At 32.6% G+C, this 282,601-nt stretch overlaps 29 protein-coding genes, 10 long non-coding RNA genes and 2 pseudogenes across 67 annotated transcripts in view; 19 read left to right on the forward strand and 22 right to left on the reverse strand.

Annotated features, from left to right (window-relative positions):
• Positions 1-1,052: 1,052 nt before the first annotated feature.
• Positions 1,053-1,989, reverse strand: LOC124440189. Of its 2 annotated transcripts, none has more exons than XR_006946597.1 (3): positions 1,915-1,989; positions 1,539-1,829; positions 1,053-1,179 (listed from the first exon to the last, which is right to left on the reverse strand). It is a non-coding gene; the product is annotated as an uncharacterized LOC124440189 (long non-coding RNA). The 2 variants fall into 2 exon arrangements; XR_006946596.1 differs by lacking the exon at positions 1,915-1,989 and having other exon boundaries at positions 1,539-1,614; positions 1,728-1,906.
• Positions 1,990-6,572: 4,583 nt separating this feature from the next.
• On the forward strand, positions 6,573-10,307 carry LOC124440570 (eosinophil peroxidase-like). Its single transcript, XM_046990965.1, has 7 exons — positions 6,573-6,673; positions 7,123-7,635; positions 7,763-8,213; positions 8,298-8,509; positions 8,669-9,357; positions 9,446-9,827; positions 10,008-10,307. The coding sequence occupies exons 1-7, from the start codon at positions 6,616-6,618 to the stop codon at positions 10,028-10,030; spliced, it is 2,328 nt and encodes a 775-aa protein (XP_046846921.1). The 5' UTR covers positions 6,573-6,615; the 3' UTR covers positions 10,031-10,307.
• Positions 10,308-15,033: 4,726 nt separating this feature from the next.
• LOC124440182 (eosinophil peroxidase-like) lies at positions 15,034-19,791 on the forward strand. Its single transcript, XM_046990516.1, has 7 exons — positions 15,034-15,195; positions 15,276-15,773; positions 15,942-16,395; positions 16,703-16,920; positions 17,036-18,247; positions 18,471-18,614; positions 19,515-19,791. The coding sequence occupies exons 1-7, from the start codon at positions 15,138-15,140 to the stop codon at positions 19,523-19,525; spliced, it is 2,595 nt and encodes an 864-aa protein (XP_046846472.1). The 5' UTR covers positions 15,034-15,137; the 3' UTR covers positions 19,526-19,791.
• A 4,432-nt stretch (positions 19,792-24,223) lies between these two features.
• LOC124440188 lies at positions 24,224-25,230 on the reverse strand. 2 transcript variants are annotated; one of them, XR_006946595.1, is made up of 3 exons: positions 25,131-25,230; positions 24,755-25,045; positions 24,224-24,395 (listed from the first exon to the last, which is right to left on the reverse strand). It is a non-coding gene; the product is annotated as an uncharacterized LOC124440188 (long non-coding RNA). The 2 variants fall into 2 exon arrangements; XR_006946594.1 differs by lacking the exon at positions 25,131-25,230 and having other exon boundaries at positions 24,755-24,830; positions 24,944-25,122.
• A 4,588-nt stretch (positions 25,231-29,818) lies between these two features.
• Positions 29,819-33,556, forward strand: LOC124440183 (eosinophil peroxidase-like). The gene is made up of 6 exons (XM_046990517.1): positions 29,819-29,919; positions 30,369-30,881; positions 31,008-31,458; positions 31,543-31,754; positions 31,914-33,077; positions 33,257-33,556. The coding sequence occupies exons 1-6, from the start codon at positions 29,862-29,864 to the stop codon at positions 33,277-33,279; spliced, it is 2,421 nt and encodes an 806-aa protein (XP_046846473.1). The 5' UTR covers positions 29,819-29,861; the 3' UTR covers positions 33,280-33,556.
• Positions 33,557-40,049: 6,493 nt separating this feature from the next.
• LOC124440191 lies at positions 40,050-41,533 on the forward strand. Its single transcript, XR_006946598.1, has 3 exons — positions 40,050-40,204; positions 40,275-40,366; positions 41,266-41,533. It is a non-coding gene; the product is annotated as an uncharacterized LOC124440191 (long non-coding RNA).
• A 4,781-nt stretch (positions 41,534-46,314) lies between these two features.
• On the forward strand, positions 46,315-60,164 carry LOC124440179 (lactoperoxidase-like). Of its 3 annotated transcripts, XM_046990513.1 has the most exons (8): positions 46,315-46,494; positions 46,565-47,062; positions 47,305-47,758; positions 48,059-48,276; positions 48,394-48,935; positions 58,741-59,404; positions 59,564-59,720; positions 59,844-60,164. In XM_046990513.1, exons 1-8 carry the CDS (start codon positions 46,437-46,439, stop codon positions 59,872-59,874), a joined length of 2,622 nt encoding a protein of 873 aa, XP_046846469.1. In that variant the 5' UTR covers positions 46,315-46,436; the 3' UTR covers positions 59,875-60,164. The 3 variants fall into 3 exon arrangements, with proteins under 3 accessions (XP_046846469.1, XP_046846468.1, XP_046846470.1); XM_046990512.1 differs by lacking the exons at positions 46,315-46,494; positions 46,565-47,062; positions 47,305-47,758; positions 48,059-48,276; positions 48,394-48,935 and adding exons at positions 55,090-55,237; positions 56,281-56,778; positions 56,885-57,338; positions 57,638-57,858 and having other exon boundaries at positions 58,199-59,404; XM_046990514.1 differs by lacking the exons at positions 46,315-46,494; positions 46,565-47,062; positions 47,305-47,758; positions 48,059-48,276; positions 48,394-48,935 and adding exons at positions 55,090-55,237; positions 56,281-56,778; positions 56,885-57,338; positions 57,638-57,858 and having other exon boundaries at positions 58,199-59,404; positions 59,564-59,716.
• On the forward strand, positions 49,206-50,530 carry LOC124440187. The gene is made up of 3 exons (XR_006946593.1): positions 49,206-49,606; positions 49,829-49,972; positions 50,144-50,530. It is a non-coding gene; the product is annotated as an uncharacterized LOC124440187 (long non-coding RNA).
• Positions 51,970-55,935, reverse strand: LOC124440192. Of its 2 annotated transcripts, XR_006946600.1 has the most exons (4): positions 55,796-55,935; positions 52,634-52,735; positions 52,314-52,434; positions 51,970-52,112 (listed from the first exon to the last, which is right to left on the reverse strand). It is a non-coding gene; the product is annotated as an uncharacterized LOC124440192 (long non-coding RNA). The 2 variants fall into 2 exon arrangements; XR_006946599.1 differs by lacking the exons at positions 52,634-52,735; positions 55,796-55,935 and adding an exon at positions 52,527-52,618.
• Positions 60,165-60,699: 535 nt separating the features above from the next.
• Positions 60,700-67,171, reverse strand: LOC124440841 (myeloid differentiation primary response protein MyD88-like). The gene is given in 7 exon segments (XM_046991280.1): positions 60,700-61,298; positions 61,405-61,674; positions 63,199-63,243; positions 65,233-65,265; positions 65,635-65,716; positions 65,718-65,935; positions 67,041-67,171. Coding segments are annotated over 6 exon segments (996 nt in total). The 5' UTR covers positions 65,919-65,935; positions 67,041-67,171; the 3' UTR covers positions 60,700-60,933.
• A 6,071-nt stretch (positions 67,172-73,242) lies between these two features.
• On the forward strand, positions 73,243-77,387 carry LOC124440027 (post-GPI attachment to proteins factor 3-like). 2 transcript variants are annotated; one of them, XM_046990353.1, is made up of 10 exons: positions 73,243-73,858; positions 73,967-74,119; positions 74,196-74,258; positions 74,636-74,697; positions 75,332-75,358; positions 75,612-75,721; positions 75,849-75,889; positions 76,607-76,681; positions 76,767-76,855; positions 76,941-77,387. In XM_046990353.1, exons 1-10 carry the CDS (start codon positions 73,577-73,579, stop codon positions 76,990-76,992), a joined length of 954 nt encoding a protein of 317 aa, XP_046846309.1. In that variant the 5' UTR covers positions 73,243-73,576; the 3' UTR covers positions 76,993-77,387. The 2 variants fall into 2 exon arrangements, with proteins under 2 accessions (XP_046846309.1, XP_046846310.1); XM_046990354.1 differs by lacking the exon at positions 76,941-77,387 and having other exon boundaries at positions 76,612-76,681; positions 76,767-76,851.
• Positions 77,388-77,723: 336 nt separating this feature from the next.
• LOC124440689 (SH3 domain-binding protein 5-like) lies at positions 77,724-83,134 on the reverse strand. The gene is made up of 7 exons (XM_046991106.1): positions 82,971-83,134; positions 82,662-82,724; positions 80,793-80,921; positions 80,002-80,163; positions 79,018-79,148; positions 78,783-78,825; positions 77,724-78,621 (listed from the first exon to the last, which is right to left on the reverse strand). The coding sequence occupies exons 1-7, from the start codon at positions 83,034-83,036 to the stop codon at positions 78,193-78,195; spliced, it is 1,023 nt and encodes a 340-aa protein (XP_046847062.1). The 5' UTR covers positions 83,037-83,134; the 3' UTR covers positions 77,724-78,192.
• A 153-nt stretch (positions 83,135-83,287) lies between these two features.
• LOC124439889 (tubulin monoglutamylase TTLL4-like) lies at positions 83,288-91,127 on the forward strand. Of its 2 annotated transcripts, none has more exons than XM_046990169.1 (23): positions 83,288-83,501; positions 83,574-84,327; positions 84,748-84,990; positions 85,235-85,345; positions 85,642-85,715; positions 85,872-85,961; positions 86,304-86,408; positions 86,479-86,561; positions 86,806-86,934; positions 87,348-87,473; positions 87,560-87,658; positions 87,999-88,046; positions 88,227-88,313; positions 88,713-88,823; positions 88,896-88,968; positions 89,166-89,198; positions 89,269-89,340; positions 89,493-89,570; positions 89,649-89,718; positions 89,834-89,907; positions 90,103-90,209; positions 90,335-90,398; positions 90,528-91,127. In XM_046990169.1, the coding sequence occupies exons 2-23, from the start codon at positions 83,868-83,870 to the stop codon at positions 90,588-90,590; spliced, it is 2,400 nt and encodes a 799-aa protein (XP_046846125.1). In that variant the 5' UTR covers positions 83,288-83,501; positions 83,574-83,867; the 3' UTR covers positions 90,591-91,127. The 2 variants fall into 2 exon arrangements, with proteins under 2 accessions (XP_046846125.1, XP_046846126.1); XM_046990170.1 differs by having other exon boundaries at positions 83,810-84,327.
• Positions 91,128-91,213: 86 nt separating this feature from the next.
• On the reverse strand, positions 91,214-93,647 carry LOC124439890 (tubulin alpha-8 chain-like). The gene is made up of 4 exons (XM_046990171.1): positions 93,546-93,647; positions 93,116-93,338; positions 92,726-92,874; positions 91,214-92,394 (listed from the first exon to the last, which is right to left on the reverse strand). Exons 1-4 carry the CDS (start codon positions 93,546-93,548, stop codon positions 91,417-91,419), a joined length of 1,353 nt encoding a protein of 450 aa, XP_046846127.1. The 5' UTR covers positions 93,549-93,647; the 3' UTR covers positions 91,214-91,416.
• A 1,127-nt stretch (positions 93,648-94,774) lies between these two features.
• On the forward strand, positions 94,775-100,091 carry LOC124439891 (estradiol 17-beta-dehydrogenase 8-like). Its single transcript, XM_046990172.1, has 8 exons — positions 94,775-94,965; positions 95,745-96,061; positions 96,649-96,744; positions 97,149-97,234; positions 98,536-98,620; positions 99,641-99,683; positions 99,777-99,851; positions 99,923-100,091. The coding sequence occupies exons 1-8, from the start codon at positions 94,914-94,916 to the stop codon at positions 99,937-99,939; spliced, it is 771 nt and encodes a 256-aa protein (XP_046846128.1). The 5' UTR covers positions 94,775-94,913; the 3' UTR covers positions 99,940-100,091.
• Positions 100,092-104,454: 4,363 nt separating this feature from the next.
• Positions 104,455-115,750, forward strand: LOC124440350 (annotated as a pseudogene).
• On the reverse strand, positions 114,778-115,359 carry LOC124440353. The gene is made up of 2 exons (XR_006946662.1): positions 115,285-115,359; positions 114,778-115,108 (listed from the first exon to the last, which is right to left on the reverse strand). It is a non-coding gene; the product is annotated as an uncharacterized LOC124440353 (long non-coding RNA).
• A 294-nt stretch (positions 115,751-116,044) lies between the features above and the next one.
• Positions 116,045-123,228, reverse strand: LOC124440335. 2 transcript variants are annotated; one of them, XM_046990708.1, is made up of 14 exons: positions 123,210-123,228; positions 122,102-122,615; positions 121,105-121,252; positions 120,767-120,903; positions 120,553-120,688; positions 120,214-120,309; positions 119,917-120,047; positions 119,751-119,842; positions 119,403-119,487; positions 118,354-118,524; positions 117,790-117,909; positions 117,680-117,718; positions 116,755-116,850; positions 116,045-116,277 (listed from the first exon to the last, which is right to left on the reverse strand). In XM_046990708.1, the coding sequence occupies exons 2-14, from the start codon at positions 122,603-122,605 to the stop codon at positions 116,065-116,067; spliced, it is 1,968 nt and encodes a 655-aa protein (XP_046846664.1). In that variant the 5' UTR covers positions 122,606-122,615; positions 123,210-123,228; the 3' UTR covers positions 116,045-116,064. The 2 variants fall into 2 exon arrangements, with proteins under 2 accessions (XP_046846664.1, XP_046846665.1); XM_046990709.1 differs by lacking the exon at positions 123,210-123,228 and having other exon boundaries at positions 117,790-117,897; positions 122,102-122,605.
• A 40-nt stretch (positions 123,229-123,268) lies between these two features.
• On the reverse strand, positions 123,269-134,778 carry LOC124440338 (acid-sensing ion channel 1-like). Of its 5 annotated transcripts, none has more exons than XM_046990713.1 (10): positions 134,691-134,778; positions 130,388-130,999; positions 129,989-130,203; positions 129,194-129,341; positions 128,889-128,948; positions 128,348-128,504; positions 126,038-126,085; positions 125,187-125,278; positions 124,860-124,994; positions 123,269-123,531 (listed from the first exon to the last, which is right to left on the reverse strand). In XM_046990713.1, the coding sequence occupies exons 2-9, from the start codon at positions 130,992-130,994 to the stop codon at positions 124,882-124,884; spliced, it is 1,440 nt and encodes a 479-aa protein (XP_046846669.1). In that variant the 5' UTR covers positions 130,995-130,999; positions 134,691-134,778; the 3' UTR covers positions 123,269-123,531; positions 124,860-124,881. The 5 variants fall into 5 exon arrangements, with proteins under 5 accessions (XP_046846669.1, XP_046846671.1, XP_046846673.1 ...); XM_046990715.1 differs by lacking the exon at positions 134,691-134,778 and adding an exon at positions 133,183-133,431; XM_046990714.1 differs by lacking the exon at positions 123,269-123,531 and adding an exon at positions 123,923-124,331.
• A 3,346-nt stretch (positions 134,779-138,124) lies between these two features.
• Positions 138,125-143,052, forward strand: LOC124440337 (excitatory amino acid transporter 1-like). 2 transcript variants are annotated; one of them, XM_046990712.1, is made up of 7 exons: positions 138,125-138,686; positions 138,890-138,932; positions 139,545-139,873; positions 140,339-140,572; positions 141,295-141,489; positions 141,946-142,080; positions 142,629-142,817. In XM_046990712.1, the coding sequence occupies exons 1-7, from the start codon at positions 138,241-138,243 to the stop codon at positions 142,684-142,686; spliced, it is 1,440 nt and encodes a 479-aa protein (XP_046846668.1). In that variant the 5' UTR covers positions 138,125-138,240; the 3' UTR covers positions 142,687-142,817. The 2 variants fall into 2 exon arrangements, with proteins under 2 accessions (XP_046846668.1, XP_046846667.1); XM_046990711.1 differs by having other exon boundaries at positions 138,137-138,686; positions 142,727-143,052.
• A 3,855-nt stretch (positions 143,053-146,907) lies between these two features.
• LOC124440339 lies at positions 146,908-151,448 on the forward strand. Of its 2 annotated transcripts, XM_046990718.1 has the most exons (11): positions 146,908-147,032; positions 147,338-147,545; positions 147,836-148,022; positions 148,328-148,422; positions 148,713-148,791; positions 148,890-149,114; positions 149,208-149,249; positions 149,392-149,526; positions 149,763-150,057; positions 150,343-150,567; positions 151,046-151,448. In XM_046990718.1, exons 4-11 carry the CDS (start codon positions 148,331-148,333, stop codon positions 151,366-151,368), a joined length of 1,416 nt encoding a protein of 471 aa, XP_046846674.1. In that variant the 5' UTR covers positions 146,908-147,032; positions 147,338-147,545; positions 147,836-148,022; positions 148,328-148,330; the 3' UTR covers positions 151,369-151,448. The 2 variants fall into 2 exon arrangements, with proteins under 2 accessions (XP_046846674.1, XP_046846675.1); XM_046990719.1 differs by lacking the exon at positions 151,046-151,448 and having other exon boundaries at positions 150,343-150,581.
• A 461-nt stretch (positions 151,449-151,909) lies between these two features.
• On the reverse strand, positions 151,910-154,992 carry LOC124440348 (acid-sensing ion channel 5-like). Its single transcript, XM_046990731.1, has 5 exons — positions 154,965-154,992; positions 154,658-154,717; positions 154,062-154,218; positions 152,780-152,871; positions 151,910-152,548 (listed from the first exon to the last, which is right to left on the reverse strand). The coding sequence occupies exons 1-5, from the start codon at positions 154,969-154,971 to the stop codon at positions 152,436-152,438; spliced, it is 429 nt and encodes a 142-aa protein (XP_046846687.1). The 5' UTR covers positions 154,972-154,992; the 3' UTR covers positions 151,910-152,435.
• Positions 154,993-155,686: 694 nt separating this feature from the next.
• Positions 155,687-158,303, reverse strand: LOC124440351. Its single transcript, XR_006946660.1, has 3 exons — positions 158,240-158,303; positions 155,800-156,410; positions 155,687-155,716 (listed from the first exon to the last, which is right to left on the reverse strand). It is a non-coding gene; the product is annotated as an uncharacterized LOC124440351 (long non-coding RNA).
• A 3,958-nt stretch (positions 158,304-162,261) lies between these two features.
• Positions 162,262-177,877, reverse strand: LOC124440349 (acid-sensing ion channel 1B-like). Its single transcript, XM_046990732.1, has 6 exons — positions 177,850-177,877; positions 177,545-177,604; positions 176,949-177,105; positions 175,565-175,656; positions 163,804-163,942; positions 162,262-162,806 (listed from the first exon to the last, which is right to left on the reverse strand). The coding sequence occupies exons 1-5, from the start codon at positions 177,854-177,856 to the stop codon at positions 163,830-163,832; spliced, it is 429 nt and encodes a 142-aa protein (XP_046846688.1). The 5' UTR covers positions 177,857-177,877; the 3' UTR covers positions 162,262-162,806; positions 163,804-163,829.
• LOC124440345 (acid-sensing ion channel 5-like) lies at positions 165,462-170,630 on the reverse strand. Its single transcript, XM_046990727.1, has 5 exons — positions 170,346-170,630; positions 166,951-167,562; positions 166,652-166,866; positions 166,015-166,162; positions 165,462-165,835 (listed from the first exon to the last, which is right to left on the reverse strand). Exons 2-5 carry the CDS (start codon positions 167,555-167,557, stop codon positions 165,771-165,773), a joined length of 1,035 nt encoding a protein of 344 aa, XP_046846683.1. The 5' UTR covers positions 167,558-167,562; positions 170,346-170,630; the 3' UTR covers positions 165,462-165,770.
• Positions 173,093-173,686, reverse strand: LOC124440352. The gene is made up of 2 exons (XR_006946661.1): positions 173,379-173,686; positions 173,093-173,174 (listed from the first exon to the last, which is right to left on the reverse strand). It is a non-coding gene; the product is annotated as an uncharacterized LOC124440352 (long non-coding RNA).
• Positions 177,878-177,935: 58 nt separating the features above from the next.
• Positions 177,936-179,183, reverse strand: LOC124440347 (acid-sensing ion channel 4-B-like). The gene is made up of 3 exons (XM_046990729.1): positions 178,686-179,183; positions 178,388-178,602; positions 177,936-177,995 (listed from the first exon to the last, which is right to left on the reverse strand). The coding sequence occupies exons 1-3, from the start codon at positions 179,101-179,103 to the stop codon at positions 177,936-177,938; spliced, it is 693 nt and encodes a 230-aa protein (XP_046846685.1). The 5' UTR covers positions 179,104-179,183.
• A 7,459-nt stretch (positions 179,184-186,642) lies between these two features.
• LOC124440342 (acid-sensing ion channel 4-A-like) lies at positions 186,643-193,155 on the reverse strand. The gene is made up of 8 exons (XM_046990725.1): positions 193,018-193,155; positions 189,943-190,554; positions 189,644-189,858; positions 189,011-189,158; positions 188,768-188,827; positions 188,108-188,261; positions 187,082-187,173; positions 186,643-186,937 (listed from the first exon to the last, which is right to left on the reverse strand). Exons 2-8 carry the CDS (start codon positions 190,547-190,549, stop codon positions 186,825-186,827), a joined length of 1,389 nt encoding a protein of 462 aa, XP_046846681.1. The 5' UTR covers positions 190,550-190,554; positions 193,018-193,155; the 3' UTR covers positions 186,643-186,824.
• LOC124440842 lies at positions 191,276-191,901 on the forward strand (annotated as a pseudogene).
• Positions 193,156-198,400: 5,245 nt separating the features above from the next.
• LOC124440343 (protein CLP1 homolog) lies at positions 198,401-227,190 on the reverse strand. Its single transcript, XM_046990726.1, has 15 exons — positions 227,023-227,190; positions 226,428-226,520; positions 226,022-226,135; positions 225,751-225,879; positions 225,545-225,658; positions 225,428-225,455; positions 225,275-225,313; positions 225,006-225,137; positions 224,846-224,935; positions 224,365-224,465; positions 224,036-224,174; positions 223,716-223,796; positions 223,556-223,649; positions 222,887-223,033; positions 198,401-198,669 (listed from the first exon to the last, which is right to left on the reverse strand). The coding sequence occupies exons 1-14, from the start codon at positions 227,050-227,052 to the stop codon at positions 222,922-222,924; spliced, it is 1,296 nt and encodes a 431-aa protein (XP_046846682.1). The 5' UTR covers positions 227,053-227,190; the 3' UTR covers positions 198,401-198,669; positions 222,887-222,921.
• LOC124440340 (acid-sensing ion channel 4-A-like) lies at positions 200,333-208,726 on the reverse strand. Of its 7 annotated transcripts, none has more exons than XR_006946658.1 (11): positions 208,670-208,726; positions 206,219-206,830; positions 205,921-206,135; positions 205,378-205,525; positions 205,071-205,130; positions 204,471-204,627; positions 203,319-203,410; positions 202,953-203,087; positions 202,727-202,795; positions 202,489-202,604; positions 201,255-201,320 (listed from the first exon to the last, which is right to left on the reverse strand). XR_006946658.1 is itself a non-coding variant. In XM_046990722.1 (9 exons), coding segments are annotated over exons 2-9 (1,392 nt in total). In that variant the 5' UTR covers positions 206,826-206,830; positions 208,670-208,726; the 3' UTR covers positions 200,333-200,709. The 7 variants fall into 7 exon arrangements, 3 of the variants coding, with proteins under 3 accessions (XP_046846678.1, XP_046846679.1, XP_046846677.1); XR_006946656.1 differs by lacking the exon at positions 201,255-201,320 and adding an exon at positions 201,463-201,554; XR_006946659.1 differs by lacking the exons at positions 201,255-201,320; positions 203,319-203,410 and adding an exon at positions 201,463-201,554.
• Positions 212,679-221,055, reverse strand: LOC124440341 (acid-sensing ion channel 5-like). The gene is made up of 8 exons (XM_046990724.1): positions 220,915-221,055; positions 217,550-218,161; positions 217,251-217,465; positions 216,611-216,758; positions 216,371-216,430; positions 215,708-215,864; positions 214,557-214,648; positions 212,679-214,412 (listed from the first exon to the last, which is right to left on the reverse strand). Exons 2-8 carry the CDS (start codon positions 218,154-218,156, stop codon positions 214,300-214,302), a joined length of 1,392 nt encoding a protein of 463 aa, XP_046846680.1. The 5' UTR covers positions 218,157-218,161; positions 220,915-221,055; the 3' UTR covers positions 212,679-214,299.
• A 66-nt stretch (positions 227,191-227,256) lies between the features above and the next one.
• LOC124440346 (ankyrin repeat and EF-hand domain-containing protein 1-like) lies at positions 227,257-231,210 on the forward strand. Its single transcript, XM_046990728.1, has 8 exons — positions 227,257-227,638; positions 227,816-227,877; positions 227,951-228,073; positions 228,381-228,432; positions 228,559-228,675; positions 229,939-230,037; positions 230,333-230,395; positions 230,819-231,210. Exons 1-8 carry the CDS (start codon positions 227,419-227,421, stop codon positions 230,995-230,997), a joined length of 915 nt encoding a protein of 304 aa, XP_046846684.1. The 5' UTR covers positions 227,257-227,418; the 3' UTR covers positions 230,998-231,210.
• On the reverse strand, positions 228,074-229,136 carry LOC124440354. The gene is made up of 2 exons (XR_006946663.1): positions 229,089-229,136; positions 228,074-228,703 (listed from the first exon to the last, which is right to left on the reverse strand). It is a non-coding gene; the product is annotated as an uncharacterized LOC124440354 (long non-coding RNA).
• Positions 231,211-233,446: 2,236 nt separating the features above from the next.
• LOC124440304 (cubilin-like) lies at positions 233,447-240,903 on the forward strand. Of its 3 annotated transcripts, none has more exons than XM_046990665.1 (10): positions 233,447-233,605; positions 233,797-233,882; positions 235,220-235,618; positions 235,973-236,371; positions 236,672-237,061; positions 237,147-237,566; positions 237,902-238,291; positions 238,624-239,004; positions 239,550-239,733; positions 239,805-240,903. In XM_046990665.1, exons 2-10 carry the CDS (start codon positions 233,801-233,803, stop codon positions 240,370-240,372), a joined length of 3,213 nt encoding a protein of 1,070 aa, XP_046846621.1. In that variant the 5' UTR covers positions 233,447-233,605; positions 233,797-233,800; the 3' UTR covers positions 240,373-240,903. The 3 variants fall into 3 exon arrangements, with proteins under 3 accessions (XP_046846621.1, XP_046846622.1, XP_046846623.1); XM_046990666.1 differs by having other exon boundaries at positions 233,454-233,534; XM_046990667.1 differs by lacking the exons at positions 233,447-233,605; positions 233,797-233,882 and adding an exon at positions 234,338-234,387.
• Positions 240,904-241,315: 412 nt separating this feature from the next.
• On the forward strand, positions 241,316-243,065 carry LOC124440311 (26S proteasome complex subunit SEM1-like). The gene is made up of 3 exons (XM_046990682.1): positions 241,316-241,430; positions 242,714-242,810; positions 242,875-243,065. Exons 1-3 carry the CDS (start codon positions 241,343-241,345, stop codon positions 242,933-242,935), a joined length of 246 nt encoding a protein of 81 aa, XP_046846638.1. The 5' UTR covers positions 241,316-241,342; the 3' UTR covers positions 242,936-243,065.
• Positions 243,066-243,932: 867 nt separating this feature from the next.
• On the forward strand, positions 243,933-244,948 carry LOC124440309. Its single transcript, XM_046990679.1, has 2 exons — positions 243,933-244,146; positions 244,314-244,948. Exons 1-2 carry the CDS (start codon positions 244,115-244,117, stop codon positions 244,768-244,770), a joined length of 489 nt encoding a protein of 162 aa, XP_046846635.1. The 5' UTR covers positions 243,933-244,114; the 3' UTR covers positions 244,771-244,948.
• LOC124440310 (multifunctional methyltransferase subunit TRM112-like protein) lies at positions 244,877-247,247 on the reverse strand. Its single transcript, XM_046990680.1, has 4 exons — positions 247,119-247,247; positions 246,293-246,394; positions 245,590-245,682; positions 244,877-245,136 (listed from the first exon to the last, which is right to left on the reverse strand). The coding sequence occupies exons 1-4, from the start codon at positions 247,191-247,193 to the stop codon at positions 245,035-245,037; spliced, it is 372 nt and encodes a 123-aa protein (XP_046846636.1). The 5' UTR covers positions 247,194-247,247; the 3' UTR covers positions 244,877-245,034.
• LOC124440307 (2-amino-3-carboxymuconate-6-semialdehyde decarboxylase-like) lies at positions 247,181-253,041 on the forward strand. Of its 4 annotated transcripts, XM_046990675.1 has the most exons (14): positions 247,181-247,440; positions 248,509-248,553; positions 248,697-248,793; positions 248,931-248,980; positions 249,053-249,163; positions 249,268-249,309; positions 249,377-249,460; positions 250,312-250,405; positions 250,576-250,671; positions 250,807-250,897; positions 251,225-251,306; positions 252,281-252,324; positions 252,464-252,562; positions 252,667-253,041. In XM_046990675.1, exons 1-13 carry the CDS (start codon positions 247,378-247,380, stop codon positions 252,525-252,527), a joined length of 963 nt encoding a protein of 320 aa, XP_046846631.1. In that variant the 5' UTR covers positions 247,181-247,377; the 3' UTR covers positions 252,528-252,562; positions 252,667-253,041. The 4 variants fall into 4 exon arrangements, with proteins under 4 accessions (XP_046846631.1, XP_046846630.1, XP_046846633.1 ...); XM_046990674.1 differs by lacking the exon at positions 252,281-252,324 and having other exon boundaries at positions 247,199-247,440; XM_046990677.1 differs by lacking the exons at positions 252,281-252,324; positions 252,667-253,041 and adding an exon at positions 252,325-252,361 and having other exon boundaries at positions 247,235-247,440; positions 252,464-252,563.
• On the reverse strand, positions 247,594-250,054 carry LOC124440312. Its single transcript, XR_006946650.1, has 2 exons — positions 249,597-250,054; positions 247,594-247,894 (listed from the first exon to the last, which is right to left on the reverse strand). It is a non-coding gene; the product is annotated as an uncharacterized LOC124440312 (long non-coding RNA).
• A 4,754-nt stretch (positions 253,042-257,795) lies between the features above and the next one.
• LOC124440303 (deleted in malignant brain tumors 1 protein-like) overlaps positions 257,796-282,601 on the forward strand; it is a 29,807-nt gene continuing 5,001 nt past the window's right edge. The window contains exons 1-26 of one of the 4 annotated variants that reach the window (XM_046990660.1): positions 257,797-258,043; positions 260,904-261,227; positions 263,189-263,515; positions 263,740-263,862; positions 264,031-264,348; positions 264,587-264,709; positions 265,134-265,259; positions 265,429-265,746; positions 265,986-266,108; positions 266,544-266,669; positions 267,061-267,384; positions 269,029-269,352; positions 270,870-270,992; positions 271,220-271,342; positions 271,439-271,756; positions 272,461-272,583; positions 272,796-272,918; positions 273,022-273,345; positions 274,062-274,184; positions 276,311-276,433; positions 276,528-276,851; positions 276,976-277,098; positions 281,509-281,631; positions 281,752-282,069; positions 282,243-282,359; positions 282,429-282,551. In XM_046990660.1, coding sequence (XP_046846616.1) covers positions 257,944-258,043; positions 260,904-261,227; positions 263,189-263,515; positions 263,740-263,862; positions 264,031-264,348; positions 264,587-264,709; positions 265,134-265,259; positions 265,429-265,746; positions 265,986-266,108; positions 266,544-266,669; positions 267,061-267,384; positions 269,029-269,352; positions 270,870-270,992; positions 271,220-271,342; positions 271,439-271,756; positions 272,461-272,583; positions 272,796-272,918; positions 273,022-273,345; positions 274,062-274,184; positions 276,311-276,433; positions 276,528-276,851; positions 276,976-277,098; positions 281,509-281,631; positions 281,752-282,069; positions 282,243-282,359; positions 282,429-282,551 — 5,164 coding nt within the window. In that variant the 5' untranslated portion in view covers positions 257,797-257,943. Of the gene's footprint in view, positions 258,044-260,903; positions 261,228-263,188; positions 263,516-263,739; positions 263,863-264,030; positions 264,349-264,586; positions 264,710-265,133; positions 265,260-265,428; positions 265,747-265,985; positions 266,109-266,543; positions 266,670-267,060; positions 267,385-269,028; positions 269,353-270,869; positions 270,993-271,219; positions 271,343-271,432; positions 271,757-272,460; positions 272,584-272,795; positions 272,919-273,021; positions 273,346-274,061; positions 274,185-276,310; positions 276,434-276,527; positions 276,852-276,975; positions 277,099-281,508; positions 281,632-281,751; positions 282,070-282,242; positions 282,360-282,428; positions 282,552-282,601 lie in introns of all 4 variants that reach the window. The other 3 variants (XM_046990661.1, XM_046990662.1, XM_046990664.1) reach the window with 3 other exon arrangements.

Below are 282,601 nucleotides of genomic sequence, written 5' to 3' on the forward strand. Positions count from 1 at the left end.
ACCTTCTTATAATAGTTTCTACAAAGATAATATTTAATAAGCCAAGAAATTTGTATCGTCTAAATTGAACCTCGCTTTGAACCATTATGTTATAAAATTTTGATTCATTTTGGATGATAAATTTCCTCTTACCTTACAATATTTTCATGATTCAATCTAGAAATTAACTTCTCTTCTCGAGTAAGTTTGCGATTAAACAGCCCACTTTTTGGCCTCAAAGGACTTCTTTGGATCGCATATAGCATAGAGACAGCCGTCTAGGCTGGAAGAGATCGTCACGTTTTGTATTGCCTAGAAGAATATAGAAATACAAATATGCAAGGTTTCGGCATATATAACCATGGTTGTTAGAACGTAGAATTCGAGAGACACTGTAAGTTTAAGGTTAAAATAGTGAAGGAATGCTGAAGGTGTTGTATTGCTTAGAAGAATATAGAAATATAAATACGCCAGTTTTTGGCATATATAACCATGATTGTTATAATATTTGCACATAGGTAAACTGAACAAAAAAAGAACGTTCAATAGAGACAGGGTAAGAAATTGAATAATGGAAAAACGTAGCTACTAATGCTTCGGCATATTTTCATTAAAAAGTACCTGGATGTTATGAAAAGTCGAATGCAATCTTTTGGAACGGCAAGAGATATTGCTTATGATCCGAACCATACAATCCTGTCTTCAAGCCTTCATAGTGCTTTTTCGTAGCACATGAGGAGCAAGGTCTACAATACACTAAATAATTTATTTAAGTCAAATAATTATGAAGTGAATTGCAACCTGTAACAAATCAGAACTTACCTTTCACATCATAGATTGAATAAAAGCACAAAACTGAACACAAGTCTAGGTACAACCATTCATTTTGAATAGAACATCTATTTCACTCTGAACCACAAGAACAAATACTACCTCAAGATGGCACCAAATCCTACAAAATAAAGAACATTATTTAATTTAAAATATGCACATACTTTTAATATGGGTTAAAATAATACATGCCTTCTTTAAATTACTTCAAAATTTTTCATTTATTTCAATTGAAAGCACTCATACATATAACTATCTCCAATGACTTTTTATGAGAAACAATGTCAATATGTACATTACAAACTTGTGTTTGATGGTTAACTCTAGGTGCTTGTCATAACTGTTAGCAATATGTTCACTTTGTTCATTCTACATATAAATGAGAGAAAAACCATGAACATAATATATTTTTCCATCTACATATTTATACAATACGTGTAAACCAAATCACCCAATTCACTTTCTTGCTCAAAAAATCGACATTCATATGACACCCTGCTATTCTATTAACATATAATGATATATGACATTGTTATTGAAGGAAATAGAGAACACAGACTTCAAACTGGAAAATGTTTTCAGAACAATTGTTTTTCCCTACACAAATTTTGTGGGCATAAATAAAGTTGAACACATAATTAATATTTGAGCACAATTAACAATAAATGTAAATTAATATGAATTTGTGCAACTACAAATAATAAAAAGAACACTTTCAAAATTCATACCATATCATCGATTCGTGTGTTCCCTTTCCTCCCAACGTTATTGTAAAAGAACTCATATGAGCGTCTGAATTTATTTCTGAATTGATAGATTTAGCAGATGTAATCCAAAAATACCCCAATTAACAAAAACCAGTAGTCCAGTACTGTGTTCTTGAATTAACAATACTAGACTATAATTAGTCTAAGTACCAATCTCCGAGTCAGACTTCTCACATAGATATTTATGAGTACTGAGTGAACCCTGTTGGTCGGTTGTGGTGCCTTGATTCGAACGTTTGATGTTGCAAACTCCTAAAAAACATGGATGCACGAAGAAATATTGTTCTCATACATGAAATTTTAAAAATGAACTAAATTAAGGCCTGAAATGTCTTACTTAAGCTGCACCAGTCGGATGGTAGTATTTGTGGTTGTATATGCCTCTTTACTGCAGTGAAACATACCACTGATGATTTATCCGCCATGTTATTAAATGGTCTATGGCACTCGTGTGCGCGCGGGCGCGTTTAATATTGTACATCTCCAGCATGGTCTTATTTTTGTGGTTATCGACCATTTTCGTTGAGGAATAATAGTTCCCGCCCGGCATGTAATGTTTCCCGATTTGAATATAATTTCCAACTGTTTCCAGCGACTGTCTCTCGTCTGGACGAGAGGTATAGTTGTTGGTGCGGTGCTCAGGTGCCTTCCCAGGTTCAAATCCTTGTTTTTTACCTCTATACGTGACAACAACTTGACAAAGGACGAGCAACATGCACTCAAACGACTAAAACACGACAACAACATCGTCATTTTACCAGCAGACAAAGGACACATGACTGTGTTCATGGACAGGAATGATTACTTCGACAAAATGGACACCCTTGTTAGCGACACAGAAACGTACGAACAACTCGAACGAGACCCAACACCATCACTAGTACGCAAACTTAACAGCAAGATCTTCTCTATGAGAAAATCTAACATTATATCTGAACGTGTTTACTATCGACTTAGATGTTCAGTACCATGACCACCCAGACTATACGGACTACCAAAACTTCACAAACCAAAAATACCCATGCGACCAATTGTATCATTCTGTGGTTCGCCTACTTACGAACTCTCAAACTACTTGGCTGACATACTGCAACCACTTACAAGCAAATCAAAACACAAGCTACAATCCACTGAAAATTTCATTAAAAAATTAAGCACTATACAAATACCGGACAACTATATACCAGTGTCTTTTATGTGAAATCATTGTTCACGAGTATTCCACTTAATCTGGCACTTATTTGTACAAAAACTCTCATTACAAATACCACGACGTACTGCCATTACCGACAGAAGACATTATGGAGTTGCTAGAGCTCTGCCTCACCTCGACTTACTTCCAGTACAAAGGTACACACTACAAACAATTACATGGAACAGCAATGGGCTCACCCGTTTCTGTTGTAGTTGCTGAAATTGTAATGCAATATATAGAGGCGCTCATGACTTACAAAGATGCACTACCTTTTTGGTTCCGCTACGTTGATGACACAATCACAGCACTACATGTAGACGAGATTGATGACTTTCACACTCACATCAACAAACAGAACAGCCACATACAATTTACCAGAGATGTCGAAGAAAACGGAACACTTCCTTCTCTCGACTGTTTGATAAAACAGGACAATCACAAACTACGAATAACAGTTTATCGCAAACCAACACACACTGACCGACTACTAGACCAATCATCTTACAACCCTGCATCACGCAAAGCCACCACAATCAGAACATTAACAAGACGTGCACAAATCATTTGTGATTCACTGGACACTCTACACAACAAAAACAACTATCTCAAACGTTGGTATCGGGGAAACTGGCAGGAACTTAAACATAAGACTTATTGAACATAAGCGAGCTACAAAGAAACAAGACAAAGCTAATCACATTGCCGAACATCACCGACTCACAAAGCACAACATTGAGTGGGACTCGGCAAAATGCATTAAATACAGCACTGACTATATACAACGGCTTACATTAGAAAGTTGGTATACCAACTTGGAACAAACCCCCCTGAACAGATCACAGCAATTACCGGCACTTTACAAACGACTTATTCACAATAGATGCGAACAAAATGCGAACAGATGCGAACAAAATATGTTTCCGAATAACAATGCAAACATCCGTAACTGAGGGACAAAAATCTATCTAAAGAGGGAAAATTTCTGTATAACGTTATGACTTGAATTTGTCCATTTTTCTCACAAGTGTAATGTTCAGAACTACATCCTAATGGACTCTCATATTTGATTTAAAATAAAGCATTTATGGTAGAGTAATATGACGTTATTCATTGAGCATTCATCAATTCCTTTGACAAACAAATTCCTTAAAATTAAAATGAATTTTAAGTTACTTGTAATCTAGAACATGACAAACTCTACAAAAATGATAGGAAATTATGAATGTGTATCAGTAAGCGCTATAAACTAAATCATAGCAATCGGTGAGCATTATACTGTCAATATTTTAAATTGATATGAATATAATTTAAGTTGTGATTGAATAAATTCAAGGTTTGTAAATAGCTACAAATGTAATTCCCAATTGCAATATACTTTTCTGGGCAGCACTCTTGTTCCTCTGTGTGAGTTGCTTATGTCACATACATGTTTTTCTTATTTTGAAAATCATCGAAAAAGTTTACTGAGAAAAAAATTGGTAAACGTTGAGTGTAACAGGTTTATATCTTTTACCTGCGTAAAGGAAGACAAACTTTCAAAGTACTTTGTAAACATAATTGTTTTATTATGTTGTTGATCTAACAAACAGTATATACACACTTCATACTTAAGCGTGGTATGGGATCGTGTAGCATTGCGTGGTACAAAAATGACAAAACAAAAACGTCATATCTTGTTTCCGTTATATTGTTTTGGACATCCATAAAAAAATTAATGTTCATTAGAGCCCCGAAGAACCCACAAATGTTAAGCGATAAAGCGAAAATTATATAATTTAGAAGTTGCTATTTTTTCTAACTGAAACTTCAGTGTTGAGTTATGTAACTCAGAAGATTTTGAAGTTATATAACAACAAAGGTTTGCTACACAAGACAACTATATTTAACTATAATTATTTAGCAAAACAATTAAGTTTTAAATATTAATCCTCCATAGACGAGAAATTGAAACTTGTACATATTTAGCATTGGTATATTTTGCTAGACACATAAACGATCATCCTGTGACGGGCAATTTAAACAGCTTTAGCTAGCTATCAATTGAAACTTTTATTATGCTCTATATGATGAATTAATGATCTATATTGATTAACAAGTTCCTGTTCTGATGCTTATAATCACAAAAACCATAACATCCTTTTACCCAAATACTTCAGTTGGTATATATATTTCTCTGTGTGAGTTGCTTATGTCATATGCATGTTTTTTCTTATTTTGAAAAATCATCGAAAAAAGTTTACTGAGAAAACAATTGGTAAACGTTGAGTGTAACAGGTTAATATCTTTTACGTAGCGTAAAGAAAGACAAACTTTCAAAGTACTTTGTAAACATAATTGTTTTATCATGTTGTTAATCTAACAAACAGTATATACATACTTCATACTTAAGCGTGGTATGGGATCGTGTAGCATTGCGTGGTACAGATGACAAAACAAAAACGTCATATCTTGTTTCCGTTATTTTATTTTGGACATCAATAAAAAAATTAATAATCATTAGAGCGCCGAAGAACCCACAAATGTTAAGCATTAAAGTGAAAATTATATAATTTAGAATTTGCTATTTTTGCTAAGTGAAACTTCAGTGTTGAGTTATGTAACACAGAAGATTTTTCAGTTATATAACAACAAAAGTTTTGAAGTCATATTAGTAATATACAATGAAGGTTTTAGCACAGCTGAAAATGCATATTATAATACACATGTTTGACAAAACGATAAAGCTACCGGAATCAATGATGGCCATTTTAAAAACAACATTACCTGTTTTGGTAGATTCTGTTAATCTAAACTTGACTAATTGACGTCTTTCGGCACGCTTAGTCTTTCTCAAGTATAATATAAGTCTTCAAAACAACCAAGGAAAATTTTTCTAATGGTTTTGAGAAGGTGTCAGTATGCACTGAATTTTGGAGGCATTTATCATTAAAAAAGAGCATAAAATACTCCTTGGTGATGGACAAAGATAACATGCAAAGTTTAAATATAAATTTGACTCTAATCTTAACGTAATCGCAGTTAAAATGTGTCTTTTTTAAGAATTCAAGTTCATTGATAAACGCTATAAATTTCATAAAATGGTCGTACTTGCAACAATTGAGCAAGCTATTTCAATACATGGTTGAATAATCTTGAGTAAAAATCTTTAGCAATTTATATGTCTTGTAATAATACAACTCACTGAGACCAACAGTAAAACTGTTAAACAAATTATCACTCTATTTGAGTAGACATTTCCTGCCATTTGTGGGCAGCGAATGCCTATTTAAAGATTATTATAATAGTCGCAAAACACTTCGGAATTATGAAGTGTACACGTGAAGATTTTGTGTGCCACATGTGAAGAATTTGTGTTGGCAAACGTGTTGTGTTTTCAGATATATCATTTTTAAGGAAATACTAACTTTTATACTGGGCTCCATAAACCTCCTTTTTTGAGGATTACTATGGTGAAAGTAGTCTGAACAAAAAAGCCCAAAGTATCGATCCCTACCCATGAAGTGTCTATATTAGTGGGCAAAATGTTTACGTCGTAAGCACAATCCATTTTCCCATATTCTTAAAATCGCTAGATGTTTTTTTAAATCTCTCTGATCGTGCGTCTCTGTATACAAGCAAAAAATTTCGTGAACAATTAACTGTCGGTATCTTAATTTTTCTGGGGGAGTTTAATGGCACGTACAAAAGATTTTGATATTAAGACATTCCAACACAAAATTCTCCTTAGAGATTAAAGTAATTACCGATTACCAGCAAGGATATATAAGATCGAGTGAATCGGTGACTGAGATAGAGCAAGCTTACTGATCAAGCAACTCAACTGTTCAGCTGTAGCTTACGAAAATGACGACTAAATTGATATTATTGTTGGTTTTGTACATTACTACATGTCAAGCTACAGGTAAGAAACCAAGACTGCTTCAAACATCTTATCAATGGAGCAAACGACAAATATTCTTCCTTAAACAGTAAATGCTCGTTGAGAGACATCTAGCCGTTATGTTTCATGGCCAAATCTGTTTGAAGTTGATGCCCTTTTTCATAAATAGCTATATTTTGTTTTACCAACCGTATGAAACTGTTATTTTTTCCTGATCTCAACAACGTTTTTACATCAGTGGAAATTAAAATCTTTATTTAACAATGAAGGCAGATGATTTAGAAGACTGAAAAAGACGACTTTTTGTTTATATTTAGTACATGCGATTTCAACTAATTACTTGCTACAATTTTATCTACACTTTTTTATCTAGAAAATACCCATTTTAATATTGATTGCTAGATGAAAAAAATTATGAACAACGGAGATATTATCCTTCAAAGATTTAACAAGATTTTCTTTTCTTTCAGACTTTTTTTTGAAATCGATCATCAGTGAAAAGACACCGCTTCTAACTGGCGTGTTTAAGTCGAAATTCAGAGCAACAACTGGCGCTGCGTTCCAGCTTTTAGTTACCGATGGAAGATTCCAGGCAGTTCTTGTACTTGGCGATAATATAAATGGAATAATTGTATTAAATAAGACACTTTTTGGTCTCATTCCATTTGGTTCCGAAAGAACCTTCAGAATAACCTGTGAGCTAAGGCACATAAGAAATAATATACTTCTTGATAAGATCAATCTTGTGGTGTATGTTTTGAAAGCAGGCTACGCCGATAGTTTGCTTAAAAAAGCTTTGTCTGTAATGGATAAAGTAAAACTAAGTAATCCTTTCCGACCCACTGGACAAAACTTCAGATTACCAAAAAAATTGCATAGCATCCTTATGGCAACAAGGAGCAGAAGGACAAGAGCGAACTCACTGGCTTCATGCAAGTTTAATCAGGTGTGCAAAGAGGCTGAAAAACTGATCAAAACGGAGGGTAAGATATTATAATTTTAATACTTTTAATACTTATTATAAATATATTTATATTATGCAAAAAAATTTGGGAAATTTCGTCTGTATCATGTAAAAAGATGAAATTTCAATAAAAGAATTTATTTCAGTTGACGAGACCGCTGAAATTTATGTGGGTCCTGAAGGCATGTTTTCAGAAGAACGTCTTGAAGAACTAATAGAAGAGACTGGTTGCATTCCAGAGATTTCAAATATTCAATGCGAAGCAAATCAAGCTTATCGATCGATAGATGGAACATGTAACAATTTAGATAATCCAACACAAGGTGCAGCTGATACTATTTTTTCACGCATGTTTCGTGCTCGATACTTTGATGCTGAAGGACTGAATGAGCCGGCAGGTGGAGGTTTAAATCAACCTAATGCACCAAACCTACCTAATCCTTCCAAAGTAACAGATGAGTACATCGTCATTCAAGATAAAAATCAACCAAACCGCGATGGTATCACGCATTTGTTCATGCAATGGGGACAGTTTATTGATCATGATTTAACATTAGCACCGGAATCTGAGAATGGTGACATATGTGAAAATATACCGTATGTAAAATGATCTGTTTTTTTACTTAAAAACTTTTATTAAACGAAATAAATTGTTTATTTTGTCATACTCTTAAATTTCAGGTGCGATGGTAGCGCAGAAGATTTTGTTGATCCATGCTTCCCAATCTTGCCTTTTGGACAAAGACCATGTATTCGATTAATTAGATCTGCGGCAAGATGTGATTTTAAGAAAGCTACACCACGTGAGCAGATTAATGTAAATACTGCATATCTTGATGCATCTATGGTTTATGGGTCATCAGAAAGCGTTCAAGACGCAGTTCGTGATGCCGGTAAGGATATGTAAAACATTGCCAAACATACAAAGTATAAGTAAGAATAACAAAAACAACATTCTTTCAAATAACAAAAACAGACACTTTTATAAAACTGCCTCTAAAAGTTTGCTAAAATTCATAAAAGTCTAATAATTCTTTTGTATTTATTTTTAGGAAATCTTAGGTTTCTGGCAACTTCTGGTGATAATCTTCCTCCAATTGACAACAGTCAATTAGGTGAGCCACTTAGCCTTTGCGAGAATCTTGGATCTTGTTTCCTCGCAGGTGATAACCGAATAAACGAACAAGCAGCTTTAGCAGCTATGCATACACTCTGGGTTCGTGAACACAATCGTATTGCAAGACGTCTTTCAAGAATAAATCCACATTGGTACTCAGAAAAAATCTATCAGGAAGCAAGAAAAATTGTTGGTGCTTTGATTCAACATATAACATATGAAGAATGGTTACCAATTCTGATTGGAACTGATGTATTAGATTCAAACATCAGATATAACCCCAGAGTAAATGCTTCTATATCTAACGAGTTCGCTACAATAGCATTTAGGTTAGGACATAGTTTGATCAGACCGAAGTTTGAATTTCTCAAAAGAGACTATGAATCTTTTCCGTTCTCTCCAGTCCCCTTGCGCGAACTTTTCTTTAATAATACACTGGCTCAAGTCAACGGGATTGATGGCTGGATGATTGGAATGGTTGGCAATGTTTCTCAAGAAATGGACAATGAAATGGCGATTGGTCTCACAAATGAATTGTTCCAGCGTGATGAAATCAGCCGAGAAGGTCTAAATCTTGCTGCATTGAACATGCAACGTGCACGTGAACATGGCCTACGTTTTATAGCGCATTTCTAAGAAGATGTCAGCGGCGTTATCCCTTTTGTATCCCAGCGAACTTGATCTCTCGTGTGAGAAGTTTTGACGATATTAGTGTACTTTTGAACCAGAAGTACTGCAAAGTCTTAAATCAGTTTATAATAATCGACCTCAAAATACTGATGTGTTTGCAGCTGGCATTGGTGAAAAACCGCGTATTTCTTCAGCAAATGAAAGCCCAATTCTAGGACCTACCTTTACTTGTATCGTCAAAGATCAATTTGATCGGTTAAGACAAGGGGATAGATTCTTTTACACAAATCCATTGCCAGAAGGATTTACGGATGCTCAGCGAAAAGCAATAGAAGCTCGTAAGTTGTCGGATGTAATTTGCGACAACATTGATGTTATATCAGTTCAGCAAAAAGCTTTCTTTGCAAAAGGACGTAAAGAAGTTTGCGATAGAACAAGGCGACTGAATATTAGACCATGGCGAGGTACGTACTTACAATTTTTAAAATAGTGACTTTATTAAAGCTATATGTCTCTTGCTCGGTTTTGAATTTATTTTGTTATAACATGACATATAATCAAAACATCTTCATATGTTTTAATTCTGCAAATAAAAAGTCTTGTATGAGACTGATTGAACTCAAGTTTAATATTTTCTTTGTTAGAGTCATCGTGCTGTTGCCATTAAGTGAGAACTGAAGAGTGTGAAAACTAACTGGATTTTTTGCTTTAAGTCGTTTTTAATTGTCTTAAACTAACTACTAATGAATGTTTACTTTAGAACTACAGGCTGAATTTATATTCACAGACAATGAATTTTCATACCTAGTAAAATAATATCCCATGATTATTTATCACATCGGTATAAGGATGTTTGTGTTTCAAAAACGCATTCATTCTGAATAAACTTTTTATATTTCAATGTAAAAAGATTATATATTTTCAATAAATTTATTCATGTTGTATGTTATCTGTTTTTTGCACATATGTATAAAATACAACCATGCAGCTACGTTGCCTTATCAAGCAACAAAAGAATTAAAATCGTTAACAGCTCAATACTTGGCTAATATCAAAGAAATAACTGGTCAGTTTAGTGTTTGTTTTATTGATACAGTGAACGTTTCTTGCATATATCAAATGGCAATTGTAAGTTCATTAGCAGGGTTGAAGCACCCCACCCCCACCCCTTTTGCTAGACAAAAACCCAAGAAAATTGAATAATATATCTGAGTTTCAGTTTTCAAACTAATTCAAAGAGTTCAGCCCCTTCTTTCATAATCTCCAGGATCCGCTCCTGCATTAGGGCAATGGCGATAACCCGATCCTGCATGAAATTTTCATTGCAATTATTCACATTTCATGGTATTAACTAGATAGAGATCAGCTAAAAAAAATGCAATGAAACGTAGTTCTTTTCAGACTGAAGCACCAGCGTTTCTCAGGCAGCAATTCTTAAACCACGTTACTGTTCAGCAATAAAGAAAAGTTTTTTTGCAGAAAGCATCAAAATATCTCAGTGACCAATGTCTAAACCACATATTGTTCACCATCATCCTACAAGAGACGTTAAAGATCTCATCTTCCTGAAGTTTACACTGACAAAGCATCGCTCAAAGATCCTTTCATTATCGAGCAGTAAAATTATGGGTAGTCTGAAAAGATAAATATTTAATTGAAAAATATTAATTATTTTAATAAATTTAAGATAGAGCTTGAACATTAGTAGTTATTTCATAGAAAATACAGTAGTTTTGAACCTTTTACCTTTGTTTTGCAATTTGCTGTTCAATATAACCACAAGTACATGGTATTTAATGTACTATGGCCTATAAGTGCATGGCACTATATGTCGTTGTTTTTCTTGGTGCTCAAGACAAAAGAGTAATCGTATCTGCAATTGATCTGCAATATTTCATCAACCCCCGTCAACAATATTATATGAAGACTTTACTAAGTTGACTTCATTGAAGGACGTTTATCTTTAATGTATCTTCTACTTTATCTTTAGTGTCTTTCATTTGGCAGAATTTCGTCTCAAGGCAATCAAAAGTTCATGGCTCACCAGTATTTCACAGTAGTCTTCACAACATAAAAATCGTTCCTTGTAGCCATTGTCAAGCAAAAGTTATAGTTCCTTTGAACACGTTTCAATAATAATGAATTACGATTTGATAAATAAAGTTTGACTCACTCATTTTGTAACACTTCCACGTAAATACTAAAATAAATGAAACTATAATGCAGGCTCTACCTTTACGTTTAAACACGAAACGAACTTTACAAATATAAATATATACATAAATAATAAATATATAAGTAAAAGATTATTGTGGTGATGGCTGTAGTAGCTAGCGCAAACATAATCGTATAGATAGAGTGCTCAATGCTAAAGCAGAGATTATAGTATGATATATGATGTTGATATTATTAGAGTGTGTTGCTTTATATAATCTCAGCTTTTTTGTCCTTTGTTTTAGTTGTGAATATATTATGGTGTGTCAGGATGTCCAGAAAATTAGGTTTAAATTTAACAACTTTAACTAACCCAAAGATTGTCTGTTAATGCAGTATTACTGTATTAGTAAGTGATATACGCTGCCTACAATTGTTCATTTGTTCTCCATTTGTAAAACTCAGATATATAAAATACTATGTCATGTTAATCCGCGTTAATGCATTGTTGTTCAAAATAGCGTCAAAACAAATCATAGTAAAAATTAGTAATAGCAATCACCAAAATCCCAACTACTTTCGATAAATTATGTGATGAATTATAAAACTTCATTCAAAATATTCTCAAAGAAAAACTGTGTAAAATTTAATCAAGTTAAACAATCCTTACCATATATTGACGACATCTCCTTACATCTGCATGATTGAAAGTGTTTGTGTGACACAATTAAACGATTAAACTTTGTTATACATATGCAAAATTACTATGGCCATGCAAATTACATAACGCCGTGCCAAGTATTGATAAGTATATACTTTAGAGTATATATTGATGCGTTTATAGATACGTTGCCATATTAGTGAATATTCCACAAAAAGCATCATGTACTTACTATCTAGAATTAAAGAGTCGTGAGCTGATCTAACTATATTGTATTGCATTATTTTGCAGTATGTTGCATATGGTCGTTTTTTCTACATTAAACTGAATTTATTTGTTTTTGTAAACAGAAATATCTAGTAAGCACTAAAAACGCAGTTTATAATAATCTTTCTGAGACAATATGTAGTGTTTCTAAATGTTCATTGACTCTGTCCACCATACCAAAAACCATGACCGGCCGACAATTTAAAGAAATATAGTATAAAGCAAATTCCGAAAAAGCAAGACATTTTGAGATTGCAAAATATGCATCAATACAATACGAGAAGTGATCATTCTGTCTGAGGATAACTTTAAAATAAAGTCGAAAATTTACAGTACACTTCTCGTCTTGTTTTGCTGCATATTTTGCAACCACAAGATGTCTTGCTGTTTCGGAATTTGCTTTATACTATTCACTATACGTTGAAGAACACCCGATCAGAGCATTATATGAGAAGCTTTCTAGATAAAATATTCTCTAAATATGAATTACCATTCACGTTTCCGTAGTCACAGCAATAAGCCAACGTATATGGATAAATTTTGTGATGTTTAAATCCTACCTTGAAAATTCGTCAGAAAATCCATGTATTGATTTTGTAATTTACGCGTTTAGCTAATTGCAAGATTAAAAATAATTTCTAAGGGGAACTAAAACGCAGCACGCGGAAAATAGGATGTAAGAGTCTTTATATCATAATTAATAGTTATATAATTTGCGAAGACAAAAAGATTTCATTCAAAATACATCCTTCGAAACTGTAAAAACGAGTGATTTTTTTACAAGGAAGCACATTATCGCATTGAAATACACACTTTGAGTGGTTTACGTAATTTTTAAATGAACATCAACAGAAAGTGGACAAAATGCAGTGTAGTTGAATATGTCGAATTTAAACTAAGGACAAAATCAGCCACAACTTTAAAACTAAACAGACATTTCCGTTCCGAGTATTTGAAATAGGCTCGTCATATTGTCAAAATAATCTAAAACGAGAGAAAATATTTTTCCAATTTTCTAATATTTTAAAATATTATTTATTTCACCAAATGCCGACAGACTATCAGTTGAAACTCTTGTGAGGAGGTGTTTATTTAACCCCCGAAAATCCGGGATTCAGTAAGGCTTGAAATAATTTCGAGGCATTGAAAGGAGGCAAGTGTTTGTTAAGGGCCACAAGGTCATTTCTGTTGTAATTCTCAAACTAGGCCGAATTGGTGATTTAGATTTTAAACGTTTTGCCTAGATGTTAAATCAGAATAATGTGAAATTGTGCGGGAAGATTTATCTGATGATTGAGTATTGAATCGTTTCCATTTGCCAAAATCATTTAACGCTAGGCTGAATCCCCAGCTACTCGGGCTCAATGAATCAGTCCCTAATTATATATAATTTGTTCCAAAAGTAAATGAAAACATAGATTTTCTTGTGAAACCAATACTAATTTTAGTGATTTTCAATAATTTGTTTTATTCTAATTAGTTTCAAACTTTTAGTGATTTTACAACACCGATTGTTTAAGTGAATTAACCTTAGTCAACGAGTATATTAATTTTATTGCACTGTGTTTATTATATAGCTAAAAGCTGTAGCTATATATACAAATTATAAGACTTTGTTTTTAAAGCAAAATATTTCAAAAAAAGCAAAAGAACTTTACAAAAATGATTCAAAGAACACTACTACATTTGAAAACAGAAAATACTTAATTTTACAAAATTGCTTCCTTAATATGCCGCTCCCCCGTTTAAAATACGTAACTTTTCGTACATCAGTGGTTTCTCACATTTTGTCTGGAATGAGGCACGTGCTTGAACAAGTTTGATACACGTGAGTAGCATGCATGAAATCATTTTATTAACGTTTTATTATGAACTGAAATGTTCTAAAGTATCCATGTATCAAGACTTGATCTATCGCTAATTTTTCTCTTGCGTTTCAATATAAAAAAGGTCTTCAAGTTGAAGAAGATTTACTTGCGTGCACTCAACACGGAATAAACTGCAGTTACTTGTTATATTATTCTACAAAAATCTGAACTTTACTTAGAATTTCTATTAAATCCTGCATTCATACTTTCATAATTGCTCAATTAAAATGAACACTTTATCCATCGACATTATCATAACAAAATATACATGTCAAAAGATAATGAAACAGCTAAAATCACCAATGTAGCTATACGAAGACACGCTAAACTCAAAGGAAAAACAGAAATCTCTTTTGTTTTTCCAGAGAAAAACTCATCAGAATACAATAATTTAAAGAAAAGAAATACGAGTAGTTTGAATGAAATGCAAAATTTTACAAAGATATAGGAAACATATTTACTTTCACTACACTGTCCTGCCTCTCAACAAATATATGTGAAAGCAATGACGTTTTGCCACTCAACTAGCTAAACATACAATATGTCTATATTTAGTAGTACCGGTTTTTTTCAAACAGATGCTATTGTTTATACGGAACTTAGATGGGCGTATGATCATAGAGAAATTTTGTTCCATTGGCAAAACAATCACAATAAGGAACAAAACGGTAATCGACCAATACCTTGGCTATATAAGACGAGGAACATAGACGAATAAGTTATAGCGAGTTGGTTAGTTGAATAAGGAACATTTCTACAGAAGATACTTTTTTAGAGTGAAGATCATTTCATTAATCACAATATATTGTAACACTGAGTGAAATATGAAAGTTGTGTTGATAGTGGTGCTCATATCCTGCATCAACATAACCCAAGCAAAAGGTAACTATATTGTACAATTTGTAAAGTACATGAAGTCATTTATTCTCGTTTTGTAATGCATTTAAATTTTATTATTACAGACTTTTTCGAAAGTTGTATCATAAGTGAGTCCGCTGATGAAGGTGCTATGGTGTTTAAGGGAAAATTGAATGCGATGGGTATTTCGCAGTTCAACATTAAAATTACCGACGTGAAATTTGCAGCGTTTTTTATTCTGGATGATAAGATGAGAGGAACAATCAAGTTGGCGAAATCATTGCAAGGATCAATACCATTTAATAGGAAAAATAAATATGAAATAAACGTCGAACTAAACAATAACATTAACAAAATCAACATCAATTTGATTATGATTAAAGAAGGAATCGCCGATGGTATAATGCACAGTCTTATGTATAAAATGTCGGAGGTGAAACCAAGCAATCCCTATCGTCCTATTTCTCGAAACTACATTCTTCCTAAAAAAATTCACAGTATATTAATGTCGACCAAAAGTCAGAGGGTTAAACGATCATCATTAGCAACTTGTAAATTCAATCATATTTATCAAGAGACCGTAAAGCAAATGAAAAATACAAGTTAGTAAAACATATACTTTTTTATAAAATCATTCCAATAATTTGATTGTTATATAAAACATAAACTGGAGCCTTGAACTCTCCTTACTCACGTAAGCTTGTAGTTGTTTACCAAATTTGATTTTTGCTACATTATGCAAGTCAACATAAACAAATTCAATGTTTTAGTCAACCCAAATGCTCAATTTCACGCTGGACCTCAAGCATTGTTATCCACTAAGGCACTTGAAGATTTAATAGAAGAGACAGGATGTATTCCAGAGGTGAAAGATATAAAATGTGGACCAGAAACATTTCGATATCGCACGATAAACGGAACATGTAACAATTTAGTAAATGCAACAAGAGGTGCAGCTGACAGTGTGTTTGTACGATTGCTTCCTGCTCAATACTTTGATGCTGAAGGACTGAGTGAACCTGCAGGTGGAGGACTAGATCAACCTAATGCACCAGACCTACCTAATCCATCCAATGTGACCGATCAATACATTGTAATTCAAAACAAGAATCAACCAAACCGCGATGGTATCACACATTTGTTCATGCAATGGGGACAGTTTCTTGATCATGATTTAACATTGGCACCGGAATCTGAAAATGGTGATATATGTGCTGATGTGCCGTAAGTATACGTTACAATTCTCATGAAGTAAAAATCAGGAAAAGTTTATCTTCTAACGAATAAAAAAACTTATTAAATCCAGTGTTAATAATATGTATAAGGTGCCATCACAATATTGATCACAACTGAAATTAGATTATGTTGAAGTTTATTACTTTTATAAATTGTTCCATTTCGATGGAACACAAGTAGTTTTTAGCACAAAATACAAGCATAATTTTGTTAAACACTCTGAAGTATGAGTTCATGAGTAAATGAAATACAACAAAATTACTTCATGACTCATTCTAAAATTCTTTTTCTACAGTTGCAATGGCAGTGCAGCAGATTTTGTCGATCCATGCTTCCCAATATTGCCAGTAAATAACAGATCTTGCATCAGAATGATTAGATCTGCAGCAAGATGTCAAATTGATGGTTACCAACTGGAGCCACGAGAACAAATCAATGTAAATACAGCATATATTGATGGCTCTATGATTTATGGTTCAACTGATAATCTAGCACTCAGACTTCGTGATACCAGTGAGTACTTTAAATTTCAACGTAAAGAAGAAATAATTAGAAAGTGATGAACAAATCATACGTAATCATTTATTATTAGCTAATAAAAAAATTGAAAGTTTAAATTATATTTTAGATGATCGTGCGTTGTTGGCAACTTCTGGTGATGATCTACCTCCAATTGATAACACTCAATTGGGTGAGCCTCTTAACCTTTGTGAAAATCTTGGATCTTGTTTTTTAGCTGGTGACGTTCGTGTTAACGAACAAGCAGCTTTAGCAGCTATGCATACACTCTGGGTTCGTGAACACAATCGTATTGCAACTGGTCTAAGAAAAATCAATCCTTTCTGGGACGAGGAGAAAATTTATCAGGAAGCAAGAAAAATTGTTGGCGCCTTGGTTCAGCAGATTACCTTCAAGGAATGGCTGCCAATTCTCATAGGAAGAAATGCTTTGCCTCGGTACAAACGATACAGACCTAAAATCGATCCAGGGATCTCCAATGAATTCTCTACAATAGCATTTCGGTTGGGTCATAGTTTAGTCAGACCTAAATTCGATTTTCTTAAACGTGACTACAAACCTTTCCCATTCTCTCCAGTCCCTCTGCGACAAGTTTTTTTTAACAATACACTAGCTCAACTCAACGGAATTGATGGCTGGATTATTGGTTTGGTTGGCAATGTTTCTCAAGAAATGGACAATGAAATGGCAATAGGACTTACAAATGAAATGTTTCAACGTGATGAAATCAGTCGAGAAGGTCTAAATCTTGCTGCGTTGAACATGCAACGTGCACGTGAACATGGTCTAAGTTTTTATAGTGATATTTTAGCAACATGTCAACGTAAATATCCTGGATTGTATCCTGCAAATCTTGATCTTTCTGATGTGAAAAGTTTTGATGAACTCACTGATCTCTTTAAACCAGAAGTTTTAAAAAGTCTCAAAGAAGTTTACAACGATAAACCTCAAAATACTGATGTGTTTCCTGCTGGTATTGGTGAAAACCCACGAGATAAAAGCTTTGTTCCACATATTCCCAGAAGTAAACAACGCTTTTCACGATATGAAACACAAGATGACTTGCCAGATCCAATACTTGGACCGACTTTTACATGTTTAGTGATCGATCAATTCGAGCGTGTTCGTGATGGAGACAGATTTTACTATGAAAGGAGAGGCATTTTTACATCTCGTCAACGTAGAGCTATCAATCAACGTAAGCTGTCTGACGTTGTCTGTAACAACGTGGATGTTGTGTCAGTTCAAAGAGATGCTTTTCTTACTAATTACAAGAATGTCTGCGACTCAAGCAGGGTATTGAATCTCAAACCTTGGCAAGGTGAGTTGAATTATGAATAAACTAAACTATTTTATTAGCGAAAGCAAATTTGCTTTTCTTAAATATGCACAACGTAAGGCAAACGTAGGTAACTGGCAAAAAATTAATTTACTTTTATTCGTTATGATTATTTTGATAGAGAAATTTATTGATAATTGCAACCAAGTTTATAAATTCACGTAACTATACTCTTGTTTAAATATTTTCTCTTATCTATTTACAGAAATCCCAAAAACCTGTTTCCCAAATCCCTGCAAAAATGGTGGATCTTGTAGGATGAAATGCATAAGCAGAAGAAGACGCCGTAGAAGATTTGTTCCTACTTGTAGATGTTCGTTTGGATTTGCAGGTCGATGGTGTCAAAACAGTAAGTGAGCAGATTTAAAATAAGCTAATATAAATGTCATTACTGCACTTAGTATCTGTAGTTTTTGTTGGAATGAAAAAACAATATAACAACTTCTAATAAAGCTCATTGACAAGCGTTATCAATAGCGGATGCCGTGTACGTCGAAATAAGTTATAGCTTCTCAATTTTAAATTCAAATTTCATTTAGAAAAACACTATTGGTTTATATTTTCTAAAGAATATAATCTTTCCAATGGATTTGTCTTTAAGGTGTTTAGAAATGTAATGGCAAGCGTCACCTCCGGCAAAATGGTGCGCTTTGATTGGCTCAGAAACATTTTTGCCGGTCCATTATTTTTCCGTAATCGACCACGGTCCAAAACGCGTAATTTTACAGTCAAGTGTAAACAAACTTCCTAATGCAAACAGCAAAACGCAATATAAACGAAACAAAAAACCATTTACGAATGTGATTCGAAAGAAAAATACTTGGAAAACAGTTTAACTATCCAGACGATACAATTTGAAACGATTTATTTTTTATGGACGAAAACTAGCAAAGTGAAAATCAAACCGTAAAAACAGCAAGGACGAGAAAGAAAGCAAGCTTCGTTTCAGTTCAAATAATGCCATATAATAATCCTTTTAATAACCTCGTTTTCTCGGTCTTTACTGAGAAATATCGGAACTCTGTCTTTTTGTACAAACCTCGCTCTACGGGCTCGGTCTATACAAAAACACCTCGGTCCGTTATTTCTCCGTAAAGACCTCGAGCTCGATTATTAAGGGCTTAGTATTTTTGAAATTTATATCTAACAAACATTATTTTACCAAATTTCAAACAAGACAAAGCGATATTCTTTTTCATGGATATTTTCATTGTTTAATTTTAACATAAATTTAATTTTCTTCTTTTAGAAAAATTTTAATCGAATTGGCCATTTCAAAGATCGAGGACGTTGTAAAGGATGGGGGGGGGGGAGGTGCAAGTTTAACTTAATGATAAATGTTCCCTTCATTACGTATTTAACAAATTATCTTAATTCGTTCATTCTGGTAATGTATGTCATAGTATTTAAATATAGATTATGATGATAAGTTAATACTGCTGTGCAGCAAATTTGGACATTAGGACAATTCTTGTGTCATTTGTAACTATATAATTTTATGCTATAAGAAATGTTATTGTTTGAAATTTTTTGACTACTCTTTTTAAGCGACGTATTTATTCAACATTGATCTAAAAACATGTCATTGTTTTTGCTTCAGAGAGAGACTTTGCTAATTCGCCAAGTTGGCTATATTAATTGGGGAATGTTTACATGTATTTTCCCGTATAATTTCTATAGAAAGCAAAGTCACTTTCAACGAAAATTACCTAGCCTGGCACAAAGTGAATATATGAGTAAACACCTCTTCCCCCTGTCCCCAATTACTGTTCTAGCTTTGGCTCTGAATATTAATTGTTCTTTACAAAACACCATAGAAAAATTGTACACAGGACATTAAATTATAACAGTTTACATAAATTTTTATGCTACCATAACAATGCTATTGTTAGTGAATTTATGAAGAATGAAATTTAACCATTCGAGAGAGCTATTTTCAAATGTACAAATTTCAAAAATTGACTAAAATCCTGCAACTATATATTAAAATGCAAAAGAAGAATACAACTAGGCTTAAATATAATCAAAGCTAAAAAATACTGTATAGTTTTCTATAGTTTTAAACTTCCAATATTATAGAGTAATTTATATAATTGCATATAATCCTATTATAATGACAAGCAAATTTCCATCCTTTTATTACTTCTGGAAGTTTAAGGCTAAAATCATTATTACGCGTATTCTTCTCCGGTTGTAGGCGCTCGAAATAATTTTTGAAAATACTGCTAGTGTTGATATCAATACATTCTAGAGAATTGTATTACAAAAATTTCAAAATTGTCCATTCATCAGGTCAGGTATTCTTCAAGTTCGTTTATTTTAAATATCAATGTAACTCTATCTTGCAGTCTTTTAACTCTTTTTCGAAAAGTTATTATATTTGAATACACCAGTAAAGGTATAATCATATATTTATAATGTCTTCAACAGTATCCAATATTAAAATCAGTTGATTATCAATATCTCTAGAATATTTCACCCAATTAAAAAAATAGGATGGTATCATCTGTAGCACTTTATTATGTTTGCACTATGATTTTCACAATTAACAATGTCATTAACGCAAAGAATAAGTTAAAGCAGTTTAATCGTAATATGTTATTCCAAGTTCCAAAGTTACGTCCAAACATTAGACAATGTACTGAAATACTATACTTTTTGAGAGTCATATTTACTTATTAGTGAAGATGTTCTTTACAACATTTGTTCTTTACAACAAAGTGCGCGTTTGAGAAAAACTGGGAGTCTAGTATAGGCTATTTCCTTTGACGCTAATGTAGTACATAAATCTAGATAAATCCTATGCGCACATTATTTACATCATTACACGGTTAAAGCGGTCCCAAAATCGATCTTTGCTGGAGAATGTCTAGCTTACAAATTTAGGCAATAAATTTTTTTCTGATTCAAGCACATAATTTTATGTTTGTCAAAATTATTTTGCTTCAAAACTTTTTTAAAGTACGTAAAGAAACATATCATTTTAACATACTAGTCAACCATTGTATTATGAAGGCTAAAAATAATCAGCTCATTGAAGATAACTACTGTTAGGTTGTCAAAACATTAGTCAACACCAAAAGTCAACAGTTAGCCCTGCAGTAGCTTGGACGATTTACATCCTTAACCATAAAAATATTGTTAAAAATTTCCATACAAAAGACGATAAATCATACTTAAGACACGCTGTCTTCATGCAATTCTTTCTAAGGTTGTGAACTTAGACATTATTTATAGTCAATGGTCATAGACATGTTTGGCAAATTAGTTCCTGTTTTGACTTGTGGCCAACACATCAGAAGTCGCATTTATTGTTTAAAATAGCGTTATTACAAAAATAGAAAAAAGCGAAAAACTCCTAACAACAGCCGATATAAACAAACACAAACTCTCAACAACTGTCGAAAAATAAATCTCCTGTTGTGACGAAAAAGAAAATTTCATTCAAGATATTCTCAAAGAAAAACTGTGTAGTGAGACATTCTTTCGTCTCTGTCACTCTTGATTTTGTTTCATTGTTGGAAGTTTCATTTTCCAGTATTTCTTCTACCTCAATCCGAGAAATTTATAGTCTGTCATAAATATTACAGGATATGAGGTATAGGCATTAAATATGTAGATAAAAAGTTATGTAGAAAAAGAAAAACATCTTTAACAATGTCAAAGATATTAGGAGTGGCGTAACAAAGTGTTTATGAGTTTGACATGCATTTGTCAAACAAGCTTAAAAAGATAAACAGCGTGTCAAAAATATATGATTGAAAATTTGCTAAGCGCATTTATAAACAAAAATTTTTGAGAATTAATCTTAGCATGCATAGTCTACTGCACCAACTCTTCGTGTTCATGGTCATGGCAACGACCAAGTGTATGCCCTACTACCGATTATGGAGTAATTAGCTCGCTCCGTCACAAATTTTCAGATAAATCATTTGCGCATGCGTAGTCTCTTTGAGCATGCGCAGTCGATTTGACCAGCTGCCATAGTTCATGGTCATGGCAACGACTAACTACATCTACTAGCACCAATTTTTAAGTAAATAGCTTAGTCACAATTTAATAGAAATCATCTGCGCATGCGTAGTAACTACATCTACTAGCACTAATTTTGAGTAAATAGCAAGTAACAATTTAATAGAAATCATTTAATAGAAATCAATCGCTCGAGCGCATGCGCAGTAAACTCGACTAATTGCTCATATTCATGGCAACGACTAACTACATGTACTTGCACTACATTTGTCGCAATTAATTCACTTAGTGGCAAATTATCAAAGAAATCATCTGGGCATGCGCAGTAACAATGTCAATTATACCACAACTTTCGTAAGCCTTTGAATTTGTGTATATATATATATAAAGTAAATACTTTATATAGTAGATGTCAACTAGCAGTGGAAGCTGGGTGCGGTCGCTGCCGGACTTCGGTAGTGTACGCACGCTCTCAGCGTACCCCGAGCAAAGACTTGGCATCGCCAAGTAGGATAGCGTGGAGGGGCCGAAATCTCCTACCGAAACGTTAACATGCGGCGTTCTAGTGCCTTACGCTTAACACGAGCAAACCATTCATGGGCTTCATGACTGACAGGATTATCTGGTTCCATTAATTAACATGAGACGCTCTAGTGCTCAACTATCTCGGGGTATCGGGAGACATGGACCGAAAACGGGATTTTCATATTTTCAAAATTTGTCTTTTTTCTTTAACAGAATTCTTCTCAAAAAGAAAACTTGAACATCCAAGGATACTGCAAAGGTTCAAACAACTTCTGCCTATTCGACTCAAAACTTAAACCGACCCTAAGCATGTTTATACGTTTTTTATTTGTTACCTTTTACAATGTAACTTTCTCATAACTCTCTCGTGATGAGCGAGAGCCTCCTTATACAATATGACCCTCTCATTATGAACGAAAGCATCCATGGGCTTCATGGAAAAAAGGGATTATCTACCTTCTTATAATAGTTTCTACAAAGATAATATTTAATAAGCCAAGAAATTTGTATCGTCTAAATTGAACCTCGCTTTGAACCATTATGTTATAAAATTTTGATTCATTTTGGATGATAAATTTCCTCTTACCTTACAATATTTTCATGATTCAATCTAGAAAGTAACTTCTCTTCTCGAGTAAGTTTGCGATTAAACAGCCCACTTTTTGGCTTCAAAGGACTTCTTTTGATCGCATATAGCATAGAGACAGCCGTCTAGGCTGGAAGAGATCGTCACGTTTTGTATTGCCTAGAAGAATATAGAAATACAAATATGCAAGATTTCGGCATATATAACCATGGTTGTTAGAACGTAGAATTCGAGAGACACTGTAAGTTTAAGTTTAAAATAGTGAAGGAATGCTGAAGGTGTTGTATTGCTTAGAAGAATATAGAAATATAAATATGCCAGTTTTTGGCATATATAACCATGATTGTTATAATATTTGCACATAGGTAAACTGAACAAAAAAAGAACGTTCAATAGAGACAGGGTAAGAAATTGAATAATGGAAAAACGTAGCTACTAATGCTTCGGCATATTTTCATTAAAAAGTACCTGGATGTTATGAAAAGTCGAATGCAATCTTTTGGAACGGCAAGAGATATTGCTTATGATCCGAACCATACAATCCTGTCTTCAAGCCTTCATAGTGCTTTTTCGTAGCACATGAGGAGCAAGGTCTACAATACACTAAATAATTTATTTAAGTCAAATAATTATGAAGTGAATTGCAACCTGTAACAAATCAGAACTTACCTTTCACATCATAGATTGAATAAAAGCACGAAACTGAACACAAGTCTAGGTACAACCATTCATCTTGAATAGAACATCTATTTCACTCTGAACCACAAGAACAAATACTACCTCAAGATGGCACCAAATCCTACAAAATAAAGAACATTATTAAATTTAAAATATGTGCATACTTTTAATATGGGTTAAAATAATACATGCCTTCTTTGAATTACTTCAAAATTTTTCATTTATTTCAATTGAAAGCACTCATACATATAACCATCTCCAATGACTTTTTATGAGAAACAATGTCAATATGTACATTACAAACTTGTGTTTGATGGTTAACTCTAGGTGCTTGTCATAACTGTTAGCAATATGTTCACTTTGTTCATTCTACATATAAATGAGAGAAAAACCATGAACATAATATATTTTTCCATCTACATATTTATACAATACATGTAAACCAAATCACCCAATTCACTTTCTTGCTCAAAAAATCGACATTCATATGACACACTGCTATTCTATTAACATATAATGATATATGACATTGTTATTGAAGGAAATAGAGAACACAGACTTCAAACTGGAAAATGTTTTCAGAATAATTGTTTTTTCCTACACAAATTTTGTGGGCATAAATAAAGTTGAACACATAATTAATATTTGAGCACAATTAACAATAAATGTAAATTAATATGAATTTGTGCAACTACAAATAATAAAAAGAACACTTTCAAAATTCATACCATATCATCGATTCGTGTGTTCCCTTTCCTCCCAACGTTATTGTAAAAGAACTCATATGAGCGTCTGAATTTATTTCTGAATTGATAGATTTAGCAGATGTAATCCAAAAATACCCCAATTAACAAAAACCAGTAGTCCAGTACTGTGTTCTTGAATTAACAATACTAGACTATAATTAGTCTAAGTACCAATCTCCGAGTCAGACTTCTCACATAGATATTTATGAGTACTGAGTGAACCCTGTTGGTCGGTTGTGGTGCCTTGATTCGAACGTTTGATGTTGCAAACTCCTAAAAAACATGGATGCACGAAGAAATATTGTTCTCATACATGAAATTTTAAAAATGAACTAAATTAAAGCCTGAAATGTCTTACTTAAGCTGCACCAGTCGGATGGTTGTATTTGTGGTTGTATATGCCTCTTTACTGAAGTGAAACATACCACTGATGATTTATCCGCCATGTTATTAAATGGTCTATGGCACTCGTGTGCGCGCGGGCGCGTTTAATATTGTACATCTCCAGCATGGTCTTATTTTTGTGGTTATCAACCATTTTCGTTGAGGAATAATAGTTCCCGCCCGGCATGTAATGTTTCCCGATTTGAATATAATTTCCAATTTCCAACTGTTTCCAGCGACTGTCTCTCGTCTGGATGAGAGGTATAGTTGTTGGTGCGGTGCTCAGGTGCCTTCCCAGGCTCAAATCCTTGTTTTTACCTCTATACGTGACAACAACTTGACAAAGGACGAGCAACATGCACTCAAACGACTAAAACACGACAACAACATCGTCATTTTACCAGCAGACAAAGGACACGTGACTGTGTTCATGGACAGGAATGATTACTTCGACAAAATGGACACCCTTGTTAGCGACAGACAAACGTACGAACAACTCAAACGAGACCCAACACCATCACTAGTACGCAAACTTAACAGCAAGATCTTCTCTATGAGAAAATCTAACATTATATCTGAACGTGTCTACTATCGACTTAGATGTTCAGTACCATGACCATCCAGACTATACGGACTACCAAAACTTCACAAACCAAAAATACCCATGCGACCAATTGTATCATTCTGTGGTTCGCCTACTTACGAACTCTCAAACTACTTGGCTGACATACTGCAACCACTTATAAGCAAATCAAAACACAAGCTACAATCCACTGAAAATTTCATTAAAAAATTAAGCACTATACAAATACCGGACAACTATATACTAGTGTCTTTTATGTGAAATCATTGTTCACGAGTATTCCACTTAATCTGGCACTTCTTTGTACAAAAACTCTCATTACAAACACCACGACGTACTGCCATTACCGACAGAAGACATTATGGAGTTGCTAGAGCTCTGCCTCACCTCAACTTACTTCCAGTACAAAGGTACACACTACAAACAATTACATGGAACAGCAATGGGCTCACCCGTTTCTGTTGTAGTTGCTGAAATTGTAATGCAATATATAGAGGCGCTCATGACTTACAAAGATGCACCACCTTTTTGGTTCCGCTACGTAGATGACACAATCACAGCACTACATGCAGACGAAATTGATGACTTTCACACTCACATCAACAAACAGAACAGCCACATACAATTTACCAGAGATGTCGAAGAAAACGGAACACTTCCTTCTCTCGACTGTTTGATAAAACAGGACAATCACAAACTACGAATAACAGTTTATCGCAAACCAACACACACTGACCGACTACTAGACCAATCATCTTACAACCCTGCATCACGCAAAGCCACCACAATCAGAACATTAACAAGACGTGCACAAATCATTTGTGATTCACTGGACACTCTACACAACAAAAACAACTATCTCAAACGTTGGTATCGGGGAAACTGGCAGGAACTTAAACATAAGACTTATTGAACATAAGCGAGCTACAAAGAAACAAGACAAAGCTAATCAAATTGCCGAACATCACCGACTCACAAAGCACAACATTGAGTGGGACTCGGCAAAATGCATTAAATACAGCACTGACTATATACAACGGCTTACATTAGAAAGTTGGTATACCAACTTGGAACAAACCCCCCTGAACAGATCACAGCAATTACCGGCAATTTACAAACGACTTATTCACAATAGATGCGAACAAAATGCGAACAGATGCGAACAAAATGCGAACAGATGCGAACAAAATATGTTTCCGAATAACAATGCAAACATCCGTAACTGAGGGACAAAAATCTATCTAAAGAGGGAAAATTTCTGTATAACGTTATGACTTGAATTTGTCCATTTTTCTCACAAGTGTAATGTTCAGAACTACATCCTAATGGACTCTCATATTTGATTTTCAAATAAAGCATTTATGGTAGACTAATATGACGTTATTCATTGAGCATTCATCAATTCCTTTGACAAACAAATTCCTTAAAATTAAAATGAATTTTAAGTTACTTGTAATCTAGAACATGACAAACTCTACAAAAATGATAGGAAATTATGAATGTGTATCAGTAAGCGCTATAAACTAAATCATAGCAATCGGTGAGCATTATACTGTCAATATTTTAAATTGATATGAATATAATTTAAGTTGTGATTGAATAAATTCAAGGTTTGTAAATAGCTACAAATGTAATTTCCAATTGCAATATACTTTTCTGGGCAGCACTCTTGTTCCTCTGTGTGAGTTGCTTATGTCACATACATGTTTTTTCTTATTTTGAAAAATCATCGAAAAAAGTTTACTGAGAAAAAAATTGGTAAACGTTGAGTGTAACAGGTTTATATCTTTTACCTGCGTAAAGGAAGACAAACTTTCAAAGTACTTTGTAAACATAATTGTTTTATTATGTTGTTGATCTAACAAACAGTATATACACACTTCATACTTAAGCGTGGTATGGGATCGTGTAGCATTGCGTGGTACAAAAAAATGACAAAACAAAAACGTCATATCTTGTTTCCGTTATATTGTTTTGGACATCCATAAAAAAATTAATGTTCATTAGAGCCCCGAAGAACCCACAAATGTTAAGCGATAAAGCGAAAATTATATAATTTAGAAGTTGCTATTTTTTCTAACTGAAACTTCAGTGTTGAGTTATGTAACTCAGAAGATTTTGAAGTTATATAACAACAAAGGTTTGCTACACAAGACAACTATATTTAACTATAATTATTTAGCAAAACAATTAAGTTTTAAATATTAATCCTCCATAGACGAGAAATTGAAACTTGTACATATTTAGCATTGGTATATTTTGCTATACACATAAACGATCATTCTGTAACGGGCAATTTAAACAGCTTTAGCTAGCTATCAATTGCAACTTTTATTATGCTCTATATGATGAATTAATGGTCTATATTGATTAACAAGTTCCTGTTCTGATGCTTATAATCACAAAAACCATAACATCCTTTTACCCAAATACTTCAGTGGGTATATATATTTCTCTGTGTGAGTTGCTTATGTCATATGCATGTTTTTTCTTATTTTGAAAAATCATCGAAAAAAGTTTACTGAGAAAACAATTGGTAAACGTTGAGTGTAACAGGTTTATATCTTTTACGTAGCGTAAAGAAAGACAAACTTTCAAAGTACTTTGTAAACATAATTGTTTTATCATGTTGTTAATCTAACAAACAGTATATACACACTTCATACTTAAGCGTGGTATGGGATCGTGTAGCCTTGCGTGGTACAGATGACAAAACAAAAACGTCATATCTTGTTTCCGTTATTTTGTTTTGGACATCAACAAAAAATTAATGTTCATTAGAGCGCCGAAGAACCCACAAATGTTAAGCATTAAAGTGAAAATTATATAATTTAGAATTTGCTATTTTTGCTAAGTGAAACTTCAGTGTTGAGTTATGTAACACAAGATTTTGAAGTTATATAACAACAAAAGTTTTGAAGTCATATTAGTAATATACAATGAAGGTTTTAGCACAGCTGAAAATGCATATTATAATACACATGTTTGACAAAACGATAAAGCTACCGGAATCAATGATGGCCATTTTAAAAACAACATTACCTGTTTTGGTAGATTCTGTTAATCTAAACTTGACTAATTGACGTCTTTCGGCACGCTTAGTCTTTCTCAAGTATAATATAAGTCTTCAAAACAACCAAGGAAAATTTTTCTAAGGGTTTTGAGAGTGTGTCAGTATGCACTGAATTTTGGAGGCATTTATCATTAAAAAAGAGCATAAAATACTCCTTGGTGATGGACAAAGATAACATGCAAAGTTTAAATATAAATTTGACTCTAATCTTAACGTAATCGCAGTTAAAATGTGTCTTTTTTAAGAATTCAAGTTCATTGATAAACGCTATAAATTTAATAAAATGGTCGTACTTGCAACAATTGAGCAAGCTATTTCAATACATGGTTGAATAATCTTGAGTAAAAATCTTTAGCAATTTATATGTCTTGTAATAATACAACTCACTGAGACCAACAGTAAAACTGTTAAACAAATTATCACTCTATTTGAGTAGACATTTCCTGCCATTTGTGGGCAGCGAATGCCTATTTAAAGATTATTATAATAGTCGCAAAACACTTCGGAATTATGAAGTGTACACGTGAAGATTTTGTGTGCCACATGTGAAGAATTTGTGTTGGCAAACGTGTTGTGTTTTCAGATATATCATTTTTAAGGAAATACTAACTTTTATACTGGGCTCCATAAACCTCCTTTTTTGAGGATTACTATGGTGAAAGTAGTCTGAACAAAAAAGCCCAAAGTATCGATCCCTACCCATGAAGTGTCTATATTAGTGGGCAAAATGTTTACGTCGTAAGCACAATCCATTTTCCCATATTCTTAAAATCGCTAGATGTTTTTTTAAATCTCTCTGATCGTGCGTCTCTGTATACAAGCAAAAAATTTCGTGAACAATTAACTGTCGGTATCTTAATTTTTCTGGGGGAGTTTAATGGCACATACAAAAGGTTTTGATATTAAGACATTCCAACACAAAATTCTCCTTAGAGATTAAAGTAATTACCGATTACCAGCATGGATATATAAGATCGAGTGAATCGGTGACTGAGATAGAGCAAGCTTACTGATCAAGCAACTCAACTGTTCAGCTGTAGCTTACGAAAATGACGACTAAATTGATATTATTGTTGGTTTTGTACATTACTACATGTCAAGCTACAGGTAAGAAACCAAGACTGCTTCAAACATCTTATCAATGGAGCAAACGACAAATATTCTTCCTTAAACAGTAAATGCTTGTTTAGAGACATCTAGCCGTTATGTTTCATGGCCAAATCTGTTTGAAGTTGATGCCCTTTTTCATAAATAGCTAAATTTTGTTTTACCAACCGTATGAAACTGTTATTTTTTCCTGATCTCAACAACGTTTTTACATCAGTGGAAATTAAAATCTTTATTTAACAATGAAGGCAGATGATTTAGAAGACTGAAAAAGACGACTTTTTGTTTATATTTAGTACATGCGACTTCAACTAATTACTTGCCACAATTTTATCTACACTTTTTTATCTAGAAAATACCCATTTTAATATTGATTGCTAGACGAAAAAAATTATGAACAACGGAGATATTATCCTTCAAAGATTTAACAAGATTTTCTCTTCTTTCAGACTTTTTTTTAAAATCGATCATCAGTGAAAAGACACCGCTTCTAACTGGCGTGTTTAAGTCGAAATTCAGAGCAACAACTGGCGCTGCGTTCCAGCTTTTAGTTACCGATGGAAGATTTAAGGCAGTTCTTGTACTTGGCGATAATATAAATGGAATAATTGTATTAAATAAGACACTTTTTGGTCTCATTCCATTTGGTTCCGAAAGAACCTTCAGAATAACCTGTGAGCTAAGGCACATAAGAAATAATATACTTCTTGATAAGATCAATCTTGTGGTGTATGTTTTGAAAGCAGGCTACGCCGATAGTTTGCTTAAAAAAGCTTTGTCTGTAATGGATAAAGTAAAACTAAGTAATCCTTTCCGACCCACTGGACAAAACTTCAGATTACCAAAAAAATTGCATAGCATCCTTATGGCAACAAGGAGCAGAAGGACAAGAGCGAACTCACTGGCTTCATGCAAGTTTAATCAGGTGTGCAAAGAGGCTGAAAAACTGATCAAAACGGAGGGTAAGATATTATAATTTTAATACTTTTAATACTTATTATAAATATATTTATATTATGCAAAAAATTTGGGAAATTTCGTCTGTATCATGTAAAAAGATGAAATTTCAATAAAAGAATTTATTTCAGTTGACGAGACCGCTGAAATTTATGTGGGTCCTGAAGGCATGTTTTCAGAAGAACGTCTTGAAGAACTAATAGAAGAGACTGGTTGCATTCCGGAGATTTCAAATATTCAATGCGAAGCAAATCAAGCTTATCGATCGATAGATGGAACATGTAACAATTTAGATAATCCAACACAAGGTGCAGCTGATACTATTTTTTCCCGCATGTTTCGTGCTCGATACTTTGATGCTGAAGGACTGAATGAGCCGGCAGGTGGAGGTTTAAATCAACCTAATGCACCAAACCTACCTAATCCTTCCAAAGTAACAGATGAGTACATCGTCATTCAAGATAAAAATCAACCAAACCGCGATGGTATCACGCATTTGTTCATGCAATGGGGACAGTTTATTGATCATGATTTAACATTAGCACCGGAATCTGAGAATGGTGACATATGTGAAAATATACCGTATGTAAAATGATCTGTTTTTTTACTTAAAAACTTTTGTTAAACGAAATAAATTGTTTATTTTGTCATACTCTTAAATTTCAGGTGCGATGGTAGCGCAGAAGATTTTGTTGATCCATGCTTCCCAATCTTGCCTTTTGGACAAAGACCATGTATTCGATTAATTAGATCTGCGGCAAGATGTGATTTTAAGAAAGCTACACCACGTGAGCAGATTAATGTAAATACTGCATATCTTGATGCATCTATGGTTTATGGGTCATCAGAAAGCGTTCAAGACGCAGTTCGTGATGCCGGTAAGAATATGTAAAACATTGTCAAACATACAAAGTATAAGTAAGAATAACAAAAACAACATTCTTTCAAATAACAAAAACAGACACTTTTATAAAACTGCCTCTAAAAGTTTGCTAAAATTCATAAAAGTCTAATAATTCTTTTGTATTTATTTTTAGGAAATCTTAGGTTTCTGGCAACTTCTGGTGATAATCTTCCTCCAATTGACAACAGTCAATTAGGTGAGCCACTTAGCCTTTGCGAGAATCTTGGATCTTGTTTCCTCGCAGGTGATAACCGAATAAACGAACAAGCAGCTTTAGCAGCTATGCATACACTCTGGGTTCGTGAACACAATCGTATTGCAAGACGTCTTTCAAGAATAAATCCACATTGGTACTCAGAAAAAATCTATCAGGAAGCAAGAAAAATTGTTGGTGCTTTGATTCAACATATAACATATGAAGAATGGTTACCAATTCTGATTGGAACTGATGTATTAGATTCAAACATCAGATATAACCCCAGAGTAAATGCTTCTATATCTAACGAGTTCGCTACAATAGCATTTAGGTTAGGACATAGTTTGATCAGACCGAAGTTTGAATTTCTCAAAAGAGACTATGAATCTTTTCCGTTCTCTCCAGTCCCCTTGCGCGAACTTTTCTTTAATAATACACTGGCTCAAGTCAACGGGATTGATGGCTGGATGATTGGAATGGTTGGCAATGTTTCTCAAGAAATGGACAATGAAATGGCGATTGGTCTCACAAATGAATTGTTCCAGCGTGATGAAATCAGCCGAGAAGGTCTAAATCTTGCTGCATTGAACATGCAACGTGCACGTGAACATGGCCTACGTTTTTATAGCGCATTTCTAAGAAGATGTCAGCGGCGTTATCCCTTTTTGTATCCCAGCGAACTTGATCTCTCTCGTGTGAGAAGTTTTGACGATATTAGTGTACTTTTTGAACCAGAAGTACTGCAAAGTCTTAAATCAGTTTATAATAATCGACCTCAAAATACTGATGTGTTTGCAGCTGGCATTGGTGAAAAACCGCGTATTTCTTCAGCAAATGAAAGCCCAATTCTAGGACCTACCTTTACTTGTATCGTCAAAGATCAATTTGATCGGTTAAGACAAGGGGATAGATTCTTTTACACAAATCCATTGCCAGAAGGATTTACGGATGCTCAGCGAAAAGCAATAGAAGCTCGTAAGTTGTCGGATGTAATTTGCGACAACATTGATGTTATATCAGTTCAGCAAAAAGCTTTCTTTGCAAAAGGACGTAAAGAAGTTTGCGATAGAACAAGGCGACTGAATATTAGACCATGGCGAGGTACGTACTTACAATTTTTAAAATAGTGACTTTATTAAAGCTATATGTCTCTTGCTCGGTTTTGAATTTATTTTGTTATAACATGACATATAATCAAAACATCTTCATATGTTTTAATTCTGCAAATAAAAAGTCTTGTATGAGACTGATTGAACTCAAGTTTAATATTTTTTTGTTAGAGTCATCGTGCTGTTGCCATTAAGTGAAGACTGAAGAGTGTGAAAACCAACTGGATTTTTTGCTTTAAGTCGTTTTTAATTGTCTTAAACTAACTACTAATGAATGTTTACTTTAGAACTACAGGCTGAATTTATATTCACAGACAATGAATTTTCATACCTAGTAAAATAATATTCCATGATTATTTATTACATCGGTATAAGGATGTTTGTGTTTCAAAAACGCATTCATTCTGAATAAACTTTTTATATTTCAATGTAAAAGGATTATATATTTTCAATAAATTTATTCATGTTGTATGTTATCTGTTTTTTGCACATATGTATAAAATACAACCATGCAGCTACGTTGCCTTATCAAGCAACAGAAGAATTAAAATCGTTAACAGCTCAATACTTGGCTAATATCAAAGAAATAACTGGTCAGTTTAGTGTTTGTTTTATTGATACAGTGAACGTTTCTTGCATATATCAAATGGCAATTGTAAGCACATTAGCAGGGTTGAAGCACCCCACCCCCACCCCTTTTGCTAGACAAAAACCCAAGAAAATTGAATAATATATCTGAGTTTCAGTTTTCAAACTAATTCAAAGAGTTCAGCCCCCTCCTTCATAATCTCCTGGATCCGCTCCTGCATTAGTTAGGGCAATGGCGATAACCCGATCCTGCATGAAATTTTCATTGCAATTATTCACATTTCATGGTATTAACTAGATAGAGATCAGCTGAATAAAATGCAATGAAACGTAGTTCTTTTCAGACTGAAGCACCAGCGTTTCTCAGGCAGCAATTCTTAAACCACGTTACTGTTCAGCAATAAAGAAAAGTTTTCTTGCAGAAAGCATCAGAATATCTCAGTAACCAATGTCTAAACCACAATATTGTTTACCATCATCCTACAAGAGACGCTATAGATCTCATCTTCCTGAAGTTTACACTGACAAAGCATCGCTCAAAGATCCTTTCATTATCGAGCAGTAAAATTATGGGTAGTCTGAAAAGATAAATATTTAATTGAAAAATATTAATTATTTTAATAAATTTAAGATAGAGCTTGAACATTAGTAGTTATTTCATAGAAAATACAGTAGTTTTGAACCTTTTACCTTTGTTTTGCAATTTGCAGTTCAATATAACCACAAGTACATGGTATTTAATACACTATGGCCTATAAATGTATGGCACTATATGTCGTTGTTTTTCTTGGTGCTCAAGACAAAATTAATCGTATCTACAATTGATCTGCAATATTTCATCAACCCCCATCAACAATATTATATGAAGACTTTACTAAGTTGACTTCATTGAAGGACGTTTATCTTTAATGTATCTTCTAGTTTATCTTTAGTGTCTTTCATTTGGCAGAATTTCGTCTCAAGGCAATCAAATGTTCATGGCTCACCAGTATTTCACAGTAGTCTTCACAACATAAAAATCGTTCCTTGTAGCCATTGTCAAGCAACTGTTATAGTTCCTTTGAACACGTTTCAATAATAATGAATTACGATTTGATAAATAAAGTTTGACTCACTCATTTTGTAACACTTCCACGTAAATACTAAAATAAATGAAACTATAATGCAGGCTCTACCTTTACGTTTAAACACGAAACGAACTTTACAAATATAAATATATATAAATAATAAATATATAAGTAAAAGATTATTGTGGTGATAGCTGTAGTAGCTAGCACAAACATAATCGTATAGATAGAGTGCTCAATGCTAAAGCAGAGATTATAGTATAATATATGATGTTGATATTATTAGAGTGTGTTGCTTTATACAGCCTCAGCTTTTTTGTCTTTTGTTTTAATTGTGAATATATTATGGTGTGTCTGGATGTCCAGAAAATTAGGTATAAATTTAACAACTTTAACTAACCCAAAGATTGTCTGTTAATGCAGTATTACTGTATTAGTAAGTGATATACGCTGCCTACAATTGTTCATTTGTTCTCCATTTGTAAAACTCAGATATATAAAAATTTTATATAAGACGCATAGAAAAATGCTCTTAGTCCTTTCGACAAAACGGACTTCGATCCACACGCGGCAAATTATTTTTATTTTCAACTAGGGGCATTTCGACAAAACGGACTTCGTTCCACACGCGGCAAATTATTTTTATTTTCAACTAGGGCATTTCGACAAAACGGACTTCGTTCACACGCGGCAAATTGTTTTATTTTCAACTAGGGGCATTTCGACAAAACGGACTTCGATCCACACGCGGCAAATTGTTTTATTTTCAACTAGGGCATTTCGACAAAACGGACTTCGTTCCACGCGGCAAATTATTTTTTTTCAACTAGGGGCATTTCGACAAAACGGACTTCGTTCCACACGCGGCAAATTGTTTTATTTTCAACTAGGGCATTTCGACAAAACGGACTTCGTTCCACACGCGGCAAATTGTTTTATTTTCAACTAGGGCATTTTGACAAAACGGACTTCGTTCCACACGCGGCAAATTGTTTTATTTTCAACTAGGGGCATTTCGACAAAACGGACTTCGTTCACACGCGGCTTGTTTTTTATTTTCAACTAGGGGCATTTTGACAAAACGGACTTCGTTCCACACGCGGCAAATTATTTTTATTTTCAACTAGGGCATTTCGACAAAACGGACTTCGTTCCACACGCGGCAAATTATTTTTATTTTCAACTAGGGGCATTTCGACAAAACGGACTTCGTTCCACACGCGGCAAATTATTTTTATTTTCAACTAGGGGCATTTCGACAAAACGGACTTCGTTCCACACGCGGCAAATTGTTTTATTTTCAACTAGGGCATTTCGACAAACGGACTTCGTTCCACGCGGCAAATTATTTTATTTTCAACTAGGGGCATTTCGACAAAACGGACTTCGTTCCACACGCGGCAAATTATTTTTATTTTCAACTAGGGCATTTCGACAAAACGGACTTCGTTCCACACGCGGCAAATTGTTTTTATTTTCAACTAGGGGCATTTCGACAAAACGGACTTCGTTCCACACGCGGCAAATTGTTTTTATTTTCAACTAGGGGCATTTCGACAAAACGGACTTCGTTCCACACGCGGCAAATTATTTTTAATTTGAGCTAGGGGCATTTAAAATTTGATTAATTTTTTCCGCTGCTGTGAAGAATTTAACTACGTCACGTGCTGAATGTGACGTAGTTTCAATCCGCCCCTGTATAAAATACTATGTCTTGTTAATCTGCGTGAACGCATTCTTCAAAATAGCGTCAAAACAGAATCATAGTAAAAGTTAGTAATAGCAATCACCAAAATCCCAACTACTTTCGATAAACTATGTGATGAATTATAAAACTTCATTCAAAATATTCTCAAAGAAAAACTGTGTAAAATTTAATCAAGTTAAACAATCCTTACCATATATTGACGACATCTCCTTACATCTGCATGATTGAAAGTGTTTGTGTGACACAATTAAACGATTAAACTTTGTTATACGTATGCAAAATTACTATGGCCATGCAAATTACCTAACGCCGTGCCAAGTATTGATAAATACATACTTTAGACTATATATTGATGCGTTTATAAATATGTTGCCATATTAGTGAATATTCCACAAAAAGCATCATGTACTTACTATCTAGAATTAAAGAGTCGTGAGCTGATCTAACTATATTGTGTTGCATTATTTTGCAGTATGTTGCATATGGTCGTTTTTTCTACATTAAACTGAATTTATTTGTTTTTTTAAACAGAAATATCTAGTAAGCACTAAAAACGCAGTTTATAATAATCTTTCTGAGACAATATGTAGTGTTTCTAAATGTTCATTGACTCTATTCACTATACCAAAAACCATGACCGGCCGATAATTTAAAGAAATATAGTATAAAGCAAATTCCGAAAAAGCAAGACATTTTGAGATTGAAAAATAAACATCAAAACAAGACGAGAAGTGATCATTCTGTCTGAGGAAGACTTTAAAATAAAGTCGAAAATTTACAGTTCACTTCTCGTCTTGTTTTGCTGCATATTTTGCAACCACAAGATGTCTTGCTTTTTCGGAATTTGCTTTATACTATTCACTATACGTTGAAGAACACCCGATCAGAGCATTATATGAGAAGCTTTCTAGTTAAAATATTCCCCAAAATTATGAATTACCATTCACGTTTCCGTCGTCACAGCAATAAGCCAACGATAAATTTTGTGATGTTTAAATCCTACCTTGAAAATTCTTCAGAAAATCCATGTATTGATTTTCTAATTTACGCGTTTAGCTAATTATAAGATTAAAATAATTTCTAAGGGGAACTAAAACGCAGCACGCGGAAAATAGGATGTAAGAGTCTTTATATCATAATTAATAGTTATATCATTTGCGAAGACGAAAAGATTTCATTCAAAATACATCATTCGAAACTGTAAAAACGAGTGATTTGTTGACAAGGAAGTACATTATCGCATTGAAATACACACTTTGAGTGGTTTACGTAATTTTTAAATGAACATCAACAGAAAGTGGACAAAATGCAGTGTAGTTGAATATGTCGAATTTAAACTAAGGACAAAATCAGTCACAACATTAAAACAAAACAAACATTTCCGTTCCGAATATTTGAAATAGGCTCGTCATATTGTCAAAATAATCTAAAACGAGAGAAAATATTTTTCCAATTTTCTAATATTTTAAAATATTATTTATTTCACCAAATGCCGACAGACTTTCATTTGAAACTGATGTAAGGAGCTGTTTATTTAACCCCCAAATCCGGGATTCAGTAAGGCTTGTAATAATTTCGAGGCATTGAAAGGAGGCAACTGTTTGTTAGGCGCCACAAGGTCATTTCTGTTGTAATTCTCAAACTAGGCCGAATTGGTGGTTTTGATTTTAAATGTTTTGCCTAGATATTAAATCAGAATTATGTGAAACTGTGCGGGAAGATTTATCTGATGATGAGTATTGAATCGTTTCCATTTGCCAAAATCATTTAACGCTAGGCTGAATCCCCAGCTACTCGGGCTCAATGAATCAGTCCCTAAGTATATATAATTTGTTCCAAAAATAAATGAAAACATAGATTTTCTTGTGAAACTATTGTTAATAGGGGCAATAGAAAAAATAATTAATTTTAGTGATTTTAAAACATGATAACCAAAATTAAGTGAGGATAAAAAATTTGAAAGGGTCGGTTGAACGAAGCCAGGATAACGTTATTCGTTGTATATAGTAATTGCAAGTTTTCAAACTTTTAGAAAAGGTGGTTGTATTTGCCATACGATAATGGAACTTGTAAATTTAGTACCAAGATTGTATTTTATTAATTGCACAGTTTAACTGAATTGTACATTTTTTCCTTTGAGATCTTTGAAGAAGATACCGTTACTCAATCGCCTTCGTTAAACCGACCCTTAATCTTGAATTAACATAAATCAATTTTTCATCATTGATTTAACTACTTTCATTGTTTTCCCTCTTATACTGATAACTTTACCGTCCAAAATGACATGTTTTGCCCGATTTAGTCAACGAGTATATTAATTTTATTGTTTCCATTTGCCAAAATCATTTAATGCTAGGCTGAATCCCCAGCTACTCGGCTACTCATTGAATCAGCCCCTAAGTATACATAATTTGTTACAAAAATAAATAAAAACACAGATTTTCTTGTGAAACTATTGTCAATAAGTGCAATACAAAAAATAGTTTATTTTAGTGATTTTAAAACACGATAACCAAAATTAAGTAATGAGATGTTTTGCCCGATTTAGTCAACGAGTATATTAATTTTATTGCACTGTGTTTATTATATAGCTAAAAGCTGTAGCTATATATACAAATTATAAGACTTTGTCTTTAAAGCAAAATATTTCAAAAAAAAGCAAAAGAACTTTACAAAAATTATTCAAAGAACACTAATGTATTTGAAAACAGAAAATATTTAATTTTACAAATATGCTTCCTTAATATGCCGCTCCCAGTTCAAAATACGTAACTTTTCGTACATCCGTGATTTCTCACATTTTGTCTGGAATGAGGCACGTGCTTGAACAAGTTTGATACACGTGAGTAGCATGCATGAAATCATTTTATTAACGTTTTATTATGAACTGAAATGTTCTAAAGTATCCATGTATCAAGACTTGATCTATCGCTAATTTTTCTCTTGCGTTTCAATATAAAAAAGGTCTTCAAGTTGAAGAAGATTTACTTGCGTGCGCTCAACACGGAATAAACTGCAGTTAATTGTTATATTATTCTACAAAAATCTGAACTTTACTTAGAATTTCTATTAAATTCTGCATTCATACTTTCATAATTGCTCAATTAAACTGAACACTTTATCCATCGACATTATCATAACAAAATATACATGTCAAAAGATAATTGAAACAGCTAAAATCACCAATGTAGCTATACGAAGACACGCTAAACTCAAAGAAATCTCTTTTGTTTTTCCAGAGAAAAACTCATCAGAATACAATAATTTAGGGAAAAGAAATACGAGTAGTTTGAATGAAATGCAAAATTTTACAAAGATATAGGAAACATATTTACTTTCACTACACTGTCCTGCCTCTCAACAAATATATGTGAAAGCAATGACGTTTTGCCACTCAACTAGCTAAACATGCAATATGTCTATATTTAGTAGTACCGGTTTTTTTCAAACAGATGCTATTGTTTATACGGAACTTAGATGGGCGTATGATCATAGAGAAATTTTGTTCCATTGGCAAAACAATCACAATAAGGAACAAAACGGTAACCAACGAATACTTTGGCTATATAAGACGAGGAACATAGCCTAATAAGTCATAGCGAGTTGATAAGTTGAACAAGGAACATTTCTACAGCAGATACTTTTTTACAGTGAAGATCATTTCATTAATCACAAGATATTGTAACACTGAGTAAAATATGAAAGTTGTGTTGGTATTGGTGCTCATATCCTACATCAACATAACCCAGGCAAAAGGTAGCTTTATTGTAAAATATTGAAATAATTTATTCTCGTTTTTTAATGCATTTAAATTTTCTTATTACAGACTTTTTCGAAAGTTCTATCATAGACGCCGTAGAAGATTTGTTCCTACTTGTAGATGTTCGTTTGGATTTGCAGGTCGATGGTGTCAAAACAGTAAGTGAGCAGATTTAAAATAAGCTAATATAAATGTCATTACTGCACTTAGTATCTGTAGTTTGTGTTGGAATGAAAAAACAATATAACAACTTCTAATAAAGCTCATTGACAAGCGTTATCAATAGCGGATGCCGTGTATGTCAAAATAAGTTATAGCTTCTCAATTTTAAATTCAAATTTCATTTAGAAAAACACTATTGGTTTATATTTTCTAAAGAATATAATCTTTCCAATGGATTTGTCTTTAAGGTGTTTACAAATGTAATGGCAAGCGTCACCTCCGACAAAATGGTGCGCTTTCATTGGCTCAGAAACATTTTTGCCGGTCCATTATTTTTCCGTAATCGACCACGGTCCAAAACGCGTAATTTTACAGTCAAGTGTAAACAAACTTCCTAATGCAAACAGCAAAACGCAATATAAACGAAACAAAAAACCATTTACGAATGTGATTCGAAAGAAAAATACTTGGAAAACAGTTTAACTATCCAGACGATACAATTTGAAACGATTTATTTTTTATGGACGAAAACTAGCAAAGTGAAAATCAAACCGTAAAAACAGCAAGGACGAGAAATAAAGCAAGCTTCGTTTCAGTTCAAATAATGCCATATAACAATCCTTTTAATAACCTCGTTTTCTCGGTCTTTACTGAGAAATATCGGAACTCTGTCTTTTTGTACAAACCTCGCTCTACGGGCTCGGTCTGTACAAAAACACCTCGGTCCGTTATTTCTCCGTAAAGACCTCAAGCTCGGTTATTAAGGGCTTAGTATTTTTGAAATTTATATCTAACAAATATTATTTTACCAAATTTCAAACAAGACAAAGCGATATTCTTTTTCATGGATATTTTCTTGTTTAATTTTAACATAAATTTAATATTCTATTTTTAGAAAAATTTTAATCGAATTGGCCATTTCAAAGATCGAGGACGTTGTAAAGGATGGGGGTGCAAGTTTAACTTAATGATAAATGTTCCCTTCATTACGTATTCAACAAATTATCTTAATTCGTTCATTCTGGTAATGTATGTCATAGTATTTAAATATAGATTATGATGATAAGTTAATACTGCTGTGCAGCAAATTTGGACATTAGGACAATTCTTGTGTCATTTGTAACTATATAATTTTATGCTATAAGAAATGTAATTGTTTGAAATTTTTTGACTACTCTTTTTAAGCTCGTATTTATTCAACATTGATCTAAAAACATGTTTTGTTTTTGCTTCAGAGAGAGACTTTGCTAATTCGCCAAGTTGGCTATATTAATTGTGGAATGTTTACATGTATTTTCTTGCATAATTTCTATAGAAAGCAAAGTCACTTTCAACGAAAATTACCTAGCCTGGCACAAAGTGAATATATGAATAAACACCTCTTACCCCTGTCCCCAATTACTGTTCTAGCTTTGGCTCTGAATATTAATTGATCTTTACAAAACACCATTGAAAAATTGTACACAGGACATTAAGTTATAACAGTTTACATAAATTTTAATGCTACCATAACAATGCTATTGTTAGTGAATTTATGAAGAATGAAATTTAACCATTCGAGAAAGCTATTTTCAAATGTACATATTTCCAAAATTGACTAAAATCCTGCAACTATATATTAAACATGCAAAAGAAGAATACAACTAGGCTTAAATATAATCAAAGCTAAAAAATACTGTATAGTTTTCTATAGTTTTAAACTTCCAATATTATAGATTAATTTATATAATTGCATATAATCCTATTATAATGACAAGCAGATTTCCATTCTTTTATTACTTCTGGAATTTTAAGGCTAAAATCATTATTACGCGTATTCTTCTCCGGTTGTAGGCGCTCGAAATAATTTTTTGAAAATACTGCTAGTGTTCATATCAATACATTGCTAGAGAATTGTATTACAAAAATTTCAAAATTGTCCATTCATCAGGTCAGGTATTTTGCAGGTTCGTTTATTTTAAATATCAATGTAACTCTATCTTGCAGTCTTTAACTCTTTTTTCAAAAGTCATTGTATTTGAATACACCAGCAAAAAGATAATCATATATTTATAAATGTCTTCAACCGTATCCAATATTAAAATCAGTTGATTATCAATATCTCTAGAATATTTCACCCAATTAAAAAAATAGGATGGTATTATCTGTAGCACTTTATTATGTTTGCAAAATGATTTTCACAATTAACAATGTCATTAACGCAAAGAATAAGTTAAAGCAGTTTAATCGTTATATGCTATTCCAAGTTCCAAAGTTATGTCCAAACATTAGACAATGTACTAAAACACTATACTTTTTTGAGAGTTATATTTACTTATTAACGAAGATGTTCTTTACAACATTTCTGAGAAATGTTCTACCAATGCACAGTTTAGTTGTTATATGTTTTTTTGCAACAAAGGCACTCATGAACTGACAAAAGAATTTTGAAGCCATCTAATAACCGAAAGCGAATGTTTTCACAAAACAATTGGACGCAGACACAGACCCCTTAAGGCGTTTCATCAGAAAGATATGTCGACAACTGAAATGTGCACATATCTCAAGGGGATGGAGAAACGGCTTTTATTTCTGTTCCTTTTTCGATAGCAATTGAAAAGTCAAATACCATTTCAGTTCTACCAGATGTTCTGAAATCAATAAAATTGAGAGTTGAGATTTTGTTAATTTCGGAGGATGCTATACTTCCTGCATCAGGAAACACCAATGACACTGCATTTATTGTAGAGAGCTAAACCTCTCTTAAGCCTCATTTCGTCAAAATTTTAAAGATTTAAGGTCAACTGCGTAAGTTAAAGTGCGTGTTTGGGAAAAACTACTAGTCTAGTATAGGCTATTTCCTTTGACGCTAATGTTGTATTTAAATCTAGATAAAATCTATACGCACAATGTTTACATCACTACACGGTTAAAGCGGTCTCAAAATTGATCTTTGCTGGAAAATGTCTAGCTTACAAATTTAGGCAATAAATTTTTGCTGATTTAAGAACATAACTTTATGTTTGTCAAAATTATTTTGCTTCAAAACTTTTTTAAAATACGTAAAGAAACATATCATTTTTAACATACTAGACAACCATGGTATTATGAAGCCTAATAATAATCAACTCGTTGAAGATGACTACTGTTAGGTTGTCAAAACATTAGTCAACACCAACAGTCCTGCAGTTAGCCTGCAGTAGCTTGGACGATGTACATCCTTAATCATAAAAATATTGTTAAAAATTTCCATACAAAAGACGATAAATCATACTTAAGACACGCTGTCTTCATGCAATTCTTTCTAAGGTTGTGAACTTAGACATTATTTATAGTCAATGATCGTAGACATGTTTGGCAAATTAGTTCCTGTTTTGACTTGTGGCCAACACATCTAAAGTCGCATTTATTGTTTAAAATAGCGTTATTAGAAACATAGAAAGAAGCGAAAAACTCCTAACAACAGTCGATATAAACAAACACAAACTCTCAACAATTGCCAATAAATAAATCTCCTGTTGTGATGAAATATAAAATTTCATTCAAGATATTCTCAAAGGAAAACTGTGTAGTGAGACAATCTTTACCATAACTTTATTTTTTTCAAAACTTACCTGTCCTTACAAAACTCTGTTATACATACAAAGTTTTATCATACAAGAATGTGTAAACTTAGTCTGGCTATGTAAATTATATATACAACATGCTGTTAAAGGTCGTGGCAAAAATAAACATACCTTAGAATACATATTGATACAATTATAGATATGTTGCCATATGAGTGAATATTCCACAACTTTATTTCGTAGAGGCAGCTAGGTTTCGATTTTTCCAAATTTCAATAAGCATATTTTACAACTACAAAAGCCAAACACAAAATTTCCTGCGCTTGAAACATGAACTCAGCGTTTTGTTTTACGTAAATAAACTTTTATATTAATTTACATTTATACTAATACAATCTTTACTTCAAATTTCCTAAATTTATAACGCTCTTTAAAAGCACAATTTATAAATCGAATTCATTTCATTAAACTGTAATTATTTATTTTATTTCATTAAAAATATCTATCTATAATAAGCAATGAAAACGTGGTTTATAAAATGTTAGTTGCTGTGACAATATATAGCTGCTGAATACGTACTTCTAAATGTCTATACACTCTGATGGAAATAACACCCAAAAAGAACATAATATGGGAGGCTTTCAAGTTAAAACATTCTCTAAAATTATGAATGGTCACCATTTACGTTACTTTCAATATTCATGACATGCAGTAATAAAAAGGGGAACTAAACCACTGCACACGGAACATGGGTTTTGGAGTCTAGATCAACATCAACATCAATATCAACAGTCCTTCTCAGGACTCTACTAACCTGGAAAATCTACATCTATAAACATGTAATGAATGTGATACTCTTGGGTTCAATTATTTACTTTAAAAGTTATATAATTTGAGAAAACAAAATGATTTCATAAAAAATACTTCCCTTCGAAGCTGTGACGACATAAGTGTTTTGTTGACAAGGAAGCATTTTAAGTGGTTATGTAATTTTCAAATAGTCAGTGTCCACAACGACGAGACGAAAGGCAGTAATTTAGTATTTTTTTCATCAAGTTGTTATATTTATAATTTTTATTTGTTTTTGTCAATATTTAACTTGTATTTGTTCAAGCGAAAACGAAATTTTTGACTATGTTCCATTTTATTGGTAAGAAATTTGGGAATGGAAATAGTAATTTAATATTCAATAAGCTGTATTAGATTTTTTCCATTTAAAGTAAAAACAAAGTGTTATATAATATGCTACAACTTAACAAACATTTCCGTTTATACGTTAATCGAAAATAGGCTAATATCGTTATTGTCGAAATAATTTTACAAGAGAAATAATTTCGCCAAAGATTTTCTATGGACAGATAGAAACAAAGTATGGATAAAGAATTTACAATAGGAACGTTGAATTGATAAAAATAAATTTTATAGTTCATGGAACATTTAAAGTAAGCTTCTTTCATAGACTTTGTGTTTGAAGTATAATTCAAGAAAGGCAAATAAACTTGCCAATGGAACATACACAAAAATACTTGGAAAAGCAAAATAGTTTTTTTACATTTCTTCTATAATATGCCACTCCCACGTCAGAATACGTAACTTTTTGCACGTCAGGACTTTCCTGTGTCTGGAATGAGGAACGTGTCTAAAACATGTTTGATACACGTGAGTAGGATGCATGAAATCATTTTATTAAACTTTTATTATGAACTGAAATGTTCTTAAGTATCCATGTATCAAAGCTTGATGATCAACCGCTAATTTCTACTCTTGCGTTTCAACTTTTGGTAAAAGATTTTTAGCTGTTAAATAAATGATATGTAAAGGCATACTAAAACGATTATAAGAAGATCTTGAAGACAATTAAGTGTTATCTTGTGTGCACATGACTAATTGAAGTTAATTTTTATATTACACTCTATAGAGAAATGAACATTACTTAAAAATCGAATTAAGTCTAGGATTCATAGTTTCACAATTGCTCAATTAAAATGAACGGCTTCGTATAAACAGGCCCTTAGAAAACCATAATTATACAAAATAAAAACCACGCAAATTTCAAAGGAAAAAAAAGATAAAAGCTTGAAAGAAAAGCAAAATTTTACGAAGAAATAAGAAACATGTTTACATAAACTACACTGTTATGAATGCCTATCAACAGAAAACCACAAATAAACACAATGACGTTTTAACGCCTCGCAACAAATGCAGAAAATAGCAGTCAAAACTAAATACATAAAATATGTATAAATACAGTCGTACCGCTTTTTTTTTAAAACAGATGCTATTGTTTATCCGGAACTTAGATGGGCGTATGATCATAGAGAACTTTTGTTCCATTGGCAAAACAATCACAATAAGGAACAAAACGGTAACCAACGAATACTTTGGCTATATAAGACGAGGAACATAGCCTAATAAGTCATAGCGAGTTGGTTAGTTGAACAAGGAACATTTCTACAGAAGATACTTTTTTAGAGTGAAGATCATTTCATTAATCAGAAGATATTGTGACATTGAATGAAATATGAAAGTTGTGTTGATATTGGTGCTCATATCCTACATCAACATAACCCAGGCAAAAGGTAGCTTTATTGTAAAATATTGAAATAATTTATTCTCGTTTTTTAATGCATTTAAATTTTCTTATTACAGACTTTTTCGAAAGTTGTATCATAAGTGAGTCCGCTGATGAAGGTGCTATGGTGTTTAAGGGAAAATTGAATGCGATGGGTATTTCGCAGTTTAACATTAAAATTACCGACGTGAGATTTGCAGCGTTTTTTATTCTGGATGATAAGATGAGAGGAACAATCAAGTTGGCGAAATCATTGCAAGGATCAATACCATTTAATAGGAAAAATAAATATGAAATAAACGTCGAACTAAACAATAACATTAACAAAATCAACATCAATTTGATTATGATTAAAGAAGGAATCGCCGATGGTATAATGCACAGTCTTATGTATAAAATGTCGGAGGTGAAACCAAGCAATCCCTATCGTCCTATTTCTCGAAACTACATTCTTCCTAAAAAAATTCACAGTATATTAATGTCGACCAAAAGTCAGAGGGTTAAACGATCATCATTAGCGACTTCTAAATTCAACCATATTTATCAAGAGACCGTAAAGCAAATGAAAATTACAAGTTAGTAAAACATATATTTTTTTATAAAATCATTCCAATAATTTGATTGTTATATAAAACATAAACTGGAGCCTTGAACTCTCCTTACTCACGTAAGCTTGTAGTTGTTTTACCAAATTTGATTTTTGCTACATTAATCACTTTAATATTTGTAACGTTAATAATAATTTGCACAAGTTTGTTGCTCTTTTGACAAAATTGATTTTGGCCTCACTTTAACATAAACAAATTCAATGTTTTAGTCAACCCAAATGCTCAATTTCACGCTGGACCTCAAGCATTGTTATCCACTAAGGCACTTGAAGACTTAATAGAAGAGACAGGATGTATTCCAGAGGTGAAAGATATAAAATGTGGACCAGAAACATTTCGATATCGCACGATAAACGGAACATGTAACAATTTATTAAATCCAACAAGAGGTGCAGCTGACAGTGTGTTTGTACGATTGCTTCCTGCTCGATACTTTGATGCTGAAGGACTGAGTGAACCTGCAGGTGGAGGACTAGATCAACCTAATGCACCAGACCTACCTAATCCATCCAATGTGACCGATCAATACATTGTAATTCAAAACAAGAATCAACCAAACCGCGATGGCATAACACATTTGTTCATGCAATGGGGACAATTTCTTGATCATGATTTAACATTGGCACCGGAATCTGAAAATGGCGATATATGTGCTGATGTGCCGTAAGTATACGTTACATTTCTCATGAAGTAAAAATCAGGAAAAGTTTATCTTTTAACGAATAAAAAAACTTATTAAATCCAGTGTTAATAATATGTATAAGGTGCCATCACAATATTTATTGAAAATAGATTATTTGAAGTTTATTACTTTCATAAATTGTTCCATTTCGCTGGAACACAAGTAGTTTTTAGCCCAAAAAACAAGCATAATTTTGTTAAACACTCTGAAGTATGAGTTCATGAGTAAATGAAATATAACAAAATTACTTCATGACTCATTCTAAAATTCTTTTTCTACAGTTGCAATGGCAGTGCAGCAGATTTTGTCGATCCATGCTTTCCAATATTGCCAGTAAATAACAGGTCTTGCATCAGAATGATTAGATCTGCAGCAAGATGTCAAATTGATGGTTACCAACTGGAGCCACGAGAACAAATCAATGTAAATACAGCATATATTGATGGCTCTATGATTTATGGTTCAACTGATAATCTAGCACTCAGACTTCGTGATACCAGTGAGTACTTTAAATTTCAACGTAAAGAAGAAATAATTAGAAAGTGATGAACAAATCATACGTAATCATTAATCATTAGCTAATACAAAAACATTGAAAGTTTCAATTATATTTTAGATGATCGTGCGTTGTTGGCAACTTCTGGTGATGATCTACCTCCAATTGATAACACTCAATTGGGTGAGCCTCTTAACCTTTGTGAAAATCTTGGATCTTGTTTTTTAGCAGGTGACGTTCGTGTAAACGAACAAGCAGCTTTAGCATCTATGCACACACTCTGGGTTCGGGAACACAATCGTATTGCAACTGGTCTAAGAAACATCAATCCTTTCTGGGACGAGGAGAAAATTTATCAGGAAGCAAGAAAAATTGTTGGCGCCTTGGTTCAACAAATTACCTTCAAGGAATGGCTGCCAATTCTCATAGGAAGAAATGCTTTGCCTCGGTACAAACGATACAGACCTAAAATCGATCCAGGGATCTCTAATGAATTCTCTACAATAGCATTTCGGTTGGGTCATAGTCTAGTCAGACCTAAATTCGATTTTCTTAAACGTGACTACAGTCCTTTCCCATTCTCTCCAGTCCCCCTGCGTCAAGTTTTCTTTAACAACACACTTGCCCAACTCAACGGAATTGATGGCTGGATTATTGGTTTGGTTGGCAATGTTTCTCAAGAAATGGACAATGAAATGGCGATAGGACTTACAAATGAAATGTTTCAACGTGATGAAATCAGTCGAGAGGGTCTAAATCTTGCAGCTTTGAACATGCAACGTGCACGTGAACATGGTCTAAGTTTTTATAGTGATATTTTAGCAACATGTCAACGTAAATATCCTGGATTGTATCCTGCAAATCTTGATCTTTCTAATGTAAAAAGTTTTGATGAACTCACTGATCTCTTTAAACCAGAAGTTTTAAAAAAGTCTCAAAGAAGTTTACAACGATAAACCTCAAAATACTGATGTGTTTCCTGCTGGTATTGGTGAAAACCCACGAGATAAAAGCTTTGTTCCACATATTCCCAGAAGTAAACAACGCTTTTCACGATATGAAACACCAGATGACTTGCCAGATCCAATACTTGGACCGACTTTTACATGTTTAGTGATCGATCAATTCGAGCGTGTTCGTGACGGAGACAGATTTTACTATGAAAGGAGAGGCATTTTTACATCTCGTCAACGTAGAGCTATCAATCAACGTAAGCTGTCTGACGTTGTCTGTAACAACGTGGATGTTGTGTCAGTTCAAAGAGATGCTTTTCTTACTAATTACAAGAATGTCTGCGACTCAAGCAGGGTATTGAATCTCAAACCTTGGCAAGGTGAGTTGAATTATGAATAAACTAAACTATTTTATTAGCGAAAGCAAATTAGCTTTTCTTAAATATGCATAAAGTAAGGCATACTTAAAAACTCGCAAAAAATTAATTTACTTTTCTTCTTTATGATTGTTTTGGCAATGAAATTTAATAATAATTGCGATCAAATATATAAATTTCAAAAATTTTATTGTTATGAAAATATTTACTCTTATCTATTGACAGAATTCCCAAAAGCCTGTTTCCCAAATCCCTGCAAAAATGGTGGATCTTGTAGGATAAAGCGCAGAAGAAAACAATCAAGAGGCAGAAGAGGTCTTCCTACTTGTAGATGCTTGTTTGGATTTGCAGGTCGATGGTGTCAAAACAGTAAGTATGAATTTAGTTGCAATTGCTTGTGTTAGGATAATAATCGAATAAAATAGCCTATCAATGATAAATAGCCTATTAATTCTACATGTGGCGTTTGATAAAATACAGCAAAATATTTTTATATTTATACGTTCAACGATTGTTTCTAATATGTATTTCTTCTTTTAGAAAAAAGTCAATTCAAAAGGACATGATTTATTACAAAGATTGATGACATAAAATTAACTTGATTTATAATATATATTTCTTTTTTCATGTCTGAACCATTAATTATTAAGTTTGTGCATTTTACAGTTTACGTCATTGTATTATAATATAAATAATTTAACTTTGCTGTGCAGAAAATTTAGTCATTACGAAAGTTTTTGTGTCATTTGTAACTATATCTAAGTTTTAGCTACAATATAAATGGCAGCTTTCTTCAAGCCATTTATTTAAGCGCTGGCCAACCAGCAAGTTATGTTTTTTTTCACTTTGAGTCAAAGAGACATTTAGTTTTAATATAGTTGTTTATAAATATGGTTCTATCAAATTAAAGATATTTAATTATATCAATTTAATTTTAAATTCATTTACTATAATTTATAACAATAGAAGATTGTTGCAAACGATGTATATCATGGATGTTAGCATTTTGACGACATTTTTCAATTCTACGGCTGTGTTCTTCACAAAATGGATGGCATGCATCATGTTATTTTAAATTTTGATGAGTTGAAGAGAATGCCATGTATATAAAATGATGAAAAGAAAAATTACTTATTTTATAACTTTTTTTTCCCAGCAAAACACTTAATTTACAGAGAACATACTTTATGAATATATAAATACTTATATCTACTATTCATATGTGCTCCGTGCTCTGCTCGATAATATTACATATATAAGTCAATTTTCTTTCTTATTGTGACGTATGACTGGGCAAAGGCATTCATTGCTCTCCCAGACTCTATTCTTTAAAGTTACCCAGCTTCCTTCGCGCGCTTATTTAGCTCAATAACTAACATTTCGTAAAAATTTACATCACACTTTAACTTAAAGGAACTTTTTAACTTTCAATTCTTCAATTGTACAACATAGCGACAGGGATAACTGTCAAATGCATGACTGTGATGCAGCTCTTGACTGGACTGAACTATTGAAGGTGTCGTATAAAACAATACGGTATTTAGTTCAAAAAGTTAAATAGCGAAGATTAATAACAGACAACAATCAACTAAGACCAATGCGAAATACTATAAATAAATTAATAAACAAGGAGCTGACATAGAAATTGGCCATGGCTACCGACCAAACAGCTTATACTGCCTGCATGGAAGATGAACAACTGGCGTTATAATGCTGCATGACAGTAGCATCAGGGGCTGCTTAAACGAGTTCTACTGGAATTGCAACTTGTTCTCGATACAATAAGGTTTTTTGTGTTTGAATTGTTGCTCCATACTTTGAGTCTTTCTAAAAATAGACTTGATGCGATGGAAACTTTCAGTTCGATATGTCTCACTAAATGGAAATTTAAAAGGAAATTTAAAAGGAAATTTAAAAGAAAATGCTCATATTTAAAAGAAATTTTGAAGAAAATGAGGAAACAAACAAATGGGGGATAGTTTGTGTTTAGGAAGGAGACGGAGTAAAAAATTAAGGCAGTTAAAATCGATTGCTTTTTCATAGTATTACAAACGAACACTATGCCTTTAATTGCTGTTTACCAGCATTCAGAATTGTGAATTTTCGAATTTTGATAATTCAAGTGAATGAAACGTCGTGTACTTGATCAACAACATCCGTATGATGTCAGTCCCAAAAAATGCCTTGACAACAGAGCGCAGCAGCCGCAGCTTATCAAAGAATGGTTTTTGCAAACAAAGCGGATCGCATTTTATGAAAGCTTTTTCTATGGTTTGTGGTAAAGAATGAAAGAATACAAAGCATAAAATCATCAAATATCAAGGTATGCTCAAACAAAAACAAGAATAAAAACAATATAAGCTCTGTTTGCAAAGCTCGTGTGTATGTAAAGCGATTTTATTGTAATTTGGTGTTAACTCTGAATAAAACTAGTTTTTTAGCTGCTATAAATTGTAGAAGTTGTAGAAGTTCTTCTGCTGAATGAAACCCATTTCTCGTAGCAGGAAATCTGACAATAAAGAATTTTTTATTTCTCAGACTCGGACTTCATATTTAGGAAACCAAAGTTTTGCGAATAAAGACTCTAATAAAAAAAGACTATAGTCACTCGTTATCTAGTGACTACACCAAGTTTACACGAATGTCTATCATTACAGCTAAAATAAAAGTTAACAGCATCACTTGCTACAATTCATAAATGATTACTAACCTGTCTGCGCATTTTTTATACAAAGATGCACTGTTTGCTAAATTTTTTCTTTCAAGCTTGACTATATGAATCTGTGCCAATGACAATGCCAATGACTTAGTCTCAAATAGCTATCTTTAATCTATGAAGAACAACAAATTTTTGGTTTTGGCTGCAACTTTCCTGATTATGAATTCATGAAAGGAAAATTATTTTAAATCAAAGAATACTTACCCCCAAAGGACCCAAACAACAGGTATATGTATGTTAAGCATCAAAGATTGGTGTTAGCTTCTACATTGGGAATGAATACTAAATTTGTCATAAATAGCCTATCATACCTTTGTGAATACTTTAGCTAACTCAATCGTTTTTTGTGCCAAGTGCGTCACCATTCATCTATGTGAGATGCATAAAGAACTTTTCGGTATGAGTCAAATTATCTAAATTTTCAAAGAGTCTTTATTTGTATTAACAAAATTCAAATATTCAACAAAGCAATATTCAATGCTGTGACTTAAAAGACTACTGAAAGTTGCTAAAGATGTGTCAAGAGTGTGTTCACTGAAGCGTTAGTTGAACATTTCCAGAAGGTGTAGAGGTAATCAAACCTTTATTACACTATAATTAGCTCAGTTTTATAACTAAACTCGCTTTTTTATATTTAAACAAAAATTACAAATGAAAACAATACGCTTTGACATTTTCAGAGAGATAATGAAAGAATTTTTTTTCTTTTTACTCAGAACAAATGACAAGTAATATCATATTGTCTAAATCATTCTCATTTGAAGAAACTGTAAAAACATAACTGTGGATAGTTTTCTACTGTACATGATGATAAATAGTTAAACTTCATAAAAGATTTGTCTCCGATAAATCGAGCACACTTTAATCTAATTATATTTCGTAGGTATAGGTAAAGTGTTGTCAATGCTAAAACAGAGCAAATAAAATATGATAAAATTTAAAACATGAGTTACATAATAGGATTTTATGTTATTAAAAAATTTATTTCGTAAAATCACCTCACCTATGTGAAGTACGCATTCTTTGTTGTATAAGTTCAAATAACAATACTGTGAGTAAAAAATCTAATCAGGATTTAAATTATATAGGATTGACATGGAAATTTAATTATTTATCTGGGAACTATATAGACCCTTCATTCGAGTTAGTCAGTTTTCGTTTACATGAAAGGTTTGTGAATTTCCAAAGGATCCTTTGGTTTTTAATGAAGATCTATAATATGGGAAATGGATTTCTTTTTTTCTCGATATCATGAGGTAAATATGAGGTCATTGATCTCAAAGCCCTTTCATGCACAAGTATTTTCTAAATGTTAAGTGTTTTGATGATGAAATCTTGAATCAAATCGCGTGCCAAAAGTCTCAAAAATTAAAAATACGTAAACATACCCAAATGATACGTGTAAAATTTAAGAAAATACTGCACGTACAAAAAAGTAAAACGTTTATTTTAGAAATAAGGCATTGTTAGCAAAAAAGCATTTTCTTGGAAACCTATATAGCAACACCATAATATAGCAAATGCAAGTCTTCTCTCATTTAAATTTTCATTTGTATTTCTTAAATCTTTCTTTCCATAGATGCTGGACCAGTTTAAATTAAAAACAGCACAATTTACTTTTTTTAAAATTTAGATCATAAATTTTGAGCCCACATATTTAAAAAATACGCCTACAACGTTCAGCAAAGAACCGTACGCTCTCTTGTCAAGTTTTTTTCCTTGTCTTTATTCAGTATATTATGTTCGAGAATTCAATATTTATAGCTACATAGTCAGTGCAATATGTCAGTGCCATTCTCAAAAACACTTAAGCATTGAATTATATCTACATATTTATATATATTCATATTTATGTTTCAGTTCATAATAACGTTGACAAATTAACCAATCATTAAGACGTAGAAATAGTTCATAGATAAATAATATCAAAAAGTAATCATGAACAACGAATTGTAATGTTATTTTTTTTAATTACAAAAGAAAAATGAAAACGAAAAAATTCCCTTGAAAATCAAATTCATACAAATACTTTCTTTAACATGGATAGTAGATCCCAAGAACACATTCGTCATCTTTGTTTCTTACATAAACAATTATTTTGTAACATATAAAATGGGTCTCGTCTTTGATAAATGATAATTAATGGACTCTATCAAGCAAACTGAGCACACAGATGGGTTGTCTTAGAAAATTTGCTCTTGAATTTTCTAGACTTTTGTATAGGAGAGTCTGCAACATTTTATTGAAATAGGCAAATAGCTCTGTCAGCAGTAATTTTAAATCATTCAGAATAAATACACCCTCGCAAAAAATTCTTTAATCACTAACATGCAATATAAAGAAGAGTGGCAAACTTTGAGACCACGCATCCAATAAAATTGATTTCGTCTTTCACAGCAGCTAGGATACCTAAATCCTACATTAAAAATCTCATATTTGAGGAAAAACAAAATAATTGAACATTGGTGCATAATTGTTATGAAACGTCATTAAGCGAAATAAAAGAAAAAAAAAGAAAAGAAAACTCAAATGAAATGTATAACCATGAACGCACTAAAATGATCAATTAACTGCCTAGCATGGACACATTAGAACTGAACTGCAAAAGAATATAGAAAGCTTACATTACAACAGTCAAAATATTGCACAAACAATGCTATCTTTGATCTTTGTTTCTCACTGGCGAAATGCGTAAGAACGTGGGCGTATCATCTTATAGCTATATTGACACGTTTTTACTTGCTGGCGAAAAGCCTGCATAGCTAAGTACCTCAGCTCTAAGATAAAAGAACGAAGGGAATTGTAAAAAGGTAGAGCAAGTCTATCGGTCGGATACAAAACACTGGAAAAAAACAAGATGAAGATACTATTTATATTTTTGATGATGTTGTACACTCCAAAAACCCAGGCAAAAGGTGAGTTTCTGAACAAAATTATAAAAATGTATATTTTAATTTATTGATTCTCGCATTGATTTATGTTTGCTAAATATAAAGACACACTAGATATGTAGTAGCTTTATTTATTCTTAATTAAACATTCCACATTATATAAAATTCCTTGCATATACTATTTTTGGAAAGATTGTGATGTATATTTTAGCACTTATTAGTTGAAAAAAATCGATGTAGTTATTTTTACATGTTTGTAGATATTTTTACATGTTTTTACATGGTTTGTTCAAACCATTTACTTTATAGTTATTTTTGCTGTAAAGTAAAACCAATTAAATCATAAAATTATCGGCTGCAGTTCTGTAATCACTCAGTTTGTAGTTGTTTGCAGTATTGCTCATGAGTTACATATGCATTTCTAATGCGTGTGTCACGCATTTCTAATTTATATACATAAAACAAGAAATACTGATTAAACTGTCACAAAATACAAACTTACACTAAACGCAAATGAAATACTACTCAAACACGTTGTTGATTTATCGTCTACTGAAAATTGCTATTGGAAAGGGCACAAACCTTTTTAGTTGTTTGTTGAATCGATTTAGGCCTTGTCTACACGCAACCGGGTATTTTCATAAACGAAGGTTTTTTCTCCGTTTTGGCCTTCTGTCCTTGGTTTTTGAATACGCTCTTCAGACTGTATATTTTTGAAAACGCCGGCTAGTTGAATACGTGTGGGCAGCTAAAACGGAGATTTTCTAATACGATAACATCAAAACTGGGATCCAAGCCACAAACTCCAACGATTTGTACACTTTTATGCGTATTTTTGCGATTTAGCGTATTCGTGTGGACGGGTTAATACGATTTAAAAACAATACGGTGTGGCGCATGTTCTTCAAATATGGAGAAATAAAATGTCTGTATTGTTAAAAATCCAGATACGTGTGGTAAGGCCAAACAATCATCCTGACCACAGGATTTAGCTAGAACAGAAGGAAGTGCAACAGAATCATTTCAAGTAGCTATGAAAGACACTTAAAATTTCTTTGTTTTTATAGATTCTCTTGAAAACTGCATTTTTAGTGAATCAGTAAACAAAGGCATTGTATTATTCAAGGCAAAATTCAAAGCAGATGACAGTTCAAAATTTAAAATGAAAGTTAACGATAAAAGATTTTTGGACTTTTTCGCTCTTGACGACGGCCTAGAAGGAAAAATCAAGTTGGCAAAATCTCTCCAAGGTTTTATTCCTTTCAACGGAAATGATACGTTTAAAATTAACATCGAATTGAAAAACAACATTCACAAAAGCAACATCAATTTAATTATGATTAAAGAAGGAATCGCAGATGGTTTAATGCAGGGTCTTATGTATAAAATGTCGGAGGTGAAACCAAGCAATCCGTTTCGTCCTGTTTCTGGAAATTATAGTTTTGTCAAAAGACTTCACAGTATTTTAATGTATACAAAATGTAGAAAAACAAAAGCATCATCTTTGGCAGCCTGTAAGTTTAGTCATGTATTCAAACAAGCGAGAAAAGAAATTAAAACAAAAAGTAAGTTTTTAAATTGTTCGTTAATATTTCATACAGTATCAAAAGTTAATGTATATTATTTAATATACTCTTCGGTAGAAAAAATGTAATATTTATTATTTTCTAGTAAATACCAATGCAGATATTTTTGTTGGACCTCAAGCGTTGTTCTCGGCTAAGTCACTTCAAAAGCTGATTAAAGAGACAGAATGTTCTAGAGAGGTTACAAAAATAAAATGCAGAAAATCTACAAGATTTTATCGTACGATAAACGGAACATGTAACAATTTATTAAAGCCAACTAGAGGCGCAGCTGAAAGTGTGTTTTTACGATTGCTTCCTGCTCTCTACTTTGATGCTGAAGGACTGAGTGAACCTGCAGGCGGAGGACTGGATCAACCTAATGCACCAGACCTACCTAATCCATCCAAAGTGACAGATGAGTACATAGTAATTCAAAACAAGAATCAACCAAACCGCGATGGTATAACACATTTGTTCATGCAATGGGGACAGTTTCTTGATCATGATTTAACATTGGCACCGGAATCTGAAAATGGTGATATATGTGCTGATGTGCCGTAAGTATAGCTAAGACACGTTTCTTTCTATTGAATATTGTTAAATAAGAATTGTTTTTTAAATAATTTATTACTTTAAAATTAACAATGATATTGCGATGAAAGATATATACGACATACAATTAAAATCAAGCTGTTTTACTTTATTTCGCTTTACCCTCGATACCACATATTACACAAATCTCTTCAATAAAGTATGATCTATGCTTAATCGCACTGACTAAAGATAAATATTGACTATTCTCTACCAAAACTATGTATTTAAAAATCAACTTCTGTTAACAAAATTTCTTGAATAGATGCGATGGCAGTGCAGCAGATTTTGTCGATCCATGCTTCCCAATATTGCCAGTAAATAACAGATCTTGCATCAGAATGATCAGATCTGCAGCAAGATGTCAAATTGATGGTTACAAACTGGAGCCACGAGAACAAATCAATGTAAATACAGCATATATCGATGGCTCTATGATTTATGGTTCAATGGATGACTTGGCAAAACAACTACGCGATCGTAAGAGTAAGTAGTAAATGATCAACAGCAAATTGAGAAGTCCACAAAATGGTGCTTTCCCAATAATCTTTATTGAATAATATACTATCCACTTTTCGAGCGCTTTTGAGTTTGATATTTGTAAATGAATACAACTTCTGTATTCTTTTCTGAGGTTTCTCGAAGTTAATATGCTGATATCATATATCTTAAATCATTTTTTGTATGTGCACAACCAAATCTTATTTTGAAACTTTGTTATGTCTTTATTCCAAAGCCATCATCAGATACATAATTAGGAATAATATTGCAATATTTTGTTCAACTTAAAACAAAAATGATTTTTGTTTTATCATTTGACTTACAGATGATCGTGGATTGTTGGCTACTTCTGGTGATAATCTTCTTCCAATTGACAATTCCCTGTTAGGTGAACCCGACAATCTTTGCGAGAATCTTGGATCTTGTTTCCTCGCAGGTGATAGCCGAGTAAACGAACAAGCAGCTTTAGCAGCTATGCATACACTCTGGGTTCGTGAACACAATCGTATTGCAACTGGTCTAAGAGAAATCAATCCATTTTGGAAAGGCGAGAAGATTTATCAGGAAACAAGAAAAATTATTGGTGCCTTGGTTCAACAAATTACCTACAAGGAATGGCTACCGATTCTCATAGGAAAAAATGCTTTGCGTCGGTACAAACGATACAGACCTAAAGTTAACTCAGGGATCTCCAATGAATTCGCCACAATAGCATTTCGGTTGGGTCATAGTCTAGTCAGACCTAAATTTGATTTTCTTAAACGTGACTACAAACCTTTCCCATTCTCTCCAGTCCCCCTGCGTCAAGTTTTCTTTAACAATACACTTGTTCAGCGTTACGGAATTGATGGCTGGATTATCGGTTTGGTTGGCAATGTTTCTCAAGAAATGGACAATGAAATGGCGATAGGACTTACAAATGAATTGTTTCAACGTGATGTAATCAGTCGAGAAGGTCTAAATCTTGCTGCTTTGAACATGCAACGTGCACGTGAACATGGTCTAAGTTTTTATAGTGATATTTTAGCATCATGTCAACGTAAATATCCTGGATTGTATCCTGCCAATCTTGATCTTTCTAATGTAAAAAGTTTTGATGAACTCACTGATCTCTTTAAACCAGAAGTTTTAAAAAGTCTCAAAGAAGTTTACAACGATAAACCTCAAAATACTGATGTGTTTCCTGCTGGTATCGGTGAAAACCCACGAGATAAAAACTTCGTTCCACATATTTCGAGAAAAAAACAACGCTATGGAACAATTGACGATTGTCTACCAGATCCAATACTTGGACCCACTTTCACATGTTTAGTTATCGATCAGTTCGAGCGACTTCGTGACGGAGACAGATTTTACTTTGAAAAGAAACGTGTTTTCAAGTTTTCCCAACGTAGAGCTATGAAACAACGCAAACTATCTGACATAATTTGCAGCAACGTAGATATTATATCAATACAGAGAAATGCTTTCCTTGACAATCATAAGTATAGTTGTGACTCTAGCAGAAAATTGGATCTCACTCCTTGGACAGGTGAGTTGTTTTAGAGAATTTACAAACTGTTTATTAACATAGAGGCATGTATATCTATATATACAGCAACTTAAACTATTCAGAGAAATATCTATGCAGCTTTATTCGTTTAAAGATAGAATTTTACAATATTAGATATTTACTTTTATTTTTTAACAGCAATACCAAGAAAGTGTCGCCCAAATCCATGTCAAAATGGTGGATCTTGTAGATTAAAACGTCGGAAAGTGGTGATCAGAGGGAAACGACGCAGAAGATTTGTTCCTACATGTAGATGCACATTTGGATTTGAAGGACGATGGTGTCAGAAAAGTAAGTGAAAGGATTTTAATGTAAAATAAGTGACATGCATTTAGTAGCTACTGTGATGTGACAGTTAAAGTAGCTAACTAGTTTGTTTTTATGTATTTCTAAAAAAATTTTCTTTTTTATTTTATAGAAAAACAATGATAAGATATTATCAATACTGAAATGAAACTTGCACTATCGTAGGTATAAAACTTACAACAAATATGTAGCTATAACCAGAGATAAAATAATGTTCACACATAACTAGAAATACATGATGTCCACAAATTCTGGTAATGTGCGTTGAAGTTTTGATAAAAATGAAATTTTGCTGTGGAGTAACTTTGGAGATATTTTTAAGAAGTTTACTTAAATTGTAACTAGATTTTATTCAAGAGGAGCTGTACATTTTTTCACTTTTTTTCTCATTCAGGATATACATATTTATCATATTCACATTGCATGTATTTTTGGAAAGTTAAATAACTTTAAAATACACTGTATGTAAAAGCTCCTTTATAATAAAAATGATCATAAACAGTGTCAGAAAACAATAATTTTAAATCTGAATTTTTGCCGAAGTTTCATTTTACATTCTTCACGACTGAATGATTGTTATAGACACGACAAGGTTAAAAGCACATTGTTGTATGCAGAAATAAGCAATTCAAGCACAATTTCGCATCTTTGAAGTTATTTCAAGTCAATAAGCAAGTTCCGCGGAAATTTATGAAATTTAAGAAGGCATTCTTTTTGTTTATAAACAACGCATTTCTGTACAATGTCGATGGCCATAGTTAAAGTCAAAAACGTGATTGGCATATAGCTGAGGTGAAAAACTACATTTACAAAATGTCTACAGTAAAACCTAATGCTATTGAGTGAAGAATGAAAAGTGTTGAAAGTCGTTTTTTGTTGTTGTTTTATATACGTTACTTGAAGTTGCTCGAATGAAATTGTCCTTCGTTCGTATGAAACAAAACGCTAAAAAGACGAAACCAGCCTGATTTTTCAAACATGCATGATGCATGCTAAAAACCTATTTATTTTAATATATTTCCAATTTAGTACAGTTTTGGTCGTCTACCGTTCATGTTTTACTAAATTTATTAACAAAGATCCCATTGCGATTAACAGCAGTAGAGAGGAAGACAGAGAAGAGACATCTTGTGTCGACATCTTTGCCTTTGGATGAGACTGTGAGCAAGCGAAAATCATTTCGTTTCATGCACGCCGCTGTACTATTGACATTTTCTTGATTTCAGTAAATTGAAACCACGTAATTTGTGTTTGTCATTAAAGGAACGTTCTTTCTTTTCCTTGGAAGATTTATTTCTGTCATTTTTATCTGTTAATGATGTATCGTTAATTTTCCTCAAATTTTGTGGACTTCCACTTGGACTATTGTAAGGACTTCTATGGCCTTTAAGCTGAACTTGAGGACTTCCCTTTGGAACATACCCAAGTGAGGAAGCAAGTCTTTTCCAAAAATGTGGACGTTCACAGTCGTCCAAATCTTTATAATTTAAATAATAGATAGGCCTTAAAATTTCTGGTATCTCACATTCTTCATAAAGTATTGGAATAACACGACGTTGTTGAAAATCTAAAAAACATAGAGTCTTTTATGAATTCAGCCGTATTTAAAATGGGGAAGTTTTTAGCAGTTCTATGACTTGTTATATATACGACTCAAATAGATAAATTCTCACCTGGCGAAAGATTTAAAGCAATTCTCACTTGAAATCCAGCGCTTGATGAACTGGTGAAGTTTGGTGACAAAATAGCAATTAAACGTATGCACCTATGTTCAATGATTTTTGCAGTTTGATCAATCCTGCAGTTTCCTGGAACATAGTCACGATAATCAATACAGATTTTACGACAAAAAGGCGGCGATTCTAACGTTGTTAATATTTTATACGCAAAACTTCTATCTTCTTTTGCGTAGCAGATAAATGCATCAAATATTTCATCTGAAACTGAAAATATGAAAAGAATAACTCTTATTAATAAACTACACGTTTCTTTTTTTTTAAGAAACAAATATATAATATATTTTGATAAATGAAAATATAATATTTTGTCCTTATACGTAATGAAAAGAAAAAAACTGTGAAATTTAGTGAAGAGACTACAGTACATGCTAGGTACACATAGACTATAGGTACACAAAGCTTTCGTTCTTTGAAGTGCCATTCTTCCGAAAAAAGGCGAAAAGAAGAAAAGGGAATGTGAATTGAGATGCATTTGATGTAAGGATGTGGTAGGTTAAGTTATGATAGGAATTGTGAAATTCAGTTGTTAGAGCAAAATAATAAGAAAAAGCCGTCGACATGAATCATAGTGATTTCATCAAAATGAGAAGGACAGTTATTTAAACCAGTTTGTTTCATGAAAAATCATAGAAACTCATGTAAACAGAGGATCTATGTAGAGATGAAACCACAGTAATGGCATCAATCAGTTGGCATCGAACACCATTGAATAGAAAGCAACATTTTTTTATGGCGATTTAAAAAGGTTTCAAATCCATGGAGCTGCAATAAATCGTGAAAAAGATGAGCATTGGTAAAAATAATGTTGAACTGGATTCGTTAAGAAGAATTTTAGTAAATAAGGAGGCAATGTTGAAGCTTGCCATGGCTCAAAATTAAGATCGAGCAGTTCAAACAAAAACGAGTCTTTTGCCATATAGTTAGCAAAAAGAATTGATAAGCGGAATAGCAGCCTGGTAGAAGAACTGGTAAAACTAAAAGATGTCCTTGCAAATATAAGGCAATTGATATACGGTAAACCTATGGGTGATTCAAATTTTGGTGATAGTTTTTGATTTCTTGAGTGTTAAAGAAATTTCTAAGTTTGCTTCTTACGTCGCAATATAAGTTTAAGAAAGTCGATCATCGTTTAGTCGTCGACAATTGGCATCGTTTTGCTCGATGTAGCGTGTACGTATTTTCTATCAAGGATTATAACTCTATTTCTTTATTTTACAATTACAATGTTACGTACAATCCATCTAGAGGTTGTCCAGCCATTTTATTTTGTCATTCGAGAACATAAAATCGGGAGATACGTACGAGGGGAAGCAAACAGAGAATATTTTTCAGTTCTTCGGCTTTGACAGACTCGGGAAATTATTCAGACATTTTGTTGACCAATATATGTGAAGTTGAAAGTCTTGCCCTTTATTACGTAATGTCCGCAATCTCAGGCAAGCATGTACGACATTCCGATGAAAGATTTGTACGTAACGTGATTTTTTCGTATTAAAATTGTTAAATAAGCAAAACTACTGTAGAATGCAAAGATTGTTTTGAATGAAAAGAAAATTGGAACTTGAAAGCGAATATATAATCACAAAAACACGCATCAAACTAGAATAATTCAGGTGATATACGTAACATAAAAAAAACTCTCTGTAGGCAAACAACACAGACTTATGCGATGTGACAAAAATTTATGAATTGTCTTTCTTGTAAAATTGATCAACACGACAAACTTACCGGTTAATCGCTCTAGTTCTAGAGATAACCTTCTTTCTTTGATATCTAAATTATCCAAACAGAAAACATTTCATCAAAATTATACGTTGTTGATATTTCTAAGTTGTTCGAAGTTAAAGTCGATCTTTTCATTAGCTACGTATTTAAAACATATTTCAATTTTCCATACAACCATTTTTCTAATATAATCTCCTAATTCAAGGCAAAGTTTAAACAAGAATTTTCAGTTTGTTCATGAATTTTCATAAGCGCCTACAGACTGGACTCAAATTGATTTAACAAGACTACACGAACTGTATTTGCGCAGACGTTTCCAGCTTCGACGAATTTTAATTATTTTCTAGACGCGGCATAAATCTAGCTTCATCAATCTACCAAGTTTTACCACATACATAGAATGGTGTAACATCAGGAGTAACAGGCCTAAATTGTGAACTACACATGTTTCCAAGTAGTGCCAACAACGCAATAATTGGTGGGCAAATATTGATAAAAGTATGTTATAATCTGCTGAAAACATTTGATTTCAAAGGAACTTAATATGGCATATCCCACATACATCCCTTCCAATTACAGTTGTGATATCACCACTGGTGTTGTGATGTCACCACTGGTGTTGTGATGTCACCACTGGTGTTGTGATGTCACCACTGGTGTTGTGATGTCACCACTGGTGTTGTGATGTCATCACTGGCGTTGTGATGTCACCACTAGTGTTGTGATGTCATCACAGGTGTTGTGATGTCACCACTGGTGTTGTGATGTCACCACTGGTGTTGTGATGTCACCACTGGTGTTGTGATGTCACCACTGGGGTTGTGATGTCATCACAGGTGTTGTGATGTCACCACTGGTGTTGTGATGTCACCACTGGTGTTGTGATGTCATCACTGGTGTTGTGATGTCATCACTGGCGTTGTGATGTCACCACTAGTGTTGTGATGTCACCACTGGTGTTGTGATGTCATCACAGGTGTTGTGATGTCACCACTGGTGTTGTGATGTCACCACTGGTGTTGTGATGTCACCACTGGTGTTGTGATGTCACCACTGGTGTTGTGATGTCACCACTGGTGTTGTGATGTCATCACTGGCGTTGTGATGTCACCACTGGTGTTGTGATGTCATCACAGGTGTTGTGATGTCACCACTGGTGTTGTGATGTCACCACTGGTGTTGTGATGTCACCACTGGTGTTGTGATGTCACCACTGTTGTTGTCATGTCACCACTGGTGTTCCCATTTGTGATCTAATTGCAAATACAAATATCAGACATTTTAAATGAAAGACGAGTTTCTTTATCGTAAACATGTTTCAGCATGCTTATGCCATCTTCAGTACATAGAATGAAAGTGATTATGCTATTTACATGATATATATATATATATATATATATGTGTATGTGACTATCGTTAGTGTATCAAATTACACAATTAGTGTTAGATATTGTATTACAGGTTAAATATTGTATCAATGTGGTATATTTGTTTGTTGAGGTCTAATTCTGTAATTTGTAATTTTTAATTCTGTAATTTGTAATTTGTAATTTTTGACTTAACGATAGTCACATACACATATTTATATACATAAAAGATAAAAGTTTCTCCGGATTTTAAGTGATTTTTATTGAGCTTTCGACTCGTTGCCTCAAGCCTTCATCAGAATGAGGACATTTATTTACACGTGCTTTAATCGTGTTATAACTTGGAGACGTTTAGAGCGTCTAATGGGATTACTGGGTGGATTAATGTGATTGGATGGGGTGAAATGCGTTGCCATGGGTTTTGGTGTATTGTGAATATGATTGGTGTTAATAATATTAGAGTGTAGTGACATATTTATATATCATGTAAATAGCATAATCACTTTCATTCTATGTACTGAAGATGGCATAAGCATGCCGAAACATGTTTACGATAAAAAACTCGTCTTTCATTTAAAATGTCTGATATCCATGGTGCTTTTAAGAAATTATTGAAATACAAATATACTTAAGAAAGCTATGAACAAGTATTTTACAAGTAAAAAATTACCTGATTTTCTGTACTCTGATGGTAAAGTAGATTCTGAAAATTAATTAGAATCAAAACACAAAGTTCAAGTTAAAAAAAATTGTACTCTAAATACCCATAAAACATCACAAAAAACTTTATTACAAAAACTTAAATCTTATGATAGAAATTGTCATTTTGGGCAGTCTTAAGATTTGATTCATTATTTGGTAAGTATGTATAGCCAGCCTGTCTAAATTAATCACCGGCGAAAAATAATTTTCAACAAAATTAAGTTTAATTAATTATAGTCAATCACTGTCCATACATACAACAATGTATGATATATCTAAGTTTGTTTGTATTGACATGAATGTATAAAAAAATTTATGACTTATTAAAGTTTATACAAAACAAATCCATTTCCAAAAGCAAATAACATACCTATAAACGGTTCTAAGTCTTCAATAACATCAGGTCGCTCAATTTTCTCTAGAAAAAGTAACAATTTTTCCACTGTGGCACCATCTTGCTTTTCCCATTGGAATAATAGAAACAACAGGATCCATATCACATTCAAGGTCAAGAATATCTTCATATGTAAATCCCATACAATCAGCAAGGCTTCTCCAGTCATGACCAGATAACTTTGGTCGAAGTAACTTTGATAAAAGTTGATGAGCAGCAATACTCATATGTAAAACCATTTTCTTTTCTCCAGATGCCATTGCTAATGCCAGATTTCCTAAATAATATGCATAGTATTGTATATTCAAAATTATTTTATCCCAGCTTAAATATTATAATGGTCAAAACAATGCAATTGAATACATAAAGTAAAAACAATATTTCATCACTACAATTTATTAATCCAATGAACCAACATTTACTTTAATAAAAATATATTACAGCAGTTACGATAATCAATAAAGGTAAAAGACCAGGGCAAGGATAATAATAATCAATTGTATACATAATGTTTGTTGAAATTGTGATAAAGAATATTTCAGATAATTTCTGTGTCCATTAAAATAAATTTGCTTAGTTAGCTAAATTTACAATATATATACAGACCTGATATTTCCCAGTCTGTAAAGTAAAGCTTCAAAATACTTAACAAACAATCGTAAAGGCAAAATTTTGTCTAAAATATAACTAAGAAATTTCAAATCCACGGTGTATTTGTGTTTTTTTTTAATTTAAAACGAGTCTCTGTAAATTGTACTATATTGACTACTCTGTAGAACAACAACTGGGTGAGTATGTCGTATATGTACATCAAAATACTCACACACAGTCAAACTTACAATTGACACACTCAAAATCTGCATGGTTTATGATATTAGAGAAGAAAGCAGTACAATATCAAATATTGTTACGGCAGGAAAGCATATTGTGGACAGTATGATTACAATATTTTACACATCAAATCAACCAAACTATTGTAAAATTTCATTAATAGAAATCGTAAGTATTTGGAACTCAGCCATTAATACATTTATAACCCTAAAGATAAGGCATTGAAACCCTTGACACATAATTCAACTTAATAAAATTTCTAAATATTGATTTCGTAAATCGTTTCAAGAAATATCATAATACATTTATTAGACAATTAAAGAAATGAAAGTATTACGTACAACTCTGATTAGTTACCTGGTATACTGAAAACAAATATTGTAAAATAAGGACGTCTCCTCGATATAAGAGGTAAACATGTCAACATACCTCTCAAATAAACTTAAAAATTTTAATTCAGTCATTTCAAACATAAGCTTTATGTTTCGTAACTGCCGAATGAAAACAAAAAACAACCAAAGAACTTTACTTTAACGACAACAACCGCTTACCTGTAATGATCCGACAATGGAAATTAAATGTAAACTGACGAAGAAATTACGGGGTAACTTCCCAAAAATAATTAAAATATTCTCATCGTCTGTTCTGAGTAAAAGCCATCATCCGGTGGCTCCATATGGCTCTTATGGCTGTCTCACACAGGCGTTGGCCGTATTAGTTACCAAGACGATGCTGTTGGCTGCCAGTGTGTTCAGTGTTGCCACTGTAGATTTCAATAATGTTAAAATACAGGTTAAAAATCTGGAAACTTGGACAAAATATGCCAAGTCGACATGCAATGGATCTCTTTAGTTTGGATCGCTCAATGAACCCTTCTTGCAGCATTGCAATTTTCTTTATAAACGTTAAATAAAATAAGTAAAAAGTAGCGAGTGAAAGCCAGCGTTTTTCTTACAGCAAGTGACATCTTTTATTTTTTTTAATTTGGGTGTTTTTCATGTTTAAGGTTCAAATTATAAAAAAATAGAGCATCAGGATCCTTTTTAATTATCTCATGCAGTTACTCATACAACACTTATCTACTCAACTTACAAACCACAAGACATGGATCGTGTTTTTCCACTCGCTTTTTTTCCATCTTCGTAGAATATAGTCCATTTTTTGTAGTCCAATCATTTCAATGTTCATACGTACATATGTCGTTATGCGACGTCCATTCATAATGTTTATAGCATTCCATACACGAAGTTACCGGCATCATCATCCATAAAGTAGCTACTGATATCATGAATCGCCATTTCGTTGATTACAATTTCCGATGGTAACTTCAAGCGAAGGAAAAGGGATCACTTTAATACCCCAGTTATATCACCACTCAAAGAATGCTTAGAGCAGAGTTGATCTTTTGTGAGTATCAGCTGACCACCTTTAGATGGGTTCATATAACAATGGGGCTCATCATCATTATATGAACAAACAACTGACATCACCAAAGAATCAAAACTACAAATGAACATTCTTGGCCACGAATCACCATGACACATGTGTAATGATAAACTAATAATAGTAATTGAAGTGGAGGACGCAGGTGGTAAAGAGAATTTTACAACTCCATCCATGTGGGATCTACAATACAAGAAAATATGAAACACATGTTTTGAGATTTCATGATGATTAACTCTGCATATGACGTCATAGTTTGCGTTTTTAAATTCTTAATCAGATATACTGAGAATGAGCAAATTACAATGTGTGATTGGCTCCTTAGGATTATGTCCTCTTTCACAAAGACAATAAGTAATCCTTCAATGCGTGTAAATAAAAAACATTCATTAGAATCTTCAGATTTTTTTGTGTTTGGAATGTCGTTATGCAAAGTAAGGATGTATGATGTTGTAGCTTAAGATTCATGAGACGATAATAAATTTAGAAACTAGACGAAGTAATACTTTCTATGTTAAGGTTAAGAGAGTAAATAGCGTTATGGTTGACATCACCAACATCTTAATGCCCAAAATCGTAATATTTGCGTTATTTAATAGACTGAATAAATTTAATTCATTAATTATTCGCGTAAAATCAGAGAAAAATGGTTAATCGTCATTTGCATTTTCGTATATTAAAGAGGATAGAGCATAGAAGTATAGTTCTTTTGTTTACCGACAATACGTTTTTTGAAAATTAGGTTTGATAAATATCCGGTAATTTGTTAAAGTACGAAGAATGAATATTAAACAATCATGTGGAACAAATACCAAAAATGTTATGCCACCATGTATAAAAATACCATATACTTCAAGTGTAGCTATGTATAAACTACGAGGCGTTTTTGAGAGCAGATGTTGTTCAAATGAGATGGAACAAGACTATACGTATAGGCAAAACATAAAGATTAGTGATTTTGCAAAGCAAAAAAATTGTTGCCTTCAACTGTTATCGATGACAAGTTACTGTAAGACGTTTGTTTGAAAGCAAATGTATTTGAAAGTGTTTGTTAATAAAAAATCAAGACATCTGAATGCAAATGAAGAAGAATTGAATCTAGGACTTTGAAGAAACTTTTTGAAAACATGGAAAAATAGAGTTGTAAATACGTTCATAGGACCGAGGTTGCTATAAAAGAAGAAAGGAAAAGATTGGTTAGTGATTTTAGCATTACTTGGTGTTACCCGATATTTTGGGAATAATTCCATCAACAGCAAGAGGCCTTTTCCAACATTTTTGAGAAAGTTCAGTTGATAATATACCGCGCAACACGAAGAAACCAAGCTGTCAACGAAACCTGCATGCGAACTTTGATACCTATCAACACAGAGCTGCAACGTAGTCAATCATAAAAAGCTTTTGTCAATGGACATATTGCCCATATTTGAACATTTGAAAACCACGATGTGTTGATATATACTATCAGTATCTCATCCATGTCGATAGCAGGTGCGAAAAGAAATTTTAGCGAGGAAAACCCTTTTGAAATGGTTCCCTCGATATCATGTATGAAAATAGATCCTACGGCTGGAAACTACAAATGTAAGTGACTAAACTGACGATAAATGATTATTTGCTTTTGACTCATCATAATTGAGATTCTCGTAAAAATCTCAAGGGTTTTATTAATGCTACTGATTTTGGTGTGTTTGTTCAATGTCACATCAGTCATTACTGAATATATGCCAGGAATATAAATTCACTAAATTTGCCCTCTGTCTCCAACGCACTATGTGTTTGAGTGCATAGAGGTGCAGTTATCACAGATTGTATGTGGTGTAGACATGCAATGAACGAGAGCCGTAATTGTCTTTTGCTCGAATTTCTACGACTCCCTACAATAATGTAAGTAGTCGAGACACATCAGGACAAGCAGAACACTCTCCTAACCTTAACCTAAGAAGTATGACTGCAAGATTCAATGAATATTTGGAAAAAATTGAACTCTAGTTTCTAAATTTTTTTGTCAATTCATAAATCTTAAGCTACAACATCATGCATCCTTACTTTGCATAACGACATTCCAAACACAAAAAATCTGAAGATTCTAATGAATTTTTTTATTTAAACGCATTGAAGGATTACTTTTGTCTTTGTGAAAGAGGACATAATCCTAAGGAGCCAATCACACATTGTAATTTGCTCATTCTCAGTATATCTGATTAAGAATTTAAAAACGCAAACTATGACGTCATATGCAGAGTTAATCATCATGAAATCTCAAAACATGTGTTTCATATTTTCTTGTATTGTAGATCCCACATGGATGGAGTTGTAAAATTCCCTTTACCACCTGCGTCCTCCACTTCAATTACTATAATTAGTTTATCATTACTCATGTGTCATGGTGATTCATGGCCAAGAATGTTCGTTTGTAGTTTTGATTCTTTGGTGATGTCAGTTGTTTGTTCATATGATGATGATGGGCCCCATTGTTATATGAGCCCACCTAAAGGTGGTCAGCTGATACTCACAAAAGATCAACTCTGCACTAAGCATTCTTTGAGTGATGATATAACTGGGGTATTGAAGTGATCCCTTTTCCTTCGCTTGAAGTTACCATCAGAAATTGTAGACATCGAAATGGCGATTCATGATATCAGTAGCTACTTTATTGGTTGATGATGCCGGTAACTTCGTGTATGGAATGCTATAAACATTGTGAATGGACGTCGCATAACGACATATGCACGTATGAACATTGAAATGATTGGACTATAAAGATGGACTATATTCTACGAAGATGGAAAACAAGCGAGTGGAAAAACACGATCCATGTCTTGTGGTTTGTAAGTTGAGTAGATAAGTGTTGTATTAGTAACTGCATGAGATGGTTAAAGTGGATCCTGATGGTCTATTTTTTATAATTTGAGCCTTAATCTTGAAAAAACCCAAATTAAGAAATCGTCAAAAAATATGTCACTTGCTGTTGGAAAATAGCTGGCTTTCGCTTTCTACTTTTTACTTATTTTCTTTGACGTTTATAAAGAAAATTGCAATGCTGCAAGTAGGGTTGGTTGAATTTCTAAGATAAAAATGTAACAATAAATTTCTATCATACCCACGTTAAAACGCGCGATTAAAAAAAGGGAAGAGACCTACTAAAACAAGTTTATCAGATTGGTATTGGAGATCAGGTATTACAGTTTTGTGCTTTTCAATATATTTAAATTTTGTTTTTGTACATTGATTATGCTGACATTTATAACGTGTTTTTTATAGAGTAGCTATGTCTGTGTGTTCTACTGGAGAATGAATGAACGACGAACAGAAGCACCAAGAAACAAGCGTCTTTACTGAAAGATTCACACGTGTGACTTTTGATATGCATTTACAAATTCAACCGTTAAAATTTCCGTAAAACTAAATTTTCACGATTGTTAAATTTTCTGACAAAACACACAAGTGAAAGCCAGCTATTATTTAATGAAGGTCTTAATGGTAGAAACATTGAAATTTTGAATCGAATGAAGTCTAGTAGACACCAAAATTATTTTATGCAAGTCATGACGTGACTTTGGTCATTTCATTTTTCATTGATATAAGATTTATGTATGGCTGCTATTAGTTTTCATTTTTCGTCTATTTTTAAAATTTCTTTTAACACTCCGCGCTCTTTCATTTTTAGTTCTCCACCAAAGTTTGCGTTTCTTTTGTTCCAACACAAAATATTTGCTGTGTCAATAGGTTAGTCGGCGCGCGTTTTTGTCGCTCTGTAAATTTAAATTTCTATACGACAGTAACGCACGATCTGGCTACGCTGCATGTTAAAGTAGATCATCGGGATCATTGAAAACAACAAAAATATAAAACATCTTAAAATTACAAAAATTGAAGAAAATTTTTCTAAATTTTTCCTCTTTTCTTTTATTGGAGGGTTTTTTACCGGATATACCGGTTTTCCCTACCATTTCGTTTTGTTTTTGCCAAAAAAACAGTGTCCACATTTGGGGCCAAGCGAAGTCATTTGTCATAACATTTATTTTAGTTATCATGAATATTCACGTTTCTTTTTTATTTCTCGGCCTTTGGGTATATCTCCCAAAACACTGCGTTTATTAAATACAATGACGTACATTTTAGAAAAGTAGGTACGCACTGCGTACATGTTGGTAACCTGAGAGCAAATAGCTACTGCAAGATATAGATTTAATCAACATAGAAATGTATATTTCACATTAATTACGTCAAAACTTTTCAAGATTTGAAAATGCTGTTTAGTGCTATATCACCTTGTAGTTTCCTAACCCTGGAATCCGATACTACAATTGTTGAAGGTCAAAGTACAAAATTCTAGAACATGTTAAACATTCTCTTGTTCTGTGGTGAAAGAAGCCTACACAGAATAAAGTTACTAAATTGACAAAGAGCACGTAACGTTAGACTACTTGACAATATTCGTTAAATCTCTTGTAAGTAATGTCATTGCATTTCTTTAGTTCACTACTGGAGTCAATGTGGTTCTGCCGAAAATGAAGTTGGAAACCACATTAACCGAATTAAATGGTTTAGACCGTCGGCTGGTTGCGCATAATTGTGGTCTTTTACTTGAAGTCTCAAGCACCTATCAGTTCTACAATGAACTATTTAAGAGTTTTCATCCATTCTTCGCGAGATAGTTCATGGACGTTTAATATTGTCTAGTGGGTTAAATTTATACGCTCGTATTTTTGAGAAATAACGTGCAGAAAATTTGCATTTATCAACCAAGCATAAAATCTTTATTGGTTTTCATTTTTTATTTATATGTTTTAAACATGTTTTTCATACGTATACGGCACATGTATTGATACAGTAGCTAGTATGCAAATCCAGGAGCAAGTCAAATGACGTTATAAATGTAACAATTTTTTCTTGGAATTACTTAAAATCACAGAAGCGAATTGATTAGCATAAAAGTTATTTTATATTCTTTGGAAATTCCTAAGATGTTCTTTAGGGGTTGTATACTTTGCTCTGGATCGCTACATGCGGAGGTGTGGTGGTACAATTACAAAGTTTCCATAAATCTCTTGGACGGCATTACCCCACCAAGGAATGCAACAGTTAGTAATTGGTTATATTTATTCCATAAAAGGTGAAAATTCGAGAATAGTGAAACAAAAAAAGTAGTCTACCTGGCAATGGAAAACGCTTCATAGACAGAGAAATCAATTTTTTTGCGCATGCGTTCTTCTATGAATGCAACATAAATAACCACATACAATCAGAGCCCTCTATTAGTAACATATGTCAGTATTACTATCAATAGTTTTCAATTATAGCAACAAATAACTTATGAAGTAAGCACGGTTGCCTGAAAATTGCTTAGTCTCAGTCTTCTTTTTGTTCTACTTTGAAAAATTTGATAGAAATTGAAACATTATAACTCAAATTGTGTTTCCATTTCTTGTGTTTTATTTTTGACATTGCACAAGTGAAGTGAGCAGTTGCACTTCGAGGTGAAACACGTATCTCTGGTGAAATAAGCAATAATGTTTGTCTTGGTGTTTGAGTTTAAATGCTGAAACAATGATGCCATTTTCACAAGAAGAATTATTTGTGGTCGACGATGACAACTTATAAATAAAGTACATTTGAAGGGATCAGAGATGTTACGATAATGTCAAGTTATCATAAGTGTATACTATTTACTTTTTATAGCCTATCATGGCTAAACTCTATGACTTCTGGGTCTAGTGGTGACCGCAGAGAAGATTTTAGAGTATGCTTGAGCTATTGTATGACATCTTGTCGTTATACTGAGACCTATCCAGGAAAGCTACCATATTATTTGAGTTTATTTGGTTGGAAATGTTCTGACGAGTGCAAGTATAGTTGTATGCATGAAATTACTCATAATTCTATTTCAAGAGGATTGAATGTTGAACAATTTTATGGCAAGGTTAGTTTTTTTATATGTAGCAACTACAATCATGACTTATTTCTGCCATTTCCTTTTTTATATTTTAAATTTTACCCCAGAAACCCTTAAAATTTATTGATTTTGTAGTGGCCTTTTATTCGGCTTGGTGGAATTCAAGAACCAGCATCCACAATATTCTCAATTGGTAATGCTCTTGGACATTACTTTGGCTGGAGAATGTATAGAAAACATGTCAATCCTAATTATTCTATGTATTCTACTTGGTGGTTGTATAACAAGGTATTTATTTTATTTAATGTCATTTTTATATTTTGCATAAAGTACTTTAGACTAAAGACATATTTACCATTTATAGGTCAGTATACATGCTTGGTTTTGGTCAGTAATTTTTCACACAAGAGATCTTGTATTCACTGAAGTAAGCGACTTAAACTCACTCTATTTTATTTTTTTGTGCAGCGCATACATATCTTATTTTGCATGTGATCATCATAGTGGTAGCCAATAGATTGCAACTACCTATAGTCATTTATGGAGACCTTAATATGAGAAATATTGTCACTTATGTATGTGTACAATGTCACTTATGTATATGTACAATGTCGATAAATAGTCAAATATCAATAAAACACTAAAAAACACTACAAAACCAACACTAGAATCAACACTAAAATGATCTGTTAAAATATTCATTTTTCAATGATTATTTACATATTATATATTGTAACATCATAATTCTTCAAAGAGCTTCATACATGTAGGTAGTTTCAAGCTGTTTTATTTATATATTTATAGAGAATGGATTATTTTTGTGGAACATCGTTGGTTTTAGTATCTATCTACTCATATTTTGTAAGGTATTAACATGTTTATGACTAAATGCAATACATAGGATGATGTGATTTTGGATGAAATGTAAAATGGTTTATAAAATTTTAATATGCTAATATTTAAACATCCATCAAGTAAAATTAAGTTTAGATTACATTAGCATTTTGTGTAAATTTGGCAACAATACATAACTTAGGTTGAATATTTGTGTAGAGACAATAGCAAATTTTTTTTAAAATAACTTTCTCAGAAAAAAATTTAGCTTTTTATGATGTAATTTTATCTTACATTATGGATGAAACTGTAGCAACGTTTGTATTTGTGGAATAAAAATAAGAAACAAGTCTGAATAGAAAAGAGTCAATTTTTTAATTAAGTATTTTTTTGTACCCAAATGTTAAGTTTACCTACGTACGTTCTCAAAAAGTATATCTAAAAACAATTTATCAAAATTGGAGAGAAAAAATTTCCACTGGAATTAAAATCAATCATTAGTGCTCACTTTTACTTCGATAACTTATTGTTCAGTATGTTACGTTTGCTTATCAAAAATTAATAACAGATATGGAGTTAGGAAGAATAAAATTAATCATGCAAGTGCAAGGTTTCATAAATAATATTGGACATGATAAATAACACTTGTTTATTGCAATTTTATAGGACTTTTGGCAGACAGCATCATCAGAGGTGTGTTTATTCATTTTTATTTCATGCTTTAAAGTTAAATAATTAAAACAATAAGTTGTTTTACACTTTACAAAAGTACTTTAAAACTTTACAACCTTACTAGAAGAGCTTATATTTTAGCATCTTTTTTTAAGTACTCCTCTGCTGCTTTGGCGTTAATTGAAAATTTTTGTCGCATTTAGATATACATGTACAGTATTTATTAGTCTATCGATGACTCACAATTATGTCTTGCTTTTTTGTGTTTATTCAGATGTCGTTTTTTTGGTCTTGTTCTCTTCATTTTATTCATTTGTCACTGTGGTTATCTTTCTTTCGTGCGTTTTGATTATGGTTATAACATGAAAGTAACTTTGGCTGCTGGTACGTAACGTTAATTGTCATTGATGTTTAGTAAATCGTCTGGCCTAAAATCATCTCTTAATGTTGGTGTCTCAGTTAGAAAAAATAAAGAATGGTGTTTTTACATTTTTATTAATCCTTGTTTTAGGTCTTGTCAATGTATTAGGGTGGCTCTCCTGGTCTTTTTACGTAAGTGTTTCCATGCTGCACAACTGTGGATAATGATGTATTTGTGATACAGGTTGCCATCGCTACAATGTACTGCAAATGGTGTACAACTGTAGATAATGATATATTTGTGATACAGGTTGCCATTGCTACAATGTGCTGCAAATGCTGTACAACTGTGGATAATGATGTATTTGTGATACAGGTTGCCATTGCTACAATGTGCTGCAAATGCTGTACAACTGTGGATAATGATGTATTTGTGATACAGGTTGCCATCGCTACAATGTACTACAAATGGTGTACAACTGTAGATAATGATATATTTGTGATACAGGTTGCCATTGCTACAATGTGCTGCAAATGCTGCACAACTGTGGATAATGATGTATTTGTGATACAGGTTACCATTGCTACAATGTGCTGCAAATGCTGCACAACTGTGGATAATGATGTATTTGTGATACAGGTTGCCATTGCTACAATGTGCTGCAAATGCTGTACAACTGTGGATAATGATGTATTTGTGATACAGGTTACCATTGCTACAATGTGCTGCAAATGCTGCACAACTGTGGATAATGATGTATTTGTGATACAGGTTGCCATTGCTACAATGTGCTGCAAATGCTGCAGAATTGTGGAATATGCCTCATAACTGTGGGAAATGTCTGCTCTTTTCCAATGAATCGTCATCGCTTGTGAATCCTGAAATTTTTCTTGTCTCGTTTTTACTAGAACAGAATTTCTCGTCCTTACGTATGGAAATGTGCTTTCATCAATATCTCTTTGGTGTTATTGATTGTCCTTGAGGTTAGTAAGTCACTTTAAGATCGTGTTGTAGCTATTACGTACATTTAGAATTAATGAACAAACTATCGAACCTTTATTATTTTAGATTTGTGACTTTCCACCTATCTGGGGAATTTTAGATGCACATGCTGTCTGGCACCTGACAACAATTCCTTATTGCTATTATTGGTACAGGTAATGAGTTGCCGTTATTGATTTTTCTGTTGTTGATTATCTGTGTATAATATACTTATGTGAAACAACCATTTTTCAATTTAAGTTTTTTCTTGGATGATTACTTTCATGATGAAAAATTTGGAAAAATCCCATGATCAGTGAAAATAAACATTCTCTAACAATGATTTCAATCTTAATTTATGATGTTCATTTCGTCATGAACGTTGACGTGTACGTACGTACGTACGTATGGTGACGTTGAAGCCAGATGTTCATTTCGTCATAAAAGTTGACGTGTACGTACGTATGTATGGTGACGTTGAAGCCAAATAATCGAACTGATGTTTGCACTAACTTGGATGGCGTTTAGAAACAGAGATTGATAGATTGAAATTAAATAATTGCAATAGAATTATTGAAATAGAATATTGAATTTAACTACCACGATGCTTACATGAACGTCAACGAATGTGCAGTTAGAATTAATTTACTTTTTCCTTGTTCTTACGTGCATTTATCTTCATACAATCAAAAATGTATGTTTTCCAAAGAAACTACTTCCTTTTCCATTGTATTGATCACAAAAACGTGATCAATTTTAAATTATTTGAGTTCAAGATGACGGCCTACGAAGTACTGATTATCTAAGCGCTCCTATAGGAAATGCTGTCATGTTTAGCGATCCTTGTGGACTGTTGACCCTTTCGCCACCTATACTTTCATCGTCTTCCCACGGCCCTGATTTAAGAGCAAACATAGGGAAAAATAATGGTTTTCAAAGAATTTGTACTTTAATGATAGTTTTTTAAATTAAAGCTTAGTAAATGGTTAGCTGAACTGAAGAATATAAAGTATAGGATAATGATGTATTTGATGGATAACGATGTATCGTCTGAAACTTTTATTGTCGCATGTGGGTAATTAATGAGAACAGTGTACTTAAATAGTGGACTATAGCACATACACCAAACGCATATCAAAATAATTTACAGTGCTAATATAATGGATAAATTTAATATATCATAAAACTATAATCATTATATGTGAATTTGAATGTCATTTTTTTATTTATGTACAAAGAATTATTACTTAGTGTTACACTAACATCATTATATAATTTATCTCTATATTTTAATTGATTATAGTGATGTAAAAATATGCAAAAAAACATAAAATATTCATAAACTTACTTAGTAGCCTTCATATAGAATATAAAGAAAATAAGAACGATAAAAAGAAAATTGCCAAGTGTTCAAGTGACACTTTTAGGAAGGCAGTTACGTTGCAAGATCAATTGTGTATTTTCAGTTTTCCACAAAAAACATACTCCATGATTATTTGTTAATCTCCTTCCATTAAGTTAGATCAATATCAGAAAAACTAGTCTCATCTTTACTGTTCCCTTCACTTCCCGAAACAGACGGCCTCTCACCTCTGGAAAAGAAATCTTTACTTAAAGTGTCCTCACTTTCAGAATCAAATTCTTCTTCGTCATCAGTAAAAATATAAGAAAAATCAAAATTAGATTTTGGTTCTAGTTCAACTGTTTCCCCAAGAATCAAATCGTTATGATAACGCGACTCTTCTTCTAGTATAGGGTTCATTGACTCGGCGCCAACTCCGTTTTCACGAAGCAACAAAGTCAAATCTTTATTGAAATTATTTTTCTTACGAAGACGATGTATTTCATCACTGATCTTTTCAAGTGACTGCAACGCAACAGCATATTCTTCTTTTGCCATGCGCAAATCCTTGTTAAGTGAAAATACTCTTTGTTTATGTAGCTAAAAAATTCACGTATTGAATGTAGAACAAAATGCATTCAAAAATATATTGGGTTAAAGCACAATTATAAAATGCTAAATCCCTCACCAAAACATCGGTTGTCATTACCTCATTATATAAAATAGAATTATCGCAAAAACAAATCCGAAGGTTTACGAACCTCTAGTTGTCTATTTGACGCAGCTTTCAGTTCGAAATATCCTCTAAACAAATCAAAAAATGCAAATGAAACATTTAAGGCACATGAAAATCATGATTTTTTTCAACTAATTGACTCTCATAAATTTGCTTGAACATGCTTCAGTAATATTCATCAATTAAAAGGGGAAAAAATTGATGGTAGTGAAATAATTGTAAACTACAATAAAAAAATTCATCGCCTATGGCAAAAATACCTTGATTTCAAAATCGCCCCTCTTAAATTTTTGTTCATTTCTTTAACTTTCTTTTGTAATGTTTGAAAATTGGTTGTCGCTTGGTGATGCGAGCAACTACTTTCTCTTTTCAGTTCGGCAGCTTCCATTACCTTAGGTAAACAAATGCACAATAATCAGCGCCAATAAGTTGATATATTTTTCAAACCTAAACCTATCACTCTTTTCTTTCAATAACTACGACTAAAATAAAATGTATGCCAATGTTTCATGGGTAATATTTATTAACATAAATGACTGGTTGATGTTTTCCTTTGCAGTTTTTTTATGACAAAACCATCCGGAGTAAAATCTTTTGTCAAATATACAAAAAATGAACACAGCGTGTTATTCTTTTTCAGCAATTTTTAAGTTTGTTATTCTTCACTAAGTATTTAAAACTCAGAAATATTCATTTTTTATTTATGATGCCAATTATTGTTATTGAGTAATTACGATAAGATTCAGGGGATCAATGCTCATTTGACAGGAGGGGTGCAGGTTTTCCCGGGGGGTGCATTATTGTCCTAGCTAAAGGTCCCAGGGCCTTGGGCTATTGTAGACTTATAGACTTGCAGATGAGTGAACCTTGCGTAATGAAAGAGTTATTAGATTTTTAAGAATTTTTTATAAAGTAAAGTAAATTATAATTCCTATAATTGTATAGTTGTACAGTTCTTTAAATAACCAACAAAACTTCATAAATCATCATCCAAATATTACCAAAGACGAGCGAATCACTAATATACAACAGTTTGCAAATGTGGTAGTATAAAACACATAATTGCCTTCCACAGTCCGTAATGCCATTTTAGAATTTTTCTTGAGAGATGCAAACGATCTCCTTCACCGCCAAAAAATACGCACCAAGTAAGATTTAAAGAAATACACCCGATGTGCGTTAGGTACCTACACATTCATTAATCTTTTAAAAAATTTCTGTTTTTTTCAGTAAATGTTTCTTACCTCCTGTGTGGCATGATTAAGTAATTCTTGTAGAGCTGCATCAAACACTCGACCTTCACTTGTCATTATTTTTTCAAGATCTGCTACCCTTATTTTGGCCGAGTTATATCTTTCATTGGCTCTTTCGTAGTCACTTGCTGTTTTTTGGAGCTGCTTAAACGCCTTAAATGAGAAACAAAACAGCGAAATCAATAAATCCATGAAAAAACAAAACACTATTTTGTACAATCAATTTAATGTTAGATAACTTAAATGTTCTAAAATATCTGGATTTTCCTTCACTTTATATTAAGTAAATGACAGTAGACCTCCTTGAAATGTACTTAGTGTACTTGTACATCTCTTTTAAAGCTAAAATTGACATAGCTATTTTTCAATGTAACATTTACACGACCAGAGATCACGTTTACACGACCAGAGATCACGTTTACACAACAAGTGGCCACAAAAACACCAGAATAAAAAAATGAGTCTGAACAGTTTAAGAAAGTCTACTGTTATTTCAAAAGCTTCGTTAAATAAAAAAAATTTAACAACGAAAAATTTTATTTTCATTTGCACTTTCATAAGCAATTTAATGAGGAGTTTTGCACATATTGTCACATAGCATACAACCAATTTTAGACACAACAGAATAAAATAATAATAACAAAGACATATATACAACAGTCATACACATAAGATATCCAGTTATAATTTAAAAATATGGACACCAAAGATTATTTTAGTACATAAACTACAATACTAGAGTATTTTAGTTCTTTTATATACATACATACTTAGTATTTTACCTGTCTAGCATCGCTTTTGGCAACATAAAATGGTAGAGCTCTATCAACACATTTCCCAAGTTCCTTGCGTTTCTGTTGTAATTGCTCATTTGCTGATGAAAGAACTTGTTGATGAAGTCGTTGTGCCTCCTAAATAAAATTAAAATGTCACAAAAGATCAATCTCAGGTCAATCTAGAAAACATCCAGTATATAGTTGTATATGTTGTTCACAAAAAAATTAATACAAAATTGTCTCATGACAATATGGTCATGACGTGTGGTTGCTAATCTCAGATTGTGTTTTTTCAAATCTTCGTTTCTTGCGTTATTGTTGAATAATTTAATGCAAAAAATTGCTTTTTTCACGACACAGTTGACAGGTATGGTAATAGGAACTTTACAAAAAACATTACAAGTTTTGCACCATCTTTGCTACAATGTAGCTATAGTGACTTAAATAGGTAACACAGAAAAGTAATTCGAACTTATTGAGTATGAAATTCAAATACTGATTAAAAGTTCGAAAACAAGTGGAATTTCTCGCAATTAGCACAATTACTTTGGGATTAAAAAATTTGTGGTTTGTGACATTTGGCAGATGGTCGCATAAACATGTCAATTTTTAGCATATGGTTGCAAATTGTAGTGGTTGGTGTAAGTGACTCAAAATTTAGGTCAAGTTTTGCTTCTATCCAGGTGGTATGGATAAGAATCACAGATATCAAATGTGGACATTAAGTGCATTGTTTCATTGTATGTGTACTGTACAAATTGTTTGTGTATTGTATGTTTTGTGCATATCTACAGCAACTATTTCTTGTGTATGAACATGCATTATATCTCCATTATATGTGCCTTGTTTGGGTACTTTATGTCCATTTTCCATCTTGTACAAGCATATTATGTGTTGCATAAGAATGTGCATTGTATGCCTATTGTACATGCATTGCACATGTACTGTGGTACTGTACATGACATAAGTACATAGCAAACTATATATGTAGAAAACTCTATTAAAGTAATGATTCATGATTTAAAAAAACATAAAAAAATTGAAGTTTCCAAAATCTGATCCAGAAGAGAAAGCAAGTGGAATTCATGATGAAAATGAAGATCAGCCAAAAGTTTAACAGAAATACATAAAAATCTCCCAGTACTGAAAACAGTTTTGGAGCAAACTGCAAAAGTGTTTTGAGTTGGAAAATGCTACTTCACAGAACAAATTAAGATTTTCACAAGGATGAAATATTCACAGACTCAGAAAACGAAATAAGATACATATTCTCAAAAGTGATAGGGCATCTAAGCCACCTGAAATGTTTTAAACATTGATTATACATGTGGCAAAATTTTCACCACATTTTATCATTCTTGAAAATAAAAACAACTTAGACATTCACTTAAGAACAAAACAAACTTAAAGCAAAGTTGCATTAAGTACCGTGCATCCGTTTATGTCATAGTTCACAAGAGATTTGGCTACTGCTTCATTTAATGAGATATACTAAAACGGATGATGACTCTTTACTCTCCTTTGAAATAGCTCATTTATTGAATAGATTGTGCATATTTATTAAAACAAAGTGGTATTAAAAACAATTACCACATTACAAGTTTGAACCTTTTGAACAGTACCTAGCAACTTAATGAAACAATATAGTACAAAATTGTTACACTGAAACAATATGTTACGTAGGTTTCGAAATTAAGGATGTTGCGATTTATTGAAATTAGAAGTTTGTTATGATTGGCAAGTGTAATAATTAAGAATTGTTTTGTAATATGTAACTTTAACCACTGTTTATTGTTTCCATTAAAATACGTTCGTAAACTTAAACCAAAGCTCAACTCAATTCTACGTATATGATGTAACCTTAGCGTAACTTACGTTTGATTCCATTTCTAAATGATTAACTGAAGTACAGAAGCCATTCAGCCGATCCAATTGCTCCTGAAGAACAACATATGAAATTTTTAGATTTCTCGATGCGTAATTTTCATGATAAGTTATAGAAATACAGCTCTTATAATATTATGCTTTATATGTTGAGCTTATGCTGAAAAATAATAATTATCTAATTTGCGCATATCCGTACGAACAACATTACCAGTACCGGTAGCATGAAGCAAATTAAACCTACGTGTCTATGTTTAAGATTTTCGCTTCTTATAAAATCCTCAAATGGAAATATGTTACCTGAATTCTTGGATCTAATCCTTCGCTTTCCTCATTCGAACAAGTTAAGTCACATTTATCATCCATGGTTCTAAATTGTGGTCATAGAAAATTATAATATATATAATTGTATAATTGTAACCTTTGAAGTGTCAACCTTCATAAAATCTTGTACCCATGTCCCAGTGAAGTTTACCGGGCAGGTTTTTATGCGTCACAGTTTGATATTTTGTATTTTGCAATAGTGATCAGCCAATCAGTGCTAAGACAATGTAAGCGATAATGATAGGAATGTGTGAATTTAACATTCTTTTAAGGGTTTTTTGTTTGTTATGCCAATCATAAATTTCACAACAACACAATGCATTAAATTGTGACAAAGGCATGTTTAGGACATTAAAGCAGACTGTCCATACCACTAGTTTGGACGAATGTTATATGAAAGAATGTTATTTAACTTCATTTAATTTAACTAGTTTGGACGTTGGGTAACTTTGGTTGATATCTATGCTAAGATTTTATGAGCATTGAAAACATTCGATTTTTTCCAAGGTAAACAATACTCTGTTCTGTTCTCTCAGACTATTTTAGTATCTTTTGAACTTCATAATTTATTCTTTGAAGGTAATAATTTATCCTTTATTTGGCTTTGTGCATGAGCAAAAGAGTACAATGGAGCCAAGCCAACCTTGTTGTTGTCATTACGTCATTACGTCATTACGTCATTAATTCCGCGCGTCTTATCGATGATCGTTTGTAAATTTCAGGATCAAGACCAAGGATAATTTAAAACGCAGATTTAAATGCAATTTTTGCTTTTTATCTGCAAGACGTAAATGTGTTAAATTTTGATTTCTTAGTGCTAAATGAAGTCAACTAAATTGTTCCTACAAAAACAGTTTTTAATAACGAGTTGTTATGGAAACGCTTACATGTAAAGAAAAAAGCAAATCCAACGAAATCGTTGGAAATAGACATGAAAATGATATAACTTCTGTCTCTTATAAGCAAGAAAAGCGATTTCTTGACTATGAAATGATCAATACCAATGACTCTGGTGATTTAAACGTGGACGTGAAATTGATTTCAAATGCTGGCAATCAATTATTGTTTAAAGCTCGATCTAAGACACCAAAGCCTCCAGATTTACCAAGGTCTACTGCATTTCGTCGAAAAAGCTCAGTTTTTAGACAAGAGTATGATGATGAACGCGATTGTGTTGAAGATGATGACATTGATTACAGTTGCATTGAAAGATCCCCGGGTGATGGTTGTTTTTCTGAATGTACTGAGGAAGATTTTGAACAATTATCTGATTGTTATTATGATGACGAGCTGCTGGAAGAAGGAATTAATCTCATAGAAGATGAGTCTGATGGTCATTGTAAAATTTAACCTTTTCTTGCAAATCTTCAAACCTTTACAATGTGTCCATTTTATAATTATACTCTTTGTAACAGAATCCAAGCATGTTTTTTTTTACTAATCAGTGGGTTTGATAAAATCTTCTCACAATGATTGAAATCAATGGTAAAATTCATCTTCTTTCTCCATCCCATTGCTCATTACAATACCACAGCCAAAAAATCCTTTATGAAACACTAGATTTTACTCATGCACTACAATAGATTGGTAGGGGGAAGGGGCTGATATTCATAAATGCATGGTCTGCTTTGTTAGGATCTATTAAAATCAATTGTGATTAAGAATTATTGCCTCTCCAAATTATCAATTTGTCACCATCCACCTTAAATTCACATCTAACCGGATGAAATTTATTTATTGTCTTGTTTTGTAGAGTTATCGAACATTACTGGCTCAAGTGAATCTCGTCCCTCAACAGCTGCCCTTCAAGAACCACTCCATCGTGAGAAACTTGTTCATACATTAAAGCAAAGATCAACAAAAATTCGATCGGCAAATGTTGATTCAAGAGGTCACTGGATTGCATATGGAACAGAAGAAGTTCAACCTGCTCTAACATCTAGTCTCTTTCCAAATATGCCTGGAACAATACATTTTACTGTTGATGGGGAACGAGGTAATTGTTACTATGTATAAAACATAATGACATAACTAGCTTGTTACTTCTATCCTTCTTTCTACATAGTTTGTCTTCATTCACTAATTACAAAACAAAAGACTTATGAGTTCAGAAATTTGCAAATCAGTTGTAAAATTTCTAGTAATAATGATCACATCAATGGGATAGTAAAAATATTTTTATTTTATGAATCAGTGAATCAGTTACATCATTCTGTTTAATTTTTTAACTTTGATTGCAGTTCATCCATTTCCTTCAAAAATCAAGAAACATTTAAAATGGAAAATGAGCCCCATAACTCCTAATGTGGTGAAACTATGCATAGCACGATCTGGTTTTCTTCCTACCAAAAGTAAGGGTGTTTTGGTTGGATTTTATTGAGAGATTTATGTTTATTTAGTTATAATAATACAAGAGAACATCGGTGGGCATTTTGTAGTTTCGTGTACAATCGTTGATTTTATATTTAATTTATCTTTTGATTGGCAAATGATATTCAAACCTGGTTTAAAAAAAGCTGATAAATGTGTCGTATTAAACGTGTCGTAAAAGACGTAAATACTTTTTATTCATGTTTAGTACACGTACACACGACACATCTACTGTACGACACATATTCATTTTTACCATTAATCTCGATCTCTCTAGAAAATGACTGGCTTGGTTACTGGGGAAGACATATGAAAGCAACGGGATTCAAAGCTGTTCGAGAATACCAAAAGGTGTTAAAATCCATTTCGTTTTAAATTTTTTTTAGTATGACGGATTTAAACGCAGTATTAAATTTTGCAAAATGATTCTCCGTCTAAATGACTTGTTCACAGTCTTTATCTCTTAAACATACATTCTGATACTTTCCGACGAATCTTTTTTCTCAGGTTAATCATTTTCCCGGTTCATTTCAAATTGGAAGAAAAGACAAACTGTGGAAAAATCTTTCAAAACTTTTAACACGACATGGAAGAAAGGTCAAAAATGAACAATGTTAGATAATTTTTGCTTTACGCTAATCAATGCTAATCAATCATGAAGTTATTGTCTCTGGTACAGAAATCGCTTTAGTTGGAAATTCATTTTATGGTGGATAATGTTGGTTTAATGTTTTCTTTATCATAGTGATTGCTTTAACATTAGGTTTGACGTTATAGTTTGTATATGTTTATGTATACTTTGTACTTGATATTGCCATGTTTTTAAAACGAGGCGCAGGGATTTCTCTCTAGAAAAATTGTCATTAGGTGACCTTTCGGAACAACCATCTTCCTTCTTATCCCTGATGTGTTTAATTTAAAACCATTATTCTTTTTTAGGAATTTGGATTCATCCCACAGACGTTCATCTTACCGCAAGATTTTAGAATTTTCAAGAGAGTCTGGGAAGATGGTGGAAATAGGCAGAAGTGGATTTTGAAGCCGGTAAAAAAGTGTTTGCTGTTGATGATATGAAGCATCTGAAGCATTTTATGCAATATTTCTAATTTTTTAGCCAGCTTCTGCAAGAGGTATTGGTGTAAGAGTCGTAAATAAATGGAGTCAAATTCCTAAGAAAAAACCTGTTGTTGTTCAGAAGTAAGTGATCATCTTATAACAAAACTGACATCTTAGTAAAACCAACGTCTTCTAACACAAAGGCTGTTTATTTAATTTGACAATCTTGCACACCATGTTCATTCCCTTAATCCTGGTTTCTGATCGTGTTTGCTTGGTGAATACGTGAAATCAAATATCCATCGAGGAATGCATTATTTTTATCTGCTTAAATCTAATTTCCATTCAGCATTTTGTTTCACAAAAACTTCTCTTTACATTTTAGATATCTTACAAAACCATATCTCATCAATGGAAGGAAATTCGATCTTCGTATTTATGTTTTTGTAACGTCATTTGATCCTTTACGGATATATTTATTTGAAGATGGACTTGCTCGCTTTGCAACTTGCAAGTAAGTCAAATGGGCTCTTTTAAATTTTTTTCAGAAATTAACCATTCCACAAATTTTTGTGCTTACAATTTTGAAGCATCGCCTTGTAGAGGATTGTATTGTACGAACGTATTAAGTGTTTCCTTTGCTGTATCCAAATTCATATGATGATTTTGATATGTTTTTAAAACGTAATTTGTGTAAATTTGTGTGATGTTATATTTAAATCTATTAATTATCTGACGTAAAAAATGATGTATATAAAAAATCGTCAGTTGATTTGATTAGTTCACAAGTCTACACAAACCCCTCTACTTGATACCTCAAAATTTTTATCGCTATTTTCTAAGGCGCGTTGAAAAATCTTTTTTTTCCTCCCGACTGGACGCCTATCGAGATGTTACGTAAAATATCCGCTTAAATTATTGTTTTAGATATACTTCATCTAGTAAAAGTCTGGGCAACAGATTTATGCATTTAACAAACTATAGTATAAACAAGAAGAATAATAATGTTTATACTCCTAATGATAACGAAGAAGTTTGTCAGGGACATAAATGGTATAAAACGTTTCTCGTTCTTTATTCTTCGTGACGTTTAGTGCTCTGCGTCGTTTCCTAATGTAGTTACATTCGATTAAATTTAGGTCTCTGAAAGCCCTTTGGGGCTACCTAAAACGGAGTGGAGTGAATACGTCCAAAATTTGGGAAAATATTAAAGATATTGTTGTGAAAACTGTTATATGGTTAGTTTGTTATATCTGTTAAAACGTATTTCAATGCACTTGTTACAACTAAACTATTTCTCAATACGGCCAACAACTTAGCAAATTGTTGCAGCAGCGATGAATGAGAACAATGAAACTAGTGCGTAATAGTAACCTTAAATGGAATCTTATAATCTTTGATTAGGCATACGTATCGCTTTAAAATACCTATAAAAATGTTGACGAAAACCTAAAAATATGTATTGTAACTCATTTTTGACGTCCTTTCAAGTGCATTGACATTTAAGTGATTATTAGGTAAGTTTTTCATAATCTTTATGGATAAAATAATTAAGAAGTTTTTAACAATATTTTACAGCTGTGAATCTACAGTAAATGTACTGATGAAACAAAATGTACGAAACAGGTATTGAAAATAAGTATTTTAAATAAAATATGTTATACAGTTATAGCTACTCGTCTGGTGTTCAAATGTACGTTGACATCGTTACTTCAAAAAGAGCCTGGTAAAGAGATACGCATGCGGTACATCCCTTGGTGTATGTAGATGTGCTCTCATTTTTTAAATGCGTTTCATATGTTTTAGTTATTGCTGCAACGAATTATTTGGATTTGATGTTATGCTCGATGAAAATTTGAAACCGTGGATTTTGGAGGTCAATATTTCTCCAAGGTAAAATTATAGTTTAATTAGAATTTTCACATATTTAACATTTGTTATAATTGTGTTTTTGGTAAATATTTCGAGTTTTTGTCCGAACCTTTGGTTCAAGTATTTTGTAAATATTTCGCGTGTTGTAGCTACGTAGCTATATGTGAACACTTGTTTTTGTCAACAATCTTTCTGTTGTGAAAATCTATTTTCTGGACACACGTTCATTTTGTCGTACTGCCAAAGTTGTCGAAGGGCTGAAGTATTTTTATTTGATTTAGTACCTAACGTTTAAATATGGACCATCAAATTTGATTTCGCTAAAAAATGTGCAGTTTTATCAGCTATTAGAGATATTTATGCATTGTTTATAACAAGCAATATTTTATGAACATCAACTTATTTAAAAATTTCCTATAGTTTACATTCAACATCTCCTCTGGATATGAGCATCAAAGGTCAAATGGTTCGAGACTTGCTAAATATTTCTGGCTATAAAATTCCTGATAATCTACTCAATACAGCGATGAGGTGTGATGATAAAAATGAATCTACATGTATATACCATGACTTGTATTATTTACGCTCGAAATTTGTTTTTAGAAGCAGTTCCTTTAATAATCCGAGCTCACTAGACAAAGGAAGATTTGCTCTAACGTCTGATCAGAAGGCAAAGGTTTGTAAAGTCAGTACAATTTATAGCCAACGTGAGCAAGCTATTTTCACCATTCCCTAAAAGTGACTGGGCATGTTTTTTAAGACGTTGTCGATCACAAATGATTAGCGGTTTGATTGGATGGAAACTAGGAAAAGAGAAAATGAGAATTTTTTAAAATAATAATGCTAACTCTTTCATTTTTTATGTCTTTACAGCATGGGTTTTACGTCAACAATTATGGTAACGATGTACGAGTTTTTAGTTGTATGTGTTCCCACAGTCGTAGATTTCTGTGTTATCAATTTTTTTTCATTTAAGAGACTGAAGGCAACAATATTAGACATCTTAACCCCAGAAGATATAAAAATTTTAGCGGAGACTGAGGATGAAGTAAGTGAAACTCGCCATTTTTTAGCTATACAGCATTTGAAGTAAATTAATTGTAAAGCGATGTATTTAATTATACAAAAACAGATGTTTTACCCCAGGATTTTTTTGTAGTAGAAAGCGTCTTGAGGTAAACATTGTTATGTGTTTTGTAGTACAGTCGCCGTGGTTGTTTTCAAAGAATATTTCCATCAGAAACCTCTCAAAAATATTTGACTTTTTTTGATTCACCTGTAAGTTCGACTTTAATCCAGCTACAATAAATGTTTTTTTTTATTCATATTTAATTCTTCAATTTCTTCTTTTTATAGAGGTATCGCAACATTTTGCTTGATGAATGGACCAAAAAATATTTAAGGGAAGGACATCGAACTGCTATTGGTGAGTTGACAAACAACCATACTTTTATTTTGATTTTTTTGCTCTTCGCATTCTATTTGAACGCGAAGAAAAATATTACATTTATATAGCTAATATTTTTTCTTTTGTATTTTAGGAGTAGCTTTGTTATGTACCTACACTCAACAAGGCATTCATCTCAGATCTTCATGCTATGATCTAAATCACCAGGTTTAAATACTCCATCATTGCACTTAGTTCTAAGTACACTTTAGCGACAGCAAAAGTTTTGATTATAGTTAGTGACAAATGCCCTCAACCGACTGTTGTGTTGAATATTGTTTCATCCACCAAAGGAGTAATTTATTTGCTTACATGTTTTATTTATCGTTTGTTTTTTACTTAAATTATACGTTTTTACTATAGTGGGTATCACCTCAACAAATCTCAAGTGATCAATCTTACCAGTCACCAGTCTCAAGATCACTTTCAGCCCCAGCAAGCACGAGACTGCTTGAAAATTATGGCATAAGGTTAGTTACCAGTTTTTGTGTTTTATAACTGTAAAAGTCATATAGGAATTGTTGGAGATTATTGCTAAATTATCAGGATATGGAACTTATTATTAATCAAAAGTATTTTGCTTCAAATGTTCTAGTCCGACAAGTCAAATTTCCTTGCCCAAGATAAAAAGAAAGACTGGTCGATCACACGCTTCTAAGGTAACTAACTTGAAATAACTCTGAATAATATTTGCTTGATTCTTGCTGTGTTTAATTTACGAAGAGTCCCACATTTATTGTTAATTATTCTTGTTGTCATTATCTTGCAACTTATGTTATGGTTTTTAGAGCATTTCTACTAAGACAACGTCGATGGCAACTAAGAAAAAATGCTCCAATAAGAACATATAAAATAGTTATTTCTTATACTCAATAATAGAGTGTAAATTTTTAATATCCAGTAACACCCAATAGCAGATGCAGTGATAGTTGCATTCGAAGATTTTTTACTTTGTTTTCAATTACTGACAATTGATAATCACTCTTATACATTCTGTTTGAATAATATTTTCATGAGAGTGAATAAAATTACAAAGAAATATTTGAGAAATATGCTATAACATACAAAAATAGAGTAGAAACCCTGGACACGAACAAATGAAATACTAAAAAACCTTGTATGGTTCTGTCTTTTCGTAATTTAACGAGAAATATTATTAAATACGCATATTAATTTTAACGCTGCCACAAGATATAAACTACCAATGAATGAGTACGTCACTACTAAGTTATCTCTATGGCAACTACAAATTAATATCACCTTTTGCACCTGGTTTTATACTAGACCTAGCTCTATCTATGATTTAACGAACTTAAAAACGAAATTTGTTTCATTGTAAATATGAACTACACTACACCACATTAAATGAAACGTAGCCAGAATTTTAACATTGATTTTCGTCTTTTGGAAATGGTTCTGTCTACGTGTGAAGAAGTTCTCAGTGAGGTTTTGGCAATTGAAAACTACCATTATGTTTGAAAACTATCAAAGTATTTTATTTGATTGGATTTTCTACTGTAGACCAAATGCTATGATCATAAATAAAGACAATTTAACCACAGAATTGATGTGCTGTTTGATAACAACATTCGATCTCTATTTAAATGTATACTTCAGCTTAAATTTTTGTTTATTTTTATTTTTGCTAAACATTCAAAAGACAGTAAATTATTTCATTCAGTAATCTTCATCTTTATCACTCTCTTCTCCGTCAATTTCTTCCAAAACTTCTTCATAATCTTTCTCTAAAGCAGCCAAGTCTTCTCGAGCTTCAGAGAACTCGCCTTCTTCCATGCCTTCACCTACATACCAGTGAACAAAGGCCCGCTTGGCGTACATCAGATCAAATTTATGATCAAGTCGGGCCCATGCCTCTGAAATGGCTGTGGTATTGCTTAACATGCAAACAGCTCGTTGAACTTTGGCAAGATCACCATCTGGTACCACAGTAGGAGGTTGATAGTTGATACCAACTTTGAAACCAGTAGGACACCAATCAACAAACTGAATGGTACGTTTTGTCTTGATTGTAGAAATGGCTGAGTTTACATCTTTAGGTACAACGTCTCCACGATACAACAAACAACATGCCATGTATTTTCCGTGACGTGGATCACATTTCACCATCTGATTGGCTGGTTCAAAGCATGCATTTGTGATCTCAGCAACTGAAAATTGCTCATGATAGGCTTTCTCGGCAGAAATGACTGGGGCGTACGTTGCAAGGGGAAAATGAATTCGCGGATAAGGAACCAGGTTTGTTTGGAACTCTGTAAGATCTACATTTAGTGCACCATCAAAACGTAGAGATGCAGTTATTGAAGAGACAATCTGACCGATAAGACGATTGAGATTGGTATACGTTGGCCTTTCAATACTCAGATTTCTTCGGCAGATATCATAAATAGCTTCATTATCGACCATAAAACAGCAATCTGAATGCTCCATTGTAGTATGAGTTGTAAGAATAGAGTTGTATGGTTCGACTACGGCAGTGGAGATCTGAGGAGCAGGGTAAATGGCAAATTGCAGTTTTGATTTTTTCCCATACTCAATGGATAGTCGTTCAATGAGCAATGAAGTGAAACCAGAACCTGTACCACCTCCAAATGAATGAAATATTAAGAATCCTTGAAGGCCAGTGCATTGATCTGCCTAAAAGCACAAAAACAAATACTACAACTGTTCCATTAAATCTAGAAAAATATATAATTTAATGAGATCTATGCTGTACTAATGGAAAGAATTAAAGTTTAGTGCATGATAGAATAAAATTTTTAAAAGTAAAAAACAGCTAACGATGCTCTTGGCTTACAAATGGGCCAGACTATGTGAGGCTTGTGCGCAGGCCTGACCTTGTGTAATTTAGTTTACAAGAACTAATCGAGACCTTGGTAATGTTAGTGTATTACATTGACATACTTTTTGCCGGAAGAATTGATCAAAAAAACTCTACCATTACATGAATAAAAAATAAAAATCATGCCTGTTTTCTAATTTTATCCAAAACTTTATCAACAAGCTCTTTGCCAATGGTGTAATGTCCTCTTGCATAGTTATTGGCAGCGTCTTCTTTCCCACTAATGAGCATTTCTGGGCTAAATAAAGATTTATAGCTTCCCACACGAATTTCATCTAAAAATATGTTTTTAAATTATTGGAATGAACAACTTTATCCTGGAGCTGTACGCGTTGACTACATTATAATGGCTTTGTTTGAAATGATTTTATAAAACTGACTTAATGTAGTTGTGCGGTTATTAAATTTCTAAGAAGTTTCATAATAAATTTTTGGTAACAAAGAACAACATAAATAGTCCACATTCTCTAGCTATAATTTGATTATTTCCTCCGACTTTTTTATAGCTAAGAATACCTAAAACTGTAGGTTCCAAATCCACAAAAATTGCCCTTGGAACATGTTTTCCGGAATTCGTTTCACTGAAAAATGTTGAGAAAGTGTCCCCTCCATTCTTTCCTTTTGTATTATTCACAATCATTCCATCAGGTTGAATGCCATGCTCCAAACAATACAGCTCCCAACATGAATTGCCAATTTGAGCTCCAGCTTGACCCACATGAATTGAAAGACACTCACGCTAAAAGTAAAATGTTAAAGCATTGTAGCACCATGGACAAACAAATGAAGCAGATACTTCTTAAATTATTGCGCAATGATAAAATTGAAAAATATAAAACGATAAGCTCTTCGCTCGTTAACAAAACTTAAAACAAATTTTCCTAATCGCTAAGCAAGTCACAGTATAGGTGGAGTTGAGTCTTTGTACTGAATGTGTTATACATACCATTGTTGTAAGACTAGAAAATTTCGATTCTTATAAGCGTTTGGTCTGAAGCTGAATTTCAAGTGACGTACACAACTTTCAGAAGAAGAACGCTACAGCGTCTTTTTGTCAAACTGATTAATTTTTAAGCATAGAGAAGCAAATTGTCAAATCAAAGTGCTTACATCTGGTGTGAAACGTTTCAACGATCTACACAGCTGGTCTCATAAGAAAACTGGTTAACCTCACAACAACCACTTTAAAGCATAATATTCTTTCAGCAACCAGCCATGTTTTAACATTACTTATTTATATTGTTGACAATCAAGATCATGTTTCCTTCATAAAAACCATAGAAATCACTTTTTAAATACACTTTGTCAAATGAGAGAAACAGCTGAACAGTTACATATATTTTGTTCTTGAACACTGATTTCATTAAGAAATTTAATAAAATGGAGTCGATACTAGATTTTTGCGTACAAATTAGCTAAAAGTCATGTATGAAACTACGATTAATTTTTAAATACTATTTTAGATTTTAACTTCTATATATTTGACAAGGTTATTTATAATCAATATGAGATCGATAAATTGAAATAACAATGCAAACAACAAGATTGCTTTCATTTCCTATTTTTTATTGAATCAACAACGCAATTTTCCACTTTTCCTGAATGTAGAACAAGACTTTTCATGTGAAAACCTGTTTTGACTTGAACAAATATTAATTAATATTTTTCCTTGTGTTATTGTTCGCGCTGCCTAATTCGCACTGCTAAGCAAAATCTAGACCAAAATATATTTATTGTTTCCGCAAAACTAAAGTTGAAAATTGATGTTTTATAGTAAAAATTGCGCTATTTCTACCAACTCCATGAAGCTTTTTTGCTAGCAATGAACAACGAGTTAGTCTTGTTAGAGTTGTTTCAGATTGACTTTCATTAGCAAAGGCATTTTTTTCTTGTGTCACTAAAATACGACAACAGCTGTTCGCGCTTCCATGCACAATCTAAAAGAAACAATGGAAGAAACGCGCAACATATTTTTTGTTTCCGAAAAACAAAGCCATTGTTTTGTAAAGAACTAGCACCCAGTCCACAAGTTTCAACTCAGCCAAAGTGCTTCTCTGGTAAGTCCTGACAAGTTGTTAGGGTTAAAAATAATTATAATTAGGCATAAACGACATCTCGATCAAGATTCATTAGTTTTTCATACAATATTTACTTGTATATTCGTATCGCTGTTTCATTTACTTAATATTTCACAACACGTGCTCTCCCACAGCTTTGAAGCTACATATAGTGTGACATTTCATGACGTAATGACGTTATTGAGGAAATCTTTAGCTGGAGACGATAAAAGACAAGTAATAAATGGTTGTTGACAATGGCGAGCAAGTTGGTCCGTAATTTAGCTGGACGTTTAGCGTTAGTTACAGGCAAGTAATTAGACAAGTGGAAAGACTTATTGTATTGTACAGCATCTTATGTCCTATAATATTGAAGAACGCTCTGTATCTCATATTTCGTGATTGAGATACAAAATTTATTGATATATGATGTGGCCATAAATTAAAGATTACGTTCGCTTTTTTGCTATTCTGTGAAGGATATTGTGGTCAAACTTTAAAGCATTTTTTTGCACATGGCCTAAAGCTTCTCATGTTTAATTGTGCCTGTCATTGTTCACTATAGAAATCATGAATTGTGAAATTATTTTTGATGATCATTTTGCAATTATGCGAAATTTTGTTTTATTTACAATAGCCATTATATTTTCGATGAATTGTTTTTGTTGCTTTTATGAAAATATTTGTAATGTGTTATTACCATCTTACACAACAAGTATTGCTGTGTATTGTGACGTTTATGTCCTGTGTCCAACAGTTAAATGTTTGACATCACACTGAGAACTATAAAATAAATGATCAAAGTACAATTCACGCACGCAATCTTGATCATATTTTGAAAAAAAAATTGTGATTTTGTTGGAAGATGTATTGAACTTATGAAAAATTTACGTGTACAGAAGCACACAATTAGCAAAGTCATAGCATTAACATGTAGTAATATATATCTTTATATATAACCAATGTATTTGGCTATGCTCAAAACTGGCTATTTAATAGAATAGTTTATTTAGGAAATGATTTTGCATGATCTCTTTGTAATTTTTAATGTGTGTTTTATCAAAACTTCACAGAATCATTTTTTTAAGGTGCTGGTGGCGGTATTGGTATAGCCATATGTCAAAGATTGGCCAATGAGGGTGCATCTGTGATTGCTGTGGATATTGAAGGCAGTAATGCATTGAAGACTGTGGAGAATTTAAGTACCATGGGGGATTTGAAACATTCCCATTATAAACTGGATGTCACCTCTGCCAAAGAGATCCATCAATGTATGGCAAATATCCAAGAAATTTATAAAAGATATCCTTGCATAGCAATCAACTGTCATGGCATAACAAGGGATGATTTTCTAATCAAAATGAATGAGGATTCATTTGATGAAGTTATAAATGTTAATTTAAAGGTTTGTGCCACAGTAGTTTTTCTTATGCATTATACGCATGAAGTATTTTATATTAACTTCATGAATATAATTGGGAAAGTTCATTGACATGGCCAGTTTCATAGCAAACTCACAATTGGTGTGCATAATTATGTCTTCATGTTCTGTCATGTTGAAATCCGTTGTTTTCGGTGGATTATAACACAAATATATGAATTAGTGCCCCCCCCCCCACTCAAATTGTTGAGTTTGCTGGGCCATTAATTTTAAGCCACCATTGACATGGCCAGTTTCAAGATATAGCTTGAAACAAAATCTAATATTTGATGCATTTGCTAACTTTTCTTGATCAGTAAAGGCCTTAGGTGAAAAAATTGCATTTTTCATAAATTTAATTCTGTTTGTATGAGAGAATTGAACAAAAATTATTGCTTTGCCATTATATTTTCCAAAGTTCACAATAAAAATTGTGCTATTCCTACCATATCCTTGAAGCTTTTCTAACAGCAAAAAATTGAGTTAGTTTTGTTTCAGATTTACATTCATTAGTAAAGGTATATTTTAATGTAGAAGTTATAACATGCTTACCATGTTTTTGATAATTTTAGGCAACATTTTTAATGATTCAAGCATCAGCAAGAGGTATGATTGAGTCAAAAGTTGAAAATGGTTCAATTGTTAGCATTGGTAGTATCTCAGGAAAGGTATGTATGTCAATGTTGAATATCTAATTTCTTAAAATAACATCTTTTAAATAAGACTTTATATTCATCTGACTGAATGGAGTTTTTTGTTTTTTAAACATGTATGATATGCTTTCGACAGATTTTTCTTCAATCATCAGTTGTCAATTTGATCAGTATGCAAAATATGTTTTTCATTTTGTTTCAATATCAAATATTAGGATAATTGGCCATTCTATCAAAAATATACCAATCTTGTACTATAAATGTATAAAAAACTGAAATACTAATTAGTTCATGAATTTCAAAATTATTGAATATACTTAATGCAAGTCATTTATAAATACGTATGAAATGTATAGTACCATAAACATTGTTTATTTAGACTTGCATGTTGCTTTACAATCACATTGTATTTTTTTCAGGTTGGCAATCTTGGCCAAGCTAACTATGTTGCGTCAAAAGCAGCCATTGAAGCTATGACTCGGACATGTGCTAAAGAATTAGCTATGTAAGTTTACCTATCTTGTATCTTTTGTTAACTTAGTTTTTCACAATATGTTTTGATGTATAATATGTTCATGTTTTAACATGCATATCAATCATTTCATAAATGATTTACCAGTTCATCATTAAGGGACAGTCATATTGCATGTGCATTTTGTGCATGTATCAAGTTATGACAAGGAAATTTTTGAGTATTGCATTTCACAATCCGATTTGTCAGATCCAATTGTTTAGGTTCTGACTTTTGGTTGCTTGTTTAGACGGTCCGATGATTTTGTTCATATTTATTAATTATATTCATTTAGATATTTATAGTCGTGTGAAAAGCCATTTGTTTTATCCAGCACATTTATCGATATATTTTTTGTATTTTTGTTCTTGTTTCCAAGTCTTTGTCAAAACTACGTGTGTAATTTGAGTAGTTGGCTTCCTTTGATATTGTATGATGAAAATAGAGCAAGTTCTATTTCCATCCGATTTTTCATATTGACGGATCCGACTGTCGAAGGCTCACTTTATATGTGTTCACACAATCCGTTTTTTAGGATCCGACAAATTGTATAGTGTGAACGGGCCTTAATAATTGTTTATTGTATCTGAAGATGTGTTAATTTAAAGATGAGACGTCATCATTAAAAGAACCGATTATTTTTCCAACTTATTCTTTTAATGGCTCTTTTAAAATCGTATGTTGGGCTTTCATGTTCATAGTGAAAATTCGCTTTGCCACGGTTTTGAATATAGATTGTTTTTCACGCAATTAAGCTACGTATTATGTATTTTAAACACTTCTACAAAACAAATACTGTTTAGTTGTCTTAACAACTATACCTAAACAACTTTGAATAACAATTGGGGCATGTTTAAACTTTAATTTTTGCTTTCTTCCTTGCGTCAAATGTCTTTAAAGACAATGTGAATATTATTTCTTCAATGTTTTAGGTTTGTAGCTAGAAAAGACGCGAATAGGTTTACTGCTTCTTTAACAATTAAACATGTATAGCAACATGTAGTAAAACAGCAAAGCAAAGTTTGAGTCAGAGAAGTCACGAAATCACTAAAATTGCAAGCTTTGTCAAGAGCATTAATTGTTGACCAATTTCGAATCAAAATTTTTCAATTCAGAGTTTATTTCTAATTAAATACTGCAATGTATTTCTCTTCATAATTATATTGTCAAATAGCGAAATATTGTACGTGCAGTATGTATGATGGCCGAGGAAGATTCGCATTTTTTTAAGTTCTAATTTCTAAAATAAGACAAGAAGAAATTAAAGTAATCAAGTTAAACTTGTATTTTTTCAGATATGGCATTCGGTGCAATATTATTTCACCTGGTTTTATACAAACGTCCATGTTAAATACAATACCTCCAAAATTAATAAATAAGGTATTGCATTCAATTTCTTTATAGAAGGGCAACATATGATAGACTATCATTTAGGCTGTAGATGGTTATCCAGTCTATAAAGCAGGCTGTAGATGGTTACCCAGTATATAAAGCAGGTTGTAGATGGTTATCCGGTATATAAAGCAGGTTGTAGATGGTTACCCAGTCTATAAAACAGGTTGTAGATGGTTACCCAGTCTATAAAACAGGTTGTAGATGGTTATCCAGTATATAAAGTAGGTTGTAGATGGTTATCCAGTATATAAAGCAGGTTGTAGATGGTTACCCAGTCTCTAAAGCAGGTGGTAGATGGTTACCCAGTCTCTAAAGCAGGTTGTAGATGGTTACCCAGTCTATAAAGCAGGTTGTAGATAATTCCCCAGTCTATAAAGCAGGTTGTAGATGGTTACCCAGTCTATAAAGCAGGTTGTAGATGGTTATCCAGTATATAAAGCAGGTTGTAGATGGTTACCCAGTCTATAAAACAGGTTGTAGATGGTTACCCAGTCTATAAAACAGGTTGTAGATAATAATCTGTAAAGGAGACGCTAGATGATAATCGTCAGGCAAGCTGTATTTGATTATACTTTGTGCAGCAGATTGTAGACAACAGTATGACATGAAAACAGCATTTTATTATTGTGGCACTATGGAATACCGTAAATGCTCTCTTTAGCGCCGCTTTCCACATCTGAGAAACTTTAGTGCGGACGAAAGTTAGAATTTCTAACTACAACAATCTTGCTTTGCACTTATATGTGACATTATTTTTGTTCAATTGTATCATATTAAGATATGTAAATAGATTTTGTCTACTCGTTATTTTCTTGTAGCAAAACATTTTGTGTGAACTTAAGCTAAAGCGACGGAGCATTTTCTGTACAGTTGGTTTTTTAGTTCAGGCATTTTGTTGTTAGCCTTTGGTCATTTATATATGTTAACTTGTCCTGCTTATGTTGACTTGAGCAAGTAAAACATTCCTTGTTTGTTGATCATGATGATTTTTATATGTGCTCATAGTTTACGTCTGCTATACCTCTGAAACGACTTGGTAGCTCAGAAGGTATGAGAAAAGTCCATTATATATTTTCAGTACGTCATTTACTATGGCTTTTTTCGCATCATAATGTACTTATGCATTATTTATTTTTTTCAGACGTTGCAAATGCTGCTTATTTTCTTGCCTCAACTGAGAGTAGTTACATAACGGGAGCCAACATCGAAGTTACTGGTGTGAAAACATTAAATACAATCTTCTCTTTTATGAAAATTATTTTTAAATAATTTTTTTTACGTTTTTAGGTGGAATCTACATGTAAAATGAAGCCATAGATATATAACTTAAAAAATAGTTATTTAGAGCTAAAGGAATAACGTTTTTTATTTAATGACTTGGGATGGTAGTGGATGCGTTATTGCCATATATATATATATATGTTATTGGTTTGCGAAATAAATTGCATAATTCTAATCTGTTGAGGAACTTGGTTATCATTGACAAATATATATTAATGTTGTGTTGTACATTTTGTTTCAACAATTATACATCCCAATTATACAAATCAAATTATTTCAAATTACAATTTTTATCACTATTCATATATCTTGAGTAGTTTCCCAAGCTTCATATTTCTCCAAACTGTTAAAAAATAGGACAGATTATGACATACATATTCCTGTGAGTAATTTACTTTTATAAGAAGTATGCCTGCATACGTATATATTGATATCATCGAGCCAATTAACAGACGTGTTATCATTGTAAATGAAATATCTTCATAATTTCACTGAATCAACGTTACACTTCAAATCTAGCAACATAGGTAAGTTGATATTTTCACTGTCTGTTGTTCTGTAGGGATCTTGGTTTTCTCGTTATTTTATGAATGACAACGTTCTTATTTCTTCAAACTTTACTTCACGGAATGACAAAATAAACAATAAACAATTATGTATACAGTTAATTTATTGAAATTAATTAAACAATAATTTAATAAATAAATTAAAAAGGTAATGGGTACGGCTGTATTGATTAGGCTGTCACATACTTCACAGAAAGGGATGGAACACATTACACATGGTACACAATGCAATGTAAATCTCTTCAAAGCGTGTTAACCTTGCTGTCAAAATAAACAATAAACAATTATGGATACCGTCAGTTTATTAAAACTAATTAAACAATAATATAATAAATAAATTAAAAAGGTAATGGGTTCGGCTGTATTGATTAGGCTGTCACATATTTCCTATTCACAAGTGCTATCCCACTACTGCTTGACGCGGGAACTTTTGTCTGCTATGTTTCCATCCTTGACCAGTACGTTCCTCTTTATTCAACCTGGTGATCTGAAGTTCCCTACTGATCACCATATTGACGCCTAGCTTAGCATGGACACCCGATCAACATAGGATAATATGCAACAGGAATCCTAACCTCAAGATGTTCTACACTACCAGCCCCGAGAGCAACTCGGTTACAGACGCACGCCACCACGCCCAGCACATTCGTTATGTCATGTACAAATACCCATTTAAAAAGATATAATAATGGTTTTTGAACTTTCTCCATCAACAGTAGTTCCTTAAGTTGCCGTTGCATTCAATACTTATACAATAACTTAATCAACCGCCAAACAAATGTGTTTTCATTATAAATAAAGTATCTTCCAAATGCCATTAAAATATTGAAGTAACGTTCCACTTCAAATTTGCAACATAAGCTTCAGGCTGAGCAGAAATTTTAAATGTCTATGATTCTGTTGGAATCCTGGTTTTGTTGGCGTTTCTTTTACTGTTAAGAGTGGGGTTGAGATTGTTTCATGAATGGACAATGTTCTTATTTCTTCAAACTTTACTTCACAGAAAGGGATGGAACACATTACACATGGTGCAAAATGCAATGTAAATCTCTTCAAAGCTTGTTAACCTTGCTGTCAAAATAAACAATAAACAATTATGGATACCGTCAGTTTATTAAAACTAATTAAACAATAATTTAATAAATAAATTAAAAAGGTAATGGGTTCGGCTGTATTGATTAGGCTGTCACATATTTCCTATTCACAAGTGCTATCCCACTACTGCTTGACGCGGGAACTTTTGTCTGCTATGTTTCCATCCTTGACCAGTACGTTCCTCTTTATTCAACCTGGTGATCTGAAGTTCCCTACTGATCACCATATTGACGCCTAGCTTAGCATGGACACCCGATCAACATAGGATACTATGCAACAGGAATCCCAACCTCAAGACGTTCTACACTACCAGCCCCGAGAGCAACTCGGTTACAGACGCACGCCACCACGCCCAGCACATTCGTTATGTCATGTACAAATACCCATTTAAAAAGATATAATAATGGTTTTTGAACTTTCTCCATCAACAGTAGTTCCTTAAGTTGCCGTTGCGTTCAATACTTATACAATAACTTAATCAAACGCCAAACAAATGTGTTTTCATTATAAATAAAGTATCTTCCAAATGCCATTAAAATATTGAAGTAACATTCCACTTCAAATTTGCAACATAAGCTTCAGGCTGAGCAGAAATTTTAAATGTCTATGATTCTGTTGGAATCCTGGTTTTGTTGGCGTTTTTTTTACTGCTAAGAGTGGGATTGAGATTGTTTCATGAATAGACAATGTTCTTATTTCTTCAAACTTTACTTCACAGAAAGGGATGGAACACATTACACATGGTGCAAAATGCAATGTAAATCTCTTCAAAGCTTGTTAACCTTGCTGTCAAAATAAACAATGAACAATTATGCATACCGTCAGTTTATTAAAACTAATTAAACAATACTTTAATAAATAAATTAAAAAGGTAATGGGTTCGGCTGTATTGATTAGGCTGTCACATATTTCCTATTCACAAGTGCTATCCCACTACTGCTTGACGCGGGAACTTTTGTCTGCTATGTTTCCATCCTTGACCAGTACGTTCCTCGTTATTCAACCTTGTGATCTGAAGTTCCCTACTGATCACCATATTGACGCCTAGCTTAGCATGGACACCCGATCAACATAGGATACTATGCAACAGGAATCCCAACCTCAAGACGTTCTACACTACCAGCCCCGAGAGTAGCTCGGTTACAGACGCACGCCACCACGCCCAGCACATTTGTTATGTCATGTACAAATATCCACTTAAAAAGTTATAATAATGGTTTTTGAACTTTCTCCATCAACAGTAGTTCCTTAAGTTGCCGTTGCGTTCAATACTTATACAATAACTTAATCAACCGCCAAACAAATGTGTTTTCATTATAAATAAAGTATCTTCCAAATGCCATTAAAATATTGAAGTAACGTTCCACTTCAAATTTGCAACATAAGCTTCAGGCTGAGCAGAAATTTTAAATGTCTATGATTCTGTTGGAATCCTGGTTTTGTTGGCGTTTCTTTTACTGTTAAGAGTGGGGTTGAGATTGTTTCATGAATGGACAATGTTCTTATTTCTTCAAACTTTACTTCACAGAAAGGGATGGAACACATTACACATGGTGCAAAATGCAATGTAAATCTCTTCAAAGCTTGTTAACCTTGTTGTCAAAGTAAACAATAAACAATTATGGATACCGTCAGTTTATTAAAACTAATTAAACAATAATTTAATAAATAAATTAAAAAGGTAATGGGTTCGGCTGTATTGATTAGGCTGTCACATATTTCCTATTCACAAGTGCTATCCCACTACTGCTTGACGCGGGAACTTTTGTCTGCTATGTTTCCATCCTTGACCAGTACGTTCCTCTTTATTCAACCTGGTGATCTGAAGTTCCCTACTGATCACCATATTGACGCCTAGCTTAGCATGGACACCCGATCAACATAGGATAATATGCAACAGGAATCCTAACCTCAAGATGTTCTACACTACCAGCCCCGAGAGCAACTCGGTTACAGACGCACGCCACCACGCCCAGCACATTCGTTATGTCATGTACAAATACCCATTTAAAAAGATATAATAATGGTTTTTGAACTTTCTCCATCAACAGTAGTTCCTTAAGTTGCCGTTGCATTCAATACTTATACAATAACTTAATCAACCGCCAAACAAATGTGTTTTCATTATAAATAAAGTATCTTCCAAATGCCATTAAAATATTGAAGTAACATTCCACTTCAAATTTGCAACATAAGCTTCAGGCTGAGCAGAAATTTTAAATGTCTATGATTCTGTTGGAATCCTGGTTTTGTTGGCGTTTTTTTTACTGCTAAGAGTGGGATTGAGATTGTTTCATGAATAGACAATGTTCTTATTTCTTCAAACTTTACTTCACAGAAAGGGATGGAACACATTACACATGGTGCAAAATGCAATGTAAATCTCTTCAAAGCTTGTTAACCTTGCTGTCAAAATAAACAATAAACAATTATGGATACCGTCAGTTTATTAAAACTAATTAAACAATAATTTAATAAATAAATTAAAAAGGTAATGGGTTCGGCTGTATTGATTAGGCTGTCACATAATTCCTATTCACAAGTGCTATCCCACTACTGCTTGACGCGGGAACTTTTGTCTGCTATGTTTCCATCCTTGACCAGTACGTTCCTCTTTATTCAACCTGGTGATCTGAAGTTCCCTACTGATCACCATATTGACGCCTAGCTTAGCATGGACACCCGATCAACATAGGATAATATGCAACAGGAATCCCAACCTCAAGACGTTCTACACCACCAGCCCCGAGAGCAGCTCGGTTACAGGCGCACGCCACCACGCCCGGCTATGGAGTGAGAGAATTTTACGTATAAAACAAGCACTTTTGTTTATATGATTGGCTAACTTCCTGCGCGATTTTGCTATTGTTTTCGCAACTTTTCAAATTTCAATGGCTGATTCACGCGAGTTGAAAAATGTTGTTTCACCTTCTCAAGAATTTTCTTTGCACCTTAGCAATGAATCAAAATCACATTTAAGTCGCAGTAGAAAAAGCTTGCAATTTTCCTCCATGGAAGGTTTCTGAATTTTTGAAACAGCGACTTATGCAGATGAACTTTGTAAATTTTAACTGTTTTGTTTAGGACGAGAGTCTGGTAGTTCCTTAACTAGTCTTCAAGGTTTAGATCCTCAACGAAGAGAACTGTTAGAAGCACGTTTTATTGATAATAAACTCGATAACAGGGTAAGTCTATCTTTGTGCTTACTTGTACATTTACGAAAGTGGATCTCTTGGAACAATTTTTGATGAGGAAATTTATGTCACGACAGCTTATAATCCCTTTTTAACGTTTCAATTTTCCTTCTTCGGCAATAAAATGTTGTATGAAAGTTTTACTTAGTGCTAATATTGATCTAATAGTTAAGAATTCTAAATAATCATGTTTTACAAGCTATATAGCCAGGCGTTTTGTTTTGGATTGTTAAAATTGTATTAAAGTGAGATCATGATTTTTATCATCACTGTTGCCAAAATCATGAATAACTTATTTTGCTATACTATTGAAGGTTTACTGTCGAAAGAAAGATTTCTCCATTTGTGCCCAAGTACATAATACATAAATAGTATATCTAAATACTGACTTAGTAATAAACTTTTGGTTAGGAGAATTCTAACCATAGCAATGCGTCTTCTGGACTATCTGAATCATCAAGAGATTTTGAGGTTTGTAGGTTCTACCAATTTATGAAATGTCTAACTTGCCACTGTAAAAACACAATATGTTTAATGTACTTTTATTATTCCTATTGCACACACAACAGTAGTTGGGTTAAGCTCCCCCCCTCCCCTCTTCTCATGCACAAAGATTTATAAAAACCATCAAAAACACAACATAGGGATATGATGTAGCATTGCTTTTGTGAAAGTTGATTTATTGATCAACTATTCCATTTCCACACTCATGTATAGTTTGACAAGATAAAGTTGTTTAATTCAACTGTTTTATATCAACAAATGTAACGTGCACTATTGTATTTAAATGGGCATTATTAGCAGTAAGTTTTTTGTCAGAACAGTAATCGTATTACTCATAAAACTATGTATTTGATGATCTTATTGATGCATAAATAATTGAAGCAATTAATGGGCCTTTTGTTTTATATTCCTTCTGAATTGTTATAGTAAATTTGTTAACTATTTATCAAATCAGAAGAAACTAGTGTACTGTGTATTTCCCAACTCTTCCTGGGTGTACTTTGTATTTCCCAACTCTTCCTGGGTGTACTGTGTATTTCCCAACTCTTCCTGGGTGTACTGTGTATTTCCCAACTCTTCCTGGGTGTACTGTGTATTTCCCAACTCTTCCTGGGTGTACTGTGCATTTCCCAACTCTTCCTGGGTGTACTGTGTATTTCCCAACTCTTCCTGGGTGTACTTTGTATTTCCCAACTCTTCCAGGGTAAACAAAATTTCTAATTATTAATCTATATCATATTCTCATTTTGAAGAATGTTGGAAATGAAAAGTCAGAAAAAGTTGTTAAGCGTAAAAGAAAAGCTCCAGATTCAGAATATTCAGGTCTTACTTTGATGATGACAATGATATTTCCATGCGTATGGTACATGTAGCATAAGAACAGTGATATTTCCATACATATGGTACAGTGACATTTCCATATGCATACGTGTATGGTACTTAGCATGACAACAGTGACATTTCCATATGTATACGTGTATGGTACTTAGCATGACAACAGTGACATTTCCATATGCATACATGTATGGTACTTAGCATGACAACAGTGACATTTCCATATGCATACGTGTATGGTACTTAGCATGACAACAGTGACATTTCCATACATATGGTGACGTTTTCATAATGATGTTAGGTACTTGTGTACATACAATGAAAATACGTATGATATTCTGTACGATCATAAATTATTTGTAGTGATCATTAAAAACTGTGGAAATAATCTCTTGTTTTCTTTTTATAGCTCATCCAAAGATTGGTAAGGCAGAATCTGGGTCAAATAAAATTACTGGATATTTTCCTAAGGTTGTTTCCTTTTTATGTAAAATTTGATTATTTCAGTAAAGTATTTATGTTAACAGATTGGAGAAAATATATCGTTTATTGTAATGTTTTTATGTATATGTTATGGTTATGTTTTTTTATTGTTATAGACAAACGGAATGACAACACCGCCAAACAAGATGTCTTTGACACCAAGTCCTAAACACAATATGGCTTGTAATGATCCATCTTTAGTAAGTATTTTTTTATCAAACTCACCATGTCAGGATTTATGGAACGTTTTTTTGTACAGGGTGAAAAACAAGAGAAACAATCTCATTTCTTCAGTTCATAACTTTTGAATCATTTCGAGATACATTATGTACCCTTAAATTTTTCATGAAAATTGTTTTAATAACTATTGTCACATAACGTCATAAGACATGTATTAAATTTACTTTTGGCTACCGGTACCCTATAAAATGTATGATTTATTTTAATTATGTTTAATAAATATAAATAATTTAGAAATTTTTCCATTATGTCATGAGACTGCAGTAGCTTAAACATACACTACAATGTGTAAATATCCTAATTCTTTTTATGATTGTTAGAGTCCAATGGAAAGTAGTTCAACACTTCCTCACTTAATGGGTAAAAAAAATTCTTTGATAAGAAGATCAAGCGAATCTTCTTTGTCATCACAACAACAAAACAATGATGTCTTGGAAACTGTTTGTGTCCATGAGTCAACTCAGGTTTACATAATGACACAATTGCTACATTTAGAAGAGTATTGGTAAAATAATGCCATTATTTGTTTACACACTGTAGTTTTACAATTTTATGGTACACTTTACTACCATCATTTACTGGTACACTTTACTACCATCATTTACTGGTACACTTTACTATCATCATTTACTGGTACACTTTACTACCATCATTTACTGGTACACTTTACTATCGCCTTTGTTATCTCAACATCATGCATTAATAAGATACATTTTTTCAAATTCTTTTTGTGTTTTAGAGTGAGTTAACCATGATGAAAATGAAGGTAATTTTACATTTTAATGTTTAATGATGTCTTATTTGGAGGGGACCTTCTCTCAGCTTTGTGTTTCTACATTTTTGTTGTAAATTGAAACTACGGGCATGGGAAGATTGGTGATTAGTGGGCTTGTAAGATTGATATATTCTCATTTTTCTCCAACGTGTGTTAATATTTTAGGAATATGAAGCACTTGCCTTTACAACATCTGAGGAAAATGAGAAAAGAATGAAAGAACTGGACAGTGTATGTTTTATTATTCAGATTTCCCATACCCATTATCCATGTCTTTAAAAACCTTGCTTATCTTTAAAACAAGGGGTTTTTTAGTCAAGTTTTCATTGACCCCATAATATCATGAAATATAAAGCTCTAATGTCTTATAGTATATTATAATTTTATATTGTGTTTAGACCAATTCCACACTCATGAAGCAGATCATAGAACTTAAGGTATTTGTTTTTTTACGTATTCAAGAAATGAATATATTTACAAGATACGTTATACGTACATATGTACATATATGGTGTTATTGACTCAGTAACATTTGTTGATGTGAAGATAGAAATATATGAATCAAAATAATGGCAGAGAATGAAGTAAATCTCAAGCTAAACGAAATAATTTTGTTGGAAAACTACAAATTACTATCGAAAACAATACATAATCTTTGTTGTATCTTTATCTTATACGTAGTATGTGTTTCAATTGGAAAACTTGATCACTCATTTATCTTGTTTATCTATGATATTGAAGTGATACTTTTCTTTCTTCCGCATTCATTATACTATTGTTGTGCTTAAGAGAATTTATAAACATTAAACATTATTTTACTATTTATTAGAATGTTGAAAATCAACTGAAAAAAGCCAACGAAAAGGTATTTTCTCAATTTAATCTCAATCTACATTTGATTTCGCAATTTCTGCTTTTTTTCCTCAAAATATGAAAACTTTCCAAATTTGATTTGTATAAAGTTATTCACTGCAGGTCTCAAGATATATATTTATACTTACTTTGATATTTATACTTATATTTAAAGTTCGCTTTCCGCCCGGTATATCCCTGGTCACAAAATGTAATTATAATGACTGACTGAATACAATTTTTTTAGTGCATTGAATTCATCAAAAATCTTCTTATTGAACAGGTATCATTTTGCATACGTTATAGAAAAATATCAGAGAAAAAGTTGTTGCTTTACAATGACTGTTGGTTAGGTGTACGTACCTGATTACACTAGTAAATCAAATCTTCACGAGAATAATTTATTTGCATTGATAATTTTTTATGTGTAAAAACTAAACAGAATTGACAGGTATTGTATCATAACAGTCATATATTTCTTGATAATGACTTTAATCATTTCTTTTTTCATAGTCACGTCAGCAAAAGATGAAAGCGAAACGGGAAAGCATGAATAATCGCTTGCGACTTGGGCAGTATGTCCCAACAAGGTAAACTATAAAGTAGAATCGTGGAGAATGGCGCGAAAAAGTTGTATGGAATATTTGTTTCTATGTTTGAGACACAATGCAAGTTTAGACACGTATATTTAATTGTAGACTTTATCTTTTAGACAAGGACCTCATTTTGTTGAAACTTGGGAAGATGGGTTTTCTTTTAAGGAAAAACAAAAGTATGAGAATTTATTTACACCGAGTGAAAAAAACTATAATGTATGTATCGAGATCTTGTGTCGTAATATTTTTTGGCTTGTTTATCTATAAGACAACAAGATTTCATTAATCAACAAAAAGAAGACATTGAGAAAAACAGGAAGATATTAAGTAGACGCAAACCATCTTCAACAGGTTCATCTACTTTCTTGTTGTCTTTGTTGTCCTGTATCTTGAATAAAACGTCGACATACAAAACCATTTACGTATATGTTTTTACTCTAGGGAAAGAGAAGAAAAAATCTTCTACTGACTCTGACTTTGCTAAACCTCCTTTGCCTTCCAGGTATTATTTCTGTTTAAAGGTTTTGATTGTTGTGTTAGATCACACGCGTCCTCTGTTGTACGCTAAAGTTTGTAGAGTTATTTTTTCTTATGTTCCTGCGATATTGTTGATTTATATCCGGAAATAACGATCCAGACTATTTATTTTATGTATGTATATTGGTTCTACTGTCAACAATTTTGTGTAATATACTTTACAATATGTTTTGATTTACGCATGTGTATTAAAGTTGTGTGTTTCAATGTTCTTATAATATGATAACGCGTTTTTTTCTATTCTTTTTCTAGTTTAACCCATCTTGAATATCACGAGCAAGATGAAATTTTAAAACTTCGAGCTGCATACATAAAGAAGGTAATATCTAGTAAAATATAATTATTTTATTAATAAATGCAAAAAATTAAATGAATCAAGTTAATGGAGAAATAACATAAATTATGAAGCAATTTATTTTAGGGTTAGAGCATGATCACGTGTGCTCTATGGGATTTGAGTTCCGAGCATTAGATAGAGTCCTGAGCATTATCTAATGCGAGGGACTTTAAATCTCATTGAAAGAAATGATCATGCACTAACTGTCTTAGAACATGGCCACGAAGGTGTTAATCTTACCTACGTAATTAGTATTTTCTATTTAGAGAAAATTAATAAAGAAATGAACAATAAAAAACAATTTCCAAATTAGTATTGTCTATATAGAGAATACTTTTGAGCTATTGTATTCCATTGTTTTCCCTCCATCTGTGCAATTCATTTTGTCGAAATTCCGTTTTTCATGTTCATGTTTGTACGTTAAGTCAACGATGTTCATGTTTGTACGTTAAGTCAATGATGTTCATGTTTGTACGTTAAGTCAATGATGTTCATGTTTGTACGTTAAGTCAACGATCTTCATGTTTGTACGTTAAGTCAACGATCTTCATGTTTGTACGTTAAGTCAACAATGTTCATGTTTGTACGTTAAGTCAACGATGTTCATGTTTGTACGTTAAGTCAAAGATGTTCATGTTTGTACGTTAAGTCAACGATCTTCATGTTTGTACGTTAAGTCAACGATCTTCATGTTTGTACGTTAAGTCAACAATGTTCATGTTTGTACGTTAAGTCAACGATGTTCATGTTTGTACGTTAAGTCAACGATGTTCATGTTTGTACGTTAAGTCAACGATCTTCATGTTTGTACGTTAAGTCAACAATGTTCATGTTTGTACGTTAAGTCAACGATGTTCATGTTTGTACGTTAAGTCAACGATCTTCATGTTTGTACGTTAAGTCAACGATCTTCATGTTTGTACGTTAAGTCAACAATGTTCATGTTTGTACGTTAAGTCAACGATGTTCATGTTTGTACGTTAAGTCAACGATGTTCATGTTTGTACGTTAAGTCAACGATGTTCATGTTTGTACGTTAAGTCAACGATGTTCATGTTTGTACGTTAAGTCAACGATGTTCATGTTTGTACGTTAAGTCAACGATGTTCATGTTTGTACGTTAAGTCAACGATGTTCATGTTTGTACGTTAAGTCAACGATGTTCATGTTTGTACGTTAAGTCAACAGTACTACTTTAATAATTTTAGTTTAATTTTCGTGGCATGTATATATTTATGCACATAAAATTTGAAAGGACATTTTGTAGGAGGAAAGTGAGCTTTCGACAGAGTTAGAAAAACTTGAAAGAGAACGTAATCTTCATATTCGCGAGATGAAACGTTTACATAATGAAGATAAGTCAAGGTGAAAAGAATATTTTGTGATAAAAATATTCACTTTACCTCAAGTTAATATAAGATCAATCACTTCATTCTTTAATGTATTGAATAAAATTTATAGTAAGTAAAATGTATGGTGAAAATGTATGGTTGAAATGTATGGTGAGTGAAATGTATGTGAAATGTATGGAAATGTATGGTAAGTGAAATGTATGTGAGTGAAATGTATGGTGAGTGAAATGTATGGTGAGTGAGGAAATGTATGGTAAGTAAAAATGGTAAGTGAAATGTATGGTAAGTGAAATGTATGGTGAGTGAAATGTATGGTGAGTGAAATGTATGGTTAGTGAAATGTATGGTGAGTGAAATGTATGTGAAATGTATGGTGTGAAATGTATGGTAAGTGAAATGTATGGTGAGTGAAATGTATGAAGTGAAATGTATGAGTGAAATGTATGGTGAGATGTATGGGAAATGTATGGAATGGAAGTGAAATGTATGGAATGTATGTGAATGAAATGTATTGATGTATGGTAAGTAAAATGTATGGTAAGGAATGTATGGTGAGAAATGGTAAAGTGAAATGTGAAGTGAAATGTGAGTAAAATGTATGGTGAGTGAAATGAGAGTGAAATGTATGGAAGTGAAATGTATGGTAAGTGAAATGTATGAATGGGTGAGTAAAATGTATGGTGGTGAAATGTATGATGAGTGAAATTTATGGTGAGTGAAATATATGTTGAGTGAAATTTATGGTGAGTGAAATGTATGGAAGTGAAATGAATGAGTGATGTATGTGATGTATGGTAAGTGAAATGTATGGTGAGTAAAATGTATGGTAAGTGAAATGTATGGTAAGTGAAATGTATGGTGAGTAAAATGTATGGTGAGTAAAATGTATGGTAAGTAAAATGTATGGTAAGTGAAATGTATGGTAAGTGAAATGTATGATGAGTGAAATTTATGCTGAGTGAAATATATGTTGAGTGAAATTTATGGTGAGTGAAATGTATGGTGAGTGAAATGTATGGTGAGTAAAATGTTTGGGACTAATATAAGTTTGAAAATCCAGGCATGTTTATTAAATTCGACAAAATTGTTTATTGCTACATAATTATTTTTTTATAGATTTAAAGATAATCCAACTTTATCTGAAAGATATCTTCTCCTTCATCTTTTAGGAAAAGGGGGATTTAGTGAGGTTCATAAGGTACAATAATAGATTGTTATGATTGAAATCTTGTACATATTTTATATTTAAGTTGTGTGTCTTAGGTTATATCGATAAAGGGTAAACATAAATATTTACATTTGCATTGCAATGTTCGCCAGTTCGTTTCCTTATAAAAATATTTGATCACTCTTGCTCAAAATTAATTTGTGTTTTAACATCCAACAGTTGATTTTATAACATTTTGTGTTGTACTGTTGTACAACGATGAGTGGTGTGTGTTTTGCCACCTAAATCTTGTTACGCAATTTTGTGTACTTAATGTTTAACTATTTACTTTCAAGGGATTTGATTTAAAGGAACAACGTCATGTTGCATGTAAAATACACCAGTTAAATAATGATTGGAAAGAAGATAAAAAAACAAATTACATCAGGTACGTGTGTAATTACCTGAGTTGTGCTTGCTATCAGCTCTTTTTTTATGAAGAAATTTTCTTGTTTTAGACACGCTATTAGAGAATACAACATTCACAAGACTTTAAACCATCATGTATGTTGCGTATGCCTTGTCACGTATATGAATGATTTGTGATGAATGGAAACAAGGAAAAATGCTTTATAGAATTCTAACATTTTGTTTGGTTTATTTTGTAGAGAATAGTTCGCCTGTATGATGTTTTTGAAATTGATTCAAATTCGTAAGTTATTTGATAACGATGAATTATGTAATTTTTTCAATTTGGAGTACATTATATTTTTGTGATCAAACATATTGTCTGTTTGTGTAGATTTTGTACTGTCTTAGAATATTGCGACGGAAATGACCTAGATTTTTTGTTAAAACAACACAAAACAATTGCCGAAAAGAGGTATGAAGTAAAGTCGACTTCATTTCTGTCTCATTGAGATGATAACTTTTTAAAATTTTGTTATGATTTTTTCAGGCCAGATCAATAATAATGCAAGTATGTAAGAACGATTGTATTGTTTTTCTTGCTGTACAAACTTTGATACTGAATATTTTTTTAATAAAATAAAAGCTAAGACATAATGTTTTAACTTCAGGTAGTAAGTGCTCTGAAATATTTAAATGAAAGGGAACATCCAATTATTCATTATGATTTAAAACCGGGTAGGTCACTTCAAACACCATTATCAAATATTTATGTCTCTCAATTCATTTGAATTTTGAAAGAAAAGTAATTGAATAATGTGACAGTAGACATATTTTTTTTATAAGTCGAAAAACCTTTCCATTTGCCTACCAACTAATAAGAAAATCAACAGCCAAATTTTTCTTTAAAAAAATCGCCTTTGCGACTGTAAAATAAAATTTTGATATCTCTTAACTTTTGAAAATTTGGCTTGTGTGATGAAAAATATGACTTTACTGTACGTAGGTAATATTCTCTTGGTGGGAAATGGCTCATTGTGTGGCGAAGTAAAGATCACAGATTTTGGCCTGAGTAAAATTGTGGAGACTGAGGACGATAGTATGGAGTTGACGTCACAGGGAGCTGGTACCTACTGGTATCTCCCCCCTGAATGTTTTGTTGTGAGTAATGAACCTCCAAAGATTTCTTCAAAAGTGAGTGTAGGAAATATTTACAGTGAACAAGAACAATTCAGATGTTTCTTGTAGGTTGTCAACCATCTGGTGTTTAGCTGATACAATGCTTACTTTAATATTTTAAGTTTTTATCATATATGTCCTATATACTTAGAGAAACACTTACTCTCCTCTGACTTATAAAAGTGAAATAGAAATTTAATTATTATATTTAATTAAGTTATACTCCCAACTAGTGTATGAATTATCTCGAAATGGCATTGACTACTGAAACCAGCTCATTCATGATATGTACTAGATAAAAAAATGATAAAATGAAATCCAATTTCATCAATAAATTATCTGAGGCCTCGCTCACAATCTCCAGGATTGACAGATCATGCCATTTTTGTTTGATATTCACTGGGCAGTTATAATTTTTGACTAGTTTAAGAGAGTTGGAGAGGGGAAAAGGCTAGATTTGGCTATTGGGGAAGGAACTAGTTTTGGCTAATGGGGGAGGGGCTAGTTATGGCTAATGGGGGAGAGGCTAGTTATGGCTGTACTTAACAGATAAATGTTAATAATATTAAATCTTGCGTAGGTTGATGTTTGGTCCGTTGGAGTGATCTTTTATCAGATGTTATACGGTAAAAAGGTTGTTATTTTTTCCATTCTGTTCTATCATATCGTCATATTTGTAAAGAATGTTTGTTTTACTGAAGTATGGTGTTTGGGGTCCTCCAACTAGTAAACAGAGACGAAGCTTTAAATGATTGACCTGGCTGAATGAAAAGATAGATCTTTTATGTAGTAACTATCCAAATATTTTTCAATACATACATTGCCTTTGTTTCAGAATATTTGTCAGAAGTGTATGCATTTTATTGAAGTTGCATGACTTGAGAATTCCTAGTAATTTATTTTGAAAGAGAAATGAATGCAATATAATCTTTCAAGTCGCTTTTCCCTCAATAATTTACTTGATAAATCGATCAATATATTTGTATGTGTCATGTTCCATTTATAGTAGTAGCAAAATACTCTTTTAATCTTTGCTTTAGTGATGTTTCTATTTCTTCAGCCATTTGGCCACAATATGTCGCAAACCGCAATCCTTGAAAACAAAACCATTTTAAAAGCAACTGAAGTAGAGTTTCCTCCCAAACCTAGTGTCAGTTTGGAGGCAAAGGTATTATTTTGTAAGGCATTCATCAATTTCTTTCGTAGTTTCTCGTCATTATATATTGACTGATTTTGTTATTCGTTGTTCCTGAAATTTTATATACTTACAGAATTTTGTTCGTCGATGCTTGGAATACAATAAAGACAGTCGTGCTGACGTGTTCGCGATATCTGAAGATCTCTACATTAAACCTGGGGCTGGGAAAAAATCGTCAACGTAGCAGACGGTTATCAACTGATGTTGCAATCAGTGTCCTAGAGAGTTACGTTTTTGTAAGGGTAGGTTTTATCATTAGTAGTTAAATACTTTTAAGCTTTTAGGATTTTCTAAAAATTTTTATGTACTATATTTAGATAGTTATGGATTATTTTCGACTGACATAGATGAAAAACCTTGCACAATTTACACGGCGGCTAAACATCTACGTAGTGTGTTTATGTGCAGAAATTTGTGCAAAAATTGTTCAAATATTTACCGAAAAAAATATGGCGATACTCACTAAATGGAGGAAGTGTATTTGTGATGAATTTGATAACAAATAGACTGGAGATAATGTGCGTTCTATCCGGTTAATCCTGTGTGTTTGAACGTGTTTTGTAAATTAGAACGAACACCTAAATATTTCCATTAAAGGACCAAATTTTTGGTCTGGTTATTGCTAACCCATTGCTAACCCATTGCTAACCCATTGCTAACCCATTGCTAACCCATTGCTAACCCATTGCTAACCCATTGCTAACCCATTGCTAACCCATTGCTAACCCATTGCTAACCCATTGCTAACCCATTGCTAACCCATTGCTAAATTTGTAAAAAATTAATAGTAAGATGAATAATTTAGTAGCCATCAATGTGTCATCATTAGAATACAATGTTTAAATCGTATATTATTCCATATGAACTGGGGTAAGAACAGGTGATAGTGATTTATAGCTACTTGTTGAACTTCTGCTCCATGTTTCTTTTGATGATATGAACTCTTTGCTTCTCGTCTGCAATAATTGTGGATATGCTTCGACTGTAGGTGAAGAAACCTCGCACTCAGCATTTTGTCTTTTTATGTATTCATGTAAATATGCGCGAGCTGCTATTCTTCCAGACTAAGAAAACACAAAACATTCAATGTCCCTGATATTTTATGTACACACACATGCATGTGCATGCAATGATAGAGATAGAAAACATTGGATAACACGGAATAGTTAGCATACAAGATTCTTTTCACGGTTGATGCCAAATTACTCAATATTATGGAGCATCAAAATTTTTATCTACTCACATTTGAAACGGTGTTGGGCGCGGAAGGATGCGAGTAATGACCAAAGTTTTCAAGTTGCAAAAAATTATTGCTATTCGTCAAGTCTGGCCATTTCGCACAGCACTGCATAAATATGCTTATTTTTTGCATAGTGCATGTGTTGTTGAAAGACAAAAAGGCATTTTGAATCTAAGTGTGGGTAGACACTTTGCCCTATCACCCCTCCCCTTCCCTCCACCTTCCTAAGATACAATCGACTGTACGAGATGAGATTTTTTCATTTTTACGATATAAAAGATCCAGGTGTTTATTTCTATACCTCAATAAGAAAAACTTTATCTTCATTTTCCAAATTAAAGTCATTTGCCTCCACATAGTCTGTATCAATTCCAATTGATCGATAAACGTCACGTTTCTAAGAACATTAACTTATTGCTGCAAAATACTTTTTGTAATTTGTAAATACAAGTTATTGTTGCAAAATACTTTTTGTAATTTGTAAATACTAGTCATTGTTGCAAAATACACGACTTGTGTATTGTTGTGTATGGTTGTAAGGCACTTGACCTGTATGTTGTTGTGTTGCTAATGACTTGTGTACTGCTGTAAGCTATTGTATTGCGATTGTGTGTTGTATTGTTGTTTACAAAATAACCACTACACAACTCGTGCCATGATTGGTCTATAGCAAAGTTTGCATTAGCCTGTACAAACCAATCTGAGCTCATTGAAATCAATGAAAGAGAATTCGCAAATCAATCATGAATACATATGTGGGAGAAAATTTTAATATTTGCTTTCAATTTATCTGTTTTGCACTGTTTTTTTTTCATAAAAGAAATGAAAGATGTTTTTCGTGTTTGCACTGGCTTATGAAAACCCATTGAACTAAAATACATGGAACGCTGCCTGAAGCAAATAATTGAAGCCAAATCTTACATCAGACACGCGAGATTTTACCCCAGACACGCGTGTGTAGTGTTTCGAGATTCTCTCGCGGAGTGAAAATTGATTACACACGCGTGTCTGAGATAAAATCAAGGCTTCAAAAAATCATTTGGGTTTTGTATTACAGGTAGCGTTCCATGTATTTTAGTTCAGTGTAAAAACGTCGAAGACATTTGTAAAAATTCCATCAAAAAGGTGCTAACTTCTATGCACTGATCAAGTCTTCAGTTTTCACAAACGTTTCCTTGATTTGGATAAGCTTGTGCATAGTCAAATTACGAGAAACATCAAAGTACCTCAACAAATACACGTTTGGCATTCACTTGTAACGCTGTCTAAAAAGAATTAATAAATTTACTCACTGGTGGACTTTGTAAAGCAAATAAATTTGTGTAACATTACGTACTTGCAAAGTCTGCAAAAAATCAGGCAAGTTTTTTATTTCTTTCCTGGTGTATCCGAGAAATCTTTTTTTTAAATTTACGCCTTTCTTCGCCACAAAGGCCATTAATTCCTGAAACGTGATCTATGAAATTTTTTTCAATCAGGTCAGTGGCGGATCAGACTACGTAAAAATAGATTACTGCAGCACATTTTTGGCGTATATTTACATTTCTAAACACCTTAGAAGCTAATCCATTGGTAAAATTATATTCTTTAGAAATAAAAACCATTAGTGTTTTTCTGAAGGTAATTTAAATTTAAAATTGAGGAGCTATAATTTATTTTGACGTACACTAGATCCGCTACTGAATTAGGTTGTTTTAATTTTCACTGAGTAATTTTTATTTCCAGTAGAAGATATTAAAAAGTATTTTCTCTTATGGTAAAGAAAAAAGTGTTTTCTCGTAACAAAATCATTAACGTATTAACCAATACGTTGTTAACCAATAGTTAATAAGTCATTAACCAATCAAATTACTCGTAACAAAATCATTAACGTATAATATTTTCACAATACCAGACTAACCTCTCCATCATTGTCGTTGTCTACTTCTGAGAATGCTTGCTTTGCGTCACAATCATCGCCAAACAATTGCATTAAATCATTTGGGTGAAGATTTACAGGTTTTTTGAAAACTGTGCTAAATTTTTGCAAGTTTATTAGGCTGTCTTCATTTAAATTGTTGATTTCCAACTCCTAAATTATAAGTCATATAGAAATCATTAAATGTAAGTTTTTTCAGATATCAGTTTAATATGTTTTGATCTATTGAACTACATAAAAAAGTATCTTTTTTATTATATAAACTTTATCAATTTTTCTAAGCAACGGCTAAATTCTAGCGATGTATTTATGTATGTTTAAAAGCACAAAAAAGACCACATTTCTTTTCAAAACGTCATGAAGTTTATAATAAAAAAAGTCTTATCTGTGATAAACAACAAATCGATATGGGGATAAAATATTCAAACAAATCAATGCATGGCGGCTGCGTGCATTTAGAAATTTTCAATCTTAATTGCTAGTTTACCAAAATGTGCTCATTTTAGATTAGCGAATGGCTTAAATAAAGCAGTAAATAGTTCTATACAGACCTACGTTTGAGAATTTGATTTGAACTTTGCACACAGTTCTAAAGTTATATTTTTTAAACATAAGAAGTCTTGTAAATTTACTCTACATATTCCACTCCATATTTATAGCCCAACTATACTATTGTTCCACTCCATATTTATAGGCAAACCAACTATATTTATAAATAAAAATGACGATACTTGTTCACAAAAGCATGTCACTTTGATGTTTCTAAGATCTAGGAGATTATACAATTTACAAATGTGTTACATTGATGTCGATTCTTGAGTGCGAGCAATAGCGTAACCCGACATGCAAGTCTTGTTACGCCACTGCAACTAAACCATACAAAATATGTCAATTACTTTGGACATTTAGTTAAACCCACCAACAATATAAAACAAAACAGATGATCCATTTAGTTTGAAGTTCACATATATAGCTACCAACTAGCTATGTAAACTTTATGGAATTGTTGTTTTATTATAAATCAATTTTACCTTCATAAATCTATCAACAATGTGAACCATATGTTCGTGTTCAAATTTTGTTTTTTGTTGTTTTCGCTTTAGTTTATATCGTTGTCTATAACCGGAAAAAATGTAGAACTGAAATTATTAAAATACACGAACGAGTCTTATAAGTTTTGATAGCTGTATAAAATTGATTAATATAATCGAGTAATCAACATTTCAAGATAAGTTCAACTAAAATTTTAAATTGATATTCAACTTATCAAATGAATACCTGCAAGAGCAAGCCTTTTATCGAAATAATGAAAACTATTGAGTATTTCAATGTAAAAATCAGTTGAGTTTTCAACTTCATTACACAAGTTGTTCACATACTTAGCAAGTTTTGTGTCTGGAGGAGATGGTGGTTTGTTACCAGGTCTGTCTGATAATGTTGTCTTCATCAATTCTGTTTCACTGTTGGAATACTAAAAATCATAATTATTCAATTATTTCAGTTATTTACCAATCATTTGCTGTCAAAGTATCATTGCTCACTAACAAGAATTATTCCCAGCGTTTTTTCATTCCAAGTTCCAAATCGTTCTGATTTTTCATAAAGTCTTTCAAAGTCGTGTATCGAAATTAAACGTTTGAAAAACGCATCCTGTGATTCCATTGACAACCACCAACCTTTAGTACACGCAAAATGTACATATAAATATAATCTTCTAATAATATTTTGAATAATTGTTCTTTGAATGGTTAGAGAAATATTTTGTACATGCTCATAATTTCTTACATACAATGAATGGCGTGAATTAGTTATTAATACTGAGCAAAAATATCAATCTTGTACCATCAAACACGTGAATTGGGTAGTTACACAGTAAACCACCATCAACATAGACATCTTCTTGACCATTGAACGTTTCTCGAACAACCTGATAAACACCTAAAACATGTACGAAAAATTATGGATATTACAAACTTTGCATAGTGAAAACTGAATTTACTTTCTATTTCATAAGAAAAAAGTGAAAGTATTGCTCACATTAAATGCTAATTTTCAAGTAAATGAAATGTCAAAGTGTATATCATCCAACTTTTTATAAGATTTACGAATTCGCACTTTAGAGTAATCAAGCCTTTCATCTCTTCTCAGTCATTACTCATAATTGGACTCATTTTAATTTACCTGGTAAGGCCATCGACATTTTCACAGCCTTTCGTAATGGGACGTTTGGGGTTGTTTTAGGATGAAAGTATTCTACCGACATATGATTTAAATTGGTAACTACAATACATATCTCTGTGCCAAACAGACGAAATACCTACAATACACATGCTAAATGTATATGTCATTATGATAAATGAATTCACAGGGCGATAAATTATGAAATTTTTTTAACCTCTTTAAAAGTGATATTGCTATCTCCAGTTCTTTCTTTTAACTGTTCACCAAACCAATGGTTTAATTTCTTGCCAGAATTCCAACCAAAACCTTTTCTTAGATTTGGTAGAAGACTACAGTATCCGCAGGAATGGTCTAAATATACCATAAACCATGTTAAATATACATAATTATGCAGACAGTTTATATGGTAGCTTTTGCCTGTTCAATTATCGCAAAGTAGTTTAAAATATTTGGTTCTCGTACATATAGTTGTTTGTTAAAAGTACACTGATGTATTGGAGTTAATCTACAATCGTATTTGAAGGAATTTTATGGGAATGTATGGAGATCTACCTGATAATACTTTGCCAACATCCTGACAAAGAAACTGCTGAAGTTCTTCCGGTGAAACGCGAATTGCTACTAAAGATGCGACCATAGCACCAACACTTGCTCCAGCAAATCGTTTTATGTTTTTTAATATTCCCACTTCTTCTAATACCTGATTGGCATTCATTATACATTACTGTACAAATATTTGTACACATTAAATTTATGTAAATTAAAATGTAACTGTTCTCAGTCATCCTATAGTGTAAGGCCTGGTTCACACGAATGAAATATGCATAAACACAAGCTAAGACAAAAGATTAAACAAAAAGAATAAAGGAAGCAACATAAACTTTTACGTAAACGCAAGCATATGAAAAGATTTAAGCATAAGCTAAAATAAGAGTGAAAGAAAAACAAAGGAAGATTTAAATAGATTTTTCTTAGTCTTTGTAAACTGATTTCTTAGTCTTTAGACCTCTAAAGAACTAGAAATAAAAATGTTGTCGTTCTTGCTAAAGATATACTTGTGAACCAGGCCAATAACCCCAGGCCTTATAAAATTTGGTAACCTTTTTTTGTGGTCTTCTACATGGAGGAACCTATGTACGATACTACAATTGTCTTTGAACATTACAGTATTTAGTATAGTATATGTGCTAATACAGACTATTGTGGAATGTGTTGAGTGCCACAATCGTGATGGTAATACTGGTGAATTCGCCACGGAGAAATTATGACGGCCATAACATTGTTAAAATTTAAAATTGTTGCCCATATAACAACTTCCATTCCAATGCTTCTTAAAGGCCTGGGTAATGAGTTGGTCGTTTTAAAATTTAGGTTCTTATTAAACAATTGATAGATTTGCTCATCGGAATATATTTTGTGAATAAAGCATTCGTTTCATGACAGTATTTAAGATTATATTACTGTGTCATTGTCTTTATGTTAATATGAAAAAGCCAAAATTGAACATACATTACAGTGATTTGAAGATGAACATCAGAACATAATATACCTGTAATGCGCCAACATAAGCAATACCTTTGCTTCCTCCTCCTTCAAATACAAGATTTTCAAAAGAAAACTCTTGTTTTCCAAGAAAAACATCCTCCATCGACCTACTGCCTTTAAGAAATGTGGATTCCATGTAAGGTGAGCCGGCCATAATCAGGCTTGTTGCAGATACAACAAAATGTCCAGGCGTGTAGTTTGAATTTCTTCTTTCGTTTAGATGTCCTGGTGTGAGTTGTAGCGAGGTTCTTTTTCTTATGTTATCAGTTGCAAAAGAATGCTTGTGATCTGAAGGCTCTGATGTTTTACTTGAAGCGACAGGACTAGAGGTAAAATGTTTCATTTTTTGCTCTTTTTTCTCTGTGTATGAATATTGAGAAATATTCACTTCAGCTGTAACTTTAATGATGTTCTTTGTATGACTTACTCTTCTCACATTTGCCATGTGTTTTTTTGATCTTATCTGAGCTTTTTTATCATTCCATGAATCTTTAGATTTCTGTCTCATTTTTGTCAACCTTAAAGCACAAAAGCCGCTTTATCTACGACGAATATCTGTGCATTTTACAAAATCTATATGTGGGATGATAAACATGATAGATAAAACATATGTATTCAACTGCTGAATCATGTTACTTTACAGTAGGATACTTAAGCTAAGACATAGAAAAAGATTTTTTACGGCAAATGGCTGTTCAATTTTGTGATAAAAATCTTTGTTATCCCCAGTACACCCCCTCCATGTTGTTATAAACGTATTTGTACAACAATGATTTCTACTGACAAAGTCAACTGCTTTGTCATAAAAACATTACGATACTGTGTTTTCTACGTGAAAAGTTTTGCAAATTTGGTTTATTTCTTTGAAAGATACTTTATATGATATTTTCGTGCGTAGAAAATTATCGGTTTATCATAGAGACTATGCAAATTTAGAATCCGTTTAAATATAGAGACTAATGCCAATGAATTATTTTTGCAAGATGTTACATTCTATGCCTAAACTTCAACTAAGAAATAGCTATTTTGTAAAACAGCATCGTTAAAAGTTTAAAAACATGAGTGTTACAGCATACAATAGTGCATACAATTGCTATATAATATTATCTCACCTAAATATGATCTTTTGCGTCGGTTTTGCGAATTTAAAAAATTGTTTACTAACCACAAGTTTTAATCTTTTACACAATATATTGGCGTATTTACTTTTCCACAATAAATATATATCGTTGAAACTACTCCATGATACCATTATCAAATCACCACTGGGAGAAAGAATGTCACAATGATGTTACTGAAATGTGTTTGTATGATTATGCAAATACGTTTGGTTCACAGCTAATACGATCAGTTCATAAAATTTTCCTATGAAAATATTTTCTTTTTATTCCTTTAAATATAATCATGTGGAATTTGTGTTGGGTTCTTCTTGTTCTAAATGAAAAAAATGAACGAAATAAATAATACATTTCAAAGCTTAGCAAATGCAGTGGGTGAATTTCACCGTTTTTTACAAAACCGTTATTGACATGATAAATGTGAGGTTGAGAATATTAGCTGACATTATGATCGTAACTTAGCAATTAATAAAGTTGCATTAGTACAATATTACTAATGATTGAGCATTTCTGAGGTATAACATCCACACAATAGCTAATGTATAATTAAATATTGCACTTCTTAAGTGAAGAAAAAAATTTTTCAAAAGAAATCGTAATATTTTATCAGCCATTGCTTAGTTTGTCATATTAAGTTTTTGATTCTTTCATCGCGTGTCAGAATTCATTGCATTAATTAGCCACTTAGTAAATCTAACTACCACACATTGTCTTTGTTGTCTTTTACTCATAATTTCATAAAGTTTGATGAAAAAATTAACTATGTAATAATTCATACTTTATTGCATTCCTTTCACTATAAAATTAAAAGTAGGGCAAACACTCTAAATTTGAGTTAATCATACAAGATGAAAGTTTCAAAACAAAAATGAAAACAAAAAATGTCTTCATACAACTTTTGGTATAATCTTCCAGTTTTCCACTATTTTACAGATAGCTAAACAAACTTTTATTTTTCTTTCTCAACCAGCAGTTGTCCTCTATAATGTCATGTCATGTAATATTTGGTCATTAATAGAATATTTATTACACGACGTTTAGCAACAATACACACTTTACTATTTAACGCAGGCTCAATAACATTTCACGCGTTCCGCAGTATTCATCAATAGAAATCTAAATAAATATTTAAGGTACAATATCAAAGTTTTAACATGAATTTTATATTTGGCATTATCTAAACAGTTTAATAGGGTAACGAGGCAAAAACGACTCTTTACTCATTGCATGTGCAAATTAATGTAACTAATTATTTTTATTACAAAAAATATTCCCAGACTTCCTGGCATAAGTACAAAAATGATGTCATATTAATTTCGCTGCTTAGCAACTACAAAACACACTTGTCATAAATTACGATCTCTTTTACTGACATTGTGCATAATCTTCACCACGCAAAACCTGGAGTAGAAATAATTTATCGGCTATAAGTAAAAGTGATCAACAAGTGTAGAATGGATACGTGCATGTCAGTAAAAGTTACTTTGTTGAAGTAGTTCAAAAAAGTGTGAACTACTCGCTAATTGTGTGATTATTATTGTGTCTCTTTAAACCAAATTTCAAGGTAAACGTTTGGCTAAAAAATATGCAGAGTTTTGGAGTTACAAATTCTTGTTAAGTGAGCAAATATGAAACACAACTCACATAAATCAAAGATGTATGTAGACTATTTATGGATGCCAAGGCGAGTCAAAATCAACATGACTGCAACATCAACAAACTCCATCATTGTCAGAATACTTGCACCAAGAAACAAACCCATTAAGCCACCAATTTCACCTAAAAAAAGATAAAAAAAATACATGCAAATCAATGTACGTTGCTCTTATTTTATCAAAAAAATATCCTGGAATAAAAAACGCATAGGATATGCAAAATATTTGAATTTATCTTTGAAGAGTGTTGTGAATGAAATACCATAAGATGTAAGGTGTTCTTATTTCTAAATGGATAATGAAAATGACAATTTACCCAGTAAACTTTGTAAGGTATATGCTGGAACTTGTCTGAGAACTTTGTAAATCAGATCTTCGTAAAAGACGTCTATTGCAACCATATTTGTCCTACAAATAGATCATACAAATACCTAAACATAGTGCTATTTATTACAATTTAGTACGTTTTATCTTTATATTTTGTGAACGTCTAGTTTCAACTTTAAAATAAATATCAAGGGCAATACATTTCAGACACAAAATATTACCATTTATGGTAGCATTCTGAATCTTATGAGAATTGAAATGAACAAATTGACGCAGGTGATTTTAGCATAAAATAGTTGACTATTTGTACACATGTTCTGTTTTGCAAATTTGTGTTGACTAAATCATATTACTAAGTAACTATGAAAGTGCTATATACCATTTACTGTTGATATTTTCATCAAATTTGATAAAAACAATAGTTTGAAAATAAATAAGAATTTAGCTGTAAATGTAGCTGTGAAAAAGCCGTGGATTTCTTGCATAAATGCCTGTTTATCATTTGTGAGGTGTATTGTTTTCAACAACAAAACATCAAATTAAAAGTTTCTATTCCATGTTAGCTAACTTTGTAACTTTTAGTCATCGAGAAATCATGATTTGTGAAAGCTTTATCTTTAAGTGTTTGATTTTAGATTATCTTCATGACAATCATATTTTCTGTGTTGTTGCTTTAAAAGGAGCACTGGCTTTTTGTTTGTAATATTTTAAATCACGTGGCTCCAGTTTTAAGATCATTACTTTATACAAAACCTTTAAAGGTACAATATAATTGTTAAAAACACATTAGAACTACATGTTAATGTATATAAGAACTTGTGAAATAGACACATAATATACCTATCAATCGATTTGTATTCTTGTTTGACGTTTATTTCGTTTGGCTCCCTTAAACAAAATTAAAATTTTCGCAAAAAATGTAAAAGAAATTCACCATCAAAAGTTTTGTTATTGTTGACAATTTTAAACAGACCTAGGATGGATCATTCATGCCTAAAATTGAAAGCTTGCAATATATTTTGCTCTTCTGTGTTCAAAAATAAACTAATGCATGAGGAGTTTGAAGTTCTCAAGATGAATGGTGAAAAGTAGCTACCAAGCACTTTCTTTTCATATTGTGCTATTTCATTTTGTGCTATTTTTCCCCCTTTGTTAAAATTGGGGAAAATATCATAAGGTGCAAAATCAGAGATCAAGTGTAGAAGATTTATCAAATCTCTTTGCTCCGTGTCGTTCATTTTGGAACTATCAGAGGAAGAAGGCAAAAAAATTGAAATCCTTTTTACAGTTGGAATTATTGCAGAGTTTTGGATACAGACATTGGTGGTAAGAACACCGTAGGATACTGAAACAAACGATTAAAGTATATTATGACCGAAAAAATAATGATAGAAGTGAAGCGTGAAAAATTTGTGAGTGGAAGATTCAGTAAGAAGTAAATGGATGAAAGTGATTTCGGTGTGCAGCCGAAGTACCAGCTTTATTGTCGCAATTAAAATGGAGTTTTCTTGTTTATACATTAACTTATTAATAAAGTAGATAATTATGATACAGATAACATGGGTTTATTATTGAATATACTTAGTACGGGTGAATTTTAAAATAAATGATGGTTGTAAGGGAAGATTTTAAAACAAATTATGGTTGTAAACGATGTGTAATCAAAAAAAATCAAAAAAACGTTGGAAACACTGTTTGCATGCATTCTTGAAGTTCATGGTTTTGAAGGAGTCTTCATTAATTAATAATAAAGAAATGGATGTTCTTGACAAGATAAAAACAAAACGAACGGATAGAACCCGTTGATTCAAAATTAAAAAATATATTTTGTCATTGCCTTTATGCTTCGAAAACAATTTTTTTGTTTCATTCTACGTTTAGAAAATATGTGGCCCAGCGTAGCCGCATATTTATAATGCAATTGCCTCTCCTAAACTATGTAGCTAATTGAGTTTTAAAATTTGTTCTTATAAGGCTTGGAAAACCTAGAGTAAAGTAGCGAACTTATAGATTTTCTTTGTAAAATTTTTGCCACTAAACGTAATTTTATCAAAAATTAAAATTAAAAAATCACACCAAACTTCTATACAAAAGCACCTCTGTACGATGTTTCCCGGTAAATATCTCGTGCGTTTGTTTAATATTAATTAATAGGAACTTAGCAAGTCATGATTCGTATAAATTATATATTAAAGAGAGGTATTTGTGCCTTTAGCTGAGTAGATCATCAGAAAAATAATTATCAAATAAAAAAATAGTGCTAAGATCTTATATGAAAGATGCTTGACAATTGGCTTGATTCACCATTTGACCTTTGACATGCTACTTTATTCATAGTTTTGTGGGTGCTTCAGCACATGTGATTGCGACCTTGTGAAAAGTTTTTTATATGATACAATGAACTCTGAATGAATGATTGGAAAACTGTTTTAAAATGAAATGGAGAAGTTGAATAAAGTGAAAACAATAGTTATTCAAAAGAGTCTCCTTTGTCAATGTCACTGAAAAGAGATAGCATCGGGCTTCTAAAGCTCATTGCTCACGTCTGCTGTTTGTGGAGATCGAAACCATTATTTTTAAGTAAGCACTTAATCTCTAAACGTAAGGTGCGAAGCTGTGGTTTTGTAGGATTACGGAATTACCATTCTTTGGCTTTTTTTTGAAAAAAAAAACAAGTACTGAAAAACATGATAAAAGATTATTATTATGTAATACTGTTCTTATATCAAAAATATAGTATCAAAAACAGGTTAGTCAGTTTTGACTTGCAATTAATCAGAATATTTTGTTAATGTTTATGATATTTTTGATTGACCGGATGAATGGATAATCATTTGTTAAGAATATTATTGAAGAAATTTTGCTGTCTCGATTTTGTTTGGGTAGCGCCAACTGCACTTAACATTTTTGATTTTACAGTGGAGTTGGCGAGTTTACAATTGTTCATATCAGACTACGTTATGAAAAACAATATTTAGGAATTATTATTTGCATTATTATTTTATAAAAGAAATAAAAATATAAATCTGCTTCACAAAATTTTTTACTGTTTCAAGTATTGCCCCTTGATGATAAATATTGCAATTTCAATTTGTATAGCACTGTTTAAACGTTGTCATTTTATAAGTGCCTAATTGACAGTAACAATACCTGAAGTTTTGAGATGTTGTGTTTTCAGTAGCTGCATAAAGTGTTGCTGATGCATTACTGGGGAAGGAACCATAAGAAAGATACACGTTATATTTCATTGAGTCACATGATTCAGGGCATTCACATTTGGAACTATTTGATGAACTGGAATACTTCTCTATAAATTTGAATGAATAAATAAGTCAGATCACATTTGATTTATTTCAAACTTGTGAAATGGGTGAAACAGCTTGTATAAAGACAGTTTTCACGCAATTTTGGTCACAACCGAATACTTAGAATATAGCGCTCTCTCCACCTTACGCTTCTTTCTTCCTCTCCAGCTTAAGCCTCCCTTTCTACTCCAATATCACTTGACTCAATATCACTTGACTACCATTATCCTCCCTCTCCCTCCATCCACCATTCTCTCGTCACCACCCTCCACTATATTGCTACAGAAATTTTTGAAAACAATCGCGAGAAGAATTTGTATTTGTCAAAGACTCCAAGACTTTATCATTTACATATTACAGTTAGATTGTATCATTTGTGTACTAACCTTCCAAGGGATATACACAGTTCAAATACTGTTTAACGTTACATGGTTTGTACTTTATATCTATAAAATGATGTCAAAGTATTTGTTGAGAATCCAAAAAACATGGGTTTAAAAGTCCTGAAACCAGGGAGGTATATTTCGGATAGTAATTCCTTCTGTCAACTCCATAAAATACATTCAGCATGTTCATGGCTATATTCATATTTCATTCATTTCAAAATATTTGGTTTATTGTTTAATAAGACATACTGTAATGTAAATTTTACGCGCATGCATAAATTTATCAATATATAGTATACAGTTACCTCTCATATAAAATGTTTGACACTTGCATGATTTTGCAATGTAGTTCTGTTTACAAACTTCATAACAAGCAGCAATAGTATATTTTTTCACTCCTGGAAGTTTCTTATCTTCGCACATTGTTTTATAAGGAGACTTTAACGAAATTGTCTAAAAATAATAATTCAAGATTTTCTGTTATAACGTTTCTATTATTAGATGCCATAAAGGTACTGAGTATTTCCCATGTTTGCCAAGTCAAGAATCAATGTTCGTCTTAATCACTAACATAATGTACACTTTATAAAACAATTATACATCAATTGTCTAAAAATAATAATTCAAGATTTTCTGTTATAACGTTTCTATTATTAGATGCCATAAAGGTACTGAGTATTTCCCATGTTTGCCAAGTCAAGAATCAATGCTCGTCTTAATCACTAACATAATGTCCACTTTATAAAACAATTATACATCAAATTCAGTTTTTATATAACAATACTTACAGAAAGTACCGTTTATCCTATTCAATAAACATTTGTAAGCCACTTATGTAAAATATCACTGTAGAAAATTATGAAGATTATTGGAAAACAGTCAAAGATAAAGTTGTACATTCCTGGTATTCGTACAATAGAAAATATACTTAAAGGAAATCGTGTTTGATCAAAAGCTCATCATTAAGTCACATATTCATATAATTTACTAACTTTTTACTCAGTATTTAACGACAATTAAATAAGTAGTTTTAAAGGACATAGCAAGCCATTTATAAACAACAGCAGCAGCATTATTGGCTGCTCAGCTTGTCTACTCACCCTTTGTCGTGTAATACTTGCATAAACATGAGATCCTGGCATTACTGCAAAACCTAATCCTGAAACCAGAGGAAGTTCATCTGGATCATGTATTCTAATTTTTAATCCAGCTGAAAACTCGAGAAATCCAATGTATTCTGATTGTTCTACTGATATCCTGAGATGTAGTCCAGAATGTTTGCCTGGAGCAGTTACTTTACTGTTGTTGCTTTTATCTGTAAAAATTCATTAATATTGTGAGTTTGAAGAACTATATTAAGATACACAATGATTGTATTTCATCGTTAATATTTGACATCAAAGCAAAAATTTCGATTTGGGTTTATAGTATGGTAATTTTTGAATTTCTAAAACAAAACTATCTGGTGTTTCATAAAAAACATTTTCAAACTAAAATACCTGGAGTAAACGTGTGACAAAGACCCATGTCTGTTAATGTTGGTTTAAAATATGTTTTATCGCATATTTCTCCTTTCCATGTGCAATAATAAAGCATTCCCTTCTTAGTTGTATTGTCATAGTCCATTTGATGGCTTACATTATAAATGAATGCTGTCATATTCAAATCATTGATTTTGGGGTATTTTGTCCAATCGACACTGTTGTTTTCATTTTCATAAAGAGGGTATTTTTTTTCAATTACTTTGAAAAAGTCTGTGTCTTTAATAAAACTTTTTCTGTACTTGTTGAAGTTACAAAATGTTATGACTGGAAATTTTACTTCTTCTTCAGTTACCAATTCAATGGAACTGGTCACATCAAATTCCAAATATTTCTGAGCAATTGTTGAAGTTTGCCATATGAATAAAGAAAACATAAAACCGTGCAGAATAAGCCAAATAAAGCGTTGTAATCCTGGACGTTTTTGAAACACGTAATGAAGACCATGTAAGGTTGAATTTCCTACAAAATCCTCCCAAAGATATCTGCCAAGATGCTTTCTCTTTTCTTTAACACTCAACTTGGAATATCCTCCATTTAGTTCCTTCAGTTCATCAGAGTGCATGATTTCTATGGGAGAGAAAGATGATTTCATAAAGAAATTGATTATACCATCATCAAGATTTATAGACGCTCCTCAGATTACGGCATTCAACAAAGCATAATAGCAAACGTAGAACTAATCAATATCTTGTTGAGTCAAATTAGCCAAATCATGCCCTGTTAGAAATTCATCTTGCCCGCTGTACAAATTTATATAATATTTATTCGTGGAAGTTTTGTCTGAAATAATAAAGAAATTCGATTCTTTTTTACTAACTTAAGTTGCTCGGTCTTTGCGAAGAAGTATTGCTTTTGCTTTTTAGTTACACAACGAATGACATAATACCCGAACTATGGCATCGATTATTGTAGTTTTGACATAATACATCTTCTTTCTTAGTTTCCTCAACCGAAAATACCCTAACATTTATTAGCTATGTATCTTTTGAGATGTCAAGAAACGTTTTTCATCTTTCAAACAAGAGTCAACCTTACTTTGAGCTTAAAATCGAAAGCCATAAAGATCAGCAAAGATTTGTGATCGGCAAAGATTTATAACTAGTAGATTTAGTTTGTGAGATTATTGTTCGTTAATCCTTGAATGTATGGGTGTGTTCTATAGTGTAGCTATATGTAAGACAGGTTTTTGTTGAGCCTACAGTTAAGATAGTTCGAAATTCTCAAAAAATTGTATAAACTCAAACAAAACTTTGGCTATTTTGAACGTTTTGGTGCCTATAAAACTGAATTGCATTCATATTGCATCATAATTGGAACATCTTAAACTTTAGTTTGATGACATCGCGTATCATTTGAATAGTTCTCTATTACGTATATGGTAAACACGAAGAAAAAAGCTTAGTACTAAAATACATAAAGTTATCATTCAAGCACAGAAAACAAAAATTTTAGTGAAGTATTACTATATGTTATTTACCGGCTGAGAGGTCCCGATAGGAAATGACTTTTCCGCGGTCTCAAAAAGAGCCTGAGGCCGAGGGACGTTTTTGAGACCAAGGGGAAATATTTTTCCATCCGGACCGACCTAAACAATTGCCTCTCCTAAACCATGTAGCTAATTGAGAGTGGGAAAAAATAACATATCGTTATCCTGCTACAACAGATCATAGAGCATTTCAAGAAACGCTATGTATGAATCAGAAATGTCTTATTTCATACTAAGATCAAAAGGCTCATTGTTTGGTTATTTCCTTAGTCTTCTGTTGTAATAAAAATGTAAGGCTTTAATTTCGAATACTCGTCAATAGATATCAGGTGTTTTTTAAATTGACGCCATGTCATATGTTAAGTGCGTAAGTTTCAAAAGCTAACGAATCAATCGCAATTAAACATGCAGCAAAATTAGTTTTTACCACACAATTAGACACATTTAGTGTGAGGTATACAGGAATTTACAATACGTGACTATGCATAAAGCAAAACTATTGTATTTTGAAATGCTTATGTTGCATTTCACTTATATTTGTGCTTGAATAACCTTTGGTTACTTAAAGTTAATATAATCTAACTTTATTAAAAATAATTTACGATAACATGAGAATTTCATGGACAGTAAAATATTAAACAGGCGACTCACTTTTTTGTAGCATGTCGATGGAGCTCAACAAATATGATTATTTGGACGCATCTTAACTTCTAGCTTTTTATGATTTAGCATGCTTGCATACTGCATGACAGGTAGTATAAAAAAACTGGTGACATGATTCGTTTTAATGTGTCTACGACAGCAGGTATTTGTAATCGTAAATGAAGCTTTATATACGTGTTTCACTCAGTCAAGCCAAGACACGCAATCGTAAGCATAGTTTGTGAACTCCATCTGTGCACTCCTATGTACGTATAGATGCTAAATTTATTCCAATTTGGATGAATAACATTAAGAAACCTAATTCAATTGGAATCAAAATATGCTATAGGTACAAAATAAAAGCTATCCTTTGCAGACCTCAACAAAGGTCCTATTGGAATAAATTTACTTTGTCGTTTGATTATTTCTTATGTTATTGTGAAAAGCAATAATTTTTTAATATTTGAGGTCAGTAATATTAATTATTTCACAGTATGCTCATTAAACACAAATGAAGTATTCATTTGTGTGAGGACAAAAAACGAGCTTCCAGCTTCATGTCAATGTAATTCCTTTATAGAAATATGAGTAGATATCATATGGATAAAAACATTTCTTTTACCTTGCAAGGTTTTTCTTCGTTCAGTTCTTTATTTACTGTTACTAACAGAACTAAATATACATTCGTGAGAATTTCCCCAGTTTAAGATCAACAATGTTTCAAATATAATGCTCAATATGACCATAAACCACTTTTTCCGCCTGACTATCAGTATATTTCTATTACTTTAATAATGTTAACAACATCTGATTTTTTTATGTTGTTTTTATATCATTTGTGTTTATATTCATCCGGTTATAATGTACGTCACAGTTTGACATTTTGTTTCTATTGTTGCTGTCGTTTCAAGTATCAAGGTAGACGTTAATTTAATCTCTATGAATAAATAGTTAATGTGAGGTTTTTTTTATCACGCAAATTTATATCTTTTCACCTTAACATCTGTTTCTCATGTAGCCCCAAATATAATTTTTATTTAATCTTGCTATGTAATAAAGTTACAATTACTGTTATTGTCACTAATTTGTAATTACTTTATTCTTTCACAAACAAAAGGCTCAACAATTTTAAAGCGGAGCAAATCTTCAATAGATAAAAGTCTTCTGGTCTTTTCTGCCATAGATAAAATAATTAGATAATTTCGAACTTGGGCACGAGATTTTTATCTAACCAGCATTGAATTTGTATCAATATAGAAATTATATAATATAATAAATCATTATAAGTTTAGTTTCTTTGACAGAAATAATCCTATAAGTTATATTTGAGGTAAAATTTACATTTTTGATCACGTAGGTCATGCAATGGTAGAAAAGAAATATTAAGCCATGTATGTATAGAAATCCCGCACAATGTTTAATCAGTGAATTAAAACAGTTATTGTTTACATAAGCACTGCAAAAGCTACAAATTTTTTATTGCATACATATTAAAATAACAGACAAAAAATGCATTGAACGATGTTAATTAATTTATACTTTTAAAGGCTTTTAACACTCAGTGACTTTTACAACTTGTTGAGATGTTTAGGTTGTTTCTGGCATTTTGAGTAGTTTCGTGTTTTTCAATGCACTGATATAATATGTTAGAAAGTAATAATCTAAGCTTTTTGAACGTTCAGTATTTTTAAGAGACCATGAAATGATGCTTCTTCTGCTTCTGTAAATTGATACGACTTTGATGTAGCTGACAGCCTGACACTAATAAGATTGTGCACTTCGGCGCATCAACATAAAGCCTGACAGACAGCGCAATGCAAAAAGATATTATTGTTTTCTTGATAGTCGACCTTTAAAAGTTCAATTTGCATTATTCCTGTTTTTATTTGAATGAAGTGTTATGTCGCTCGATTAAAGCATGAAGACGTTTAATTTTATTATTCAACAGTAAGCGATGTTGGAAATCTAATACTTTCGAAAAGAGTTTCTTAATGTCATATTTAAACAAATAAAATCTATCAGACGTGCTGTGGTTTGCTCATGATCTTAGTTATCGCGAGTATTTTTAATAGATTCGATAACTTTTTAAAAATAATACCGTCTAAATGAGTTTGAAATGGAAAACCTTACCTTAAGTGACATTATAGATTCATTATCATTCACTTGAAATTTCTCAGACACTCATGTATGTACACGTCTCTCTACCACAATGCATCATAAATATAGTTAACCGGTTTTGAAAGTTAAACGCTTATTAAAAAATTAATGTCAAAACCAATTAGTCACAATTATTTGCAAAAATCGAGACAAACAATAAAACAGCATGATGTAGCTACAAACCACGTAATATACGTTTTGATTTCTTTCATTTTATATCTTGTTTTACTGTCTTCAAGAACTACTATAATTTTGTGTTGTACACTCAAATTTCTGTGAAAATTGAATGTATTGCATACAACTCAGCAAGTCAACTTTGTATATTGTCCTAGCTACACCTTCATGAATTTTACATTTTCTGGTATTTAGCAAATTTATCAATAATTAAGTAAACTTTTCCTTATATTATAAAGCATACGTTCGATTTATACTGCTGATTATCTTTTTTTGACTTATTTTTGCTCTATATTTAACAGAAACGATATGTTTTTTATTGTTTGAATTTTTCTGTAGATATTAATGGGTTTTACATAGTAAAATGTGTTGCAATTAATAAATAGTAATTATATATAGACAGTCACGCAATAACTTGTGGGCTACTAACACATAACAAGAACACCTTACTAATAATTATTGCTTTCCTCAGAAGAGCATTTTCTAAATTGCTTCCAAACAAATCGTGTTTATAAACGAACGGGCATAGCCACTTGTGTTTTACCTACATTGGACAATTAAATTTATGATACTGAGCTACATACTGTTATAACGAGCTATATTTTTTTAAAAAGAACTGAATAAACACCAAAAAGGACAATTTAATCGTAAAATGGAATGTTTGCATGTTATTTACATAACACACACATTTTATTTGTTTTCTATGGTAACAAATGAGAAACTATGAAACATGAAAAACAAAGTGATTCAGAAAGGCCATACATATTTTTTATGTTTATGGAAGAATGTAATATTTGATTACGTTATTGAAAGCAAGATTTGATTCACATAAATGTATTCATTGAGCTTAACGCAAGTTTTTTCTTATCACAAAACTTTTATTATTCAAACCTCGGCAAACTTTACAAGTGTCAAGTGCATTAAAGACAAAAGAAAATGAAATTCTTAATCATCGTTTCTTTTATGTGAAGTTTGACATTTTGAAGAGTTCTTGATCTCAGTTTCATTATTGAACTGAAAGTTGTGGTACATATTTGTTAGCAAATGTGGATAAATATATGAACGGCACATTTAGGTTGTGTACAATTATGTACTGTACAATAACTTCTATATAGAAAGGTTTGCAGCCAACTTTGCGTAAATTTATAGCAACTTTAGTCGCAGTCTTGTGCAACGGAGGTTTGTTATTACTAACATGCATGTAGAACACAAAACTCATCGAGTTTAGATGAAAAGTTGGGACTACGTCAGAGAGTTTAGTTGAAAAGTTGGGACTACATTGGAGAGTTTAGTTGAAAAGTTGGGACTACATTGGAGAGTTTAGTTGAAAAGTTGGAACTACATTGGAGAGTTTAGTTGAAAAGTTGGGACTACATCAGAGAGTTTAGTTGAAAAGTTGGGACTACGTGAGAGAGTTAAGTTGAAAAGTTGGGACTACGTGAGAGAGTTTAGTTGAAAAGTTGGGACCACATCAGAGAGTTTAGATGAAAAGTTGGGACTACGTGAGAGAGTTTAGTTGAAAAGTTGGGACTACGTGAGAGAGTTAAGTTGAAAAGTTGGGACTACATGAGAGAGTTTAGTTGAAAAGTTGGGACTACGTGAGAGTTTAGTTGAAAAGTTGGGACTACGTGAGAGAGTTAGTTGAAAGTTGGGACTAAGTGAGAGAGTTTAGTTGAAAAGTTGGGACTACGTGAGAGAGTTTAGTTGAAAAGTTGGGACTACATGAGAGAGTTTAGTTGAAAAGTTGGGACTACGTGAGAGAGTTTAGTTGAAAAGTTGGGACTACATCAGAGAGTTTAGATGAAAAGTTGGGACTACGTGAGAGAGTTTAGTTGAAAAGTTGGGACTACGTGAGAGAGTTTAGTTGAAAAGTTGGGACTACGTGAGAGAGTTTAGTTGAAAAGTTGGGACTACATCAGAGAGTTTAGTTGATAGGTTTGTACAACGTCAGAGAGTTTAGTCGGATAATTGGGGTTTTCCTCTTTATTTTATTCTGCTTCTTTGATAATCTTGTCACTGTAATAAATTGCATAAATATGTAGTGGTAATTATGGTAGTGGTACATCATGTATTTGCAACCTGCTCATTGAAGCTGCATATATATTATGAATTCATAATAATACTCGACAATGTTAGATCTCTTAAAGAGTTTGAATCAATCCTGGTAATCATTTATAAACTGGTATTCTCACGCAAATTTCAAGAATTATTTCAAACAAAGCTGTTGGCCATATAAAAATATGAATACCGAAAAATCCTGATCGTCAGGAGAACTCCTTTTTATTCATTGGTTTTACCAAAGCTTGAATATACTCTCGTAAATTGTCACCAGTACAGATTAATAAAAATATGCTTTTTTCTTCATCATGCCCAAGATGGGAATCTCTAGTTTAATTTTCAAAAGCAATAAAAGCTTAATTTGTTTTATACTAAACTTTTTGTAATGATGTAACCGTTAATTATCACAACTAATTTTTATCATGCAGTCGTATGACGAGACAGCATCGTCTATTTTAATTAGAAATCTGCTCTGTTGGATCAGCATTCTTCAATAAATATCTATTCATGATCATTAAAGGATATTAAACAATAAACCATAAACCTCAAACCATCTATACACAAACTTCACCTTAACATTGTTGAAGCAAAAGTCGCCTGCTTGAGCGCTTCCTCTATTATAACTATTTGTCTGTATTGTATCTAAGTAATGAATTAAACTGATGACCGTGTATGTATATGCCGAAATTTTGCGTTCACTCTCCGCGAATACAAAGATTATAGAACTAAAAATTCGTGTTGTACCCACTTTCATAAAATAAGGCTCATATTTTTTAGGTATAAAAGTACTACATGACTCTTCATAAAGCAAAAAAAGCTTGTAAAATTACCAAACTTTTATTTCCATATTCATTCCTCAAGTTATAGTTCCATTTATATATTTTTGTTCAATGCTTATCAATACGAATTGCTTGTCACAACGTTGAACGTTTTTAACCTTAAACAGACTTGAGAGATCTCACGGGGATTTTACTCATTTTAATGAAACAACTTGACGAAGCAAAGGAGATTGCTAAACTCATTGCTAAAATATGTATGATTGTAATCAATCTATTGTACTAAAAATCCACGTTTTTCAATGACAGTTCAATGTTGACCTGACTCAGGGGTAATCACACTGCGTGATCAGTAAAATTCTTCCAAAATCTCCAAATTTAGAAGAAAGAGACAGTCCAATATCAAGTGTCAAAACACTTAAAATTGTCTGTAAACATTATTGGTCTCATATGCTTGCAAATACAGTTAGACAAAAGTTGGCAACAAAGAATACAAGAAAGCCCCTGAAACAATTATGAATGCTAGAAGAAAGTTATCAATCGTATTTATTCACCTTAAGAAACATCGATTGCTGCTAAGCGTTCTTGTTGGTGTGTTACTTGGAATCATTATTGGCATTTCAAGTCATGATGCTGTACAAGAATCTGAAAATCCAACAGCCAGACGACTGGCAATGTATATAAAATTTCCTGGGGAACTCTTTATACGCATGCTAAAGTTAATCGTCGTTCCATTAATAACATCCAGTATCATCGTGGCCTTAAACGATATTGATATTAAAAATGCTGGCCGTCTTGGTAAACGGACTATGATCTACTATATTTCTACGACTTTACTATCAGCCATTCTCGGTTTAATCCTTGCAATGATCATAAAACCGGGACAAGGTCTACATAAAGACGTCAAAAATCTGGATAAAATTAATAGAAAGTCAATTGATTCTTTTCTGGATCTCTTAAGGTATACCAAAGGGTGGTTTTAAATGTTCTAATTTAAATTTACAACACGTGTTGCGAGCAAAGTCATTTAAGAAATAGCTCGTGTCTATACAGTGAAAAGAAAAGTCATGTTATTTTATGCTCTGTTCAGCATTGGCACCATAACGTCGAGAATAAAGAATTAGGAAATTTACATCAAATTTAATTTTCATTTGTCTTATATAGAAATATTGTTCCTGATAACCTCGTAGAAGCATTTTTCAGATCGGTAAGAAAACCTCTTTGATTATTGTTGAATTCATAATGCAAACGACAAATGTTTACGATACAAGAAATATGTTTAACTTTTTGATGGTTTCACCACGCAATTTCTCATTTCTGTCGCCTCGGACAAGTTACTATTTGTAAACATTGCTTTTCTACATTAACGTGATTTCGGGACAAAAACTAAAACAAATATATGTGCAGGGTTGCAAATATGTGTAAGGTTTTGTGTCCCCTTGGTAAAAAGTTATATTTTACTGTTGATCAGTGAATGAAAAACCACTTGAATTAAAAACACTTGATTTCATTAAATGATAGATACTTTATTGAAGATTTACTGAATAGAGTTGTATACTGCAAAGAGTAAACTGTTGATAAAAGACTTCTGCAATCTTTTACAACAAGAGCTACATACATACTAGGCTCCAAATGTGAAGTATTAATTGCACTTGCCTTAATTTGTCTCAACACCCCACCCCACCACGCCCAAGTATATAATGATTTAATTTTCTTGCAGGGGGTATCATCCATAAATTGATGACTGATTTTACAAGTTGTAGTTTATGTTTCTTAATTTCTCATGAAAGATTGTTGTTAAATGCTTAATTTTGCACAGGTCTTTACCAAGTACAACAAAAATGAGGATAATTATAGATATGGTTATAAGAATATCTCAAACATGTCCGCGAAAGCATTGATAAAATTTCTCCAAAGAGCAAAAATTGTTCAGTTAAATGAACAAAATGTTACTTACATTATGAAAGATGTCACATATAATTATGGTGGTACAAGTAAAGGTGGTGGAACAAACATGATTGGTTTAATAACAGTTTCTATTGCTTTTGGTATTGTTCTTAATATCATAAAAGATGATGGTATTCATTTGGTAAACATTTTTCGATCTCTGTGGAGTGCAACTATGAAGCTCGTTGAAATTATCATGTGGTAATTGCAAACTGATATTATATATGTAATGATATAATTATTTGAGAAATAAAAGATGTTTACTGTGTTTGCACATGCTTATGCAAACTGAGGAGACCTTCGAGAACTTGAGAGCTGATCAATCTCAGCCCGAAACTGAAGATTGAGGATTGCACCCGCTCCAGAGTTCACACAAACCTCTCCCAGGTTTTTCTAAGCCAGTGAAAACATGAAAAACATCTTTTATTTCTTTTATAATATACGTAACAATATTATAAAATAATAATAAAAATTAAAAACAAATATTTTGATATTTCATCTAACATGTATTCAGGAGTGATTTACAAATTCTCTTTGATTGATTGATTGATTTGATTGGTTGAGCTCAAATTGCTTGCATAATGTAACGCGAACACAGCCATTGACCAATCACTACACGCGTTTTATGAAAGCTATATAATTAAAATTACTCTATTCATTTTGCAGGTTATCTCCTGTTGGAATATGCAGTATTATTGCTGGGAATATTGTTGAAGCGAGTGATATAATGTTGTTGTTTAAAGCAATGGGTCTTTTCGTTCTCACTAATGTTGTTGGTCATTTAATACAAGCAATTATAATTTACCCAATGATTTATGCTGTATTTGTTCGTGGAAACATTTTAAACCATTTGAAAGGAATCATGCCTGCTTTATTGACGGCGTTTGGTACTTCATCTAGGTCAGTAGCCACATTTTCATATAAAACGGTATGATGAGCGTGAATTTAATTAAGTTTTTTTGTCTGTTCATTTTTTCATCAAATGTTGATAGGTAAATATTGATTGTAAAAAAATTATCCAAAAAAAGATTATGATAACTGTCTGTAGCAAAAATTATAAACACACAAGCTGTATTATTTTTTTCTTTCCGTTCATTTTCGCGCTGTATATATGATAAACTCTTGGATGACATTCGTAGTTTGCCTAAAATGTAGATACAGTTTCCTTAATAACCATGTAAAACATTACTAAGAATATGTTTGGTATACCTATGCAAGTCACGTGAAAGCAAAAACAATAGGTTATGTTAAAAGTGAGCTGTTGTAAAATTTAAACAGACTATCTCTTGTGTGTGTTTTCTCCCTCGGCATTGCATTGACCTGACAGCTAGTTTAAGAAGATTTATTCTGCTCGGGATTCCAGATTTTAGGTCACGAATACTCAGAGTATTGTTCATTTTTAACAAATATTCAGGCCTTTTTCAACCAATTGCTGGCTAATATTTCGCAAGTTCTACATTATTTTTGCAGGCCTGTTCAGAGAAATTCCGACGAATTTTTGTGAGCGCGTATTTATCCATGACCCATGAATCCCTTTAGTCGGTGTTCCAGGCAAAATTTTCTCCGTCCTCCCGAAAACCCTGCATCTTTGGACAAATAATCAATGTTTTTTTTCCATTTAGTGCTGCAACATTGCCTACAACAATCCAGTGTTGTGAAAGAACAAATATTGACACTCGAGTTACACGCTTCGTTTTGCCCATTGGTGCTTCATGCAATATGGATGGTGCTGCTATATACTATGCAATAGTCGTTCTCTTTGTGGAGCAAATTGAACCGAACGTACAACTTGGCATTGGTGAAAAAATAATGACCGTGTAATGCAGTTCTCCTTATCCCAATGAAACAGAAAGCTATGTTAATGATGATGAATCTAATTATTTGCTTGATAGTGATGTTTAAGAGTTAGTCAAAAATGAAAACTAATGAAAGGCAAACCGCAGAGAATGGCAAAATTTTTATAACTTTTTAATATTTTAAATGATCATGGTGTCAGTTTAGTGGAAAAGAGATTTTTCCTTCAGATTGACTGGCTTTCTGCAGTCTTTATTGATACACCGTAGTTTGAGATTAGCTGCGAAGCAAGTCCACAAACTTCATTTTGCTATGCAAATTTTCCATGTTAATAATGGGTTCCTAAAGAAATGACAAATAATAATACTCAGAGAATCTGAGATTTACACATCTAAAGCAAACTGACAATCTGAGCATCTAAAACGCTTTTTTGTATTCTTAGTTACATATTGGTTAATTTACAATATTTATATTCCTAGTTTTATTTGTACCGTGGTTTCAATTGGTGCCGCTGGCATTCCTAGTCCTGGGCTCAGCAATCTTATAATTGTGCTTGAAGCAGTTGGGTTGCCTATTGACAAAATTGGACCAATATTTGCTGTTGACTGGCTTTTGTAAGTCATTTTTATCATTAATTTTTAAGACTATATTTTTATTGCTCATGCTTTAATTGAACGATTGTTTTTTAACGTCAAATGTTTTTGATGTGTGACATGACTTTGCTAGTGTTCATCTGAAGTCTTACAGAAGTTTATCTGAAGTCTTACTAAAAAGTGTGTCAAATCTCAAATGCTCCTTTCAGCAAAAATTTTTAATAGCGATATTAAATTTAGGGGTGATTTTCAACGAATCAGTAAAAAGTTTTAAGTTTGTCAAATCGTTCCACTTTTATTGCCTTTTAATGGACCTTGTCCGTCGCTAGAAAGGTCTGAAATGATTTACCTTTGTGACGTCATGCAAGGGATTTCAATACAAGATATATATACAACTACCTTGGATGTCGTCAGAATTTGACTAGACCCAGACCTCATGCCACGACGGACAAGATCCATTGAAAAGCAACTTTAAGCCTTCATAATTGAAAACTTTTTCACCGATACGTTAGATGTTACACCAAGTTTTTATATCGCTAATAAAAGTTTATTTTAAATCTATTCCATAGATTTACTGCAGACAACCTACGTTATTCATCATTGACTACAATGAGTGTCAGTTGTTAACATAATCATTGTTTCCGTTAATTTTCTTTATCCATCCAAGAGATCGACTTCAGACAACTATAAACGTTATGGGAGACACGTACGCAGCTGCGTTTGTCGCAAAATATTCCCAAGATGACCTTGAATGTGAAGAGGACATTAGTAATCATAGATGTGATACGTTAGACAAGCAACTACAGGACTCTGTAGAAACTTGTATGTAGGTAAAATGTATTGCAACATTGATCAATAAACAGGATTTGCTACAAATATAGTTTACTAAAACATAACGCAAAAAACAGGATATGTTATAAAATAGTTTAGTCCTTTCACCCTTGACTCTTAGTAAGTACAATAGATTAAAAAACGATTGGTTTTAATACGAAACATGAAAGGTCATGTTATATTCTCATGGCTCATGATGCAACCATTTCATGTGTTGAATTAACATAAAGCTTAATAAAAAGTATCAAAGCTCTATCAGAATTCATAACAATCCTGAACAAGGCCTTAAAAACAGAAAAACTAAAGTTTCGACAATCAAAAAAGATGTATGGACGTGACCAGAAGGAGAAATTCAGATTACGAACGTCACTCTTCTTTCAAATGCATATCGTCGGAATTCTTGATTACAAAACAGCATGAATTCCGTTTCAGCTCAGTATTTGTTCATTAATAAAAGTTATCCATGTTTCCATAACGATACGGACTGGGACAATAATATAACATGTTTACATGACTTTCCAAATCAATTTACTACAAAACGGCATTATTTAAAAAAAATAGTTTCTACATTTACTAATGAATTTTGAATGTTTGCTCACTATGAATTTCAAGATACAAATCACAAACTTCAAGTATTTCAGTTACATAAGTCATGTTTGTTTCAACATTATAATATAATTAATGTCCAGCCAGGCAAGGTACACTCATAAAGTTGCTTACGGCAAACTGTTCTCAAAAAATTCAATATGGCCCATATTCATGAAAGCAAAAGCCAAGAAAATTGGAAATTATGTGAGTCAAATGTAAAAATATTTAACTCCAAGCCATTAGGGTGTAAAACAGTCCTTGATATTGGTTGATCTTTTAGATAAACATTTCGTGATTTTAATAGAATCAAATTTCAGTGTACAAAACTTTGAACTATCAAGAGCTTTTGCTGAAGCTATTATTTTGTGATTGTGTTTTGTGAATATTAATTTTCATGTGAAATAATTACTCACTGTTCCTTTTATGATTTTTATCGTATAAATGTACCTTAATTTTGTAAATTTTGATTTTGTAAAACTCATTTCCCGTAGAAATCAGCTTCCATTGACGAGATCATCGTATATAAATAAAAATTTTCTTTCATTTATGGTATCTTGCCAGTCAAGTGGTTCACTGTTAATCAAACATCATAAAATTTCTTACTGCAAACTGTTGTTTCTTACTGTCAATATGACCCACATTTATTAAAACAAATGCTAAGGCAATTCAAAATTATGCAAGCGAAATGGAAAAATATTATCCTCCTAGCAAATGGCTGTATAAAACAGTTCTTGATATTGGTCCATCTTTTCAGATGAATATTTCGTGATTTTAATTAAATGAATTGAGAAAACACACTCCATTTTATAACTCAAAACCTGAGCGGACAAGTTGATGTTTTTTCGAGCGTGTTTTCTCCTTTTTTAAAAAAAATTGTCGATTGCAAATGAATTAATTGAATTAAATCTCCATATGCATAACTTTGAGGCGTCAAGAGATTTTGCTAAAGCTATTGTTTTGTGATTGTATCTGTTTTGTTTTGCATATGACGGACGTTGGCCACCTCATATAAGATGTAAGAGAATATTACAGAAATTTTATTTTGAACATTGAATCATGCTGTTGTCAACAATATTTGTCGCTCTTCTACTTATTTTTTGCTCAGCAAAAAATGAAAAACGACAAGTTGTTCGTTTGAAGGTATTTTTAATTGGTTTATCATTAGTCAAATGTTTGATGTTTCTGAACAGGAATTTTTTTTCTTATATCAATCTTATATTCCATCCATCTTGCTTTCTTTAAATTAGTTCATTTGCTTTCGGTAGATTTTCCACCAAAGTCAAAAATTCATACATGTGTTTATTGTGTTATGTGAAAGTTAGATTAGTTCGGTAATACTTGTCGAATGAATGTTTATACATAAGTGTGTGAGTATGTTAAAATGAACGATATAACGATGCAGTTAAAGGTGTTTTCTCCTTTTTTCCAGCTGTACGAAAAAAATCCGAATGATCCTGGGAAATGTAACTCGTCAAATCATGGACGAATGAAGTTGGTGAGGGATAGAAATGGAGATGAAAGAACTATTATATGCAACAAGGATGAATCCAATTCTTATCTATGGAAATCTATAGACGGTTGGTTTCGTTGCATGTGTAGTTTTATCAAAAGAATTTGTGCTTTGCCTTCATAATATATGATAAAACATTTTCCAGAAAGGTACTTCAACAACTTAGATAAGACAAAAAAAAATTACGGGTTTAATGATGATGATTACATTATCTGAAGCTTCAAATGTCTTTATTTATGAAGACAGTGGCAAATTAGTATTGCTATATGTCAGTAAAGAAATGTGCAGGTTGTGGAAACAAAGGTGACATAGTACGATCTCATCACCCATAAAAACATGCCTGAATACATACCATAGATTTTAATGAAACTGATCTAATTTACCAGACTTTTCTTTTATTTACATTATAAGAAAAGTAGAATTTTAATTTTCAACCAGAAAAAGCAGTTATTGTGCTCAGCTGACTTTAAAAAGTAATGAATTTTTGATCTCAATAATCTCATTTATCTAGGAAGCTCAACTCTTGGTGAATATTTTGATCCCGCTATTGATTGTGCGGAAGTTGTAGACAAAATTCCTAGTGCAAAAAATGGATTTTATTGGATAAACCCAAAAGAAGTTAAGAAAGTTGTTAAGGTTGGTTGAATAGTAAATATACATTATGAATTTTATGACCAGTCATGAGCAACTTTAGTCTTGTTTCATTTGTTTTTCATATACTTAAATAAGCAGACAAAATAGTTGGTGAGTTTGTCATGTACTCCCCATTTTTTCATGTATGAGAAACTCATTGAGTATAATTCAGCGTTTTACCTACAGAAAACATGTAATCCAAAACATCTCTTTATAATACTACCATATAAAACGGCGTCAATAGACAATTTTTTAACGTATAACATTTGCTCCAAATCATTTGAAGTCTAATTCTTATTTTTATTATAAGGCTTGGTGTGACGTCACTACAGATGGAGGGGGTTATCTTTTAATTGCAACAAAAAATGATTCTATTACGTGGACAGTTCCAAGTTGTTCGTTTGAAGGTATTTTTAATTGGTTTATCATTAGTCAAATGTTTGATGTTTCTGAACAGGAATTTTTTTTCTTATATCAATCTTATATTCCATCCATCTTGCTTTCTTTAAATTAGTTCATTTGCTTTCGGTAGATTTTCCAACAAAGTCAAAAATTCATACATGTGTTTATTGTGTTATGTGAAAGTTAGATTAGTTTGGTAATACTTGTCGAATGAATGTTTATACATAAGTGTGTGAGTATGTTAAAATGAACGATATAACGATGCAGTTAAAGGTGTTTTCTCCTTTTTTCCAGCTGGACGAAAAAAATCCGAATGATCCTGGGAAATGTAACACGTCAAATCATGGACGAATGAAGTTGGTGAGGGATAGAAATGGAGATGAAAGAACTATTATATGCAACAAGGATGAATCCAATTCTTATCTATGGAAATCTGTAGACGGTTGGTTTCGTTGCACGTGTAGTTTTTGTCAAAAGAATTTGTGCTTTGCCTTCATAATATATGATAACACATTTTCCAGAAAGGTACTTCAACAACTTAGATAAGACAAAAATTACGGGTTTAATGATGATGATTACATTATCTGAAGCTTCAAATGTCTTTATTTATGAAGACAGTGGCAAGTTAGTATTGCTATATGTCAGTAAGGAAATGTGCAGGTTGTGGAAACAAAGGTGACATAGTACGATCTCATCACCCATAAAAGCATGCCTGAATACATACCATAGATTTTAATGAAACTGATCTAATTTACCAGACTTTTCTTTTATTTACATTATAAGAAAAGTACAATTTTTAATTTTCAACCAGAAAAAGCAGTTATTGTGCTCAGTTGACTTTAAAAAGTAATGAATTTTTGATCTCAATAATCTCATTTATCTAGGAAGCTCAACTGTTGGTGAATATTTTGATCCCGCTATTGATTGTGCGGAAGTTGTAGACAAAATTCCTAGTGCAAAAAATGGATTTTATTGGATAAACCCAAAAGAAGTTTATAAAGTTGTTAAGGTGGGTTGAATAGTAAATATACATTATGGATTTTATGACCAGTCATGAGCAACTTTAGTCTTGTTTCATTTGTTTTTCATATACTTAAATAAGCAGACAAAATAGTTGGTGAGTTTGTCATGTACTCCCCATTTTTTCATGTATGAGAAACTCATTGAGTATAATTCAGCGTTTTACCTACAGAAAACATGTAATCCAAAACATCTCTTATAATACTACCATATAAAACGGCGTCAATAGACAATTTTTTAACGTATAACATTTGCTCCAAATCATTTGAAGTCTAATTCTTATTTTATTATAAGGCTTGGTGTGACGTCACTACAGATGGAGGGGTTATCTTTTAATTGCAACAAAAAATAATTCTATTACGTGGACAGTTCCATCTTCTGCAGAAGTTGTTGATCCTTTTGGTGATCCACATTGGTCCAGTATATTTGGAAATATTGAAATCTTGGATATTCGTTTTCAGTTTTCAACGTCAAAAAATTTTTCTGATACCAAAGCACATTGGTAATATATCAAAATATTATTTATTTATAATATCTGCTCACTTATCATTTAATTTAAATATAAAACTTATACATGTCATGAAATTTGGATTCAATTAAAATATTTTAAAACAAAAAGTAATTGCTGTGCAAGTTGCACTTCGGTAAAATTTCCTGTTGGTCTCAAGTTCATAATTAAAATGCCATCAGAATAAATACTCTTTGTTCAATTTATTTGACAAGAAAAGTGAATAATCTTTTATTCTTTGAATGTTATCGTAGTTTTTGTTTAATTATTATTTATCTTTATAGGAGTTTTAGACTTGCTAATCCACGACGTTTAGATAAACTTATCATTAGAGATAAAGGTGGATGTACAAAACACAATCCTGGTATTGGTGATATTCTGTTTGTTAAAGATTTGCAAGTTGGTAAAGTTGTCAGTAAAGATTTCCGTTGTTCTCTCTTTGGAGGACATGTATCTCCTAGGTTAGGATGGGTAAGTTCCTTTTAAGCTCAGGCTACTAATAAGTCAAAATTGTTCAATTTCTAGCAAGTTTCTCGAATAAATCGTTTAAGTTAGGTGTTGTTATGGCGGTTTTCTTTCTAAACATGTGGTCATCGTATTTTAGAGTTGACTCAGAAAAACTTCTTGTGCTTCCATGTCACTTTTGTGATTAATGATTTAATTCAACAGTAAATTTAGATACACAAAAACTTTTGTAGAACGAAAATTATTTTTCGTAGTCACATGCTACCGATTTTTGTCAATACGTAATTGCGAGGGTTTATTTGAATTAATAGGGGATGATGAACAAGTGTCTCCAGCGACCTTGTCAGGGATTTGCTTTCATCCCAGGATTTAAAGACTTCAGAGTTGATGATTCTGGATCGTTTAGGTTAAGTTTAAATATTTGTTTTATAAGTTATTATATTTAATATTTTTCGAAGAAAATGTATTTTCCTTGACGTTAAAATGAGTATAGTACAATGTAACACATCACAACATTTAATGAATTGCAATTGTACCTTTAATCAAACAGATACGTTTTTTTATCGACCCAGCATGTTTCTTGAAAGCCATTATGTGCATTTAATAGCAACTCTAATGAAAAATCAACACAACAAGGAGTTCCTTAATTTTATCTTTATCACACCAATATTTGATGAAAAATTTCTGTTTTTACAGTTACAGCGCCAAAAATAACACTAGACGTTCAGGAATTGTTCACAGCTCAACAGCGTTTATTGGTTGTTCTCATGCACAGGTTTTATAGATATTATGAAATGATGAAATTCCTAACTGTTCAAGACATAGCATCAATTTGTATATTTTATACGTAACGATGAACAATTCCTTTTTCAGTGTTGTGCTTGTTACGGGCCAAAAGGTGGAACAGATAATTATTGTTTAAACAATTGCACATCGATAAATGGCGGGAAGGTAATAAAAGAAGTTTATACTTGGGTTTGGATTCGTTCATCTCTTCCTAAACGTCTTTGGAGAAAATGCATCGATTACACTGTTAAAGATTCGCAGGGAAATGAGGAAAGTTACAGACTGGACGAAGAAACAGGAGTTAAAGAAAAAGTTTGTTTATTTAGAAATTTGTTGTATTCTTTCATTATATTCTTGTATTTCAACAACATGTCGTGAATCGTTTCAATTTAAATATATATTTAGGGAAATTGTGCTACGATGCAGGAAATAAAGAAAAATGGCGCAGTAAGATGTGCATTTTTGTGATATTTTTTTATGAATTGATTACACACACTTAAACAGCAGGCTGCTTTATAAAATGTTGTAAAACAAATTCTAAAGCCATGTAAATTTACAAATACCGTTGTAAAGCAACATAATTTTACAGGTCTTGGTTGTTCCTGATACTAAGAGACTCAAAAAGATTCCACGTGCACCAGGATTGCTTGTTTTTCTTCCAAAAAGTAAAAAGCTTCAAATTCAAAGTCAACACGAATTGGAGACGATTGCAATGAAGTCTGAAGTATGAGTGGTTAAATCTATTTATTTAGTATTTAATCTACTTTATCAGCTTGTGACAAAGAAAAAATAATGCCAACCTGAAGGAATAATTACACAAAAGTTGTTGGTTGTACTCCATCACTACTGATTATTGAACCTTTAGGTCTTCTGTAAGAAATGACATAGTTTATGGAAGCAAAATTTTAGCAAGCAACAAACTTGCAATAATCAAATTGCTAATGTATGTATGCTTTTTAGGTTACCGAAGCAGAAAAAACTTTTTTCCAAAAATTGACGAAGGAACAGCAGAAACAAACTTTGATCAACAAAAACTTTCGAAAAAAACAAAAAAAAATTGAGCAAAAGCTGGTGAATTTAGAAGCTAAAACTGTAAATAAGCAGAAAGCTTTGGAAAAACAACAAAAATCATCAAAGAAAATATTAGAAGGAAAGATAAAAAAAGTCGACAAGCAGCAAAATATTTCTGAAAGCAATTTAAAATCTACAATACAACGTTTGACTCGGCGGATACAGACACTTGAAAATAAGAAAAGTAAGATAAATATCAACTACAGTTTTAAAAATCTGCTGAACATCAATACATAGACATTCACAATTCACCATTTATGTTCACGATAAGAACAGAGCAACTGAAATAACTACGCGTATTGAAACTTATATGATATTTTTCTTGTAAATTCTACGTGTAAATGAGAAACTTTATATTTTTGACTGTCGTCTAATTTACGCACGCGCGGGAAAATTTATACAACGCAGGAAACCATGCCAGTTTCATCTCATAAGGATATTTTACTTTATCACATTTTGATTTATATAGTGAATGAAATTGACTCAATAATATTGAGAGGAAAGACAACCTACAAGAACTTGTTGTCAAAATGGGTTCCTTTCTCCCAGTCTTGGACATTATGTTACCGAGCTAGTCGTGATGGTTGGAGATCAAGAACTTTTCATTCCAGATGTGACAACAAAGGACCAACTGTAACAATTATCCGTTATAATTCATATATATTTGGTGGTTACACAGATGCATTATGGGGAGGTATTGTCACCTAAAATATCAAAACTTGCTGTAGCTAACTTGTACAGTTACAGTTATTATGAAATCATATCCACTGATTTTTATTCATCTACGGAATTATGTCTTTTACGTGTGTTGCCATATTTTGAAATTGTTAATTACTGATTTGGTAATGATTTCCTGGAATTGAGCGCGTTTGCGTATCATAACGAATCCAAACTCATATTGCGTTTAGGATTTGAGGTTCCAAATTCTGGTCCAAGCGCGAGCAGACTTCGTTCCACTCTCGGCATTTCGTGTGCTAAACCTTAAATTTTGGTTAATTCTAATTTTGGCAATTATGTGGATACCATATTTACTTGGCAAAATTAAATAATGGAATACCATGCTTTGAATTATGAACTCTAAGCTGTTTGGTGTTTTGAATTGTAAATTCATTCATTCACTTTGACAAGGCAGATAAATATTTATAAGCTTAAAACATTTTCTTTATTTAAAGGTTCATCAAGATTTATTTCAAGCTGGGAATCTTTCATATTTTCATTCAAGAACAGGTACAATGTACCACCGTTCAAGGCTAATTTATATCGATATAGTCAGTATGCCATATACACTGCCTCCAGCTACGGACCAACATTTGGTGGTGGACATGATATTCGCATATATGATAACGCCAGATCCAACTCCAACTCTTATCTCAACTTTGGTCACACTTATAAGTTACCTTCTGGCTATAGTTATCAATCAGGTCAAAGCCAGATTTTCTTAGCAGGAACCTATTATTTTAGACCTTCAGAAGTGGAAGTTTTCTACGCAGGTTAAATTTACGTATACGGCAATAAAAAACTTTACCAGAAATGTATTTGTAAATTCAAAATGAGCAAATATACAGTTCATAGAAAGTTGTGCATATTTGATTTAATTTACATACTTCTACTGACAAAATTTTGAAAAACATCAAATCATGTGGTTTGTATCATTTTATACATATTTTTTAACACAGGCATTAAAATAAAAAATTTTTACTGGGACACACTATAACCCCCAAATTTTTTCCAAATTAGAACCATTAACATGCAGCACAATTGCAGTCATTCTTTCTAATTTTTCTGCTTTCAAGCATTAAACGATTAAGTTAAGATGGTTTTCAATATTCTTCAGCCTATGACATTAAGAACTACAACCTTTTGTTGGGTAAATGGAAGGTCACGCTCTTTTGTTGGGCAGGATAGCTCGCCTGTCACATTAAATACGAAAGTTCTCAATAGGTTAAAATGAGCAACTTAATTTTTTACTATCTAACAATTCATGGTTAAAATTTTTAAAGCATGCATGATTGCAATTGTTCTTTCACTACAAAATGTCTGAATGCTAAACATGATTTATTTGCAAACCAATTAAGTAATAAAATCTAAGTACAAGTAGTGTACCACGTGATATATTTTTTGTACAGCTACCACCGAGCATGTGATTAAATATTACTACACCACCGTCAACACGTGACATTTCTACACAAATATCTTTGAAAATAATTATTAATTGTATGAGAGTATATTAACATGAAAGTTCTATCCATGAAGGTGAACATGATTTTCTTATGAATTACAAGACGCCATATAATGAAAACATTTTTGCTCTAACGTTTTTGTTATGTTTCTTCTGTTTGTGCTGTCAATACTTATCACGTGCTGTGTAATATTTGGTCACGTGCTACATCAAATTAAAAAATGATTTCAAAACTGCAACTTGCCATTTGTTATTTTTTAAAAAATATTCAGGATTTTTGCAACCTATGTATGTTGATTCAATTGAATCAGTAAATGGCTGCTTTTCTTTTCAACTTTTCTATAATTTACATAACACTCACATAAATCAAAGATGTATGCAGACTATTTATGAATGCCAAGGCGAGTCAAAATCATCATGACTGCAACATCAAGAAACTCCGTCCAGGTCAAAATACTTGCACCAAGAAACAAACCCATTAAGCCACCAATTTCACCTAAAAAAGATAAAAAATACATGGAAATTGTTGTTATCATATTTTACATGGTATAGGGATTATCTATCTTAAGATGTGATGGTAAAAATCTTTAAATGTATATTAAATTTATTCGATTAAAATCAAGTTGGTTTTATATTAGAGACTCGACAGTTAATTGTAAATGAATTAACTAAGATGTAACTTGTAAGATTTTCTTATTTTGTTAACAGATTAATAATGAAAATTTACCCAGTAAACTTTGTATGGTATATGCTGGATCTTGTCTGAGGGATTTGCAATTCAGATCTTCGTAGAAGATGTCAATTGCAACCATATTTGTCCTAAAATTATGTTATACAAATGCATAAGCAAAGTACTTAACATATTTATAACAATTTAGTAAGTTGTAAGTGTTTTGCAATAAATTGCATTATATGGATTGTAAATAGATATTATCTTTCTTTCCTCTCATGCATTTGGAAACGATTATTACCATAAATTGTAGAGTCCTTCTTATTTTATGAAATGCATAGTGTATTAACATGAAACATGAATAAAATTTGTAAATAAATATTATCTTACTTTCCTCTCATGCATGTGGAAAAGATTATTACCATAAATTGTAGAGTCCTTCTTATTTTATGAAATGCATAGTGTATTAACATGAAACATGAATAAAAATTGAATCGAAGCAGTTCATTCCAGTTTGAACAAAATCGTCATTTGGCTATTTTAAATCATTCAAGTAATTTGTTTTTATTAACGAGAAAAGCAGCTTTGATAGAATATGGTAAGAAAACTGGAGAAAAGAGAAAAACAAAATTAGATAGAAATGTTATTTTAAAAAGTGTCGCCCGAAATTGGAGATAGTTGTGATCAAGAAAAAAGCACAGAATAAGACCAAAACTTAGGCTCTCAATCTCAATTTCTTTCTACCTATCTGTGTTGTTCAGCAGAGAAAAGTAGAAAGAGCATTGAGACAATGTTATGATGTTTAAGAGCTTTGTGGTTTACAATTTTTTAAAAGCCGTTCACATGTATCGTTCAATGTATCGGATCCGATTGTTTCGGTTCGGACTTTTGGCTGCTTGTTCAGACGGTCCGATAATTTTGCATGTTGATATTTATATTCGTTTAGATATTTATAGTAGTGGCAGATATTTGTGTTATCCAGTGAATTTATCGATATATTTTGCGTATTTTTGTACTTGATCTGACAGTAGAAAACCGATTTTGTATGTGTTCACACGATCTGGTTTTTTTGTATCTGACAAAATCGTATCCGTCAATTGTGAACGGGCCTTTAAAAAGAATATTGATTCAGTTAGAATGGGGCATCGAAGAACTACTTGGAAAGACGGATTTTGAAATTATTAATAGGATTTAGAGCATTTGGTTGCATTTCTTAAAACAAAAGATTATTTTAGTGACCCACGCAGTAATAAGGAAATAAATGTGTTCAACGTGATATAAAGTTTTTGATGCACAAAAGAATCAAAAAAATTTCTTCATTGAAAGCAAGTCACATTACCTGAAAGTTTCTAATGTTGTATTTTCGGAAGTTGAATAAAGTGCTGCTGATGCGACATTGGGAAAGGAGCCATAGGAAAGATACGGGTCATATTTCATTGAGTCACATGATTCAGGGCATTCACATTTATGACTGTCCAACGAACTGGAATATTTTTCTGTAAATTTGCATAAATGATGATTTCATATCACATTGCATTTATTTTAAAGTTTTTGACAAACTGGTTAATCAGGTTATACAAGGAAATCTTTTACATGTGATTCTTCTTTCAACGTATCAACAATTGAATATACATAAAATATAATAAACCATCCTCCTCGTATTTTTAACCTCACCTTTCCTCCTCTCTCTCTCTCAGCTACACTTTCACACTCTCTACTCTTTACCTTTATCAAATATCGTTTAAGGTATAACCTTTTTGTATGTTTGATTAAAAATTTATAAACAAGCAGAGAGTGATAAAATGCCGAGCAAGCGCAATTCTGTTATTTTAAAATGATTTGTCTTTCCCTCTTTAACAGGGTTAGACTACTGACAAAATGTTTCAGTCATGTAAAGTGATTGTCTATATCATGACACCTCTGTTTTATACTAACCTTCCAAGAGAAACACACAGCTTAAATATTGTTTAACGTTACATGGCTTGTACTTTATATCTAAAAAAATGATGTCAAATTAATTGTTAGAATTCAAAAAATAGGTTAAAAATCATCAAGACTAATTTAGTAATTTTGGGATAGCAATTACTTCTTTTGTTCCAATAAAATACATTAAGCTTGTTCCTAGCTATACTTATATTTCTCAGTACATTTCAAAAGGTTTGCTTTATTGTTTAATGAGATTAATTGTACGTGCATATTTTACGTCTATGCATAAATTTAGCAATATATAGTATACAATTACCTCTCATATAAAATGGTTGACATTTGCATGTTTTGCAATGTAGGTTTGTTTACAAACTTCATAACAAGCAGCAATAGTATTTTTTCACTCCTGGAAGTTTCTTATCTTCGCACATTGTTTTATAAGGAGACTTTAACGAAATTGTCTAAAATAATAATTCAATATTTTCTGCTATTATACGTTGCTCATATTTCATGCTGTAAATGTAGCTATAAGCTAATGAATGTTTTGTGTATTTGTATGGTCATATCATTCATAATAAAATATAGTGAAAATACACTTTTAGACACTAGAAAATCGTCCAGATTGTTGGAAAACACATAAAGGGAGTTGTACATTTATGGTATTTATACAGTAGAAAATATACTTAAAGGAAATCGTGTTTGATCAAAAGCTCATCATTAAGTCACATATTCATATAATTTACTAACTTTTAGTCAGTATTTAACGACAATTAAATAAGTAGTTTTAAAGGACATAGCAAGCCATTTATAAACAACAGCAGCAGCATTATTGGCTGCTCAGCTTGTCTACTCACCCTTTGTCGTGTAATACTTGCATAAACATGAGATCCTGGCATTACTGCAAAACCTAATCCTGAAACCAGAGGAAGTTCATCTGGATCATGTATTCTAATTTTTAATCCAGCTGAAAACTCGAGAAATCCAATGTATTCTGATTGTTCCACTGACATCTTGAGATGTAGTCCAGAATGTTTGCCTGAGCTGCTACGTTATTGTTGTTGCTTTTCTCTGTAACAATTCATTAAAATTGTGGTATAGTAATTTTCAAACAAAAAAAACAATTGATAAAAAATATCTCTAAACTAAATTACCTGGAGTAAACGTGTGACAAAGACCCATGTCTGTGAACGTCGGTTTAAAATATGTTTTATCGCATATTTCTCCTTTCCATGTGCAATAATAAAGCATTCCTTTCTTAGTTTTATCGTCATAGTCCATTTGATGGCCTACTTCATAAATGAATGTTGTCATATTCAAATCATTTACTTTGGGGTATTTTGTCCAATCGACACTGTTGTTCTCGTTTTCATAAAGACGGTATGCTTTTCAATTACTTTGTAAAAGTCTGTGTCTTTAATAAAACTTTTTCTGTATTTGTTGAAGTTACAAAATGTAATGGCTGGAAATTTTACTTCTTCTTCAGTTACCAATTCAATGGAACTGGTCACATCAAATTCCAAATATTTCAGAGCAATTGTTGAAGTTTGCCATATGAATAAAGAAAACATAAAACCGAGCAGAATAAGCCAAATAAAGCGTTGTAATCCTGGACGTTTTTTAAACACGTAATGTAGGCCATGTAATGATGAATTTTCTACAAAATCCTCCCAAAGGTGTCTGCCAAGATGCTTTCTCTTTTCTTTAACACTCAACTTGGAATATCCTCCATTTAGTTCCTTCATTTCATCAGAGTGCATGATTTCTATGGGCGAGAAAGATGATTTCATAAAGAAATTGATTATACCATCAGCAAGATTTATTAGACGTTGGTTAGTTACGGCATTCAACAAAGCATAAAATAGCAAACGTAAAATTAATCAATATCTTGTTAATCAAATTATCCAAATCTTGCCCTGTCAGAAATCGTCTTGCCCGCTGTACAAATTTATAAAATATTCATTTGTGAAAGTGCTTTCTGTAATAGCAAAGAAATTGAATAAATTACTTATTACTAACTTAAGTTTGCTCGGTCTGTACGAAGAAGTATTGCCTTTGTTCTTTAATCTTATGAAAACTTATTATTTAGTGTATATATATTGGGGCTACGCACATTTACTCTAAAACGGAGATTTTGCCGTTGAGACAAATTTGAATATTGCCTTAAAAAGAGCAATTGCCATGGTGAATGAACTGAAACCAAATAAAAACCACGAAACCAAAGTGAAAATCGACAAAAAACTAACCAGAGAAAAATAAGAAAAAGAGTTCTGAAAGTACTAAAACAGTTCTTTGCAGAACTCTTCATTTTTCTTAGTTTTCATTTACTCGGCGTACTTATTTTATATTATGTAGTAACCCGGCGCTTCGTGGCTGCTTTTGCGTTTTATCACAAATGACGTCATGCCCGTGTATCTATAACTGTATAGACAACGGTTAATGTTATCTATTTGTTAACCATGCAGTAAATTAATACAGTTATCTAGTGAGATAAGCACTCCAAGCAAACTTATAATCTAAGCTTTTTGAACGTTCAGTATTTTTAAGAGACTATCAAATGCTGCATCTTCTGCTTCTGAAGATTGATATGACTATAATGTAGTTGACAGCCTGACAATAAAATTGTGCACTTCGGCGCATCAATATAAAGCCTGCCAGACAGCGCAATGCAAAAAGATATTATTGTTTTCTTGATAGTCGACCTTTAAAAGCTCAATTTGCATTATTCATGTTTCTATTTGAATGAAACGATGTTAATTTGTTATGTTGCTCGATACATCAAGGGTCGACGATGTGAAATTTCCAATACCATAAAATTTATGTCATGTCGGCTCGCATAAAAAAAACTTCTGTCAATTTCAATTTCAGTACTTTTACACACTTATGTAAACGTATTGTGGCATACAAAAATACCATCTATACAAAGTTAAAAGCATGCAAAAGAGAAAAGGTTTAATTTTATTATTCAGCAGTCCGCGATGTTGGAAATCTAATGCTTTTCTAAAAGATTTTGTTAATGTCATATTTAGGGGCTGTTTATATGGCCCACTTAGCAGGATAGCCCGGTAAGCAAGATGAATTTTTGATGTTTTTATATGACGTTCATCTCGCTTGCCGAGACGTTTTACGCGGTCGAAATCAAAACTTGTATAAAGCATCTTCTACTTATAATCAGACAGATTAACAATCAAATGCTCCATTATCTTTGAATCACAGGGAAAGTTCATTCTTTGAACCATTGTCGTGTCTATTTTGCTCGCTTTTGCCATTGATGGCTTTTACACGTTCACGTTGTCTGCCATTTTAATATGTTATCATACGCATGCTCAAATAGTTAAAACTTAGCTCGGCAAGCGGGCTAGCTCGGCAGTTGCGTGTTTACAAGAGAAAAATTTCATCCTGGCAGACAAGATCTCGCCTCTGCCAAGTGAGATCTCGCTAAGCGGGTCAGCTCGGCTTCCATATAAACAGGCCCTTAAACAGATAATATCTATCAGACGTGTTGTGGCTTGCATATTATGTTAGTTATCGCAGGCAGTTAAATAGACTTGATAACTTTTTTATATATCATCTAAATTTCTTGAAAAATCTTACCTTACGTGATGTTTTATATATTCATTGCCATTCACTTAACATCTCTCAGGCACTCATGACCACAAGCACATCACACTATGACAACGTTCTTTAAATATAGTCAACCTGTTATGAAAGTTAAACGCTTATTTAAAAATTAATGTCAAAACCAATTTGTCACAAAAATTGCAAAAATTGAGACAAACAATAAAACAACGTGATTGCAGAATACGAAATATACGTTTTATTTTTTTTTTTATTTTATATCTTATTATTCTGTCTTTAAGAACCATTAAAATTTTTATGTTTTATTGCTCAAATTTTTTGAAAAATAAAGACTAGCTATGTATGGCACACAAGAACCAGTCAATTGGGTATATTTACATAAGTAGCTAATAGCATTATGAATTTTACATTTTCTGGTATTTAGAAAAATTTATCAATAATTTTCCTATTATGATAAAACATAGATACGTTCGATTTATACTACTGATTATCTTTTTTTTAACCAATTTTTTCTCTGTATTTGAAAGAAACGATTTGTTTTTTATTGTTTAAATTTTTTTCCAGATATTAATGAGCCATTGTAAAATCGGTTACGATTAGTAAATAGTAATTGTATGTTTACATTCATAAACGAACGGAAATACTTGTATTTTACATACATTGAACAATTGAATCATTGATATAACAGATACATAGCGAGATAAAGAGCCACATTCTTAGGAAGAATTGAATAAACGCCAAAAAAGACGATTAATCGTGAAAGTGAATTTTTGTATGTTATGTACATAATACATTTTGTGTTCTATGGTAAGAAAAACAAAAACTATGAAACATGAAATGTGAATCAGAAAGCCCATACATATTTTCATGTTTATGGAAGAATCTAGTATTTGAATATGTAATTAATTTTCCACATAAATTTATTCACAAGATGTTATTGGCAGTTGAATGAAATGAGGCTATCGCATTCTTCTAAGTACAGGAAGGTTGTAGTCACTGTTGCAGCAAACAAGGTAAAAAGAAACATTTGTGACGACCAGCCAAATTGTGCTTGTGCATACATCTTAACCTCAGTCAGGCAAGATTACCTGCTAAATTTAAGCATATTAATGAGAGGAGGAAAAGAACAATAAAGGATTCCAAATGTAATGGCGAATGAAGAGGGAATAGCTCAAATTGAAAATCTCCGCTGTCGTGCAATGGTGAATCGTATTTGCTTGGAACAGCTCGTCATAGATGGTGACAATACTGTACATGGCAACCTCCTTGTGCTTCCAGCCAATCATTATAAAATGGTGTTACATGTTTCCTAAAGCATATAACAATAAAATGAGGATACTTGTTGCTTATTTGAGTAATGGAGTTGACTGATTCTCACGCCTAAGAATAATTGTATTTGACTATTTGTCCCATGCATATACACCACCTCCAACCACGGACGAACATTTAGAAATTAAAATGATATTTGCATATCTGATATTACCATATCCAACTTCAACTTTAATCTCAACTTTCAACACACTTATAAGTTACCTTATTGTCACTGTTGTCAAACAAGTTGTCTTAGCTGCAACTTATCATTTTAGACGTTTAGAAATGAAAGTTTTCAACGCAAGTTAAATTTGCGTACACGTCTATAACAAACTTTACCCGAAATGTATTTGTATATTCATAGTGAGCAAATATATAGTTCATAGAAAGTTGTGCATATTTGATTTAATTTACATACTTCTACTGACAAAATTTTGAAACACATACAAAATCAAATCATGTAGCTCGTATCATTTCATACAGATTTTTTATCACAGGCATTAAAATCAGAAATATTTTACAGGGACACATTGAACCCCCAAATTTTTTTTTCATTGAGTTTCAAATGCCTTTCTTATTGTTCCAAAATTCTAACACTAATGTCACGCAACTAACTTGCAGCTTATTCACATTATTTCTTCACTAATTTTTCTGCTTTCAAACATTTAACGATTAAATTAAGGCAATTTTTAATATTTTTAATCCTATAGCTAAAAAATGCAAATTTTTGTTGGGTGAATAAATTAAAGGCCACGCCTTTTTGTTGGGCAGGGAAGCTTGTATGTCATTTGAGACACGTGACTCGTTTTTTCTTTCATTCTTTTTTCTCCGGATATTTCAAAACAGCAGATGAGTTTAATCTCTTTTTCTGATAATTTATACATAATTACCCAAGTTACTTCAAAGGAACAATTGAATAATGCTGAGTTTATTTTATTGAAAATTGTGATTTGCAATTTGATTTGCAAATTTTGATTGGAAGAAAGCTCAGGAAGTACATACCTGATGTAAATGCACTTTCCAAATAGGTTAATGAGGAAATGCAACAAACAATAACTCTCACTCCTTTGATTAATCATTTCTATAGCGTATTGTTCTTCATTGTACCTCAAACAAATCGTTTATTGTGATCTGCATAAAGTTGGATAAGGATAACAATCAAATATCTAAACTACTTGTGGGTATTATCTGTATATGTAGACATAACCTTTCAAGATTTTTGCTGTGCTGATTAAAGTTTTGGGAAATTTCACGGTTGTGAAGCTTTGATAATTATTCCATGGCTTTTGATTCGGTTGAAGAGAAGAGAAAAAAAGTTCGGTTGTAAACCAAAAAGAAAATGAATTGTTGTATTTGATGGATCAATCTGAAGACCTTGGCGTGGGGTCGTGTAAATTGGTAATGTTTTACTGTAATACTGAACTACGATTGCGAAGATATCGTGGTAATGTTCATGTTGTAGTTAAATGGGAGAAATGAAACAGACTTTGTAAAGGTATTTGTAAAGTAGTTAAATTTGTTATCCCCTATGATTTCTATTCTATGTCTAGTTTTATCAAGACTAACGATATGCGTTTGTCTGAAAACGTTTGTTAAAATGATTATCTAACAGAAAACATGAACTTAGATATTAAGTTCACGATAAAAATTATAATTCTTTAATTTTAATAAATGCATTTGATAAACCTTGCCCTGTCTTAGACGAGTGAAATAAATATTTGCGAGAAAATAAGTCTTTATTCTCGTGATACTATTTGCTTATGCTTATGTTTGTGCTTATATTAATGCTAATGTTTCATACTTAGTGCTTACTGTAATTGTTTAGTCTTTATCAGCATTTGTGTTTGTGCTTAATTGACTTTGTATTATGAATCAACATCTTGCAAGATGTATCTCACAAAGGACAATGCCTTGTCCTTGTGAAATAATAGTTTTTCTCCATACAAATCAAAATTTTCTTTTAAATTACAACCACTGGCTGAGAAATTCAGTTATGAAGCAAATAAGGGCCGATTATATGGAGGCGAGCTGACACGATGATTTCAAGAGATTGAAAAGAGAAAAAACTTCAAGGCTAAAAAATACAACTGTTTGCGAAGCACCACACGTCACTCCAGTTGTAATCCTCAAATTAGGGCACATCGGTTGTTTTGAGAAGTTATTAAATCAGAATATTGTGAAATTGCTTAAGACGATTTATCTAATGATAAGTATTGAATCGTTTCCATTTGCTAAAATCATTTAACGCTTGGCTGTATCTTTGCTACCGCGGGCTCATGTAATCAGTCCCAACTCAAAAAGTATATAACATAGTGAACGGCTGAGAATTGCAGAAGAAAAAGAGAAAAGATTGTCCTTATGTAAGAATAGGCATAAATGTTGTATGATGACAGAACTATTACAGTATCATAAAGAGAACAGGAGAAAAATGTTTCAAAATCGTAAAATTGATAAATGGCGGGTACTGCTTAGTGCTATATTGAAATTAATTGGAGTGTTGTGGAAATTTTATAAACTTTTCAAACGTAGTGAACTCATAAGATTTTATGATAAAGTTGTATGAAAAATCCAACGGCAATTTCTTGTAGCATTTCCTTCCTTTAAAGATTACAGTTTGTAGCTGTCCTCTGCTCTCATTTACAACGACGTATTCTAGAATGATAAACTAAAGTTTCTTACGGTATTTTTAACCAATCAAAGCACTTGAAAAAGAAAAAGATCTTTGATTTGGATGCTTTCGTTTTTGCATATGAGCAAGTGATAAAAGGTTTTAATTATGAAAAATGTGGCTAATTGCCTTTTGCATGCATATAAATGAGTAGCTATTTCCAATAATCTAACTAAGTTTGAGCGCCCCTCGTTCTCTAATTTACGAAAGAGTTCTGCGAAAAGTTGAAAAGTTATCTCACCACCAGCTTTGCACAAATCTTCACGCAGTGAGCACTTGAAAATCTAAGTAACATTTTTTGTGAGTAAAATAAGATTCTAAAAACGTGAAGACACCAAGTATTCGAAACATTTATTAAGTTCAAACCAATAAGCAAATATTTTTTGTTTATGCTTAAATGTAGATTGGATAGTTGTAAAGGGTTTTGAATTTTTCAAAAACGGCTGTTTTTTGCAATTGACGTAGTCAGTCAGTGTAACGGAATGTCAATCGGCTCATTTAAGAAATCACAAACCAAGATCGTCTCCCCAAATACTAAACTGTCCAACATAATCAATAAAAACAGCCTTCTATGTCAGAGTCCAAGACTTCTGGGCCCATAAACTGTTAAGAATGTTAAAGAGAAGCATGTTTTAATTTATTATACATTAATACATTTATTGATTAACATATGACTACATTGTGCAAAACATCAAATAAAACAAAAGAAAAATAATCAGAACGCAAGATGAAGTTGATCATTGCCACATTGAATTTATGAATTTCTCAATGGGTTGATCTCAGCTTTTTGTTCATTTTTTTACGATGTAGTCATTTAAAGCTTGCGTGATTGTGACCGTTCTTTACCACAAAATGTATGAATGTAAAAGGTGACTTATTATACCAGCTAGTTAAAAATAAGGTAAAATTAAGTACATTTTTGTTTACTCGAGATACATTTTCAGTATAGCTACCACGTGATTAAATATTACTACACCACGTGACATGTCTTTATAAATATGAAAATAATTATCAATTGTATGAAAGTATATTCATAAGCCAGTTGATATCTATAAACATGGACATGATTTTCTAATGAATTATAAGGTGCCATACAAAGAAGATTATTTTGTTCTAACTTTTTTTGTTATGTTTCTTCTGTTTGCGTCAGAGTAATATTTGATCACGTGCTTCAACAAATTAAAAATTAATTTCATTATTTCAAGTTGCCATTGGTCTTTTTGATAAAATATCGAGGACTTTCGTAACATACAAACGTAGCATATTATATTCAGTATTTGCTATGGTTACGTTTATAAAATAAAAACAATAAAACGCGTGCGCTGATTGGTCTATAGCTGTGCTTGCATTAGCCTGTGCAAACCGATCTGAGCTCAACAATTCAAGTCAATCAATTAGTGAGAATTTGGAAATCAATAATGAACCATTTTAAAAGAAAAATTGACCCCATTGTTTTAAATTTGTCTGTTTTCCATTATTGTTACTATATAAAAGAAATAAAAGATGTTTTTCGCGTTTGCACAGGCATATGCAAACCTTGGAGACGTTTGTGAGAACTCTCGAGTCTTTTCAACTTCTCTATAACTTACATAACACTCACATAAATCAAAGATGTATGTATACAGACTATTTATGAATGCCAAGGCGAGTCAAAATCATCATGACTGCAACATCAACAAACTCTGTCCATGTCAAAATACTTGCACCAAGAAACAAACCCATTAAGCCACCAATTTCACCTAAAAAAGATAAAAAATTTAGACCAATGTATGTTCCTATCAAATTCAACGGGGCTTACGGGGTTTATCTGTCTAGGACTCCAGAGTCTTATGAATTAATAAACAGAAGATTTATTTGATAATGATGAAATAATGAGAATTTACCAAGTAAACTTTGTAAGGTATATGCCGGATCTTGTCTGAGAACTTTGTAATTTAGATCTTCGTAGAAGATATCTATGGCAAGAAAATTTCTCCTACAAACATGTAATACAAGTACGTTAAACAAATTTTATTTTAGCAGTTTAGTAAGTTGTAAGTGTTTAGCCATAAATTGCATTATGGATTGTAAATCGATATTTTCCGTCAGACTTTTCTCTTGTTTATGTGGATAAGAATAGTACCATAAAATGTAGAATCCTACTTATTATATGTAATGCATAGAGAATTCAAACAAAACGTAAATAAAAATTAATCAAAGCAGGTTATTCCTGTTTGTACAAAATTGTCATTTAGCTGTTTTGAATCATACTATTAATTTGTTTTCATTAATAAAAAAAGCAGCTTTGGAGAAATGAGAAAACCTAGATTAAATAGAAAGATTATTTTGAAAGTGGTAGAAAGATTGAAAAGTTGAAATCATTGTTGAATGAATACGTTGGAATGTGCAGAAATTATTATTCGTTGTGAATGTCTGCCGGGACAAATGCATGTGCTTACAATCACAAAGCCAAGTTAAAGTTAATCTGAAAATAAGTTCGGACTGTAGCAAGTTAATCAGATGTTAAGTTGGAATGAGTCGAGAATCTGGTAACAAGAAATTGGATATAGTTAAAATTAAGAAGAAACTCAAGAAAGTAAAGAGTAAGTTTCTTATCCTACATTCTGCATGTGTTGTTTAGCAATAGAGAAAAGTAAGAAGAGCTTTGAGACAACGTTGTGTTATTATGTTTAAGAGCTTTGTGGTTAGCAATAAATTCATTAAGAATTACTTAGAAAGACAGATTTAAAGATTACTCATATGATTGAGAAATTGTGGTTGAAAAAATTGTATTTAGAGCAGTTGATGGCATTTCTTAATAAGAAACGATGATTTCAGTGACACAAGTATGATGTGTTCAATGTGATATAAAGTCTTTGATACACAGAAGAATGAAAAGAAATTTCTCCATTGAAAGCAAGTCACATTACCTGAAAGTTTCTAATGTTGTATTTTCGGAAGTTGAAAAAAGTGCTGCTGTCACATCATTGGGAAAGGAGCCATAGGAAAGATACGGGTCATATTTCATTGAGTCACATGATTCGGAACATTCACATTTATGACTGTCCAACGAACTGGAATACTTTCCTGTAAATTTGCAAAAATGATGATTTCATACCACATTGAATTTATTTTCAAGTTGACAAACTGGTTAATCAGGTTATACAAGGAAATCGTTCACATTGTTTACTTGCGATTCTTCTTTCAAAGTATCATTAATAGAATATGTATTAAATGCATCATCCTTTTTTTATTTCCTGCATCTCCCTTTTAACTTCTCTTTCCTTCTTCTCTCTCAACAACTCGTTCCTATTCTCATTACCCTTGACTCAAGTTATCACCCGTTTTGTTTTTGATTAGTAAAATTTATTAGATATCAGAGAGTAATAAAATATAAAGCCAGTGAAAGTCTGTTAGTTTTTCAAAAACAAATGCGTTCTTTCTCTATAACAGGGTTAGATAACTGCCAAAAATTTCTCATCGTGTAAAGAGGTTGTTCTCTCATACCTTTATATCATAGCTCTTACTTATCATAGACTTCCAAGCTTTAGTGTTAATATATAACAGTTAAATTGCATCGTTTGGGTACTAACCTTCCAAGGGAAACACACAGTTTATATGCTCTTTAACGTTACATGACTTGTACTTTATATCTAAAAAAATGATGTCAAATTAAGAACTCAAAAAGACTCCTCAAAACTACGTTACAAACTTTTGAGAGATAATTACTTTTATCATGTATGTTAATAAAACACATTCAACTTATTCTACATTGAAAGGGAAAAGACAAAAGGTCCATGCATAAATTTAGCAATATATAGTATACAATTACCTCTCATATAATATGGTTGACACTTGCATGATTTTGCTATGTAGTTCTGTTTACAAACTTCATAACAAGCAGCAATAGTATATTTTTTCGCTCCTGGAAGTTTTTTATCTTCGCACATTGTTTTATAAGGAGACTTTAACGAAATTGTCTAAAAATAATCATTCAAGATTTTCTGCTATAACATTTCTATTATTAGATGCCATAAATGTACTGAGTATTTCCCATGTTTGCCAAGTCAAGAATCAATGCTCGTCTTAATCACTAACATAATGTACACTTTATAAAACAATTATACATCAAATTCAGTTTTTATATAACAATACTTATAGAAAGTACCGTTTATCCTATTCAATAAACATTTGTAAGCCACTTATTTGAAATATCACAGTAGAAAATCGTCCAGACTATTGGAAAACAGTCAAAGATAAAGTTGTACATTCCTGGTATTTTCACAATAGAAAATGTACTTTACAGGAAATCGTTTTTGATCAAAAGCTCATCATTAAGTCACATATTCATATACTTTATTATCTTTTTAGTCAGTATTTAACGACAATTAAATAAGTAGTTTTAAAGGACATAGCAAGCCATTTATAAACAACAGCAACATTATTTGTTGCCCAATTGGTCTACTCACCCTTTGTCGTGTAATACTTGCATAAACATGAGATCCTGGCATTACTGCAAAACCTAATCCTGACACCAGAGGAAGTTCATCTGGATCATGTATTCTAAATTTTAATCCAGCTGAAAACTCGAGAAATCCAATGTATTCTGGTTGTTCCACTGATATCTTAAGATGTAGTCCATAATGTTTGCCTGGAGCAGCTACTTTATTGTTGTTGCTTTTATCTGTAAAAATTCATTAATATTGTGATGTAGTAATTTTGAAACAAAAATAAACGAGCAATAAAAAATATTTTCAAACTAAATTACCTGGAGTAAACGTGTGACAAAGACCCATGTCCGTCAACGTCCGTTTAAAATATGTTTTATCGCATTTTTCTCCTTTCCATGTGCAATAATAAAGCATTCCTTTCTTAGTTTTATCGTCATAGTCCATTTGATGGCTTACATTATAAATGAATGCTGTCATATTCAAATCATTGAACTTGGGGTATTTTGTCCAATCGACACTGTTGTTCTCGTTTTCATAAAGACGGTATGCTTTTTCAATTACTTTGTAAAAGTCTGTGTCTTTAATAAAACTTTTTCTGTATTTGTTGAAGTTACAAAATGTAATGGCTGGAAATTTTACTTCTTCTTCAGTTACCAATTCAATGGAACTGGTCACATCAAATTCCAAATATTTCAGAGCAATTGTTGAAGTTTGCCATATTAGCAAAGAAAACATACAAGCTTGCAGAATAAGCCAAATAAAGCGTTGTAATGCTGGACGTTTTTCAAATATATAATGAAGGCCGTGTAATGTTGAATTTCCCAAAAAATCCTCCCAAAGGTGTCGAGCAATATGCTTTCTTTTTTCTTTTACACTCAACTTAGGATGATCTTCATTTAGTTCTTTTAATTCATCAGAATGCATGATTTCTATAGGCGAGAAAGATGATTTTATAAATAATTTTATAACACTATCAATAATCCCAATACATTTTTTTCCAAAAAAAGTATCAAAGATGTTGGACAATAACTGCACTCAAAAAATAGTAATAGTATTTGTTGAAATTCATAAAGTATTTAAACTGTTGAAGTGCTTTCTACAACAACAAAAAATATTACGTAATTTTACTTTCTTGACGTGGTCATTTTATAATAAAATACTTGGATGCGAATGAACAAGCGATTTCTTTAAAAATCCATCATGGAATGTCGCTTATAAAAAGCTTATCGGATTCAAAATTATCGCTAATGGTCCTAAGCCCTGCTGGGATGAAAGCGCTATTTGAGCGTGAAATGTGTGAGAAGCACTAATGTTGGCTGCTATAACCATCACTTTCAGTCTTTATGCTCCTTCTGACAGTTTCCAGTAGTTTATTGAAGATTTAAATTAGGAAAATTGGGCTTATGTGTTTTATTCACCATTATATGTACCTACGATGGCCCAGAAGGCTCACAGTCGTATTATATTTTCTTATACTCCAGTAACGCGTTTTATAGTCTTGTAACGCTTTTTAACAGTCCCGTAAAGCTTTTTGACATAAATCTTGTAAAATTTTAACCCAGTCCAGTAAATTTATTTACAACAATTTTTTTAATATTTTTGTATGGTTAGGCTCTCTTTTTTAAATAAAAATAGGCATTGAAAGACGCTGATGAATTCGAATGTAAATTTCAAAATTAAAAATAAATATGCCGCTAAAAAACTATACCCCCTGTATGAACATGGAGAATCATTATGAAGAAAAAGATCTCATCAAATAATATTTCAACTAAGGATGCACAAAACTTGAAATAATAGAATACTTATGACTTCATGACATTACAATAAGTTTGTCAACGCTAAAGCAAAGATTGGTGTCTTTGCACCTTTGTAGGCGACCACACCAAGAAGAAGAGAATAGAGATGTAATCAAGGCTGCAATCGACGAAGAATTATCTTAGAGCGGGTGTTTTAAAGGCTATCGAAAATTGTGGCAAAAACTGCGACAAAAACGGCTAACTGTGAGAAGGGAAACCGTAAAGAGGAAACTGTTGGTGGAGCTTGATTCAGTCGGTGTAGAAAATCGTAGAAAAAAATCTTCGTAGAAGATTGTATTCAGGTATCGGACCGAATTTCTTTTGGCATACAGACGGTCACGATAAACTCCAGTCATACGATTTCAGTATTCACGTCTGTATTTATGGCTACTCAAGATGGCTAATATGGTTAGAAGTAGGACCAACAAATAAAAAAGCCTGAAGTAATTGCTAAATATTACGTGGATGCAGTCAGGTTAGAGGGTGGAGTTGTTAAACGATGGAACGGCGGAACACTGTGTGGTCGAGACTATACACACATTTCTACGCTCTGGCCACAATGACGCATACGCTGGACTTTCAAACTTTAACATTGGAACATCGACGTAAAATCAACGAATTGAGGCCTATTGGTCACATCTAGTGAGAGAAAGTCCTGGTTTGTAGAAAATTTTCTTTAAAGATCTTCGTGATATAGGATTATTTAATGATGTATCCAATTCAAGTAGACTGCATACGATTTTGTTTTATGGATATTCTGCGACAAGAACTTAACAACAATGCTCAAAGTTGGAACTAACGTATAATATCTCCGAGTATATTTGATTTTAACAGTCCAAGAGGTAGTCCTGACAACATGTACTTTTTTAATTGCAAAGTGGAAGCAGATATCGATTAGTTTAATCACAATGTTGCCATGGTTGCGGAAGATACAAATGGCGAATTTAGGGAATTTGCTAAAGTACTGAGGGCAGAACTTGACTCACGACCCCAACTATAGAAAAAGAAGCTTTAAACTCGTATATTTTACTTGTAGACAATGATTGAACGAATAATTCAAAATTTTGAAAAATTATGTGTGTCATTGAAGACTGAAAGAAATTTAGTTCAACGAAGAGAGTTCAGGCTGTTGACCTTTTCCATATGTGTTTATGAAATGTGTGTTACATTATGTAATCTAGCGTGTCTGGATGTAAGAATTGGCTTCAAAAACTTATTAAGCTTTTCTATTAAAGGTTGCGTTTCCATGTATTTTAATCCAATGCGTACGAGTTAGTCAATGACCAAATATGGAAACGAAGATCAAACAAATTTATATAAAATTAATTAAAAAACTTTAATGGACTGATCATTAAAAAATTGTACTGGACTGTTAAAAAGCGTTACAAGACAGTAAAATGTAATTTATGGAGTGTAAGAAAACATAATACACTGTGAGCCTCTGGGCGATCGTACTACGAAACCTTTCAGTAATGTAAAGTGATTATTAACTCAGATAAGAATTCATTATAAATATTAATATTTACCTCGAGGCTCTTCTCTTTGACACATTGATCAAAAGTTAATGGGAGATTTGCATTTTGAAAGACATTTTCTGATCACATTTATACATGGTTTGTTGACTTTAGGAATTTAAGCGACTAGACAGTGATTGTTTGCAACTCTGCACAATTTAATGTTTGAAAACATTTTTTGGTAAAACTACCTCTTCTCCTTATTCCTTCTAAGCAAATTTAACTCTTCCAAGCAAAGAAGCTTGGAAGCTCAATATTTTAGGACTATACTATATACCAATAATTTGGAACACAGAATTAGATATAAATTAAATTACAACAATTGAATGAAATGTAGCTACGTACAATATGTTCCGCTACTTTTTATAATTACAACTTATCAAGCAGTTATCTGTTGCTTACCTGGTTACGACGTTTTCACCTCTTTAGTTTCCGTTAGCAGATGTAATTTACGCTTCGTTTTATCTTACTGTACAAAAATCTTAAAACCTTTAGTTTATATTACGAAATCAGATCCATGGAATAAAACTGTCAATCGAATCTTAATTGAGCGTGCAAATAATTAGCGAATTTGTTTTGTCTATTATGTGACTGTGGCCTCCTATAGTTCCAATAAAAAGAAATCACGACTATTTTACGTGACTTTTTGTTTAGATTATCTCGACGAAAGATTTTAATGCGTCGAGATAAAAGTCCTTGCAATGTGGCAACGCACGTAGTCTAGTTAAGGATTTTTTATATTAGAATTATCTAAGTTTTCAATGTAAAACGTCGTCTACTGTCAACACACGAGTAGTTATACGAGAAATAATAATGTTGTAGAACTACTGAATGTCGAGGGATTTCTCTGAAGCTCTGGTTTCCTCCCACTTGCCAAGTTGACAAAATGGGATGCTATCAAAGCGTTCTATGTAAATATAGCTAACATCTGATTGTGCTTAACCAACGTTAGTTGACATAAGATATAATAATGATAAAAGTAATAAACTGAATATTTCGACATGCAACAAAACAAATATAAAAATTGAAAACTCAGAAGTCCGTATAGGCTTGCATGATTAGGCTTAGTTTTGTTTTGTTGTTCTCAATTAAGTGATCTCTCACTGTAAATTCATATGACATTATGAATCAACCACCGAACATCGTTTCCTTTGATGATGCTTTTGTTCATAAGTATATTGAACCCCTTCCCCGCCTTCCCCTTACAGACACAGATTTTGGCTGCGAGTAGGCTTTGCAAAGCATGGATTCATGATACTATGAAAATGCACTTTTAAAAACATTCTTTATGTTTAGATGCAATGAACACAAAAATAGCGAAGAACGTCGCGAGAAAAAAACGAGATGATGCGATAGAAAGAAGTCAATTAAACACACGAGATATCTATTTTTGATGATCTGCAATCGAACGCTTGAACCACACTTTTCAACATAGAAAGTGAATGAATTGATTATACGTTAAAGAATCACATACTTTAACAAAAAGTGCTTCATTTTACACGACTGACATTTTGACAAAGACACAATTATTACTATGAAGTATGACGTACAACTGTCTATTGCATTTCCACCTGGTTCGTCTCAAAGAAAGAATGTTGTTGAGATATGGCACTCTCACAGGAACATTCTTGTCAGAAAATCTGTTTTCGGCCTCCGTAAATAGTTTCCAAATTTCTAATTGAGCAAATTTTGGAACATTGACCAAAAAATAAAAAGTATTTCGAGGAATAAAATGGTTGTGTGTTATTCCTCCACAGCAGGCTATCAGAAAAGCATCTTCCTCAACGAAAATTGGTAGGGATACTTCATGTACAACTCATAAGGAAAAAGTTCAAAAAGATAGATTTATCAAAAGCAGTTTACTAAGATCCTGGAAGCAGCACGTACACGATTTTCAATAAGGAGACCATCAACAAAGAGAACTAATCCGTAGTTATCTTACCAAACAAGATAAACTTTTGGACACACTCTAGGTATGTCGATTTAATTAATAGTTTATACAATCAACCACATCATATCTTGAAACTTACATTACTAACGTTTCTTCTAACAATCATTCCTGCAATAATTTCAGCACAGAGATGTGAAACTCAGAAAACTTTCAATAAAATCCTAAGATAGCACAGCAAGCAATTTATCTTTCATTGTTTAAAAGACGTGGACCAGGATTGACAGCCCAGAACATAATTATACACTACAACATGTATTTTTTGGTAGAAGTCTAACAGTTCTAAACGTCGTCTGTTTTTGTTACCAATTTCCTACTGATACCGTTTTACATGTTACTTATGCTCACAAACGATCATTTACATATGCTTACGTTATGTAAGTATAAAATTTATTAAAATCACAACTGTCTGGAAGTTAATGAAAAATAATTCATTTGAAACGAAGAATGTAAAAACAACAATAATTTTCTGATAAGGTTACATTTTCTACAAACAATATTTCAATATTTTCATGAAATGAGGATGTAAAGTTTCTACTTACTTTATATCCATAAATTTTACATCACTAAGAAGAAGAAAATTCCTGGGTAATGGTCTTGGGGCAGGAGAAAGAATCTTAAATTGTTGACGCTCCATATCAATATCCGTTCTAAATAAAAATAACACTTGTTAAATACGTCAAAACCTTATGTTAATTTGAAAAATAGGATATGGATTTTAATGGACTAAAGCCTCTAACAATAATTACGTCTTGAATTACAATTATTTTTGTTTTGATTTTGAAAGTTAGATGAAGTGTTGCCCAACAATAAACAAATAACGATCGCTTCAATTTACGTATAATGCATATTTTACTCAACCACATTGTCATGCATGTTACAATGGTTAATGGTCATACATGTTACAATGGTCATACATGTTACAATGGTCATACAATGGTCATACATGTTACAATGGTTATACATGTTACCCAGTCCAGAAAAAATGAAAATGTCGCCTTTAAACGCTCCCCCCCTCAAGTATACTAAATTTATCCTTACGTAACAATATATCCAGCTAAGTTTGTCCTTAATAGATCTTCGTCAAGATACTAAGTCCATACTAAGTCCCATGACACAGTGGAGAAGATCTTTTCCTGCATGAACGATGAAAATTAGAAAAAAGACTCAACAATGTCAGGAACGCAAAACGCATTTCATACCTGGCTGCATTGGAACTAGCTTTGTTTCAATATCATCTTTTTGCATTCCAATGGGTAAACAAGAATCGGGCACTGCAGGCGCTTGAAAAAAAACAAGACTGAAGCTAGAAAATGTTTAGCCGATAATAGAGCTGTGCATCAAAACAGGAGGGTGGAAAACGGAGAGCTGAGGGCAAAGTTCAAGTCTAAACAAGAACTACGGTAGTATTCATTAGTGCAATTGTGAAAAGTCGAGAGAGTCGAAACTCCAACGTAAAAAAAGAGAAAACAAAGATCTTGACAAACCTCCAATTTTAAATATTTTGACGTCGGAAAATTTCAATTCAAACGTGTGAGGATAGAAATTATTCTTCACTCCATAAAAATATTGTCGTATTCTTTCATTTCTTGAATGTTTCCTAAACTGTTTACTTCGAGTAACAACCTGTTGAAAGTACATAATACACCATTTAGTACAGTGAAACTTTAGCAAACGCAACGTGCTATCGAAGACATCGATAAAAATCAGTAATAATGGTATAAAGATGATCGCCCAGGTTAATAAAGTCCTGAGAAGGACTGTTTTTGTTGTTGTTGACTGACGTTTCGACAACCTTAGCGGTAGTCATCTTCAGAGTCAAATGAGGAGTAAACGTCAGGTTAGCCGTATTTGTTGTCTGGTTCTTACGTCATTGTATTGTGTGTACAGGAAATGTGCAGGAAATATGTATTGTCATTGTGGATTAGTGTGAAGTGAAATATTTTATTTTTAGTTGTGATGTGTCATTTAGGTGTGACGTTTTTAGTTGTAGTGTGTGGGTGTCAATTGTGTATTGTCATTGTGAATTAGTTTGAAGTGTAATGTTTTTAGTTGATCGTTTGTTTGTATTGTGAATAAGTCGTTTGTAAGGTGCCGGTAATTGCTGTGATCTGTTCAGGGGGGTTTCTTCCAAGTTGGTATACCAACTTTCTAATGTAAGCCGTTGTCTATAGTCAGTACTATAAGTGATGCATTTTGCCAAGTCCCAGTCAATGTTGTGCTTTGTGATTCGGTGATGTTCGGCAATGTGATTAGTTTTGTCTTGTTTCTTAGTAGCTCGTTTGTGCTCAGTAAGTCTTATGTTTAAGTTCCTGCCAGTTTCCCCGATATAGGAGGCGTGGCAGTCGGAGCAGTTTATTTTGTAAACTGCACCTTGTCGTTCGTTGGGTTTTTCTTTGTCCTTTATGTTCGTTAGTACTTGTCGTAACGTTGTGATTGGTTTATGTGCGACACGTATGTTGTATGGTCGTAAGATACGCGAGATAGTCTCAGACGTACCTTTGATGTAAGGTATCGTTCCTGTTGTCACTGAGTTCTTCGTTTCGTTGGGTTCGTTGGGTTTGTAAGTGTTGCGTTTGATAAAGTCAGAGTTATAGTTGTTTTTGTCAAAACACGTTTGAGATAGTTGTTTTGTTTTGTAGAGCGTCCGGTGAATCACATATGATTTGTGCACGTCTTGTTAATGTTCTGATTGTGGTGGCTTTGTGTGATGTAGGGTTGTAAGATGATTGGTCTAGTAGTCGGTCAGTATGTGTTGGCTTGCGATAAACTGTTGTTCCTAGTTTTGATTGTCATGTTTTACCAAACAGTCGAGAAAAGGAAGAGTTCCGTTTTCTTCGACATCTTTGGTAAATTGTATGTGGCTGTTCTGTTTGTTGATGTGAGTATGGAAGTCATCAATCTCGTCTGCATGTAGTGCTGTGATTGTGTCATCTACGTAGCGAAACCAAAAAGGTAGTGCATGTTTGTAAGTCATGAGTGCCCGTTCCTCTATAGATTGCATTACAATTTCAGCAACTATAACAGAAACGGGCGAGCCCATTGCTGTCCCATGTAATTGTTTGTAGTGTGTTCCTTTGTATTGGAAGTAAGTCGAGGTGAGGCAGAGATCTAGTAACTCCATAATGTCTTCTGTCGGTAATGGCAGTACGTCCGTGGTGTTTGTAATGAGGGTTTTTGTACAAGTAAGTGCCAGATTAAGTGGAATACTGGTGAATAGTGATTTCACATCAAAAGACACTAGTATATAGTTGTCCGGTATTTGTATAGTGCACAGTTTTTTAATGAAAGTTTCAGTGGATTGTAGCTTGTGTTTTGATTTGTTTGTAAGTGGTTGCAGTATGTTAGTCAAGTACTTTGAAAGTTCGTAAGTAGGCGAACCGCAGAATGATACAATTGGTCGCATGGGTATTTGTGGTTTGTGAAGTTTTGGTAGTCCGTATAGTCTGGGTGGTCGTGGTACTGAACATCTGAGTCGATAGTAAATACGTTCAGATATAATGTTAGATTTTCTCATAGAGAAGATCTTGCTGTTAAGTTTGCGTACTAGTGATGGTGTTGGGTCTCGTTTGAGTTGTTCGTACGTTTGTCTGTCGTTAACAAGTGCGTCCATTTTGTTAAAGTAATCATTCCTGTCCATGACCACAGTCACGCGACCATAATGAAAATTTACCCAGTAAACTTTGTAAGGTATATGCTGGATCTTGTCTGAGAGATTTGTAATTCAGATCTTCGTAGAAGATGTCAATTGCAACCATATTTGTCCTAAAATTATGTTATACAAATACATAAGCAAAGTGCTTAACATATTTATAACAATTTAGTAAGATGTAAGTGTTTTGCAATAAATTGCATTATATTGATTGTAAATAGATATTATATTACTTTCTTCTCATGCATTTGGAAACGATTATTACCATAAATTATAGAGTCCTTCTAATTTTATGAAATGCATAGTGTATTAACATGAAACATGAATAAAATTTGTAAATAGATATTATCTTACTTTCCTCTCATGCATTTGGAAACGATTATTACCATAAATTATAGAGTCCTTCTAATTTTATGAAATGCATAGTGTATTAACATGAAACATGAATAAAATTTGTAAATAAATATTATCTTACTTTCCTCTCATGCATGTGGAAAAGATTATTACCATAAATTGTAGAGTCCTTCTTATTTTATGAAATGCATAGTGTATTAACATGAAACATGAATAAAAATTGAATCGAAGCAGTTCATTCCAGTTTGAACAAAATCGTCTTTTAGCTATTTTAAATCATTCAAGTAGCTCGTTTTTATTAACGAGAAAAGCAGCTTTGATAGAATATGGTAAGAAAACTGGACAAAAGAGAAAAACAAAATTAGATAGAAATGTTATTTTAAAAAGTGTCGCCCGAAATTGGAGATAGTTATGATCAAGAAAAAAGCATAGAATAAGACCAAAACTTAGGCTCTCAATCTCAATTTCTTTCTACCTATCTGTGTTGTTCAGCAGAGAAAAGTAGAAAGAGCATTGAGACAATGTTATGATGTTTAAGAGCTTTGTGGTTTACAATTTGTTAAAGCCCGCTCACATGATCCGATTGTTTCGGTTCGACTTTTGGCTGCTTGTTCAGACGGTCCGATAATTTTGCATGTTGACATTTATATTCGTTTAGATATTTATAGTAGTGGCAGATATTTGCATTATCCAGTGAATTTATTGATATATTTCGCGTATTTTTGTACTTGATCTGACTGTAGGAAACTCAATTTATATGTGTTCACGCGATCTGATTTTTTTGTATACGACAAAATCGTATCCGTCAAGTGTGAACAGGCCTTTAAAAAGACTATTGATTCAGGTAAAATGGGGCATCGAAGAACTACTTGGAAAGACGGATTTTGAGATTATTAATAGGATTTAGAGCATTTGGTTGCATTTCTTAAAACAAAAGATTATTTTAGTGACCCACGCAGTAATAAGGAAATAAATGTGTTCAACGTGATATAAAGTTTTTGATGCACAAAAGAATCAAAAAAATTTCTTCATTGAAAGCAAGTCACATTACCTGAAAGTTTCTAATGTTGTATTTTCGGAAGTTGAATAAAGTGCTGCTGATGCGACATTGGGAAAGGAGCCATAGGAAAGATACGGGTCATATTTCATTGAGTCACATGATTCGGAACATTCACATTTATGACTGTCCAACGAACTGGAATAGTTTTCTGTAAATTTGCACAAATGATGATTTCATATCACATTGCATTTATTTTAAAGTTTTTGACAAACTGGTTAATCAGGTTATACAAGGAAATCTTTTACATGTGATTCTTCTTTCAACGTATCAACAATTGAATATACATAAAATATAATAAACCATCCTCCTCGTATTTTTAACCTCACCTTTCCTCTCTCTCTCTCTCAGCTACACTTTCACACTCTCTCTACTCTTTACCTTTATCAAATATCGTTTAAGGTATAACCTTTTGTATGTTTGATTAAAAATTTATAAACAAGCAGAGAGTGATAAAAGGCCGAGCAAGCGCAATTCTGTTATTTTAAAATGATTTGTCTTTCCCTCTTTAACAGGGTTAGACTACTGACAAAATGTTTCAGTCATGTAAAGTGATTGTCTATATCATGACACCTCTGTTTTATACTAACCTTCCAAGAGAAACACACAGCTTAAATATTGTTTAACGTTACATGGCTTGTACTTTATATCTAAAAAAATGATGTCAAATTAATTGTTAGAATTCAAAAAATAGGTTAAAAATCATCAAGACTAATTTAGTAATTTTGGGATAGCAATTACTTCTTTTGTTCCAATAAAATACATTGCTTGTTCCTAGCTATACTTATATTTCTCAGTACATTTCAAAAGGTTTGCTTTATTGTTTAATGAGATTAATTGTACGTGCATATTTTACGTCTATGCATAAATTTAGCAATATATAGTATACAATTACCTCTCATATAAAATGGTTGACATTTGCATGTTTTGCAATGTAGGTTTGTTTACAAACTTCATAACAAGCAGCAATAGTATATTTTTTCACTCCTGGAAGTTTTTATCTTCGCACATTGTTTTATAAGGAGACTTTAACGAAATTGTCTAAAATAATAATTCAATATTTTCTGCTATTATACGTTGCTCATATTTCATGCTGTAAATGTAGCTATAAGCTAATGAATGTTTTGTGTATTTGTATGGTCATATCATTCATAATAAAATATAGTGAAAATACACTTTTAGACACTAGAAAATCGTCCAGATTGTTGGAAAACACATAAGGGAGTTGTACATTTATGGTATTTATACAGTAGAAAATATACTTAAAGGAAATCGTGTTTGATCAAAAGCTCATCATTAAGTCACATATTCATATAATTTACTAACTTTTAGTCAGTATTTAACGACAATTAAATAAGTAGTTTTAAAGGACATAGCAAGCCATTTATAAACAACAGCAGCAGCATTATTGGCTGCTCAGCTTGTCTACTCACCCTTTGTCGTGTAATACTTGCATAAACATGAGATCCTGGCATTACTGCAAAACCTAATCCTGAAACCAGAGGAAGTTCATCTGGATCATGTATTCTAATTTTTAATCCAGCTGAAAACTCGAGAAATCCAATGTATTCTGATTGTTCCACTGACATCTTGAGATGTAGTCCAGAATGTTTGCCTGGAGCAGCTACGTTATTGTTGTTGCTTTTCTCTGTAACAATTCATTAAAATTGTGGTATAGTAATTTTCAAACAAAAAAAACAATTGATAAAAAATATCTCTAAACTAAATTACCTGGAGTAAACGTGTGACAAAGACCCATGTCTGTGAACGTCGGTTTAAAATATGTTTTATCGCATATTTCTCCTTTCCATGTGCAATAATAAAGCATTCCTTTCTTAGTTTTATCGTCATAGTCCATTTGATGGCCTACTTCATAAATGAATGTTGTCATATTCAAATCATTTACTTTGGGGTATTTTGTCCAATCGACACTGTTGTTCTCGTTTTCATAAAGACGGTATGCTTTTTCAATTACTTTGTAAAAGTCTGTGTCTTTAATAAAACTTTTTCTGTATTTGTTGAAGTTACAAAATGTAATGGCTGGAAATTTTACTTCTTCTTCAGTTACCAATTCAATGGAACTGGTCACATCAAATTCCAAATATTTCAGAGCAATTGTTGAAGTTTGCCATATGAATAAAGAAAACATAAAACCGAGCAGAATAAGCCAAATAAAGCGTTGTAATCCTGGACGTTTTTTAAACACGTAATGTAGGCCATGTAATGATGAATTTCTACAAAATCCTCCCAAAGGTGTCTGCCAAGATGCTTTTCTTTCTTTAACACTCAACTTGGAATATCCTCCATTTAGTTCCTTCATTTCATCAGAGTGCATGATTTCTATGGGCGAGAAAGATGATTTCATAAAGAAATTGATTATACCATCAGCAAGATTTATTAGACGTTGGTTAGTTACGGCATTCAACAAAGCATAAAATAGCAAACGTAAAATTAATCAATATCTTGTTGAATCAAATTATCCAAATCTTGCCCTGTCAGAAATTCGTCTTACTCACTGTTCAAATTTATAAAATATTCATTTGTGAAAGTGCTTTCTGTAATAGCAAAGAAATTGGATAAATTACTTATTATTAACTTAAGTTCGCTCGGTCTGTACGAAGAAGTATTGCCTTTGTTCTTTAATGTTATGAAAACTTATTATTTAGTGTATATATATTGGGGCTACGCACATTTACTCTAAAACGGAGATTTTGCCGTTGAGACAAATTTGAATATTGCCTTAAAAAGAGCAATTGCCATGGTGAATGAACTGAAACCAAATAAAAACCGCGAAACCAAAGTGAAAATCGACAAAAAACTAACCAGAGAAAAATAAGAAAAATGAAGAGTTCTGAAAAAAGTACTAAAACAGTTCTTTGCAGAACTCTTCATTTTTCTTAGTTTTCTCTGGTTAGTTTTTTCTCGGTTTTATATTTACTGTCTGCGTACTTATTTTATATTATGTAGTAACCCGGTGCTTCGTGGCCGCTTTTTGCGTTTTTATCACAAATGACGTCATACCCGTGTATCTATAACTGTATAGACAACGGTTAAATGTTATCTATTTGTTAACCATGCAGTAAATTAATACAGTTATCTAGTGAGATAAGCACTCCAAGCAAAGTAATAATCTAAGCTTTTTGAACGTTCAGTATTTTTAAGAGACCATGAAATGATGCTTCTTCTGCTTCTGAAGATTGATACGACTTTGATGTAGCTGACAGCCTGACATTAATAAAATTGTGCACTTCGGGGCATCAATATAAAGCCTGCCAGACAGCGCAATGCAAAAAGATATTATTGTTTTCTTGATAGTCGATATTTAAAAGCTCAATTTGCATTATTAATGTTTCTATTTGAATGAAACGATGTTAATTTGTTATGTTGCTTGATACATCAAGGGTCGACGATGGGAAATGTCCAATACCATAAAATTTATGTCATGTCTGCTCGCATAAAAAAACTTCTGTCAATTTCAATTTCAGTACTTTTATACACTTATGTAAACGTATTTTGGCATACAAAAATACCATCTATACAAAGTTAAAAGCATGCAAAAGAGAAAAGGTTTAATTTTATTATTCAGCAGTCCGCGATGTTGGAAATCTAATGCTTTTCTAAAAGATTTTGTTAATGTCATATTTAGGGGCTGTTTATATGGCCCACTTAGCAGGATAGCCCGGTAAGCAAGATGAATTTTTGATGTGTTTATATGACGTTCATCTCGCTTGCCGAGACGTTTTACGCGGTCGAAATCAAAACTTGTATAAAGCATCTTCTACTTATAATCAGACAGATTAACAATCAAATGCTCCATTATCTTTGAATCACAGTGAAAGTTCATTCTTTGAACCATTGTCGTGTCTATTTTGCTCGCTTTTGCCATTGATGGCTTTTACACGTTTACGTTGTCTGCCATTTTAATATGTTATCATACGCATGCTCAAATAGTTAAAACTTAGCTCGGCAAGCGGGCTAGATCGGCAGTTGCGTGTTTACAAGAGAAAAATATCATCCTGGCAGACAAGATCTCGCCTCTGCCAAGTGAGATCTCGCTAAGCGGGTCAGCTCGGCTTCCATATAAACAGGCCCTTAAACAAATAAAATCTATCAGACGTGTTGTGGTTTGCACATTATGCTAGTTATCGCAGGCAGTTAAATAGACTTGATAACTTTTTTATATATCATCTAAATTTCTTGAAAAACCTTACCTTACGTGATGTTTTATATATTCATTACCATTCACTTAACATCTCTCAGGCACTCATGACCACAAACACATCACACTATGACAACGTTCTTTAAATATAGTCAACCTGTTTTAAAAGTTAAACGCTTATTTAAAAATTAATGTCAAAACCTATTTGTCACAATTATTGCAAAAATTGAGACAAACAAAACAACGTGAATACAGAATACGAAATATACGTTTTATTTTTTTTATATTATATCTTATTATTCTGTCTTTAAGAACCATTAAAATTTTTATGTTTTACTGCTCAAATTTCTTTGAAAAATAAAGACTAGCTATGTATTGCACACAAGAACCAGTCAATTGGGTATATTTACATAAGTAGCTAAAAGCATTATGAATTTTACATTTTCTGGTATTTAGAAAAATTTATCAATAATTTTCCTATTATGATAAAACATAGATACGCTCGATTTATACTACTGATTATCTTTTTTTAACTAATTTTTTCTCTGTATTTGAAAGAAACGATATGTTTTTTATTGTTTAAATTTTTTTGCAGATATTAATGAACTATTGTAAAATCGGTTACGATTAGTAAGTAGTAATTGTATGTTTACATACATAAACGAACGGAAATACTTGTATTTTACCTACATTGGACAATTGAATTATTGATATAACAGATACATAGCGACATAAAGAGCTACATTCTTAGGAAGAATTGAATAAACGCCAAAATTGACGATTTAATCGTGAAAGTGAATTTTTGTATGTTATGTACATAATACATTTTGTGTACTATGGTAAGAGAAACAAAAACTATGAAACATGAAAAGTAAATCAGAAAGTCCATACATATTTTTATGTTTATGGAAAAATCTAATATTTGAATATGTAATTAATTTTTTACATAAATTTATTCACAAAATGTTATTGGCAGTTGAATGAAATGAGGCTATCGCATCCTTCTAAGTAAAGGAAGTTTGTAGTCCCTGTTGCAGCAAACAAGGTAAAAAGAAATATTTACGACCTTGTAGAAGTGACATGACAGGGCAACGTTTGTGACGACCAGTCAAATTGTACACGTGCATACATCTTAACCTCAGTCAGGCAAGATTACCTGCTAAATTTAAGCATTTTAATGAGGGGAGAAAAAGAACAAGCAAGGATTCCAACAGTAATAGCGAATGAAGAGGGAATAGCTCAAATTGAATATCTCCACTGTCGGTGACAGGTGCAACGGTGAATCGTATTTGCTTGGAACAGCTCGTCATAGACGGTGACAATCCTGTACATGGCAAACCTTTTGTGCTTCCAGCCACGGATGCACATTATAAAAAGGTGTTACATGTTTCCTATAAGCATATAACAATAAAATGGTGATACTTGTTGCTTTTTTGAGCAACGGAGTTGACTGATTCTCAAGCCTTAGAATAATTTGGTTGTATTTGACTATTTGTCCATGCATATACACCACCTCCAACCACAGACGAACATTCAGAAATGAACATGATATTTACATATCTGATATTACCATATCCAACTATAACTTTTATCTCAACTTTGAACACACTTATAGGTTACCTTATTGTCACAATGATCAAACAAGTCACATCCAAGCTGTCTAACCTGTAATTTATCATTTTAGACGTTTAGAAATGGAAGTTTTCAACGCAAGTTAAATTTATGCATACGTCTATAACAAACTTTACCCGAAATGTATTTTTATATTCATAGTGAGCAAATATATAGTTCATAGAAAGCTGTGCATATTTGATTTAATTTACATACTTCTACTGACAAAATTTTGAAAAACATACAAAATCAAATCATGTAGCTCACATCATTTCATACAAATTTTTTAACCCAGGCATTAAAATCAGAAATTTTTTACAGGGACACATTGAACACCCTAATTTTTTTCCATAGAGTTTCAAATGGCTTTCTTATTGTTCCACAGTTCTAACACCAATGTCACACAGCTTATTCACATTATTTCTTCACTAATTTTTCTGCTTTCAAACATTTAACGATTAAATTAAGGCAATTTTTAATATTTTTAATCCTATAGCAAAAAAATGCAAATTTTTGCTGAGTTATTAAATTGAAGGCTACGCCTTTTTGTTAGGCAGGGAAGCTTGTATGTCATTTGAAACTCGTGACTCGTTTTTTCTTTCATTCTTTTTTCTCTGCATATTTCAAAACAACAAATGAGTTTAATCTCTTTTTCTGATAATTTATACATAATTACCCAAGTTGGTTCAAAGGAACAATTGAATAATGCTGAGTTTATTTTATTGAAAATTGTGATTTGCAATTTGATTTGCAAATTTTGATTGGAAGATAGCTCAGGAAGTACATACTTGATGTAAATGCACTTTCCAAATAGGTTAATGAGGAAATACAACAAACAATAACTCTCGCTCCTTTGATTAACCATTTCTATACCATATTGTTCTTCATTGCACCTCAAACAAATCATTTATTGTAATCTGCATAAAGTTGGATAAGGATAACAATCAAATATCTAAACTACTTGTGGGTATTATCTGTATATGTAGACATCACCTTTCACGATTTTTTCTGTGCTGATTAAAGTTTTGGGAAATTTCACGGTTGTGAAGCTTTGATAATTATTCCATGGCTTTTGATTCGGTTGAAGAGAAGAGAAAAAAAGTTCGGTGTTAAACCAAAAAGAAAATGAATTGTATTTGATGGATCAGTCTGAAGACCTTGGCGTGGGGTCGTGTAAATGTGTAATGTTTTACAGTAATACTGAACTACGATTGCGAAGATGTCATGGTAATGTTCATGTTGTAGTTAAATGGGAGAAATGAAACCGACTTTGTAAAGGTATTTGTAAAGTAATTAAATTTGTTATCCCCTATGATTTCTATTTTATGTCTAGTTTTATCAAGACTAACGATATGCGTTTGTCTGAAAACGTTTGTTAAAAATGATTATCTAACAGAAAACATGAACTTAGATATTAAGTTCACGATAGAAATTATAATTCTTTAATTTTAATAAATGCATTTGATAAACCTTGCCCTGTCTTAGACGAGTGAAATAAACATTTGCGAGAAAAATAAGTCTTTATTCTCGTGATACTATTTGCTTATGCTTATGTTTGTGTTTATGTTAATGCTAATGTTTCATACTTAGTGCTTACTGTCATTGTTTAGTCTTTATCAACATTTGTGTTTGTGCTTAATTCCCTTTGTATTGTAAATCAACATCTTGCAAGATGTATCTCACAAAGAACAATACCTTCTCCTTATGAAATAATAGTTTTTCTCCATACAAATCAAAATTTTTCTTTTAAATTACAACCACTGGCTGAGAAATTCAGTTATGAACCAAATAAGGGCCGAATATATAGAGGCGAGCTGACCCGATGATTTCAAGAGATTGAAAAGAGAAAAAACTTCAAGGCTAAAAAATACAACTGTTTTCGAAGCACCACACGTCACTCCGATTGTAATCCTCAAATTAGGGCAAATCGATTGTTTTGAGAAGTTATTAAATCAGAATATTGTGAAATTGCTTAAGACGATTAATCTAATGATAAGTATTGAATCGTTTCCATTTGCCAAAATCATTTAACGCTTGGCTGAATCTTTGCTACCGGGCTCATGTAATCAGTCTCCAACTCAAAAAGTAAATAAAATAATGAACGGCTGAGAATTGCAGAAGAAAAAGAGAAAAGATTGTCCTTATGCAAGAATAGGCATAAATGTTGTATGATGATAGAACTATTACGGTATCATAAAGAGAACAGGAGAAAAATGTTTCAAAATCGTAAAATTGATAAATGGCGGGTACTGCTTAGTGCTATATTGAAATTAATTGGAATGTTTTGGAAATTTTATAAACTTGTCAAACGTAGTGAACTCATAAGATTTTATGATAAAGTTGTATGAGAAAGCCAACGGCAATTTTTTGTAGCATTGCCTTCCTTTACAGATTACAGTTTACAGCTGTCTTCTGCTCTCATTTACAACGGCGTATTCTAGAATGATAAACTAAAGTTTCTTACGGTATTTTTAACCAATCAAAGTATTAAAAAAAATAAATAAGATCTTTGATTTGGATGCTTTCGTGTTTGCAGATGATCAAGTGATAAAAGATTTTGATTATGAAAAAAGTGGCTAATTGCTTTTTGCATGCATATAAATGATTAGCTATTTCCAATAATCTAACTAAGTTAGAGTGTTCCCTCGTTCTCTAATTTACGAAAGAGTTCTGCGAAAAGTTGAAAAGTTATCCCACCACCAGCTTTGCACAAATCTTCACGCAGTGAGCACTTGAAAATCTAAGTAAATTTTTTTGTGAGTAAAATAAGATTCTAAAAACGTGAAGACACCAAGTATTCGAAACACTTATTAAGTTCAAACCAATAAACAAATATTTTTGGTTTATGCTTAAATGTAGATTGGATAGTTGTAAAGGGTTTTGAATTTTTCAAAAACGGCTGTTTTTTGAAATTGACGTAGTCAGTCAGTGTAACGGAATGTCAATCGGCTCATTTATGAAATCACAAACCAAGATCGTCTCCCCAAATACTAATCTGTCCAACATAATCAATAAAAACAGCCTTCTATGTCAGAGTCCAAGACTTCTTGGCCCATAAACTGTTAAGAATGTTAAGGAGAAGCATGTTTCGATTTATTAAACATTAATACATTTATTGATTAACATATTACTACATTGCGCAAAACATCAAATAAAACAAAAGAAAAATAATCAGATCGCAAGATGAAGTTGATCATTGCCACATTGAATTTATGAATTTCTCAATGGGTTGAACTCAGCTTTTTGTTCATTTTTTTACGATGTAGTCATTTAAAGCTTGCGCGATTGTGACTGTTTTTCACCACAAAATGTATAAATGTAAAAGGTGACTTATTATACAAGCTAGTTAAAAATAAGGTAAAATTAAGTACATTTTTGTTTACTCGAGATACATTTTCAGTATAGCTACCACGTGATTAAATATTACTACACCACGTGACATGTCTTTATAAATATGAAAATAATTATCAATTGTATGAAAGTATATTCATAAGACAGTTGATATCTATAAACATGGACATGATTTTCTAATGAATTATAAGGTGCCATACAAAGAAGATTATTTTGTTCTAACTTTTTTTGTTATGTTTCTTCTGTTTGCGTCGTCAATACTTTTCACGTGAAGAGTAGTATTTGATCACGAGCTTCAACAAATTAAAAATTAATTTCATTATTTCAAGTTGCCATTGGTCTTTTTGATAAAATATCGAGGACTTTCGTAACATACAAACGTAGCATGTTATATTCAGTATTTGCTATGGTTACGTTTATAAAATAAAAACAATAAAACGCGTGCGCTGATTGGTCTATAGCTGTGCTTGCATTAGCCTGTGCAAACCGATATGAGCTCAACAATTCTAGTCAATCAATTAGTGAGAATTTAGAAATCAATAATGAACCATTTTAAAAGAAAAATTGACCCCATTGTTTAAATTTGTCTGTTTTCCATTATTGTTATTATATAAAAGAAATAAAAGATGTTTTTCGCGTTTGCACTGGCATATGCAAACTTTGGAGACGTTTATGAGAACTCTCGAGTCTTTTCAACTTTTCTATAACTTACATAACACTCACATAAATCAAAGATGTATGTATACAGACTATTTATGAATGCCAAGGCGAGTCAAAATCATCATGACTGCAACATCAACAAACTCCATCATTGTCAGAATACTTGCACCAAGAAACAAACCCATTAAGCCACCAATTTCACCTAAAAAAGATAAAAAATTTAGACCAATGTATGTTCCTATCAAATTCAACGTGGTTTACGGGGTTTATCTGTCTAGGACTCCAGAGTCTTATGAATTAATAAACAGAAGATTTATTTGATAATGATGAAATAATGAGAATTTACCAAGTAAACTTTGTAAGGTATATGCCGGATCTTGTCTGAGAACTTTGTAATTCAGATCTTCGTAGAAGATATCTATGGCAAGCAAATTTCTCCTACAAACATGTAATACAAGTACGTTAAACAAATTTTATTTTAGCAGTTTAGAAAGTTGTTAGTGTTTAGCAATAAATTGCATTGTGGATTGTAAATCGATATTTTCCCTCAGACTTTTCTCTCGTTTATGTGGATAAGAATAGTACCATAAAATGTAGAATCCTACTTATTATATGTAATGCACGGACAATTCAAACAAAACGTAAATAATAATTAATCAAAGCAGGTTATTCCTGTTTGTACAAAATTGTCATTTAGCTGTTTTGAATCATACTATTAATTTGTTTTCATTAATAAAAAAAGCAGCTTTGGAGAAATGAGAAAACCTAGATTAAATAGAAAGATTATTTTGAAAATGGTAGAAAGATTGAAAAGTTGAAATCATTGTTGAATGAATACGTTGGAATTTGCAGAAATTATTATTCGTTGTGAATGTCTGCGGGGACAAATGCATGTGCTTACAGTCACAAAGCCAAGTTAAAGTTAATCTGAAAATAAGTTCGGACTGTAGCAAGTTAATCACATGTTAAGTTGGAATGAGTCGAGAAGCTGGTAACAAGAAATTGGATATAGTTAAAATTAAGAAGAAACTCAAGAAAGTAAAGAGTAAGTTTCTTATCCTACGTTCTGCATGTGTTGTTTAGCAATGGAGAAAAGTAAGAAGAGCTTTGAGACAACGTTGTGTTATTATGTTTAAGAGCTTTGTGGTTAGCAATAAATTCATTAAGAATTACTTAGAAAGACAGATTTAGAGATTATTCATATGATTGAGAAATTGTGGTTGAAAAAATGGAATTTAGAGCAGTTGCTTGCATTTCTTAATAAGAAACGATGATTTCAGTGACACAAGTAAGATGTGTTCAATGTGATATGAAGATTTTGATGCACAGAAGAATGAAAAGAAATTTCTCGATTGAAAGCAAGTCACATTACCTGAAAGTTTCTAATGTTGTATTTTCGGAAGTTGAATAAAGTGCTGCTGACGCAAAATTGGGAAAGGAGCCATAGGAAAGATACGGGTCATATTTCATTGAGTCACATGATTCGGAACATTCACATTTATAGTCCAACGAAATGGAATGTATTTCTGTAAATTTGCAAAAATGATGATTTCATACCACATTGAATTTATTTTCAAGTTGACAAACTGGTTAATCAGGTTATACAAGGAAATCGTTCACATTGTTTACTTGCGATTCTTCTTTCAAAGTACCATTAATAGAATATGTATTAAATGCATCATCCTTTTTTTATTTCCTGCATCTCCCTTTTAACTTCTCTTTCCTTCTTCTCTCTCAACAACTCGTTCCTATTCTCATTACCCTTGACTCAAGTTATCACCCGTTTTGTTTTTGATTAGTAAAATTTATTAGAAATCAGAGAGTAATAAAATATAAAGCCAGTGAAAGTCTGTTAGTTTTTCAAAAACAAATGCGTTCTTTCTCTATAACAGGGTTAGATAACTGGCAAAAATTTCTCATCGTGTAAAGAGGTTGTTCTCTCACACCTTTGTATCATAGCTCCAACTTATCATAGACTTCTAAGCTTTAGTGTTAATATATAACAGTTAAATTGCATCGTTTGGGTACTAACCTTCCAAGGGAAACACACAGTTTATATACTCTTTAACGTTACATGACTTGTACTTTATATCTAAAAAAAATGATGATGTCGAATTAAGAACTCAAAAAGACTCCTCAAAACTATGTTACGAACTTTTGAGAGATAATTACTTTTATCATGTATGCCAATAAAATAAAGTCAACTTATTCTATATTGAAAGGGAAAAGACATAATGTCCATGCATAAATTTAGCAATATATAGTATACAAATACCTCTCATATAATATGGTTGACACTTGCATGATTTTGCTATGTAGTTCTGTTTACAAACTTCATAACAAGCAGCAATAGTATATTTTTTCACTCCTGGAAGTTTCTTATCTTCGCACATTGTTTTATAAGGAGACTTTAACGAAATTGTCTAAAAATAATCATTCAAGATTTTCTGCTATAACATTTCTATTATTAGATGCCATAAATGTACTGAGTATTTCCCATGTTTGCCAAGTCAAGAATCAATGTTCGTCTTAATCACTAACATAATGTACACTTTATAAAACAATTATACATCAAATCCAGTTTTTATATAACAATACTTATACCGATTATTATATTCAATAAACATTTGTGAGCCACTCATTTGAAATATCACAGTAGAAAATCGTCCAGACTATTGGAAAACAGTTAAGAACAAAACTGTCCATTTCTAGTATTTTCACAATAGAAAATGTACTTTACAGGAAACTGTTTTTGATCAAAAGCTCATCATTAAGTCACATACTCATTTACTTTATTATCTTTTTACTCAGTATTTAACGAAAATTAAATAAGTAGTTTGAAAGGACATAGCAAGCCATTTATAAACATCAGCAGCAGCATTATTGAATTCTCAGCTGGTTTACTCACCCTTTGTCGTGTAATACTTGCATAAACATGAGATCCTGGCATTACTGCAAAACCTAATCCTGAAACCAGAGGAAGTTCATCTGGATCATGTATTCTAATTTTTAATCCAGCAGATAACTCGAGAAATCCAATGTATTCTGATTGTTCTACTGATATCCTGAGATATAGTCCATAACGTTTGCCTGGAGCAGGTACTTTACTGTTGTTGCTTTTATCTGTAAAAATTCATTAATATTGTGATGTAGTAATTTTGAAACAAAAATAAACGAGTAATAAAAAATATTTTCAAACTAAAATACCTGGAGTAAACGTGTGACAAAGACCCATGTCCGTCAACGTCCGTTTAAAATATGTTTTATCGCATATTTCTTTTTTCCATGTGCAAAAATAAAGCATTCCTTTCTTAGTTTTATCGTCATAGTCCATTTGATGGCTTACATTATAAATGAATGCTGTCATATTCAAATCATTGATTTTGGGGTATTTTGTCCAATCGACACTGTTGTTTTCGTTTTCATAAAAACGGTATACTTTTTCAATTACTTTGAAAAAGTCTGTGTCTTTAATAAAACTTTTTCTGTATTTGTTGAAGTTACAAAATGTAACGGCTGGAAATTTTACTTCTTCTTCAGTTACCAATTCAATGGAACTGGTCACATCAAATTCCAAATATTTCAGAGCAATTGTTGAAGTTTGCCATATTAGCAAAGAAAGCATACAAGCTTGCAGAATAAGCCAAATAAAACGTTGTAATCCTGGACGTTTTTCAAATATATAATGAAGGCCGTGCAATGTTGAATTTCCCAAAAAATCCTCCCAAAGGTGTCGAGCAATATTCTTTCTTTTTTCTTTTACACTCAACTTAGGATGATCTTCATTTAGTTCTTTTAATTCATCAGAATGCATGATTTCTATAGTCGAGAAAGATGATTTTATAAATAATTTTATGACACTATCAATAATCCCAATACATTTGCACTAATGTTGGCTGCTATAACCATCACTTTCAATCTTTGTGCTCCTTTCTGACAGTTTCCAGTAGTTTATTGAAGATTAGGAAAATTGTGCTTATGTGTTTTATTCACCATTATATGTACCTACGATGGCCCAGAAGGCTCACAGTGGTATTATATTTTCTTATACTCCAGTAACGCGTTTTTACAGTCTTGTAACGCTTTTTAACAGTCCCGTAAAGCTTTTTGACATAAATCTTGTAAAATTTTAACCCAGTCCAGTAAATTTATTTACAACAATTTTAATCTTTTTGTATGGTTGGGCTCTCTTTTTTAAATAAAAATAGGCATTGAAAGACGCTGATGAATTCGAATGTAAATTTCAAAATTAAAAATAAATATGCCGCTAAAAAACTATACCCCCTGTATGAACATGGAGAATCATTATGAAGAAAAAGATCTCATCAAATAATATTTCAACCAAGGATGCACAAAACTTGAAATAATAGAATACTTATGACATTATGACATTACAATAAGTTTGTCAACGCTAAAGCAAAGATTGGTGTCTTTGCACCTTTGTAGGCGACCACACCAAGAAGAAGAGAATAGAGATGTAATCAAGGCTGCAATCGACGAAGAATTATCTTAAAGCGGGTGTTTTAAAGGCTATCGAAAAATGTGGCAAAAACTGCGACAAAAACGGCTAACTGTGTGAAGGGAACCGTAAAGAGGAAACTGTTGGTGGAGCTTGATTCAGTCGGTGTAGAAAATCGTAGAAAAAAATCTTCGTAGAAGATTGTATTCAGGTATCGGACCGAATTTCTTTTGGCATACAGACGGTCACGATAAACTCCAGTCATACGATTTCAGTATTCACGTCTGTATTTATGGCTACTCAAGATGGCTAATATGGTTAGAAGTAGGACCAACAAATAAAAAAACCTGAAGTAATTGCTAAATATTACATGGATGCAGTCAGGTTAGAGGGTGGAGTTGTCAAACGATGGAGCGGAACACTGTGTGATCGAGACTATACACACATTTCTACGCTCTGGCCACAATGACGCATACGCTGGACTTTCAAACTTTAACATTGGAACATCGACGTAAAATCAACGAATTGAGGCCTATTGGTCACATCTAGTGAGAGAAGGTCCTAGTTGGTAGAAAATTTTCTTTAAAGATCTTCGTGATATAGGATTATTTAATGATGTTGATCCAATTCAAGTAGACTGCATACGATTTTGTTTTATGGATATTCTGCGACAAGAACTTAACAACAATGCTCAAAGTTGTAACTAACGTAAAATTTCCCCGAGTATATTTGATTCAGTCCAAGAGGTAGTCCTGACAACATGTACTTTTATAATTGCAAAGTGGAAGCAGATATCAATTAGTTTAATCACAATGTTGCCATGGTTGCGGAAGATACAAATAGCGAATTTAGGGAATTTGCTAAAGTACTGATGGCAGAACTTGACTCACGACCCCAACTACAGAAAAAAAAGCTTTAAACTCGTATATTTTACTTGTAGACAATGATTGAACGAATAATTCAAAATTTTGAAAAATCATGTGTGTCATTGAAGACTGAAAGAAATTTAGTTCAACGAAGAGAGTTCAGGCTGTTGACCTTTTCCATACGTGTTAATGAAATGTGTGTGTTACATTATGTAATCTAGCGTGTCTGGATGTAAGAATTGGCTTCAAAAACTTATTAAGCTTTTCTATTAAAGGTTGCGTTTCCATGTATTTTAATCCAATGCATACGAGTTAGTCAATGACCAAATATGGAAACGAAGATCAAACAAATTTATATAAAATTAATTAAAAAACTTTAATGGACTGATCATTAAAAACATGTACTGGACTGTTAAAAAGCGTTACAAGACAGTAAAATGCAATTTATGGAGTGTAAGAAAATATAATACACTGTGAGCTTCTGGGGCGATCGTACTACGAAACCTTTCAGTAATGTAAAGTGATTATTAACTCAGATAAGAATTCATTATAAATATCAATATTTACCTTGAGGCTCTTCTCTTTGACACATTGATCAAAAGTTAATGGGAGATTTGCATTTTGAAAGACATTTTCTGATCACATTTATACATGGTTTGTTGACTTTAGGAATTTAAGCGACTAGACGGTGATTGTTTGCAACTCTGCACAATTTAATGTTTGAAAACATTTTTTGGCAAAACTACCTCTTCTCCTTAATCCTTCTAAGCAAATTTAACTCTTCCAAGCAAAGAAGCTTGGAAGCTCAATATTTTAGGACTATACTATATACCAATAATTTGGAACACAGAATTAGATATAAATTAAATTACAACAATTGAATGAAATGTAGCTACGTACAATATATTCCGCTACTTTTTATAATTACAACTTATCAAGCAGTTATCTGTTGCCTACCTGGTTACGACGTTTTCACCTCTTTAGTTTCCGTTAGCAGATGTAATTTACGCTTCGTTTTATCTTATTGTACAAAAATCTTAAAACCTTTGGTTTATATTACGAAATCAGATTCATTGAATAAAAATGTCAATCGAATCTTAGTTGAGCGCAGTGGCGTAGCTAGCGGTCCCGCTACTCCCGCCCGGCGGGAGTAGAAATTTCCCAAAAAAATAATAAATATTCTATTTGGACATAAGATATACATTATTTCACGAACAATTTGTAATATTATGTTTTATTCGTTCATATTTACGCTTTTATTAGGTGGTTCGTAATCGTAATACAGTGAACTCCATATATATATATATCTGGAATGATAACGACAATACATTTTATAGATAAAAAGTTGAAGCCAAAGTCCTAGGGGGTGTTTACATGAATCCGGAATGACTTTCAATCCCGATCGAAACGTGATGTCAATCCGTGTTTACATGAAACTAATTGTTGTTTTTCTTCGCACTCATTTTAACCCATTTAGCCTCTTTATTTGCTTACGAGCTTCAATTTGCCAGAAACAATACCCATGTCACATGCGTGCTTCGTCATTAATCACAATATCATTCCAGAATGAAACTCAATTCCCGTTTACATGAGATAAAAAGTAAATTTCGATCCGGAATGAAACTAGGAATGAACTCGATCCGGATCGAGTTGGGACTCATTCCGGATTCATGTAAACATGCAATAGGATTTCTTTTAAAGTGGAATGAGTTCATTCCGGATCGAAACTCATTCCGGATTCACGTAAACACCCCCCTAGTCTCTTGCGCGGTTTGTACGTCAGTTCCAGTCCGTCAAAGTCGAATATTCACGCGGTTTGTACGTCAGTATCATTCCCCTGAGTGCCAAACATACACGGCCAATATAAATTTGAATACAAATTGCGAAAGCATAAACATATAAACAACATCACGACAAACAACACACGAGGCCAACTATTCGCAAAAGGCTATTTTTTACAGCTGAAACTTTACTACAGTGAGCTCGTTGTAACTTACAACTTGTAACGAGGAAAAGCCAACTGAAAATTACACTGTATGCTAAAAAGACAATACAATAGAAAATATGACGAGAAAATATTCAAGCATAAACTTTTCTTTCGTCGGAAGGTAAATTTTCAAACGGTGTCAGACAGTGTTTGTCTTTTTTTGTCATTTCAGTGGATTTAAAGATCTTTTTTTCCGAAGAAAAAAGAAACTTGAATATCCAGTTTCATAAAAAATATTGAGTCTATAACTCGCATTTTTACTTTTTACAGAGCGATTGTATTTTTAGTCGATTTTGATAGTGCTTGAAATACTAAATGGTTGTCATCTCGATATCAAAAATTGAATATCCTTAAAGACTTTGCATGTCATTTTTTTGACTCTGAAGATGACTACCGCTAAGGTTGTCGAAACGTCAGTCAACAACAACAAAAACAGTCCTTCTCAGGACTATACCAACCTGGACGATCTACATTTAGGGGGTGTTTACATGAATCCGGAATGACTTTCAATCCCGATCGAAACGTGATGTCAATCCGTGTTTACATGAAACTAATTGTTGTTTTTCTTCGCACTCATTTTAACCCATTTAGCCTCTTTATTTGCTTACGAGCTTCAATTTGCCGGAAGACAATACCCATGGCACATGCGTGCTTCGTCATTAATCACAATATCATTACAGAATGAAACTCAATTCGCGTTTACATGAGATAACAAGTAAATTTCGATCCGGAATGAAATTTCGATCCGGAATGAAACTAGGAATGAACTCGATCCGGATCGAGTTGTGACTCATTCCGGATTCATGTAAACATGCAATAGGATTTCTTTTAAAGTGGAATGAGTTCATTCCGGATCGAAACTCATTCCGGATTCATGTAAACACCCCCTTACAAACATGTAACGAGTTCCCGAGTTCAAACCAAAGACTTTGATATGTTTTAAAGGAAAACCGCAGCGTAAGAGCAGATCGACTAAGTTCACCTCATCTTGCTTCTCGATTTATCACTTTGATTCACTTTCCGTGAACCTTTTCATTCCAAAAATTTCGTTATTGTTACGCTCTGATCTAGATCCGAACTCTACCATTACCAAGGGACAAATGATTTAAAAAAATTAAAATGAACACGCGAGAGACTAGAGCCTGACGTGTGATGACGAATGATGACAACAAATATTTTTTTGGCTTCAATTTTTGGCTTCGGTTATCATTCCAGTTATTCAAATGTCGAGTTCACTGATAATTCTATATAAGAAGTTTTGAATTCTGGTTGGCTAAGGGACTTGACGCATGCTCAAATCTGCTGTTTTTATAGTCGAACTCCCGCTATTTTAAATTGGCGGAGGTTGTAATTATTCGACCTTTTAATAAGAGTACAGCGATTAGTGATTATCAAATTACGTGTCATTGTCGGTATTAATTTTCCATTGTGTTTACTCTCAAATTGCTATTTTGTATTTGTGTATGACACAAGGCTTCAAGTGCGACTGCGATTTGCTCAACTGATGTTGATTTAGTAAATAGCTTATTAGCTAAACCGTTCTCTGCTCGATCGTCGGTCGAACAGAATGTTATCGTTCATGAACGGTCTACTCCTGATTTAATTATCCAAAATAAGGGAAGAGCATTTCAGAGAGATTGGTATGAGGCGAAGGACTGGCTGTGTGGCAGTACAACCTTGCAGAAAGTGTTTTGTTGGCCATGTCTAATGTTTTCCCCAAAACATCGCCATCGTGGACTAAGAATGGCTACAACGATATGCGGAGTATTATGTCTGATGCTAAGAAGCATGAAAATCTAAATCGCATTTGACTGCATTTAAGACATGGAAAACGTATGGAGCTAGTGAACGAATTGATTGTCTTATGTCCCTCGCTAGAAGAAATGAGATTCAGCGTCACAATGAGGAGGTAAGACAAAATCGAGAAATTTTAAAACTGTTACTGAGGCCGTGCTGTATTTGTCAAAGCAAGAGTTGCCATTTAGAGGTCACAATGAGTCCGAAGGTAGCTTGAACAAAGGTAATTATAGAGAGTTGCTCGAATGTTTTGCTAAGTTTGATTCTGTATTTGAGCGTCGACTGCACAGTAGACTAGCAGAATCTGATATAGTTGGTGACAGAAGATTTACTGGAGTCTCCCCAGAAATTCAAAATGGTCTTATCAGCTGTCTTGATTCAAATATTGAAGATGAAATCAGAAAGGAAATAAATGATTGCACATTTATGAGTATTCAGGTTGATGAAGCATCTGATGTCTCCACCAAAGAGCAGCTAAGTGTTATTGCTCGGTTTGACAAAGCAAGTGAAATTATGGAGAGGCAATTAGGATTTGTGAATGTAAGTATGAACAGAAATGCCACAGCAATATCACAAGTTGTCAAAGATAAACTTGGTGAGTATTCTAATATAAGAGAAAAACTGGTTTTACGAACATATGATGGTGCTTCTGTCATGTCTGGCCATATCAATGGTGTTCAAGCATTGGTTCGACAAGAGTATCCTTTTGCTCATTTTGTTCATTGTGCAGCTCATAGATTGAACCTGGTCCTATGCCAGTCAGCCTCATCAATTTCTCCTGTTAAAATCTTTTTATTAATATAGCTACATTCAGCACATTTACAAGCAATGCCCCAAAAGAAAAGCTTTTTCACATCTAACAACCTTGAGTTTCCTGCCCTGGTGAAACAAGATGGTATTATCGCTCTAGATTAATCAATGTATTGCACAAACAAAAAACAACAAACTTTTTAGATGATTTTTACCGGTACTTGAACAACCAGCTGGGTGGGATGATGAGTCATTAAGTAAAATAAGTGGCTTACTGCATTATCTTGATAGCTTTCTTTTGTTTTCTAGTGTGTGTTTTACAGGATTTTAGAACAGTCCACAATTTTGTATTCCATTCTTCAAAATAGGAAACCCATTTTAACTATGGCATAAGCAAGATTGACAATTTCAAGCAGTTTATTGTGTCACTTCGCACAGATCAAGCTTTCACCGAGTTTTACCAAACTGCACTAGAAAAGTAGGCCCACCAGCAACCAGAGCAGATAGTAGATACAATTACAAACAGCTTTATTTTGAGATTATTGATTCCATTAAAGGCATGTTAAGTGAACGATTTCAAGATATTAGTCAGTTCGAGTTTTTAGACCTTGTAAATCCTAAACTATTTACTACATGGAAGGGCATAGTTCCACAGGAGAAGATCAATCTTCTCAAAGATAAGTATAGTCCTCTTTTTGACATCCAAACTTTGGAGAGTCAACTTCCTTCATTTACAACGACAAGGACTTTCACAAAGAGTGCAGTAATGAGGTTCTTAAATACATCTTCAAATTTAATCTCCAGTCGAGTTTAGGTCAAGTGGTAAATTTGTTAAAATCGAATGGTGTGTTGGCAGTGGCAAGTGCTTCAGTAGAGAGGTCGTTTTCTTTCTTAAAAAGGGTAAAAAGCTATTTAAGAAATAGAATGGGTCAAGGTCGGCTTAGCTCTTTGTGTAGAATATCTATTCACAAAGATATCATTGAAAAGAAAGAGGAATCAGAGGTGTTGCATAACGAGGTGGTTGAAAAATTTGTAGAAAAACCCAGGAGGCTGGCCTTTCTTTATAAATGATGAGTATAGTATGTGTTTTGATATTTGTTCGTATAATACATGGTACTTCATTGAGAAAATTAAGCATAACTTTAAAGAATAAAGCCATCCCTGTCTACTTGCCCCAATCTAAACAAGTTTAAACTAACAAGTAGAATGCTAAGAAAAATCTCTCTCTATGCACTTTAGAAGTGTCGTATACTATATTATTTTTGTGCTAATACAAATTTCTTCTGTTTATGCAGAGGCAGTGATGAGTAAATTATGTTTTAGGGGACAATTGTCTCCTGCGTAACGTTTCTCTGAGCCACCTTTAGTACCTTTTTAACTAGTTGCAGTTTCAACGATTGCCACATTAAGAATGCAGCTAACAAAAATGGGTTTTTATAAATTATTGTACAACAAATAATTCGCCCTCGAAATCGCAGGAAATGCTGCTTCCAAGGCTCTGGATTTCAAAATTTTCCGGGGGAGCATGCCCCCGGACCCCCTAGTGGGGTCGCGCCTCCGGCGCGAGATGGATTGCCGGGAGTGACCATTTTTCCTAGCTACGCCACTGGTAGTTTTTACAATCAACCACATCATATCTTCAGACTTACATTACTAACGTTTATTCTGACAATGATTCCTGCATTAATTTCGGCACAGAGATGTGAAACTCTGAAAACTTTCAATAAAATCCTAAGATAGAACAGCAAGCAATTTGTCTTTCATTGTTTAAAAGACGTGGACCAGGATTAACAGCCCAGAACGTAATTATACACTACAACATGTATTTTTTGGTAGAAGTGTAACAGTTCTAAACATCGTCTGTTTTTGTTACCAATTTCCCACTGATACCGTTTTACATGTTACTTATGCTCAAAAACGATCATTTACATATGCTTACGTTATGTAAGTATAAAATTTATTAAAATCACAACTGTCTGTAAGTTAATGAAAAATAATTCATTTGAAATGAAGAATGTAAAAACAACAATAATTATCTGGTAAGGTTACATTTTCTACAAACAATATTTCAATATTTTCATGAAATGAGGATGTAAAGTTTCTATTCACTTTATATCCATAAATTTTACATCACTAAGAAGAAGAAAATTGCTGGGTAAAGGTCTTGGGGCAGGAGAAAGAATCTTAAATTGTTGACGCTCCATATCAATATCCGTTCTAAATAAAAATAACACTTGTTAAATACGTCAAAACCTTATGTTAATTTGAAAAATAGGATAGGGATTTTTATGGACTAAAGCCTCTAACAATAATTACGTCTTGAATTATAATTATTTTTGTTTCGATTTTGAAAGTTAGATGGCGTGTTGCCCAACAATAAACAAATAACGATCGCTTTAATTTACGTATAATGCATATGTTACTCAACCCATTGTCATACATGTTACAATGGTTATACATGTTACCCAGTCCGGAAAAAAATGAAAATGTCGCCTTTAATCACCCCAAGTATACTAAATTTATCCTTACATAACAATATATCCAGTTAAGTTTGTCCTTAAAAGATCTTCGTCAAGATCAGTGGCCATACTAAGTCCCATGACACAGTGGAGAAGATCTTTTCCTGCATGAACGATGAAAATTAGAAAAAAGACTCAACAATGTCAGGAACGCAAAACGCATTTCATACCTGGCTGCATTGGAACTAGCTTTGTTTCAATATCATCTTTTTGCATTCCAATAGGTAAACAAGATTCGGGCACTGCAGGCGCTTTAAAAAAAACAAGACTGAAGCTAGAATATGTTTAACCGATAATAGAGCTGTGCATCGAAACAGGAGGGTGGAAAACGGAGAGCTGAAAGCAAAGTTCAAGTCTAAACAAGAATTACGGTAGTATTCATTTGTGCAATTGTGAAAAGTCGCGAGAGTCGAAACTCCAACGTAAAAAAAGAGAAAACAAAGATCTTGACAAACCTCCAATTTTAAATATTTTCACGTCGGAAAACTTCAATTCAAACGTGTGAGGATAGAAATTATTCTTCACTCCATAAAAATATTGTCGTATTCTTTCATTTCTTGAATGTTTCCTAAACTGTTTACTTCGAGTAACAACCTGTTGAAATTACATATATACCATTTAGTACAGTGAAACTTTAGCAAACGCAACGTGCCATCGAAGACATCGATAAAAATCAGTAATAATGGTATAAAGACAACTCCACTCTATTCTACGTCATTAATGACGTCAGAAGACACGTCACATTTACTAAGCTCTTTATGAATAAACAACAATTGTTCTTACCCCACCAGACTTTGGAAGATGAAGAACTTCGACATCGTCGTTAAACTGTTTTTTCAATTCATTATAGAGACGTTCTTGGTCAAGAACTACAATCACGTTAACTATAAACACAATAAGTTTTAAATGCGTTCAAAATGTTAAAAATTAAATAAAGTTAAAAACGCGTCCACCTTTCCACTTCATATAAATAGAAAATTTTTGATTATTTATTCAAAACGTTTGAAACATGACGAAGGTTTCGTCATGTTGACTTTGATATTGTTAGGTCAATATTACAAAATTTTAAACTAATGAAAAAACTGCTGTACAGAAAACATCTATCTTGCTGTGCAATGCAGACAAGAAGTCGAAAAATAATTAGACATTATACACAGAAGTACGTATGGATGTAAAAACATCATATTTCATGAGTAAATAAGGAAAAATACTCCATAGCTGAATGAAAACAAAATCTTTATTCTCTCATCACTCTGTACATTTAATATTCTATTCATTCACAAATTATTTAAAAAAAAACATTATTCTTAAGCTCCAAGATCTATACGTGCGTGCGAATAAGCAAAGCATTAAAAAAAATAAATAAGATCTTTGATTTGGATGCTTTCGTGTCTACAAATGATCAAGTGATAAAAGATTTTGATTATGAAAAAAGTGGCTAATTGCCTTTTGCATGCATATAAATGATTAGCTATTTCCAATAATCTAACTAAGTTAGAGTGTTCCCTCGTTCTAATTTACGAAAGAGTTCTGCGAAAAATTGACGTATCCCACTACCAGCTTTGCACAAATCTTCACGCAGTGAAAACTTGAAAATCTAAACAAAATTTTGTGTGTAAAATAAGATTCTAAAAACGTGAAGACACCAAGTATTCGAAACATTTATTAAGTTCAAACCAATAAACAAATATTTTTGGCTTATGCTTAAATGTAGATTGGATAGTTGTAAAGGGTTTTGAATTTTTCAAAAACGGCTGTTTTTTGCAATTGACGTAGTCAGTCAGTGTAACGGAATGTCAATCAGCTCATTTAAGAAATCACAAACCAAGATCGTCTCAACAAATACTACTCTGTCCAACATAATTTGGAGAATTTGGAAATCAATAATGAACCATTTTAAAAAAAAAGTTGAAAACTTTGTTTTAAATTTGTCTGTTTTCCATTATTGTTACTATATGAAAGAAATAAAGGATGTTTTTCGCGTTTGCACTGGCATATGCAAACCTTGGAGACGTTTGTGAGAACTCTCGAGTCTTTTCAACTTTTCTATAATTCACATAACACTCACATAAATCAAAGATGTATGTATACAAACTATTTATGAATGCCAAGGCGAGTCAAAATAATCATGACTGCAACGTCAACAAACTCCGTCCAGGTCAAAATACTTGCACCAAGAAACAAACCCATTAAGCCACCAATTTCACCTTAAAAAGATAAAAAATTCAGCCCAATGTATGTTCGTATCAAATTCAACGGGGTGTACTGGCTATCTGTCTAGGACTCCAGAGTCTTATGAATGAATAAACAGAAGATTTAATTGTTAATGATGAAATAATGAGAATTTACCAAGTAAACTTTGTAAGGTATATGCCGGATCTTGTCTGAGAACTTTGTAGTTCAGATCTTCGTAGAAGATATCTATGGCAAGCAAATTTCTCCTACAAACATGTAATACAAGTACGTTAAACAAATTTTATTTTAGCAGTTTAGAAAGTTGTTAGTGTTTAGCAATAAATTGCAATATGGATTGTAAATCGATATTTTCCGTCAGACTTTTCTCTCGTTTATGTGGATAAGAATAGTACCATAAAATGTAGAATCCTACTTATTATATGTAATGCACGGAGAATTCAAACAAAACGTAAATAATAATTAATCAAAGCAGGTTATTCCTGTTCGTTCAAAATTGTCATTTAGCTGTTTTGAATCATACTATTAATTTGTTTTCATTAATAAAAAAAGCAGCTTTGGAGAAATGAGAAAACCTAGATTAAATAGAAAGATTATTTTGAAAGTGGTAGAAAGATTCAAAAGTTGAAATCATTGTTGAATGAATACGTTGGAATGTGCAGAAATTATTATTCGTTGTGAATGTCTGCCGGGACAAATGCATGTGCTTACAATCACAAAGCCAAGTTAAAGTTAATCTGAAAATAAGTTCGGACTGTAGCAAATTAATCACATGTTAAGTTGGAATGAGTCGAGAAGCTGGTAACAAGAAATTGGATATAGTTAAAATTAAGAAGAAACTCAAGAAAGTAAAGAGTAAGTTTCTCTTCCTACATTCTGCATGTGTTGTTTAGCAATGGAGAAAAGTAAGAAGAGCTTTGAGACAACGTTGTGTTATTATGTTTAAGAGCTTTGTGGTTAGCAATAAATTCATTAAGAATTACTTAGAAAGACAGATTTAGAGATTATTCATATGATTGAGAAATTGTGGTTGAAAAAATGGTATTTAGAGCAGTTGCTTGTATTTCTTAATAAGAAACGATGATTTCAGTGACACAAGTAAGATGTGTTCAATGTGATATGAAGACTTAGATGCACAGAAGAATGAAAAGAAAGTTCTCGATTGAAAGCAAGTCACATTACCTGAAAGTTTCTAATGTTGTATTTTCGGAAGTTGAATAAAGTGTTGCTGATGCAACATTGGGAAAGGAGCCATATTACTACACCACCGTCAACGCGTTACATTTCTACACAAATATCTTTGAAAATAATTATTAATTGTATGAGAGTATATTAAACATGAAAGTTCTATCCATGAAGGTGAAGATGATTTTCTTATGAATTACAAGACGCCATATAATGAAAACATTTTTGCTCTAACGTGTTTGTTATGTTTCTTCTGTTTGTGCTGTCAATACTTATCACGTGCTGTGTAATATTTGGTCACGTGCTACATCAAATAAAAAAATGATTTCAAAATTGCAACTTGCCATTTGTTATTTTTTAAAAAATATTCAGGATTTTTGCAACCTATGTATGTTGATTCAATTGAATCAGTAAATGGCTGCTTTTCTTTTCAACTTTTCTATAATTTACATAACACTCACATAAATCAAAGATGTATGCAGACTATTTATGAATGCCAAGGCGAGTCAAAATCATCATGACTGCAACATCAAGAAACTCCGTCCAGGTCAAAATACTTGCACCAAGAAACAAACCCATTAAGCCACCAATTTCACCTAAAAAAAATAAAAAATACATGGAAATTGTTGTTATCATATTTTACATGGTATAGGGATTATCTATCTTAAGATGTGATGGTAAAAATCTTTAAATGTATATTAAATTTATTTGATTAAAATCAAGTTGGTTTTATATTAGAGACTCGACAGTTAATTGTAAATGAATTAACTAAGATGTAACTTGTAAGATTTTCTTATTTTGTTAACAGATTAATAATGAAAATTTACCCAGTAAACTTTGTATGGTATATGCTGGATCTTGTCGGAGAGATTTGTAATTCAGATCTTCGTAGAAGATGTCAATTGCAACCATATTTGTCCTAAAATTATGTTATACAAATGCATAAGCAAAGTACTTAACATATTTATAACAATTTAGTAAGTTGTAAGTGTTTTGCAATAAATTGCATTATATGGATTGTAAATAGATATTATCTTACTCATGCATTTGGAAACGATTATTACCATAAATTGTAGAGTCCTTCTTATTTTATGAAATGCATAGTGTATTAACATGAAACATGAATAAAAATTGAATCGAAGCAGTTCATTCCAGTTTGAACAAAATCGTCATTTGGCTATTTTAAATCATTCAAGTAATTTGTTTTTATTAACGAGAAAAGCAGCTTTGATAGAATATGGTAAGAAAACTGGAGAAAAGAGAAAAACAAAATTAGATAGAAATGTTATTTTAAAAAGTGTCGCCCGAAATTGGAGATAGTTGTGATCAAGAAAAAAGCACAGAATAAGACCAAAACTTAGGCTCTCAATCTCAATTTCTTTCTACCTATCTGTGTTGTTCAGCAGAGAAAAGTAGAAAGAGCATTGAGACAATGTTATGATGTTTAAGAGCTTTGTGGTTTACAATTTTTAAAAGCCGTTCACATGTATCGTTCAATGTATCGGATCCGATTGTTTCGGTTCGGACTTTGGCTGCTTGTTCAGACGGTCCGATAATTTTGCATGTTGATATTTATATTCGTTTAGATATTTATAGTAGTGGCAGATATTTGTGTTATCCAGTGAATTTATCGATATATTTTGCGTATTTTTGTACTTGATCTGACAGTAGGAAACCGATTTTGTATGTGTTCACACGATCTGGTTTTTTTGTATCTGACAAAATCGTATCCGTCAATTGTGAACGGGCCTTTAAAAAGAATATTGATTCAGGTAGAATGGGGCATCGAAGAACTACTTGGAAAGACGGATTTTGAAATTATTAATAGGATTTAGAGCATTTGGTTGCATTTCTTAAAACAAAAGATTATTTTAGTGACCCACGCAGTAATAAGGAAATAAATGTGTTCAACGTGATATAAAGTTTTTGATGCACAAAAGAATCAAAAAAATTTCTTCATTGAAAGCAAGTCACATTACCTGAAAGTTTCTAATGTTGTATTTTCGGAAGTTGAATAAAGTGCTGCTGATGCGACATTGGGAAAGGAGCCATAGGAAAGATACGGGTCATATTTCATTGAGTCACATGATTCAGAACATTCACATTTATGACTGTCCAACGAACTGGAATATTTTTCTGTAAATTTGCATAAATGATGATTTCATATCACATTGCATTTATTTTAAAGTTTTTGACAAACTGGTTAATCAGGTTATACAAGGAAATCTTTTACATGTGATTCTTCTTTCAACGTATCAACAATTGAATATACATAAAATATAATAAACCATCCTCCTCGTATTTTTAACCTCACCTTTCCTCCTCTCTCTCTCTCAGCTACACTTTCACACTCTCTCTACTCTTTACCTTTATCAAATATCGTTTAAGGTATAACCTTTTTGTATGTTTGATTAAAAAAATTTATAAACAAGCAGAGAGTGATAAAATGCCGAGCAAGCGCAATTCTGTTATTTTAAAATGATTTGTCTTTCCCTCTTTAACAGGGTTAGACTACTGACAAAATGTTTCAGTCATGTAAAGTGATTGTCTATATCATGACACCTCTGTTTTATACTAACCTTCCAAGAGAAACACACAGCTTAAATATTGTTTAACGTTACATGGCTTGTACTTTATATCTAAAAAAATGATGTCAAATTAATTGTTAGAATTCAAAAAATAGGTTAAAAATCATCAAGACTAATTTAGTAATTTTGGGATAGCAATTACTTCTTTTGTTCCAATAAAATACATTAAGCTTGTTCCTAGCTATACTTATATTTCTCAGTACATTTCAAAAGGTTTGCTTTATTGTTTAATGAGATTAATTGTACGTGCATATTTTACGTCTATGCATAAATTTAGCAATATATAGTATACAATTACCTCTCATATAAAATGGTTGACATTTGCATGTTTTTGCAATGTAGGTTTGTTTACAAACTTCATAACAAGCAGCAATAGTATATTTTTTCACTCCTGGAAGTTTTTTATCTTCGCACATTGTTTTATAAGGAGACTTTAACGAAATTGTCTAAAAATAATAATTCAATATTTTCTGCTATTATACGTTGCTCATATTTCATGCTGTAAATGTAGCTATAAGCTAATGAATGTTTTGTGTATTTGTATGGTCATATCATTCATAATAAAATATAGTGAAAATACACTTTTAGACACTAGAAAATCGTCCAGATTGTTGGAAAACACATAAAGGGAGTTGTACATTTATGGTATTTATACAGTAGAAAATATACTTAAAGGAAATCGTGTTTGATCAAAAGCTCATCATTAAGTCACATATTCATATAATTTACTAACTTTTTAGTCAGTATTTAACGACAATTAAATAAGTAGTTTTAAAGGACATAGCAAGCCATTTATAAACAACAGCAGCAGCATTATTGGCTGCTCAGCTTGTCTACTCACCCTTTGTCGTGTAATACTTGCATAAACATGAGATCCTGGCATTACTGCAAAACCTAATCCTGAAACCAGAGGAAGTTCATCTGGATCATGTATTCTAATTTTTAATCCAGCTGAAAACTCGAGAAATCCAATGTATTCTGATTGTTCCACTGACATCTTGAGATGTAGTCCAGAATGTTTGCCTGGAGCAGCTACGTTATTGTTGTTGCTTTTCTCTGTAACAATTCATTAAAATTGTGGTATAGTAATTTTCAAACAAAAAAAACAATTGATAAAAAATATCTCTAAACTAAATTACCTGGAGTAAACGTGTGACAAAGACCCATGTCTGTGAACGTCGGTTTAAAATATGTTTTATCGCATATTTCTCCTTTCCATGTGCAATAATAAAGCATTCCTTTCTTAGTTTTATCGTCATAGTCCATTTGATGGCCTACTTCATAAATGAATGTTGTCATATTCAAATCATTTACTTTGGGGTATTTTGTCCAATCGACACTGTTGTTCTCGTTTTCATAAAGACGGTATGCTTTTTCAATTACTTTGTAAAAGTCTGTGTCTTTAATAAAACTTTTTCTGTATTTGTTGAAGTTACAAAATGTAATGGCTGGAAATTTTACTTCTTCTTCAGTTACCAATTCAATGGAACTGGTCACATCAAATTCCAAATATTTCAGAGCAATTGTTGAAGTTTGCCATATGAATAAAGAAAACATAAAACCGAGCAGAATAAGCCAAATAAAGCGTTGTAATCCTGGACGTTTTTTAAACACGTAATGTAGGCCATGTAATGATGAATTTTCTACAAAATCCTCCCAAAGGTGTCTGCCAAGATGCTTTCTCTTTTCTTTAACACTCAACTTGGAATATCCTCCATTTAGTTCCTTCATTTCATCAGAGTGCATGATTTCTATGGGCGAGAAAGATGATTTCATAAAGAAATTGATTATACCATCAGCAAGATTTATTAGACGTTGGTTAGTTACGGCATTCAACAAAGCATAAAATAGCAAACGTAAAATTAATCAATATCTTGTTAATCAAATTATCCAAATCTTGCCCTGTCAGAAATTCGTCTTGCCCGCTGTACAAATTTATAAAATATTCATTTGTGAAAGTGCTTTCTGTAATAGCAAAGAAATTGAATAAATTACTTATTACTAACTTAAGTTTGCTCGGTCTGTACGAAGAAGTATTGCCTTTGTTCTTTAATCTTATGAAAACTTATTATTTAGTGTATATATATTGGGGCTACGCACATTTACTCTAAAACGGAGATTTTGCCGTTGAGACAAATTTGAATATTGCCTTAAAAAGAGCAATTGCCATGGTGAATGAACTGAAACCAAATAAAAACCACGAAACCAAAGTGAAAATCGACAAAAAACTAACCAGAGAAAAATAAGAAAAATGAAGAGTTCTGAAAAAAGTACTAAAACAGTTCTTTGCAGAACTCTTCATTTTTCTTAGTTTTCTATTTACTCTCGGCGTACTTATTTTATATTATGTAGTAACCCGGCGCTTCGTGGCCGCTTTTTGCGTTTTTATCACAAATGACGTCATGCCCGTGTATCTATAACTGTATAGACAACGGTTAATGTTATCTATTTGTTAACCATGCAGTAAATTAATACAGTTATCTAGTGAGATAAGCACTCCAAGCAAACTTATAATCTAAGCTTTTTGAACGTTCAGTATTTTTAAGAGACTATCAAATGCTGCATCTTCTGCTTCTGAAGATTGATATGACTATAATGTAGTTGACAGCCTGACAATAAAATTGTGCACTTCGGCGCATCAATATAAAGCCTGCCAGACAGCGCAATGCAAAAAGATATTATTGTTTTCTTGATAGTCGACCTTTAAAAGCTCAATTTGCATTATTCATGTTTCTATTTGAATGAAACGATGTTAATTTGTTATGTTGCTCGATACATCAAGGGTCGACGATGTGAAATTTCCAATACCATAAAATTTATGTCATGTCGGCTCGCATAAAAAAAACTTCTGTCAATTTCAATTTCAGTACTTTTACACACTTATGTAAACGTATTGTGGCATACAAAAATACCATCTATACAAAGTTAAAAGCATGCAAAAGAGAAAAGGTTTAATTTTATTATTCAGCAGTCCGCGATGTTGGAAATCTAATGCTTTTCTAAAAGATTTTGTTAATGTCATATTTAGGGGCTGTTTATATGGCCCACTTAGCAGGATAGCCCGGTAAGCAAGATGAATTTTGATGTTTATATGACGTTCATCTCGCTTGCCGAGACGTTTTACGCTGTCAAAATGAAGACTTTTATATAGCATCTTCTAGTTATAATCAGACAGATTAACAATCAAATGCTCCATTATCTTTGAATCACAGTAAAAGTTCATTCTTTGAACCATTGTCGTGTCTATTTTGCTCGCTTTTGCCATTGATGGCTTTTACACGTTCACGTTGTCTGCCATTTTAATATGTTATCGTACGCATGCTCAAATAGTTAAAACTTAGCTCGGCAAGCGGGCTAGCTCGGCAGTTGCGTGTTTACAAGAGAAAAATTTCATCCTGGCAGACAAGATCTCGCCTCTGCCAAGTGAGATCTCGCTAAGCGGGTCAGCTCGGCTTCCATATAAACAGGCCCTTAAACAGATAATATCTATCAGACGTGCTGTGGCTTGCACATTATGTTAGTTATCGCAGACAGTTAAATAGACTTGATAACGTTTTTATATATCATCTAAATTTCTTGAAAAACCTTACCTTACGTGATATTTTATATATTCATTGCCATTCACTTAACATCTCTCAGGCACTCATGAACCACAAACACATCACACTATGACAACGTTCTTTAAATATAGTCAACCTGTTTTGAAAGTTAAACGCTTATTTAAAAATTAATGTCAAAACCAATTTGTCAAAAAAATTGCAAAAATTGAGACAAACAATAAAACAACGTGATTGCAGAATACGAAATATACGTTTTATTTTTTTTTTATTTTATATCTTATTATTCTGTCTTTAAGAACCATTAAAATTTTTATGTTTTATTGCTCAAATTTTTTGAAAAATAAAGACTAGCTATGTATGGCACACAAGAACCAGTCAATTGGGTATATTTACATAAGTAGCTAATAGCATTATGAATTTTACATTTTCTGGTATTTAGAAAAATTTATCAATAATTTTTCTATTATGATAAGACATAGATACGCTCGATTTATACTACTGATTATCTTTTTTTTAACCAATTTTTTCTCTGTATTTGAAAGAAACGATATGTTTTTTATTGTTTAAATTTTTTTGCAGATATTAATGAGCCATTGTAAAATCGGTTACGATTAGTAAATAGTAATTGTATGTTTACATACATAAACGAACGGAAATACTTGTATTTTACATACATTGGACAATTGATCATTGATATAACAGATACATAGCGAGATAAAGAGCCACATTCTTAGGAAGAATTGAATAAACGCCAAAAAAGACGATTAATCGTGAAAGTGAATTTTTGTATGTTATGTACATAATACATTTTGTGTTCTATGGTAAGAAAAACAAAAACTATGAAACATGAAATGTGAATCAGAAAGCCCATACATATTTTCATGTTTATGGAAGAATCTAGTATTTGAATATGTAATTAATTTTCCACATAAATTTATTCACAAGAAGTTATTGGCAGTTGAATGAAATGAGGCTATCGCATTCTTCTAAGCACAGGAAGGTTGTAGTCACTGTTGCAGCAAACAAGGTAAAAAGAAACATTTGTGACGACCAGCCAAATTGTGCTTGTGCATACATCTTAACCTCAGTCAGGCAAGATTACCTGCTAAATTTAAGCATATTAATGAGAGGAGGAAAAGAACAATAAAGGATTCCAAATGTAATGGCGAATGAAGAGGGAATAGCTCAAATTGAAAATCTCCGCTGTCGTGCAATGGTGAATCGTATTTGCTTGGAACAGCTCGTCATAGACGGTGAAAATACTGTACATGGCAACCTCCTTGTGCTTCGAGCCAATCATTATAAAATGGTGTTACATGTTTCCTAAAGCATATAACAATAAAATGGGGATACTTGTTGCTTATTTGAGTAATGGAGTTGACTGATTCTCATGCCTAAGAATAATTGTATTTGACTATTTGTCCCATGCATATACACCACCTCCAACCACGGACGAACATTTAGAAATGAAAATGATATTTGCATATCTGATATTACCATATCCAACTTCAACTTTAATCTCAACTTTCAACACACTTATAAGTTACCTTATTGTCACTGTTGTCAAACAAGTTGTCTTAGCTGCAACTTATCATTTTAGACGTTTAGAAATGAAAGTTTTCAACGCAAGTTAAATTTGCGTACACGTCTATAACAAACTTTACCCGAAATGTATTTGTATATTCATAGTGAGCAAATATATAGTTCATAGAAAGTTGTGCATATTTCATTTAATTTACATACTTCTACTGACAAAATTTTGAAACACATACAAAATCAAATCATGTAGTTCGTATCATTTCATACAGATTTTTTATCACAGGCATTAAAATCAGAAATATTTTACAGGGACACATTGAACCCCCAAATTTTTTTTCATTGAGTTTCAAATGCCTTTCTTATTGTTCCACATTTCTAACACTAATGTCACGCAACTAACTTGCAGCTTATTCACATTATTTCTTCACTAATTTTTCTGCTTTCAAACATTTAACGATTAAATTAAGGCAATTTTTAATATTTTTAATCCTATAGCTAAAAAATGCAAATTTTTGTTGGGTGAATAAATTAAAGGCCACGCCTTTTTGTTAGGCAGGGAAGCTTGTATGTCATTTGAAACACGTGACTCGTTTTTCATTTCGTTGTTTTTTCTCCGCATACTTCAAAACAACAGATGAGTTTAATCTCTTTTTCTGATAATTTATACATAATTACCCAAGTTGCTTCAAAGGAACAATTGAATAATGCTAAGTTTATTTTATTTGAAAATTGTGATTTACAATTTGATTTGCAAATTTTGATTGGAAGAAAGCTCAGGAAGTACATACCTGATGTAAATGCACTTTCCAAATAGGTTAATGAGGAAATGCAACAAACAATAACTCTCACTCCTTTGATTAATCATTTCTATAGCATATTGTTCTTCATTGTACCTCAAACAAATCGTTTATTGTGATCTGCATAAAGTTGGATAAGGATAACAATCAAATATCTAAACTACTTGTGGGTATTATCAGTATATGTAGACATCACCTTTCAAGATTTTTGTTGTGCTGATTAAAGTTTTGGGAAATTTCACGGTTGTGAAGCTTTGATAATTATTCCATGGCTTTTGATTCGGTTGAAGAGAAGAGAAAAAAAGTTCGGTGTTAAACCAAAAAGAAAATGAATTGTTGTATTTGATGGATCAATCTGAAGACCTTGGCGTGGGGTCGTGTAAATTGGTAATGTTTTACTGTAATACTGAACTACGATTGCGAAGATGTCGTGGTAATGTTCATGTTGTAGTTAAATGGGAGAAATGAAACAGACTTTGTAAAGGTATTTGTAAAGTAGTTAAATTTGTTATCCCCTATGATTTCTATTCTATGTCTAGTTTTATCAAGACTAACGATATGCGTTTGTCTGAAAACGTTTGTTAAAAATGATTATCTAACAGAAAACATGAACTTAGATATTAAGTTCACGATAAAAATTATAATTCTTTAATTTTAATAAATGCATTTGATAAACCTTGCCCTGTCTTAGACGAGTGAAATAAACATTTGCGAGAAAATAAGTCTTTATTCTCGTGATACTATTTGCTTATGTTTATGTTTGTATTTATGTTAATGCTAATGTTTCATACTTAGTGCTTACTGTAATTGTTTAGTCTTTATCAACATTTGTGTTTGTGCTTAATTCACTTTGAATTGTAAATCAACATCTTGCAAGATGTATCTCACAAAGGACAATACCTTCTCCTTATGTAATAATAATTTTTCTCCATACAAATCAAAATTTTCTTTTAAATTACAACCACCGGCTGAGAAATTCAGTTATGAACCAAATAAAGGCCGATTATATGGAGGCGAGCTAACCCGATGATTTCAAGAGATTGAAAAGAAAAAAAACTTCAAGGCTAAAAAATACAACTGTTTGCGAAGCACCACACGTCACTCCGGTTGTAATCCTCAAATTAGGGCAAATCGGTTGTTTTGAGAAGTTATTAAATCAGAATATTGTGAAATTGCTTAAGACGATTTATCTAATGATAAGTATTGAATCGTTTCCATTTGCCAAAATCATTTAAAGCTTGGCTGAATCTTTGCTACGGGCTCATGTAATCAGTCCCCAACTCAAAAAGTAAACAACATAATGAACGGCTGAGAATTGCAGAAGAAAAAGAGAAAAGATTGTCCTTATGTAAGAATAGGCATAAATGTTGTATGATGATAGAACTATTACAAAGAGAACAGGAGAAAAATATTTCAAAATCGTAAAATTGATAAATGGCGGGTAATGCTTAGTGCTACATTGAAATTAATTGGAGTGTTGTGGAAATTTTATAAACTTTTCAAACGTAGTGAACTCATAAGATTTTATGATAAAGTTGTATGAAAAAGCCAACGGCAATTTCTTGTAGCATTGCCTTCTTTTAAAGATTACAGTTTATAGATGTCTTCTGCTCTCATTTACAACGGCGTATTCTAGAATGATAAACTAAAGTTTCTTACGGTATTTTTAACCAATCAAAGCATTAAAAAAAATAAATAAGATCTTTGATTTGGATGCTTTCGTGTTTGCATATGATCAAGTGATAAAAGATTTTGATTATGAAAAAAGTGGCTAATTGCCTTTTGCATGCATATAAATGATTAGCTATTTCCAATAATCTAACTAAGTTAGAGTGTTCCCTCGTTCTCTAATTTACGAAAGAGTTCTGTGAAAAGTTGAAAAGTTATCCCACCACCAGCTTTGCACAAATCTTCACGCAGTGAACACTTGATAATCTAAGCAAATTTTGTGAGTAAAATAAGATTCTAAAAAGAGTGAAGACACCAAGTATTCGAAACATTTATTAAGTTCAAATCAATAAACAAATATTTTTGGTTTGTGCTTAAATGTAGATTGGATAGTTCTAAAGGGTTTTGAATTTTTCAAAAACGGCTGTTTTTTGCAATTGACGTAGTCAGTCAGTGTAACGGAATGTCAATCGGCTCATTTAAGAAATCACAAACCAAGATCGTCTCCCCAAATACTAAACTGTCCAACATAATCAATAAAAACAGCCTTCTATGTCAGAGTCCAAGACTTCTGGGCCCATAAACTGTTAAGAATGTTAAAGAGAAGCATGTTTTAATTTATTATACATTAATACATTTATTGATTAACATATGACTACATTGGGCAAAACATCAAATAAAACAAAAGAAAAATAATCAGATCGCAAGATGAAGTTGATCATTGCCACATTGAATTTATGAATTTCTCAATGGGTTGATCTCAGCTTTTTGTTCATTTTTTTACGATGTAGTCATTTAAAGCTTGCGTGATTGTGACCGTTCTTTACCACAAAATGTATGAATGTAAAAGGTGACTTATTATACCAGCTAGTTAAAAATAAGGTAAAATTAAGTACAACTTTGTTTACTCGAGATACGTTTTCAGTATAGCTACCACGTGATTAAATATTACTACACCACGTGACATGTCTTTATAAATATGAAAATAATTATCAATTGTATGAAAGTATATTCATAAGACAGTTGATATCTATAAACATGGACATGATTTTCTAATGAATTATAAGGTGCCATACAAAGAAGATTATTTTGTTCTAACTTTTTTTGTTATGTTTCTTCTGTTTGTGTCGTCAATACTTTTCACGTGAAGAGTAATATTTGATCACGTGCTTCAACAAATTAAAAATTAATTTCATTATTTCAAGTTGCCATTGGTCTTTTTGACAAAATATCGAGGACTTTCGTAACATACAAACGTAGCATGTTATAGTCAGTATTCGCTATGGTTACGTTTATAAAATAAAAACAATAAAACGCGTGCGCTGATTGGTCTATAGTTGTGTTTGCGTGCGCTGATTGGTCTATAGCTGTGCTTGCATTAGCCTTTGTAAACCGATCTGAGCTCAACAATTCAAGTCATACAATTAGTGAGAATTTGGAAATCAATAATGAACCATTTTAAAAGAAAAATTGAAACCTTTATTTTAAATTTGTCTGTTTTCCATTATTGTTACTATATAAAAGAAATAAAGGATGTTTTTCGCGTTTGCACTGGCATATGCAAACCTTGGAGACGTTTGTGAGAGCTCTCGAGTCTTTTCAACTTTTCTATGATTCACATAACACTCACATAAATCAAAGATGTATGTATACAGACTATTTATGAATGCCAAGGCGAGTCAAAATCATCATGACTGCAACATCAACAAACTCCGTCCAGGTCAAAATACTTGCACCAAGAAACAAACCCATTAAGCCACCAATTTCACCTAAAAAAGATAAAAAATTCAGACCAATGTATGTTCCTATCAAATTCAACGGGGTTTACGGGGTTTATCTGTCTAGGACTCCAGAGTCTTATGAATTAATAAACAGAAGATTTATTTGTTAATGATGAAATAATGAGAATTTACCAAGTAAACTTTGTAAGGTATATGCCGGATCTTGTCTGAGAACTTTGTAATTCAGATCTTCGTAGAAGATATCTATGGCAAGCAAATTTCTCCTACAAACATGTAATACAAGTACGTTAAACAAATTTTATTTTAGCAGTTTAGTAAGTTGTTAGTGTTTATGAATGTTTTATGCAATGAAGATATGATCACTTAAATCAGGTGACTCAAATTTGAGTCACCTGATTTCATATAAATTGTCCAGCAAAGTGCGATGATCATATCTTCATTTAAATTGTTAGTGTTTAGCAATAAATTGCATTATGGATTGTAAATCGATGTTTTCCGTCAGACTTTTCTCTTGTTTATGTGGTTAAGAATAGTACCATAAAATGTAGAATCCTACTTATTATATGTAATGCATAGAGAATTCAAACAAAACGTAAATAATAATTAATCAAAGCAGGTTATTCCTGTTTGTCAACATTGTCATTTAGCTGTTTTGAATCATACTCTTAATTTGTTTTCATTAATAAGAAAAGCAGCTTTGGAGAAATGAGAAAACCAAGAGTAGATACAAAGATTATTTTGAAAGTGGTAGAAAGATTCAAAAGTTGAAATCATTGTTGAATGAATACGTTGGAATGTGCAGAAATTATTATTCGTTGTGAATGTCTGCGGGGACAAATGCATGTGCTTACAATCACAAAGCCAAGTTGTAGTTAATCTGAAAATAAGTTTGGACTGTAGCAAGTTAATCACATGTTAAGTTGGAATGAGTCGAGAAGCTGGTAACAAGAAATTGGAAATAATTAAAATTAAGAAGAAACTCAAGAAAGTAAAGAGCAAGTTTCTCTTCCTACATTCTGCATGTGTTGTTTAGCAATGGAGAAAAGTAAGAAGAGCTTTGAGACAACGTTGTGTTATTATGTTTAAGAGCTTTGTGGTTAGCAATAAATTCATTAAGAATTACTTAGAAAGACAGATTTAGAGATTATTCATATGATTGAGAAATTTTGGTTGAAAAAATTGTATTTAGAGCAGTTGCTTGCATTTCTTAATAAGAAACGATGATTTCAGTGAAACAAGTAAGATGTGTTCAACGTGATATGAAGACTTTGATGCACAGAAGAATGAAAAGAAATTTCTCCATTGAAAGCAAGTCACATTACCTGAAAGCTTCTAATGTTGTATTTTCGGAAGTTGCATAAAGTGTTGCTGACGCAACATTGGGAAAGGAGCCATAGGAAAGATACGGGTCATAATTCATTGAGTCACATGATTCAGGGCATTCACATTTATGACTGTCCAACGAACTGGAATATTTTTCTGTAAATTTGCATAAATGATGATTTCATACCACATTGAATTTATTTTCAAGTTGACAAACTGGTTAATCAGGTTATACAAGGAAATCGTTCACATTGTTTACTTGCGATTCTTCTTTCAAAGTACCATTAATAGAATATGTATTAAATGCATCATCCTTTTTTTATTTCCTGCATCTCCCTTTTAACTTCTCTTTCCTTCTTCTCTCTCAACAACTCGTTCCTATTCTCATTACCCTTGACTCAAGTTATCACCCGTTTTGTTTTTGATTAGTAAAATTTATTAGAAATCAGAGAGTAATATAATATAAAGCCAGTGAAAGTCTGTTAGTTTTTCAAAAACAAATGCGTTCTTTCTATATAACAGGGTTAGATAACTGCCAAAAATTTCTCATCGTGTAAAGAGGTTGTTCTCTCATACCTTTATATCATAGCTCTTACTTATCATAGACTTCCAAGCTTTATTGTTAATATATAACAGTTAAATTGCATCGTTTGGGTACTAACCTTCCAAGTCAAACACACAGTTTATATACTGTTTAACGTTACATGGCTTGTACTTTATATCTAAAAAGAATGATTTCAAATTAAGAACTCAAAAAGACTCCTCAAGACTACGTTACGAACTTTTGAGAGATAATTACTTTTATCATGCATGCCAATAAAACACATTCAACTTATTCTATTTTGAAAGGGAAAAGACAAAAGGTCCATGCATAAATTTAGCAATATATAGTATACAATTACCTCTCATATAAAATGGTTGACACTTGCATGTTTTTGCTATGTAGTTCTGTTTACAAAGTTCATAACAAGCAGCAATAGTATATTTTTTCACTCCTGGAAGTTTCTTATCTTCGCACATTGTTTTATAAGGAGACTTTAACGAAATTGTCTAAAAATAATCATTCAAGATTTTCTGCTATAACGTTTCTATTATTAGATGCCATAAATGTACTGAGTATTTCCTATGTTTGCCAAGTCAAGAATCAATGCTCGTCTTAATCACTAACATAATGTACACTTTATAAAACAATTATACATCAAACTCAGTTTTTATATAACAATACTTATAGACTGTACCGATTATTATATTCAATAAACATTTGTGAACCACTTATTTGAAATATCGCAGTAGAAAATCGTCCAGACTATTGGAAAACAGTTAAGAACAAAACTGTCCATTTCTAGTATTTTCACAATAGAAAATGTACTTTACAGGAAATTGTTTTTGATCAAAAACTCATCATTAAGTCACATACTCATTTACTTTATTATCTTTTTACTCAGTATTTAACGAAAATCAAATAAGTAGTTTTAAAGGACATAGCAAGCTATTTATAAACAACAGCAGCAGCATTATTGGCTGCTCAGCTGGTTTACTCACCCTTTGTCGTGTAATACTTGCATAAACATGAGATCTTGGCATTACTGCAAAACCTAATCCTGAAACCAGAGGAAGTTCATCTGGATCATGTATTCTAATTTTTAATCCAGCTGAAAACTCGAGAAATCCAATGTATTCTGATTGTTCCACTGATATCCTGAGATGTAGTCCAGAATGTTTGCCTGGAGCAGTTACTTTACTGTTGTTGCTTTTATCTGTAAAAATTCATTAATATTGTGATGTAGTAATTTTGAAACAAAAATAAACGAGCAATAAAAAATATTTTCAAACTAAAATACCTGGAGTAAACGTGTGACAAAGACCCATGTCTGTCAACGTTCGTTTAAAATATGTTTTATCGCATTTTTCTCCTTTCCATGTGCAATAATAAAGCATTCCTTTCTTAGTTTTATTGTCATAGTCCATTTGATGGCTTACATTATAAATGAATGCTGTCATATTCAAATCATTGATTTTGGGGTATTTTGTCCAATCGACACTGTTGTTTTCATTTTCATAAAGAGGGTATTTTTTTTCAATTACTTTGAAAAAGTCTGTGTTGTTAATAAAACTTTTTCTGTATTTGTTGAAGTTACAAAATGTTATGGCTGGAAATTTTACTTCTTCTTCAGTTACCAATTCAATGGAACTGGTCACATCAAATTCCAAATATTTCAGAGCAATTGTTGAAGTTTGCCATATTAGCAAAGAAAGCATACAAGCTTGCAGAATAAGCCAAATAAAGCGTTGTAATGCTGGACGTTTTTCAAATATATAATGAAGGCCGTGTAATGTTGAATTTCCCAAAAAATCCTCCCAAAGGTGTCGAGCAATATGCTTTCTTTTTTCTTTTACACTCAACTTAGGATGATCTTCATTTAGTTCTTTTAATTCATCAGAATGCATGATTTCTATAGGCGAGAAAGATGATTTTATAAATAATTTTATAACACTATCAATAATCCCAATACATTTTTTTCCAAAAAAAGTATCTAAGATGTTGGACAATAACTGCACTCAAAAAATAGTAATAGTATTTGTTGAAATTCATAAAGTATTTAAACTGTTGAAGTGCTTTCTACAACAACAAAAAATATTACGTAATTTTACTTTCTTTACGTGGTCATTTTATAACAAAATACTTGGTTGCAAATGAACAAGCGATTTCTTTAAAAATCCATCATGGAATGTCGCTTATAAAAAGCTTATCGGATTCAAAATTATCGCTAGTAGTCCTGAGCCCTGCTGGGATGAAAGCGCTATTTGAGCGTGAAGTGTGTGAGAAGCACTAATGTTGGCTGCTATAACCATCACTTTCAGTCTTTATGCTCCTTCTGACTGTTTCCAGTAGTTTATTGAAGATTTAAATTAGGAAAATTGGGCTTATGTGTTTTATTCACCATTATATGTACCTACGATGGCCCAGAAGGCTCACAGTGGTATTATATTTTCTTATACTCCAGTAACGCGTTTTATAGTCTTGTAACGCTTTTTAAGAGTCCCGTAAAGCTTTTTGACATAAATCTTGTAAAATTTTATCCTAGTCCAGTAAATTTATTTACAACAATTTTTTTAATCTTTTTGTATGGTTGGGCTCTCTTTTTTAAATAAAAATAGGCATTGAAAGACGCTGATGAATTTGAATGTAAATTTCAAAATTAAAAATAAATATGCCGCTGAAAAACTATACACCCTGTATGAACATGGAGAATCATTATGAAGAAAAAGATCTCATCAAATAATATTTCAACTAAGGATGCACAAATCTTGAAATAATAGAATACTTATGACTTCATGACATCACAATAAGTTTGTCAACGCTAAGCGAAGATTGGTGTCTTTGCACCTTTGTAGGCGACCACACCAAGGAGAAGAGAATAGAGGTGTAATCAAGGCTGAAATCAACGAAGAATTATCTGAAGGCGGGTGTTTTAAAGGCTATCGAAAATTGTGGCAAAAACTGCGACAAAAACGGCTAACTGTGAGAAGGAAACAGTAAGGAGGAAACTGCTGGTGGAGCTTGATTCAGTCGATGTAGAAAATCGTAGAAAAAAATCTTCGTAGAAGATTGTATTCAGCTTTCGGACCGAATAAACTCCAGTTATACGATTTCAGTATTCACGCCTGTATTTATGGCTACTCAAGATGGCTAATATGGTTAGAAGTAGGACCAAAAAATAAAAAAACCTGAAGTAATTGCTAAATATTACGTGGATGCAGTCAGGTTAGAGGGTGGAGTTGTCAAACGATGGAACGGAACACTGTGTGATCGAGACTATACACACATTTCTACGCTCTGGCCACAATGACGCATACGCTGGACTTTCAAACTTTAACATTGGAACATCAACGTAAAATCAACGAATTGAGGCCTATTGGTCACATCTAGTGAGAGAAGGTCCTAGTTGGTAGAAAATTCTCTTTAAAGATCTTCGTGATATGGGATTATTTAATGATTTTGATCCAATTCAAGTAGACTGCATACGATTTTGTTTTATGGATATTCTGCGACAAGAACTTAACAACAATGCTCAAAGTTGGAACTAACGTAAAATTTCTCCGAGTATATTTGATTTTAACAGTCCAAGAGGTAGTCCTGACAACATGTACTTTTTTAATTGCAAAATGGAAGCAGATATCGATTAGTTTGATCACAATGTTGCCATGGTTGCGGAAGATACAAATAGCGAATTTAGGGAATTTGCTAAAGTACTGATGGCAGAACTTGACTCACGACCCCAACTACAGAAAAAAAAGCTTTAAACTCGTATATTTTACTTGTAGACAATGATTGAACGAACAATTCAAAATTTTGAAAAATTATGTGTGTCATTGAAGACTGAAAAAAATTTAGTTCAACGAAGAGAGTTCAGGCTGTTGACCTTTTCCATATGTGTTTATGAAATGTGTGTTACATTATGTAATCTAGCGTGTCTGGATGTAAGAATTGGCTTCAAAAGCTTATTAAGCTTTTCTATTAAAGGTAGCGTTTCCATGTATTTTAATCCAATGCATACGAGTTAGTCAATGACCAAATATGGAAACGAAGATCAAACAAATTTATATAAAATTAATTAAAAAACTTTACTGGAGTGATCATGAAATAATTGTACTGGACTGTTGAAAAGCGTTACAAGACAGTAAAATGTAATTTATGGAGTGTAAGAAAACATAATACACTGTGAGCCTCTGGGCGATTGTACTACGAAACCTTTCAGTAATGTAAAGTGATTATTAACTCAGATAAGAATTCATTATGAATATCAATATTTAACTCAAGGCTTTTCTCTTTGACACATTGATCAAAAGTTAATGGGAGATTTGCATTTTGAAAGACATTTTCTGATCACATTTATACATGGTTTGCTGACTTTAGGAATTTAAGCGACTAGACGGTGATTGTTTGCAACTCTGCACAATTAAATGTTTGAAAACATTTTTTGGCAAAACTACCTCTTCTCCTTATTCCTTCTAAGCAAATTTAACTCTTCCAAGCAAAGAAGCTTGGAAGCTCAATATTTTAGGACTATACTATATACCAATAATTTGGAACACAGAATTAGATATAAATTAAATTACAACAATTGAATGAAATATAGCTACGTACAATATGTTCCGCTACTTTTTATAATTAAAACTTATCAAGCAGTTACTTGTTGCTTACCTGGTTAAGACGTTGTCACCACTTTATTTTCCGTTAGCAGATGTAATTTACGCTTCGTTTTATCTTATTGTACAAAAATCTTAAAACCTTTAGTTTATATTACGAAATCAGATCCATGGAATAAAACTGTCAATCGAATCTTAATTGAGCGTGCAAATATTTAAAGAATTTGTTTTGTCTATTAAGTGACTGTGCCCCCCTATAGTTCCAATAAAAAGAAATCACGACTATTTTACGTGACTTTTTGTTTAGATTATCTCGACGAAAGATTTTAACGCGTCGAGATAAAAATCCTTGCAATGTGGCAACGCACGTAGTCTAGTTAAGGATTTTTTATATTAGAATTATCTAAGTTTTCAATATAAAACGTCGTCTACTGTCAACACACGAGTAGTTATACGAGAAATAATAATGTTGTAGAACTACTGAATGTCGAGGGATTTCTCTGAAGCTCTGGTTTCCTCCCACTTGCCAAGTTGACAAAATGGGTTGTTATGAAAGCGTTCTATTTAAATATAGCTAACATCTGATTGTGTTTAACCAACGTTAGTTGACATAAGATATAATATTGATAAAAGTAATAAACTGAATATGTCGACATGCAACAAAACAAATATAAAAATTGCAAACTCAGAAGTCCGTATCGGCCTGCATGATTAGGCTTAGTTTTGTTTTGTTGTACTCAATTAAGTGAACTCTCACTGTAAATTCATATGACATTATGAATCAACCACCGAACGTCGTTTCCTTTGATGATGAGCCCCCCCGCCCTCCCCCTTACACACAGATTTTAGCTGCGAGTAGGCTTTGAAAGCATGGATTAATGATACTATGAAAATGTACTTTTCAAAACATTCTTTACGTTTAGATGCAATGAACACAAAAATAGCGAAGAACGTCGTGAGAAGAAAACGAGATGAGGCGAAAGAAGGAAGTCAATTTAACATATGAGATATCTATTTTTAATGATCTGCAATTGAACGCTTGAAGCACACTTTTAACATAGAAAGTGAATGTATTGATTATACGTTAAAGAATCACATACTTTAACAAAAAGTGCTTCATTTTACACGACTGACATTTTTACGATGACACATTTGTTAGTATGAAGTATGAAGTAAAACTGTCTAATGCATTTCCACCTGGTTCGTCTCAAAGAGCGTTGTTGAGATATGGCACTCGCACAGGAACATTGTTATCAGAAAATCTGTTTTCGGCCTGCGTAAATAGTTACCCAATTTCTAATTGAGCAAATTTTGGAACATTGACCAAAAAATAAAAAGTATTTTGCGGAATATGGTTGTGTGTTACTCCTCCACAGCAGGCCATCAGAAAAGCATCTTCAACGAAAATTCTTCATGTACAACTCATAAGGAAAAAGTTCAAAAAGATAGATTTATCAAAAGCAGTTTACTAAGATCCTGGAAGCAGCACGTACACGAAGTTCAATAAGGAGGCATCAACAAAGAGAACTAATCTATAGTTATCTTACCAAACAAGACAAACTTTTGGACACACTCTAGGTATGTCGAATTCATTAGTAGTTTTTACAATCAACCACATCATATCTTCAAACTTACATTACTAACGTTTCTTCTAACAATGATTCCTGCATTAATTTCGGCACAGAGATGTGAAACTCTGAAAACTTTCAATAAAATCCTATGATAGCACAGCAAGCAATTTATCTTTCATTGTTTAAAAGACGTGGACCAGGATTGACAGCCCAGAACATAATTATACACTACAACATGTATTTTTTGGTAGAAGTGTAACAGTTCTAAACGTCGTCTGTTTTTGTTACCAATTTCCTACTGATACCATTTTACATGTTACTTATGCTCAAAAACGAGCATTTACATATACTTACGTTATGTAAGTATAAAATTTATTAAAATCACAAATGTCTGGAAGTTAATGAAAAATAATTCATTTGAAACGAAGAATGTAAAAACAACAATAATTATCTGGTAATGAGGAAAATCTTTCTATCTGTAAAGTTTCTATTCACTTTATATCCATAAATTTTACATCACTAAGAAGAAGAAAATTCCTGGGTAAAGGTCTTGGGGCAGGAGAAAGAATCTTAAATTGTTGACGCTCCATATCAATATCCGTTCTAAATAAAAATAACACTTGTTAAATACGTCAAAACCTTATGTTAATTTGAAAAATAGGATAGGGATTTTCATGGACTAAAGCCTCTAACAATAATTAAGTCTTGAATTATAATTATTTTTGTTTTGATTTTGAAAGTTAGATGGAGTGTTGCCCAACAAGAAACAAATAACAATCGCTTCAATTTACGTATAATGCATATGTTACTCAACCCATTGTCATACATGTTACAATGGTCATACAATGGTTATACATGTTACAATGGTCATACAATGGTTATACATGTTACAATGGTCATACAATGGTTATACATGTTACAATGGTCATACAATGGTTATACATGTTACAATGGTCATACAATGGTTATACATGTTACAATGGTCATACAATGGTTATACATGTTACAATGGTCATACAATGGTCATACATGTTACAATGGTTATACATGTTACCCAGTCCAGAAAAAAATATGAAAATGTCGCCTTTAATCGCCCCCCCCCCAGTATACTAAATTTATCCTTACATAACAATATATCCAGCTAAGTTCGTCCTTAATAGATCTTCGTCAAGATCAGTGGCCATACTAAGTCCCATGACACAGTGGAGAAGATCTTTTCCTGCATGAACGATAAAAATTAGAAAAAAGACTCAACAATGTCAGGTACGCAAAATGCATTTCCTACCTGGCTGCATTGGAACTAGCTTTGTTTCAATATCATCTTTTTGCATTCCAATAGGTAAACAAGAATCGGGCACTGCAGGCGCTTTAAAAAAAACAAGAATCGGGCACTGCAGGTGCTTTAAAAAAAACAAGCCTGAAGCTAGAAAATGTTTAACCGATAATAGAGCTGTGCATCAAAACAGGAGGGTAGAAAACGGAGAGCTGAAAGCAAAGTTCAAGTCTAAACAAGAATTACGGTAGTATTCATTAGTGCAATTGTGAAAAGTCGAGAGAGTCGAAACTCCAACGTAAAAAAAGAGAAAAACAAAGATCTTGACAAACCTCCAATTTTAAATATTTTCACGTCGGAAAACTTCAATTCAAACGTGTGAGGATAGAAATTATTTTTCACTCCATAAAAATATTGTCGTATTCTTTCATTTCTTGAATGTTTCCTAAACTGTTTACTTCGAGTAACAACCTGTTGAAAGTACATAATATACCATTTAGTACAGTGAAACTTTAGCAAACGCAACGTGCCATCGAAGACATCGATAAAAATCAGTAATAATGGTATAAAGACGACTCCACTCTATTTTACGTCATTAATGACGTCAGAAGACACGTCACATTTACTAAACTCTTTATGAATAAACAACAATTGTTCCTACCCCACCAGACTTTGGAAGATGAAGAACTTCGACGTCATCGTTAAACTGTTTTTTCAATTCATTATAGAGACGTTCTTGGTCAAGAACTACAATCACGTTAACTATAAACACAATAAGTTTTAAATGCGTTCAAAATGTTAAAAATTAGATAAAGTTAAAAACTGCTGTACAGAAAACATCTATCTTGCTGTGCAATGCAGACAAGAAGTCGAAAAATAATTAGACATTATACACAGAAGTACGTATGGATGTAAAAACATCATATTTCATGAGTAAATAAGGAAAAATACTCCATAGCTGATTGAAAACAAAATCTTTATTCTCTCATCACCCTGTACATTTAATATCCTATTGTTTCACAAATTATTTCAAAAACCATTATCTTAAGCTTCAAGATCTATACGTGCGTACGCAGATGTGCGTATACACAACATGTCACACAACAAACTTGTGTGTGGGAAATTAAGATATCTAAAATTACCATTAAAAACTTTTGCAGCATGAACCAACATCTTATAACCCCCACCAGTCACCCATCCACAAGTATTTATCACAACACCTCCAATTCGAGCTAAATAAATGTAAAAATGGAATAAATAACAGAATTTGGCAAAGCTTAGTTTTATCCAAAGTGATTTTACCTTCATTATTTTTCTCAAATCTTTGTTGAACAACTTTGGCAATTTGAGATGTTAAAACATCGTAATATTTCAAATTATCAGCAGGTGTCACATGTCCAAAATGATAAAATAAAGGCGCATGAACAGGAAATCCTAAAGACAAATTGTATATTGGAGTTAAAAAATAAATGAACAAAAGTGAAAAATAAATTTCTCATGAAACAGAACAACAAAGTCATATGTTAGTTATATTTACTATAATCCGTTATACATAAAACTTGTTTATAAACCTTCTTCAATATCTGCAGGTCTTTCAATAAGAAGTGCACCTAACATAATAAAAAAATGATAGAAATATTTCTAAATTGTGACCAGACTGCAAAGCGAATTGTAAATATTTATATTTGAGTCGTTGACCTCAAAGACCTGTCGGTGATCATTACCTGTTGAACCAGGAATAGATATTGTTCCCTAAATACAATAATCATAAGTAAAACGTTATTGTCTAGTGTTAAAATAAACACAGAGCATAACAATATGAAGATGGTATTTTAACTAACCTGACCAACATCTAAATCACAGTATATAGGTCGTCTTCCCATTCGTACAGCATAATTTAATAATATTCTACACAAGGTAGACTTGCCAACATCAGCAGGTCCTGTTATCATAATCTATAAAAGTTCATAAAAGTTCAAATGTTTTCAGTATTTTTATGATAAAAAAAACACAACCAAACTTGATTTATAAGAGAAAGAAAACATACTCTTGGTCCAGTCAAACCAGGATTCTTGCGAGCCTTTTCTCTCATTTGATCAAGGGCAGCATGAAGATTAAGATACATCAACATTGGCGTCTCCCTTGAAACATATGCTCCTTCAACAGCTCCAGTTATTTATGGTAAAGTTAAAGATGATATTACAAAAAATATTTTCAGATAAATTACAGTTTAAAAATTGATATGTTTATAACAAAACAACATACAATTATGAACAACATAACAAAAAGACAGAAAAATATAAGACAATTGAGGATATTTCAATAATACAGCCATCCCAAGTGAACACAGCAATCTTTGATCCAGGTTTAAATTGTACTTTCTTATGTAAAACTAATTCAGTTCCAAAAACCTCTGCTTGTCCTTTTAATAACTAAAAACATGGAAATATTGTCTTATAGTTCAATTAAATTTTCATTCTGTAAAAATCCAATCATTATATAATTTAAATATAAAATACATTTGTACACATGTCACACATGGATACTTTAATAAAAAGAATTCAATATTTATGTATATTCTAGCTTTTCCATAAACTTAAAATCATTTTTAGTTGCAAGAGTTAACTTAACTTATCCAAACAAGATTGTCATGAGGAAGGGTTAGAGATAAAGTGTGAAAACGATAGACTTGATTAAAGCTAAATAAACTTTATAATGACGTACAGCTAATTCAGCTGACAGACTGCCAAGAGAGTCTCCGGGTTCGGGAACTTCAAATCTTAGTTCCTGCTCACGTTCGAGATTCCATTTACCAGTCTATAAAAATTCATATGCATCTGGAATACGATCTTAAGAAATTATATGTTTGTAAATGTAGACTGTCTAGGTTGGTATAGTCCTGAGAAGGGCTGTTTTTGTTGTTGTTGACTGACGTTTCGACAACCTTAGCTTCGACAACTCTGAAGATGAAGATGAAGAAGGTTGTCGAAACGTCAGTCAACAACAACAAAAACAGTCCTTCTCAGGACTATCCCAACCTGGACGATCTACATTTACAAACATGTAACGATACTCCCAGGTTCAAACCATTTACTTTATTAAGAAATTATATAATAAAGACAAGATTGTCTGTTCATATTATACAGCAAGAATATGAAATGAGGTAAGAAGTCATTCAAATGAATACTTCACTTGCAGTACTTGCAAGTGTTTGGGAATGGATGTTTTTGACATTTTTGCAGCGGATATTTTGATATTTTATCGTCTGTTAAGAACGTTCAATTATGGCGAATATTTCGTCATACTACACTTTAAATACCTCTTCCAATCTATCGTTCTCTTCACCCATCTTGATAAAAGATTTTCAAAAAACCAACGATTTTCAAGTATTTTACGTCGTCATTGAACATAATCTATTTATTTTACTACAAACAACAAATAACAAAAATTCGCCATATTCAATTACGCTGTACATCAATACTGCTTGCTCAAGCTCAAACAAATTTCAAACCCAGTCCTCCAATGGCTCCAAAGGAAAATTACAACTACGAGAAATTAGCGGGAAATTAAAAAATATCCATTGTTTTTGTTATTACATGGTTTAAGAAACGTATTTCTTTTAAAACGTATGCAATGGATTCTGCTTTATTCTTAAAGTGTCGAATCTGTATCATTGTAACCAACCTCTCAACTTGAAATTCTGTCGTATTTTGTGATGATGTGGAGTGAGATAGGGCTTTCTTGGACAGCAAGTGAAGAATGGATCAAAGGATTGTACAACTGCTTCTATCTATGGCGAAATGTCATTCCTACCAACAATATAACTTGTGATTTTCATGCACTTACTAAAGGAAAAGTATCAGGAATAATCGGCTCCCTATTTATACTGATATTTATAAAGATAACATTACTTCTGCTTAAATATTTATTTTATGGTAATGAGCCAAATTGTACAAGTATTTCAATGACTTTTTAAATACCATGATAAAATATTTTATATTATATTATGGGGACAGGCTAAATTTACGGTTCAAAAATCATAGTATTACTTGTAGTATATACTATTACATATATATAAAATGAATTATGTGTCCTTATAACTTTTAATTCAGGTCACAATAAATTGCAGAAAGAAAAATTACAGATTCCTCAGTCTGTGTATGACATGGCAAAGGTGAAAATTTTTTTTGAAAATGCTGATACAATTTCAGTGTAACATCAATGTTTATATATTTTTTATTTTTTAGATGGCCTACAAACCTGAACATTGCAATGCAGTGATACAATTTATAAAGAGGAAACCAAATGTTGATATGAACAAAGAAATGCCAATTCTTGATACAACTGACACGAAAATGACATTATTTTTGGTAAATTTTTTATTGATAAAAGATAGTGAATTACAACATTAGAAGATAAAGAGTGACAAAAGTTGATAGTACACTAGAATGCATGACAGTAGATGACAGGGTAAGACAGTATATTGTTAGGTAAGGCACTACATAATGAGGTAAGACTGAGGTTGACAAGGTAAGACAGTGGATGACGAGGTAAGATGATGGATGATTAATAGAAAAGTTCATTCAAGTCTTAGACCCACTATCATATGTATTTCACTCACTTTAAAAACACTAAAATAATTTATGTTCACAAATCAATATTCCCTTTTTTTTGTAGTGTGCTTGTTTCTCGGGTAGTGAGAGATTGCTACGATTTTGTTTATCTTATGGTAAGTTAACACATCATAAATGACTGAAGAATATTGCCAGAGATGTGTCACAATGTGTTTTTTTATTTAACAGCATTGTTCTTCAATTTGTTATGTGTTCTGAGTAATTTTTCTTGTTTCATCAAGGAGCAGACATTCAAAGAAGAACAAAATGGGCAGATACACCTCTCCATCTTGTCACATTTGCTCTTTCTAGAAGTCAATGTAGGAACTTTGGTTCAATGGATGTTTTGCTGCGGGCAGGTAATTGATAGGCTAATTTGTGATCAACCTAAAGTTTGAAGTGTAGTTTTATTAAATGCAAATATATTTTTGATCCAATTTATTTCACAAGCATACAGATTAGGGCACAAACATGTGAAAAATAGTAAATGACCGACAGTGTCAGAGAGCAAGGATAGTATTGTGGAAATTTCATGAAGAAAACTACAACAATTGTTTATGGTGAAACCACAACAATTTTGAAGTGTTGAATGTATGAACGTTAATGAGTAAGAAAAATACTGTAGGCAATCTTGAAAATTGCTTTAACAGATCTTGGGAGATTTAACATTACGTAGGTTCATGAAGAGTCAGCATGATAATGAGGCTCTGATTCAAATGTTATGTGATGCTCGTTAAAATGATACTTTACATTAAGTACTTTATTTGCTCACTTGAAAGATATAAGACATAATTTCCCTTCATGATTTACGTTAAGTATCATTTTGGAAGTCTCGTCCTGTCTCGGTTTCCAAAAAGTTATTTTGAAACAGTTCTCTAATGTTAAGTATATAAAGACATCTATATTCTGAGAATGAATATTCAATTTGTTTACATGACGTATTGAGTTGTTGCGTCAAGTACGTGCAAGATGAATTTAGTATCTGCTTTTTATTCATTACATTTATATGCGTTCTGCACGTTGACTTTTGCAAAATGTTAAACACACCATGACACAACAAAACACCATCATTACTCAAGTCGTACTTTAAAAAATCTCTTTAAGGTTAACTGCCAGCTCTTGCTTGCTTTGGAATGTAAGAGAAATTGCTTTATCGTCATGTCCTTATTTGACTCTTCCTTCTTGCCTTTTAACTTTTGTGCTTGTTTTCAAGAACATTGACAGAACATATCTCTCAAAAATTGAACGCCTCACATCACTTGCTACGCACATGTTGCATTCAACTAGGTGGCTGTATGTCATTATCTATTTTATCCGTTATATATGTATTTGTTTTCATTCTGAATAAAAATAAGAATTAAGACCGCTCAGGGATAACTGCTTCCTGCAAAAGAACCCAAAAATAAATGAGTGAAGTCAGTTTTTAGACTGTAGAGGTAATATATAACTGACTACACGTGAAGTGTTGGAATTACGATAGACTTTAGATTAAACCTTGGATAACTTGGTCGTTCAAACGTGCGTACGTACCTATGACATTGTGTTTGATGGTAATGGCTACATGTTTATAACTGAAGTACTGCATAAGTATGTGTGTTAAAGCTCCATGTATTCTCATATAGGTTGTGATATAAATTGTAAGAACTGGATTGGAAACACTCCTCTCTGTATTGCAGCGTGTCATGGAAATCTTATGCTCATTAGATATCTTTTACGTAAAGGTATTTGTCATATACATATACATATATAAAATGTCCATTTAATTACTTGAGATATATTACCCTTGTTTCGACTCATAAGCATTAAGTTTTTAAAATTCTAAAATGAAATTTTCATTTGTTTAAATGTGTACTGCAGCTGTGTATTACTGTCAAATTGTTCAAGTTGATCAAATGATATAAAATCCTAAAGATATTCATCATTGTTCGTTCTTAGATTTTGCATATGAAAAATAATGGTTATATCTAATGAAAGTTCGCTATTTTTTGATAAAATTTTGCATATTACTCTCAACAGGAGCTGATCCAAGCATTGCCAACCGTAAAGGAATCTACCCCATTGATTTTGCAAACAATGCAGGTTAAATGTGTTTTTTTGTGAAACAAAAGTCCTTTGCCTCATTGTGATATCTATGCAGCAATTATTGTAACAGTAATCATAAATGGAGTACATCTTCTTTTTCACATTGATTTCACACCTAACTTCTCAATGATATCCATAGTAAATTGGCTCAACATTATATTTTTACAACAATATACTGTTCTGAGCAAATAGGTTTACGGTATGAAAATTATAATCGGACGAATCAATTCATTTGAATATTTAGCTTTAAACGCGCTAGGCAATTTGATAATTTGAATAATGTACGGCACGATTAATGAAACTAAAGTTTTATTATTTTCTTTCACCAGATGATCACCGTAAGGCGTGAAACACGGTGTAGTGAATGGTTTCATGATAGTATTTATTTTAGTTTTAAAAATTTGTATTTTGCTTGTGTAGATAACAGAGAAGCTGCTGATCTACTGAAATTTCATGTCTCGAATTCCCATGTTTGGGAGGTCATTGATCCTCATACTCCTCCAAAAATCAGACTAGGCTTACAAAGTCCATCGAAACAACATTTGATTGATTCTACGTTTACAAGAAGAAGGTCAATCAGAGAAAAGTATGTCAGTTAAAATCAATTTAATGTTGATTTGTTTTATTTAAATATGTACATAATATTTATTTGTGTAGTCTGTGCTGTGCATGTATGCATGTATATTTATGTCAAGGAAAATATAAAAAAGCTTTATTGGTGACTTTAATATTTGTTATATATATATACTATAACTGTTTCATAATTTCTGTAACGGAGTTTTTTTGAACGCACGAACTTTTCTGCATCAAAACTGACCATCCGTCTATTTGTTACCCTGCTACATATGCGCTGAATCATTAACATTATTCATTTCTTTTTAAAGTGACTTTATTTAAAAACTGACAGTAAAGGCCAAAGAGTGAGTGACTTTAGTTCTGGTCCTTACTTGCGACATAGACATAGGATTATCAAAACTCTCCGTTCCTCGTATGCGTAATTATATTTTTGCTTATGTTTACTGCGTTTTATTGCAAGTGAGGACACTTATGCTTATGGTTATGCTTATGCTTGTGTTGACCTGTGTCACAAGCGAGGACAAGGCTTAAAAACTCGTTTGTGTCTTAAATTTTATGCTTTGTGTCTTTTGGAGCAATATTTGTTTAGAAATAGTTAATTCCTCGTATAAAATTAGTTTAAAACATGTGGAATGTTGTTTTGACATTGAAAACATAGAGTTTTTCAAACATTCCAATCGCAAATAACTTAAGGTGAATCACTCTTGGAACTTTTATGGACTTTCTTTGGTATTTTGTATGGTAAGCATTGTAGAGAAGATTAAGGAATCAAGGTTAAGGCCCGTTCACACAATCCGATTTGTCGGATCCGATTGTTTCGGTTCCGACTTTTCGCTGCTTGTTTAGACGTTTCGATAATTTTGTTGATTTTTAGATTCGTTTAGATATTTATAGTCGTGGCGGCAATCATTTATTTATCCAGAACATTTATCGACATATTTTGCTTATTTTTGTTGTTGTTTCTAAGTCTTTTTCACATCTAAGTTTTCACACCCAATCATATTTGAGAAGTATTGAGAGTGAGAAGTCTTGGGCTTGTTGGCTTCCTAAGGCCTCTTTCAAACGTCGAATTTTGCATGCGTCGAATGCAATTATTACACGACGTCTTCGCTTTATCTCGTTCCAGACTTTGTTGTGAGTAAAACGCGAGTTCCAAGTTGTGTTCGACACATGCAAAATTCAGTGTGTGAAACGACGTCGCACTTTCGTCGCATAATGTGACCAAAGCGGTCGAATTTAAAGTTAAGATCGACCTCAATTAAAGCAGTCGAATTTAATTGTTTCATACGTCGAATTTTGCATGCATTTATTCCAAACTATTTTATTCTACACATGCAAAATACGACGTTTGAAAAAGCTTGTTCTATTTCCATTCGACTTATCAGATTGACAGATCCGACTGTCTGAGGCTCACTTTATCGTATCGTGTGAACGGGCCTTTAGGAACGTATGATGGGCATTTAATGAAGAGAAATATGGAGGAAACCAATTAACAATATTATAGATCTGAAGATAGATGGAAATGGGCAGACCATGGAAGAGAAAGGTAGATTGTTTGAAGAGAAAATAAATAAAAACTGATCAATAGTAGATTTAAAAATGAATCTTGGAGGAGTAGAATCCAAGAAGTTTTCCCTATGATTGTCAGGAGTAACTGTGGGGAGTAGAGCTGCGTAAAAGAAAAATTAGGAATTGTACGTGTAATATAATTTTTTCGATTAAAGCAACGAAATGTTAATATTAGATAACGACTGACCATAAAATATTCTAAAGTGGGGCCAGTTTCGAAAATGATTCCAATTGCAGATATTTTGTAAATTAATTGCAAATGTAAATGTTAAACAATGTTATAAGTAGTTTTCTTCAAATTTCCTATTGATGCATACAGCAGACGAGAGAGGGTTGAAATAACATAAGTATAAATACATTTTTTCATTTGAAAATACTGTAGAGCTAAATACATTGGTAGTATTTTATCAATTAAATATTCTCTGTAAATTTCTAAACTGTAGTGTTAGATTATATAGTATTTTAAATAAGCAGCTATGTCTGACCTACAGTAGATGCGTCACTGCATGAAATTTCTGCTACAATCTAAGTCAATAAGTTTGCATTTGAAAAATAAATCAGGCTATAATTATCCATCAATGACATTTCTATTGCAAAAGAAGCTTGTGTGAGGGACACAACACAATTTGAGCACACCCATCGCTTTATCGAAGCTCCCTGACTGATCTTTGTAGTTATTCTGTGTTCGTTATATGAAGTCAATTTCGCTTTTTTTGAAGCACTTTTTAAACCTAAAAACTTTAGCGTGTCCTTCTAGAAATATTTTACGTTGTTTTGCGTTCGTTGTTTTATAAATAAATGTGTTTGTCTTGTCTTTTGAAATATTCATAGTTCTTGCTTTTGAAATTGAACGGAAGCTCTTGCGTTGAAGATAAACGCCGGAAATTTTACTGATATCGAACAATTTAGTCAATTGCTTCTTTTGCACAACATGGCAGCATCGCTTTATAATGTATGAGATACATTCTGGAAATTCCTAGCCCTATTTTAGGTAACCAACCAATATGTTTCATTATTTTGATGTCTTCAGTCTGTTATCTGTTCTGTTACTTCTGTAGGATGGTAAGTGATAATATATTGAAATTCATATATTTTTCTTTGCATTTCATCTGACATTCTTTTGTTCAAATTATAATTTGACTTTAAGTAAAGTTTTGAAGGAACATACAATTATTTAATGTTAGCAACATAAAATAATATTGCAATTTTAAAGCGTTATTTACTCAATCTAGTATTTCTTTGTTTACATTTAGAAATATGCTTCTAAGACGAATCATGTCCATTATTTTGTTATGTTTCGTCGTTCTTTTCGCTATAAATCATTCTCATTCTGTTCCAGGTATGTTTATTTAAAACATAACGTTATGAGTACATAAATATCGAGAAAAACATTGTAAACATCACAGTAAAACTCTAGCAAATGCCAGACCAATTAGTGCAACGACGCTTATAGTCTGCTGCACGTTATTTTTCTTTTCAGAGATAAAAATAGCAAAGAAAGTGATTTTCGTTTTTTCTTACATAAACGTTTAAGTGTGCTATAAATGTGTGAAATAGCTTGAAACGATTTTGAACGGTTTTACCCGGTCGCCAACCAGATGAGAAAAGTTGAAAACGTGCTAAAAGGGTGTTCTTAGGTATTTGTGATATTTAAAATGCTCAGTGTGATTCCTCATTATAACAATTATGTTGTGTTTGTAGCCTCTTGTTCATATTACCATTTTAATTGGATATTTTGAATCGATGATTGGTTAATCTTATTTGTTATTTGTGTGATAGCTAATATGTTGGTCAGTTTGGTTTAAGTGTAAACTAAATCTCTCTACATCGACTAATAATGAAAGGTTTGTGTAACCGTTCAATCTTTACGTCAAGTAGCAAATTTGTCTGAAGCTGCAGATGTAAGTCGGAATATATATACTTAAAAAAGCCGATACTAAATTCCTCAAAATAAAGTATAACCATTCTCACAAAGACAGTTTATTGTTTGAAAAATTATGAAAATAATATCGCTTTATAACTGCAGGAAGTTTTTTTTTACGTCTTTGATCTTTATGAAATGCAATTAGCAAATATTTAAGACGATATTCAAAACTACTTTTTTACAATGGATATTTTAAAGAAACATTTAATGGAAATCGGCTGTTTTTGTCTCTGTCACACTGAAGCATAGGCGTACTGGCGTACGAAAACTTTTCAAAACTTTACAAAATTCGGAAAAAAAATACTCGAGAAAAGCGGGGAAAAGCTGTATATAGTCATGCGGTTTTTCAATAAATTTTTCTTTGTGAAGTACGATGTTTGTGTGCCAATGTGTTGTTTTACTCCAAACTTGAACAAGTCGCGAAAGTGAGTTTCTTACTTTATTATTAAACCAAAGCTGGCAAGGAAGTTTGCAACCAAAAATATAGGCGTAGGGATACGTTGCCTCTCAAACAATTGAAAAGAGGCTATAAATTTATTTATCCATTCCAAATGATTCCCATTAACTCAATTGTATTACTCATAATATCCATCCTGTATTTGTAGTTTAGTCTATAAACAGTCTTAAGACTATTATTTTTTTTTGCTTTCCCATTCGTAAATAAGGCAAATTGCTTATGCTCTCTACTATTCTTGACGGAGCGTTTGTACGTATTTCATTTTTATGCAATTTGTATTATATTTTCCTTACAGTTTCGGTTTGTAATGATGTTATGATCGTAAGAAAAAAATATGTGTCTTCTCCCAACTACCCTGACAACTATCCTGAAAATTTAAACTGCACTTGGATAATTAAGTCACCGAAATATAATCATGAAATTGTCATGAAGATTCGTGATTTGGAAATAGAAGCTCAGGCTGTATGCCAATTTGACTACATTCAAATTGGCAGCGGTGAAATTCCTGGTAGAAATATTATAGTTAATAGACTCTGTGGAAGCAGAAAGCCTGGTCCTATCAAATCTGACAGCGGTGCATTGTGGTTAAGATTTGTGTCGGATAATGAGAAATCTTTCCGTGGTTTTCGTGCGACATGGAAAGCAAAAAAAATCTCTCGAACATTTCCATATCCTGTGGTAGACGAAAAGAATGGTTAGTAAATATTGTAATTGCATGAATAATGACTATAATCACATCCATGATGACATCAGTCAGTAATAAAATAAGTTACACGTATTACACCAGTAACCATTGAGCAACCATTAGCATGAGTAATACAACTTTAATAATGACATCAACACTGCGTGCTTGTTGTTTCCCTCGTGGAAAAAAAAATATGTCGACAAACAATGTCGAAGACGGTCGATTTAGTGTCAGAGAAATTTCCTTAAAGAGCAGTTTTGAATCTTTCAATTTTAAAATAGCATTATTCTAACTAAAAGTAATTCATATGCTTGTTAACAATTAATAGTAAGTGGTATAATGTAATATTCGTCTTCATTTCAGTCTGTGGTAAAACTAGATTAAATGGTACAAAAGGAACAATCAGATCACCCAAGTTTCCTCGACGATATCCATATAATGAAAGATGTAATTGGATAATCGAAGGTCCAGTTGGTTATCAAATCGTTCTGAAATTTCTATATTTTGAAATGGAAAGCGCTTCGCAATGTCGCTTTGACTATCTTCTCATAAAAGATGGGTTAAGTGAAACGTCCAGAATCATTGGTCGTTATTGTGGTTCAAGTAAACCTGCCACAATCATTACATCACAGAACACAGCTCTGCTTCGCTTTAACTCAGATTCTTCCATAGCCCGAGGAGGATTCTTGATTGGTTGGAACGCCATTTATCAAGTATTGACAAAACCGTCAAAAAAACCACCAATTAATACAACAGAAATCGGTAAACCATTATAACATTGTAAGATCTATCTTAATTTCTTATTTGCGGTTCACAAAACTCTTTAGTTTGTCATAACATATTACATTATAAATTACCAAGCAATATACTATGCGACGTGCATAACTTTTGTTTAACCTTTGAAGTAAAAAGTTAAAAGTTATTCAATGATCAAGGGTACGTTTGTAAATGTCGATAGTCTGATACTTTTGTGTACAGCTTTAAAATGGAAAGAAAGATTTTCAATTGCATTGAACAAAGTGAGATTTTTCTGTTTAACATAATCTTGTGCTTTTTATTTAGAGTGTGATGAGCAGTTCACATCAAATGAAGGAATTATTCAAACACCTGCATATCCCAATTTGTACCCCGAAGATATCCAATGTTCCTGGGTTATTAGTGTTCAAAAGCCGTCCAGAGTCCGTTTGTTGTTTGATTCCGATTTTGATTTGGAAAGTGAGAAAAATTGTGTCTATGACTTTGTCAGCATAAAAGATGGTGCTAACTTAGATAATAATGAAATCGGGCGATACTGTGGACAGGATGCTCCTGCAAGTATTACATCATCTTATAGCAGTGTTCGTGTGATCTTCCATTCAGATAAATCTCGTGTTGGTAAAGGATTTCGTTTAAAATGGACTGCCGTAAACATTCAGTTAACTACTGCAGTACCAACTAACACATCGACTTCGGGTAAATATTATTTATTAGTGAGTATAATAAAACACAATAACTCCGAACTGTTTCTTTCGTTGTTTGACGTTAAATGGCTATTTAGAGTGTGGTGGAGAGTTAACTCAATCATCTGGTATCCTTACCTCTCCTGGTTATCCTCAGATGTACACGTCAAATGTTCACTGCATATGGTTGATTTCTATTGCTTCAGGACATCAAATACGTATTACCTTTGATAGTTTTGACTTAGAAGAAGATATAAACTGCGCATTGGATTATTTGATCTTAAGAGATGGAGCAAATGTTGACTCACCCATCATTGGAAGATTTTGTGGATCGTCTGCATTTATCCCTCAGCAGTATTATTACTCATCTGGAAAATATTTATGGATAGAATTTCGTTCTGACGATGCAGTTTCCAAAGGTGGTTTTCATTTGTCATGGGACACTATAGTTCCAGAGACCACAAAATCCACTTCAATAACGACACCTTCAGTTCTTGGAAAACATAGAGTTATGACAGGTAGGGGAATTTTATGCTTTTCGCCCAGAATACAGAAGTATATATACCATTACATAAAAACTGCTTTTCGTCTCGTATCGTCTGAACAGTATGGCTTGCAACATGACTGAGCAAAACTGCTTTTATTCTCAAAATGATGGAAGACTTATTTTCTCCGTAAAAAATTTGTGTTTAGAATAAAAATTGCAAATCTAAAAATTCGATTTTCTTATTTTTGAGTAAAAGCTGCACAAGCGCGATGATATTTATACTCAAGTTTTAGTAATAATTTTGTGTCGTAGTTTCATCATGTCGTAGCAATCATGGTGACTGGAGTATTTGTTGCATTTTTCTAGGTTGTGGTGGGGACTTTGAGCTTGTATTTTACAGCGGTACAATATTCTCTCCGTCGTATCCCCTTGATTATGCACCATTACTCACCTGCATTTGGAAAATATACGTTGACAAAGAAAGTCAAATCGCTCTTTCCTTTAATGAATTTGAACTTGAAAATTCCAATCAATGCTCTTCTGATTACGTCGTCGTACAAGATGGTGTTTTAGCAAATTCTACAGTTCTAGGAAAATACTGTGGAAATAAAGTACCAGTGTATTTAATATCAATGGGAAACCAGCTTTCAATCACATTTCGTACGAATAATGCAAAGAGTGCCAAAGGATTTGAAATATCTTGGATGAAATACACTCCACAACAGTTAGGACCCATCGTTGGAACAACACCTACCGGTAAGACGGTGAAGTCTAGGGTTTTTCTATATAAAAGACAATGCATAACAATGAAGTACAGTTTCAGATTGTGTAGAACAATGAAGAACATTTGAAAATGTAGTATTTTGGACAGTGTAGGATAGATTTAGCTGGATTGAAAGCTTTTTATGCTCTTGTAACCTTTTATCAATAAATTACTTGAATCTGTGCAGTGAGATAAAGTAACATATATATATTTAGAAAAATGCTATAACTAGCAAAGATGCCACGAAAAATTTTACAACAAAGAGAAATTTCCCTTCGTCGTATCATGAAAAGTATTAAAGTTCTCTGATTTGTTATCATTGTAGAAGTGAATTTAAAGGCTGCAACGTGCAAAAATATTTTTGGCGCCCTCACTGGAAAGTCCTCCATAAATGTAAAGGATATTTGTCAATGGAAGCTACGTGGGAAAGAAGGCAGCCAGATTCAAATTAATTTTGTAGATTTCAACTTATTTGACGATATGTCTAGCTGCAGCGAGGATTTTGTCGAAGTAAAAAATGGTTTAACAGAATATGCTCCAGTCTTAGTGAGATTTTGCAATGGTAGTGAGCCGTATCCTATCACATCGCCAGGTCGTTTTCTTTCAATAAAGTACGTCATGTCAGGAAAACGTCAAACTAACATCAAAATTAATTATAAAGAAATCGGTGGTGAGAATAAAGATGGAAATTCACCAATAAGTACAGGTAGAAAATATCACTAGATGCACAGGTTTCTAGTGTTATTTTAATGGGTGGTTTATCACAAATTACCTTTTTATTAAAGATAGGATGAGACCAAGACTAGTTTTAAGTCTTTTGATGGACGTTTTACTTTGATAGACGATTTGTTTTCGTTATCTTGTGCTCTTTCCTACTGCTTTGCAAAATTATCAGTCAATTTTTCTTTTGAAAGTTAACGACATTCATTGTTCTCCAGAGATGAACAATGAGTTGATAAAACATTGACTAGTGATTGTATCATTGTCATAAAATATGTTGGTGCTTATAATAAAGTGATACGAAATTTGTTATTACGTCATATTTGGCTATGTGTTGTGCCAAAGAAAGAATGCAAAACCGAAGTCTGCATCGATACATTATAAGAATGTATAACATGTTCAAGAGGAAATGTTCTTTGCTGTTTGTTTGTTTGTTTTTTAGTCACATCCATTTAATTCTCTGATTATAAGTTTTAAGGTACTAAGTACTAAACTCTGGATGCAATGTTCAATGGTTGAATTTTCTTGTAGAGAGTTGTGGTTTCTCAGAATTTAGTTATGAAGAGCTTGACAAAGGAAAGAATCGTCGATATAACAAGCGAGGTGATTGGCCATGGCAGGCAGCTCTTATAAGAAAAGGAATGTCCACCGTGACTTGTGGAGGCGTTTTAATATCTTCGCAATGGATAATGACAGCAGCGCATTGCGTAAAGAGGTTGAAATCTTTAAATTTTCCCACAAAAACCATATTCTATATTATGTCAACTTTTCAATTTTACTATTTAGAAACGCAAAAATTTCTGATTGGAAGGTTAAACTTGGCTCAGTGGATGTGCAATCTGCGGGTGTTTACGATCAAATATTTGATGTTTCAGCCATTCGAATCCATCCAAATTATAACAGTTCAAATAATGAAAATGACCTGGCATTAATAAAGTTACATACATCTGCAAAACTGGGAAAATATGTAAACAAAATATGTTTACCAGAGAAAGGTGCTCTTTATGAAAAAAGAAGAGTTTGTTATATTGCCGGTTGGAGAACTCATGAAGCTTTATCTTATGTTGTTTATCCATTATCAACCATGATTGCCCCTATTGTACCACATAAAGATTGTAATACGTTTGATAACTTCAATGTCACTGAGCGCATGTTATGTGCTGGATCTATTGGTAAAGATGGGACATGTGAGGGTGAAGGAGGTGGTTCATTGATGTGTAAGAGTAGGAAAGGATATGTAGCTGTAGCAGTGAACAGTTTTGGAAAAGATTGTCATAATTCTAAAGATTACAGTGTATATACTGATGTTCAGTGGTATCTTGATTGGATACACGTTCATTTGACTACAAGATAATAAAGTTAGACTTTATATTTATTACAATATGTTATATAGTTTTGACTTTACTTTAAACATTGCTTAGTGAAGCAATAAATTGTTTCAGTTGTGGTTAAATTTTTTTTTCTTTATATTCTTTTTGTGATTTGCTAAACCTTACAAAAACTTTGATTTTGGGAAGTGATGAGATTTTATGTACAATTTAAAAATCACTATTCAATCAACAGAGTTATCTCGCCAATTGAAAAACACTTCCTTGAATATGATGACTCTAAAGAAGTGATTTGGTAGCTGTCTATTACTGGACTAAGAATGCTTTCCACGATATCATTTATGTGGAGATAGTTTACGTCAACGTCTATACGACATAATACCAACATGCTGGTTGTTGATCATCAATAGAAGTAGAGATTTTTAATTGTGTGTTTTTAAATTCTGTGTAGTTATTATATCATAAACATATTTCCATGTACAATAAGTTTAATAATAACGTGTGGATTGTGCTAGCGACTGTTGCTTAGAATTGCACTCCTCTTCGAAATCGATAAATATTTGTCAAAATTATTCTTCTGTTTAACACTGTTTCCTTGACACACTGCAAGTAAATGTAATTACATCAATAAAATCATTACAGTACATGGACTGACACTCTGTACTGACCATGGCCACAGTATAGAGAACATACAGTAGAGCCACTCCTTTGAATTTTTTCGTGCCATGCATATCTTACTACGCATGTGATTACCATATTGGCAGCAAGTAAATTGCATTGTGTGACCAATAGGATTGACGATATGGCAAACGGCAGCCAGTAAACTAATTAAATATACAGCAGCCAGTTGCTCAGCGAACTGGCCTTACTGTATATTCCCTATACTGTGCCATGGTACTGACTGGTACTGACTCACTGACATGGACTGGGCACGAGGTACCGGAATTACATCTATTTTGTTTTTCTTATTTGAAGTATTTGTCATAGGTATCAAACATGGCCGCCGAAAAGAAAGTCAATGACACAAACACAGATTTAGGACTTCTCGAAGAGGACGACGAATTTGAAGAATTTCCAGCAGAAGGTTGAGTTTCTTCAATTCAATTATGTAGAAGTCCAGGAAATTATTCAAAATATTTGTAATCTAAACCAAATAAGTGGCAATCGCATTACTCCAATAAGGTGCATTCCGGAGAAATTATCATCTTGGCGTAAAGGGCGAAATTAGTTATTACTATTGATTATTCACATTTGTTGTAATGGTTAAACTAAACATGAATACTTAAGTTTATATTATTTCTTAATTCGGCTTACATTGGGTTGGCGGGAAACTTCAACATTTTGCCGTAAAAAAATATTATTTTCAAACCTTCGGCGTGGTGTTTACACGGAATGCACCCTGACTATAATACCACTCACTCACTAGTTAGTACAAGTGTACTACTGGGTAGTACTATATACCACTCACTCACTAGTTAGTACAAGTGTAGTACTGGGTAGTACTATATACCACTCACTCACTAGTTAGTACAAGTGTACTACTGGGTAGTACTATATACCACTCACCCACTAGTTAGTACAAGTGTACTACTGGGTAGTACTATATACCACTCACTCACTAGTTAGTACAAGTGTACTACTGGGTAGTACTATATACCACTCACCCACTAGTTAGTACAAGTGTACTACTGGGTAGTACTATATACCACTCACTCACTAGTTAGTACAAGTGTACTACTGGGTAGTACTATATACCACTCACTCACTAGTTAGTACAAGTGTACTACTGGGTTGTACTATATACCACTCACCCACTAGTTAGTACAAGTGTACTACTGGGTAGTACTATATACCACTCACTCACTAGTTAGTACAAGTGTACTACTGGGTAGTACTATATACCACTCACTCACTAGTTAGTACAAGTGTACTACTGGGTAGTACTATATACCACTCACCCACTAGTTAGTATAAGTGTACTACTGGGTAGTACTATATACCACTCACTCACTAGTTAATACAAGTGTACTACTGGGTAGTACTATATACCACTCACTCACTAGTTAGTACAAGTGTACTACTGGGTAGTACTATATAAGCAGCTGTTTGCTTATTGGACTTCAAAACTTGTCATATGGCGTGCTCGAGGGAATGCTAAATGTTCATTTTCACATATAATTAACGCTATGCAGCACATGTATTGATAACTGTTTCATGTTCACTATATTTAGACAAATTCACTTTTTGATAGCAGCTTCATTGAACAAAGTATATATGACAATGTTTATATGTTGTCATGACAAATTGTATATCACGAATTGTTTTAATTATTGATGTTGAAACCTTAGAAAATCACTAATTTTTTAGCATGGGCAGAAGCAGATGAAGATCAAGATGAAAATAATATTTGGCACGATGACTGGGATGACGACAATGTAGAAGATGATTTTTCTAATCAGTTGAGGTAAATGATTGTTGCTGGTCGTCAACTTTATACAGTAACTTATCTTTGATTTTCTTTCTTTTAGAGCTGAGCTTGAAAAACATGGATACTTGAAGTGTGATCAACCAGAGACAATGAAGACATGAACTGCATCAGCATACAAGTTTGAAAATCTTACAAACTTTCAGTTTTGGAAAATTGTTTTTTTTTAAACATCCATGGTTACTTTACAATATTTTTCGAATGTGATCAATTAAACTACCTTAAACTGAAAAATTTAGTTTGATTTCTTTAAATATATCACACGACTAAAGATGTATCACCACTAGAGATGTATCACCACTAGAGATGTATCACCACTAGAGATGTATCACCACTAGAGATGTATGTATCACCACTAGAGATGTATCACCACTAGAGATGTATCTTTATTAACCTAAGGGTATACCCCAATTATAGCTTAAACATTTGCAATATTTTCTATACTTGAATACAAAGTCATCAATTGTTCGCCTGTCGACGACTATAAATTATTCCTTTTGGCTTGATAATCTGGCTGAGTATAGTTTCCGACCTTTTTTGCTTAATATTACACAACTGACTAATGCACGGTTCTCTGCGGTACGTCACTTTCATTAAGTCTTTTAAATACTTGACTAATTTGTTTGAAAGATGGTTTTGAAAGAGATGAAGAAGATGAAGCAATAATATGAAATTGTCTCAAATTGTGTACTATTTCACGTGTTTTCACAGCAAATTGCGAACTAATCTTTACGAATGTCTTATTTCCACTCAAGTTAAAGCACGTTTCACAATTTTCCGAAAATCGTATGATTTAAAATTGTAAAATGCTTCCCATAATTAAAACATCCCATGACTTAAACCGAAACAATGTTAGTAACTTCTGTGACTGAAAAAATTCCCCTTTTTAAAACGCTATTTTTTAAAGGTTACACATTGGTTTACATAGTGTATTGTATCGTATGTATGTACCAAGCCAAATAAATACAATTAGACACATCGCAGTCTTTCAACTCAGGCTCTGGCAGAGATGCAGTTTTTAAAACAAGCATTTTCACTTTCATGATGCATTAATTCAATAATCATTATAACTTATTTCCTGTGCGACTCAGTGGGTAATCCCGGTAATATCAAATGTCGTAACACAAATGACGATATATTATATTTAAAGCTTAAGTGTTCTTCCAAGAACTAAAGACGTCGGCAATAAATAGCTGCGCATAGAAAGAACATAGAACATTTAGTGCAACAAAACATTGAGCTACGTACGTCAACTGGGGAAATCATTAAAGTGCAACAAGTTAATGAAGATGAGTTCATTCAACAAAAGCTCCAGGTAACGATATTAAATGATTTCCATCATGTCCAATCTTCGTGACCAGTTCTTAGAAAGTCATTCTTAGGTAACTCTTTCAGACTCTTCTGACATCAATAAAAAAATTTCTTAAATAAAATGTTAAAAAACCGGGAACAAGGCTGTATTTACAACATTGTTTATTTTAGTGGCAACAAAAACTTTCCTCACGACATAAAAACCCAATCAGGACTAACAGCTCTTTTCAACGAACGAGTTATAAGCTCACAGCCAGTGGAGCGACCATTAGAAGGACCAGGAGGAGGAAAGTTTGGTCAAGGAGGAATTGCCGCAGCTAACTTTGTTGGAATCAAAACATCTTATTCCGGAAAAAATGATCGCGCAACACATTCGGGTAGTTTAGTGACAACTAGTGATGGCAAGCAATATTTAGTGCATAAAGGAGATGGTTTTGGTAAAAGTAGCAACACTGTTGTCACTGATGCCAAACATATGAGTTCCAAGTGGAAACCAGCTGGACCAACTACTAACGTGGCTGGACGAGCTTCAATAAGCGATTTTGTCAAGGCAGGAGGCAAAGATTACAACGTAAGAGGCAAAAATTGCCACAATGCAACCAGTAAAATGCAGAATCTTGGCAAGTAGAGTGTTGCAATCAACCATCAAAAAAAAGAAAGTTATAGTTTAATGTGGTACTACTTATGTTTGGACATAGAATGTTGTTGTGTACACAATAAACAAACATATTACGTATAGTTAGTTTTTGTGTATTTATCAATAAATATCTATGATATTGATTCAATGATATTCATCAAAAAATTGACAAATATTTCAGTTTTCGTTGTGAGTTACAAGATGGTCCAAGCACATCACATGACTACCTCTGTGTCCAGTTCAGTTTTTTATATTTTATATCTCATCCTCATTTAACAACATATTAGGAATGCCATTCTCAACTGGAAACTTTCTTGATGTTTCTGGACAAACAAGAAAACCTTTTTGTACTTCAACCTAACAATAAATGAAAATTGAAAAGTACCTTTATTCTGTCATTTTAAACAATCAAGCACAAATATTCAACACATCAACTCTTTTCCTTTCACAATGAAGTTTCAGGGGGTTTTAAATAATGAAAAACCTTTGAGCAATATAAAAGAAAATTAAAGTTCATCTGTTTTGCTTTCAGAATGAAAGTTTTATGAAACAATGGGAAAATCCTCATCACTTTTGCTTCCATTAAGGTATTTTGGTCATAGTGCTAAAAATGGAAAATTTATAATTTCCTCGTCAGAGCTTTTGAACAATAAAATTACCATAATATCCCATATTATCATGTTCACAATAAAACCTATTAATCAATGTTTATAAAATTCTTCACTGTTTTAGTTTTACAGAGTGTTTTTGAGTGATAGTTAAATTGTTTTCAAAATGAAGTTTTCAAACAATATCCAAAAAAATTATTACCTCCAACAATACATGATGCGCTTTCCTTAAAAATTTCTCATCATTTTCAAACTCAGGAGCAAGTTCTAGCGGAAGATTTTCTTCTTTACCAAGCTAAAATGATAATGTTATTTCTCACTTTGAGTCAATTCACTCAAGGTTAGTGTAGTTAAGTGTTTAGTTCATGTACAAGAAAGAATCTGGCAAAAAAATGGGAAATTATTTGTCATAATGTCATAATGATAAGATTTGGTTAGAATATACTTGAGTGAAAATATATACTTTTTGAAAAATGTCTAAGGCATACTACCAAAATCATACAAAAAAAAAATGACCAGTTTTAAGTTGTATGTATATTTAAGCTTTATTTCAGGTACGTGTTTCTGCCCAGTGGCAATAGTAAACATAGCAATATATGTATAATTATGTTCAAACAAATGACGCACAATTTTAACTAAATTAGTTCATGCTGTTGCTGTTACACTGTTTTGAGTTCTAAATTTAAACAGAATTTTCATGTGATAGTGTCAAGATCAGTGAAAATAACATCAAATGCAAGAGTAAAAAGTTTCTTGTGTGCAATTTTCAGAAAACTGGGTTCTAATGTGTTCAGATTTCAAACCTCGGGTGCGCATTTAACAAATTTTCCATTCTGGTGCAAATATGACTGAATGATGATTTGACAAAATATTGAATGACTGTAGACAGACAGAAAATGCAATACCTGCTTTGCTGCCTGAAATACAGCACTCCAATCTAATCTTGGAATCATTCGTGAGATAAACTCAGGGTTAAATTCAACTTCATTAACAACAACATCAACAGCCTATGTATGACATAGTAGCCAATAAATGAATTTAATAAATGCATAGAAGTACTATTATCAATGCACATTTAATGTATAAAAGTCAACATTTATGAAATTTTTTATTAGTTTTTTTTTCCATTAAGTTTTTAAGCAATAGGACTGCAACAATATGGGGGAAGAAATGGATAGGATAGGACAGAGCTATCTATTTATGTATGTATGTATCTATGTGTAGGGGTGAGCTCCGGATGGGATAGCTGGGAGAACTATTCCTTAAGCATGATGTACATGTTACCATAGAAGATGTTAGATTATTAGACTTATTGGAAAGTTGATAGAAATAATATTGTTTACAAAAATAAATGAACTTAACCACCAGTATAATTGGAGAAACAAAAAAATTAAATATACAAACGAAATTGAGAAATGTTGCATGTTTTGTGGATGTAGATCGTCCAGGTTAGTAGAAAAACATCAACAACAAAAGTCCTCTTCAGAACTCTTCTAATCTGGCTGGACGATCTACATGCACAAACATGTAAGGATAGCGGGTTCAAACCATTTACTTTATAAAGGCATGCTTTGTTTACGTTTTGCCGGCGGGCAGATTTGGTCGAGTACTTTTAAACAACACTAACAACAATGGTTAACCTCTCTTGGGATCAATCTGCCTGCCAACAAAACGTAAACAAGGCAAGTCATCTGTACAGAGAAGTGTGTCAAAATAAATCATACTTTGCACCTCAATTAGCAATGGATAGCCATTTTTGACGCCTTTGATATTAGACATAAGCATGTTGTGCGTAAGTAGTCTCATTTCGCAAACGAAAATACCAAAATCGATAAATTTTCAGTTTCAATTTGTGTTGTAGAGCAGTTAGAGAAGAGGAATTTCAACACGTTTCCATCCTTCAAACAGTGAAAAATAGAGCCATGTGGAAATGTGTGGCAATGTCTATCACATTGAATATTCATTAATACTTTAATCAATTGTGTTGAAAATGAGTAAAAAGGTTGATATACATTCCCACATATTACCAAAACAATGGCCAGATCTAAAGAAGGTTTGTGAATTAAAACGAAACAATGTATTATATCAAATGCAGTATCTTTACTCCCAAGACTATAGTGTGTACGTTAATTAATGAGCGCCATGAGGCTGGGGTGAAGTGCAACAAGTTTTGTTGGATAATAAAAAAATGTACAAAAATAAAAGCTTTTTCCATTGAGAATTTTCAAAATTTTAATTGTTGACATTATAAATTGCTGTAACTGTCAATTGTTGTAATATTGGTGGTTAAATGAACTTACAATGAAATATGCAGATTGGGTGTGGAACAATTAATAAGAATTATAAAAGAAGTGCATTAATTTAGGAAAGGTAGATTTGGTTTGAACAAAATGAGAAGAAAGTGAAATGTTAAAAAAACAAATATCTGGATTTATCAAAATATTTGGATTTATCTTCTGGAATTTCCTGTTCAATATCTCTTGCTTGACTATGATGTTAGCAAGTACCTAAAAACAGCAATGATCAAATATTCCAATTGACCAACCAGACTGAAATGCAATAAACTATAATATAAATAAAGAATATAGAAATAAAAGTGAAAGAACTGACCAAGATGATAAATAAGTGAACGGGCAATCATAGGAAGTATGTACGTACGTAGATACTGAAAAATTACAAGGAAACAGAAAACATGAACATATTTCTTTGGAAATTTGTAGCATTATTTTCATAATTTACAGATCTGAAATATAGGCATTACTGAAAAATAGTTTCATTTAAAGGATCAGAATTTTGTTGTGGATAAACGTCAAATATGATGACTTCTGAGATTATAATTTTGCAATTGACAAACTTTACACAATTGTGATTGAGTAGAAATGATCACATTGCAGACCTAAAGTAGCATTCTGATTTAAACACAACTTAAGTTAGATAAGTTGCAGACAGATTATGAATTGAAGAGATGCCTTAGAATTGATTGATCTTACTAATAAGACAAAAAGAATTAATGCCTTAATGATTTGGTAAATGCTGCTGATTGAGCAATGTACATATCATTTATGGTAATCACAAAACTAATTACGAATGATAATTATGATAAGTATGATATTTATTATAGAGATATGGTTATGGAGGATTTATCAAATTATATCATCATTGTCAGGTATATTCTACCATTACTCTTGTACATTTGATTTCACTTGCTTGAGTTATGATCATGTCTGAGATTAAGTTATGAAGAAAGAAAAGGGGCTATTTAAGCTGATTTGTTTACTACATGATTTCATTTTTCATTACTTATAAAAGGGCAAAGCTGAGATGTGGAAAGATGAAACTTTGTTTCGTGTCATTGATCAAAACTGTTGGTGCTCAGAAACTAGAATTACTGAAATGGACAAAACAGGTTAAAATGTCTTTAATTTTATTTTAACATTATATTCAGTACAAGTTTCTTCAAATAAGTGTGTACAGCATGGAAAATTGGAAACACGTAATACGTAATTCTAGTGATATACATACTGAATTATTTTTGTACTGTAGGTGTAACAGTTCAAGCTCTTTCAACAGTTCCAGTAATGTTTAACTATTGGGTAATAAAATTATAAATTGTGACATGACGCTAACTTTTTTACTGAACAATAATTTCATTGTCCATATTTAAGGCAAAACCTCTAGATACCCTTGACTTGTGTAAAATATTGAATGATGATATTGCACAAAGAGTTGTCAGTCATCCTAAAAGATTTGTTGGCCTTGGTACTTTACCCATGCAGGTTCATGATAAGCCGCAAGGGCTACACTCTTTACTCTTAAAATCATTTAAAATAAAGCAGACATTTGTGAATGATTTAACCAAGTTACAGTAATTTTCATACAGTGTCCTGAGTTAGCTGTTGAAGAACTTAAGCGATGTGTCAATGTAAGTAAACTGTAACTAAAATATATATCTAGTTGTAATTACGCTGTGACAATTTTGTGTCATTTAGGAGCTTGGCTTTCCAGGAATTCAAATTGGTTCGCATATCAACGATTGGAATTTAGATTCTCCTGAATTAAATCCTATTTTTGCTGTAAGCTGTAAGCTAAACAAAAATTGCTGTTGTTCAAATTTTGACGATTTATCTCTTAATCGCGGCTATTTAATGCATATTAGTTATCTATTCGGTGTATTACGTATGTGGTTATACTGAACTAAAATTTGTATACCATTGTCCATTGATTTGATCTGGATGTAAAACTTTTTTTTCTTGACGATGGCTGAAGCAGTGAAGCGAAAGCTGTGGTACATTTTCTGGCCTTTGCGATTTATTTTAAATAGCATATATTCGCATTTTAGCATCTACAGCGAGGAAAATTTGCTGTTTTCGCAGTTTTATTTCTGTTACACAACCTTACGTAAGATGCGCGTAATTTACATAAATTCATAATTCGAAATGTGATTGCGCACGCGCGAATTATGTCAAATCAAATCTAAGTCTAAGGCTTAGAGACGAAGCTCAGACATGAAAAAAATTAATGGTGATCTGGGAAAAGAGGGTGGGGACTTAAGGGAAGGCTGGCTTCATCCAAAACAAGACAGCTAAACTTGAAAATTGATGTAAACGTTACAGGAAGATTTAAAATTCATTCAACCATTTATTTATTAGAGAGTTTTCATCAACCTAAATACGTAATCTGAAAAGATCTAAAGATAGAAAGAATATATTGCTCACTTTATTTGTTAATATGTACCTGAAGTATGGAGAAATTTTTATTCCTAATATTTGTATTTATGACACACTGAATTAACTTTAAAATTGCTAAAATTTTGTGGGCTGTCTAAATTCGAAAACTCGAAGATCTACTTAATCAATGAGATCTTATCAGATGCTTAAACAAGATGATCTAAAAATCTAAAAAAATTAATTTGTGATGTTCCTAGGCAGCAGAAGAACTAAATGCTTGTATATTTGTTCATCCTTGGGATATGACGAGAAATGAACGAACTGAAAATTATTGGTTACCGTGGTTAGTTGGTAAGATAACAATAAAGTTGATTCTTTCATATTATAATGTTGCTCAACGTATAAAGTTATTTGAAGAGCAAGGTTGAAAAAATAGTTCATTATTTTATAATTTGCGTAAAAATGCCGCTCGTGGTCACATAACTGGCAACATTTTGTAATATAGTTTGAATATTTTGTAGGAATGCCAGCAGAAACTGCTACGGCAATATGTTGTGTTATCTTTGGTGGAGTTCTTGAAAAATTTCCGAAACTAAAATTTTGTTTTGCTCATGGTGGTAATGGATCAATTAAATTCAATTATCTATTGAAACCAATCATTTCGTAATAATACAAAATGTGTCAAGCATAACTTGACAGTGATCTCGCCATCATGAAAATGTAATGGATAAATTCATTTCTTTTTTTCGGAGGTGGCTCATTTCCTTACACAATTGGCAGGGTTTGTCATGGTTTTGATGTAAGACCGGATCTTTGTGCCCAAAAAAACAATGTTTCTCCGAGGTAGTGCTTATGTTTTTGGGTGAAGTGCAGATCTCAATTTTATCCATTCTTACTTCTTAATTTTCCTGCAGTTGTTACCTTTTATATATTCAAAAAAATTTCCCTCACTTTTGAGATACTGAGCCTTGGCTGATGTCTGACAAGGCTCCTCCAACTGTCAGAGACCACTAATGAACGTCACGCTACTGCTGTCAACTAACTACCATCAAATTTACTTGGTTGTTAAGCCTTTAAAATTCGAACCATGAGATGTCCATTTGATTGCACAAATAATCCGACATGAAATATTTTTGTTAATGCTGTTTATTTTTCAATGTTTTTTTTCAGGAATTATATCGGTAGAGTTTATACAGATTCCTTGGTACATGATGAAAAGGCCTTAAAGTTTCTAGTTGCTATCATGGGAGAGGTATAAAATTATCTTATTGTTAATGATAAATAATATAAATTAATATAAACAGTGAATTAAGTTTAGTGATTTAAATACGTGCATGCTGGCATGCATAAATTGGTGTTTTTTTTATAAAAACAACATTGTGAATGGTGTAAACAACCAAGAAGAATCTTTACATGTTCGTACGTACGTAGATATAGATTACACACATAAAAAAGTCCTGAGAAGGACTGTTGGTGTTGTTGTTGGTGTTGGTGTTGGTGTTGGTGTTGGTGTTGGTGTTGGTGTTGGTGTTGGTGTTGGTGTTGGTGTTGGTGTTGGTGTTGGTGTTGGTGTTGGTGTTGGTGTTGGTGCTAATGTTGGTGTTATTGTTGGTGTTATTGTTGGTGTTTGTGTTTGTGTTGGTGTTGGTGTTGGTGTTGGTGTTGGTGTTGGTGTTGGTGTTGGTGTTGGTGTTGGTGTTGGTGCTAATGTTGGTGTTATTGTTGGTGTTATTGTTGGTGTTTGTGTTTGTGTTGGTGTTGGTGTTGGTGTTGGTGTTGGTGTTGGTATTGGTGTTGGTGATGGTGTTGTGTTGGTGTTGGCGTTGGTGTTGGTGTTGGTGTTGGTGTTGGTGTTGGTGCTAATGTTGGTGTTGGTGTTGGTGTTGGTGTTGGTGTTGGTGTTGGTGCTAATGTTGGTGTTGGTGTTGGTGCAAGTGTTGGTGTTGGTATGATGCTAGTGTTGGTGTTGTTGTTGTTGTTGGTGTTGGTGGTGTTGTTGGTGTTGGTGTTGGTGTTGGTGTTGGTGTTGGTGTTGGTGTTGGTGTTGGTGTTGGTGTTGGTATTGGTGTTGGTGATGATGGTGATGGTGTTGGTGTTACGTAGTATTGACTAAGGTTTCGACAGCCTTTGCGATAGTTGTCTTCAGAGTCAAATTTGAATATCACTTAGCTTATTCAGAATATGTTTCAATTTATAAACATTAAAGTAAATTTGTCTACCATGCAGATACGTATCAACTACAATGTCTTTTTATTGTATCCAATTAACAGGTGTGGTATCGCGTCGTTCTTAAATGAAACTGTTGTAGTAACTTATGTTTTTTGGCTATTTTTGTTTACTTATTATTTGATTTTATAAGTTCCATTGATAATACGAAACACAAAAGTCATCAGTATTTTCTACTTTAAGGATAAAGTTTTGCTTGGAAGTGATTATCCTTTTCCTTTGGGGGAGCATTATCCTGGGAAGTTGATCCACTCAACATATAGAGATCAGAAAGAGATTAAGGTATAATGATAAAATATGTTTGACGAAATTTCTAAACTAATTTACAATTTTTACTCGTTTTGTGTTCGACCAAGACAATTTTCTATATTTTCTTTGATTCCTAGGAAAAGCTATTGTTTAAAAACGCTTTTGAATTTCTTGGCCTTGATGAATCTAATTATTGAAAATAAATGAATACATGTGATGGGATAGCCAGAGATAATGGCTTATAAAAACTTGGTGTTTTATTCTGGATTGATGTATGATGCCTTTGTCATTTGTGAAAGGCCATGGCAAGTTGGTCTGCACTCTGCAGACGACCATTTCTATCGTTGCTTTTACAAATCCTCTCAAGATTGCTGTTTGTGTCCATTTTCAATTTTAGTTCACTCCGTTGCTGTGTTTTCTTTACTCAAAAAAATCAACGTAATATTTAGTTTGGAAAAATCAATCTGTAAAATAGACGAATAATTATTCAAATATACTTTTTACACCAAAAAGTCAATACTAGTGTATCTTAGCCTTGTCATAAAACATCCGTATTGCTGCTGCAACACCAAGGCAGAGAATAGTGTCAACGGTTAACACCCAACAAAGATGGGAGGAGAAAATCAACCTTCGTCATTGTTTCTCATATCAAATTAATGAAGAGATTGATAAAAAGTAAATATTTAATCATTGTATGACATTTGGGTGGATTATGGAGTGCCAAAGCTATAGACAAATTATACTTTTTGATGTTTACCTTACTTGACAAAATAAGAAGTATTTGTGACTGACTTGCTTGAAAAACATCACATGACATTTATTACAAAACTGCATAAAGGAGAGAAAAATATCTTTATTTATTCATTCCATAGGAGGAACACAACTGATAGAGACAAGTTCGAGACTAAGTAGCAAGATGAAAAAGATTATAGTGGCTTTTCTGATAATCTTTGGTGTCGCGTCTGTGTTTGGTATGTAGCTAAAATGGTATTTTTTTGCTCTAGGTTTGAAAATATAATCAGTCTCTATATCCGTCAAAATCGAATGAATGTGAATACAATTATTTTCACTTGCAAAACTAGAGAAAAATTCATATTTCTGTGAAGTAATTTTGCAGCAAATCAGTCATATTTTGTTTCAGCTTCACCATCTCAACGTGAAAGAGCAAAATGTCATGGGAAAATGGAGGTAAATCAATTATTGTTTATTGTCAGTCTCAATTTTTTCGCTGTCGAATTCATACATACTCTAGATGAAGTAAATAACTCATGAATTCTTACAAAATACAGATGTGCATTCTTGTTTGCTTAATAAAAAGATTTAATTATTTTGTAGAAAGGCTTTTTGTCCGACATGTTAAAGTGATTGGCAAGTTGTAAATTAGAACAAAAAAAATTTTGTATCAATTTCATTTTTGAATTAGAATATATTTGGTTTGAAATTAATTTTGTCTTCTTTCATACGTGTTTGATATACTCAATATAAATGAGATATGATCTTCGCACTTAGCTGGACAATTTAAGCAATCGTCTCAAGACCTGAAAAAATCAGGTGACTCAACGGGATTCGAACCCATGACCTCTGCGGTGCCGGTGCAGTGCTCTGACCACTGAGCTATGAAGTCACACAGTGGTGAGCAGGTCAATATTGTTGGGCTGATGTTTTCTCGTGAAATGAATGTTACATGAATGTTTTTGTCAAATCCACCAGCAGACGACTGATACGAGCACGGATTAACGACTGTCACAGACGAATCAACTATTACATCAAACAACAAGAACAAAGACTGAACAAACTGAAGGAACTCATACCAACGACAGTAAGTGATACTTTACTTTCTACCATACAAACTATTGCAGAGAAACGAGCAAACAAGACAGAGACACAACACCAAATCAAACAACAACAAAAACTTGAACGTTTAAAACAAACTAAAACACGTGCAAGACATAAACATGACGATAACTGGGTGAGGAATATTTCTTCCCGCCCATTAGACGAAACTGAAACGCGACTACTATCTTACGGACTAAAACATTCCATAACACCTAGACAAATCCCGACTGAGACGATAGTATCAAGTGTCGAGGCTGTCCTAGCGTATCAAAGAGACTTGTCAGAGACAACAAAGACGAGATCAGAAGCAGGATAGCCTCCACTTTACAATCGTCCTCTATACGTGACAACAACTTGACAAAAGACGAACAACAAGCACTCAAACGACTAAAACACGACAACAACATCGTCATTTTACCAGCAGACAAAGGACGCGTGACTGTGGTCATGGACAGGAATGATTACTTTAACAAAATGGACGCACTTGTTAACGACAGACAAACTTACGAACAACTCAAACGAGACCCAACACCATCACTAGTACGCAAACTTAACAGCAAGATCTTCTCTATGAGAAAATCTAACATTATATCTGAACGTATTTACTATCGACTCAGATGTTCAGTACCACGACCACCCAGACTATACGGACTACCAAAACTTCACAAACCACAAATACCCATGCGACCAATTGTATCATTCTGTGGTTCGCCTACTTACGAACTTTCAAAGTACTTGACTAACATACTGCAACCACTAACAAACAAATCAAAACACAAGCTACAATCCACTGAAACTTTCATTAAAAAACTGTGCACTATACAAATACCAGACAACTATATACTAGTGTCTTTTGATGTGAAATCACTGTTCACCAGTATTCCACTTAATCTGGCACTTACTTGTACAAAAACCCTCATTACAAACACCACGGACGTACTGCCATTACCGACAGAAGACATTATGGAGTTACTAGAGCTCTGCCTCACCTCGACTTACTTCCAATACAAAGGAACACACTACAAACAATTACATGGGACAGCAATGGGCTCGCCCGTTTCTGTAGTAGTTGCTGAAATTGTAATGCAATCTATAGAGGAACGGGCACTCATGACTTACAAACATGCACTACCTTTTTGGTTTCGCTACGTAGATGACACAATCACAGCACTACATGCAGACGAGATTGATGACTTCCATACTCACATCAACAAACAGAACAGCCACATACAATTTACCAAAGATGTCGAAGAAAACGGAACTCTTCCTTTTCTCGACTGTTTGGTAAAACATGACAATCAAAAACTAGGAACAACAGTTTATCGCAAGCCAACACATACTGACCGACTACTAGACCAATCATCTTACAACCCTACATCTCACAAAGCCACCACAATCAGAACATTAACAAGACGTGCACAAATCATATGTGATTCACCGGACGCTCTACAAAACGAAAACAACTATCTCAAACGTGTTTTTGACAAAAACAACTATAACTCAGACTTTATCAAACGCAACACTTACAAACCCAACGAACCCAACGAAACGAACAACTCACTGACAACAGCAACGATACCTTACATCAAAGGTACGTCTGAGACTATCTCGCGTATCTTACGACCATACAACATACGTGTCGCACATAAACCAATCACAACATTACGACAAGTACTAACGAACATAAAGGACAAAGAACAACCCAACGAACGACAAGGTGCAGTTTACAAAATAAACTGCTCCGACTGCCACGCCTCCTATATCGGGGAAACTGGCAGGAACTTAAACATAAGACTTACTGAGCACAAACGAGCTACTAAGAAACAAGACAAAACTAATCACATTGCCGAACATCACCGAATCACAAAGCACAACATTGACTGGGACTCGGCAAAATGCATCACTTACAGTACTGACTATAGACAACGGCTTACATTAGAAAGTTGGTATACCAACTTGGAACAAACCCTGAACAGATCACAGCAATTACCGGCACCTTACAAACGACTTATTCACAATACAAACAAACGATCAACTAAAAACATTACACTTCAAACTAATTCACAATGACAATACACAATTGACACCCACACACTACAACTAAAAACGTCACACCTAAATCACACATCACAACTAAAAATAAAATATTTCACTTCACATCAATCCACAATGACAATACACATTTCCTGCACATTTCCTGTACACACAATACAATGACGTAAGAACCAGACAACAAATACGGCTAACCTGACGTTTACTCCTCATTTGACTCTGAAGATGACTACCGCTAAGGTTGTCGAAACGTCAGTCAACAACATCAAAAACAGTCCTTCTCAGGACTTTATTAACCTGGACGATCATCATTTACAAACATATCCTATAAATGTCAGCATTAATGCAAATATGAATAATTGATGAAGGTGTTAAAAAATGACATTTAGAAAGTAAAACCCAAAAAAACGTACGATTTGGATGGCTATTGTTTGCGTGCGCAAATCTCCAAAACTTTGTTAGTTGGATAAAAATGAGTAGTATTTTAACCGTATGTGCTCCAATTGCTTTTGAGCTTCTTCATTTGTGTTTGCAAGCTATTGCTATAAGCAAAAAAATGCTTGACGCCATCTCCAAGGTAAATTTTGAGTTTGGCTTTATCCGCTCTTTGCCCAGACCTCATCGTAGCCCTGCATTTTCTCGGAATATGACTTTCGGTTAAAACACATTTGTGATTAAAAACATAAAAGTGAGAAATAATGCCGTTTATCTAAAATATTTATCAAGCGTCGTGCTACTAAGATCATATGGTAACATCTTACTTATTTTTGCCCTTTTTGCAGCAAAGGACTAAGGTCGTTGTTAAAATTGACACATCTCATTTATTTGTAAATGAAACATTTTGAGTCCAAACAGTATCATCTTGAAACAAGATTAGTTAATGTTGCGATATGTGCAGCTAAAGTCAAAAGTAGATGTTGGCAAATGACGTCAACACTCCAGGTGGCTCCGTTTTTAAATTAGGTGTGTATAAAAAGTACTTCCCCTTTTTGAAAACTAATTATTTTACATTAAACCTTCAAATAACGATGAAACATTTATGCATAGTTAAAGTGACGTTATAGTTACCTAAAAATAATACTAACTCTGATGTAACTCAACGGACTAAAAAATGACCAAAATGCTTATCGTTCACAGTTGGCCTAACAAACAGACATTTCCCAAGTAAGGCTCGACCACGTATACGACTTTTGATCGTTGGGCGTAGCATTATTATGATTTCTTAAGTTTTGTTTTAATTTTTGACTTTCATTTTCATTCAAGTTCTTCTCGAATGTTAACATAACGTTTCTTTGAAAGATATCCCTAGGAAGCTGCAGTTTGTGTTATCAAGGAATCTTTGTTAGTAAACTTGCATCTTAGTCTGTTTGAAACACTTTCAAACTGACACAAATCCGTTTCCCGATTACGTATGTAATGACATAATTTATATATTGATCAGGTTATAAATGTGTTGTTCCCGATGAACGTTAATGTCGTTCGTTTGTTTGAAGTTCTATAACAGCCGTTATCAATATAAATAAATTATGTTTATTTGCTACCCTTCCAAGTTACTGGTCAATGAAATGGCTTCTGGTAGACTGTTGGTTTTAACTCTTGTTTTCATGACGATTGTAAAAGCAAAAGGTAAGTTAATGGACTTGACATTTTAGTCAAATGTATATATGGGGGATATTTAGAGTAGGATTTATTAATATACTCTAATAAAGTTAATGGTTTGAGCCCAGGAGTGTTGTTACATTTATGTAGATACAGTTTGTCCAGATTAATAGAGTCCTGAAAGTTAGTGTTATTGTATTAAGAAATCATGGAAATAAGAATTTCAATGATGATAAGATAGTAAAAAGTCCACGGTTAACTCGTATGCTTGTGAGTACAATGATTGGGGTTAATTAATTAAACATTTCTAACCATTTTGTCAAAACAAGATGTCAGAAATATGAACAAAAATTTTTACAGTACCAAGTAAGCCATTTGAATTTTAGTAAAAATTACTGTTTCAGGAATGGAAACTTAATTTGCAACGAGTTGTTTCTCTCCAGATTCTTTGATGACCAACACTGTATTAGTTCATTTCTAGTCTTCAAAGTTGTCTGTCCATAGTACAACCTTCTATGCTCTGCAAATTTATCTTACTGTTTACTTATGTCGCCAAGGGACTAGATTTCTCGTAATTTTTTGTGATATAATCAATGTGCAACATTACAACATAACCGATTACTTTTTTGGTGTACAAGTACAAGTTTGGTGTACAAGTACAAGTAAGTGGCAAACACGACCAAAACTCGCTGAGCAAGAGATAATTGCATTAATTGATAATGTGATAGGAAAAATTAAATGAAAATTCCATAGAAGCTAAAAACTTTATTTTTGTGGAAGTTATAAACAGTTATTCACACGTACACCGGAACTACACTAACCTGTGACATCGAAATAAACAAAGAGTTTATGACGTTTTTTCATGCATTAGCATAACCAGGAACAGTGAAACACTTAGGTAGCAATGTGGTATGGCATAAAACAACGAAACTGATTTTTTTTCAATCTATGTCAGTTTCAATAAATTGTTGAATTTTTTTGCTTTTGTGATAACTTCTTGCATTCGAAAAAATACATACGAGAAACAACGAAAAATTTCGACGGAAAATTCTTTATATCATTCTCTGTGTCACGTGTTAAAATTTGTTCACATAAGTTAAAATTTTGTCGTAAGAAAACATTTATTGTAAGCTATCGAATCATTTTGATAACCGTTGATAAAAAGTCATCCCTTAACAGCTTCTCTGTGTCACGTGTTAAAATTTGGTCACGTAAGTTAAAATTTAGTCGTAAGAAAACATTTATTGTAAGCTATCGAATCATTTTGATAACTGTTGACAAACAGTCATCATTCAACAGCGGTACTGTAAATATTGTAAGAATGTGTACTTTTCCTGTAACGTAGCAACCAACAGTAACATAGCAACCAACAGTAATTCTGCAAAAAGAAAAATGCAAAAATTTAAAGTTGCAACAATAATTTATCAACATTAACAAGTTGTGTTCGTATTCCAATTTTTTACCTTATATGCGACGTTTGCAAATTCTGCAATGCTTACGAAATACTCACGTGACTAACTGCACTACACGTGATTACTACGCTAAATTCGCAAATTGCGTTTACGCAATGGTTTACGCTTCCTTAGGGATTGATTGTTCTCCCGAATGTACGACTTAGTTCGGTTATTAAACTTGGAACAAATATTAATGACTTTTAAAGCAAATATTCTTGGTACCTCGCGAGGAAATAAAGAAATGAATGAAGCTGTTAACTTGTAAATTATGTTATTGAATTGTTTCAGTAAATCCAGAATGTTTATAAATTTACTATGAAAATACATATGATAGTTAAATTTTTGTCGAAGTTGTTGATGGTTGATCACTGGTTTTCACAAGTTAGTGACCGAGGAAATTGCCAACGCGATTGAAAGACGATTACCATTACCATTCATAGACATACATTTTGGAGCAAGAATGAGTTAAGGCTTGAAATAATGAGATTTGCGAAGAAGTGACGTCTTTGTGTCTCAAGTTTTAACGATGTAACATTCAAGCAAGAGAACTATCGGCTTGGTAAACTTGTCCTCGAACGAAGAAGTGTGCTTTAATGAACAGGCAAAAACCAGAATTAAAATTATTTAGCTGCAAAAATTTAAGAATCAAGCAAGCTGACTCAATTTCTACGCAGTTGCAATAGTCAAAATAAAATAAAGCAGTGTTGACATACTCTAGATCTGCCACTGTTTCTACTAGCCGCTATAATGAAATGGGGAAACAAGACGTACTAGTTTTTATATAAATTAGTTATGTTGGTTCTAAACGTCTGTCGTGAATTTATTGTCGATGAGAGATATTAAAATTGGCAAAATACTGAACACTTTGAATGATAAACATGATTATTAGCTATATACCAATTTGCAAGTCGCGCGAGAGTGAAGTGTTTCCTCACCATAAGCTTGAGAGTAAGAAAATGTTATCGCGTTTTGCATTTGCACATATATTTTTACTATCGCATGTGTTTTAAAATCGCATATGAGTGGTGTTCGAAATCATGCAGAGTCGGTGAAAATTTTTCATTATGCAAGCACGTGTCTTTTCACTGAAATTTTTATCCGAATGTCTTACTGTAATTTTTATCAATCGTATTTACTAAATTCACTTTACCCAAACTTTCACGTACATCTCCATGTTATGGATTCACTACCATAATTATCAGTGTACAATGCTATGGAGTTTAGCTTAATATCCTTGACATTATCATGAAAAAAGTGTTCAAGGATTTATAATTTTTGCGAAATATATATATAGAATGGAACACGTGACAGTTATCGTTGTCGTTGATTGGCTCCGTAGTAGATTCCTTATTTTTGAAGATATCTTTTTTTTGTTTCTCACATTTTATGTGACCATATCAAAATATCTAACATCTTATTGAATTATTAAACAGAGCAATTATATGCCGTCAGACTTCAAGGACCAAAAAAGGACTATGGAACGGGACGAGTTGAAATATTTTACAATGGACAATGGGGAACAATTTGTGATGACAGCTGGGATTTAAATGATGCTGAGGTTGTTTGTCGTCAACTTGGTTATGGAAGTGCGTACAAAGCTTTACAAGGAGGCTATGTTCCTGATGGTAAAGAAAAGATATGGTTAGATGATGTTAGGTGCAATGGAAGTGAACAAAATCTTTCAGATTGTTCTCATCATGGATGGGGAAGACACAATTGTAGACATTCAGAAGATGCAGGTGTAGATTGCTCTCAGGGTAATAAATCATTTTGTTTTACTTGAAAAACGCAGTTATTGAAATATTTCACGATTACGATTTATAAAATAACACAATGAAACGCGTGCGCTGATTGGTCTAGATCTGCGTTTGCATTAGCCTGTGCAATGCACATCTGAGCTCAACCAAACAGATCAATCAAAACAATCAATCAGTCAAAGAAAATTTGAAAATCGATCATGAATACAATTTAGAAGAAAAATTAAAACGTTTACTCTAAATTTGTCTGTTTTCCATTTTTGTTATTTTAAAAAAGAAATAAAAGATGTTTGTCGTGTTTGCACTGGCTTATGCAAACCTCGAAGACGTTTGTGAGAACTCTCGAGCATGTGCGACCTTCGATCTCGGGCTTGCACTGATCTGCTCTCGAGTTCTCCCAAAGGTCTCCTCGGTTTGCATAAGACCGTGCAAACACGACAAACATCTTTTATTTCTTAAATGATACATGAATAACACTTTTCAACAATATTGGCGAAGTCTTTAATTGTGCTCAGACAGTGTACACTTCTTGTTAATAATAAATAATGAACAACATAGAATTTCATCCTTATGTATAAGCGATAATTGTGAAGTAACCGGATATAAAACTGGTCTTCTCTCAATGAACTCGGTGGTCAATGAAAATATTAAGCATTTCAGCCTGCATGATAAAAACTCCGATCCATTGGAATCTTGGACGAAATAAAGTGACAAAAGAAGTTGATGTTCAACCCACAGACGTCAAAAACGTTGTGACGAAGTAATAGAACTATTACCATCTTAGGAACAAACAACTGTTTCGTATTTGAAAATAATATGAAGGGAATTGGCGTTTAAGGCGATGCAAGTTATTGTACCCTCCTCGTTTAATGGGAATTTGAATGGAATGTTGTTAATTGTAATTGTTTTACTGCGGGTACGAGAGAAAATGTTAATCTCTAGATGTTATCAGCTATGCCCAACTATAACGCTTGGACCCGAGAATCTCAGAGAAAAGTATTTCCAGAAGAAAAAAACAAAGCCCTGTCTTTGATTGGGAACGCCATAGCGTCGGTGAGATTAGAACGGATCCATTCAGAGCTATTGACTAAATTTATAAGAGAGGGGGGGGGATGATTTCTTTACGTGACTGTAGTCATGAAATTGTAAGAAATGCGTGACGTCATCATATGACATTATCATCGATGTTCATAACGTTTAACTGAAATAACTCACAAATGACACATCATAACTCATAAGTCTTGTCATACCGCGTATGTGTGACGGGGCTCATCATATGTGTGACGGCAGATTAAAACTTATAATTCTGTAAGAAAATTACTCTGCTACAGTAACTTATGATTTAAAAATGAGGGTCCTTTATAAAACTGAGACGATTACATCAAAACATCATGTATAATTGTATACTAAAAATACTATTACTTTATACACTACTAGATTCCTAGCATTCTAAAACATTAGTGAGAGCCTCTCAAAAGAACGTTGGTAATAATCTAACCCTAATAAAAAGTAAATATATATCAACAGGTTAATATGTTATGAAAATAGAAACTAATATTTTATCACACCTTATCCTTTTATTAATTAACACGTATCATGTATCTTATTATAAATTCAGTTTGTAAATAAATTTACTTCATTCTTATATTGAAGATGACTTAATGTAAGTCGAAACATGTTTATAATAAAAAAATTTGTCGTTTATTTTAAATGCCTAACAAATAGAAACATTTAAAATGGAGAATCGAATTCAGATGATTTGATTCTCCATATTGTGTGATGATCATAAATGTTGTTTGCCTGTTTTACTATAATTTGTAAGTGCCTGTGATTAGAAGTCTAGTAATAGGATTCTTCTTGTTTTAAAAATATTTCCCTTTGGAGTTTTATTAAATTACAGTTAAGAAAATAGAAACTGTTAAACAAAAATGTTTTGATTTTAAAATAACTTCTCCTTCAAGATGTCCCAAGATTGTCAATCAGACTTCAGGGATCAACAAGCTCCAATGCCACAGGTCGTGTAGAAATATTTTACAAAGGAGAATGGGGAACAGTATGTGATGATGACTGGGATATAAACGATGCTAAGGTTGTATGTCGTCAACTTGGTTATAAAACAGCTCTGGCAGCTCTTAAAGGAAATGTTGTTCCTAGTGGTAATGGTACGATATGGTTAGATGATGTTAAGTGTACAGGAAATGAATTGTATCTTTCAAGTTGTTCACACAGATACTTTGGAGGTCATAACTGTAATCACTCAGAAGACGCCGGTGTAAAATGTTATGAAGGTAAACTTTTTTTAGCTATTATAAATCATTTTTGTAGACTGTTTTGGGACAACGCAAAGTTTGCCTTTAAGCGAAATTTACGTAGCTAAAAATCGAAAAAGATTTGAAACATAATTCATTGTTTCTATTAAGCAAAACGTTTTGTAGTTGAATCAAACAATATCATACTTTTACTTTGTTAATCTTATCGTATTTATAACACAAGTTAATGATTTTATTCATAGACGTTGATGAATGTTCTCTTTCTACTGATGATTGTCATGAAAATGCAAGTTGTTTCAATACAGATGGATCATTTTTATGCAAATGTAACTTTGGCTTTTTGGGAGATGGAAAATTTTGTTCAGGTATGTATTAAAACAGTCTAGTGAAAATCAGTGATATTTTTGCAAAACTATCATATATTCCAAAGTCAAAGCGATTTAGTGATAAATAATGATAGTGATAAATATTCATTATCATTGTCTATCATAGGTTGTAAATTATTAACTAAACAAATCTATTTTTTTTAATAGAAAGAACTGTTGCAATTCGTGGACCAAAAAGTGAAAATGGTACTGGTCGTGTAGAGGTTTTTCACAATGGAGAATGGGGAACTGTTTGTGATGACAGATGGGATGTATATGATGCTGATGTTGTTTGTCGTCAACTTGGTTATAAATATGCCAGCAAAGCTTTACAAGGAAGTTTTGTTCCTGATGGTAAAGGAAAGATATGGTTAGATGAGGTTAGATGCAATGGAAATGAACAAAATCTTTCAAGTTGCTCACATAACAAATGGGAGAATCACAATTGTGCGCATTCTGAAGATGCAGGTGTAGAATGTTCTGAAGGTAATGAATCATTAAAACATGTGAATATTGTGAGAAAAATTCCTTAAGAAACGCTTTGCTTGAAACAATTTGCAATTAATTTATGATTCATATATCATTTTTTCAACAATATTGGCGAAGGACTTTGATTGCGCTCCAAGAGTGTATACTCTTCTGGCATTGAGAATATTAAGTGAATTTTTTCATCAATATATTGTGAATTATGATAAAGCCAGTCAATCATATATTTTATACATAGATTTAGATGAATGTTCCCGAAACTTACACGACTGCAGTATCCATCGCCAGTGTGTAAACACGTTTGGAAGTTATAGATGCTTGTGTAAATCTGGTTATACAGGAAATGGAACTATTTGTAATGGTAGGTTTCTATATGTTTTTGATCTCTTAACATATTGTGCAATTGCTTAAAATCACACGAAAACGTCGTGCTAAAAAGGATTTGGAAAAGTATTTTCATTATTATCTGCCGACAGGGAGCCAGAAGATTTTAGTTCTGACCGCAAGCAACTTCATATTTGCAATCTCTTCATGGTGTGCTTGTAGCATTATTGAAATCGTATGGAGACCCTTGTACTACGAATTTTGTGCTACCTATACCGAGCAAATGAAAAAATTAAGTGAACTAAAGTTTTATTTTTATTAGATACAGTATTGAAGTAATAAGGCTTAAAAATTGACTTGCATATCTTTTGCAGAATATAATCCTTATGCCCAACATTTGCTGTCTTTTCAAGTTTTTCAACATCTGATCCACTGATTATAGTTTCATTTTTAAACTGTAGACATCGATGAATGCTCTGTTTCTACTGAAAATAACTGTCATGAAAATGCGACATGTATAAATACTTTGGGATCATTTTCATGCAAATGTCTCGTAGGCCATTTTGGAGATGGAGAATTTTGTACAGGTATAAATTAAAACAGTCTAATGAAAATCAGTGATATTTTTGCAAAACTATCATATATTCCAAAGTCACAGGGATTTAGTGATAAATAATGATAGTGATAAATATTCATTATCATTGTCTATCATAGTTTTTAAAATTATTAACTAAACAAATCTATTTTTTTTAATAGAAAGAACTGTTGCAATTCGTGGACCAAAAAGTAAAAATGGTACTGGTCGTGTAGAGGTATTTCACAATGGAGAATGGGGAACTGTTTGTGATGACAGCTGGGATTTAAAACATGCTGATGTTGTTTGTCGTCAACTTGGTTATAAATATGCCAGCAAAGCTTTACATGGAAGTTTTGTTCCTGATGGTAAAGGAAAGATATGGTTAGATGGGGTTAGATGCAATGGAAATGAACAAAGTCTTTTAAGTTGTTCACATAACGGATGGGGAAGACACAATTGTGGACATCATGAAGATGCAGGTGTAGAATGTTCTGAAGGTAATGAATCATTAAAACATGTGAATATTGTGAGAAAAACTACTTAAGAAACGCTTTTCTTGAAACAATTCGCAATTAATTTATGATTCATAGATCATTTTTTCAACAATATTGGCGAAGGACTTTGATTGCGCTCCGAGAGTGTATACTCTTCTGGCATTGAGAATAATAAATGAAGTTTTTTCATTACTATGTTGTGAATTATGATAAAGCCAATCAATCATATATTTTATACATAGATTTAAATGAATGTTCCCGAAACTTACACAACTGTAGTATCCATCGCCAGTGTGTAAACACGTTTGGAAGTTATAGATGCTTGTGTAAATCTGGTTATACAGGAAATGGAACTATTTGTAATGGTAGGTTTCTACATGTTTTTTTTCAATTCTCTAACATATCGTGCAATTGCTTGAAATCACACGAAAAGGTCGTGCAAAAAAGGATTTGGAAAAGTATTTTCATTATTATCTGCCGACGGGGAGCCAGAAGATTTTAGTTCTGACCGCAAGCAACTTCATATTTGCAATCTCTTCGTGGTGCGCTTGTAGCATTATTGAAATCGTATGGAGACCCATGTACTGCGAATTTTGTGCTACCTATACCGAGCAAATGAAAAAAATTAAGTGAAGTTTTACTAAAGTTTTATTTCTATTAGATACAGTATTGAAGTATTAAGGCTTAAAAACTGACTTGCTTATCTTTTGCAGAATATAATCGTTATGCCCAACATTTGCTGTCTTTTCAAGTTTTTCAACATCTGATCCACTGATTATAGTTTCATTTTTAAACTGTAGACATCGATGAATGCTCTGTTTCTACTGAAAATAACTGTCATGAAAATGCGACATGTATAAATACTTTGGGATCATTTTCATGCAAATGTCTCGTTGGTCATTTTGGAAATGGAACGTATTGTTCAGGTGAAGATTAAGTTCTTTATGAAGCTATAATAAGAATAAGTACCAAAAATTAACGTCCTGTTTTCCTAACAACATGCATATCATGCACGTAGATACAGTACCGACCTCGAGTTAACAATCTAAGACTGTTAGAAGAAAATCTTTGAGACTTACTTTGATTTTCTCACTAATTTCTCTATAGTCTCTACCGCTTTACGAATTACGTTTGTGCCATGAAAAATTTGAAGATATTAAAATGCTTTTGTAAAAAAATTCAAAAGAATTTAACGTCATTAGGTCCCGAGGTATTGCTTCAAATGAATAGTCGTTTTGCTCTCATGTTAGGAAAGAAATTTGGCAGTAATTAGCTACTCTGTTGTTATAACAACGTTGTCTTTATTTTTTTCTTTAGATCATCCTCAAACTGTAAGGCTTCAAGGACCAAAGGCTATTCATGGTACTGGTCATGTTGAAGTGTTACATAATGGAAAATGGGGAACAATTTGTGATACGAACTGGGATTTGAAAGACGCTGAGGTTGTATGTCGTCAACTAGGTTACGTAAGTGCATACAAGGCTTTAAAAGGGCAATATGTTCCCCGCGGTAGAAGAACAACTTGGTTAGATAATGTTTATTGTAATGGCAAGGAATCAAATATTTCAAGTTGTTCATTTAAAGGATGGAAAGTCAGCTCTTGTAGTTCGCGCAGGAATGCTGGGGTTGAATGTTCTAAAGGTATGAGAGTTTTATATTTGTCGTTATTTTATGAAAGAACATTTTAATTTCTTTAGAAATTATAATGTTCAAGTGCTAGAACTTCTGGAAATCTCAAAATTTACCTCAATAGATTATTACAATCAAAAGTTGTCTAATAATTTCTTTCGTGAAACAAAACAAAACAAAACAAAACAACTCTTCGCGTATTTAGCAAAAATTATTTTTGAGGAGGTCAGATGGGCCTATCGAGTAATTAGTGACCATAGATAACAAGGTCTAATAGTGTTAAACCAATCAGCTCCTTGATTGACATTTTGTTCTATGAGCCAATCAGAATGCGTTTAATAATCAAAACAAAACAAGCACAATGTTCAACGAAGTTGCTGCAATTCGTTATTATGTTTTTTTTTTGACAAAATTACGTTTGCATATGGTATAGTGAGCTTTTCTCCTCAATTTTGCCGCGGTAATTTTTTAATTTTTTCTACGTAGATTGCAAAATATTTAAGGTCAAAATAAGCTATCTTTTGGCGTGTTAATTATTACACGCTTTCAAATATAGAACGTTTATTATATTCTATGAAATGATCGGAACTTGTCGCATTTTACGAATAAATATGATCATTTTGGCAAATTTCGACTTATTTCAGCAATTAAAATCACAATTTTCATGTAATTTGCAAATAATGTGGAGACAAAGAAGCGTTTAGTGTGAAAGTCAGAGTGGAGTATTGAATTTTGCGACTTTATGTGAATTCTGTGATGTAGTGACAATGTTTAAAAGCTCTATACTGGACGTTGTTTGTTGTTATGACTGAGACATACAAGATGGAAGAATAGCTTGAGTGAGGGAAGACCTCTCAAAATGTTAAAACTTAAAAACACTGTGAGATTGTTTATTGCCAACAACACTTTCAAATAAGAAATTCTTTTATAAGTGACTTGTGTCTGATATACCGTATAGGTTTCTCTCCTAAAACGTTTATAGGTGTTATGATATATCAAATATATCGAGGTTTCTTTGCGACTCAAAGCTCTGATTATTCATACAAAATTGGTTTAAAATCCTGAAGAGTTAAATTGTGGATAATTTAGGCATACCATTATATAATGTAAAACCATTTAGAATTTTGTATTCGAAATGTAGCTTAACATATTTGAGGTTGGGGCATCAAGAATATCTTTTTAAATTTATTAGAATCTCTTTCTCGGTTTGATAGATTACTGATTATAAATTTAGTTTTGCAAGTTTATGTTACTTTGCTTTACCACTTCAGGTAGCTCATTGAACTGAATAAAAATGAGAGGCTTTTATCTGCTAAAATTTAAAACAAGTAATTTGACTAGTCCAAATCTTTTAACGCACGGTCAAAGGAAAGCTCGTTTATGACAATAAGTTAGAATGAGGGATTTTACCCCCAGACACGCCAATCTTGGATGTAAAGGTAGCCTTCCAGGTATTTATTTATTTCAATGAGATAATGCAATAGAAATGCCTCAGGATTCCGCGCTATGGTCAGAGACTGTGAAATTCCGCCTGCTGCTTATTTGTAAAAATATAAATGATAAGAATTTTTTGGTATTCCTTGTTTGCCTTGCCAATCGTTGTAGTTTATGTATGTTTTTTATAAAACAGCATTTTTCCTTTTTATATGTGCACAGACCAACCTCCTTTGATCAGACTTAAAGGACCAAGAAGTACAAATGGATCTGGTCGTGTGGAAATATTTTATGATGGAAAATGGGGAACAGTTTGTGATGATTACTGGGATATAAATGATGCTATTGTTGCATGTCGTCAACTTGGTTATCAGTATGCATCTAAGGCTCTAAAGGGAAATGATACAACTAACGGTAATGGAACAATATGGTTAGATGATGTTGATTGTACTGGAAATGAGATGTATCTTTCAAGTTGCACACATAGAAAATGGGGAATACATAATTGTAAACATTCTGAAGATGCTGGTGTTGAATGTACGAAAGGTAAATAGTTATTATTCAATAACATCTTTGTTTGTAAAATAAGTTAGTTCACTTACAACTCATATTAGGGTAAGTGTCACATCCGGCACATTGGCGCTCTTTGATTGGCTAAAAAACATGTACAATAGGCGTAATTTTACAATTAAATATAAACAAACTTTGTAAATCAAACAGTAAAATGCAAAAAAAAACACAAGAAAATCTTATGCAATTGTGAGTTAAAGGAAAAACATTGAAGTTTCTTTATCCAGTTTCAAACGGGTTTTTTACTGATGAAAACTAGAAAAGTGAAAGCCAACCCGTAAAAAACAGCGAGGACGAGAAAAAAAGAAAGCAAGCTTCGTTTCACTTCAAATAATGCCATGTAATGCACTATTTCCTAATCTCGCTTTCTCCGTCTTTACTGAGAACTATCGGACCTCGGTCTTTTTGTACAAGCTTCGTTTCACTTCAAATAATGTCATGTAATGCACTATTTCCTAATCTCGCTTTCTCGGTCTTTACTGAGAAATATCGGACCTCAGTCTTTTTGTACAAACCTCGCCCTACGAGCTTGGTCTGTACTAAAACACCTCCGTCCAATGTTTCTCCGTAAAGACCTCGCAGCTCGCCGCTCGGTTGATAAGTGCTTAGTAACAAAACGAAGTAAAAGGTGAAATTGATTCCTTATTTCTGCAGACACGACACAGTGAATTTTAATAAATTTTCCATCGTTTTTGTGTAGCCTAGACATGAATTGATAAGTCAAAAGAATATTTCCGAAGAATGTTTTGGTGCAATTTTCTCCAACTTGTTTCGTCATGGTTTAATATAAACAAAAAGTGAATTAATTGCAAGACTAGGGATCATAAGTCACTTTCGCCGTAACGATTAACGATTTTAATAAAGGTTATATCTTATATAACTCCCTGCTTTGCTTAGTGAAAGCAAACTTCTGCAAAGAGTACGTCATTTTGTGTGCAAAAATATTGTTGTGAGTATATTTTGACCAAAAGCATGTAGCCGTAATCAATTTGAGTCCTATGAGTATATTATGTTTTTTTCAAAACTTGTAGTCGTGACAACTATGTCTTTTAAAGCAAAGAAAGTCCTTATACTTTTTCATTTTGTAAGAAATTAGTTTGCAATACTTTTTGAGGCTTTACTTCAGTATCTTTTTTGAGCTCAGATGTACATTTAAAACGAAAATATGACCTGCTTTACATCCATGAATCGTGGATGGAAAGTCACGTGTAAACAAAGTTGACGAACTGTAAAGTATGTACTACAAATATATGTATAATACATAAAATGTAAGATAGCGAAGATTTTTCTCCATAAAATGTTCTATATTCTCGAGAAATATACATCCAAATTAAGCTATCATCTTTAACAAAAATTTGCTTTCTGCCTGACTAATCTGTAACTACGAGTTTATATTATATAAGGACATTTGTTATTTGTTTTGATAAAAGTAGCTTATCTTTAGTGAGTCATTTCAGATATTTTATCTTATATACTTTGTCTTGAACATATAGTTTTGAATGAATGCTCTAAATCGTTACACAATTGCCACTCCAAAGCTCGATGTATTGATACATTGGAAAGTTTTAAGTGTGAGTGTCGTTCTGGCTATACAGGAAATGGAGTGAATTGTAATGGTAAGTTGTGATTAAAAATCAACGAGAAACTTCACTACTCATATGTTATATTACTGCAGAGACAAAGTTTTCGGATAATGATTTTGAGCCATTTTATTGAATTATTCATTTCTATCCCTTGTCAGTTACGGCGTTTTGAATAAACATATTATTTTAGTACTATCTTTGATTTCAGTGTCATTTCGGCTTAACGTATAATTTTTTGTAACATTGAGCTAACTTTTTAGATATCAATGAATGTTCAATTTCTACTGAGAACTGTCATGAAAATGCAACGTGTTACAATACCTACGGATCTTATTCATGTAGATGTAATTTTGGTTATTTTGGAAATGGAACATATTGCTCTGGTAACCCAACATTTTTGTGACATGTAATTGCATACAGTTACTTTTACGTTAAGGAAGACATGCTAAAGAATTTTTATCTTTTGTTTTTGAACAAAGGTCCTCCTGTCAGACTTCAGGGACCAAGAAGTTTAAATGGAACTGGTCGTGTGGAAGTATTTTATAATGGAGAGTGGGGAACAGTTTGTGACGATGGATGGGATTTTTACGATGCGAAAGTTGTTTGTCGTGAACTTGGTTATCGATTTGCTGTTAGAGCTTTACAAGGAATTTATGTACCTGATGGTCGTGGAAAAATATGGCTAAATTACGTTGGTTGCTATGGCAATGAGGAGCATATTGCACGTTGTTCACATAGCAGATGGGGAACGCACATTTGCGGACATTCTGAAGATGCTGGTGTTGAATGTGCTGAGGGTAAATATTGTACAACTTCGTAAATAAAAGCAGTACTGCTTATTCATAAGTAATACTTACTACAAGAGTGATTTTTCACAAAAAATCGACTCATTTTAGTTAATTATTTATATATACTTATTTAAAACATGAGTTTTGAAACAAACTACGTATAAAATATGAAAAATACAATTTAAACATTTCAATAACCTTTTGCAGTTGTGTTTTTTAGAGTTGCAGCAAAAATTTGCAGAGTACCATGTAAAAATTTAAGTACTTAAAAATTCATCCATTCATTTTGTTGATGAAAGCATGTTTTGGGTTTCAGTTACTTATATTACGTACGTAGTCTTTGGATTAATTATTGATATTGTTATGTAACTGCAGTTGGTTTAATGGTGTAACGAGTTGTTCGTAAGAATTTGATAAAACTCTTTGGCATTAAAGTGCAAGCAATTTTTGGTGACCGTACACTAACTCAGGCTTTTTAAGCTTATTTGAGCAGCCTGACATTACCTGTTCATTTTAATGATTTAATATGAGAGTCCAACACATGATTTTGCTTGGGAAAGCAAAATCATGTGTTGGACTCTCAAAAATGTCTGTTCAAAAACAAAAGATAAAAACTCTTTAGCATGTCTTCATGTGTTTTGAAATCTGAGCCTAGAAAATTGACAATTCTTTCAGTGAAATAATTCAGAAAATTTAATTTTAACAATATTTAGTTTTAGATGAATGTTCTTTATCACGACACAATTGCCACTCTAAAGCTCATTGTATTGACACCAAGGAAAGTTTTAAGTGTGAGTGTCGTTCTGGTTACACAGGAAATGGATGGAGTTGTTATGGTAGGTTGCATAAGAACATTAGCGATAACTTTGAGTAACTCTAGAAATTTTTTTTTCCGAAAGATAAAGTTTTTATTAATGGTTTTTGAGCCATTTTTTTAATAATCTGTTTTTAACTCTTTAAATTTTTTGCGCTTTGATTTATTTCCTTAAAAAACGTAAATTTTGTTGTGATATGTTTATCCTTTTGTAACATTAAGCTAACTTTTTAGATATCAATGAATGTTCACTTTCTACTGATAACTGTCATGAAAATTCAACATGTCAAAATACACCGAGATCATATTCATGTACATGTAAATCTGGATATTTTGGAAATGGAACAATTTGCACAGGTAACCCATTACCATTTAATGGCATGCTGCTACTTTTCTTATGAAAGAGATCAGTTTATGCTTACTTTTCCATCAAGAACTTTGATTCTTTATCTTTGAACAGACAAACCTCCTCCTATCAGACTTCAGGGACCAAGAAGTTCAACTGGAACTGGTCGTGTCGAAATATTTTATGATGGAGAGTGGGGAACAATTTGTGATTATGACTGGGATTTAAACGATGCGAAAGTTGTTTGTCGTGAACTTGGTTATCGATTTGCTCTTAGAGCTTTACGAGGATTTTATGTACCTGATGGTCGTGGTAAAATATGGCTAAATTACGTTGGTTGCTATGGCAATGAGCAAAATCTTTCCAGTTGTTCACATAGCCAATGGGGAAGTAATAATTGTCGACATTATAAAGATGCTGGTGTTGAATGTTCTAAAGGTAAATATCACTCCTTATTCACAATGCATGGAGTACACCATCCCCAGGAGAATATAAATATGGAGAGAAAGATTGTGTGGATATTGAAAGAAAACAATAGATTATATTGAAGAGCTGTGGTAGTTTATTGAAGACTTATAGGAAAGTAAATGTTTTGAAACGTGAGAAATGAAATGGGAGCGAAGAAAAAGTCCAAACTCTTAACGGTTAACGGCAAAGTTGATATCGTACCGCACACTTTTTATTCATAACATAGTAGTTAGCCGTTCAACGCGCGAGGACGGGCAGTTACAAACAAAAATTATATGGCAAGTAGAGCTGAAAATCGACATAGTACAGACTATAGCTTTGTAGTTAGTAGTACAGACTATAGTACAGATTATAACATAGTAGTTTGTAGTGACAAGTAGAGCAGACAATAGACGTAGTACAGACTATAGGCTTTGTAGTTAGTAGTACAGACTATAGCATAGTAGTTAGTAGTGACAAAGCATTATCAATATGAAACTAGTATGATTCTATTAATTAAGAAATTAACTGGGGTTGATTTCTTTGTAATAAAAATTAAATGTCCTCATAACAAATTACTCTCCAACTCTTTATTACATAAGGAAGATATATGTTATTTGTTTTTATCTTGTTTTTACAAACTTTTGACAAAAAGTAGCAATTCTTTCTGTGAAGTAATTCAGAAATTTAATTTCACCAATATTTAGTATTGAATGAATGCTCTAAATCGTTACACAATTGCAACTCCAAAGCTCGATGTATTGATACAGTGGAAAGTTTCAAGTGTGAGTGTCGTTCTGGTTATACAGGAAATGGAGTGAATTGTAATGGTAAGTTATGATTAAAAATCAACGAGAAACTTATCTACTCATATATTATATAATTGCAGAGACAAATATTTTGGCTAATGATTTTGAGCCATATTATTGAGTTAGTCATTTTTAACCCCTTACAGTTTTATTTTTACTCATAATTTTTTACCGTAACTGTGTAAAAGCACTATTGATAAAGTGCATTTAATAAATACGACAAGTTTTTTTAAAATAAACATGTTTCAACATCTCATGATGCCATCTTCAGTGTATAAAAAAGAGTATTATGTTTGTGATAAATATATATGAGTAATATGATACAGTTAGAATTAATGATGAGCGTATTCATAGGCTGAATATAGTGTTGAAACAAAAATCTTGAACGTTGAGATTAGGGCTAGTTTTGTTAATGTGAAGTGCTTCTTTGCTTTTGAGTGCGAATGTAGTATCTGCAATGTCGATTATTTTAAAGCAAGTGGGTGAATAGTAAGTTAGTTTTGCATAAAGGTGATTTTGAAAGTTGTCGATAGATAAGTGAGTTTTTGTCAATTGTGGTGTGTTTCCTGATTCTGGAGGACAAGTGACGGGAAGTTTCGCCAATGTATCGGGAATTACATCCCTCGATTGAATTGGTGTACCACCATAGACTTAATAGAAACAGGGATAAAACCTTTGAATGAAAATAGTTTTTGATTTTGAAGGAAGTGAAAATTTGTCGGATGTTAATGTCAGTGCAGAAGTGTTTGATGATATTTGTAAGTCTGCGTTGTGTGTGTCGTGAATGATGTCCGATGTCTTCACTAACGTACCACTTACTGAAATGATTGGTCTAGCCATTGACGCTAATTTCACCGACAACCCTAAGTTGAGCATGACCAAGACAGACCTAACACAACTGTTTTTAATAGCAAAGGCACAAACACATTTTTTATTTGATGGAAAATTTTATGACCAGACTGACGGTGTTGCGATCGGTTCTCCCCTAGCACCTATGCTTGCAAACATTTTTATGGGCTCACATGAACGAAAGTGGATTACCAACTACAAAGACACAAAACTATTTTTCTACTGCAGATACGTTGACGATATTTTTTGTGTTTTTTACAAACGAGACTGGGGCTATGAACTTTTTTAGTTACATCAGCAAACAACACACAAACATTAAATTTTCTTTCGAAACTGAAAAACAAAACCAACTACCTTTCTAGACATTTTATTAACAAAATCACATGACACCTATACAACGCCAAGTTATCATAAACCAACCTACACCGGACTATTGAGGAACTACTTCAGTTAACAACACCGACAATGGCTTTCAACAAGACCTAAAGAACATCACATCTATTTTATTACGACCACGACCAACAACGACGAACAGTTCTTAAAAACTTTTTACTTTAAACTACCGTACATGGGACATCATTCACGACACACACAAACATCATCAAACACTTCTACACTGACATTAACATCCGACTAATTTTCACATCCTTCAAAATCAAAAACTACTTTTCATTCAAAGATCCTATCCCTGATTCTATTAAATCTTAGGTGATATACCAATTCGATTGTGCGAGATGTAATTCCCGATACATTGGCGAAACTTCCCGTCACTTGTCCTCCAGAATCAGGGAATACACCACAACTGACAAAAACTCACATATCTATCGGCACCTTTTAAAGTCACCTTCATGCAAAACTAACTTACTATTCACCCTTTTGCTTTAAAATCATCGACATTGCAGATACTACATTCGCACTCAAAATCAAAGAAGCACTTCACATAAACAAACTAACCCTAATCTCAACATTCAAGATTTTCGTTTTAACACTATATTCAGCCTGTAAATACACTCATCATTAATTCTAACCACTATCTCATCGTAATATTTATATTTATAATTTACTCGTAATTGTATAAATTGTATCACTGTATCTTATTACTATATATATATTTATTACATACAGAATACTCTTTCTTATATACTGAAGATGGCATCATGAGATGTTGAAACATGTTTATTTTAAAAAAACTTGTCGTATTTAATAAATGCATTTGATTTTTTACTCTTATAAAACATAAATTTTGTTGTGATTCCTTTTCCTTTGTAATTTTTTGTAACATTGAGCTAACTTTTTAGATATCAATGAATGTTCAATTTCTACTGATAACTGTCATGAAAATGCAACGTGTTACAATACCTACGGATCTTATTCATGTAGATGTAAATCTGGATATTTTGGAAATGGGACATATTGCTCTGGTAACCCAACATTTTTGTGACATGTAATTGCATACAGTTACTTTTACATTAAGGAAGACATGCTAACGAATTTTTATCTTTTGTTTTTGAACAGACAAAGGTCCTCCTGTTAGACTTCAGGGACCAAGAAATTTAAATGGAACTGGACGTGTGGAAGTATTTTATAATGGACAGTGGGGAACAGTTTGTGATGATGGCTGGGGTTTAAGTGATGCAAAAGTTGTTTGTCGTCAGCTTGGTTATAGAAAAGCTAAGAGGGCTCTACAAGGAGGATTAGTTCCTGATGGTCGTGGAAAAATATGGCTTGATGATGTTCTTTGCTTTGGTTATGAAAAGTATATTTCAAGTTGTTCACATAGGACATGGGGAAGTCATAATTGTGGACATTCTGAAGATGCTGGTGTGGAATGCTCAAATGGTATATTGTTTTTATAAAACATTTGTGTTGAATGGAAATTAGTATGGATATATCGTGCAATTTTTTTATCGAAAACAAATTTATCGTCAATTACAAATCAGTTTCAATTTAATTTTACTTATAGAATTCGATGAATGTACTGCAAACGTACACAGCTGTAGCATTAATGCAGAATGTGTCGACACTGTACAAAGTTTTAAATGTATTTGTAACTCAGGCTTTACAGGAAATGGGAAATATTGCGATGGTAAGTTTATTTTTAATTCTATTCTTCGTCAGCCAAAAGATGGGAATTGATACGATATAGTGCCTACATCTCACAAGAACCAATATAAATTTTTTTCTCAAAGCTCATATTTACAAGATTAAAAGTCAGTTTTTTTGAATGTTTATGGTAAATTTCTCGAAAGGTTCGGCACCTTGATCAAATTGAGAAAATTTGTGAAAAATTCATTATTATATACCAACTGCCATATATTTAAATAGGCCGTTTTCCTGCGAGTGACTTGAAAATCAGATAATGTGAAAATGCTACTCTTATCCGACCTTCACACAAAACAAAACACACTGTTTCCATTGGTCTCAGTCAATAAATGTTAAATGTTTTTGGCCTTAAGATGAGAATTTGAAGCTGCTCTTATACTATGTGGTTTATTGGAAAAGCTTATAAGAACTTACTGACAAACACTGATAGTTTTCAAAACAGAATAAACACATCTTCATAAACATTTGTTAAAGCAGGTCTTCTAAAAACATATTGTAACGTATTGCACATGCCATCTCTTATCAGAATATTTGCTAACATGACATTAAATACCCTAAACTTTGCTTTCTACAAACATGTTCTAACACAAAAGAATTTTGAAAAATATATCATAAAACATTTCTTAGCAGAACATTCTCTAAATAGACATGAATATATTATTAACCTATGTTTTGACAGAACATGTATCATGTACTGTCAAAAAGAGTGCGATGGCAGAACATGTTTCAAAAAGGCCTCTGGTGTTATGGAAGACATCAATTTTGGCTTTTCAGAATTGCCCTTGCTTTTCACTGTGTCATCAGTTTTGCCTCTGATGTTGCAACTGATAGCAATATTGTACTTTCAGAAAGGACTTTGTTGCTAACCATGACATCCCTTATTTCCTTTCAGGGAGGCCTTCTGATGTTTACCATGACATCCCTTGTCTCCTTTCAGAGAGGCCCTCTGATGTTCATCGTGACTCATTTTTCCCATTTCAGAGAAGCCTTCTGATGTTTGCCGTGACTCATTTTTCCCATTTCAGAGTGCCTCACATGGTGACCATGAGTCAGTTTCCTTCTTTCAAACAGGCCTTCTGATGGTCACCGTGATTAGTTTTTCTCCAATTAGAGGACCTCTAGATGGTCATGGTGACTCATTTTTCCTCTTTAAGGGAGGCTTTCTGATGTTCACTGTGACTAATTTTTCCCCTTGCAGAGAGGCCTTCTTTTGGTCACCTTCACTCAGTTGTCCTTTTTAAGAGAGGCCCTCTGATGTTCACAAAGACTTATTTTTCCCGTTTAAGAAGGCCTGAAAATATAAAAAATTATTTATGTATTTACACAGGCACTGTGCAGTGAAGTTTTTAGTATTTAAACAAGCACTGTGTGTTACCAACGTGACATATTTTTCTAGGTTTCATCCAAATGAGTTTTTCAATGTAGTCATTCACATTCACAAAGTAAGTGTTGAATGAAATTGGTTGTAGACGTGTTCCTGGTATACTTTGGTTGATATTTGCCATAAATTGAAAATTACATTTTGTTTAACTATATTTCATATTTTCAATAAATATCACTTGAATAGTTGGACGTCTCTGTTAGGCAAACAGGTCAGTTTTTTAATCTAAAATATTGAAATGGTATGTTGATTGTGTACAAGACCATTTGCCTTTTTCCTTCCTTCCACTTTTCAACGAGAAATCATAATATATAACTACATCAATCTAAATTTGCATCGCTTTTGCGTAGCTCGATATTATCCGGATTTATTATAGTTCCCAGGACTTCGCGCTGTCCGTTTCTCTCGCATATTTTGAAATTGTTGCAAATTGGCGGTAAATAGGTCAGCAATTTTGAATTCGGTCGGTGTGTGCAAACGTTGTTCGGTTTTGTTTGAATATATATGTCATAATTGGGACAGAAATCGAAAAAAAAAGAGCAAGACGGACTCCTTCATTTGGACTGATGATAAGTTTGAACTCTTACTGAAAGTCACACTAGAATTTAAAACATCCAACGCTATGTAGAAAGTCGATTGGAATCGACTGAAGCAAAGTCGACGACATTTTAAACGCGCTATAATAATTGCTAGGCATCTTGTTCAAAAATATCCGAATTTACCGTCCACACGCATTCAAATTGTTTTCGGATACGAAAATTTTCACTCCAGAGAGCGGATTCAAAAATTTCCGGATAACCCGCTCAAATATTCGGATGCGTGTGGACGAAAGGGTTATTCGCAACTTTTTTGTTGCGAATACGAAAATATCCGTATACGTGTGGACGGGGCCTTATCTAGATGGGTGTGTCACATTTTAATTCTTTTGTATTTTAAGTTGACATACTAATCAATTCATCAAAGTTACCGAAATTTTTAAGGCATTTAGGATATCTTCCCTAATGAATCTCTAACTATCCGGCATCCAAACTTGCTTCCATGTGACGAGTAATTTTTTACTACAGCCTAATTGTTTGATTTTTAGTCTGCATGTGTGCATTGCTCATTTTCTAAAGGATTTATTTATCAAGGTGTACAATACAATCGAAGCTTTTAAGTACTTTTACTGTCTGTATAATAATATGGATACATTCTGCAAATGAATTTCCCTGAAGACAAAATTATGAAAATTGGCAATGGTAGTACACCTCTTACTTCTGAAAGAGGCAATGAGATAAGTTTAGTCGCTGGTTTGTTGATAAAGCCAAAATGATTTGCCGTTTTTTTAGGAACTAAAAGTTTAGCAAGTGTGACGAGATATTCTGTTACATGCTTAAAATAATTGTCACTGGGTTGTAAAAAAAACTTTGCAACGAAAGAGATAAATGTTGAAGGACAAGTTGTTACATACTTGAACTCTTGTTCTTAAACTCATGTATCTTTTTTTACTTATGACTGCAATGACATTTGTATAAACAAAAGGTTTGGTGGGAATGGAGAAACGACAAAAACATCCCGTTACCTGGTGTTCTTAATGTTTATCGAATTTTCTAAAAAGTGCGAGGCACAACAGAGTTTAGACTTCCCCACTTCAAATTAAACTAGAATTTAAACACTTTTATTTTCTTTACACAAGCGAGAAAATTGAGGCATTTACGAAGTGCTCTCGTCTCTTCGATTTTCTGAATGTTTTACTTTTAGATAAACTATAAGATGCCAAAATACATAGACGTTGACAAATTTTTGCGAAGTTTTTATGAAATGATAGTTTTCTGAACATTTTTAACTATATGACACAATTCAATGAAATATCTTAATATACAATTCGACGCATCTTCTTATTCGGTTTTGAAAACAAAAAAATTAGTGAATTTTCTTGTACATATCTGTTAATGTTACAGGTTTCAGGGAATGAAACAGTCTAGATTTGATTTGCTCGCTTGATTTTGTTCAATAACGTTTGATGATGTTAGAGGAAGATCTAATTGTAGTTGTGTAAAATGCTTGTGCAATATTTTGTACTCCAACAGGGCTGTTATTGATTGTACGTACGAGCAAAGTATAAGCACGAGAAAGTAAAACAGCTGTATGTAAAAATGTCTGATTTGAAGGAATTCCCTAACTATAGAAAATTGGCTACAAAATAAAAATTTGTTCCTACATGGAAGTGTTCATCTATACAGTGATACTTGAGAAAGAAAATAAACAACTGAAAGACGAGGTTTAAAGCAAGTTTGAGTTATTTTTCTTGCTACTACAAGAATGGAGAAATCCTTGCTATGAAAATTTGTTTTGCTGAGCTATTTGCTAGGAAAAATGAGGATAACTGCCCTTCCAGTCGTGATCATCTGTTAGAGATATTCGACAAATTCCATAAATCTTAGTACTTATGCTTGGAGCTTGCTGCAATAATTGATGCAGGATGTGTTTTGTAAATGCCATGTATTACTTACAGGGAGATGGACCACTCATATTTACTAGTTATTAGTGGCTTTTGGTTTTGGCTTTTTCCCATGCAGTAGCAGTTGATCACTATTCCTAAACTTCAGCTGTTAGTCTTGAAAAAGCTGGTAAAGATTTTTAACTCCGCAGATAATTTATTTCATAAGCGAAACTATGTATCACCTGCCTGCCGTACACTTCTAACTGCAGACATTAATAGTGCTAGCATTTAAAACTACACGTCTTTGCTGCCCTGTGCGGATTCAAAACCCTAACAGAAACAACAAATATTGTGTTACTTAGTTTCTTTAGCTAATAATATTGCATCGTTTACGAGGTAATCCGTGCTATGTCATATATCATTAGTATCTTGTATAGATTTTCCATTATCTCGTATTCATTCCAATCTTTCAAGTCTGTTGCAACCGTAAGCTAAAGTAGTAGTTGAATTCAGAATTTTTTTTATCATTTTTAATGAAATTTTTGTTTCCATCTACATTATCATTTTGCATTTTTACAATTTATTTGTAGACATTGACGAATGTTCTCTTTCAACTGATAACTGCCACCAAAACGCAACATGTATTAACAACAAAGGATCATTTTCATGCAAATGTAACTTTGGTTATTTTGGAAATGGAACCATATGTTCAGGTAAAGGTCAATTTTTTGAAAGTATTCAGAAAATATAATTTCAAGGTTTTGATGATCATCTATAAATAATTTTTTGATATCCAGAAGCATTGAGTTATTTTATTTTTTAACATGATCAAGTACCTCGTCTAAGATTGGAAGGACCAAAAAGTAAAAATGGTACTGGCCGCGTTGAAATTTTATATATGGAAGAATGGGGAACAGTATGCGACGATGACTGGGATTTAAAAGATGCTGAAGTTGTTTGTCGTCAACTTGGTTATGATTATGCAGTAAAAGCTCTACCAGGAAGTCATACACCAAATGGTCATGGAAAGATATGGTTGGATGATGTTAAATGTACTGGTAGTGAACCAAATTTAGCAAGTTGTGTAAAAAACGAATGGGGAAGTCATAATTGTGAACATCATGAAGATGCTGGTGTGGAATGCTCTAACGGTAAAGTTTTCTTTATCATTGTACTTATAAATACTTCATGATAGATTTGTTGTTTGTATAAAAAATGATGAAAATCAATGTTATCATCTTTAAAGATTTTAACCGTATTTACAAGAAGTTGCATACCAAATCATCACTATATGATATTAAATTAAATAATAATTTTACATTAGATTTTGATGAATGTTCTCTTCAGTTGCACAACTGCAGCAGTAACAGTCAATGTATAAACACAATGGGAAGTTTTTCATGTATTTGTAAATCTGGATATACAGGAACAAATTGCACAGGTAAGATGCCTTCAGCAGGAACACCATTTCAAGAATTTCTAATTACAAAATGTTTTGTGTCATTTGTAGACATTAACGAATGTTCTCTGTCTATTGATAATTGTCATGAAAAAGCAACTTGTATGAACACAGAAGGATCTTTTTTATGCAAATGTAAACATGGTTATCAAGGAGATGGAACGTTGTGCTCAGGTAGGCATTGATCTTAATGACTGCGCTTTAAATACTAAAAGAAATACTTT

This window comes from Xenia sp. Carnegie-2017, unplaced genomic scaffold, assembly GCF_021976095.1.
Source record: "Xenia sp. Carnegie-2017 unplaced genomic scaffold, XeniaSp_v1 HiC_scaffold_2, whole genome shotgun sequence".
NCBI lineage: Eukaryota > Metazoa > Cnidaria > Anthozoa > Malacalcyonacea > Xeniidae > Xenia > Xenia sp. Carnegie-2017.

Bases quoted from the DNA above. Each gene is read 5' to 3' on its own strand.
- LOC124440570 (XM_046990965.1), top strand. From the start codon at position 6,616: ATGACGACTAAATTGATATTATTGTTGGTTTTGTACATTACTACATGT. The intron at 6,674-7,122 runs GTAAGAAACCAA...CTTTTCTTTCAG, and splicing joins TACTACATGTCAAGCTACAG to ACTTTTTTTTGAAATCGATC. The intron at 9,358-9,445 runs GCGCATTTCTAA...TGACGATATTAG, and splicing joins AACATGGCCTACGTTTTATA to TGTACTTTTGAACCAGAAGT.
- LOC124440182 (XM_046990516.1), top strand. From the start codon at position 15,138: ATGAAAGTTGTGTTGATAGTGGTGCTCATATCCTGCATCAACATAACC. The intron at 15,196-15,275 runs GTAACTATATTG...TTATTATTACAG, and splicing joins CAACATAACCCAAGCAAAAG to ACTTTTTCGAAAGTTGTATC. The intron at 18,248-18,470 runs GTGAGTTGAATT...ATCTATTTACAG, and splicing joins GAATCTCAAACCTTGGCAAG to AAATCCCAAAAACCTGTTTC.
- LOC124440183 (XM_046990517.1), top strand. From the start codon at position 29,862: ATGACGACTAAATTGATATTATTGTTGGTTTTGTACATTACTACATGT. The intron at 30,882-31,007 runs GTAAGATATTAT...AATTTATTTCAG, and splicing joins AAAACTGATCAAAACGGAGG to TTGACGAGACCGCTGAAATT. The intron at 31,459-31,542 runs GTATGTAAAATG...CTTAAATTTCAG, and splicing joins GACATATGTGAAAATATACC to GTGCGATGGTAGCGCAGAAG.
- LOC124440179 (XM_046990512.1), top strand. From the start codon at position 55,180: ATGAAGATACTATTTATATTTTTGATGATGTTGTACACTCCAAAAACC. The intron at 56,779-56,884 runs GTAAGTTTTTAA...ATTATTTTCTAG, and splicing joins AAAAGAAATTAAAACAAAAA to TAAATACCAATGCAGATATT. The intron at 59,721-59,843 runs GTGAAAGGATTT...TTTATTTTATAG, and splicing joins CGATGGTGTCAGAAAAGTAA to AAAAACAATGATAAGATATT.
- LOC124440027 (XM_046990353.1), top strand. From the start codon at position 73,577: ATGTCAAGTTATCATAAGTGTATACTATTTACTTTTTATAGCCTATCA. The intron at 75,722-75,848 runs GTACGTAACGTT...TCCTTGTTTTAG, and splicing joins GAAAGTAACTTTGGCTGCTG to GTCTTGTCAATGTATTAGGG. The intron at 76,856-76,940 runs GTAATGAGTTGC...TTTCAATTTAAG, and splicing joins TATTGCTATTATTGGTACAG to TTTTTTCTTGGATGATTACT.
- LOC124440689 (XM_046991106.1), bottom strand. From the start codon at position 83,036: ATGGATGATAAATGTGACTTAACTTGTTCGAATGAGGAAAGCGAAGGA. The intron at 79,149-80,001 runs GTAAGAAACATT...TGTTTACCTAAG, and splicing joins TTAATCATGCCACACAGGAG to GTAATGGAAGCTGCCGAACT. The intron at 78,622-78,782 runs GTTCGTAAACCT...TGAATTTTTTAG, and splicing joins CGTCAAATAGACAACTAGAG to CTACATAAACAAAGAGTATT.
- LOC124439889 (XM_046990169.1), top strand. From the start codon at position 83,868: ATGGAAACGCTTACATGTAAAGAAAAAAGCAAATCCAACGAAATCGTT. The intron at 84,991-85,234 runs GTAATTGTTACT...CTTTGATTGCAG, and splicing joins TACTGTTGATGGGGAACGAG to TTCATCCATTTCCTTCAAAA. The intron at 87,659-87,998 runs GTTAGTTTGTTA...AATATTTTACAG, and splicing joins GTTGTGAAAACTGTTATATG to CTGTGAATCTACAGTAAATG.
- LOC124439890 (XM_046990171.1), bottom strand. The intron at 92,875-93,115 runs GTATTCTTAGCT...ACATATTTTTAG, and splicing joins TTTGGAACCTACAGTTTTAG to ATGAAATTCGTGTGGGAAGC. The intron at 92,395-92,725 runs GCATGATTTTTA...TTGTGCTTTTAG, and splicing joins TGGATAAAATTAGAAAACAG to GCAGATCAATGCACTGGCCT.
- LOC124439891 (XM_046990172.1), top strand. From the start codon at position 94,914: ATGGCGAGCAAGTTGGTCCGTAATTTAGCTGGACGTTTAGCGTTAGTT. The intron at 94,966-95,744 runs GCAAGTAATTAG...CATTTTTTTAAG, and splicing joins ACGTTTAGCGTTAGTTACAG to GTGCTGGTGGCGGTATTGGT. The intron at 96,745-97,148 runs GTATGTATGTCA...TATTTTTTTCAG, and splicing joins TTGGTAGTATCTCAGGAAAG to GTTGGCAATCTTGGCCAAGC.
- LOC124440335 (XM_046990708.1), bottom strand. From the start codon at position 122,605: ATGAGACAGAAATCTAAAGATTCATGGAATGATAAAAAAGCTCAGATA. The intron at 121,253-122,101 runs GTATATTATGTT...AATGCCAATCAG, and splicing joins CTTATGTTGGCGCATTACAG to GTATTAGAAGAAGTGGGAAT. The intron at 118,525-119,402 runs GTAAAATTGATT...CTTATAATTTAG, and splicing joins TTGTTGATAGATTTATGAAG to GAGTTGGAAATCAACAATTT.
- LOC124440338 (XM_046990713.1), bottom strand. From the start codon at position 130,994: ATGCACTCTGATGAACTGAAGGAACTAAATGGAGGATATTCCAAGTTG. The intron at 130,204-130,387 runs GTATTTTAGTTT...GAATTTTTACAG, and splicing joins TTGTCACACGTTTACTCCAG to ATAAAAGCAACAACAGTAAA. The intron at 126,086-128,347 runs GTATTGTTACTG...ATTTTGTTTAAG, and splicing joins ACAACATCTCAAAACTTCAG to GGAGCCAAACGAAATAAACG.
- LOC124440337 (XM_046990711.1), top strand. From the start codon at position 138,241: ATGAATGCTAGAAGAAAGTTATCAATCGTATTTATTCACCTTAAGAAA. The intron at 138,933-139,544 runs GTAAGAAAACCT...AATTTTGCACAG, and splicing joins TAGAAGCATTTTTCAGATCG to GTCTTTACCAAGTACAACAA. The intron at 142,081-142,726 runs GTAAGTCATTTT...TATCCATCCAAG, and splicing joins TTTGCTGTTGACTGGCTTTT to AGATCGACTTCAGACAACTA.
- LOC124440339 (XM_046990718.1), top strand. From the start codon at position 148,331: ATGATGAACAAGTGTCTCCAGCGACCTTGTCAGGGATTTGCTTTCATC. The intron at 149,250-149,391 runs GTAAGATGTGCA...ATAATTTTACAG, and splicing joins AAATAAAGAAAAATGGCGCA to GTCTTGGTTGTTCCTGATAC. The intron at 150,568-151,045 runs GTATTGTCACCT...CTTTATTTAAAG, and splicing joins CACAGATGCATTATGGGGAG to GTTCATCAAGATTTATTTCA.
- LOC124440348 (XM_046990731.1), bottom strand. The intron at 154,219-154,657 runs GTTAGTATAAAA...GCAAATTTACAG, and splicing joins CTGTGTGTTTCTCTTGGAAG to AAAAATATTCCAGTTCGTTG. The intron at 152,872-154,061 runs GTAATGTGACTT...ACATAATTTTAG, and splicing joins ACAACATTAGAAACTTTCAG to GACAAATATGGTTGCAATTG.
- LOC124440345 (XM_046990727.1), bottom strand. From the start codon at position 167,557: ATGCATTCTGATGAATTAAAAGAACTAAATGAAGATCATCCTAAGTTG. The intron at 166,867-166,950 runs GTAATTTAGTTT...GAATTTTTACAG, and splicing joins TTGTCACACGTTTACTCCAG to ATAAAAGCAACAACAATAAA. The intron at 165,836-166,014 runs GTAATTGTATAC...TCATTTTTTTAG, and splicing joins TCAACCATATTATATGAGAG to ATATAAAGTACAAGTCATGT.
- LOC124440349 (XM_046990732.1), bottom strand. The intron at 175,657-176,948 runs GTAATGTGACTT...ACATAATTTTAG, and splicing joins ACAACATTAGAAACTTTCAG to GACAAATATGGTTGCAATTG. The intron at 163,943-175,564 runs GTAAATTTTCAT...TATCTTTTTTAG, and splicing joins TACCTTACAAAGTTTACTGG to GTGAAATTGGTGGCTTAATG.
- LOC124440347 (XM_046990729.1), bottom strand. From the start codon at position 179,103: ATGTTTTCTTTATTCATATGGCAAACTTCAACAATTGCTCTGAAATAT. The intron at 178,603-178,685 runs GTAATTTAGTTT...GAATTGTTACAG, and splicing joins TTGTCACACGTTTACTCCAG to AGAAAAGCAACAACAATAAC. The intron at 177,996-178,387 runs GTGAGTAGACAA...TTATTATTTTAG, and splicing joins CAAGTATTACACGACAAAGG to ACAATTTCGTTAAAGTCTCC.
- LOC124440342 (XM_046990725.1), bottom strand. From the start codon at position 190,549: ATGCATTCTGATGAATTAAAAGAACTAAATGAAGATCATCCTAAGTTG. The intron at 188,828-189,010 runs GTATTTGTATAC...CATTTTTTTTAG, and splicing joins TCAACCATATTATATGAGAG to ATATAAAGTACAAGTCATGT. The intron at 187,174-188,107 runs GTAATGTGACTT...ACATGTTTGTAG, and splicing joins ACAACATTAGAAACTTTCAG to GAGAAATTTGCTTGCCATAG.
- LOC124440340 (XM_046990722.1), bottom strand. From the start codon at position 206,825: ATGCACTCTGATGAAATGAAGGAACTAAATGGAGGATATTCCAAGTTG. The intron at 204,628-205,070 runs GTTAGTATAAAA...GCAAATTTACAG, and splicing joins CTGTGTGTTTCTCTTGGAAG to AAAAATATTCCAGTTCGTTG. The intron at 203,088-203,318 runs GTAAATTTTCAT...TATTTTTTTTAG, and splicing joins TACCATACAAAGTTTACTGG to GTGAAATTGGTGGCTTAATG.
- LOC124440341 (XM_046990724.1), bottom strand. From the start codon at position 218,156: ATGCATTCTGATGAATTAAAAGAACTAAATGAAGATCATCCTAAGTTG. The intron at 217,466-217,549 runs GTATTTTAGTTT...GAATTTTTACAG, and splicing joins TTGTCACACGTTTACTCCAG to ATAAAAGCAACAACAGTAAA. The intron at 214,649-215,707 runs GTAATGTGACTT...ACATGTTTGTAG, and splicing joins ACAACATTAGAAGCTTTCAG to GAGAAATTTGCTTGCCATAG.
- LOC124440343 (XM_046990726.1), bottom strand. From the start codon at position 227,052: ATGGGTGAAGAGAACGATAGATTGGAAGAG. The intron at 225,880-226,021 runs ATATCCTCAATT...ACTTTACCATAA, and splicing joins GGGATGGCTGTATTATTGAA to ATAACTGGAGCTGTTGAAGG. The intron at 224,466-224,845 runs GTAATTTTAGAT...TTGTGTTTATAG, and splicing joins TGCTGCAAAAGTTTTTAATG to TTAACGTGATTGTAGTTCTT.
- LOC124440346 (XM_046990728.1), top strand. From the start codon at position 227,419: ATGATGTGGAGTGAGATAGGGCTTTCTTGGACAGCAAGTGAAGAATGG. The intron at 228,433-228,558 runs GTAAGTTAACAC...TGTTTCATCAAG, and splicing joins ACGATTTTGTTTATCTTATG to GAGCAGACATTCAAAGAAGA. The intron at 228,676-229,938 runs GTAATTGATAGG...ATTCTCATATAG, and splicing joins GGATGTTTTGCTGCGGGCAG to GTTGTGATATAAATTGTAAG.
- LOC124440304 (XM_046990665.1), top strand. From the start codon at position 233,801: ATGCTTCTAAGACGAATCATGTCCATTATTTTGTTATGTTTCGTCGTT. The intron at 236,372-236,671 runs GTAAACCATTAT...CTTTTTATTTAG, and splicing joins AATTAATACAACAGAAATCG to AGTGTGATGAGCAGTTCACA. The intron at 239,005-239,549 runs GTAGAAAATATC...ATTTTCTTGTAG, and splicing joins AAATTCACCAATAAGTACAG to AGAGTTGTGGTTTCTCAGAA.
- LOC124440311 (XM_046990682.1), top strand. From the start codon at position 241,343: ATGGCCGCCGAAAAGAAAGTCAATGACACAAACACAGATTTAGGACTT. The intron at 241,431-242,713 runs GTTGAGTTTCTT...CTAATTTTTTAG, and splicing joins TGAAGAATTTCCAGCAGAAG to CATGGGCAGAAGCAGATGAA. The intron at 242,811-242,874 runs GTAAATGATTGT...TCTTTCTTTTAG, and splicing joins GATTTTTCTAATCAGTTGAG to AGCTGAGCTTGAAAAACATG.
- LOC124440309 (XM_046990679.1), top strand. From the start codon at position 244,115: ATGAAGATGAGTTCATTCAACAAAAGCTCCAG. The intron at 244,147-244,313 runs GTAACGATATTA...TGTTTATTTTAG, and splicing joins TCATTCAACAAAAGCTCCAG to TGGCAACAAAAACTTTCCTC.
- LOC124440310 (XM_046990680.1), bottom strand. From the start codon at position 247,193: ATGAGACTACTTACGCACAACATGCTTATGTCTAATATCAAAGGCGTC. The intron at 246,395-247,118 runs GTGCAAAGTATG...TGTCATACATAG, and splicing joins GCTATCCATTGCTAATTGAG to GCTGTTGATGTTGTTGTTAA. The intron at 245,683-246,292 runs GTATTGCATTTT...TTATCATTTTAG, and splicing joins TATTTCAGGCAGCAAAGCAG to CTTGGTAAAGAAGAAAATCT.
- LOC124440307 (XM_046990674.1), top strand. From the start codon at position 247,378: ATGAGTAAAAAGGTTGATATACATTCCCACATATTACCAAAACAATGG. The intron at 249,310-249,376 runs GTAAGTAAACTG...TGTGTCATTTAG, and splicing joins AACTTAAGCGATGTGTCAAT to GAGCTTGGCTTTCCAGGAAT. The intron at 252,563-252,666 runs GTATAATGATAA...TTTGATTCCTAG, and splicing joins GAGATCAGAAAGAGATTAAG to GAAAAGCTATTGTTTAAAAA.